The sequence below is a fragment of the Eschrichtius robustus genome, chromosome 20, assembly GCF_028021215.1.
Source record: "Eschrichtius robustus isolate mEscRob2 chromosome 20, mEscRob2.pri, whole genome shotgun sequence".
Taxonomy (NCBI): domain Eukaryota; kingdom Metazoa; phylum Chordata; class Mammalia; order Artiodactyla; family Eschrichtiidae; genus Eschrichtius; species Eschrichtius robustus.
This window is the reverse complement of record NC_090843.1, coordinates 39,308,072-39,596,429: the sequence shown is the minus strand read 5'-3', so window position 1 is coordinate 39,596,429 and position 288,358 is coordinate 39,308,072. Positions and strand designations below refer to the sequence as shown.

Sequence of the window (288,358 nt, the reverse complement as noted above, 5' to 3'; positions counted from 1 at the left end):
CTGATTAATGAATGGTCATCCTGCCTACATTCTGCGATGAGCCTTGTCTATGAAATGAAGCTCCACAGCCCAAATGCTGGTGGACGGTAGTGAAGGTCATTTGAGAGAAGGCTTATAAAATGCTTTTTGACACCCACAGAGCACTATAGTATGGTGCTGTGTAAAGTGACTGCACAAACGGAAGAAATCCTTCTGGGTGGGAAGTTTAGACTTGATGAATCTAGGGGGACCTCAATGAAGACACTTCATCCTTTATTTCTGTGGCTGCAGAAATCCAATAAATACCATTTATTTATCTGCTACTTCTACATTCCAGGAGAGGCACAGTCATAATTTCATTTCATTTTCTCAGTGATGCTGACAAATGGGATCCATAAGCCACACTTTACAAGAGAGGAAAATGAGGCTCAGTGAGGTTAGAAAACTTGCCCCGAAATCGAGGGAGCTGGGGATGCAAGCTCAGGCCTGCCTGACCCCGATGGGTGATAGTGAGGCAAATGAGAGAGGGGCTCAGCAGGACCTGGGCTGCATCCCTGCTGCCCATATCTGGGACCTGGGACGTCCTCACGGTTGGGTTTTTGCAGATTGGTGACAAGGGGAGGGGGAATGGGGAACAACAGGGCCTCTCCTAGCCTACACATCCCCCCCAAACTCTTGGTCCTGAGCTGATGAAGGGTCTTTGTGTGTGTGTGTGTGTGTGTGTGTGTGTGTGTGTGTGTGACCAGCCCGGCAGCTGCTGCCATCCCCAAGCTGGGGATTAGGGTGACGAGGCCCACAGGGCCCTCCGGAGCTGGCTGCAGGCCAGAACCACACGGGGCTGGGGCTCCTGGGAGTTGGGCTCCCAGGCCATTCTGAGAAAAGTATTTGCAGCGAGGCCACTCCAGGTGCGAGGCCGGGCCATCAGTCCCTCACTCTTTGGAACAGTGAGTTTATAAAGCAGCAATTAAATAAGAGCTCTGTAAGTGCTTCTGGGAGCTGCCCTGAATGCATTTTCCAAACGTAAATGGCAGGAGCTCCACTTGGCGCAGGGCACATGCAGAGCGGAGGGGCAGCCCTGCCGGCCAGAAGGGAGCCCTGTTGAGCCGGCGAGCCGGGCCCCGCGCCCCTGGTGCGCGCTCTGTGTAGGTGGCAAGTCCAGTTGTCTTGCCTGCCTGGGTGGCATGGCAGCCTGCCTGGACAGGTCGCGGGGAGGGGATGGTGGCTGCGACTAGCTCCTCGCTGGGGAAGGCAGGAGATCACTGGCTGTCCCAGCGATAGTGCCAATGAGAGAGCAGAGTTAACAGCAGTGATGGCGTCTACCTACTGAGCACCTACTGTGTGCCAAGAGCCCACAAATTCATATTATTGGTAGGTTAGGAGACTTGTTCAAGGTGATGGCCTGTAAGGTGGAGGGGCCCAAATGACGGTCTTCAGCATCTCACATTTACCAGGCCTCGTGATATGCTGGGTGCTGTTCTATAGAAGCAGATACTCTTATTACCCTGTTTTATGGGAGAGAAACTGAGGCAAGGAGAAGCGCTGAGACCCAGGCGGGCTGGCTCCAGAGCCCCTGCTCTGAGCCCCTCACTGTGCTGCTTCAGAGCACTGGACCTGAACCCCGGTACCAGGTGCCCCTCTGTCTTCTCAGTTCAGGTTTGATTACTGTCAATGGTCTGTCCCAGCCCAAGGCATGACCCGCTCAGTCTGGTTCAGAGACTAGTGTCCGGCAACATCCTCCCCACCTGCTCCCCCGCCCCTGCAGTGGGCCCTCCTGCGCGTCCTCCCAACCCCCGGAGCTGACGCCCCCAGCAGTATCCAGACGCCATGGGCCATGCTTGCTCTCTCCTAGCAACTTCATGCCTCTGCTCGTGCTGGCCCATCTTCCTGGGTGTTCTTTCCCCACTTGTCCATCTCACAAATACTGAGGTATGTTAAGTCACCGATGAAGGGTCACTCACTCAGGAGTATTTCCTGACCATCCACCCTCCCCACACCCCACCCCCTCCGCCACCATCCGGCTGAACGGGATGCCCTTCTCTGTGAATACCTCCATCAGAATGCACATCAAACTCATTCTTGCTGCTTTTCTAGCCTGTGTAGATATTGCTGAGTGGGTAGGTGGAGCCATTTTCCAGAAAGGGTGGACACTCACTTACATTATGTCTGATCCTGGATTCCTGAAGGCTCCATCCTTGACTATTCCCATCCCATCAGAGCAGTGGGCTAGTAAGATGACTGATTTGAATGAGAACTGACTTCGGCTCTGCCATCCACTCGCTGTGTGACCTTAGCCAAGTCACTCCACTTGTGCGGGCTTCAGTATTCTCATCGGTAAAATAGGAACAATTATATCTTCCTGGCAGGGTTCTTTGGAGGGCTAAATAGAATACGGAAAGCAAAGGCACCCAGCACACGATGAGTGCTTAATAAATATTTGTTTCCCTCCCCTTTCCCCTTATCTGCAGAGACTGGGGATAATCGGGGTGGTACCATGGCAGCCCTTTGTAATGTGCATCTCTGCAGGTTTATGATTTTTCCTCCACTCCACCAAGGTGGGGGTCCCTGCTTTCTGCAGAAGATCCTGACCACAGTGGGGCTCTTTTCCCTGCTTCTCCCGGGGTGATGGAGCCCACTTCACCACCAACTTGTTGTCATGTCACAACTAAATGTAGCATTTCTTGAATGCTGTCTTCCCAGTACTCCCTCACCAGAGGATCCCATCGTAAAAACCCTGTCAAGAATCTGGCCCCTGTTCATTCCTGAGCTGGGAGTCAGTGATTTCCCTGTCTCAGACGCTATCGAAGTTGCCAGTGATTAAGAAACTCATATATTTTCACACTCATTAAAAGAAACATGATGTTCACTCTTCCAAGAAAAGCCATCCTTGTTTGTAGACCCTGTAATATATTGGGAACGCCTCTTAATTGGCTTCTAGGACTCAGTGTCAGAAGTCAGACCCAAGTTTGTTTATTGACACAAGGAAAAAAATAAAACGTCGTATAATTAGTTGAGTGACTGACTCTAAATTCAGTAACTCCCATCGGTATGTGGCCTTGTCAGGGTTTAAGATTCCATTTTGGGTTATGAAAGAGGCCGGGTCCTAGGTAGTCCAGACGCGGGCCGCCCTGCATCATAGCTATTGTACAAATGGGCTCAGTGTGCTGTTTGTGTTAAGATGGAAAACTTTTACATGTTTGATTTTTATGCAAGTCAATTAACTTGTTTTTTATAACTGTAAGGGCTTGCTTTGCAAATAAGATTACTTACCACTATAAATTACGGGAACATAGGGGCCTATTCAGACAAAATGTTACACACCCCTAACCCGTGCACCAGGCTGCATGCCGGCCTTCTGCAGGGGGGGACAGCCAGCTGAGGCAAATGGGGAGGTGCAGGAGGAGGGAGGGGTTATTTTGGTGCATTCTAAGGGGTCCTTCCAAGAGGGATGCAAGGGGGAGTGGGAGGGCCAGGGGGTGGGGACTGGGGAGTGAGCCAGGATACCCTTCTCTGTGCTGCTTACCCGCCACCCCAACTCTCCCAGGTTGTGCAGAGCTGGCCAAGGCCTTCCCTTACATGGCAACGGAGGAATCTCGTTGGAGGAGGGTGGTTTTTTTTTTTTTTTTTAATGTTTGCTTCTTGGTGACAGCACATCCCCCTGGAGTTTGAAGTTTGGGGCAGGGCTAAGGCTGGGCTTTATCCTCACTGTCGTCTTGTCACCCTTCCTGCAACGACGGCCCCATGCCTCTCCCGGCACTCAGTGGGCCACCCCCTCCCACGATACAAATAGAGGGGCGAGGGGCAGGGCAGAGGGAGGGGGGAGAGGAGCAGGCATTCCTGCAGGCTCAGCAGCAGCGGTGAGGCGTGTGGAGGGGTCCAGGCAGGAGTGAGAACGAGGAGAGTCTGTCTTGGGTGCATGCGCCGTGGAAGGCACCGCGGTTCCACACGTGAGGTGTTCCGGGAAGTGAAGTAGGACTCTTGGCTCTTAGATTCCTTGGTGAGCTTGGATGGGCTCCTTCCTGTTCTGGGTCTCAGGTGTTTTCTCACGTGTGACAGGGAAGAAGAAACCCCTGCCTGGCATACCTCCTAGGGGGGTGGTGGCACAGGTGATTCTAAACACAGGGCATTTTGCCCCCCAGCCCCATGGACATTTGGCAACGCCTAGAGGCGTTTTGATTACTACAGCCGCGGGGTGGGTACTGGCATCTAGGAGTTAGAGGTCAGGAGTGCTGCCAGGTATCCTACAAGGCACAGGGAGGCTCCCACAACAAAGAACTGTGTGACCCAAAATGTTGAGAGTGTCGGGTTTGGAAAATTCTTGTGGAATTGCCCTGCTTCTCCGAGGCATGTGAGGGAAAAGGAGATCCTTTGGGGGATGGTCCACCTTTGGGACAAGATTTGATTTACTGAGGAATCAATAGAGTATCTGGTCACTCAGGAATACAGGGACAAGCCTTTGACAGAAACAACACAAGATAATTTTCCACACACAAACGGGAGGTTGCGGTGGATTCAGTGCATTGGAATGCATGTTACACTATGAGACCTGACAACAATCTAAGGATGTAGCTAGGGAAATAACAACAATAATGACAATAATCCTAATGAGGATTAGGATGATCATATTCCTATTCTGCTGAGAAAGAAACTAGGGCTTAAAAATATGAAGTCACTTGTCTAAAATCACACAGCTGAACCTCCAAGTGCTGGACCCCTCTCACATACTTGGGGAAGGAATCAGGATGCCTATGATATTCTCATGAAACAAAGTCAAATGTCACTGTTAGGCTTGACTTCACTGCATTTACAAATACTTCCCAAAGGGAGGCCTTCCTTCTTAATTGCACTCTCCTCCACACACCTTGAGTACTTTGTAGCCACTCTTTTTGGGTCATAGGTCATGGCCTCCATGTCTGTCACCTCTATTGAATTGGGGTCTCTTTGAGCGTAGGGACCATATCTTAATCATCTTGACAGGTCTCTTTGAGCTGCAGTTTCCTCTTCCAGAAAATAGGAACAATGGTTTCCACCTCACCAGGTAGACCTCCATTAAATGTTTGTGGAACACCTGGATGAAATAAGAATGCTGACTTCCTTTCACGCCCCAGTCTCTGCGCCCCACCCCTTCACCCTTCCTCCTTGCTTGCTTGATGTCACCTTTGGGTGCCAAGTGTCAGAGAAAGCAAAAGATTTGTGGAGAGTGTGAGAAGCGTCATTGCACTCTGAGGGTTTTATCTTATTTTTGAAAGGGTGGCTTATTGGAACTCAGTGGTATCAAGAAGAATTGGCCTTTGAGAATCCAATTTTCATGACAAATAGGAACCATAGTGGTAAGATTTCAACCTGCAAATAAACTTCTGCTCTGGCTCTTTGAATCACCCAAGAATCGAATGTCCCTAAAGAGATGAAAATTTAGGCGGCCGCTTGGCTAACCCACAGAACTGTGAACGCCGGCTATTTGCAGATGGCAAGACTCACACTTGGCTCAATGTGCTCCCCTCTGTGCCACTCACGATACATGTCCACTGGATGGAAGCCTCGGAAAACTCACTGGACCTCTTGGCCTTTACTCTGTTCAAGTCCGAGTCTGACATCATTATGCGATTATGTCTAGTCTAGATGCTGTGTGGTTAGAACATATGGTAAGAGCTTTGTTCACCAAATCATTAGTGGTTTTGGGGACACACCACTCATTCATTCATGCATTCTACAGACGTTTTTGGGGTCTTCCGTACAAACAGCAGTGTGCCCATGGGCAAACTAACGTCTGTGGGCCTCAGTTTTCTCTTCTATATAATAGGAATGATAAAACTCATGTCAGGGCTTCCCTGGTGGCGCAGTGGTTGAGAATCTGCCTGCCAATGCAGGGGACATGGGTTCGAGCCCTGGTCTGGGAAGATCCCACATGCCGCGGAGCAACTAGGCCCATGAGCCACAACTACTGAGCCTGCGCGTCTGGAGCCTGTGCTCCGCAACAAGAGAGGCCACGATAGTGAGAGGCCCGCGCACCGCGATGAAGAGTGGCCTCTGCTTGCCACAACTAGAGAAAGCCCTCGCACAGAAACGGAGACCCAACACAGCCAAAAATAAATAAGTTAAAAAACAAACAAACAAAAACAACTCACGTCATAGGGTTAAATGCCCAGTTTCAGGCATATGGTAGCTACTCAGGAAATGATTTATTATTATCAGATTCTAGAAAGATGTGAATTTCACAGTATCAGTTAAGGCATAAAAGACATTTAAATAAATTTATTCAGTGACATACAAGCAAGTGTTAACTGATGGCCCAGTGCATGTTGAGGACTCTAAATACAGCCCCTGAATGATCTTGGAAGGCTCCACAGAGGAGGTGAGACGTTAAGTCTCAAGTAGAGAACAGCCAAGATCTTAGAGCTAGAATTAAGATTTAGTCAGTAAGGTCGTCAGTAAATAAGGTCGCTTTGCCTCCAGCCTGGCACAGTACAGTTACTGTTATTTTCTCATGTTTGAGTTGAAGAAACTAGAAGTAAATGAGCTGAAGAGTCTTACGCACGAGAGTTAGATACTATCAATACGTTCTTTCCACAAATGAGGAAACTGAGGCATAGAGAAGATAACTCTCCCCCAGCGACGCATCATTAATCAGTGGTAGACCTCAAATGGGACTGCAGGTAGCCTGACTCCAGAGACTAGGATTGTAACCCCTGGACTCAATGGGATCAAAGGCTCAACTGGGTTTGGAGTCAGACCAACCTGGATTCTAATCTCTGCTCCAATGCATACTATCTTGTGAACCTGGGAAAGGCACTTAACCTCCTGGGCTCTGGTTTCCTTATCTGGGAACTGGAAATGATGATGATATCCACCCTGTAGGACACTCATAGAATGATAAATACATATGCAAAGAGTTTTGCATAGTTCCTTAGATAGAGTAAATTATACCTCAGATTGTCATAGACTCTTAAAGTTCACAAGAACTTTTGCAAACGTGACTGCATGGAATTTGCTCAGATGCCCAATGAGGTATACAGGGGAGAGATTTTTATCTCCCTTCCATGGATGACAAAGTGAGCCTGAGAGGGAGAGAAGGGTGAAGGGAACTGTTTTAAATTCTTCCATTTATTTAACAAATAACAGCTAAGCAGCTCTTATATTCCAGCATCCCATTATCTTGAGGGGTATAAAGGATTGACCCCATTTTTCTGGATGAGGAACTGAGACTCAAAGACACTATATAACTTGCACATGGCTATAGAACCAATCGTAAGCAGTACTGAGATTTAAACCAAGGTTTTGCACGGACCCCAGGCATGCCCATGGTAGAGTGATTTGCTCCTGGATCACAAGGCAGAAAAAGGACAGCCAAGGAAGGCTCCCACCCTGGTCTTCCAGCTCCAGGTCTCCTCATTCACCTCAATGAGTGGATTAGGGCTTCAAATAAGTTGGATTCCAAATTCTAAGCAAGCACTGGCTTATGCAAAAGGTTAAAAAGCCAGAACCCCAGAGACAGGAAGTATCACCTTCCTTGATTAAACATAGGAAATCTGCCCATTATGGATAAGATTTGCTGTCTACAGGAAACCTTCCCAGACATAAACTGATCCTATCTTCCAGCCAAAGTGATTTGGAGATGGCTTAACTAAAGAGATTTAAGAAGTAGACCCACCTACAAGGTAATCAATGAAAGGGGATAACTGACTTTGGGAAATGCAGTCTACCATGAAAGTCTGTGAGAATGATGGGTGTGGTTCTGTGTTCTGTGCGACCAGAAGGTCTATATGGGTTCTGGAAAAGAGAGGGTGACCAGGAGCCAGAGATATGGGGCAAGTCCGGGTTCCTCCACTGTCAGTTGAATCACTCAACTTCTGTGTGTAAGATGGGAATAACAATTTTTTTTTTTTTTTTTTTTTTGGCCAACACAGGATTATTTGAGACCCTAAAGACATAATGGTTGATGGAACTGCATTGTATAATATCTCTGACATTCTTTTCTTAGGGAAGAGTCATGGAGAATAGTAAAAAGAATTGGAGAGTAAAGGTATTTCTCTGTATCAGGAGCACAGTCCAGAGGAGAGAGGTACAACTTGGTCCTTCGAAAAGGGTAGTGGATCCTGCTTGTGATGTGTTTCACCAGGTCCTGCCTTATAAACATGATGATGATGATGTTGATATAGCACTTGGCTATCTACAACACACTTCCACACATGGTTATTATTTTCAATTCCCTGAGTTGACCATGCACTCTCTTACTTTCTGGCCTTTGTACAATGTTGTTATTGCTGCCTGGAATATTTCTCCCCTCTCTTTCTCAGACTAACTACTTATCCTTCAACATCAGTTCAGGTTATGTAATGGAAAGGACACTGAGGTTATCCTTGACTCCTCCCCTCTCTGTACTCTCCAAAGCCAATCAGTCACCAAGACCTGTCAATTTTACCTCCCAAGAAGTTCTTGCATCAACTCTCTCCTCTCCATCCCTAATCTTTCTATGACAAAAGACTACTCAATCTCAAGCCCAGACATTGCCAACTTTTACTAATTGAGCTCTTCTTCTGATCTACCCTCTACATGATATACAGAACTCTTCAGTGGCTTCCAGTGAACCCTTCCATGATTTCACATGAGAGTCCCCTTCACATGAACCCTTCTATGGCTCCCAATGGCCTTGGAGAGAGTCCAAATTCCTGAATGTGGACTCCAAGGCCCTCCATTGCATGGCTCCTGACTTCCACCAGAGTTTTAACTGCCCCATCATTCTCAGGCACACTCCATGTGAACTGTACTGTATAGAGTTCACCCTGAACTGTATAGAGTTCCCAGTTCACCCTGAACTGTATAGAGTTCCCAGTTCATACCAAGCTATTTCAGATCCCCATGCCTGTGGTCATGTCATTCCCCCTGCCAGGAATGCCTCTTCTCTTTTTCCTTGACTCACTCGTACTCATCCTTTGACTTGTTGAAGCTCCTGGGCTGGACCAAGAGCTCAAACAGCAACTTTTGCCCACCTCAAGGTCAGAAACCAGTCCTGCTGCATCTCTATAGCTCTAGCACCTGGCTTAGCAGGTACGTAGCAAAAGTATGTTGAATTAGACCATACTAAGAGTTAAGATAGGAGTTTTAATCCTATCCTCTTATTAGCTGTGTGGTCTTGAGCATATCATTTCCCCTCTTTGGACCTCAGTAGATATATATTATGTAACTACCATGTGTAGACCTGATAAAAAGTTTAATTTCCTCCACTGTGAAATGGATCTAATCTTTAAGATCCCTTCAAATTCTAAATGATATGGTTGCCACATCAATTCCACAGGCATAATATTACCCCATTGTAATACGGGATAGTATCTAAATGGTGGCTTGGGGTCAGGATCAGTTGTAGCATGATGACCAAGAAATCAGACTTCACATCAGACGAAGAGGTTGTGAACAACTGATTGGTGTTTTCTTAGAGACTCAGTTTCCTAGTCTCAAAAAATGGTGGGAATAAAAGGCCTACCTTGGGTTGATGGGAGGATGGAGTTAGATGCTGTGTGTGATGTGGTGTGTGGACGCTCTCGTGCAGGGTAACTGTAGAGAATGGCTCTTAGTGACCTGTCTCACATGATAGGGTATCGCAAGAGCTGCGAGGTTCAGCATCTGATTGCTGGTGCAAGGTATGCATTCTGAGATTCCAGACTTACAAGGACTGGGCTCAAATTTTCCATCCGGGGAGCTCACCAGCCAAAAAGGCTGGAAAAATAGCTAGCCGCCCTTAGTCATAACATACCACAGGGGCTGAAGACCCCAATTAGCCTCTCCAGTGCCCATGCCTGGGGAAGGCTTGTCTGGCCCAGCCAGGGGCTTGGGTTCTTTCACTCTCTCCATCCTAGACAGAGTGTTGTTTTATTTGTTTGTTTTTAAAGTGGAGGTTCTCTAACTTCTTCCCCTTTGCCTCCTCCCTTGGGAAACTGTCCCATTGCCTTTTGGGTGAGGCTAGCCCAGCCCTCCGAATGAGGGATCAAGAATGATCTTGATCAGTCTTGATCAGCAAGACAAGGGGATGGGAGAAACAGCAACTATGCCACCTCCTTATTGCTGCTGGGGTGTGTTGTCATGGATACCAAATGCAAGGAAGCAAAAGAAGCAGAAGAAAAACAAAAGCCACAGTATGCGTGTATGTATATGTCTGTGTGTGTGCATGTGAATGCTTGCACACTCCTGCAGGAGAGCTAGAGCAAAAGGGAAGGTGGTCATTTTAGAGGAGGCCTGACATTTTAACGATTGGGCTGAAATTGTCCAAGGTGGATTAACATTTCCATTCACTATATGAGGTGACCCCTACATGATGCTACATGGTCAGAACGGGCCCCAGAATCTTGGTTCCTGTCTGTCTTCTTCTCGTTCCTTGCCATTTGCCTCAATCCTGTAGAATGCTCTTCTGAAGTGCCCACATACGGCAGGCCTGGTGCTAGGGTCCTACATCTCTTGCTGGCTTTCATCCTTGCTATACCCCTGCAGGGTAGATTTTGCTACTCCTATCGTACAGATGGGGGGAGTTAAGGAGGTTAACGGTGTAGGCTGTGAAGTCAGGATATCTGAGTGGATCCCAGATCTGCCTTTTCCTCGCTGTGTAACCTTCCACTGCTGCTGTGTGTCCCAGTACTCTCGTCTGTAAGCAGTAGTACCAGTTCCTCACTTAGGGATGAGGATGCTTGGTGCAGGGCATGGTAAGTGCCCAATAAATGACCGCTGCTGGCACTGATTTTTCTCAAGGACAAGCAGTGGGAAAGGAAAGAATTTTCAATTCACTGTGACTGCACAGCACCTACCACGAATGGAGCAATAACATTACCATGGTTTCGCTCCTGTCGGGGTCGGAGGAGGACTGACAGGGTTAGAGCTAGGTTCTCCGAGCAGGTTGCCAATCCAGATCTCTCTCACTCTAAAACTTGACCTCTACCTGATCATCACGTTCACCTGACTCAGATGCTGGGCTGATTTTCCCAGCCTGGGGAGGGTCGTGTCTTTGGAAACGTTCAGAGGAATGGCAGTAGCTGGTCTCTGAGAGCCAGACTGTACCTGGCAGGGAGGAAGGGGCTCATCCTTGAAACATCCCGGGCACTGTCCCTTCAGCACCTCCATCCCTCTCACACAGCTCTCAGGGCTTTGGAGACTTGAGGAGTGTCTCTCTGACACTGTGGGCTAATAGGCCTAACTATTAACTAAATGCTTCATTCAGGAACACAGAAAAAAGATAATCACATGGAAGGTTTTTGAAAAGTGATTTGAATCTTGGGAGGATGGTAATCTGGCATATCATGGGTGTCACTAGCTTCTAGTCCCAGCTCCAGAGCTAACCAGCTTGGTTACTTTGGGCAAGTCTCTGCACCTCTCTGGGCCTTGGTTTCCCCACCTCTAATGTGAGAGGGCTGGAACAATGACACTCACTTTGCTCTAATGTCCCTTCCGCACTGGTCTTCTATGACTCTGGCCTCAAGTTGCTCCTGGTTTAAATAGGCTGCAGTTCCTCACTGTTCCATCTTTTGTCAAACCTGTTACTCACAAGACAGCAGCATTTACACAAGAGTATCCCTACCTGGTGTTCACAGGCCTTTCCAGTGAGACACCAGTGATCTCTGGGTTTATCTCTCCCTGCTTTCCTTCTCTGGGTGGGGACAGGCTGAGTGCTCTTTGGAGAAGCACATATTAATAACAGCAACTTGTGAGTTTGCTCAGGGTTTTAGAGCTTACAAAGGCATTAATATTATCAGTCACACAGCTGGGATGGGGTAAACAGCTTAGGTTCAACTTCAAAGTCTCTACTTTTAACAACCCCACATTACCTATGTCTTCAAAAGATCTCCTTAAGTTGAAGTTGGAATTAACTGATGTTCATTAAACAAACCAACACATTCTGTTTGGATTTGATTTAAAAAGAAAAAACTGGAACCCCTTCTCATATCCAGTTACTCAGTTACTCATTCACCATATGTTTATCAAATGGTTAGTATGTGTCAGGCACTATTTTGGACTATAACATAGTTGGAAATTAGAGTCAAATACAGCAGCTGCCCTCAAAGGGCTTCGAAATCTGGAGGTAGCCACATATGGGTTCATCCCAACTTATAAGTGCTGGACTAATGTGGTGAGATGCAGTATGCAAGATTGGAAAGAGCGTGGGTTTTGGAGTTTGAATCCTAGTTTTGAGTCATGGTTTTGCCACTAACTAATTAAGAGTCTGTGGGTAAATCACCAAATGTCTCTGAACCTATCAGTAGTAAGACCACTTAGGATCTCTGTTGGAGTTTAAATGATATAATGCACATAAAGTACCTAGGACAGTGCCTGTCACACATGGGCAGTTAATACCTATTTATGATTATTATTAATCATCAGCACTGTGGGAGGGCAAAGTATGGCTTGACAATTCCACCCTGGCCAAGGACTGAGGAGGTACCATGTGGGCTGCGCCCTGAAGTATGAGCAGGTCTTTCCTAGGTGGAATCCTCTTTGGGGTGATGGGGCAAGGGTGGGGCGGGACCATTTCAGGTAGAGCAGATGGTGTAAGAAAAGCGTCAAAGGGCTGACAAGTTCAGGCAGCCATGAACAATTTGGTGTGGCTGGTTGCTGGGGTTAGGGTAGAACAGAAAATGGCAGATTATAGTGGAAGGCAAATTGGGGTCATAGACTGTAAAGGACCTTGGGAGCCATGCTAAGGAAGTTAACCATGGTTCTATGGCTAAAGGGGAGACCCTGGAAGTTTGGAGTGTGTGCTAGGGAAATGGCAATGCAAGTGGCAATGTTGAAGATGGGACAAGGCTGGAGGTGGAGAAATTGACTATTAGGGTATTCAAAGGCAAAGACAAGAGATGACAAGGGCCTGAGCTGTATATAACTCATGGTGAGGATGAGGATGAGAGGATGGACAGAGGGGTAATTCAAGAGGTGCTGGCGGATACTTTGTTAGTGAGGAGAGGCTGCTCACAAGAGGTAGACCAGAGTTTTTTGTGTTTTTTTGACCATATACTTGGGTGAATGGTGGGGCCATTACTCAGGAATGAGAACACTGAAAACTGATTGGAAGGTTTAGGAATAATGTTAGGATTCAGCTTGGAACTTGTATTTGATGTGGTGAAGTCCGGAAGGCAGTTGGCTCTGCAGGTATGGGGGCTTAGGAGCAGAGATCTCTGGCCCAGGGCAGAGATCTGGGTGTTGGCCATCCAGGCGTGGTAGCTCCCACTGTGGGAAGCCCAGGGTTTTCCCTCAGGCAGTTCTATGAAACGAGAAGAGGAGAGTTGACCAGAACTCTGGAGAGCATCAATCTCCAAGGGTCCAGCCAGAAAGAGGAATCACACTGAACATGTCCCCAGGGGTCCCAGTGGGCGGGAGCCACAGCACAGGGCCTACCTATGGTGCTTGCTTTCTAAGGGAAGAAGGAAGACACAGCAGAGCCCAGGCCCTTGGGCAACCAGCCTTGGAATGTGGCCTTTGGGGAAGCTGTCCAACCTCGGGGTGAGAGGCACTTGAGTCCACGGCTTACTTCCCAGCAGCCCCGCACTCGTGTCAGCATTTCTGCATTCGTCTTGGTCTCTAACTTGAGGTTTGACCTTGACCAGGTCACTTCCCTCCTCTGGGCGTCAGCTTCCTCATTTCCATGGTGGTGGTCACAGGTAGACAGATGCCCTTTAAAGCTCTCCATTCCCCGATACTACATGCTGACCCTTCTGGGGGCCTTGGCCCTACCTGTGTATGATGGTCTCTGTCCCTGAAATGAGGTGAGAGTGACACCAGTCAAAACTGTTTCTGGGAGCAAGTCACTTCTGGGTGATTCCTGCCAATAACTAGAAATGAGGAATTTCTAGAATTAAAACAAATTAGGGCTAATTTACCTGGGCTGAATTCTTCTCTCTGTTCATGTGAAACAAATTCCCTGGTTTCCCAACTTCCCTTCATCCTGATTTAACCTTTTCTCTCAGCTTTGCCTTTGGTCACTGGTTTTCCTCCTCATCTACTCTTTGGCTTATAATTTAAACAATAACGGTAAAAGCAACTGGCCCTAAATATACAGCCTTCTCATCAGCGGAGAAAAAGAAGAATCCATTGGATTCTTTCCCCCAGGTGTGGAACTTGCAGAAATGAAGACCTGGGCAAGTAGCTTGTCACTGGCTCTGGGTGGTAGGACATTCAGCTTTTGTCCTGACTCGGAGGGGCACTGCACAGGCCCTGGAATTGGGGAGAGGGAAGGAGACAACCATTAGCTGGGCTCCTACACCCCACATGGAGCTACACGTATGGAACACACTAGAACGCCCTAACAACCTGGTAAGGTACATGTCATTATGCCCCTTTTAGACATGTGGAAACTAAATCTCAGGGAGGTCAAGCTAATAGCCATAGACAAAACCCAGGCTGGTCTCACTCCCAAGTCCAAGATTCCCTCCCCACCCCCATATCAAACTCCTTTCTCTGGTAGAAAGGTTTTTGCCTCCAGGGCACGTTATTGTACAGCTAAAAATTCTGGCTGTGCCCCCCTGTGCTCTTTGAAAGAGATAATGGATGTGAAAGTGGTTTAAAACTGTAAAGCATTAGGTCTGAGTTAGTCATTGTCTAATTTTATTATTCCCTGGGCAGGGAAAGATCAAGTTTTAACTGTCCAGCAGATAAGGTAATCTCTCCCATTTTTAAGGATTTCAGATGTGGGGAAAGGTGACTCTTCCACCCATGCCTGGGGAGTCTTAGAATTTTCTCCATGGAATCACTCAATGCTATCTAGCTCCTGTTGGGAAAGCCGTTTTTGGGGGGTGGATTCCCTTTTCCTGGGAGCGTCCTTGATTTGCTAAAAGAGTTTATCTGGCAACTTAGCTATCCTTCCCCACATACTCCAGTGAGCAGGGACCTTGGGCATCAGTAGCCTGGGAGTCGCTGTAGTCCCCAGAACTGACAGCATCATCGGAACAGCCCTGGCCCTCTGCTCTGTATCACACACTGGGGCACATTCTTAAATTTTCCTTGGATCACTATTTAACTGGAGCTGAACTTTGAACTCCTAGTATCCTCAGAGTCCCAGATAGAACCTGGCTAATATCAGGAAGGTGATCAATTAATGTTTCTCAATTTATTCAGTGTGGTCATTCATCCTTATATATATTGATACATATATATATATATATATATATATATATATATATATATATATATATATATATATATATATATAGAGAGAGAGAGAGAGAGAGAGAGAGAGAGAGAGAGAGAGAGAGAGAGAGAGTGTCTGTATGGGCCCCAAACTGTACCAGTGCTCAGGAATACCATGGCGAGCAAAATGGCAGGAGGTGACAGTCTACTGGAAGAGACAGAGCATGCAAATAACTGCAGATTATAAATACTAATACAAGTTATGACATATCCTATGAAGAAAAAGTCCTGAGAGCTGAGAGAGCATGGATAGAGGGACCTGACCTTCTTTCTGTAGGAATGGGATCTAAAGGACAGGGTGGTATTTAGGGGTCCTGGTGGCAGAGAAGGCATACCAGACTAAAGGTGTAGCATGTGCAAAGGCCCTGAAGCAGCAGCGAGCTCGGTGTGTGAGTGAACACACATGAAAGACTGGGTGGCTGGAACACAGAGGCAGGGGGAGGGGGGCCTCAGTCGGGTAAGGATTCTGGCCTTTATCCTCAGAGTGATGGGAAGCCATTGAGAAGTTTTAAGCAGGGGAGTGACAAGACCACATGTGTGTCTTAAGGTCACTTGGGCAACAGCGTGGAGAATGGATTGGAGCTGGGGCGAGCATAGAATCAGGGAGACTGGCTGGGATTATGAACTCAGAGAGCACTAAACCCCTCTGCTTCTCCCAGCAGCCCAGCAGAGAGCTGAGTGCTGTTTGGATCTTGACTCCACCACCAGCTAGCTGTGCAATGTAGGGCGAATCACTTGAGCTTCCTGTTTTCCCCACGTTTCCACATCCGTAAAATGGGGGAAGAACTATTTCCCTTGCTTGACGAATTTTTTTTTCCTTAATTGAATAAACTGAACACCAGTCGGGAATCCTTTACAACCTGGGCTGGGAAGAGGTTGGCAAAACCAGTCGCTGCAGGCCCTGTTTGACTTGGCAGCTGCACACCACCTTATCTGTCTTACCCTTATCCCACAGACCTACTGCACAGTCTGCAGATGTGTGGTTGGTTTCCTGAGCCCAATCCCAACGAGAGAGAGATAGCAGCAGCTGGATGTCCCATTACTGATGGCACCAGCTACTCCTGCTGCCACCATCTGGAATGAGCTCTGTGAGCATCTGTCCTTTCCTCAACTTCCGCAAGCTTCAGCCTTCCTATCAGTGAAACAAGCCTATGCACATTGATCCTTCCAGGCAATATTTGTGAAGCGCTGCTACTGGTCAGGGAGTAGGCTCTGGGGACGTTAAGACAGACCTACTTCCTGCCCTTGGGGGTGTTCACGTCTCATTGCACATAAAATTATGGATATGAAAGTGCTTTTAACATTCTAACACTGTTTATACTTAGAACAACTCTAAAGGGAGGGTTGAACTGGAAATTTGGAGATTTTGCTTCTGGCGCTAGTTCTATTCCAAAGTAACTAGACCTGAAACAAGTCCATTGACCTTGAGTTGACAAGCCTTAGTTTCTTCAGTCAAATGAAGGAGTGAAATTTAAGGCCATCCCACTTTATATGTTGTAATGCTATCTATCCTTGAAATCTGAATCCCCTTCCCAAGTTCTGAAGCTGATTTCCTTTAGGACTTCCTTTTTTTCTTATTTCAAAGACTCAAAACTTGCTTTTGACCTTCAGTCTGCTCCTTCTATTAAATCCAGGAGCCTCAAATGCATAACACCTACAGTGGTTCTGGCAGGGAATATAATGAGTGAAGCATGCCATAGGGAAAGGTGAGGACTGTGGCAAAGGAGAGGGGGCTTGTGCAATTTAAAGGGGACAGCTTCTTCTCAGCTCCAACAAATTATTCTTTTGTACAAAGAGGCAGGCTGGATCGAAGTTCCGTTTTCCTTTAGAACATCTCAGTTTTGTCCTTTTCTCTCCCTTCCCCCCTGATCACACCGTCCTCCAAAGATAGACAGTAGCAGTCTCTTATGTGGTCTTCCCGCCTGCAGTTTTACCTTTCTAATCTTCTTTTACAAAAACCTAAGCCAGAAGAATCTTCCCACTTCATCCCTTCCTCAAGAACCTACAATGGCTCCCTGTGGACCCCAAGTCAGTTTACTGCACTTTAGTTACTGACCTTAGAATCTGATGAAAACGACAGACTTTCCTCCCCGGAAAAAACATACGCATATAAGTAACTGCAAATTATAAATAAGAACTACAGACTGTGACACATCCTATGAAGAAAAAATCCTGAGAGCCAAGAGAGCATGGATAGAGGGACCTGACCTGCTTTCCAACCTGGACACCCATCTTCTAAGCACCACAGGTTAAGAACCCCCTTCCTCAAGAAAGTGCAGCGCTGAGGGCTAAGTGTGATGGAGAGAAGGGGGATGATTCATTCCAGCCAAGGAAGCCCTAATGGAGGAGACATGATGCCCCGTTGAAATCACACAGTCCTGGATTTGAGCTTCCACTCACCAGATGTGTGTCCTTGGGCCAGTTATTTAACCTCTCTGAGCCTCGATTTCCTCATCTGTATAATGGCCATAATGCTCCTCCTTTCACGATGAAGATGAATTAATCAACGTGAAGCACCGGCTGGTAGCATCACTCAAGGAGTGTCAGCACCTTCTTTGCCCCTTGGCCTCTCCCAGGTTTGCCTGTGCTCCTTTCTTCATATCACTGTCAAATGCAAATACATTGGCTCTATCAGGACACTTCTGTCTGCTGGGAAAAACCCTACTGCTCCCCAAGCCGTGCTTGTTTATCCCTGCTCTCTTTCTTTTGCCCTGTCGCTACCATTCATTCATTTATTCATTCACTCACTCATCTTGATTATAGACTGAAATGTTCTCCAGGCTTCTCAGATTCCTCTCTCTTCTGGACAAGCCTAGAACCTCCCTGTGTGTGTGTAGGGGAGGAGCCGGGGCAGGAGGGAGCTCTTCAGCCTTAGATTCCTCTTCTGTGCATGGCCCCTTGCAGGCCTGAAACATCAGGGGTCTTTCTGACCTCTCTCTCAGTCCCCACATCCAATCAGTCACCAAGTCCTCTTCAGGCTTCTGGCAAATGAGCTTTATGTTAATTGGCATTGATGTTTCTCAGGTATCAACTCTTATTGATTCTTTCTGGACCTCGGCAATTTCCTCCTTAATGAATTTCCCAGGAGCCGTTATCCCATTTCCAATCCATCCTGGACGCTGGCACCAAACTTAAATTGAAAATGACTGTACCTTTTTATTTTTGTGTCTGGGGCATGCAACACAGAGCCTAGTCTATAGGAAGTGATTGTGGTAGATTAAAGATGGCCGCTGATTCTTTGCTATTGCTTCCATTGAGGGGTGATGTCTAATTCCCTTCCCCTTGAATCTGGGCTGGTCTTAGACGCTTGCTTAACCAACAGACTACAGCAGAAACAAGGTCATGGGACTTTTGAGGCAATTTCATAAGAAGTCTTGCAGCTTCCATCTCAATCTCTTGGAATGCCTTCTCTTAGAGTCATGGGCTGCCATGTAGGAAGTCCAACTATTCTGAAGCCACCAGGCTGTGAGAAGACCCAAGCCACATGGAGAAGCCACTTGTAGGAACGCTAGTCAACAGGTCAGCAGAGCTCCCAGCTGACAGCGAGGGGCTAGAAGCCATTTTGGGAGTGGATCTCTAGCACTCAGCTAACCCCATGAGTATCAGAGATGAACTGCCCATCTGAGCCTTTCCCAGATTCCTGACCCACAGAATCATGAGCAAAATAAAATGGTTTTTTGAAGATTGTTAGTTTTGGTGTAGCTCGTTGCATACCAGTAATAACCGGAACAGTGCTCAAAAACTTTCTGTTGAATGAATAAATAATTCCTTTGCAGTAGTGCACTAATGGTGTCCCTGCCCTATTCAAGAGCTCTTCATGGCTCCCTATTGCCTGAGCAATAACGTTTTGTGCCCTTAGTTGGCGTTCAAGGTCCTCCATAATTTGTCTTCAGCCTGCTTTTCAGACCTTATTGCCCACTCTCACTTGGTGTGGATCCATCCTATACTAAAGTTTGTTCGAGCTGTGTCCCAAACACGCAAATACTTTTCCAACATCATGTCTTTGCTTATATAGACTGCTTTCTCCACCTAAATGCCCTTTCCTCCCATAAAGCCACCTCAGTAGGTCCACAGTCAATTTGTCCTTAGAGATGTGAGTCAGATGCCTCCTCTGGCTTCCCAGGCCAGCAGGGAGCCCTCCTCTTTCTGGCCTGGGTTTGTTTGCTGGTTTGTTTAGCTCCTCTTTCAGCACTCACCCTGTTCTTCATTCCTTACCTCCTCTATTGCATTGTAAGCTCCTTGTGTTTGGGGAAGGGGTGAGGGAGAGAGGTCCTGGCACATAACAGGGTGCACAAAAATGTTCTGTGTGGCTTCCCAGGCATGAATCCCTACAGAGCTTGAGTTTGAGACTGGACAGCACGTAATGTGGCACATGGTGTCTCCCAAGCCAGGTGTACGCGTGGTTGAAGGGAGGAAGGGTATTTAGAAGAAACATAGGCTTTAGCATAAGCTCAGATTTTGAGCCATAACCGTGCCACTTACTGTGTGGCTTTGGGTGAAATGCTTAAACTCTCTGAGCTCCAGTTTCCTTATTTGGGAACTAGAGACTTTGGGTGAGAATGTGTATAAATGTGCTCAGCGCTTGGCACATTGCAAGCCATTAATAATTGCTTGCTGAATAGATGCAACAGAATGGTTGATCAGCTTCCTGATGATCAGTTACAATTATGTCAATTTGGGAGAGAACTTTCCTTCAACAACCCCCCCATAAATAAAAATTGAAAAAAACCAAAAAAAAAAACCCAAAAAGAGAACAGTGAAGAGACACAATGGAGACCACCTAGCTACCCCCAACTATATTAATCTGTGTAATCTTCAGCAAGTCCCCACTGAGGTCTCAGTCTTCTCATCCGTAAATTGAGCGGTGGTCATTGGAATCTAAGCTCCCCTCCAGCTCTGACATTCCAAGAGCATTAAAGAAAAAGGATGAATCACCCCTTCAAAATACCAGTATGGGCTGGGCCCTCCCCCGGTCGTCCCCATCCAGCACAGCCAAGAGCTCTTAATACACAGCCAGCTTCCTCTTGCAGCTGCCACCAAACTTCAACCCCCTTTCCCAGGAGTCTCAGAAGCAAGACTGATAATGGACCCCTGGCCTTCTCCATCTCGACAGGGAACCAGATCCCATTCCCAGACTCTGGGGGCCAGAGGGTCCTCCCCTAAGGGGGCTGGCTTTCTGTGGACATTTGGCCTCAGTATGCTTGTGCATCAAGTGTCGGGGTGCTGGAAGGGCAGAAGGAAGGAAAAAAGGGAAGAGTTGAAGATAGAGGGTTGATGAGTGAATTCCTGCAATCAGGGCAGGAGGGCTGGGGTGCTGGGAAACCTTGCCATTCTCTTCCAGGATTTCGAAAAAGTTGATGTGACTGTATCAGTAATGGTTATAAATCTCCATTCGGGGGACGCGTGGTCCCTCAGCAGCTGCATAAGTTCATAGACACAGGCTGTCAAAGCCTCAGAAGACACCAAGATCAATTTTCCTCCTTACAGGAGATAGGCACTGGGTGACCGCAGAGGACAGTTTTCTTGCCTCTCTGCCCAGAGCTCTCTACTCCTTTCCGCGTTGATGCTATTATTAGTATTATCAACATTAATAATAATGGAGACGTAACCTGGCTGTGCATTAGTCACAATGTTCCAGGAGCCAGCACCTCCTTCGCTCTCTGGTGGGACTGGCTGAGTCCTTCTGGGTCTTCCCTCCGTGTCCGGAACGGCCCTTTGAGGCTGTCTGTCCGGTGGTCTGTCTATTGCCGGTCACGTCTGCAGCCCGGGTCCTCCTAGCTCCCGCGGGCTCCCGCTCTGAAAGCCGAGAAGCTCGCCGGCTGCGAGCGGGTTTTCCAAGTGGGCAGGGGTGGGGAGGAGGGGCGGGCGGGCGGGCCAGGGGGCGGAGGGAGGGGGGGGCGTCGCGGAGGGGAAGACCTCGCATTGTAATCCAGTGACACTGCCAACATGGGGGTGGGGGGCGCTGGCCTCGGCGCGCTCTCCGAGTTTTGGCTGCCCGCCCAGCTGGGAATAACTCTCTTCGCATAATTCGCGTGTTTACCAGGCATGAAAATTCTTGCTTTCGGCTCCCCCCACCCCCTGTAAGCCCCCTCCCCTTCCCCTCGCCCCACCACCTCCGCCCCTCGCAAGTGAAACTCTGTCTAAAAAAATATTGGCCCGCGGCACAGAAAGTTTTGCATAAATTCATAAGTGATGAATGGCTGATTTTAACGTTATTTGGGTATTTGTCAGAACTTAACAAATATACATGGGGACGGCGGTTCATAAACTTAAACATCTCAATATCCCCTTTCTTCTGGAAATAAATTACGTTTGTTTGCCCGGCTTGGAGTCTTAAGGTAGCCGACATTAGGAATATTTTAAAAGCCATCATCCATCGAGCATGTCTCCCAGGCGCCAGGAAGATTAAATGAAAGAATCATAAGATGGAGGTCTTTAACTTTTAATCCTTTTACAATGAAGCCTCAGATAGTCGCGGGGGCAGGGTGCCCTCTCTGGGGGGAATAATGCCGTTATTCCTCGGCTCTCAGTTAATGAATACCCTAACGTCTGTCCCACGGCTGACGGAGGCAGCGCCGGGGAGGGGGCTCCGGCTCCCGAGCCAGGCTATTGAAATGAGGAGCCACCGAGGCTGCGTCGGGAGGGAAGAAAGCGCCCGGCTGGAGGGACAGGGCGGGCGGGGCCGGGGGCACTGAGACTGCGCTGGGGACCCAGCGCAGGTTTGAAATAATTAGCATAGATTCCCCGGGACTCCGGACTGGGGGTGGGAGGGCGGGAGGGACGCCGGGAGGGAGGCGCGGGGAGGTGGCAGGGGGGTGGGGAGGGAGCAAAGGAGAGCGACTTTGGAGTCCAAGATAAATAAAAGGAGCGCTGAGCAGTGTCAGGAAGCCGGCCCACGTGGAGCTGCGCGGATGGGCGCCACCGCGGACTGAGGCGGAGGGACGCACGCGAGTCAAGAGCTGGCCCCGAGAAGTTGGCTTTTTAAGGGGTGGGGTGGGGGTGAGGTCTTGCACGCCCCTTTAAGGGGTAACACGTCTGTTGCCCCTATGTAACCCAAAGCTCAAAGATCCAGATTCTGATTTCTCCTCCCTCCCCCACCCCCAAGTGGAGTAAGTGTCTAGAGAGGGGGGCACACCCGGTTCCCAACTGCAGATCCCAGTGGTGGCGTTTTACACCCAAATTCGGACTCCTCTGAAACCCTGACCCTCTGAGAACCTCCTTAGGTCCCAGGGGAGGGGGGAGGTGAGTGTCAAATCTCCCAGCTATCCCCGGAAATTCTGGCTGAGGGCCTGGGATTTCGGGGGCTCAGACCTGCAGGATCCCTGAGGTTGCGTTGATTCCAAGGGAACGCCTCAGCGAGCACCACCACAGCTTCCGGGAGTGCAAAGGGTTAACGCGGGCTGGATATTGAGGTGGGGGGGGGTGCGAGGCGGGAGGGGTGTCGGGATCTGGGTGGGCGCGCTCTGATCTCCCCCCCCCCCATTCCTCGGGGGTCAAGTTTCAGCGGCACTCCGCCCCCAGGGTAGGTGTGAAAGACACGTGTCCCCATTGTGAAGGGCCTGTCAGGCAGGACAAAGCGGCCGCCCACCCTCCCCCCCGCCCCTCGGCCCAGCCTGGGGTCAGCTCCAGGGGGCCGGCTGGGTGTCGAGGTCACGATGGGCCCGAGCTTTGGTGACATAGGGAGAAAAAGCTGGGAGACTGGGCGGAGGTCACGTGATGCTCAAGTGAGGAGTTTGAGAATAGCTCCCCCCCCCCCCCAAGAAAAACTGAGCGGTCACTTCCATCACACCAGAAGACGGGATGAGCCCCTGCTCCCAACAGGCATAGTAAGCACAGCGGCACCCCCAACCCGCCCCTCCCACCCCTCACCGCCCCCCCCCCCCCATCAATCACCAACACAGAGAATCGCAGTGTCGAGCGCAGTCGATTTTAGTGGTTTTCTTTAATCCTGCTCTGCACTTCTTTCTCATTTACTACACGGGATATTATAAAGAATAAATAGCAGATACTCTTAATTTACAATGATTAGTCATTCCATTTGTTCTCTATATTTACAATAACTGTAAAATAACATTGAACTCTATAGCTTCTTCGAGGTCCAAGGAAAACCAAAACACTTTCCGAAGAATGGAAAATAGCTTTTTAAAAGTCCTTCTACAAAAGTTCTCCCCTCTCTTTGTACTTTAAGAAAAAATAACATTTCCCCCCTGCTTCGCCATGCGAAGGGCACTGGAATATAAATAGCAGGTTAACATTATTAGCAACAACCAGAATAAGTCTCTCTTTTCTCTGTTCTTTTTTTTTCCTTTTGCTTAAAAAAATTTTAAAAATACAGTAGAAGCCGGTAACTTTTAACGTATAATACTGACCTTTTAATAAGTAAATTAAAACTGGGACCGTATATACATACACATATACATTCCTACACAGTTAAACAGTGCATTACATGAACCAGAAAGCTAGGTCTCTGTAGCCGGAAAAAAAAAAAAAAAAAAAAGTTCGTTGAATCCCCTCGCGAGAGGGTGGTGGAACTGGTTGGAGACTGTGCGGGGGGCGTCGGTGGGGATCGATCAAGTGTCCGGGTGCGGGCAGGGGGCCCTGAGTTCTAGCATGAGCACTTGCACTCGGAAATGATGGGGTACTGGATGGGAATCCAGCCGCAGCGCTGGCCCCCGCGCCGCTGACAGCGCCACCGCAGCACCGTGAGGTGCACGGACTTGGACGGCTTGCACACCATGCCCTCTGGCACGGAGCACGAGCGCTTGCTGAAGCAGCTGCCCACCTTCACGTAGCGCGGCCAAAAGCGGCTGCCCAGGTCGTTCCAGGCGTACAGCACCGGGCAAAAGGTCTGCGACCACAGCCACATCTGTAACTTCCTCCGCAGCTTCTTGCTCAGGCGCTGCTTCTTGCCCGGGGCCAAGCCCTCGGAGAACTCCAGCCCTTTGATCTCGCTCGGCATGGCCCCCGACGGCCGCTGCCGCAGCAGCTGGTCCAGCTCCGCCAGGTCCTCGGCGCCCCCGGCCGCCACCGCGCCCCCGCCGGGCCGGTCCTCGGGGGGAGAGGTGGCCATGAAGCCCGGGTCGTAGTGGCCCCCGAGCAGCGAGCGCAGCAGCGTCTCGTTCAGATCCTTCTCCTTGGGGTCAAAGATAGGGTCCGGGTGTTCGATGAGGTCCACCAGGGGCAGGTTGTCGCTGGGAGCCGGGCGGATGTGGAGATAGTGCTGGCCGCCGGCCGGTGCCGCCCGCAGCCCCAGGACCACCACCAGGGCGTAGAGGGTGACCCCCAGGCTGGGGCAGCGCTCCATGCCTCCGGCGCGCGCCCGGGGCTGCTGCTTCGTCCCGCGTCCCCGGAGGAGAGCACGCCGAGCCCGCGGCGCCGCCGCGCTCCCCCGTCTCTCCGGAGGCGGCTCACCCGAGGCTGGGCAGGCGCAGGGCCGGCAGCATGAGTCGCCGGCAGAGCCCTTCGCGCGGCGCCGGCTCCCACCGGGGCGGAAAAAACGCACACAAGTTGGCCGCAACTCCTCTCCCAGGTCTACTCGGGAAGGCGGCCGCGGCGGGGCATCCGAAATCACTCCAGGGCAACCGCGGGCGCTGGGGGCGCCGGCTGCTCGCTGCCTTCCCGGGTCGGCGGCGGCGCAGGGCGCGTGGACTGGCCGCTCTCCCCGCCTCCTCCTCTAGCTGCTCGTCGTCCGGCCGCTCTGTGCAGCGCCGCGGGCCGAGCCGGTCCTAGGGGCACTTCCCTCCGCCTGCTCAGGGCTCCGCGGCCGTCTCTGCCCGGCGGACTCCAGCGGCGGCGGCGGCGGCGGCGTCCGCGCACGTTGGCACCGGTTTGTCTGTCTCGCAGGGTCCAAGCCTTTAAATTTCCTGCACTTTCAGCTCCATCACCATGGAAACCACTGACTCTCTCGGCGTTGCCCCCTCCCCCTTCTTCCCCCCAAAGAACAACCCCACCCCCCACTTCTCCACCCCCGAGGAGCCGGAGCCGCACAGGCTCCGGGGGAAGCCGCCTGCACTCGCCGCGGAGGCGGCGGCGGCGGCTTCGGCAGCGCCCGGGCTGTGCCCCGCCGGACCCAGATGCCCCGGGAAGCCGACAGTCCGGCTGCCCGCCGGAGCTCACAGGCGGCGGCGGCGGCGGCGGCGGCGGCAGCGGCGGTGGCGGCGGCGGTGGCGCTTGGCAGGTCTCCGCGCAATTTTCTCTCTCCCCCACCACCCACCCCCCTTCTCCTCCTCCTGCAAAATGCACCGCCCCCCTCCTTTCTCCTGGAGCAATGCAACTGGGGCTCTAGGCGCCCCGCCAGGGCCAGTCCTGGGGAAAGCTCTCGGCGGCGCTGGAGCCGGGCTGGAGGGTGCAGGGCCGGTTTTTGGGGGTGCTCGAGGTGGGGCTGGGAGGATTCTCACTAGCTGGGTACTCTGCACCGGTAAGGGAGCTGCGGGGAGGTGCTGGAGGCTCGTTTCTTGGTGCAGTTCGGTGCAAGGAATTTCTCCATGTGCATGGAGCTTTTTCCCCGGGCGCGTCTCGCCTTCCTCTCTCCCAGGCTCGGTCTAAGTCCCCTGCCCCTCCCCCCAGCGCGCGCGCGCGCGCGCGCACACACACACACACACACACACACACACACACACTCTTTGCGCCGGAGGAGTCCGGGAGCCGCAGCGTTGCGCAGCGTGATGTAATTCCTAGGAAGCTGTTACCCGGGCCCACAAGGGGGGTCCGCTCCTCACCCTCCTCCTCCAGCTCCTAGGCCGGGTCTTGCACCCTGAGTGGCCGAGCTGCAGGGGCGCGTCCGGCTTGCCTGCGGCTCCCCTAGCCGGCCTTGCTCCGCGCAGCTGCCGCTCGGCTCCCTGGGGGCGGCGCGCCCTCTGCTGGCCCGCAGCAAGCCCTGCACCCTGCGCTGGCGGGGCGGCCCTGCGGGGTGGGTTTGTCTGCTGTCCGGTCTGTCCAGCTCAGTTTCTGCTCTTGTGTCCGTGTCACTGTGTATGTGTGTGTACGTTCTTGTGTGCGTGTGGGTGCGTGCGCGCTGACGGGTCTGTTCTGGCTGTTCAAAGATGAACTGGCAGTAGGGGACCTGAGACCTGGCTGGGGTCCGTCCAGATAAAACTACGTTAACCTCGGACAAGTCACTTTTGTAGCACCACACACCTTACTTTCTGCATTAGTGACGTAACTACATTACTGCTCCAGTTCTACCTTTCTGTGATTCTAAATAAACCTTCATGATGCTTTCTCTTCCAGAAGCAGTTTGTTTTTGATGGTAGATGGATATTGAAATGACACTTCCGGTTAATTTTCCTTTGGATGAGGAGCTGAATCCAAGCTTCAAAGCTCAAACTCAGTTTCCTCTGTGGTGGATGTGATTGGAGTCTGGAAAACGCTGGAGAAGAGAGACTTGGTGTGGATGACTCAAGCATTCACAGCGTTCCACAGAGTGGAGTTAGGAGGTCTCGTTGTGACAGCCTAAATCACTCCAGTTTCTTTCCCCAAAGATCTGGTTTTTCCTTTCAACCTGTGCTGCTCCCACCCCACCCCCACCCCCACCCAACACACACAGAAATTTATCATCTGTCTAAGGAAGCAAACACACTTTGTTTCATGGCACAGTCTTTCTGCAAAACGCCAGCAATTGAGAGGGATGGCCAGTTTCAGCTGAAAAACCTTTTCTTAAACTTTCGAGTCTAGACAATATCTAGAATTAGACAATCAAGGTAATGCCTACAAGAAAATCTTGCTTTAATGAATATGGGAGATAAGAACAACCAATTGGTTGTTTGAATTGCATTGATTCTGAAATAATGTGGGACTAGAACCCAGCACACAGTAGGATCTTAAACAGTACTCCTTTCTTTTTGATGTGCTTTAGGGGGCTTGGCACTGGTTTACTTTCTTAGGAAGATTAAATGTTCCAGAGCAGTTCTGCCACTGCTGTGAATTAACTAAGAGAATAATTTTTCAGTAAAGAGTTCAAAAGGCTAAATTCTAGCCCAACTCTCCTGAGATGGTGGGTTCCAGTTAGTGACATTCTCTTGTGCTGTTTTCTATTGATCAATCTCCTCTCCTTTCCTTCAAATCACCTATTTTTGTTTGAAAACCAGATCCTTCAGTCCTTTATTTAGGCGGGGTAGAATGAAAACAAACCATGTTAGACAATTGATTGGGTGACCTGTTTATAGAGTGTCTGCTGGGTGAACACCATGGGGGGGGGGAAATGCAAAGGAGAAAGAAGTCACAATCGATTGCTACCATCCAAGACATTGCAGTTCAGTTAAAGGGGATATGGCAAGTGTATGAAGAAAACATTAAAAGGGTGTGTAAAAAATCTATAAATTTCCCTAATAGCATAGGCCAGTGTTTCACAACCATTTTAAAACCCATGCCCACTTTTGGTAAATATTACAACTTCATGCTATCCTTTGAATGTTTGAAATTTTATAATACATTATGGTGGCCCAAAAAAGTCAAAACAAGTATAATATAAGCTATACTCTGTTCAAACCACACTTATTCTTCTTCACTGTGGGGTTCTGAAATGCCCCTCTTGGGGAGCCTGCAGTCAGTCCCCCACTCCCTGCCACACTAGGGTAGCTCATACACTTAGGTACTGTGTGAATCTCTGGGAATGCTGTTTATCAGAGACTAAGCAGTACTAATACCTTAATGGTACCGAACTGAGATATAGCTGGGCTTGATGAAGAAAAAGGATATATTTATCTGAGTAGGGAGAGGAGGATATTTGAGTCTGTATAAAGAGAGGAAACACGCCATATCAGGGAACAGCCAAAAGATCTGGGGTGTGGGGAATGGGGGAGTAAATGTCATAAACAGGGAAACTCAACACAAAGACAACCTTTGGACCAGGTGGATCTTGGTTGGAATTCTGGTCCTGCCACTCACCAGCTGGGCTACCCTCTCAACATAGGCATCTTAACTCCAAACTTTCATTTCCTCATCTGTAAAGTGGGGATAACACACACCCCTCAGAATTGTGTTATACATAGGAGATAAAGGATGCTGTGCTTAGCACAGCACCCAGGGCAGAGTATATAGTGGGCAATAGACTTTCAACGCATGTTAGTTCTTCCAGGAACTCCATCACCCTCAATTGGCCCACCATCTTTGATTTGAGCCAGAGGGGCTCGAAGGGGTTGCGATGCCTGTTGGAATCCCCTCCAACACCTTTGGGCCTGCTTTCTGTCCGCTCAGCATGTGTAATTGAGCTATTCTCCGTGGCTGCTGGTCTTCAGGAGTTTAGGGGAGGGGGACTGAGATTTCTTGGGGGACTCAACAGGCAACCCATTTCAATGCTTCTGTCGCTCTATTGAAGAGGGAGCTTGACAAGCGGGACAAAGAGGGTGTATTTATTCAAAAGGAAGCTGTGGGGTGGGAGATGGGCCAAAGGAGGGATGGTTAGCAGCTCAGCTTTCTGATCAGGTCCTCCCAGGGGGTGGGGGAAGGAGGGGAGCAGTTGGATGTTAGTGGGGATTGGCCAGGGACTCGGGCCTTGGCAGCCTATGTGGGAAGAGTCTAGTGACGAAGTGACTCTAGGTCCATTCGTGGTTATCTGCATCCCAGGATTCTGTCAAGGGAAACTGAAGCAGTCTTTTGAACCATGGCTTCGGCAGCTCCAGGTGGAGGCAAGAGGACCTTATGCATCCTGAGGGCACTTATGTATCTTTTCTTATTTTCAGCTGATTCTCAGAACAATTCAACAATCTTGTTTTTTTGGCCCTGGAAGCGTAGACCTGAGGCAGCTGTGGGTGATGTGCAAAGGACATGGGGCTTGACTTTGGAAAACCCGAAACCTAGCAGCTGTGTGACCTCGGGTGAGTCACTTTACCTCTCTGGGGCCCCGTGACACAGAGAGGTCAAGGGAGCATGAGACACCACAAAGGAGAAAGCATGACAGTGGCCATCTTTTAGGCCCCGAATCATCCCAGGCACATGAAAATTGTGTCACCCTCTGATTCTGACTGTCTCTTGGGTCCCATAAATGTCGAATTTGATGGACTTCCTCTCAATGAGACCCAAAATGGCATTTTTGGACTTGACCCAACTTAGCAAAGTGAGGAAAAGCCAGCCACAGGGCTTGTCACTTTCCTCTCCTGACTGGGGGAGGACTGTGGGAGTGGAGGCGGCTTCTAGGGAGGGAGGGTGGTGGGCTCCCCATAGCCTGTGGGAGGCTGGGGGAAACCTGGCCAGTTCAGGACTCACAGCCAGGGTGGGGGCCAGTGCAGTTTCACCACAGGGTCTAAGATGTTGAGTGTGGTTTTTTTGGTGATGGGATTCCAGTTACAACCGTGAAGTTCTGACCAGCATAGGAAGCGGGGATGGAAGGCGAGAAAGAGGGGAGAATGGGAGGGAGATGACTCTAAATCGTGGGCTGGGGTGGGGAAATGGGTAAATAAATGGGAAATACATTTCCAGGGATAGAGACAAAGGTAAAGGCCAAAGGAGGCAAGCGCTTTGCTCCAGCCCTGACAGCCCCTTCCCTTCCCCAGTCTGGCTCCCTCTCCGCCCGCTGCCCCCGCCCCGCCCGCCCGGCTCCACGCTGGGGAAGGGGAGCGACTCTGGAGCCCGGTGGCTCATTCATCTCCTGATAAACTGTTTATCTGAGTTTTAACGAGGGCGCCTCTCTTCCAGCCCTGGAGACAGAAGCCTCCTCATGTTTAGCCTGCCCTGGTGTGGGGGGCCTGGGGGTGGGTGGAGGCAACGCTGGCGGGCCCATCTTCTGCCCTTGCGTCGTTGCCAGCACACGCTGCCTCGGCCTCGGCCTTCAGCTCTCCCGGCTTGACGTTGCCTTTGCTGGTCTGGGGTCTGGGTCTCTCTGGACTCGAGGTTTTCATCTGGAAAGGAAATCTTTTTATCATTTCTCTCCATTCACTCTTACGTGCGCGCGCGCGCACACACACACACACACTCCCTCTCTAAACACATACATAACGTAAATACATACATTTAAAAATCAAGGGACTTCCCTGGGGGTCCAGTGGAAGACTCCTCTTTCCAACGCAGGGGGTGCGGGTTCAATCCCTGGTCGGGGAGCTAAGATCCCAGTACCTCGTGGCCAAAAAACCAAAACATAAAACAGAAGCAGTATTGTAACAAATTCAGTAAAGACTTTTAAAAAAAGGTCCACATCAAAAAATCTTAAAAAAAAAAAATAAGTAAAAATCAAACCCAACTTGGTTCTGCATTGTGGACTTTTACCACATGTGACCCAGTATTTCAAAAGGCAAGTGAATGGAATGCTACTGCTACAGGATGGGTAATGCAGGAAAGGATGCCCCAAAGTGATGGAGGGGCTGTTCAGTGAAAAGGCAGCTGTCATCAATAAGAGAAGCTAAAACTCTAATTGTTCTAGGACTTGCTTCCCACTTGCCACCAGTCACCCTTATGGATTCACATGGGTGCACACTTTACAGACACTGATGCGTCTGCTGACGAGCATACCTCCCCCACCACAACACACGCAGGAATGGGGAATACAAACAGACCAGGGTGCACTCCCAGGCACACCCCCGCCTTTGCCACCCAGGCCGGAAGGGTTCCTGGAGACAGTCCCCCTTAGCCACCTACCATGAGGAATTTACACACAGCCTCCCCCCGCCCCATCAAACACACAAGCACCCATCTCAACTTAGGCTCACATTTCCCCCACATCCTCTCATCCTGCTGCCTCAGATAGATGTTTATTGAGATAATATGGTCTAGCCTCCCTTATCCCCTCGAAGACTCAAGATAACAAGGAGACAGGAACTCAATGGAGTGAAAAATAAAGTGAAAACCTCCCCTATTTGAGGTGGGTGGGGTGTTCACAGGTTCTGGCTACTGAATCCACCTAATACAACAGTCTCACATCTCTGAATTTTTTCCTAGCCCCTAACTCTGTCTCCTCACCAACCAAGTATTGGTGTAGACTTGGAATGACTCTCCATGACCACCTACTGTCATCCATCGGTCTTATTCCTCCACCTATTCACCAGGCATGTACCCTGATTCCAGACACTCTCAAAGACGATTGGGGAAAAAAAAAAAAGAAAAATAAACCCAAGATTACAAGTCAGGATGTCAACTGCCACGATAAAGCACAGAAATGTTGGGGTGGGATGGAGGATCCAAAAAGACTCCTTAGGAAATTCAATGTCCAATGACAAATGAGAGGTCACAGTCTAGTGAGGAGGGGACAGTGGCTGGATGATATCTGGGGCAGCGGGGGGAGGGGAACACCATCCAAATGCTGTGACAAGTTGGCAATGCTAAGTGCTGGGCTTGAGGACTAAAGGCTAGAAGACAAGGGGTTTATATAATGAGCCATCAAGGGTCTTAAGCAGTTTCAAATCCAATTTGAATTTATACTTGAGTTTAGAAATATATGAAAGAAACTTTGGAAACCATTTCAATATGGTGATTATAGGTCCTAAATATTTTAAGACAGCCCCTATTAAAAAACAAAAACAAAACTTTATTCTGATCCAAGTCGAGGCTGTTCAGCCCTAGAACCCTCGCTTGTAATCTCTATGCAGGGATTATTTTATGTGTAGGGGAAAATCCCTAAAAATATGCTTATAAATCATTCATTGTAATGATTACCTGTAAAGAATTGGGTAAGTTGGTGGGGTGAGGAGGGGAGAGAACCTTACTCTTCACTTTACGTTATTTGTATGTAAATCTGTTTAAAAAGAGAGAGAGCAATCATAAAACATTTTTGTATTTAAGGAAAAGTCAATGAAAGATTAAAATCAGTGAACTTAGTGGCAACAACTTGCCCCAAAGTAATTATCAGTCATGAGTAAAGCTGGAAATGGCATTTAAAGTTCTATGTGTTGAAAAGAGTTTTGAAGCCAGCACCAGGCTGCCAGGCAGGGCTGACTCGTATTATTGGATGATCTTTGTTTCAGGTTTAGTTAAATGGTTCAGCGCTCATGTGCAATGGTGAGACGAGGGAGAAGCCCATTTGAGGAGCTTTTGTGTGCAGCGGTGAGTGTTTGTACGCATGCATGTAAGTATGTGATAGGCACTGTTTCATGACACTTTAATCTCCCGTCACGGGCATCTACAGAGAAATCAGATTGCTTTCAAAATAAAGTGATATCCACGTCAAAACCCACCACTGGGCTGAAAAACAAAACAAAACTAAAATGCACCAAAGCCCAATCTCACGCTTGATCTAAACCCTACAGTCTGGAAAGTCTGGAATGAGTTTGGGGCGGGGGCTGGGTACTGGAAGTAAGTCACCTCAGTTGAGGGTTTGGAGGACAGGGTCCCCAAGTGACTACATAAGAGGCTTTCTCTCCCAGTTGCCAGTCTTAGAAACAGCGCTTATAAGTTTAACCTGTGCCAGGAATTTACCATCTGCCTTACAAACATTTTCTTAATCTACATCTTACAAGAGCTTCTGGAGTAGGGGCAATTAAATCCCCATTTTATAGAGAGGGAAATTGAGGCCCAGAGAGGTGAGGGAGCTGCCGAAGGCCATATTCTTTGACTCCAGGATTACCTAAGGAGGTAGGGAGAGGATTCTTAGCTCAGAGCTGCAGGCCCAATGGGGCCTTCCTAAGGCATCCATCTTTGTTGGTCCCTTACTGGTCCCTTGGTCCGATCCATAACTGGCTTACTTCAGAGGTCGTCGATACCAGCAGGCTAGGGAGATTTACTTTGGCCAGTGACTTTTGACAACCTGGTCAAGTCGGAGCGAGGGCTCATTTCATCCTCCCCTCCCCCACCCCACCCACAGTCCCACCCTCCATAATGGAGCATGACTGTAGTAAAACAAGGCTTTTGATCAAGCTTCCTCACATCACTTTCAAGACAAACAATGTCTCTGAAGCCCCCAACTGCTTTTATTTTTCTTATATCTAAGGTTTCACCTTAGGGTCTTTACCCAGCTTCATTGAAAAATGACCTCAATTAAGAAAAGAAAATCATGGCATTTCATTATTGTGATTCACAAAACATACCTATAGAATTGAAAGAGAGGCTTCAAAGTTATAAAAACAACCTTCGTAATTTTCTAAAAGGGGTTCCTACCTTCCCTCTAACCCATCAGGTGTCTCCCACATACCACAACGATTTTCCAATCTTTTCTTCGGTATAATTAATTAAGATCATAAGCAAACATATTAATTAAAATACAAATAAAAGTAAATAAGACAGTGGCTAGTCTTTCACCAGCGTGGTTGGCGGATATACTCATGTTTCAACACAAGACTTGTCAAAGGTACGATTCACTATGTATAGGATTTTTAGAAAAAAATTAGTTTTATAAATTATTTATAAACATACAAATTAAAAAAATTTTTTCCCATCCATGGTAGAGAGATGGATAAGGTTAGAGCCGAGTCCAATGTTTGGGCCCCTGGGTCTCCTCCCTACAAAATGATTCCAGTACACTACAGTTTCAGACAAGCATTTCTTTCCTCACACAAAGGCTTAACCATGTTAACTAGTTAATGTAAAGCTTGATTAAACTCGCAAAGATAATCCCTAAAATGCTGGGAGAAGGGCCCTTGAAGTGCCTGGAGGTGGCAGGGAGGGGGCGGGCTGGTAATGAGGCAAGGTTGCGGTTCCAACCTCATTTTCACTTTGCTGTGTTTCAAAAGTGAATTACTGCAGCGGTTCGGCAAAATACATTGAGGCAAATGCAAAGCTGCCTTCCTCACATCCTGGAGGATTTGAGTCACCACAGATGAGCCTTTAAATGTAATAAGAGGCATCGTAATTATCATGCCACGGGGGTAAGAAAATCCTGGCAGATCACATTTTATAGAACTCTGCTTTTCTTTCAAGCCCCCAGCCCAGAAAGAGAGGCAGCTACGTTCGAGACTAAATGTTTATGGCTTAGGCTGCTTCAACAGCATGAACGTTTACTTCTGAGGTAGTCCTATTGTTCCATGTGTGATTTCAATATGCTTCTTCTAAATATTTTGACAGCTAGGCAAGCTTTGGGGCACTTGTCCTCTTCTAGGGACCACAGGGCCGTGACAACGGATTGTGGGATGGGGGATTGGTGAGGTCTCTGACTTGTCCCTGATAGCAACTCTTCTTCATCTCACAGCTATTAGGGGTCCTAGGAGAGGCCCTCATCTCTCACCAAAGCTCCCCCAAGTTCCCACAGAGAAGGAGGGCTTGCAAATAGCACTGGCCCGCCCAAGGCAAGAAGCTTTCTACGGAAATGCACCAAAGTGCCCCTCTCATTTCTCCCAAAGTCTTGGCATTCTTGAAGGAGAAACAGGCTAAAATAACTCGTACATAGAAATGGAATTATTTACAATTGTTCAACAACCTCTAAGGATTCTCTTGGTGACTCTCAAGATAACGTTATGACATTGGATGCCTTTTCCATTCTGACCCGGATCTACATTCTATTTAGAGAACTCCTTGGAGGTCTCTACACATAGCCTGCTCTGCCTCATCGTTATATGTTCTGTCTACTCTCTTCCTCATTTGCAAAATCATTTTTTAGATTCTGTTTAAGCATTGCCTCCTCCATTCTCGATTCTTTCTGGGCAGAATGAGGTCCCTCCTCTCAGCTCCTATGCCATCTGGACCTTCTTCTAGGTTATGGATGACCAGATGGCATTCTAGGCAGTTGTCTGTCTTGACCACTAGTCTGCAAGCTCTTTATGGCAGTTTATCTCTCTAATCCTGGTGCCTAGCGTTGTGTTTGATGTACAGTAGGTGCCTAGTGAATCAATGACTCCCTGAGCTGCTTAATTTCTTTTGGGGACAACAGTGGATTCTGGTAGTGGGTGGAGGGAAACCATGGTGGGGAAAACTATGTCCATGTCTTCTTTTTTTTTTAAATGTAGTTTTTATTTATTTTATTTTTATTTTTTATTATTTAAAAAAAATTTTATTTTTGGCTGCTTTGGGTCTTCGTTGCTGCGCGTGGGCTTTCTCTAGTTGCGGCGAGCGTGGGCTACTCTTCATTGCGGTGCGAGGGCTTCTCATTGCGGTGGCTTCTCTTGTTGCGGAGCACGGGCTTCAGTAGCTGTGGCTTGTGGGCTCTAGAGCGCGCGGGCTTCAGTAGTTGTGGCGCACGGGCTTAGTTGCTCCACGGCATGTGAGATCTTCCCGGACCAGGGATCAAACCTGTGTCCCCTGCACTGGCAGGCGGATTCTTAACCACTGCACCACTAGGGAAGTCCCTCATGTCTTAATTAATGCAGCAAATCCAGACAGCAATGGCTTATGTTTGATTATTTATTTATTTATTTATTTATTTATTTATTTATTTATTTATTCGGCTGCGCTGCTCAGCTTGCAGGATCTTAGTTCCCCAACCAGGGATTGAACCCTGGCTTGGCAGTGAAAGCACCGAGTCCTAACCACTGGGCCACCGGGGAATTCCCTGTTTGATCTTTTCTTATAAACTAGGCCCCTCATAGGTATCTGGAAAATAAAAAGACCAAGCTGACCCAAATAGCTGCTTTATTATTTAGCTGGTATATACCAATGACTCGCCCATGCTGAACTGGAGACAGCCTGATTGTTGTACCAACACCTTCAGCAGCCTGAATCCTCACAAATTAGCAGCTCAGTATCTTGAGGTCTGCTGTCTTTGGCAGCAGAAGCGAGTCAGGGCAGGGGAGGGGGTGAGGAGAGGTTGGCTCTATCCCAGGAAGCTGCAGCTTGGGCTGGGGGTCGGGAGTAGTTGAGTGATGTGATCCCGGCTCATTCTGGGGAGGCACAGCTGCCGTGACATGTCAGGCTCAACTCAGTCCATGCCCTTGGGAAGGAAGATGGTGGAGTCCCCCACCCCCACCCCTGAGACCCCAGAACCCAGTCCTTCTGGGAACTATTTTCTCTCCCTTCTGCCTCTACTGCTCCCGTCCCTGCTGTCTTCTTAGAGAGGTGGATTCAGAGGAGTTCCAAAAGGTTAGAAGATCACTAATCTCTCTGAAGACTAGGCTCCCCTTGGTGTCTGATTCTTCTTTGTGTAGCCAAAGAGCTTTGCACACCATCTGGCTCAGTCAGCACTCGCTGGGGGTGGCTGGATCAATGGCTAGGTTCACTGTCAACACTGACGAGGTGCAATTCCCTAAACATCCTTTAGGTCCTCGAAGCTGTCATTCCATAGCCACAACTGTCCAGATAACCAGGTCAAAGGCGCCCCTCTGGGTATTCTTTTCCCAGCCTGAATGACACAGCCCAGTGCAAAAGTTTCTCAGGGGCAGCTCGGCATCACTCGGGTTCTGTCCACCTGGCACACAGGGCAACGCTTTGAAGAAGAAATGGATTAAGGTATTGGATTACAGTTTCTGTAGCCAGGCTCAGGGCCTGAGCTGAATGTCCTCCCCCAAGTAGGGTGACTTGGCAGAACGGTTCAGGCTTCCCTCCCTCCTTCCTCACTTTCCTCCAGTCTCCATTGCTCTCTGGGCGAGGGGAAGAGGGGGAGTAGGGGGACCCTCACTCCCGTAACTTAAATCGACATTTTTGTAAAGGGTAAATCTTATACTTCTGCACATGGTCTGTCCTACCTCGTGTCAGCATGAAGATGTGGGCAAGAACAGTCAGTGGGTGCTCTGAGTGAGTGACAGCAGGGCAGAGCACAGCTCAACAAGAAAATTGATGTTAACCTCTTTCTTCTCTTCTGCTTTCTTACCAATTTCTGAGTTCTTGCTGTGTGCCTGGTACGGTGCATTACATTTGTTATATCATTTAGTCCTCAAAACATCTCAGTTTATAAGCGAGGACACTAAAACTCAGGGAAGTCAAGTGACTCGACCAAGGTCACCCAAGTAGAAAGTGGCATAGCTGTGGTTTAACTCTGCCCAACCCCAAAGCATGTGGTCTATTCTTGATGGCCCTTTTTTTATTTCGTCTAGGATTCTGATTCTGGTGTTCCTTATACAACCAGTAAATATGGAAAGTGGTGGTGAAGAGAGACACAAAAATGGAATTCAAGGTGACTTACAAAACAGTAGTATAAATTATTAATGGATGCAAATATATGTGGTAAATCTTTTAATGAATGGGAATTATACACACCAACTTGGAGACAGTGGTTATCTTTGGGGAGAGAGAGAAGGAGGGTGACGCACTTGGTGGGTATTTATGTGTATTTATATTTCTTTAGAAAGAGAAAGAGAGCTATCAGAGCAAACACAAAACAGACACAAATCTCTGGTGTCCCGAACCACAATGAGATATCACTTCATACCCATTAGGATGGCTATTATATGTATATACGCATAGTGAAAAGAAGTGTTGACATGGATGTGGAGAAACTGGAACCCTTGTGAACTGCTCGTGGGAATGTAAAATGATTCAGCTGCTATAGAAAACAGTACTGCAGTTCCTTAAAAAATTAAAAATAGAATTACCGTAAGATCCAGCAATTTCATCTCTGAGTATATATCCCAAAGAACTGAAAGCAGGGACTGCAGCCCATATACACCCATGTTCATAGCAGCATTATTCACAATAACCTAAAGGTGGAAATAATCCAACTGTTCATCAACAGATGAACGGATAGGCAAAACGTGGTGCGTACGTACAGTGGAATATTATTCAGCCTTAAAAAGGAAGGAAATTCTGACATATGCTACAACATGGATGAACCTTGAGGACGTTATGCTAAATGAAATGTCAGTCACAGAAGGACAAATACTGTGTGATTCCACTTATATGAGGTGCCTAGAGTAATCAAATTCATAGAGACAGAAAGTAGAATGGTGGTTGCCAAAGGGGAGGGGGGGGGAGGGGGAAGAGGGAGTTAAAGTTTAATGTGTACAGAGTTTCAGTCTGGGAAGAGGAAAAATGTTCTGGAGATGGATGACGGTGATGGTGGCACACAATGGAAATGCACTTATGCTATTTAATGCCATTTACAAATGGCTAAAATGGTGAATTTTACATTATGTGCATTTTATCACACACACACACATCCTTGATGTCCAGCAAGGAGGGAGGAGTAGAAGAGCTTCACAGTTCCCTGTCACATGCCACCCTTCTTTGGCTTGGTCCCCATCAGGGGACACTGGACACAGGGTGAAGGGACGAGCCCCCTCCCCTGGGCCCTCCCAGCAGGCAGCCTTCCTGACTCAGGTAGGCCAGCAACTCTGGACACTCAGGCTCAGAGGAAGTTCATCTGAAAATAGAAGCAGTCCTTCAGGGGTCCCTACGGATTGAAAGACTCCCTTCCTGGTTGTCTCTGAGGCTGAAGCGTGACTGCAGCTAGCCCCCTGGGTATAGTAACAGCCCTGTCAGCCAAGGCAAATCTGCCCGACCTCAGAATCCCAAATTAGCACCTGGCCCTTAGATAGGGCAACTTTGGTTTAAAGTTTAAGTGAAACCTTGACAGTTCTACTGCCTTGAGGGGAGGCCGGGGGCTGCTCTCATAGGATGTTCTTTCTTCGGAGGAATGCGGTGGTGTGTACAGTGTGGTGTCTGCAGTCAATTCCTACAGCTGCAATTAGGGCCTTTCAATGGAGGTGTCAGCCACATTCAAAGTCTGAACCGTCTCAGCCATGAAATTCATAATGGGATAAAAGTTCCATTCCGGGACTGACAACTTCAAATGGAATTTGGTGTAATCTTTTATTTATTTACGGGGCCGTGGGAGTGGGGGCGGGGGCTATGAAAAATCCCACCTCCCCCCACTCCCTTCCCCCCAAAGCTTCCAAGGATAAAAATGAGGGTTGGGATTACATCTGGAGGGAAGCAAGGCTATGTTTAAATAGGCTTTGGAAAGTGTGGTTCCACGTCTGAGGCAGTCCGGAGCGACAGCTTCATCCAGCCCAGTCTGGGACATTCCAAAGAATCATACTGAGACCTTGTGCTAATTGGTTCCAATTTATCAGTTCCAATGTCTCAGTGGACCAGGGCCGGGTCTCGATGCTCGATGATCTGCGAGGACAGCGACGCACTGGATCTACTGCAGGAGCCAACGAAGCCTTCCATACTTTGCCTGGTTTTCACTGATGGCGATGGTTGTTTAATTAATTCTCGAATACCTTCTTTTTAACCTAAGCTTACCCAAGCCATATGCCATTAGCTGCCTCTTGGTAGACCTTTCAGTAACTTCGGTTCATCCTATTTACACAAAAGCAGAGGCTTTTTGCGGTATTAAGGGAGCCGGGAGAGCCCGGGGTGGGGGCGGGGGGAGGATTTATTTGTAATTACAGCCGGGTTCTCGCTTAGTCCCATCCCACCGTTCTGCCCATTCACAGGCTCCGGCCAGGGCTGGCGCCAAGATCTCCAAGTTGCCCTGTGTTTATGTCATTGAGACGAGGACAATATTTCAGTGTGGAGCCAAGCCACAGGGATCCACTCTATAAAACCCTCACTAAAAATAGACGCTCCAACCCCTGCCCAGCCCCCTCCCCGCCTCCGCGACTCCCCAACGCCTGCCCCTAGCGCTGCAGCACCCAGCTCCATACGCTGGGAGACAGGCGTGCCAAATCGGCCGGATCGCGCAGCTCGGGGGGGGGCCGTGAGCTCCTTTCTTCCCGAGGAGTTTTAATGCAGAATAAAAGGCGTCAATTAGCAGCCTTTAGAGCTGACAGGGCAATTAAAGCTAAATTGCAAGACAGAGGGAGAGCTGGAAGAAGAAGGAAGAGAGAGAGAGGGGGGAGGGAGGGAGGAGAGAGATTTCCAATGTATTTTTGGTGGCAGCTGCATTTTTGAGAAGGGTGAGCCTCTCAAACTACAACTGGCTGTTTGGATATATTTTCACTTCTGAAGTGATATTTTCAGCGAACACTGATACTCCCCGTTTATTGCACTTTTCATGTTAGAACTGAGCCACTTGGGAAAAGGAAAACAAACACAAAGTGAAAGGATCTTGTCTTTACAAACTCTCCCAACCAGCCTGGGTCCCAACAAACACGTTCCTTTGCAGGCTGAATTAGATGCAGCATGAAATTATGAGGGTAGAGGATGCGTGGGTGGAGCCACTGCCCCAGTCAGCAGCTAATTTGCGTTTTGGGGATCCCAGAATTTAGAGTTGGTGACTCCGTCATAATGCCTTTGCACACTTTCTGTCATCAGCCCAGTCCCCCAAGGTTATAAAACTATTGGAAAATAGTCTTCTTTTGGTCTACTCGGGAGTGACCTTCCTGAAGGAACAGTCAGGCTTTGGTTTGGGATTTGGGAGCTCCGAGACTCTCTTATGCAGATAGGAGTCGGTAACAACGGTGGTATTGATTTTGATTCACTCTTGCAACACACCAGTTCCAGGGAATGGATTCGAGGGGTGCTGTGCACCAGGATGGGCACAAGAGAGAAATACACCGTAATCAGAGGAACAGTCAGCCTGGGGAAGCTAGAGCTCCATCAACCCTTCACAGGCATCCTACCCTCCCCTGGCCCCCAACCCACGGAGGAAACAGTAACCACAGTTCCTGAGAGGATGCTCCCAAAGTCACCTTTGCTTTGCTGGACCTCACATCTCCCATCCTGTAACTACAATCCTTTTCTCTTTATCCTCCCTCACTCATTAAGAACTACCATTTCTACAACACCTACCCTGCTCCTGGCATTGTGTTAAGGACTTGCCAGGCACTGAATACGAGGTAGGTGCTTTTATTTTACCTGTTTTATGTAAGAGGAGACTGAGGCTGAGAGAGATTCAGTAACTCATTCAAGGTCATCCTTCTGGTAAGTGGTGAAGCTGGGATTGCAACCAGATCTTAGTCTAAAGACTGTGCTCTTGACCCTTATAATGTACTCGCCTTGTACAGGGCCCCCGTGACTCTCCAGGAACACTTAACTTGGGATCGGTGTTCATTTGGTTGGGGCTGAACTTCGAAACCCCTGGAAAGGGGGACTTGCTGTCTTAGGACACTGGTGGTGCTGCAAGGACGCAGTTCCACATGCTTAGGATCAGCAGTTTTGAGCTGAAGGGACATGAGAGTGACATTTAGTTGTTCGTGTCTGGAGCTAGGGTCCAGAGCTCCTGGATTTCTGAGAATCTATTCTCAGGAGCATAATGAGATTATATATTTTGAGACAATATCTAGCTCAAGCCTTGCCATTTTGCCAGCTCAGGAGGGTGAGGCCAGAGAAGGTCACACAGTGAGTTATGGTGGGTGAAGTCAGAACCAGGATTACAACCCTGCCCGGGACTATGTCTGCTAACAAGCAGCATTTTTTTTTTTTTTTTTTTTAAACCTAGGGACTGATTTACCCTACTAAGACACATTTGATCTTTCAGACTGCCAAATTACAACTTAATTTTATTTATTTATTTATTTATTTATTTATTTATTTATTTATTTATTTATTTATTTATTTATTTATTTATTTATGGCTGTGTTGGGTCTTCGTTTTTCTGTGCGAGGGCTTTCTCCAGTCGCGGCAAGTGGGGGCCACTCTTCATCGCGGTGCGCGGGCCTCTCACCATCGCGGCCTCTCTTGTTGCGGAGCACAGGCTCCAGACGCGCAGGCTCAGTAATTGTGGCTCACGGGCCTCGTTGCTCCGCGGCATTTGGGATCGTCCCAGACCAGGGCTCGAACCCGTGTCCCCTGCATTGGCAGGCAGATTCTCAACCACTGCGCCACCAGGGAAGCCCCTAACAAGCAGCATTTTCAAACACTGAATTTATAGGTCCACTTGCACTGCTTGATTGAAGCCCCTTAGGGGCTTTAATAGATATTTGATGAGTAAATGTGTAAAAGCAATTTAGGAGTGGTTACAGGTAGGCAAACAGCTTGATATACTAACTACAGACTAGTCTTCGCTGCACTCACAAGTATTGGTATTTGGTCACAGTTTGGCCTCCTAATCTCAATTGCTTAAATCAAGTAAAGTTGCCTTTCTGTGTATATCCTGAGTTCTGCTCTGTTCATTCCACATTCAGTAATTTTTTTATAGAATGCCTAATATGAGCCAGGCACTGTCCTGGACTGTAAACAAAACAGACTAATTCCCCACCCCGCTCCCTGCTCATCTGCTTTGTAAGGCATTGCTATGCTGTATTGCTATGTAATTGGGATTTGCTCTGGTGAGGTTTGGATGGTGAGAGGCCATCCATTTTGTTTGTTTTTTCTTATTTTCTTCTATTATGCCTAAATGAATGGTTTTTACCTTTAATTTTTTTAAATTAAAAATTATAAAATAATGCCTTGTAAACAATAAAATAATGAGAAGTATAAAAAGTAAAATCATGGAAGTGTCCTGCATCCCTCCCTAGAGGGACCAGTGTTAATAGTTTGATGGTATGTATTCTCCCCCTGTGGTATGTATGTATTATAGTTGTACAGTATATTATATAAACTCGTACATACAAGTGGAGGTTACACAGCTGGGGCAATTCAGTCAGCGGGGCAGGATAATCATACTTTTAATTTTGTAATCTGCACCGTTGGTATCTTTCATAGGCCTCTTAGGATATCATTAAGAACAGAAACTTCAAAATCAAATTTTAATGATGGTCAGAAAAGAGGACTCAAGGGCAGTACCTCACAGCTCTCTCGCCTCGCCTCCCCTTCCCTGAAATCATAGGCCCAGGACAGCCTGGGCGTCTATTTGAAGCCCGAGGGGTGGGCCTTGATCTGAGGTTTTTTTCCTTTTTTTCCCCCTTTTTTTGTTTTCGAAACAGAAGTGTTTGATCCTATTTTTCATGTTATTTTCAACTTGCTTTATTTATTTAACAACGTGGATATACATCCATGACAGTACAAGCAGAGTAGCTCATTATTATTATTATTATTTTAATTAATTAACTAATTAATTAATTTATGGCTGTGTTGGGTCTTCGTTTCTGTGCGAGGGCTTTCTCTAGTTGTGGCAAGCGGGGGCCACTCTTCATCGTGGTGCGTGGGCCTCTCACTATCGCGGCCTCTCTTGTTGCGGAGCACAGGCTCCAGACGCGCAGGCTCAGTAATTGTGGCTCACGGGCCCAGTTGCTCCGCGGCATGTGGGATCTTCCAAGACCAGGGCTCGAACCCGTGTCCCCTGCATTGGCAGGCAGACTCTCAACCACTGCGCCACCAGGGAAGCCCTAACTCATTATTTTTAATGGCTGCATGCTCTTCCATAGCATGGACATATCATGATTTAAAAAAAAAAAAAAAAGTTGTACTAACAAGGAGCATTTTGGTTTTCTTCAGTTTTTGGTTTTTATAGGCAAAGTTACAATAGAACAGCTTTGATGCATGTCCTCTGCTCACTCACGTGAGAACTTCTTTCCGATAGATTCCTGGAGGTCAATTGTTGGCTTTGAGGGTATGTACATTTATGATTTTGATACTGCCAATTTTCCTTAAAAAACGTTCCAATTTGTACGCCAACCAGAAGAGTGCCTTTGAACCACCCATATTACAATGGACATTTTTTGTTCCTTATGAAGCTAAGTGTAAGAGCTGACCAGTGACAGACCTACCAGTGAGGGAGGAAAGCAAACCCCGACTGTCCTAAGAATTCAGCTCTTGTTAAGTCTCCCTTAAACAACCATGCCCAGCCAAAACAGAGCTGAGATGATAATGTTATACCTGGTGATGTAGGAGATCACCCTTAAGGAGAGGCTTCAAAAATGATACGTCAGAAAAAGGCCTTCGACAAGGAGCCTGCTTCAGGAGAAAGGGCACTAGACTGAGAAGGAGGGATTCGAAGATTGGCTCCCACCTGGTCTTTGCCACTTACTACCTGTATCACCTGGGGCAGGTCACTACCTAGAGTTCCAAGAACCCCAGTTCCCCAAACTGCCAAGTGGGAGCACATCATATACTCTTCAAACTTCATGGGATTGTTGTGAATTTAACATGCTCCGGTGGAGTATGAGAAAGTGTTTTGTAAAAGGTGTGTCATTTTGATAACTGCAGATTCAATGGATCTCTGATAGAGAGGACAACTGCTTCAGTCCAGATATGAGAGTGGCTTGGATAATGATATTAAATGCCAACAGACTGAAGCCCTGGTATCTGAGTGCTTTGGATTCCTCTAGATCTTGGGTTGAGTTTTTTTTTTTTTTTTTTAAATTAATTAATTACTTATTTATTTTTGGCTGTGTTGGGTCTTTGTTTCTGTGCGAGGGCCTTCTCCAGCTGCGGCAAGCGGGGGCCACTCTTCATCACGGTGCGCGGGCCTCTCACCGTCGTGATCCCTCCCGCTGCGGAGCACGGGCTCCAGACGCGCAGGCTCAGCAGTTGTGGCTCACGGGCCCAGTCGCTCCGCGGCATGTGGGATCCTCCCAGACCAGGGCTCGAACCCGTGACCCCTGCATTGGCAGGCAGACTCTCAACCACTGCGCCACCAGGGAAGTCCTTGGGTTGAGTTTTTAAACCATATTTCTTGGGGCCTCAGAGGAACTTTTGAGGAATGTGCTGAGTAATGAGTTGTTTCTGGGGGTGCTTTGTGATACAGCTGAGGAGAGGCTGACAGAATGGTGTGTAACTGCCAAGACCGTTAGGTTGACTTTTATGTTTGCTGGACTTAGCACATAGTAGGAGCTTAAGACATCTGGAGCATGAATAGTACTCACACTTATAACCCCAGTATGAGTTTCATCTTTGACCTTGAGCTGGAGACCACATGCTGGCCCCTTACATTTTGCTCTCTGATTTAATGGATTGATGCATGCCATTGCCTACCACTGTACCTGACTTAAGGGAGATGCACAGTCAGTGGCTCCCATTTTGCTCCCTCTGCCCTTTATGTCTGAACCCTCCCTTCATGGCACAGTTCACATTGATTACTCATCCCCTCCCCAACTTTTTGTGTGTTTTTTTGGCATAAGTAATAATTATGTATCATTGCAGCCAGACATAATTGTGTTCCAATCCCAACTTTGCCATGAACTTCGTTATATGATATTAGACAAAGTGCTTAACCTAGCTCAGTCTGTTTCCTCATCTGTAGAAAAAAGAGAATACTAGCACATGAAAAGATGCTCAACATAACTAATTATTAGAGAAATGCAGATCAAAACTACAATGAGGTATCACCTCACACCAGTCAGAATGGCCATCATTAAAAAGTCTCCAAATAACAAATGCTGGAGAGAGTATGAAGGAAAGGGAACCCTCCTACACTGTTGGTGGGAATGTAAATTGGTGTAGACACCATGGAAAACAGTATGGAGTTTCCTTAAAAAACTAAAAATAGAGCTACCCTATGATCCAGCAATCCCACTCCTGGGCATATAACCAGAGAAAACCATAATTCGAAAAGATACATGCACCCCAATGTTCATTGCAGCACTATTTAGGAGGACATGGAAGCAACCTAAGTGTCCATCGACAGATGAATGGATAAAGAAGATGTGATACATATTTACAATGGAATACTACTCAGCCATTAAAAAGAATACAATAATGCCATTTGCGGCAACATGGATGGACCCAGAGAGTGTCATACCGAGTGAAGTAAGTCAGGCAAAGACAAATATCGTATGATACTGCTTATATGTGGAATCTAAAAAAATGGTACAAATGAACTTATTTACAAAATAGAAATAGAGTCACAGATGTAGAAAACAAACTTATGGTTACCAAGGGGGAAGGGGGGGACATAAATTGGGAGATTGGGATTGACATACACACACTGCTATATATAAAATAGATAACTAATAAGGACCCACTGTATAGCACAGGGAACTCTACTCAGTACTCTGTAATAACCTATAAGGGAAAAGAGTCTAAAAAAGAGTGGATATATGTACATCTATAACTGATTCTCTTTGCTGTACAGCAGAAACTAACACAACATTGTAAATCAACTATACTCCAATAAAAATTAAAAAAAAAAGAAAAGAAAGGATAGTAACTGTCTCAGAACTCTTGTGAGGTTTAGATGAAATGATGATGCAGGGTGCTATTCCAATGTTTATGACCCAACACGGTGAGGCGTTTTAGATCCATTACCCTTCACATCATTTTAATTGAATGTTAATGACAACAACAACAAACATTTTGGTGTGTTCCAGCTTACAAACCTCTCTTACCATTTACTTTACTTCCATTCTTGTAAGATGTCATGAAACTGTGTCTCAGAGACGTGAGGTAACTTCCCCAAAGTCCCACTGCTAGAAGTGGTGGAGCTACGTTTCTGCACCAGGCAGAATCCCTAAGACTAATTCCATCATGCTTTCCTGATCTGACTCCTATTCCAGCTTCAGAGGCCCATGGGCACTTGTCAAGTTTGGAAGCAACTAAAACCCATCACCTGGGTTGGTGTGAGAAGACCTAGCCTCTTCACTGGCCCTAATCCTACTGAGTTCTACCTGGATTCTTTCCTTGGAGCCTTAGGAAGACCAGGAAGCTAGAAGGGTATGGGGTCCTTAAGTTAACAAGTCTCAAAAGAGTGAAGGCCAATCCCCAAGTGAGCCTCTTTGTGAAGCCTGTGGTGGGAGATGACCTCACGGGGGAGCAGGTCCCTGGGGAAGAATTAGGTTAAAGACAGCCAGACTAGGAATGACCTCTGGATGCTGGCCTCTCCCTTCTGGCCTCCATCCATCACTGCTCCTCTCTCCCCATGTCTCCAGTCTCCTGGGGGATGGCTGTCTCCTCCTTTCTTTTTTCTTTAGCATCAGGGAAGATGACTCAAACACTGCCTTAGGGCACCAAAGGCATCCACAAATTGGTCCCAATCCCAGCTAGTGAGGAAGGCAACGGAGGAGACAGGCAGACTGTCCTGTGGCTTGGCCCACAAGAGGAGAGGAGAAGGAGGCCGCCAGCTAGGCCCCTCTGACCCCACACAGCTCTAAGGCCCAAGGCCTCCTGCCCTGGGCCTGTGGGTCAGGCTTTTCTAAAATTTCTTCTGTTCCAAGGTGGTAAATAAACGGGTCTCTCTCCAGCCTCCCTCCCTCCTTCTCACACATGCACTTTCTTACATCAGATCAGACAGAATAGAGGAGAGGTTAAGAGCACATCTTTCTGAGTCCAAAAGATCTTAGTTTCCATTCCAGCTTGTCCACATAGAGCTGTGGGCCCGAGGATAAACCGCTTGACCTCTCTAAGCTTCAGTTTTCTCATCTGTGAAGTGGACACAGTAACACTCATTTTGGAGAGCTGTGAAGAGGAGGTGAGTTCAGACATGTGAATTGCCTGTAACCCAATCCTTCAGGAAGGGGTGTCTTTGATTAGTGTTAAAACCTCCTTCCCCTGACACCACCCCTGCCCCACAACACACACAGATTAGAGCAGGCAACTATAGCACTGACACAAACCCAAGACCCATTTCTCAAGTCATTCCCTTTCTTTTAAAATTGATCCTTCTATGACTTTTTGTAGCACAGGGACCCTGCCCTCCGAGGCTGAATTTCGACATTAGCATCACTGATTAAATGTCCATTGACAGATGAATGGATAAAGAAAATGTGAGATATATATATATATGTATATTACTCAGCCATAAAAAAGAATGAAATAGGGGCTTCCCTGGTGACACAGTGGTTAAGAATCTGCCTGCCAATTCAGGAGACACGGATTCAAGCCCTGGTCCGGGAAGATCCCACATGCCGCGGAGCAACTAAGCTCGTGCGCCACAGCTACTGAGCCTGTGCTCTAGAGCCTGTGAGCCACAACTACTGAAGCCCACACACCTAGAGCCCGTGCTCCACAACAAGAGAAGCCACCGCAATGAGAAGCCCGCACACTGCAATGAAGAGTAGCTCCCGCTCGCCACAACTAGAGGAAGCCGGTGCGCAGCAACAAAGACCCAATGCAGCCAAAAAAATAAAAATAAAAATAAATAAATTGATAAAAAAAAGAATGAAATAATATCATTTGCAGCAACATGGATGGACCTAGAGATTATCATACTAAGTGAACTAAACCAGACAAAGACAAGTGTCATATGATATCACTTATATGTGGAATCTAAAAAAAAAAGATAGAAGTGAACGTATTTACAAAAACAGAAATAGATCCACAGACATTGAAAACAAAATTTATGGTTACCAAAGGGGAAAGGGGATGAGGGATAAATAAGGAGTTTGGGATTAACATATACACACTACTATATACAAAATAGATAACCAATAAGAACCTACTGTATAGTACGGGGAACTATACTCAATATTTTGTAACAATCTCTAAGGGAAAAGAATCTGAAAAAGAATATATTTGTATGTATAACTGAGTCACTTTGCTGTACACCGGAAACTAACACAATATTGTAAGTCAACTATACTTCAATTAAAAAATAATAATAATAATCACCAAGAAAAACACAACCTCTTAAGGTCAGATTGGCTCAGCCCATTCCCTCCAATGACATAGATGTGGGGGAGGGGAAATAAGTAGCCAGCTAATGGTCAGGAGTGTTCTGAAATCCTCTCAGCTAACTCTCCTTTCCCCATCGCCCCGTAATCTCTTCTAATTTAAGGTGGTCTCCTTGGTTGATAAACTCAGCTCATTTCCCTTTTTTTCACGCCTGGCTTGAAGTTGGAAATTATATTGGTAAGACTCACGATGGTAGATGTTACTAATGTGCTTAATGGGCACTCAAGGCAGTTTAAAGATCTGAGCCTTTGCCCTGTGCTTTATCCCCACCCTGGGGGTACATAATGGAGATGCTAACACAGTCTGTAAAGGGGAAAGAGCATCCCACTTCACAGGAAGGGGATGCTTTGATGACCTGTCTGCAGGCAGGGTGAGGAAATCAGTTTCCCTAGTTTTCATACCCCTTTCAAAAGGCCAATTCTCCCAACACAATACACATTTCCATGTCGTTTTAAATTTGGCATGAAAATGTCTCCTTTATTCCAGACTAGAGCCAGTGGAGTTACTGGGAAACACACATCTGGGCAGCTATGCTCATCCAAGTGAGGAGGTGAGCAATGGGGGCAGGAGTGTGATGCGGGGATTAAAGGTAGTGGCTCCCAGGCCCCATCAACCAACAGGGATTCAAACCATCACACTGGAATTGCAAATTTTCAGAGCTATCCATGGCTGCCACCAGTGGCCATGGTTCCCTTCTTTTCCTCTGTGGAGGTGAAGTATGGGGTGGTAGGGGTGTCAGTTAACCTTTTGGTGGTCCTTAGTTCCTGGTCCCAGGCTAGGGGGGTGGGGGGACTTTCATTGTTTCTCTACTAAGTGAGTCCAAACGATTTCCTGGCTGGTCCCTCTTCTGCTGCAGACGTTCTCCATGCCTGGCCCTCTGCGTGAGTGCTGAGGATGGGGCATTTGGCACAGGGATAATGGGTAAGGGAAGGCTTTGAGGACACCCATGTCAAGCTTTCAGGATTCCCCATTCCTTTCCCTGCCCAGCTTCATGGTGTGTGAATTCAAATTTGGAATGAATTTGTATCTACGACAATGAGGCAGTGGCCCTGGTAGACAAGTGTATATCGATAGTGACTTTGTCTATGAATGCCTAGGGTCCCAGAGGAGGGTTCCTCTACTTAAACTCATCCCATCATTATTTTAGCCTCAAGTTTTAGGTATACTTTTACCATACTATGGCTTGTGTATTATTGTTTTTAATTGCTCTTTAGGGCCGGATGTGTAACCTGAGGAACCCTGGGGCCTGTGAATTCCTTGGGATTGTCTGCAAAAAACGTGTCTGCCCGTGGCTTTCATCAGATTCTCAAAGGGGCCTCAAAGGCTGAAATTAGGGTTATCATACATCCTGATTTGCTTGGGACAGTTCCAGTTTACATCAGTTGCCCTGGTATGGTTGGTAGTAGCAACTCTTTTCACCCATAAAAGTGTCTTGGTGTGGATGATAAATTACAGTTGATTCTCAGTATATATAGATTCTGTATTTGTAAATTCACCTACTTGCTAAAATTTATTTGTAACTCCCAAATCAATGCTTACGGCACTTTTGCAGTCATCTGTGGGCATACATAGCAGCAAAAGATTGAGTTGCCTGCTGTGCACGTTTTAGCAGAGGTTGAACAAGATGATACTTTGCCTTCTTTTTCAGCTCCCATAGTGTGTCCTTTCCATGGTCTATTTAGTGCCACGTCTAATTTATTTTGCATCTTGCCTTTTGTTGGTGATTTTGCTGTTTAAAATGACCCCTAAGCATAGTGCTGAAGTGCTATTTCATGTTCCTAAGTGCAAGAAGGCTGTGATGTGCTGTACAGAAAAAAAATAACGTGTATTAAATAAGCCTCATTTGGTTCTGAGTTACAGAGCTGTTGGGTGTGGTTCAGGATTAATGAGTCAACAATATATATTAAATAAAATGTATTTAAACAGAAACACATGTAAATGGATTGACTGATTGACAGAAAAGAGGCTCACAGGAACCTCACTGTGCATTTCCCCAGGAGCTGGGGTTCGGTCTTCAATATTCAGTTGTCTTTATAGAACATAACGACCGTGAATAATGAGGGTCACCCTTGCTAAAATTCATTGTTTTACAGGAAGATAACCAGACTCAAAGTGAACCAGACTTGGTTCTAAATCCCTGCCCTGCTTGTTACTAGCTATGAAACCTTGAGTCATCACTTCCCCTTGGCAGGCATCAGTTTTCTCTCAATAGGATGAGAATGGTGCTCTTGGGGTGCCCTTCCTATTTGCCTTGAGTCAAGGAGCCTGTTACTTCCTTGGAGAAGCAGGCTGTCTATGGAAGGTAGCCCCAGATACCAGTTGTAGGTGCCTGCCTGTGCCTGGGACATAGTGACCACTCAGTTGAGGACTCTTGTGATAATAACTGGAGTGGGCCCCTCCTAGGGCCTCTTTGTTGGGGGAACTGGTCATCGCACGCTACAGTGGGATCCATCCCCTTCACCATGGCCTCCTTTCTTGGACCATCCACCAGTCTGGAGAAGTTCTCAGTCCCCCAACAAACAGTCTTTCCATCCTGGGAACATCCTGGTCTGTTTTACAGGTACACTATAAAGCTGAGCGGGAGGCATCCAAATGAGCCAATAAAAACCAGAAAGACAAAGGAGTCAGAACTGTCATGTGCTGAGTGCCCAGAAAGAGTTGGGCATTGTGATGTGTACTTCAATCAATTACCCTATTTCCCATGACAACTTTGTTGGTTAGATATTATGATGTCCATTTAAAAACAGATGTGGAAACTGAAGCTAAAAGAGGTAAAACATCTGCCGAAAGACATTCGGTAAGTAGCTGTATGAACAATTCAAACTCAAGTCTTTCTTACTCCAAATCCCATCATTTTCACTTCCCTACGGTATTTTATAGTAAAGCCAGCTTTTGGAGGGTAGGGGCTTGCCTTCAAAAGCCCATGATCTCTGACTCCCCAGGGAACTTTGAGAGAGAGAAAGAGGATCCTATTGTATAATGCAAGACCCAAGGGTATCAGTACTTTCTCAGGAACCCTTGGTTCCAGTTGCCCGTCTGCAGAGTGCCATGCTAGGAGCGAGAGTAGACCTCCAAATGAGTCGTTTCCCACCCCCCCTGGCCCCGTGGGCTGCTGTCTGGTGAAGGTCACCCTCTTAGCCTTGCTGGCTTTATGCTGCTTTCGAGCACCCTTTTTCAGAACAGGAGCTCAGTTGCAACTCTCTCTTTTGCTTGGCCCCAGGACAAGTTTTCCACTGTCACCGCCCTGTAGCCTCAGCTGGCACAGAAATTCCAAAATAAATGAACGTGTTGTAAATCGGGAGAAAATATTGTGTCCTTGTGGTGTTGATGTTGATTGCAGCTCAGCGGCTCAGGCAGCGATGACCACAGCTCAAGCTGCATATTTCTTTACCCAAACACACAGAGGGCCTAGCTCTGCAGACGCCTCCGTTCAGTGTGCACTTCAGCTTCTAGAAGGTGTGCCTGCCGGGCTGACAAAGTGCCGTTGATCCGCGGCCCCCAGCCAGGCCCGGAGCCCGGCCATCAAAGCCAGGCTGAGACCAGCCTTCAGCCTCGAAGCACTTGGGAACAGAGGGCTGACGATAATACTTTGGCAGGAGACAGCTCCCAAAGCAGCGTGCTGCTGGCCTTCAGAGTGGCCCCCGGGCCTGGGTTTGACTGGGGCTGGCACAACACAGCCTGTAGCTAACTGAGGCCCTGTGCTAAGAGGCTTCTTGGGCTGAGGGTGGGACCTGGGCTTGCTTGTCAGGGTCTGGCTGCAGGCTCTGAGGGGGGTTTGAAAGTTTGGCCACCCAGCGTCATTTTGGTAGGGACATGAATAAGAGAGAAACAGAATCTCCTTTGAAGAGGGCTATGGGCAGGCAGAGGGAGAGAGTGATTTGTCACAAGGATTTTTTCCCCCTTAGCTCAAAGACTGGGCCTGAATTTTCCAGGGAGCAATGGGGATTCTTATGCAGGTCACTTTCCAGAGAGCTTTGGAGAAGACATTTGTTATTTTTTTTCTGTCTGTCCAGCAACCCCCCACCTCCTCCTTTAAGATGTTGCTCCCAGTTTCCAATCGTGGGAGTCGGTGGGACAGCCAATCACAGTCTCTTATGCCCCTGGATGCAGGGATGGGGCATAGTCTTGATCTGCCAATCACAGAACTCCATTTTTCTGGCAGGAATGGACATTTGACATAAGCTAGACCCATCAGGATCCTTCTCTGGGACTTTTTTCTTTCTCCCTGGGACTTTGGATCTGGAGAAGAAGATCACTTGCCTTTTAGGTGAGGGAGCTAAAAGCATATGAATTGAAGATGGCTGCTGGGCATCTTCTTTACACTTTAGGAAAGACTGATTTGTAGAATACGTGAGAATGAGACCACACATAGAAAGAGTCGGTATCAAATGATGGGAAAGAGCGTGAGAAAGAAGATTCTGAGGATCACCCTTGAATTCCTGGATGTAGGTGTGCTTGAAGCCAGGTTCATCCTTCGATTTCCTGGTTAAATGGATCAATATAGTCTCCTTGTCCCTTCTTTTTTAATCCTAAACTAGTTTGAGTTGTTATTAAAGGAGCCTTGTCTAAAACAAAGTGGCTTGTGGCTCAGCCTTGGACAAATAGAAGTGTGTTTCTGAGGGGGAGCAGAGAGGGACCAGGGAAGGAATTGTGGCAATCATTTTATGAAAACCGTGCATCAGTCCCACGTCTATTCATTCCCATTCATTTATTCCACATACAGTTATTGAATGTCCACTACGTGCCACGTCTGCCTGGGCCAAGGCTGTGGCTATTAAAATGAATAAGGTGAAATCTCTGCCTTCAAGGAGCTCACAGTTTAGTTGGAAAAACAAACAAAGAATGGCAACGATGATGCAGTGGGATACAATACAGTGCTAGGATTAGAGTCCAATGCGAGGATGGAAGACCCGAGGCTCTGGGAACATGGAGGAAGCCCGCTAACCCAGGAGCCAAAGGAGATCAGGACAGACTTCCCAGACGAGGCAGCACGTAAGCTGCAATGGATGCTGGTGGGATGGGAATGAGCAGTAGTTAATCTCTGGCCTGGAGCTCTAATTCCAGGGTTTGGGCTGAATGGACTGGGGATGAGACCAGCACAGAAACCGTGGTAACACATGACCAGGTGGTGAGGTGATGGGTCCTAACTGATGACCAGTCAGGAGCTACAGACGTTCACAAGAGCTTCCGATATGCTTCTCAGGAGATGATCTTTCCAGGCCTGTCGCAATTCACCTGCTCACTCTGCATTCCTCCCCCACATTTACTCCATTCCTTTTGGCTACTGACTTTGCTATCGGCCTGCTCTTTCTAACCGTGGTTTTCAAATATTTTTGATCATGCCCCTTGCCAGTAAAATGGTTTTGATGAGACACTGACAATATTTGTGATATTTACTTAGATATTTATAAATTTTATACACACACACACACACACACATATATATAGCTGCTGTGCAAACATAATATGCAATTAAAAGTATGTTCAGAAGTAGGAAATTTAAAAGAATAAAAATCAAATTAGCAGTGTTTTAATTGTCTTGCTAACTGTACTAGCTAAATACACATTAACCAATATGCCTTTGGGGTAAGGTTAATTGTAAATGAAGGTAGATTTATAGCCACTCATTTTGTGAATAGTCTTCTTAATAATTTGATTTTTTGACAATTTTCTTATCATATTTGATGATGCAACTGATGGAGAGCTCCTACTAGACGTAGGAAAAGTGAGAGTGTCACTTCCCATTTTCTCATTGGTCACTTGTACTGTCGCTATCAGTATTGTTCTCCATTCACTTTCTTTGCAAGAATTCTTTTAAGCCATTTGTCCATTTTGTGAAGATGAGTTTGGTTAAAATTAGATAATTGTCACAGTCCAATCAGGCTGCTATAACGAAACACTACACAGACTGGGTAACTCATAAACAAGAGAAGTTATTTCACACAGTTCTGGAAGCTGGAAGTCTGAGATCAGGGTGGCAGCATGGTCAGCTTTTGGTGAAGGCTCTCATCCTGGTTGCAGACTGCTGACATCTTGCTGTGTCCTCATGTGATAGAAGGGAGAGGCAGCCCTCTGGGGCCCCTTATATAAGGGCCCCAATCCTGCCCTCATGGCCTAATCACCTCCCAAAAGTCCTACCTCCAAATACCATCACACTGGGGATTAGAATTTCAACGTATGAATCTGGGGAACACAAACGTTCAGCCTATAGCAGTAACAGAAAACATTAGTCGACTTAACCAGGCACATGTGAACTGTAATACACAAAGATGCTCTGAAATCAAGCAAACAAATGAGGATACCCTCACTGTCAGCCTCTATCTTGTAGGAATCCTGCTCAACCCTCAGTGCTGTTTGTGCTGTGACCTGCGACATATGGAGCAAAGAAGACTGCAGTGCCAACCTAGATAGTAAATAGTCATAAAGCTTAATTAATTCATTCTTAAGAGAAAATAAATATGCATTGAAATGCTAACATTCTTTCCCAGTCCTGGGGATCGTTGTGTGTGTCTTCTGGAATGTTAAAGCCAACTTTGGAGACCATTTGTTTACATCATGGTGAGGTAGGTTAAAGGTGGCTGCAAATTCTTTGCTTCTTGAAAGCTAGATCATACGAAGCCTTGAAGCCTTGGGCTAGACCTCTCAGGATACTCTCTGTGGGAGCCCCAAGCAGTCATATTAGATGCTTGATTACCTTGCTACTGCTATGCCCAGCCTAGCCTTCCAGATATTCCTACACAGGTGTTAGATGTGGGAGCGAAGCTGTCTTCTGTCTACCAGTGGAATACCACTGAGCTTCCTTTGTTGACATTACATGGAACAGAATGACCAGCCAGTTGTGCCTTGCCCAAATTCCTGAGATATAATCTGTGAGATAAAATAAATTGGTGTTGTTTTAAGACACTGCATTTGGGGGTTGTGTGCTATGAAGCAATAGAGAACCTGAACACATGCCTTTTCAGCCAGATGCCTATGTAGTCTCTCTCGATTTTTAGTGATGACTGCCTTCTTAGCCTGATTTTTCTCCCTGAATATACCGCCCAGTAGTGCTTATAGATTGTGACTGCTGTCTCTGGTGGGGAGGGCATCACCAGCAAAACTCCACATCTTCTCTGATTTACAGGCAGATAGGACCGTTCAAATTACTCATGCCTAAGGCTGGATCTGATCTGGATCTTTCTCTGGGTCCAATTTTGCCCAGTTTTCTCAATCCCAGGGCTTGGCTTCCACCTCAGGGTGCTAACCATCTGCAGAGATTTTTTTTTTAAAGTCCTCAGTTAGTGGACCCACCCCATCTTTTCTTATCAGTCCCCAGTCCTCTGGATCTTGCTCTTGCATTGATGGAATTCTCTAAAATTGATGAAATTCCAGCCTCACTTGGAATTTGGCCTTCAGTGCTTCTCTGTCCTACAGCCTCAAAGTTGCATTCTTATTTCCTCCCTCCAGAGTGACTTTCTTAGGCCTCTAACACTTGACTTAGATCTGGTTTTGGCCAAGGAAGTCACTCAAGACCAGTTCCTTGGATGTTGGTCCTTCCTTGAGGGAGAGTCAGCTTGTCCTCTACAAGGAGTCCTTGCCAACTCCTCCTTCCCCAGGTTCCCTTTCTTCCTCCCCCAAAGCAAGTCTGGCTGGGCAGGCTTTACTTCCTCCCTGAAATGAAAACAAATTAAGACACTGTACCAGTTATTTACTGTCACAATGATGCTGTGTAAAAACTACCCCAAAGCACAGTGGCTTAAAAGAATAAATTGGGCTTGCCTGGTGGCACAGTGGTTAAGAATCCGCCTGTCAACGCAGGGGACCCAGGTTCGAGCCCTGGTCCTGGAAGATTCCACATGCCGTGGAGCAACTAAGCCCGTGCACCACAACTAGTGAGCCTGTGCTCTAGAGCCTGCGAGCCACAACTACTGAGCCTGCGTGCCACAACTACTGAAGCTCATGCGCCTAGACCCTGTGCTCTGCAACAAGAGAGGCCACCGCAATGAGAAGCCCGCGCACTGCAATGAAGAGTAGCCCCCGCTCACCGCAACTAGAGAAGAGCCTGCGCGCAGCAACGAAGACCCAACGCAGCCAAAAACAAATTAAAAAAAAAAAAGAATAAATATTTATTTTTGCTCATGAATCTAGGGTTTACCAGATGGTTTTTGTGGTCTCAGCTGGGCTCACTCATATTCTTCATGAGCTGTGGGTCTGCTAGGTGACTCCTCTGATCTTGCCTAAGCATTTTCATATGTTTGAGGGTTGGTGGGCTCTAGGCTGGTATAGGAAGCCTGGGCTGGAAGACTGGACTTTTAAAATAATCCTCCAGCAGGCTAACCCTATCATGTTGTGAGGCTATCACAGTTTCATGGTAATAGCAAAGAAGCAAGAGGAAGTAGAAACATTCCAAGTGTTTGTTTTTTTTACAATTCTTCTTTCCCATTGGCCAAAGCAAACCACATGGCCAAGACCAGAATCATTGTGGGAGGAGACTATGAAGTTACAGGGCAAAAGATGGACAAGGGAAGGCCAATAACTGATGCGTAATGAAGTCAATCCAACAATCAGCTAAACTCTCTCTTCTATCAAACACTTGCTGAAATCTCAGCTGGAACAACAGAAAGGCAGTCACTTGGTAGAAGTCACTTGGTAGTCATGAGGGGAATGAAGTTACTGGCAGAAACACAGTGCTGAAGCAGGGAGGATCAGTGAAGAAGTAGACTGCTCACTCTCTCCCCCTGACCTCCAATCTCCTCTCAATGGCCAAACCCAACCTGAAGCCAGCCAGTGAAAGAGCCCAGAAGACACAAGCCATAGAAGTCAGTCTCCCTGGGCACAGAACAGGGCAGAGGGTGGATCTGGGTGTGTGTGTCAAGCAGGTCATTCTAACTTTAACTGTACCACTGGGACAGAACTGAAAAACCAGTCTCATAATTCCAAGGTCAAGAACTTTTGATATGGGCTAGTTCCAAACTTAGCCATGCTCAGTACCCTCCCTCCCTCTCTTATTTCTTCCCTCCCTACATTGGTTAGGTTCTCTGAGATGTAGACGCTAAGATGATGGTGAGGAAAAAAAGGGGAAGGGGCCAAAGGAGGCTGGGAGAGCCATTAGACCATGATGCAAGTCTGACACCTGTGGAGAAAGGGAGAAACGTTGGCTAGATAGAGTCTTAGATAGCACTGCAGTTCTAAAAATGATTCAGCCAGGTCAATGGGGAGTCCTTGAGCCAAAGTCCACACCAAAGGGGTTCTACATTCCACAGGAACTGTGGCCTTAGTACCCTGGCCATGCTTACTCTTTGGCTGAGAGCAGTGGTGGGGTGTATGGTCTTGGTGCACACTCAGAGATCAGCAGCTGGAGCCATCAGTTAATTATGCACTTGGGAGCAGGAGATCTGAGAAGCACATTTCATGGCTTCTGCCCTCTTCCCTTCTTCCCTTCCTTCCCCTCCTTCCTCCCTTCCTCCCTTCCTCCCTCCCTCCCTCCTTCCCTCCCTGCCTCCCTCCCTTCCTTCTTTTCTTTTTTTCAGTTAAGATTTTTAAAGTGCTGTTTAAGTTCCAGACTTGGTGCCAGGTATTGGTGATACACAGCGAATATGGCAAACATGATATCTACTCTTATGGAACTTCATTACTCATTCTGCTTTAGGATTTTTGGGTAGGATTCTGTTGAAATAACTCAACTGAAATCACTCTTGAGTGGAAGGAGTGAGGCTTACCTAGCTCTATGCCCTCCCTCACCACCTCCTTATCCCACAGAGCCTGGTTAGTTGCCTGGTACATCATTAAGATGACCATATTTACTAAATCCAAAACCATTCTTATCCGTGAATTTATTTGCAGAAAATGTCATAAACAAGTGTGAAAGTTAAATCGTATTTCTTTTATAGTTGTAATAAATCACCTTTCAAGAATTAGGGCAGGCTTCCGTGGTGGCGCAGTGGTTGAGAATCTGCCTGCCAATGCAGGGGACACGGGTTCGAGCCCTGGTCTGGGAAGATCCCACATGCCGCGGAGCGACTGGGCCCGTGAGCCACAATTGCTGGAGCCTGCGCGTCTGGAGCCTGTGCGCCGCAACGAGAGAGGCCGCGATAGTGAGAGGCCCGCGCACCGCGATGAAGAGTGGCTCCCAATTGCCCCAACTAGAGAAAGCCCTCGCACAGAAACAAAGACCCAGCACAGCCATAAATAAATAAATAAATAAATAAATAAATAAATAAATAAATAAATAAAAAAAGAATTAGGGCAAATTCATGAAATTGGACTGATCCCAGGAAATCCAGGCTATATGTTAAATATAGCCAAGTAGGTTGATTTAATCAGACTTGTTTGGGTGAAAAAACAGAGATTCATTCAAATTATTCATAAGTTCGTCATAAGGTTACATGTGTGTGGGAATTCAGGGAAAGCTATTCAGTTGGCCTTGGGAGGATCAAGAACTCCAGCAGAGCGGCATGGACATATATACACTACCAAATGTAAAATAGATAGCTAGTGGGAAGCAGCCGCATAGCACAGGGAGATCAGCTCGGTGCTCTGTGACCACCTAGAGGGGTGGGATAGGGAGGGTGGGAGGGAGACGCAAGAGGGAGGGGATATGGGGATATATGTATACATATAGCTGATTCACTTTGTTATAAAGCAGAAACTAACACACCATTGTAAAGCACTTATACTCCAACAGAGATGTTAAAAAAAAAAAAAAGAACTCCAGCAGAATCTGGGCCACACAGAGACTGAAAGCGGAATTGTAAAGGCATTTGGAATCCTGGGTGGTTCCAGGAATGTTGGCCTCAAGAGTGTATGGATCGTGACTGCTGTGTTCCATCGTTTTCATGACTCATGTCTTCTTCATGGCTGTTTTCCTCTTCCTGCAGCCTGATTTCCTCAACCTCAGGCCTTTATATTTTCTTGACTTCCTAGTTTCTGACTCTCATAACTTCACCTTGTTTATGATGCATCATGGTCTCACTGCTTTATTTCTGTCTCATGATCTTTTGTCTTCTGCTGCTAAGTGCTTTATTCCCCTGGTATTTCTCAGTTCAACTTTTAGAGAGAAAAAAAAAATCTGGTTGGCCCAGGTCTTCTTTTATGACAGTCCATGTGTAATTGGTGCTGGACTGGGGACCTTTGTTTAGAAGTCCAGTTGTGGTCTAATCAACTTGGAGGGCTGGGTGGGTTTCATATGACTCCATGTATACTGCCTGAGGCTTTCTTTTCTCCTGGGGTAATTGGCATGCCAGTTTCCCTTAGGAGAGAACCATGACGTCTTTGCTGAAGATATAACATTTTAAAAGTCTTATTTTGGGACTTCCCTGGTGGAGCAGTGTTTAAGAATCTGCCTGCCACTGCAGGGAACACGGGTTCGAGCCCTGGCCTGGGAAGATCCCACATGCCGCGGAGCAACTATGCCCGTGTGCCACAACTACTGAGCCTGCACGCCACAACTACTGAAGTCATGGACCTAGAGCCCATGCTCCGCAACAAGAGAAGCCACCGCAATGAGAAGACTGCGCACTGCAACGAAGAGTAGCCCCTGCTCGCCGCAACTAGAGAAAGCCTGCACCCAGCAACAAAGACCAAACGCAGCTAAAAATAAATAAATAAATAAATAATTTTTAAAAAAAGTCTTATTTTGTTTCTGTACCACAGTCATGGTGAATGAAATAATGTTATTATACACCTGCCATATCCCAGTCATTTTCATATAAACTAATTCACTCTTCCTGTTTCCTAGACTGATGGAGGAAGGATGGACATAATGTTGATCAAGTCTCCCCTGCATGCCAAGAATTCTGCTAGATGTTCTGCATTCATTATTTCATTAAACGATGACAATAACCCTATAAGATTGGTACTGTCCACATTTTACGGATGGCAAAACTGAGACTCAGGGCGACTAAGTAACTTGCCAGAAGTTGTAGAACTAGCACGTACTTTTTATGTCCTTCCAGAGCTCCACTTTGCCTGGCTCGACAGCACTCAAAACACTCCCTTCTCTGCCCTCTGTGGCCTGACACACAGTTTCCCTCAGGGTCCAGAGAACACGTGCTGCTTCTCTTTGTTCTTTACTTAGCTAAGAATCCCAGTGACCATATAGTTCATGAGGATAGTGACCCTGTGCTGTCTGTTCCCCTCTTCATGTTGTGTTGGTCCTCTACTATACAGCTACCTGGGTGGGTGGGTGATAAAATAATTTTGAATTAGAGGCTGTCAGAGGACCTGAGTTCAAGTCTGGGCTTTCCTACTAATGAGGTAGGTGACTTGGGGTCTGAATTTTCAGGTGACAGATGAGAAGGGTATTTAAGCTTCTTTCAGTCTCAATAGGCCATGCCCCCAAAGAAAGCCTGGGTTCTTTCTGCTTCTCTCCACTTCTGAGAGGTTTGACTCAGGGCCCCAAAGCTCTGAAGACTCAGTCCTTACAGAAGGTCAAGGCTCTTTTCACAGCCCACTGCTGATAGGATTCATCATACGCAGTGTTTGGGAAATTGGAGGATGCTGGGCTGCAACTAAAAAAGTCTTGAATTTTGAGTAAATGCTACTTTCCATTTGATTTGGGGCCTTTCGTGTGGGAGGAATGTGAAATATAACTGAGTGGGAGAGAGTAATTCTCCATAGTCTGAATTCATTTTCTCCAGCTGCTTCACAGGACCATGCTTTGGATTCCCCAAAGAAGTCCCAGTTTCACACATATCATCCCAGCCTGCCTGGAGCCCCAGCCCAGGGATGCAGAAGTCAACCCAATAGGAAGTCCATTACCCTCACTTTCATTCATTAAATATGGAGTGCCACTGTATAGTTCTGGGTCCTAGGTTTATAATAGTGAGCAGAACAGATGTGGTCCCTTCTTGCCATTGCTCACAAGCTGGAACGAAATATAATCAATAAACAATTGATAAGTATGTGATTCTAATTTCTTTTTTAAAATTTATTTTTTATTGAGTTAACATTGGTTTATAACATTATGTAAGTTTCATGTATACAACATTGTATATTTCTACGTCTATATACACTACAGTGTGCTCACCACCAAAAGTTTAGTTTCCATCTGTCATCATAGAAATCCTCTCTACTCATTTCGCACTCCCCCTACCCTTTCCCCTCTGGTAACCACTACTCTGTTCTCTGTATCTACATGTTTGTTTTGTTTTGGTTTGGTTTGGTTTGTTCATTTACTTTGGGTTTTGTTTGTTTGTTTTTTATATTCCACATATGAGTGATTCTAATTTCTCAGGCAACCCTTCTTTAGAAATCTCACAGAGAGTAAATCAAATTGGGCTAGTATTTTTTTTACAATACTGCCCCTTAGCATTATGCATTACAACTAAGATCTCATTGTGAAAAATTCCTCCACGTAGCCAATGGGTTTATCGCAGTCAATTTCAGTTCTAATGAGACCTAGTAAATCACAGTCCCATCTTAGAAGCTGATGCTAAGGATGCAGCTGATATACTTTGATAATCTCCTGAGAAGCAGCAGGATATAGTTACATTTTCTTGGCTCTGTAGTCAACCAGGCCTGTGTTTAGATTCCCATTCCTCCACTTATTAGCTGTCTTACATGGGCAAGTTACTTAACCTCTTTCAGCATATATGTACCATTTATCAAATAGTTAGGATCATTGTGTAGCTTTACATGACATATCAAATCAACATACTTGGTGCATAGTAGTAGGGTTCCTTCAATATCAATCTTCAATCCTTTCTCTAAGAGGGAACAAGTTAAGTGACAAGGTGACAAACAGCAGAAGGAGGAAACTATTATACAGATCGCTTTGAACTAAGCTCCATTCAATGATTAGACAATTTTTGCACTTATTCTAATTATTCGTTAAATACTTAATTAAGGGCTTACTATGTACCAGGGCTACTAGGTTGTGCTAGGTTATGGGTATGCAGTGGTAAGCAAAACAAACATAGTCCTTGCTCCTATGAAGCTGTTTTAAAATTTTTCTTTGGCTTTGTTGCCTGCCTTCCTCCCTCCCTCCCTTCCTCCTTCCCCTCCATCCTTCCTTCTTTCCCGCCTTCCTTCTTCTCTCTCAGTCTCTCTCTCTCTGTGTCTCTGTCTGTTTGTCTGCCTATCTCTGTCTCTCTCCTTTCTTTTTTTTCCACCAGTGGGCTTTTCATGTGGGATAATCCTTTAGTGAGCATGATTATGATGTTTGAAATTGTATGGAAAGTAGTGAGTATAGAGACAGAAAATGATGGCAGCAGAATGAGAGGGCAGTTTTTCTTTCCCTTGCCTTTTCTCTTGTATAATGAAGAGCCCATAATTAGAATACCACTGCTGTAGAGAGTGACTCTTACATAGAAAGGATCTAGAGAGAGTATTTGTCGTATAGGAGCATTAATCACAACCATGTGGGCCAACAGTCTGTCATGGAAATAATCCTGTTATTTACGTAGCTCTTTACAGCAGTGGGATGTACCATCCTGGAAGCTGGCCGGTATTACTTTCTGCAGGGATGCAGGCCAGTGACTATTTACAAGTCTCTATATTCTACGGCTGCTCTAAACAACTGGTAACTGAGGTGATGATGGGGCAGGGGCTTTGCATAAATAGAAAAGCAAATGTATATTTGTCGGCACTGCTCTCTTCTCCTTTGTTTTATCCTCTTTCCAAAAATAAAGTGCATTGTTCCCCGGGAGTGGAATTTGAAGTGGCAGCTGTCTGCCTGGCTGACTGCTTCCCAAAGAACAGAGCCCAAGGAGGTAACTAGGGTTAACTTGAGTTTGTTCTGTCCTCTACCAACACCGGGATTCAAGCTGCCAAAATAGCTGCATTCGCAGAGTGTGTCAAGCTGAGCCCCAATGCCCACTGCTCACACAATTGCAAGTGACACACAAGCCTTGTGGGTGCCTGTGTCCTTGGGTTCCACACATGTGTTGCTCATTGGAAAGCTTGCCCCCAAATTGTGCCATTTATAAGGAATCATATAACACTACTTCTGTCCTTCTCTCTCTCAACAGACAAATGTGGGCTGAAAATCACCTCACTTAGTCCAGGTCAACAACAATTCAAATGAGGTTTGGTTTTGACTGTGCTGTTGATCGTGAGCCTGTTAACCTGAGGGACCAGCCACATTTAGGAAGGTGGACACAGATGTCGTCTGGCTTTAAGAAAAACTTAGGATTCACTAGGTGACAGCTCTAAGGTTTGCCCAGGAGAGGGAACATTTTATTCAGAAAATTCAGCTACATTATCCGAGTTTTCTGGAATTGAGTTAAATTGATATGACTCAATACAGCAAACATTGATTAAACCCTTTGGTGTAGTTAGTACACCAAGATGTCTGTGTAAAAAATTTATCCTCTCTGCAAATGGCTGTTTCAGTATTTTGTGTTAGCAGGGATATGATGGAGGGATAGAATGCGTGTGATCCCAGGAGCATCAGTCTTTAGTGCTAGGAGAAAAGTTCCCAAGAGATGGTATCACCACTTGGGAGAAACTTTTCCCAGCCACGTTTTGCTAGCAGGCATTAATTAAATGTCCTAGATGTGGGTAGCGGCAGAACAGCCATCCATCCCATTTTAAAAATTGACCCTATACTAGGTTTCGGGGTGGATGGCAATATGTCTCTACCATAAAAAAGAGCATTTACTGGACTGAATGGCACAAAAGATATATACAGTACACGTCCTAATGCCCAGAACCCGTGAATGTGACCCCATTTGGAGAAAGGGTCTTTGCATACGTAATTTGGTTAAGAATCTCAAGATCATTCTGGATTATCCGAGTGGGCCCTAAACCCAATGGCAAGTGTCCTTATAAGAGACACACCAGGAAGAGACACACAGAGAAGAGAAGAAGGCCGTATGAAGACGGAGGCAGAGATTAGATTAATGCAACCGCAAACTAAGGAAGGAGTGGAGCCACCAGGAACCGGAAGCGGCAGGGGAGGATTCTCCTTTAGAGCCTTTGGAGGGAGCACGGCCCTGCCGACCCCTTGATTTTAGATTTCCAGCTTCCAGAACTGTGAAAGAACACATTTCTATTGTCTTAAGCCACCAAGTTGGTGGTAATTTGTTATGTCAGCCCTAGGAAACTAATCCAGGGCATAAACCAGTCATTTTTTTCCTGAAAGTCCATATTTGGCTCTTTCTGAGCTTTCTGAGGCCTTTGTAATTCATTCATTCACTCCCTCCACAAACACGCAATTTGGGGCCTCTGTGTGCCGGGCACTGTTCTTGGTGCTGAGTGAATAAAGGCAAGTAAGACTCAGCTTGGCCCTTCAGGGAGCTCACCGATGCAAGCAAAGGAGTAACTACCAACACGGTGAGAGGGACCCTCCAAGGTGTGCCCTGTGGGAGCACAGAGCAGAGTTGGGCGTCTCTGTGCTTGTGCAGGGAGATGAGAGGTTTACCAAAACAGAGACACATGCCCTGAGGTATGGATGTGCTCAAAACCAGGGGACATCTGCTTCCACAGAGAGCACTTCTGTGGGGTGAGCTACGATTTCTCTCCCCTCACCTTAGGCTCATTTAAAAAAAGAAAGACTGTGGCTCATAATTTATGGGGGCCCGTGGGGAAGCAAACAAAAGGGTCCTTTCTTGGGTAGCTGATGTGTGTGGGGTTTATGTGCAGACTTCCCTCTGACATCTCTTGCCCTGGTTTTGAATCCTTTTGAGCTGAAGATGGTCAGGGTTGGTGGTGGATGGAGGAGGAGGGCAGGGTGGAGTGAAGGAGGGGGAGTTCTGCCGGAGGAAGACATCCCCATCAAGAGCTGGGCCTGAGCTAGGCGTGTAGTGAAATTTCCCAAAGATGCTGTTTTGTCTGTCAGACTTGTTCAAATGCAGTCCCTCGTTTATTCCCTTATGGAAAGCTGATTGACCCTCACGAGATGAACAAGATGTTTCTGTGCTAGGGGTCAAGATGGAGTGGTACTTACAGGAAGGCAAGAAAACTCTCAGGAGCTGATGAGTCAATGGGAGACAAAGACTCTGAGGACCAGGCATGTTGAGCCTGCAATGTGAACTGTATAGACAGACATGGAAATGCTATAGACCATTACATTAGAAAGGGAGGCCAGTGAGGCCAGCTTAGTTAGGAAAGGCTTTCTGGGGAATGAGTGGGTCAAGGTGAGGGCTGAAAGATGTGTAGGACTTAACCAGATGAGAGTAGATGGAGAGGTCTTCCTCTCTCCCTCCTTCCCTTCCTTAAGCCCCGGGTAGGAAGAAGGTAGTAGGCCCAAATGTCTACTATCAAAAAGGATTGTCATCTGAGGGAGAAGGCAAACATGTGTTAGCTGGGATATCAAATTCTGGTAAGAAAAAAAATCTTGGGAGACAAAAGAATTATATAATTTTTAAAAAGAAACTGTAATTTGTGGCCAGGTTGAATATCTGCTAAGGTGTTTGCCTGTGATCCTAAAGGTAGTGGGGAGCAATTGCTTCTTTTTTTCTTTTAAGGAGATAATATCTATTTTCCATCCTAAAAGTAACAATGCTCATTACAGGAAGTAGAAGGATTATGGAAAAGAAGAAAAATAAATTATTTATAATCTCCCCTTAAAGAAATGATTAATGTCAGTATTTTTCTTGCATGTAATTTTTAAAATAGTTGTAGAGATCACATATATACTATTTTATATCCTGCTTTTTAATCTTACCATTATAACACAAGCACTTCCTGATGTTATTTCGGTCCTTCAGGAGCACGGTTTTTAATGCCCACATCTAGGAGATGTACATTAATTTACTTAATCTTTCCCTTATGGTTGAATATTTGATTTACTAGCATTTTTCATTATTATAAATCATGTTGGGATGAGTTTCTTCATGTAATAGTCTTCTTCCATATTTATGATTATTTCCTTTGGCTAGATCCCTAGATGGGGAATCACTGAATCAAAGGGCATGAACATCTTTAAGGTTCTTTGAACATTCTGCCAAATTGCTTCCTTGGGGGTTGTTGAGCTTTGCAAGTACATGATGAAAGATGAGTCTCATAGCTGAGGACAGGCAGGGCCAGGCCAGAAGAGAAAGAGCATTCCAAACATTCTAGCAGAAAGAGACATTCCGGAGTCACTGAAGCCGCAGACCTGGTGATATGCTGTCCTGATATGAAATCGTTGCTGGTGGCCTTGCCATTTTTAGAGAGCCAGTTTTGAATTCTTCCCTACAAGGGTGGTAGTGTTCCAGACACACTGGCCCTTGTTTTTTGTTACTAGAGCACACCAAGCTCGCTTCTACCACAGGGCCTTTGCATTTGCTGTGTTCCTCTCCTGAGAATGTTTTTCCCTCATAATTTGTCATGACTGGTGCCTTCTCATCATGTATGTCTCAGTTCAAATGTCAAATGCTCAGAGAGGCCATCTCTAATGACCTGCTCTAAAGAAGCCAGACATCCTCTGCTCCAATCACTTCTATCAAGTTAATTTTATTCAAAGCACTTATTATTCCTGCCCAGTGTCAATGTTCAGTAGCTATCTGTGGAATGATTGAATGAAGTCATTCCCTCATTCATGTAATCTAGAAATATTTTCCGAGTGCCACTTTAAAATATTCCCATTGCTCTGAACATAAAGACCAAACTATATAACATAGCCTGTAGAAGGGTTTCTGGAACTGGTTCCCACCCGATCTCTCCCATCTTATCCTGACCCACATCCTGCCTTAGTCTCTGCACTTCAGCCATACTTGCTTTCTTTATGTACTTGCATGTGCCATTCTTCTTACTGTCACAGGACCTTTGCACATGCTATTTCCTAAGCCTAGAACATACTTCTTGTCTTTACCGTGTGAATCCCTCCTCATTTATAAGACTTCCTTGGATACCTTTCCTGACTCCTCATGCTAGGCCAAGTTCTTCTGCTATACACTCTTTGTGGGAGCTAGTCTCCAAAGATGGCCCCCAAAGACTCACACCTTTTAGCATTCATGCATTTTGTAGTCCTCTCCCTTTGAATCTACTCTGGCCCTGTGACTCATTTTCTTTGATTAGCGGGATGTGGCGGAAGTAACACTGTGCAGTTTCTGAGGCTAGGTCATAAGGAACGTTGCATCTTCCACCTGGGCCTCTGGGAATACTTGCTCTAGGAGGGATACTATTCCCTCTCAGAATCCAGCTGCCATGCTGTGAGAAGCCCAGGCCACATGGAGAGGCTATAGACAGGTGCTCGTGTCAAAAGCCCAGCTAATGTCCAGCTGAAAGCCGGCATCAGCTGACAATCATGTGAAAAAGCCATCTTGGATGTCCAGCCCAGTTGAGTCTTCACATGAGTCCACCTCCAGCTGCCATCTGCCTACAACTGTATGAAAGACCCCAAGTCAGAACTACCTAGCTGAGCTCAGTCAGTCCACAGAACCATGAGAGGCAAAAGTAAATATTTGTGTTAAGCCATCAGGTTTGGGGGTTGCTTGTCACATAGCAATGGATAACTGAAACACACTTAGAGCATTATATTCCTACAGCATATGATTCCTCTCTTTCATTGTAGTCACCACAGCTGTGGCTGCAGGTTTCTTGCCTGATTATTTAATTAATGACCTCTTCCTTAATAGCCTATAAACTTTATGAGGGCAAAGACCATGTTGATCTTTGTTTGTTTGTTTCATCTTGTTGGCTCACCGTTTGTAGTGGACAATTGTCACTTCGTGGACACCAAGAAATGTTTGGGGAACCTCCCATGGTGTGAGTTTCTGGGGAGGCAGGTTTTATCTCCAAGAAAGAGAGCTGGAAAGTCAATAGCCTCTGTATCTCACAGCATGTGCCCCGAGCTCAGCTAATTGGATGCTCCTGCTTGGGTCTTTGAATCTGGAGCTAGTAAAGCAGAGAAGCAGGATGGGCTTAGGATTCATTCTAGTGGCCCTGGTAGTAGCATCTTCTGTCCAGTGGTGGCAGCTTGGACACCCTAACTGACTCTTCTGGGTACAGCTTTGGCTGCGCTTTGGCTGCCTGCTTCCCGTAGTCTTGCCTATACATCTTACAAGTTGGTTCTCCAAACTTGCTGGTGATCCTCTGGGCTACTTGATACCCCTCCAGAAATTTCATTTCTAGGTAAGTTAGCTAGAGTTGCTTTTTGTTATGTGCAACCAAGGATGTTATACCAGCAAGGTAACTAAGGCACGAAAGGCATTTAATAAGTATTGTTAAAGGAACGAATGACTGTGTGCCAGGGACCCAGGTGGACATCTGGGATCCCAGGATAAATAAATCTCTAATTCAGAGGAGTTTATATTTTCCTAAGTTACACCTAAACAAAGACAGTAATTAGAGGTTAGTGCTATAAGAATGATAGGCACAAAATTATGGGAATTAACTATATCTAGAAGAGGGGGAAGGGATCCCCTTGACTTATGTCAGTGACTATAATTAGATGAACAGTAAAGGTTTACTTATTGATTGAATAGATGAGTAAAAGAATGTAATGTTGAAGTAAGGTATACCAAAAATCTTGTCAATTGTAAAGTTTTAACATTTGATTTCTGTATTAAATAGGACTATTTATGTTGCAAATATCAGAAAACTCCAGTCAAACTGGCTTAAGTAAAAAGACAGTTGATTGGCTCATAGAAGAGGTCAGGGCATATAATAACTTCAGGGGTTCAAGCACTATTATCAAGAACTTCTCCTCTTTGATCTTATCTGCATCGGCTTCATTGTTAGGTTCTCCCGACATGATGGTTCCCAGACATTCAAGTCTTTCCTGTCTCAGGTTCATGGTCAGAGGAAACAAACACTATTTCAAGAAACTATTTCTAGTTTTCAAGCAGAGCTCCTTGGGTTTGCATTGATTGGACAAGATTGGCCTAGCATGGCTAATACATCGCTCTCTGAATAAATCACCGCTGGAGGGGAATCTATACAATGCTTGCATTGATCAGATCTAGTTCATGGTCCTACCCCTGGAACTGGAGTAGAGGTCAGCTCTAATCACTCATGGTTAGGACCACGGCACTGGATGCAGACAGCTTGGATTTGTATATCTTGCTTCTGCCACTTAAGTGAAAAGTACATATTTGTTTCTACATTAGCTGACACATCTCTGAAATGGGGATAATAATAGCCCCCCTTTGTATAAGGATTAAATGAGTTAATGTATGTAAAATGCTTAGACCAGTGCCTGGCACACGGTGAGAGCTTAATGCACATTTGTTATCATTCTTAGCTATTACTGCAGGGACCAAGAATAGGGAAGGGACGGCTCCCAAAGGAAATTTAGGGAACCATTACCAGAAAAAGGTATGAATGAATGCTCCAAAGGCAAAAATAACAAACGTCCACTGCACTTCATCCCTAAGTTCTCACCAATAAGCCACTGGAGGTGAGAAGCCAATAAGGTCTTGGATGAAGCCAGCTGGGATTCACAGCTGCTTCTTGGTGTCAGTCCTGTCCCCCAGGAGAAGTTCCAAAGCACAATCATGCCCACCTGATCAACACCCCAGCAGGGTTGAATGTCTCCCTGGCAATCAGTCTGCATTTTTCCAGGCTTTACCTTTGGGGCAGTCTTAGAAAATCCATGCCCTGGTCAGCCTGAGTGCATATTAAACCATTTCAAAATGTTGGAAGAGGAAGTCTGCTTGCTTAATGTGTAATTTAGCTGAAAGAACTGGAACAAGTTGCATTTTGGTATGTTCCTCGTTTTGCAAATGAATGTTATTTTCGTAATGGTCCATAATGGCTCCCTCAGAGTTATTCTGGTCCATCATGTTAATGTGGATTGTGGTGCTTTAAATAAGATTTGACTTTTGACTCCTTAAGCGTGCATCATGATTCCTTGGATGCTCACACACCAAATCATCAGCCATTATTGTTCTTGTGAACTGATATTTATTTCTTATTTTGCTACTTCCATGGGATGAGCAAGAACATAAATAATACATCAACAAGCCCAAAGGTATATCAATGGCTTGAAGTGACAAAGGACTGGGTTTTTTTGTTTTTTGTTTTAACATCTTTATTGGAGTATAATTGCTTTACAATGGTGTGTTAGTTTCTGCTTTATAACAAAGCGAATCAGCTATACATATACATATATCCCCATATCTCCTCCCTCTTGCGTCTCCCTCGCACGCTCCCTATCCCACCCCTCTAGGTGGACACAAAGCACCGAGCTGACCTCCCTGTGCTATGTGGCTGCTTCCCACTAGCTATCTATTTTACATTTGGTAGATGTATAAGTCTATGCCACTCTCTCACTTCGTCCCACCTTACCCTTCCGCCTCCCCGTAAAGGACTGGTTTTTAAGTCCTTACAAAATTTTGGTTGAGGAGGCATAGTGTCCATATTGTCTAACTTTGTCTGAGGTCACTATGTCCCCAACATTCTCCACATCTCTCTGGAGACAGACTAGAGAGATGGTCCAGACTTCCAATTTTCCCCAGTTCAATTTGTTTCAGGATGGGGATGTCCATGCCATAAAATAACTGGGTAAGAAGGATATTCACAGGCAAGGGTTCCTGGAGAGCACTTCTGGCAGAGAAGTGGTTTTGAGCTAGGTTCTTGGAAAGAAAACATAAACCCTTTAAAATTTCTAATAGGAGTGCTGGAAAATCTGCAGACCCCTCTGTGCTAAGAGTCCAACACAACTGCTTGGGGACACTTAGGTGGTGGCTGTGATAATCTATTGCTGTAAAGCTCCTGGGATGCACTTTTGCCTCTGCCCAAAACACAACAAGACTCAAGGCTTCCTTTGATCACTTTGTGCAGCATTCCGTGAGTTCTAGGCCCACTTCTAGAAAGTAACTATTTGTTTCTCTGTCTCCCCAGTCCCCAGTCCTCCTTCCTTTCACTCTCCAGTGGCTAATACATCCCCAAGACCCCTCCTAAATGACGCATCTCACCACCTCCTGCCTGTCCTGTGGCCTCCCACCTCAGCCTCCTCCTCTCTTAGGGCAACTACTTATTTTACATATTCTGAGGCGGATCCAATATCAGGTGTTACATGGCTTTGTTACAATTCATATCACAAAAGCTCCATGTCAATTATTGGTTTGGAATATATGATCACACAGTTCTCCCCTCATCAACCCTGTTACTGAACAGCCCTTAGTTGCTGTCCTGTGGGATAGTAGACAGAGTCTGGTCAATGCACTCAAAGAGACTTGGGTTCCCATCTCAGCTTGACCATCTCACTGGCTGTGCAATTTGAGGCAAGTTAATTCACCTCTCTGAGCCTCAGTGTCCCCGTCTGTAAAATGGGCACAATTATATATATACACCAGAGGGCTTTTTATGAAAACTAAATGTGATCGTGTCGCTAACATACTGAGCACACTGTTTGGCACACAGCTGACTCTCAGGAAATAGTCGCACTTGTTATTTTAGAAATCGTTCTGGCAGACAGGAGGTCTTGTCTGTGGAGGACAGTGGTGCCTATTCTTCTCCTCTTTCTCTGAGCTCTCCTGGACTCTCTCCTGTCTCCTCTTTTCCTTGTTTCTTCCTCAGCCTCTTGTCTCTTCCACCTTTTTCAATCCCACCCACAACTTTGAGAGGATGGAAGAAGATAGACTTGTTTATTTGGAGACTAAATTCAACATTGACCCTCAGAGAAAACAAGCCCTGCAATACGCTCTATTACCACATAAGCGCCACATTTAAACAAAGCCTTTTGGCCTGAGCTGAAAATTACCATCCCGCTGGGAGGCATAAACTGGAAGGGCTGCCTGTGTGAAAGAGGGACAGGCAGCAGCTGGCAGGGCTGTGTCTGTGGGAAGGAGAAGCCCAGCTCCTTGCTTTATGCATTGATTTTACTTGGAAAATTGCACTCCCCTTTTCCTTCCACAGACAGGAAAACAATAGCAATCTGTTAAAATGTGGGAAGGCAGGAAAGCAGCAACTCACAGATTAAAATCCATAACAGCCCCAATCAGCTACCAGCTAGAAAATTCTGTTGGGGCTTCATATGATATAGTCTGAAAACAGTATGTAGATATGATGGCAAAGAATTCCCCTATACCAAAAAAGCCAAAGAAAACAACAAACAACAGTGGAGCGAGGAATTTCCCTTTGCCTGGGTAATGATATTAACGCTGATAAAAGCAGACATTTATTGAGCACTTATTATGTACGAGGCACAGAGATGAGGGGAAGCTTTACATCCATGAATTCATTTAATCCTCACAAGCCCATGAGGTAGATCCACCTTTCCTCCCTCCCTCCCTTCCTCCCTTCCTTCCTCTCTTTTCCTTCTTTCTTTCTTTCCTCTCTTTTCCTTCTTCCTTCCTTCCTTCCTCTTTCTTTCTTTCTTTCTTTCTTTCTTTCTTTCTTTCTTTCTTTCTTTCTTTCTTTCTTTCTTTCTTTCTTTCTTTCTCTCTTTCTCTTTCTTTGTGACTTTTTTTAGAATAGTTTTTGGTTCACAGTAAAATTGAGAAGAAGGTACAGAGATATCCCATATACCCCCTATTATCACACGTACATAGCCTCCCCCATTATCAATATCCCCCACCAGAGTGGGTAGATACTATTTTCATCCTCATTTTTACAGATGAGGGAGCTGAGGCTCAGAGAAGTTTAGTACCTTACCTAATGTCACACTGTTGATGGTCTGTGCCCCAGCATTCTGGGTCCCCAACCGACACTCTTAATCCCCATCTTGTACTGCCTTATTCTGTTTGAGATGCACTTAGCTGATGACACGGAACAAACACAAGTGAAACCGCAAGGACCTCTCCAACGGACCTGCCACTGTGTTGTCTTGTGTGCATGCTGTCTTGTCATCCCCTGAGAGACGATAGGATCCTTGAGGATCTTTCTATTTCAGTGTCTGCATGCTGTGCCTGGCACATAGAAGAGGCTCCAAAAAGGCTTGTTGAGCTGAGAATAGGTAGATGCTAAATTGGGCAATGGTGACTGTAAATGTGAGCTAGACATTTAGAGAAGATGGAGGTCAGGGAGGGATGGAGAGGCTTAAGAAAGGTCTTCGGCAGAGAAAGGAAATGACTTGTAGGTAGGCCTTGAAAATTTGAATAGAGAGAGGGCTGAAGAAAGGGTGCTCAGGGTGGGAAATCACATGGCAAAGCACACCAGAAAGAGGGAGAATGGTGTGGCAGGTGCTGATAGGGAGATCTGGTCAACCAGAGTGAGCGCTCGGACTTGACACAGCTGGCCATCACCGGGGCTGGCAGAGGTTCTGGAGTTGAGGCGGGCTCATGGGCCAGGCAGTGCTCTCAGGAGCCTGGGGGGCCAGTATGGCCCAGTGGTTAAGCGCTTGGACTCTTGGAATCAAAGGCCAACTTGGCCATTTCCCAGTTGTGGGATTTTGTGCCAGTCACTGGGCATAGGGGCTTCTCAGGGTGCTGAGAGGATTAAGTGAGATAATGTGTGGACAGTGCCTTATGTTGTCCCATAGTAAAGAGTGTCAACTGCCCTTATCTATCTGAAGCCTTGAGGCAGAAGATGGACAGGACTGGAGAGAGACTGAGGAAGGGGTGAGCTTGAAGGCTCTGGCAATCACAACAACAATAGTAGATTCTGATATTTAGGGATTTTTACACTCTGGCTCCTGGTCACATAATAATCCAGGGAGGTGAGTGAGCGTCCTGTCAGGAGGGAGTGACTGCTTTGGGTTCACACACACTCTGGTGTCGGGGCTGATGGACTTTCCCTGACTATATCCTGTTGATGTGGTTCAGGATGTGAAGGAGGAGGGGATTTTACTCGTGGAAACATCCCTGGGCTGTGAATTAAGGGGCATTGGGTAAGTGCCCTAACTTTCTGGAGGCGTCTTGTAACTCCTTCTGCCTTTTCAGTAACACACAAGACCCCGCCCTCCACCCCAACTCCTGGAGATTCTGCCGAAGCCACTGCCCCTTTCCCTCTGTAGATGCCCATCTTTGTGTATCCCCAGTAAGTGGGAAGCATTGTGTCAAGCTTAACTTTCTGTAGTTTGTTTTGTATTTTGTTGCTATTTCCAAGTAAATTTATAATTTTTACATTTCTATGACTAGAAGGTAAGCTTGGTCACCGTTTCAGCCTCATCACCTAGAATAGTGCCCACCACACAATAGGGGCTCAACGAATATACAGTTAACCCTTGAACAATGTGTAGTTAGGGGTGAAGACCCTCTATGTGTTCGAAAGTCTGCATATAACTTATAGTCAGCCCTATATGGTCACAGTTCCACACGCAACACAGATTCAACCAATCACCTTCGTGTTGTACCATAGTATTTATTATTGAAAGAAATCTGCATATAAGTGGACCCGTGCAGTTCAAACCCATGTTGTTCGAGGGTCAACTGTACTTCAAATTACACACATATCCTTGGGAATGCCCCTGGCACATGTCCAGAAAATAAACTTTTCGCCAACCTCACTTTCCACAGCCCCAGTTCAGCAGCTAGACTGTCCATTCTTTCCACTGTGTCCTGGGGTCTTCAGGATAGTTTATGAGTTTCTTTCTGAGTTTTGTAATGCGTGCTGTATGGAGTAGGTGCTCAGTCAATGCTGAGAGTTTGATTTGTTTATCGGGCATGTGTGTGTTTGTGTGCACGTGTGTGTGTGTGTGTACAGGTGGATATGGGTGTGGTTTCCTTGCAGGTCCCCCTTCCGTGGGGCTAGAGGATGTTTGCTGAAGTTAGTCAGAGTGGCTGGGACTCAGGACTCTTGGGTCCTCTTCCTATGATTCATAAGCATTTTGGAGAAGTCCGTGAGGCCCTTAAACTACAGTGAAAGCTGGTATTTAAAAAAAACAGGATGACTTCGTTCCTCATTCCCTTTTGTGCATTTTTCCACTAGCACACAATCTCCTCCAGGAAAGTTTAGATCTTTAACCATCTTTAGAACAAGTCATTTTACTAGTAGTATTTATTTTGACTATTTTTTTTCAGAAGCTGTCTACTAACTGGGCATTTGTTCATAAACATTCATTCATTCATTGTTTTGACTCTCTCTCTGCCCCTACTGTGTGCCAGGCACTGGCTGGCACCACAGAGGTGAGATACATCTTTACCTCTGAGGAGCTCCTGGGGCTAGGAGACCAACAAGGGCCTGGGAGCAGAGATCTGGTAGAGAGGTGTGTGGAGTGGGGGAGGGAGAAGGTTAGGGGGTCAGGGAAGATTTCTAGAGGAGAGTGGACTCTGAAAGAGAGCTCACAAGGTGCCAGGAGTCATGCTAAGCACGTTGCAGACATTATCTCATCCACTCCTCATCTGTCTATGAGGTAAGCGCTATTATCCCTGTTTTGTGTGACCTCGGATGAGTTACTTAACTTCTCCAAGTCTCAGTTTCCTCATCTGTAGAATGGGGTCTGTAAAACCTCAGAGAGTTATGGTGGGAATTACGTGTTTAATAAGACACACAAGAACTCAGTAACATGCTAAGTTGGAGTTACTAGGTGGCTTGTAAGTGTCACCTACTCTGACACTTACAGTGAGGAGATGAGGCCTGGAGAGGATGAATGACTTGCCCCAGCTTCCATGGAGAATGTCACAAGTAGGATTTAGATCCTGTGCACTTAAGTACAAGCCACACTGCCATGTATGTGTGGCAGGAGTTCGGAATGGGTTTGGAGAGTTTCTCCTGGATTCAAAGGTGTATTATTGAAAGATTTTCAACACGGGGTGAAAATCATACTTCCTACTCTGTAACCTCATTCACAGTAGCTAGGCTAGTTACCTGGTCAACCTCTAAAACAGACGTGGTCACCGTGTCCTTGGTTTCTAAACACGGTAGCCCTTGTTCCACAGTCTCTCCTTTCTTTTGAATTATCAGGGAATTATTTAGATTGGAAACCATGAAGCAGGTAGAAGATCAAGGATTCTCACTATGGAGCTCCTGGCTGGCAAATAACAAAAGGAAGTCATTCCCATAGGAGGAGTCGGGGAGGGAAAGAAAAGAGGAGAAAAGAAAAATAAAAGCGATCCATCTCTGACTCAGCACCACTGACTGAAATAATTTCTTGTCCTCTGTACAGAGTCACCACCCAGCTCTTCTAGGAGCTACCTCCCAGGGCAGTTGTAAGGAGCCCTGATAAAGATTTAGGTGGTTTGTTTTCTTTCCCAGAGCCTTTGAAGATCAACAGAGGAGGTAATGTTTATGGCTGGTTGGTTAACCCTACAGCTCTCTGGGGTCTCCTTCTGCGACCCCCAGGCTGGTTTTCAAGGCAGAGGCAGCAGGCCATGGCTGCCCCATCTGGGGAACTGGCCGTCTAAAGGCCAGGGTTGGAGAGAATTTCAGACCCAATAGCTCTGGAGGCTTTGCTTACCACAAAGGCGTCATCACAGCAGAACATCCCCACCGTCTTCGGAAGAGAACCAGTTCATCCCACAGGGGAGTGAGCTCTAGAAAATCCGCATCAAGACGAAAAAGGAGGTTGGGGGTGGGGGGTAATGTTTGTAAGGTTGGGGTAAGCAAGACATGAATAGATCTGGCTCTGAGGTGGCTGATTCTGGTCAGGCGAAGGCAGAATTGTCCAGAGTTCTTTGTTGTGAGGGACGTTACAGGAAGATATGTATATATTAAAAAAATAAATGAATCTCTGCTTTATTTTTTTTAACTCTAATATTTTCCTGGCACTGCTAGTTAGAATTACTTGTCTGGGTGTCCTGAACTCCATTTCAGGACCCAGCTGAAAACCGTGGATAGCTGGAGGGAAGCAGACACCTTGGAGATCTGAAATGTGTGGCATGCCTTTCTGACCTCATTAAAAAATGAATCCATTTATTTTTTTCACATGTTCTTCCACATCCTAGGATAGCTACTGAAAGAACATTGGAAAAACATGTCTTTTTTGGAGTTATGTTGCGGAGGAGAGGGCTTCAGCTCTTCGATTCATCTGGGAAACTGTGGATTTCTAGCTCCATATCTGCCATTTCTGTTCAGGAACCCAGGAGCCAGCAGTGGATTCCTCCTCTGAGTAACAGTGGGATTCACTTGAAGAAATGTTTATCTATGTATGGATTCACTGGTTCATTCTTTCAGTCAACAAACTGGCCACGAGTTACTCAATAAATTTGCAAATCATCTGTAAGATCTCTGCTGACCCATGACAGTCCTAGTAAGGGTGGTCATTTCCCACTTTATATGGATGAGGAAACTGACACACAGGGAGGTTGAATCATTGGACCACACAGCATTTCTGATTCTTTTCATTTTTCCAGGTCGGTTCCCCGGAATCTATGGTGGGATGATCCTAAATGCGGAAGCCAGATAGACCTGAGTTCAAATCCTGTGTCTTCTCCTCACTTCGTTCGGGTGAGGCCTTGGGCAAGCTCAAGCCTCAGTTTGTTCATCTGTAGAATGGAGATCAAAGCAACAATAACACCTTTGCCAAGGTTGTAGTGAGAATGGAAGCAGACAAGGTGTTTCAGAGCCCTCTACGAATAAGTTCTCCATATGTAGTATGAATTTTGGCATTATTAGGCCAAAGTCATGATCCTTTGCTCCTGGGGCCTGAAAGGAGTCCTTCAAATTCACAGAGGAGTCTAACTGGCCTTTCAAAGATGTAGATCCTGCCTTGGGAGCTATGTTCTCTGTGCTAGGCAGAGGTGGTCTTGAGAGCAGTCAGCTTCAGTCTCTCCACCAGGAGGTAGAAATATTTAACATAACAAGGTGACCTCATCAGGGGCGGACCAGATGCTATCATCCATAAACAGCCATTTATTCAAGTCAGGCAGGACCCACATGCCTCAGGTAAGCTGGGGAAAGAGAGATTGAATTGTTCAGGTCTGCAGGAGTGGAGGTTGAACAGAAAAGCAACACAACCCTTACTCATAACTTCCAATTGCTATGCGTGTATGTGTGTGTGTGTGTGTGTGTGTGTGTGTGTGTGTGTGTGTGTATTTAAAGCAGGTTAAACAGGTTTTCCATGGAAAGGTGTGGAACAGACCCAAAGCAAGGCAATGATGAACTTTTCTTTTTCATAGAATCGCCTTCCTCCTCTCTGTCCCTAAACTCTCTCCCCATCTCAACCCACCGTGCCCCCTACCCCACCTTTCAGCAACCATCACTCCTCCTGCTTCCCACCCCTGAAGAAGCATGTAAGGCACAAATCAGGCTGATTGAACTGCATAAAGGCACTCTCTTGCCAAATGAGCAAAAATATTCCCACTTAAAAAGGTATATAAATGTTTATGCAATGAGGGAGGAGATTCTGAAGTTATTGTGGGAGCTGGCACAAGGCAGTGCCAGACGTACGTTAGAGCACCTCTGATGGATTTCATTGCAGTTGCCATTTAAAATATGTAGACACGTTCCTGCTCCCGCCCTGGAAGGCGCCCCACGCCCCACCCCCAGGCCCAGCTGCACATGCACACAAGAGTCCACGTATACATATATATATGCACGCACGCTCCAACCCAGGAATCCGGCAAAACACGGGGCTGTTCTTTATAGGCAGGAGCTTGTTGTTTTAGCCTGTTGTTTTCATTTCGGTGCACCTGCACCCCTTGCCTAAGCCCCCTGCCACACTGCCCTCGCCTCGGCCAACAACACAGGGATGTGTGTTTCTGAATAAGCCACACATTATTCAATTTGGTTTCCTCAGGAATTTGGTAGGAAAACTGGATCCCAGTGAATTGGGCTTAATTGGATCCTTCAGGGTCCTGAGCATGTTTCACCTGCCTTGGGCTTGTTCTATGGACTCCCCTGTCCCCACTGATCCCCTCTTCTCCATCCCCCCAGGAGCTGCATGCGTGATGTGGCTGAGGTCTCTATCCTGAGCAGGAGCAGGGCAGTGAGCTGGGTATGTGGGTGGTAAGGACAGCTTGGGCTGCCCGACATTCTGGTGGCTGAAGTGTGGGCAGAGAGGGTGGGCTCCAGGCTCCAGGCTGATGAAGATCTATTCCATGTATTTGACGTCCAGCCGCTACAGAATCCTATTTGCAAATGCTAAGTAACCTAGTCAATATGGTACAAATTATCAGTAGCAGCAGGGGGAATGTTGACTGTGGCAACTTGGGCTTTGATTACAGATTACTGTGCTCTTGGTGCAATCCAGGGCCAGTGATGTCTTAAATCCAGTTTCCATTTGATGGGTCTCTAAATCATGGCAGAGAAGGTATTGCAAAAACAAAGCAATGGCATCTTCCTGGTGGGGACAAGCCAATTTGGATCCAAATTAAGACCCAGAGGAAAGTCATCCTAGAGTTGCCTTGCCATAGTATGAAGGTGACCTTACTTCCATAGCCAGAGAGAGGAGTGAAGGTCTGGAAACCAATGGTGGCTGGTTGGAATATGAAGGATAAAGATGAAAAATGAAGAATTTCGGTTCTAAGCTCATCCTCAGGCACCCAGTGTAGACATTGCCTTTACAGTATCCCTGAGAGGTGGTGGTCCTCCTGGCTGAACATAGGGAACTCACTACTTCAACTTCAGGTGTTACCATTCATTACACTATTAGACAACTGTGATCATTGGAATTTTTTTCTGTTAAAATTAAATTGGTCTCCTTGCCAGATCCATCTTGGTTGTTATGTTAGTTATCTGTTGCTGCATAACAAATTCCTCCCAAATTTAGCAGCTTAAAGACAACAAACATCGATTATCTCACAGAGTTTCTGAGGGTCAAGAATTTAGGAGCAGTTCAGCTGTGTGACTCTGGTTCAGTGTATTTCGTGAAGTTGCAGTCAAGACTGCAGTCAGGAGGTCAGGCAACTGAGTTTCTACTGGGGGTTGGAAGGTCTGCTCGCAAGGTGGCTCACTCCCATGGCTGTTGGCAGAAGGCCTCAATTCCTCATCAGGTAGACCTCTCCATAGTGCTGCTTGAGTGTCCTCATAGCATGGCAGCTGGCTTTCCCCAGAGCAAGTGATCTGAGAGAGAGCAAGGCAGAATCCACTATGCCTTTTATGACCTACTCTTGGAAGTCACACATTGTCACTTCTGTCACATTCTATTAGTTAGAAGGGAGTCACTAAGTCCAGCCCACATTCAGGACGAGGGAATTTAGGCTCCACCTTTTGAAGGGAAGAGTACTGAAGAATTTGTGGATACATTTTAAAACTACTACAGTCATAATTCTCCTAAATGATATTATAGAATATAAGTCTTTTAAATTATTATGGTAGCTCTCCAGATATCTGACTGCAGTTATCATATATTAACACCTCTGGCTAAATATCCTCAATTCTTTTAGCTATTCCATGCATGACTTGCTGTATATCCCCCTACTGTTCTCATGTAATGTGCCAGTGAAGCTGAAACATGGTCCCTTGAATTGGGCATAAGACTCAACATATGAATACAGAAGACTGTGTAATTGTTCGAGTTCATTAACTCATGCTTAGTACAGTGTTTGTCACGTAGCAGGTATTCAATTAATGTTTACTATTTTTTAGCAGATTTTTATACTTTTATTTAATTCGAGTTTGTTAAGTGAAATGCCTAAATCAATTTTTTAAAAATCCTTTGCCCAGCTACAATTCTCCCATACCGTTCTTGGATTTTTCTAACCTAAATATGGAACTTTAATCCCTACTAAATGACATCTGCTGATCAAGATCATTCTGAATTATGAGCCTATCACTAGTATAAGCTATCTTGCCTAGATTTCTGTGTTCCGAAAATGTACATAGAAGTTACTGATTAAATACTGCTTCTTCAGGCTACCAAGATTTCATCTGTGTATACTTGCTCTGCCACCAGGGCTCCTAATTTCCTATCTCTCCTTCTCACTGGGCTCTGCATGCAATCAGCACTCCAAAAATGGCAAACCATCCATAACTAACTTGTTCTAAAGGCAGTTAAGTCCGAGCCATCCTCCACAGATGTGGCTCTCTCTTGTGAAAGAACTTTAGAAAGGGAGATTCCACCACCTCCCCCAGTCACCCACTTCCAGAGTTCACCATCTGGAGTTTAGGGAGAAAAGAGTGGGGAGAATAATTGGGGTGGAAAGCATTTATTCTTGGCCTTTTCCGCAGGGGACCAAAGTCTTTTTTTGGGTGGAGGGAGAGGTGGAGGTGGCGAAGGTGGGCTTCAACTGAAGTCTTAACATCCAGCAGAGGTGGCCATTTTGAAAACCAATGTAGGGAGTGAAGAGTGGATGTATTCCACACAGATGTCAGTGTCTGGGGCCAATTAAGAGAGTGCATTTGGATAAACTAAACGATGTAAGGGCAGGAATCTGAGTTTTCTTTGCTCAAATCAGGCTTGGCAAAATTCTGGTCTTAGTTTATTTTTTATCTTGATCTGCTTTATTATTGTTTTAAATTACAGAAATAATATGTGCTCCTTTTACCGAGTCAGATAATTCAGAAGTATGCAAAAATGTCAATATTCCCTCTGCTAGTCCAAACTCTGAAGTTACAATTTATGTTTCTTTGCATATTTATTTCTATGTATATATATGTGTGTGTGTGTATATATATGTGTGTATATATATATATATATATATATATATATATATATATATATATATATATACACACATACACACACACACACACAACATGTATATGCATTAATAGGATTTTTAAAAATTACTTACAGCAAGCTGGGTCTTAAAATACACTTTATCCTCTTCCCCTCCTTCCCCTCCCTCCCTTCCTTCTTTTCTTTTTTCCTTCTCAACCCATCATGGATCTTTACAGGTCAATATAAATGACTCTTATTCATTATAATAGCACTATAGATGCAGCATAATTTGTCCAACTCTTCCTGTATTTGTGGGCACTCAGGTTGTCTCTAGTTAGTTTTGCCACAACCAGCAATGCTGCAATAAGCATCTTGTACAAATATTCTTATCTACTGGTGCTTTTACCTCTATTGGATAGATTTCCCAAGGTGGGATTTTGGTTTTACTTGGTAGCATGTTTTACATTCTTTTATGCTGGTTATTGGTATAATAAACGATGTACTGTCCTCTCTCCCTTAAACCAAATCTCTAAGCCATTATTCTATTTTGTCTATGCAGTAGCCAATTTCTCAAAGTGGCAATGTGGCTGAAGGAAAATCCAGGAAAATGCATCTACTCACTGTTAGAGTCGGGGTGTAGGGTGGGCTAATTTATACGGGCCCAGTTTTGAAGTTGGTCTATGTGTGTTGGTGAGTGTACGTGTAAATGTGTGTGTCTGTTGTGGTTTAAATGACTTAGCTGAAATGCAAGGAGTAAGCATATCTAAATATCATTTCATATTAAATAAAACAAATGGAGTGCAATACCGAAGTGTGATATAGTACAGAGAGCATAGGATTTAAAGTCAGAAGACCTGGGTCTGCATTTCCTGGTTCTCTACTTACTGGCTATGGTCTCTTAGAGTCGATATCTTCATAAGAAAAACGGGCATCATCACAGTGACCACCTTACAGGTTGTGACAATTAAAAGAGAGATCACATTGTAAGCCATTCAGCCCTCCATATGTGATTCAAATGCATTTAATGCAATCAAAACACTCCAGGGGAAGATGCTCTCTTTTTAACACACAATGAACACATGAAGTCAGAAAGGGGCCACGAGGACCTTAGGAGTCTTCCAGAAACTCAGGAGGGCAAATCCCAATGGCGCCCAAAGACTAGAGAGGGGCTGGCTGGGTTGAGTGGAAGATATCAGAAGCTTACAATCAGTAGTGTATTTCAAAACAGTCATACACAAAAAGCTGCTCAAACATTTTCTGCATTTGAGGACCCAGACTTTACCTGGCTGACCGGGCTTACTTTCTTCTGGAGATCTGTCTGGTTTTGATATTGGGTGTAAAGATTCTTTCTAATAGGTTAAAGCTGTAAGTTAGAGTCCTGGACTAAGAAGCAAGGTATACTTCTCAGGTATTTTCTTCTTTCATTAAAGCAACCAACTCAGTGATATGCCTGGGACTGTCCTCAATCCTGGGCGCATTAGATAGCCTTGCTCTCTCTCCTGGATCACTTGCTCTGGGGGAAGCCAGGTACCCATGCCAGGAGGACACTCAAGCAGCCCTATGGAGAGATATACCTGGTGAAGAACCGAGGCCTCCTACATCTTGACCTTTATTCCTTTTTTTTTTAAAACATCTTTATTGGAGTATAATTGCTTTACATTGTTGTGTTAGTTTTTGCTGTATAACAAAGTGAATCAGCTATGTATATACTTATATCCCCATATCCCCTCCCTCTTGCGTCTCCCTCCCACCCTCCCTATCCCACCCCTCTAGGTGGTCACAAAGCACCAAGCTGATCTCCCTGTGCTATGCGGCTGCTTCTCACTAGCTATCTATTTTACATTTGGTAGTGTATATATGTCCATGCCACTCTCTCACTTTGTTCCAGCTTGCCCTTCCCCCTCCCCATGTCCTTAAGTCCATTCTCTACGTCTGCATCTTTATTCCTGTCCTGCCCCTAGGTTCTTCAGAACGATTTTTTTTAGATTCCATATATATGTGTTAGCATACGGTATTGGTTTTTCTTCTTCTGACTTACTTCACTCTGTATGACAGACTCTAGGTCCATCCACCTCACTACAAATAACTCAATTTCGTTCCTTTTTATGGCTGAGTAATATTCCATTGTATATAGGTGCCACATCTTCTTTATCCATTCATCTGTTGATGGACACTTAGGTTGCTTCCACGTCCTGGCTATTGTAAATAGTGCTGCAATGAACATTGTGGTACATGACTCTTTTTGAGTTATGGTTTTCTCAGGATCTATCCCCAGTAGTGGGATTGCTGTTGACCTTTATTCCTGAATGGCTAAAACTGTTTAAAGAAAAGAAAATATGTCATGACCACAAAAGTTGCCCTCCATCCCTTACTCCCTGGGGGTTATTCTTGGTTCTTTAAGGCTGAGATTCTCAAACTTTGCTTTTATGGAATATTGATGTTCTGTGAACTGGAACAAGGGGTCTTCCATTAAAATTGAATGAGCTGCTTTTCTCGAATATCAGAAAAGAAAAAATTAAAATAGCAGTAGAATTTTATCAATTTTCAGTCCTCCATCCAAATATGACTTATCACTTTATCTCTTATCACTTATCCATAACCTTATGATTTTTAAATATACAATAAAATTATATTTTTAATTAAAATTTCATATGTGAATACCATAGTATGCCATAAAGGGCTATTACTTCCAATGGGCTTCTTGATATAGAATAAAGTTTAGGACCGTTTTCAAAGGATTATCTTAATGGAATGTTATATAGGGACCCTTTAGAAAGTTATAGGAAGGGGGATCATATGTCCCAGTTTTCCAGGGACGGTCCCTGGTAAGCCAGTGTCCCAGGGTCAGTCCAATTAGTGTCCACTCCCACTATCAAAGGTGTTCTGGTTTAGATGATAAATTATATTTTCATCCTAGTTATGGGGGAGGGTCTTCCAGAAACCCAGTAGGAGAGAATTTTTTGTTGTTGTTTTTGGCTAACTTTTGCTAGATATATGCCAGGCATTGATTTGACCACATTTTATGTATTTTCTCAATTAACCCTTATGATCACTAGTAGGTGCTATTAGAGATAAAGAACCCAAGTCCCAGAAAGATTAAATAATTTGCCCACATTCAAAAAGCTACTAAGTGGCAGAGTCGGGATTAGAACGCACGTCTGGCAAACTCCAGAGCCTGTGTGCTTAACTGATGCATACTTGTCTTCATCCTCTGTATTAGCAAGTGGTCTGAGATGTCGGACTTAAGTCCCAGTTGCCTGAAATCCTTAAGAATTACAAGGAAGCAGATGAAACCTCAAGTGGCCAGTGGGGCTTCCTTCTGGGAGAGCTCTGTCCCTTGGGTAGGGAAAATGAGGTGTTTGTACTTATCTGATATCTCAGATAACCCCAAGGGATGCCCTGTCCATTCCTCATTAGTAGAACTGTCTGTTTACAGCCAGGCTGAGATTTTTTTTTCCAAATTAAAGTATAACGAATTCGCTAAGACTTCATCCCACATAGCCCTGCCAGTTGGGTGTTTTGGGGGCAGATAAAATGAAGAAGTGTGAGTCCAGCGGCCTGCCCTAGGGTGAGAAGAGAAGAGAGCAGATCTGTGTGCGTCCTAGCAGCCGGCAGCTCTCCCTCTGCTGTGGCCTGTTCTGGGACTGTGGGCCAAAGGAGCCTTGGAATTGCTTTAGACCTGCCTCTGTGCCTTTAGCTGTCCGGGTAAAAACATCACCTCTCTGGAGGCCTAAGCTGGAGCACAAACCCACGTATTGTCTGGCCCCTGGCAGGCTGGTCTGTGGAGGGGACACTCTAAGAGCTCTATTTTAATCTTTTGGAGCTGGGCCAGGGTAGGAATTCAGCTGCCAGCACAGGCTCCCCACCCCCATGCTCTCGCCCCAGCCCCCGTACAGCTACCCCCTCCTCCTGGTTTCATTTGCTCTGACCTCCCATCATGAGAGGTGCTGGTGTTCTTTTTTTCTCCCTTTCTCTTTTTTAAACTACCAGGGCTCTTTCATTGATTTGACCTCCCAAAGTGAGGCAGACCAGGGCTCCTCAGTGGGCTACTCGGGGCTCAGAGCTGGCGTGGAGCCAGCCCTTGAATCCTGAGATTTACCTCCAGATGTGTGTGCTTCTGTGCTTGTGTGGACGGCTGTGTTTGTGGTGTGTGTGTGTGTGGTGGTGGGGGGGCATCTGAGCGTGTTGGTGCATCTATGTGTGTTTTTGCATCTCTGTGACTGTTCTCTCCATGTGAAAAAGATGTATGGGGTGGAAAATTGAGGGGAGGAGAAGATGGCAGAGATAGGCGAGGATGGCTCAAGTCCATAAGCCCCCTCTTCTCCCTCTGCCAACAGTCCTTCCCCAGGTGTCTCTCTAGGTGGGTCTTCGTGTCCCTCCCCTGAGTCACTTGGGTCCGTTTCTGGGTGGGAATGAATGAGTCTTGTAGTGAGACCATGTGGCAGAGCCAGCATGGGACTCCTTGAATTCTAAGCTCGGCCACTTGCTGGCTGTGTGATGTCAGGCACGTGATTCCCCCTTTTTTGAGCCTCAGTTTCCCAATCTGTAAAATGTGGTTGATAACACTACCAACCTTCACAGAAAGTAGATGATTCAACGGCACTCAGAAGGTGGCCCATAACATTAGCTCCTTCCCTGCCTACCTAGCCTTTCCCAGGAATAAGCCCCAAGGCAGCAGCAGGGCTTGGCCCCCTCACCCCAGTGAAGAGGCCCCTAGCTGGGAAGGAGGGGCTGTGTTCTTCCTGAAAGAGTGGGAGCGGGCAGAGGGTGTGGACCTCTTTCTCCCACCCGGAATCTCCCATCTTCTCTCACCCCCATCCTTCTGGCCTCTGCCAATGATGTGCATTTTCCCCTCTGCACCGGCCTCCCAAACTGACTCATTACCTCGACAGGGTAGCAACTTCCAAAACAAAACTTTTTCAACCAAGGAAAATATAACTATGGGGAGGAAAACATTTCAGTATCAGGCCTCCTGGGACCCGAGGAAATGTACTGAACGTTTGTCAGGGAATGATGCTGTCCTGACTTCACAGACTTTGCTGAGCTCAGCGGGAGAACAATGGCTGGCACCTGGCTCTGGCCAAGCCAAATGGCCCAAGTGAGGACCAAGCTCATGCTCAAGTTGCCCCAGACTTGAAAGAATCAAATGTGTGTCCAACATCGTGCCTCAAAGCAGGCCCCATTGTGGTAGCACAAACATCCCACATAAAGGGGGCCTGTGCTCTGTCCCATGCCAATCCTTCCACTTCCCTTTCCACCCCAAAGGAGATGCCTGCTGCAGGCTTGCTGTCTGGCAAAGGGCCTGCTTGCTTCACTCCTGGATTCTGGGAAATGGCTAACGGAGTACATTCCACACTTAATAATAGTGCCCCCCGGAGTTGTGCAATGCCTTGACCCTTTCCAGGACACTCCAGGGAAGGGATGGTAGGGCAGTGATTGGGCAGGATCTAAGAGAACAGCTGGTGGGTGACGTGGATGCCAAGTCAGGATGCCAGGGAAGGTCCAAGGGCTATTCCAGACCCCATCCACTGTGATTGCACAGTGGTCTGGATGGCCAGGGAGAGGGGAACTGAAATAGGTGGAACTGTTTTCTGAGAGAGACTGGGGTCAGAGCGAGGCAGAGGGAGGAATTTGGTGTGGGGGGGGGGTATTGGAAAAGGATGCTGAGCATGGATCTCTCAGTTATTTTCCTTCTCCACTCTCCTTTAGCTACAAGAGACTCAAGGTCATGTCTACTTATCTTCCACCACCTGCCCTCCCCCAAAGAACAATGGCAGCACAAAAAATATCACCAAAACAGAAACGCTCTGAGAAGAATCCTGATGCATCTCTCATATGTCCTCAATGTGAGTATTTTTGATTCATGAAATTTCAAAGCTGAAAAAGATCCCACACATTTGATAGATATCGTCATCTGTAAGTTCAGAGAGGAAAAGTTGTCTGGCTTGTAGTCACAGAGTGCCTGACTCTGAGCTAGAACTTGGGCCTCCTGGGAAAGGGTCTGTGTGCTTTGCTGTCTGGTTTAGCTTCATTTGTGGTCATTATCTGTGTGTATATAATGTCCCTTGTGTGTCTGTCTATGCAGGGTGTCTGTTCCAGAGAGAGAGAGAGCTTCCAGTGGCCATTTCAGGCATTGTCCTTCCTTTCTCATAAGACCTAATTCAGTGGCATGTGGCATACCAGACAGTCAGGAGTTGCGGACCCTAAATTTCACTTTATTGAGCCTCAAGCTCCTTATTTGCAAAACGGAGATAAAAGTTCTTGCTCTGATCACCTCACACAGGGCGGTTTGTCAAGTTCAAATAGGATGGTGCTTGTGAAAGTATTTTATACACATATAGGAGATTGCAGTTATCAAAAGCTCGATGGGGAAAATGGTGTGGGCAAAAGTGGCCTTTTGGGCACTGGGACAAGACTTTTGCAGGTTTTCCGCTTGCTCAGAGGGTGCAGCTGGGATAGGAGACCTGCATATATCCATCTCCATGGTGCCCAATCACTGGACATGATACTGGGCACTCAGATCTAACGGTGGGCTGTCTGGAAGCGCACCTTTCTCCCCAGGCCCTTTGCTTCCTTCAGGGGGCTGACCTTAATCAAAGCACTCTGGTGATGGTGTGTGGGGTGGGTGGTGGAGTTTTTCAGGAAATCCTAAAGAAATACATTCAAGGCAGCCTGAGTGGAGCTTCTTCTGAGTCATTATAGAGAGCCTCAGGCTGACAGGCATTTGGAAAGGTCCTTGAGTTCATTTCTTTGTGGAGAAATTAAGCAAATTATGAGAATTAAGCTGATTTTCAGTGATCTCTTCATCAGTTTATCACCCATTTAACAGGTCTTTGCCAGGAGCTGTGAAATGTGTTGGGGAGATGATGATCAAAAAACAGGCAATTGCCAAGGGGGAGGAGGGTGGTGGGGGGATGGATTGGGAGTTTGGGACTATCAGATGCAAACTATTATATATAGAATGGATAAACAACAGGTCCTGTTGTATAGCACAGGGAAGTATTTTCAATATCCTGTGATAAACCATAATGGAAAAAAAAACCAAAACAAAACAGGCAGTTGTTTTTGACTTAGAGCATCTGATCTAGCCTAGTATACAGCTGGGGCCTAACTTCCTCTAGTCTGTATCTAATGCCAGTCCTTTCTGTGGCAAAATAACAATGCAATGATTGACAGGGCAGGGATTATGACAGAACAAGGATTATTATTATTATTACTACTACTATTACTCGTAGTAGTATTGACAGAACAAGGAGCATTATGCAAAGGTGAGCGTGCCATATGCTACCTGAAGAAGAAAGGCATTTTCGCAGCCAAGGAATCATTGTAAAGATCTAACTTACTTGACAGATAATACTGGGCAAAAGAATTTCCTTCTGAGTGTTTTTCCCTGCCTGATAGTCACTGTAAATCAATAAGAAACTCCTGGTTTAAGCTTGCCTAATTCCCTAACATGATTTTCAAAAATTTTTATAGAGAAGAAGGAATTATTTCTTGCTGGCAGATGGAAATACTGCATATTGCTTGGCATACCTTATCAAAAGGGCTACCCAGTCAGTGAAGGCACACTTCTTACCTTGAATTTGAAAGGGCTGCTCTGACTCCATTCTGTCCCTCCCCCAACACCTCCCCAGGAGTGTTCATAGGAGAAAGGGGATATTAAAGAGCAATGTCATCTGTTTGGTTTGAAAAAGAAGGTAAACTTTTATTTAAAGACAGAATTAGGAAAAGAAAGTAATGGTTTGCTTAGAAAGATGACAATTTACACAGGGAAAACAGCACATTTGGTCAGGACAACAAAACGGCCTTCTGAGGCTGTCAGGAAAGCCGACCACAAACATGCCAATAAAGAGTTGAATTTATGTGTGTGTGTTTGTGTGTGTGTGTATTTAAAAGAATTCTGTAAAACAGCATAAGACAAATACATGGTCCAAAGCAGCATATTTCCTGCTCTTGGGAATTCAGGAGAACCTTTGTGCAAGTTCCTGGGATTGAAGTAATCTCTTTGTAGTATTCTCAAACACAGAAGAAATCTCAAATCTCAGCCAGAGGGAGTAGCAGTAAGGGAGGAGCTTTGTGGGTGTGGAAATAAAGGCATAGAGAAATAGAGATAGGACAGCACATGCAGAAGTGCACTGAAGACATTTAAATATGCACGCAGTGGAGAAGGGCAAAGGTTAAGATGTCTGAACTCCTGGGTGCAATTTGGTGAGAGTATTTGCCATGGTAGTCTGCTGCTGTATTTTCAATACTTGGCATTAACCAATTATGCAAGAGAAATAACTCAAAAGCTATTGATCAGTCAAGGGCCAAGTGGTCAGACTTTTCCAATAATTGTCAAAACAATGCCCTAAATAGTAACTTTTTCAATGTTTCAGTGAGAAGATTTTAAAAACTCAGACTGGAAAATTATTGTCTTCATTGAGACTTAGAAAAAGCATCAGGTAAGCCAAATACTGACAATTCTATTAGTTTATTATTTAATTGACGTTTCTCCACACTGAAGACAAGGGCTTGGAAATTGTCCTTTAAACAACAAAAGATCTTATGAAGAATCAAAAATATTTTTGACTTCTTCACCCTTGAACTAGATTTCAACAACATCAAGTTAGATATAAAGTAAAATATATTAGTACTATTTAATGCCTATGAAATAAACTCATTCCCTCTGACAGGTAAGATTTCTTCTGTTGACAATTTTTCTTTCAAATACAATTAGGCAGGTAGGAAATTATCAAAAATACTTGCCGTTAGAAAAATTATCTTAATTCTTGTTAACCCCTGACCTCTTATAAATTGGTAGGCTCAAGAGGCATGCATTTTACCAGTGCTGTTTTTGATTGAGGGTTCTGGCCATTTACAATGTCTGTTTAAAATGTTCAAAGAGTCTGCAAAAGTACATACTACAAAATATTATCGTTTCAAGATTGGAGGTCACATTTAACACACCACACATGATTCATCTGTACATTTACAGAGGTTTAAAGCACGCAAAATTGTGCAGATAACATACCGAAGTCTAAACTTTTACATACACTCAGTTGCGTACGTAGCAATGAGATACAATAAATTCTGAACGAATAACAACCAATAATCAGCCAAATTACTGTGTACACATTAGGCAGGAAGCAATTAAACACTGCCTGATAGAATGTCAGTGAAATTACTTTTCCTATAAAACACCCCTACTCCCCCACCCCACACTTCTTTAAATTCTTTTTCCATCACAAACATTAAACTGATGTTGTGACCATATACGTGAGAATCCCCAAACGTCAGCTTTGTCACAGGGCAAGAAGCAACACAGCAACTCAGAGTGACTGAACACAACAATTTGCCAGTCTTGGCTTTTTATAAATCAGCTACTGGATGGTGGCTACTGTGAAAGCATAGTCAGACTTTCATGTCATGGAATAAAGGAAGAGGAGCAAAGAGTATTAACTAATAGCTTCTTAACATTTACCACTAAGTTAAATACTGGCTTTGCTAAAGTAAAAAATGTATATATCTGGAGAGGAAAGACCCTAGGATAATATTTAAAACAAACAACAACAATCTCCTACTTCCTTTATCCAAACAGAATATTTTCACAGTCCACCTGTCTGATTGTTTAAGCAAAACCAGCTGTCCTTTTGAATAACAATTTTACAAATTCATTATTAATGGAAATGGAAGAAATAATTAAAAATATATATATAACTACTGTGTGCAGATGTGGTGGAAAAACCAGAGACCCGAAATATGGCAAAATCAGTGCTTCATAAAGAGTCAACGGATTTCTCTAAAAATACTTTTTGCTAATGGCAAAGTTCAACACCTCAGAAAAACTCTGAATTTAGATCTTAGAATAAGCTTCCAAGCTGTACAACATAGTTTCAAATACACTACGCTTGTTGTTTGTAAGGCCGCACTGAAGTTTAGCTTAACAGTCATAAGCCGTGTGTTTGAACATCTTATGAAAGGTGACCAGCAAAGAAACAGGTTTTTTCCTTATTCACCCTACTACCTGTGAAGAGGTATCATTGCTTTCCAAATAGCTCCTTTACAAATTTCCTTAAAGGTGAAAAAAGAAAAAAAGTTCATATTTGCGTAATTGAATCATCTGGAAAAATATTTAGACTTTATAAAGTGACAATGTAGCACTTTCAATTCGCTGAGAGTGCTCTCTTGTTAATCTATAATTACCCTCTCTAATTGGTATGTTATAGTTCAATAAACAATATTAAGAGATGCACATTCTCTGCTGTAGCTCTGCTACGTGCAAAGTTGAGAGAGCCATAGAATAATGGCATCATCTTTCCAACAAGTTATCAATTTTAAAGAGCCAGTGAATTCTGTGTGCTGTTGACATAACTAGGGAACTGAAATGCACTGCAGACCCCTTAACAGCTTGAGTTGACAGTTCTCCAAGAGAAAGGGACTACATCTTGGGTGGAGCGTGATGAACAAAAGAGGGCCAAGGAGTTGGGGTTTTCTGGTATGCCTACGTGTCTAAAAGCGTTGTCTTCGAGGGAAGAGCTCAGCATTCATCAGGGTGCACGTTCGTGTGGCAGGATAACAATGAATGAGAGGCCAGTCCTCTTTCCCACTTGTCTGGCATGATCTCCTGGCAAGGATGGGGTAGGTGTTTGCCAGGTGGCTCCCGGACAAGGTCTTTTTAGGGGAGCACAGCCAGGCTTCAGTCAGTGCTTTTCATAAAGTGCTTTGGGATCCTTCAGGAATGGGGGCTGGAGGAATATTATTACTAACGGGATTCAACTTTCAAATTAAATGCAACCATTTTCTCCAGTGTAATTATTGCTTTGAACATTAGCGAATGTTCTTAAAATGGAATGGTTCTTAAGTAACCACTTCTTAAAATACCCACTCCCTAGAGTGAATGTTTTTGATGACTGTCTCCCAAGTACCCTTGCGAAGGAAGAGGATGTGATAGCCTTGTAAATGGTTGCCGAGCATATACATTGATGAATTGCATTTTCCAGGCTATCCTCTTTTATCAATAGATAGCAAGAGCGAAATCAAAGATGCCTAGCCCAGCATGCACTGTGTTGGCCTGGCTGAGGCGACAGGCTCCTGCCTCGTCTAAGACATTGATAAGAAAATGTATGGTGATGACGGCTACACTCATAGCAGAATGTGAGCTCCTTGTGGCTCCTTGTGGGAATCTGTTTCATACTTGATTCTTTTGTTCTCTTTGGGACTTAGAATAGAGACGGACATACGGGAGGACCTCAGTCAATGATTTTTGAGGGTTTCACAAATGACGAGCTAACACAGGTGAGAATTAAGCACATCAGAAACACGGTGGAAAAGAAGACCTGAAACAGGAAAGTTTCCTCCAGAGGCTCCCCAGTTGGATTTAAAAAGAATGAAAGACAAAAGTCCATCTATCCAAAACAAACAAAACAAAGCCGATAAGACAAAGGAAAACAAACAAAAAATCCTCAGATTTTGTAAAGTCTCTATAATGAGAAGACTGGACAAATGAATAAAGGACTGTGATTCAGAGAAAACAATTCTCTCTCACAAGAATGTTTTAATTTAAACTAGGCTCATAAGAAGTTGCAAAGTGGAGGTGTGGGTAGAGGGAAACTTCTTGAACAAATAGCGAATTATTGAGGATATAGCATCCACCTTTCTATAGGAATATCGCTAGGAAAATGCATTTTCAAGTTGATTAAGTATGCCCACTGAAGTCTAACGTTCATTATTCATTTCATGGGCACGCATCTCTGTTCCTCATAGAAGGTGAAAAAATAACCCCATGTGCCTAATATAAATTAGTGGGTTTGAATTTAACGCCATTCTACTTAATGAGTTATTATTTGGTCCAATGTGTCAAAACGTGCTGACCAAATGCAGGGTCAGAAGGACGGGTCAGTCTTTGCTTTTGCTGCCTGTCAAATGTCTTCCATCTAATTCAGTCACAGCCTTCCTTCCTTGCCACCAGAAAGGTCATGATCAGGGAATCACTTGGTTTCTGAGCCCTTGACGATTTCAGCATCTCATCTCACAAACTCATTCAATATATATAACCTGTCTTATAATTAGAAGTAAGTAAGAAACTGAGTGGAGATGACTCTGTGTTATTTTTGTTTTTAAATGGGAGTCATATGGTGAGCAATTTTAAATGCATTTCTCCTGATTCGGTTTTAAATGAATTATAATTAATTAATTAGCTTAGATATCTAGTATATGAAATTTGTAATTTCTGGCAACAGAGAGCTCTGTGATATTGGAAATCTGTTAGGTAAAGGTTGAGAGAAGGATTTGAATTTGGAATTACCTGTAAACTAGGTACGCAGCCTATAGAAAATAAAAAGTTGACTAGGTATGTACCAATTCCCACTGGGACAGTCTGCTACAAAGGGAATGGTTCTGGATTCTGACCCAAACTCTGAGACTAAACCAGCTCTGTGACCTTGAGTAAGTCACTTAACCGCTCTGGGCCTTAACTGCTTCATCTGTGAATGCAAGGACTTGGACTAATTTTAGGTTCTCTTCTAGTTCTAGTTCTAAAACACTCCATACATATAGAATTCACTCAGAACAGAAGAAAATTGCATTTTAAAATCCTCCCAGGCATGGAAAAGGAGCTGCAGTGATTCTGATCAAGATTCTTCGGCCGGGGTGGGGGTGGGGGGGCGGGGGGTGGGCGGTTACTGAGTATAAAATCTCTTAAAAAAATAAAGACTGAGCTCTGGGCTTTAGTTTTCTAATGACCATAGGCCATGGGCCAAATCTGTACCTTTCCGCCAGGGTAATTATTTATGTTTAAATCAAATGTTTTAAAAATGGAAGGAATCAGAATAACATCGTGAACAGGGGACTTTGTGTGAACTCCCATGAGGAGGACCGGTAGAACTGCGAGGACAGAGGTAGGGCCATAAAGAGCGATATTTAACCAAAATGCCTGTGAAGCAGAAAAGGACCATTTAGAATATCAGTGAACTGAATGGGTCTTGGCTCCAGGAAAGGAGAGAAGGCTCATGCCTGTTCTGAATATGCAGTGTGATTGCTCTTTGATTTGGTTTCTCCTTTGTGAGAAAGCCAGGTGGGAGGCAGTGAGACCCAAGCAAGATTTTCAGGTGTCTTTGAGCATAGCCTTGGAACCACTGGCAAGGCCTTCTAAGGAAAGATTTTCCCTGAGCCCAATGGGCCAACTCATCTAGGGGCAAAACTGACTTTGGAAGGGTGGATTGAAAAGGGGAAGGCAGCAACCGAAGCTCTGGACGGTCTGTCCCATGACCCGTTACGTGGGGGAGAGTAGATGTGCCTGTGTCACTGAGAAAACTCCATCCCTGCCTGGCCACATCTGAAGGGCACTTTCTTGTTCAATTACAAATCTATCACCTAAGAATCTGCAGCAGATCCATTATCATTCTCAGAGACACAGCCCCCACCATGGCTTTACTTATTTTAGGATTGGAAAGGAAACACAATTTTGCACATCTCTCTCCCTCCCCTTATCTTGTGTATAATCCAGGCTTTCACTTAACTCAGCCATCTCCTTGCACCCTGGAATAATACACAGCCCATTTTCATGCTTGAATGGGAGCTGAGTGTACAGCAAGGGCTGCTTCCCGCCCTATTCTATCTTTGCAAGACAGAGCTAGAAGAGAAGCCTCCTCTACGTTTGTTTCTGGAGGTTTCCACACAGCACTAAGTGAAGAGAAGGCCTGTCCAAGGCCTACTTAACTAGATCAGTGCTGACCGATAGATTGGATTTGGTGAGCTGCTGAGAACGCTGCACTTTGGAACGACTTGATTTAGCTGACGGGAAACCCAGGACAAGTCCACTGACCCTATTCCCTAGAGACACAAACTGGGCTTCTTTCCCCAAACTCTTCTAAAGGTTTGGGATGGAGGGAAAAACAATGCTAATCTTATTTTCATCTATAGAACTCCTCCCTGTCAATCACAAATGCATGAAAGAGCCTAAACTCAGGAGTCGGATTACATAGCCAGCTGCAGAATTGAGGGTGGTTCTTTGGGTTGTCCTACCTCCGCCACAGGTGCCACCAATAGGATGGCATGTTTGAACCCTTGTGTCCAGGACTCCATGTTGACACAAAAGCTTTTCTATGCCCTTTATAGGCTGAACTGGGAATGACACTGGCAACTCTCGCCTCCACTCCAACTCTAAAAAAGAGGACCTTGAACCTGTTAACCTTTGGGTTTTTAATATTCAAACCATTTTAAAATGGGTGGGGACACGGTGGGGTGGGGGCAGGCTGGGGGTAGGGTGATGGAAAATGCAAGGACGCGCAGTGGAACTGTGGACAGCCAGTTGTGGGCCTCCCTAAAGCATGCTGCTGAGTATTTCCGACACAGGGGAGGGGGTCGGGCCCTCTGGGCTCATCTCTGGGCTCGTGAGGCTGGGCAGACCTGAGGGGCCTCCGGCGGGCGGGCTCAAGGCTTCCCAAGGCTTGGCGTCCACCAGGGCCGCGGGGTAGGGCTCCACGTAGATGCGGCGCACTGCAGGCCTTGGATCCTGGAGGCTGCCCTTCCGCTCCTCCGGGAGGCTGGCGGCGTGGGCCAGAGCCAGGCCCCGCGGCCCTTCCTGGGCAGGTGCCAGCCGCTCAGCTTCCCCGGGCTCCTGGGCCAGGCCGCAGGCCCGGGACAGCTGCTGCGTGTACACGCCCTCGGACAGCGACAGCGACTGCGTCTCGCTGTGCATGAGCAGCCAACGGTAGTGGCGACTGAAGCCGCCGTAGTGCGGGGGCTTGGCCAGCTTCCGCTTTCCCAGGAAGCCCAGCGGCGGCCGCGCGCCCGGTGCTACTTTGGCGTGGTTCTTGGGCGCGGGGCCTGTGAGGGTCAGGCTGTGCAGGAGCTCGGTGCACGAGTGGTCGGCCTCGGGCCCCGGGCCGCGGCCCCGGGCGTCCTGGCGCGGCCCCGACTGAGGCTTCATGTCGTGCACCTGCAGGACGTCGGGGGCGCTTCCGCTCAGGCCGCTTCGGGCCTGCTGGGCGATGTCGTGCGATGACAGGTAGACCAGGTCCAGGTCTCGGGGGCTCAGGGCGTCACTGGAGTCGTAGTCGCTGTCAGTGGGGAGGAAGACTTCGGAGCAGCCTTCTTCGTCAGAGCAGGGCTGTGAATCTGCAAAGCCAGAGACTGCTGTTAGAAACAAGAGAAACTCCTAGCCAGGGCTCAAGGAGGGTCCTGTGGTTGAGGCCCTCCCCCATCCCTCCTCCGTGCCTAGAAGGGCTTGTGCTTCGTTTAGTCGTCTGCTCTCATTTCTTGACATTTTAATAACTTTTGAACAAGGGGCCCCACTTTTTCGTTTAGCGTAGGGCCCTGTAAGTTCTTAGCTAAAAGGGAAAGGAAGGAGAGGAACTCGGACAGGACCAACCACCCTTGCAGCAGCAGAGGGGAACATGCCCTCCTTCCCCACATCCGATTTTACTATTCACTGGGCTTATGGAGAGAGGATGAAACAGGAAACAAAGCTGGATGTCATTCATTTATTTGTTCCCTAGTTTTATTTCAGAGATGATTTCTACATTTGATAAAGTAGCAGGAACTTAAAAGGGGGAAGGAAGGAGAGGAGGCACTGTGGTGGCAGAAGTCAGGGAAACCTGGTTTCAAATCCTAGTTGTCCTCCAGATTGCTCTGTGATCTTGGGAAAGTTACTTAACTTCTTTGAACCTCAGTTTTTTTATCTGCAAAATGGGGATGACAGTAGAACTTCTTACTTAGGGTGACTAAAAAAAAAAAATGGTTTATATATATAAATACTTACCATGTTGTCAGGTGCTTAAAAAGAAAAAAAATAAGGCCAAAGAAAAAAACAAAACATAAGTAAAATCAGAGGTGAAAATCACCCTCAAAGGGCATACTACACTAATCATACTGAGCCACAAGTTAGTTCTGTAGATATTTGTCATTTAATGCACTAGTTGTTTGTATCTTTTTCCCAATCAGGTTGTACATTTCTGTAGGGCAAAGACTGCCTTAAAATCCTTTGAATTTCCCACAGAACTCAGCCCATAATAGGTCCTTGGTAAATATATGCTAATTTTGAAAACATGAAAAGTCCTCTTAAAAAGAACAAGAAATCTCTAATCTCTAAATTTGAGGCAATCCCGTTCAAAAATCTCCATAGGATTTTTCTTTTTTTTTAGTATTTATTTGGTTGCACGGGGTCTTAGTTGTGGCAGGTGGGCTCCTTAGTTGTGGCATGAAAACTCTTAAGTTGCGGCATACATGTGGGATCTAGTTCCCTGACTAGGAATCGAACCCGGGCCTCCTGCATTGGGAACACGGAGTGTTATCTACTGTGCCACCAGGGAAGTCCCCTCCATAGGGTTTTTAAATGGAATTTAGAAAATTGATTTTTAAATTTATCTGGAAAAGAAAATTTGTGAGAATAGCTAACTTTTTTTTTTTTTTAAGGTACAGTAGGGAGGAGCCTGATTTATGAGGTATCAAAACATATTATAGAGCTTTGGTAATTAAAACTTTGTAGTATTGGTGTACAGATGGACAGATGGATCTGTAGAACAGAAATATAAAGTCCAGGAACAGTCTTAATTCAGTGTGATAATTGAACATGTGGTAAAGATAGCATTTCAAGGTAGGGGAGTGAATAGATTATTCAGTATATAGTGTCGGGACAATTGGTTATCCCTTTAGTAAAATATTAGAGAAAGTCCTGCTTCATCTCAAATATAAAAATAAATTCCATGTAGTTTAAATATAACAAGCAAACTCTACAAGTATTAGAAGACAATATGTTTGTGGTTTTGGGTAGGAAGGTCTTTCTAAGCAAGACAAAACCCCAGAAGTCAGAAAAGAAGTGACTGATAAATTTGACTACATCAAAGTTTAATACTTTGTAAAACAAATGATCACATAAAGTAAAAAAGTAAGTGGTGATTGGAAGAAAATAGTAATAATATGTATAACAAAAGATTAATATACAGGATATATATAGATCTCCTGTAAATCAGTAAGAAGACAATCCAAACGGGTAGAAGATAACCAACAATTCAAAGAATAATACAAATGGCCAATAAGCATAATAAAGATATTCAACGTAGGTAGACTATAATTACTAATTAGGTAGTAATTTGGAAAATGCAAGTTGAAGCAAAAACAAAGCATTTTTTTGCCCATCAGATCTGCTGAAAATAAAAACGATAATCTCTTGTATTGGTGACGTGCGGGAAATCAGGAACCCTCATATAATGGTGGTGGGAATAGAAACTGGTCTGGCTCTTTGAATAGCAGCTCGGTAGAATATATTAAAAATGTGCATATCATTTGTCCCAGCAAGTCCTTTTTCAGATATCTATGTTTGAGAAATTGTCACTATGTGTACATGGAGGCATTTACAAATTGTTCACTGTAACATGATTTATAAAACTAGAAATAATCTTGTGGCTGAGACTACTGTGAAAGGAAGACTTAGAGACACAGAAGCATTAAGAAAAGAAAAATAGTTTAAGAAAAGAAAAATACTTTACTTGGCAAAGTTCTGCAAGGGAGTCCAAATTCAGTGCTGGCTTGCTGATGAAAAAATACAACAGGTATTTAAAGTAAAAACCCACAGGGTTACAAGGTTATAGTTAGTCTTGCATGGTGGAAAATCAGTATGATTATCATAAGAATACTGTAAACTTAAGGGAAAAAAATTGTTTTGTTAGGGAGTCAGTAATCTACACAAATGGGATTAAGGTTTCTTCTATTTTAGGGACTAGGACCAGATGTAATATATATATTTTTTGCTTGTTTGTTTATTTCAGAGTCAGGGTATGAAGTGTTTCTTTTCCTTTTTTCTTTTTCCTGACTGTAGAAGATGACATTGCTTACTCATTGGCAGGGCAAGATTTCAGTTTTGTTCTCTCGCTGCTGGCTGCTACCCAATATCCATTATCCTTTTTTAGTTACAAAATCTTAAATTTTGTTTGAGGTAGCAGTGCATTCATGTAAAAGACCACGTTTTTTTCAGCTTCCTTTGCAGCTAGGCATGGTCACATAACTAAATTCTGGCCAGTGAGATAGAACTGAAAGTATGGTATGAAACTTTTGGAAGGCTGCATTAGAGGAGCTGGCTTAGCTGGGAGATAGGCCATTTTGTTTTTCCTCTTTCCTTCCAATTGCCTGTAACAAGATGTGTTGGCTGGGCTCACAAGGCAACCTTGGAAAAGGAAGCCATGTGCTAGGATGGTGGAGCTGAAAAAGGGGGCATGGTATCTGAAGACCATGGAGTCCACATACTGTCGCTGAATTGTCTACCTCTGGGCTTCTTTCACATAAGAACGAAATAAAATATCTTGTGTTAATGACACCCTTATTTGGGTTTTCTGTAACAAGGATCCAGACTTAATCCTAAGTGATACAAGCCTAAATGTTTATTATTAGGAGAATGGTTTAAAAATTTGGGCACATCCATACTATGGAATGTTATCCAGCAGCTACAAAGAATGAGATCAACCCTTATGTTGTTCTTTAAATAATGGCTATCAAAAAGGACACCCTTTTTTATTTTGAGGGGTTCTACTCATCTGTTCAAGGGTCCCCTCAAACAAAGCCTTCTTTAGGAAGCACCCCCCAACTGTCCCAGAAAGGACTGCCCACTTGTCTGCACTGCTGAAGTAGTTTTTCCTTCAATTATCCTTTGGCACTTAGCCTGTACAGACTTGTATTATTAGTTATCTTTTTAAATGCAAATATAACATCCTGGTTTCCTGGTTGGACCAGAGCCCTCTTAGGGCAAAGATATTTAATTCATCCATTTATTCAACAATGAAGATTTTGTTTTGCTTCAGCTGCTGCTCTAACAGAAACACTGTGTTTGGTGGCTGACTGAATATAAAATTAATAACAAAGGATCTGCTTCAGGGATTTTACTGTTTTAATGGAGGCAGGGGCATATATGCATCTATGAGACTGTGGAAGAACATATCTTTTATAAAAGAAGTTTAGCAAATAAGATGCAGGTTTATAGGAAGGAGATCACATTTTATTGGGACAGGATTGATGAAGTACTCTGTCATCTCTATTTTTTCTCTCCATTCATTCATCTCTATTTCTATCTATATTAATTTATTTCTTCACTTTCAAAAAGTGTTTTGAGGCAGCTTTTAATAATAAATATGCAAATGTTGATGAGAGGCTTAGAAACCAGAGAGGAAAATGAAACAATACAGGTAGTCCTGTTTGACTATAATACGGGAACAGGAATGGAATTTTGGGAAAATGAGGCTACAAAAGTAAGATGCCAGCAGTTTCACTCTTGGGAATTTATCCTAGAAAAATAAAGTTTATTTTCATGCAGGAACTTGTATATGAAGGTTCATAGCAATTTTATTGGTATTACCTCCAAACTGGAAATTACCCAAATATCCTTCTGTGGATGCATGATACATCCATACAATGGAATAATACTCATCAGTACAAATAAAGAATTCCATTTATGTGACATTTATGAAATAATTATAGAGATGAAGTACAGATTTGTACTAGCCAGGGGCAAGGATGTGGGGAGGGGCGGTGGGTAAGGCTATAAAGGGGTAACAGAGGAAGTTTTGTGGTGACGGTACAATTGAGTATCTTGACTATGGTGGTGATTACCCAAGGCTGCACATGTGACAAATTACATAGAGCTATACAAGCGAGCCTGCATGCTTATGTGCAGGTGCACACACACACATACATACACACATGCACAAGTGTATGTATAACTGGTAAAATCTGGATAAACTGTGGATTATACCAGGTTCTTGGTTTTGATGTTGTATTGATATAAGAACTGTGTAAGATGTGAACACTGGGGAGAGGCTGGGGGAAGAGAACATGGGAATTCCTGTACATTTCTTTGCAACCTGCTGTTCTTATAATTATTTTAAATAAATGGTTAAAAGAGGTTATTTAATTTTTTTTAAAAGGTAGGGTGGAGTCAGAGGAGAGCAGTGAATGCCTAGATAAGGAGTTTGTACCTAATTTTGTCACCAGTGGGTAATTATCAGCGAATTTTGAAGAAGTAATTGACAAGATGAGAGCTGTGATTTAGGATAATTATGTAGCAGGTAGGATGTAAGAAGAACTGGATCAGGAGGAAACAGCAGGGAGGCCAGCTGGGAGGCTGTTGTCCAAGCTATGTTTCCTTTAAATATTTACCTTTTTTAGGTTGTGGGCCTGAGCAAGAGTGGTGGTTACGTGGAAGAGAAGAGAAGTCCAGGAAGGTCATTCATTCAAAGATGTTTACTGAACACCTATTTTGTGATAGACAGACATGGTCTCTGCTTTCAAGCAGCTCACAGAGGGAGGATTAGACAATAAGAATATACATAAGATTAATTTCAAAGAGTGTAAAGTTCTATGAATAAAATGAAACTGAACTTCAGCTAGAGAGTGACTTGGGAGGGAGGTTCGTTTAATAAGGTGGCCAAGGGAGGAGTCTCTGGAGTCTAGATGAGACCTCAGTGATCAGAAGGAACCAGCTTTGTGAACATTTTAGAGAGCAGTCTTTCAGACAACTTGGAGAAGGAAGTGCAAAGGCCCTGAAATGACTAATAGGTTTCAGGCCTTGGTGCCTGGGAGATAGGAGTAGCATTAAACCAGAGGAGTTTAATTGCAACAGGGTTGGGCAGTGGAAGAGATGGTAAATTTAATTTGGGACAGGTTGAACTTAAGCAGTTGGCCAAAGCATCCTGGAGGGATGGAATGGGAATGTGGTAGGGTAGCAAAGTTGAGGGAAGATGTTTGTGCGTAGAGAAGAAGGAACTGTTGGAAAGGGAACTGTTGAAGATATGAGTAGTACGTTGATGGAAATAACAAGGCGGGGTGATCACTTGGGAGCACAAGTGCTGTCATTGGTCTTTAGTGAAAAAGATGTAAGGACTCCTGGTTAGGGAAGAAGACAGACATAGCTTTTCAAGTTAAAAGGCGAGAACTGGATAAAGGCTTGGGATGAATGACTTTGAAATTCTTAAAACAAATTTTAGGCAGTACTTTTCCCTATCTTTAGTGGGAAAAATTGGGAACTGCGAGTAATAGGCTGTCAGAACTGTTGGCTGTTTTTGATGATGGCAGTGGTAGGTGCCATAGGGGTCATGAAAAAGAGAGGTTAACTGAAGATTTGAAATTGGGCTGGAAATAAGATCCATGCAATTAATTGAAAATCGACTTTAGTTGAACTTTCTTCTCTATTTATCTGGTCACTGTTGTCTATTCAGCTATCCATATGTACTATTCATTTGCATCCACAATAGTAATAACAATACTTGCTATTTACTTAGTACTTACTGTGGGCCAGTCATCATGCTAAGTGCTCTAGGTGCTTTATCTTACTTAATTTTTACACCAGTTCCCATTCTGCAGATAAGAATACTGAAGTCTAGGCTTATTAAAATTTCCAATTCATATAAGCTGGTAAGTGGCAGAATAGGAACCTACACGCAGATTTGTCTCACTCCAAAGACCTGCTGTACTGCCATTTACCTTAGAATTCCCATGGCTTTCTGTGGAAGCTTTCTGAGGCCTGGGACCTGGTTCGTCTGATTCACTTTGCGTGGCGCCCACACATAGCTATATTAAGCTCTTAGTAAGAGAAACACGTTAGGTCTTGTATTAGTTTCCTGTGGCTATTGTAACAAATTACCACACACTCATGACTTAAAACAACAGAAATTTATTCTCTCACAGCTTTGGAAGCCGAGAAAGTCTGAAATTAAGGTGTCAGCAGGGTTGCACTCCCTCTGGAGGCTCTAGGGGAGAATACTTCCTTGCCTCTTACAGCTTCTGGTGGCTGTTGGCATTCCTTGGGCTGCATCACTCCAATCTCGGCTTCTGTCTTCACGTGAACTCTCGTCTGTGTCTTATAAGGACACTTGTCGTTGGATTTAGGGCTCACCTGGGTAATCCAGGATGATCTTATTTCAGGACCCTGAATGATATCTGTGAAGACTCTTTTTCCACATAAGGTCACATTTGCAGGTTCTGAGGGTTAGGACGTGAACGTGTCTTTTTAGTGGCCACCAGTTAACCCACTAGAAGTCTGATAGTAAAAATGATACATCTAGAAGCAACTGCTGAGGAGTGTGTGTCACTTTTTTCCTCTTTCCAGCCTATATCAGGTCAAATGTGCTATAAGAACAGTTTGCACTTTGACCTCTCAGCGTACAAATAGTGAGCACTTGTTGGCTGTAGGGGAATAAGGAGTATATGAAGGTATGCTTTAAAGGGCTGACATTCTGATATTTCAGTGGAGCATCATATTTTAAGACTCAGTCTCTCAGGAAGAGCCTGTGCTGATTTCCCCAGGTAGAGTTAGTTGCTCAGTTCTCATGGCTCATAAAGCATTTTATTTATATCTCTGTTATTGCATTTATCGAGGTTTATTATAAATTATTCACTTGTATTTTTCTCTCCCTCATTAACTGTGAACTCTAGAGGGTATGCACTGTGTCTCGTTCATCTCTGCTTAGTAAATGTTGAAGAAGCCAGTCAGTGAAGGAATGGGCTAAGGAAGGAGTCAAGCAAAGGGACATGCAGATCCTCTGTATTGCCCAGATCATCTGATCTGAGCATGAACATGTGAACAGACCATGAGGACTAGAGTGTGAATTAATCATCACTGTATTATTAGCCTCTTGTGGTGTATCTGGTACATACAAGGCTCTCAGTAAAGAATGCTGGGTTGAACTGAAACTGAAACGAATATTGAAATCGGAGAGCTTAAAGAGCAAAGAGATTTGATTGCCTCTTAAAAACAATACTGAAAGCAGCCTGAGAAGATCTGATTTACTTAATCTGCCATAGAAATGTCTGAAAACAATCACCTAAATCATTTTGCTTTATTTTATTTTTTTCATTTTGCTTTATATTTGGTGGTACTTGATTTGAGTCAGCCCAGTTGTAGCAGAAAGAACAATTATCTTAAAACTAGACAAAACTGGGCTGAAGTCCTGTCTTGTTCCTTACTGTGTATATGATCTTGAGCAAATCACTTAGCCCCTCTGAACTTAGCCCCTTCATCTGTAGCATGTAGGTAATTATGTTACCTATCTTCCGTTGGTGCTATGAGGATTAAATTTGTTTAAAATACTTTAAGTGCCTTACAAAGAGAAGGTGTTAATATTATTGAAATCCTTTTCACTTTTATTTTTATTAAACAAATTTTTTTTTATTCATTTATTCATTTATTTTTTGGCTGCATTGGGTCTTTGTTGCTGTGCACGGGCTTTCTCTAGTTGTGGCGAGTGGGGGCTACGCTTTGTTGCGGTGGCTTCTCTTGTTGTGGAGCATGGGCTCTAGGCGCGTGGGCTTCGGTAGTTGTGGCACAGGGGCTCAGTAGTTGTGGCACACGAGCTCTAGAGCTCAGGCTCAGTAGTTGTGGCGCACGGGCTTAGTTGCTCCGTGGCATGTGGGATCTTCCCGGACCAGGGCTCGAACCTGTGTCCCCTGCATTGGCAGGCGGATTCTTAACCACTGCACCACCAGGGAAGTACTCTTTCCACTTTTAAATAGAGAATAACTAGAAAGCATATCAAGAGGTGACTCATTAAAATACAAACCAATAATCAGAAAAACTTCAAGATTTTGCTGTGAGAATGGTGAATAAAGGAGAACAGTCATCTCTTGAAGGGTGTCTTGTGTTAGTTAGTCCAGTACTGTATTTCTCATCCTAGATTTAGCACTGAGTTTGTAAATGATGTGAATTCTTTACTGTAGCTCCCGGGAGCAAGGGAGATAGGAGATAAATCAAGAGAAGAGCTAGTTATAACTGTAGTAACCCAGGAAAGAGATGAAAAAGGGCTTGAGTATGGAGTGGTAAATATTATCTTGTAGGTTCAAAGACCTACACTTTGGAAACACTGCTCTAGTGGGAATCTAAATATTTGACTTCCATGGTGGTTGTATTATTTATTATAGGACTTAGTGGAACCGATTGCTTAGAGTGGGATACCCCTCCCAGAACAAGCTGGGAAAATCTCCAGGATGCCAGCCAGGGCACTGAGGAGAGTTTCCAGGGATTTAGGTCACTACCACTCCCTCCCTTCCTGGAAAAGAATGCAAAGTGCAGCTTCCATCCCCAGATCCGGGCCATATGCTCCATTAAGCATTGTAGGCGCCTTGCCCAGCTGTTATTTTTAATAAACCTGGTTGTGCGCCTCAATTTCCCTTAGAGGGCCCACTGGGCAGGCCAGCACTGGTAGAACCTTGCATTTCCCCTCTGGTTGACCCAAGAGCTGTTTGATGGAAGTTCTGCCCATAGTATTAGTGCTGGCTTAGGAAGCTTGGCTTTCTTGCCATTGTAATGGGTGTTGCAACTCCTGGTCTCTGTGGATCAGGCCAACAACAGCAGAGTAGAATTGATGTGGATTTTGAGGGCTTTATGGGGAGATGACATTGCAGGGAAGAATAATTGATTTAAAGCCATTGCTTTTCTCTTAAAGGCAGGGGGCATGGCAGGATGGAAAGAAAGGAATAATTAGTAGTATTTGCCCTAAAAATCTATCTTCACATTTTTAATATATCACTGTCCAAATTGCTGCTTTTTGTGTGTGTGCTTCATTGAATCTGTTTCCACTATGTTTGAGTAGAATTTAAATAATTTAGAAACAAAGAATTTTAATAAATCTCTCATCAGGCCTTGGGTAGAACCTCAGGGGCTTGTTCACCTTCTAATTTCCCATCTTCAGATTCCTGTTGATACTTTTTTTCTTTGATCTGTTTAATTTATGCCATAGTGTTCTTAATCTTAACATCATCTGGGAAAAGCTTACCAGGAAGATTTACATTTGGAAGATCAGGATAATCTTCACATGCATCTGAAGGAAACAATGCCCCCCTCCCCCCTGTTGCCTCACCCATGCGTCACTAGGAGAAATAGTGGTATCGGAAAACAAAAAAAGTTGCTGCTGCCTGTGACTACTATGCCCACAGAAAAGGAGTGGGAGAGAAAATACCCATGTGATGGACCAATCATTCCACCCCTGCCTTGCGCTGCCTTTTCTAGGAGCCAACTTTCCTCCTTGGGTCCTTGGGAGATGCTTAATTTTAATTGACTCAGAGGAGTTCTACTTTGTGTTTGAAAACCACACAGAAATGGGAAGTAAGTTAAAGAGTTCCACTGCTCTCCCACCCTGTTTGTCCAACCACATACACACACAAACAAATCCAGGGTACTCAACAGCCTTAAGACAAAATCTTGGGCTGGTACCAGAGTCTAGGCTTGTGATAGGCTTTGTATTTCCATCAGGCTTCTCAGAAGTTAAGTGACCCCTACTCACACAGAATGGAACTGTGTTGCACACTTTGCCCTGTGAGCAACCAGTGGGGATATACCTCTAACTTGGATTTTTCCCTCTTCATAAATGGTTTCCAAACAAAAATAGTCATACTAGTGGAGAGGACAGAGTATGCAGGAGCAGATTTCATTGCTCTGAAATGCTTGTGCTTTTGTGAGGGGATGCAGTGCTAAATGTTTCTCCCAGTTCTCAACAGTTTCCCTGTCACTGGGTTCCATTTTTCATTTGCTGCCCTCCACGTCTTTGTGTTTCACAGCCCATGGAATCTTGGCTTCAGAGAAATAAATGGACCCAAGAGAGAGTTATATTTTAAGAAACAGAATGATGATTGCTCACATTTTAAGTTAATAATAAAATCCGAGTGTAATTGGCCAGATCTTCCCAGCAGGGAGTGTGTGTAACCCGTCATCTGGCCAACGTGAGAATTTGGCACTTACGTGGCACAGGAGAGGCCACCCTCATACAGCCAGGGGGGACCCACTTAGGACCCTGTGGCCAAGAGAAGATTAAACACTGGGAAAGTTCTGTGAGTAGAGAGGGCAGACAAGGGCTGTGAAGTGGAAGTAGAATTGAAGAGTTGTTTGTAGAATTATGTGAATTGGGGAACAACATAGGGTATATCTATCCTGCCTTTAAAAAATGCCCTTTCAAGCCTGTACCTCTCCAGCTACTGCCCTCCCTCCTTCTTCTCTTTCACAGCCAAGATTTTGAAGAGTGTATCCTTGCTGATCCCATTTACTCCCCTATCTACTTCTATTCCGTTTCTATCTCCTTTCCTTTATAAACTGCTGTCATCAAGGCTACTGACGACTTCCTTGTTGAAAACAAAAAACAAAACAAAAAAATAGAAGCTTTTCAGTTTTATTTAACCTTTTACCATCATTTGATATGTTTTAATTTCTGTGACACTACTCTCTTGATTTTATCTTCTTCCTCTGGTTGTTACTTCTTAGTTTAAGAAGTCTCGCTCTTCTGTTCCACAGGGATCCTTCCATAGTCTCCTCTCTTACTCTACCTGCTCTCTTTAGGAAATATCAAGCATTTTCATAGCTTCATCATTCATATGTCAACAATTATTAAATCTATATTATTAGTCCAGTTCTCTTTTCTGAGCTTCAGACCCTATACATCCTGGGTTTTTTTTGAATGTTTCTTTTTGCATGGGATGTCCCAAAGCTAACCTAAATTCAACATGCCCATTCGCTCAAGCTTGTTTCTTCTCCTGTCTAACCTGTTTTTGGTAAATAGCATCATAATGTCCTGAGGCACTGTCTCCTCTGTTAATAAGCTTCCTAATTGATCTCCTGCTTCCAACATTGGTCTCTTCAAGCAACACACAGATTGGATTCTAAAGAAAATACAGATTATATCAATCCTTGCTTAAAAGTTTTCAGTGGCTTTCCATCACAAGTAGAATAAAATTCCAGTTTCTTACCATGCCCTGCCTGGTCTGGCCCTTGCCTTTCTCTGTACCCCCTCTCTTACCACTAGCCCCTTTGTTCACTCTGCCCCAATACTTTGGCTTTCTTTCCACCCCTCACCCACCTCAGGGCCTTTTGCTGTTTTGTTGCTTGCAATATTCCAACTCCAGATCTTTGTATAACTGGATCCTTTTTTTGTGGCTGGTTCAAATGTAACCTTCACAGATAGGTCTCTGCTGATCATCCTAGTGGATTCAGCACTCTCCCTACCCACCTTGATTGCTGTTTTGTATTATGCACTGGAATATTCACTATTTGAAATGATCTTGTTTATATTTTCATGTCAGCTCTGTGGGAGCACAGACTTTGCTTTGTTTATCATTATATCCCTGTTACCTTGAAGAGTGCCTGGAACATAGTGGGTAACCAATGAATGTTTTTTTAAATGAAAAAAAAAAGGTCAATGTCCTTAGATCCTGAGTGCAGCCAGACTGCTTGCAGTTCCCTGAACTACAACACAGTTGCACATTCTGCTTCCTCTTCCTATAATCCTTTCCTCTTTCCTCTTTTTCAGCTCAACTCCTACTTATCTGTCAGTACTTGACTTTGTCACCTCTTCCAGGAAGCTCTCTTTGATCTTATGATTTCCTGGTTAACACCTTCATTAGACTCTATAGCACCCTATGCATGTCCTCATTATAGCACACATGCAGTTAGTATGAAATTGTTTGTTAATGTATCTGTCTCCCTGTTAGATTAGCTTCTGGCAGGGATGGTATTTTATTTGTATCCCCAGCCCACTGGGAATCTATAAAAATCTACTTAATTATTTTGTTTAGTTATTTGTTAAATCATAGAATTCTTTGGTAATGTAAATTAGCTGTCCCCCAAGTTCTTGCACTAGCCAAGTTTTGATTTTCAGACATGATGTTTTAAAAATGTACATAACCTTACTTATAGAAAAGGTTCATGCCCCCACTGAAGTCTTCTGTAATAAGAATAACATTAAATACTATACTTACAATTTATTGTCTACTATGTGCCATGAACCTCTGACATAGATTGTCTTATTCACAAATAACTTTTCAAGGTGTATATATTATTATTCTCATTTTACATATGCAGAAACTGAGACTTACATGTAGTAATCTGTTCAAGCGCATATAACTAGCAAAAAAAAGCTGGAATTTGAATCCAGGTCTTTGATTTCTAAGCCCAAGCTCTTTCTGCTACGCCATGCTGCCCCCTATGGGACAAGTTCACATTTCAGAACTGTTTATTAAAAATCATTGTGAAGCTTATAAAATTTGAGCTTCTATAAGCTACAGAATCAGGAAAGATGCTTTGAATACCATTATTTTAATCAACTAGAAAAATGACATTAGTTTTAACATGTTCTAGGCAAGAGCATTATATTGTCTGTGACTAGTACGCTTTCTCTCTGTTTATAAGCATAAGGGTGTTTTGTAGAAGTTTGTATTAACTCAGCTATGTTTTTTCCAGTTAGTGTTTGCTACGTAAACTCCAATTTAATTCCCAAGAGTGGAGGTGACTTGCTAGGCCTCTCCTCCAGCTTGTCTGTAAGTTGTCTCCTGATTGTTGTATCCATGATGAGCCCAGTCTACTCATTTGGCCTCAGGCTCAGGATTCTAGTGTATCCACGGTTTCTCTCTTTCCCAACTCTCACCCCAGGATGTTGGTGCCATGTGGGTGGGAAGTTTGCCATGAACTTTACCCAGACTAGGACCTACTTCCTGCCTCATTCCTGTCAGTCCCTCCCTATTTACTGGAGGCTGGGCCTGTTCTCTTTATTACCTGGTTTTGGTTAAATTCCTTTTGTATCTTGGAAGCTTGGCCTAGAACTGGACTGAATCTTCCCCACCCCTAAATGGAGGTGATCTCCGGTCGTTGCCCTAGCTTCCTACCCCTCCCCATTCTGATTTTGTTTCCTCTGTGCTTCTAGACTCTTACCACTGAGCAGTGTTTCCTACTGCTTGCTGGAACTAATGACTTAGCACAGAAGAACCTCATCAGTGGAGACAGGACCAAGAATCTGGTGACTGAAATATAGAACTTTAGATCTTATTGCTTACCACTCACTGCCTTTCTTCTGTGCATCTCTGGGGATGGGGATGGTGATGGAAGACAGTCTATATGTGATGATGTAGAATTGATCTTCTTTAGGTTCTGCTCATCTGAGGGGTCTGTCAGCTTAGTGATGGATAAGCCAGAAACTGGTTGTTTGTATCTTGCATAATGTAGAGCATCCATGATCCACCTCATTTCACGCCAAACTTCATCTATTTGCTTTGGGATAAAATGGTAAAAGACATTAATTATCAAACAGGTTTAAAAAGGTTTAAGTTTCCCTGAGAGTCCAAGATGATACATTTTCCACAGTATTGGTTCTGAGCAAGGGTAAAATATTTTCAACATAGGTTTGCTGAACCAGAAAACACCACTTCTTTATAATCTCTCGTGTCTTGCATGTTTTTACCTGAGAGGCTATTTCATTTAGTGCAAATAGTGGAAGACCTGGATTCCAGCTGGGATCCACAACTTACTGGTTCTGTAACAACCTTTGGCAAATCACTTGACCTTTTCCAGCCTCAGTTGCCTTATTTGTGAAATGTGGACAAGACGTTTCCCCTTTTATACCTCACAGGACTGCTGTGATGACTGGGTGAAATGATGTATTTGAAGGTCCTTTGTAAAACTGCAGGGTACATTTCTCATACATATGAAGTGTTATTAATTCTCAGCATGTAATGAGATATTACTCATTAGGATATTATGGGGAAGGCATATGATGAAGTCTGAATTTCAGAACAGGTGAAGAAAGGAATGTAGTTTTAGTTCTATGTGAACTAGAAGAACAAAGCATTACTGGAATAAGCAGAGATTCTTGGACCTATTTTAATAGAAATAACTTTTATATATTAAACTTACTTTCCTACATATAAGTGCTTCTAAAGTACAAAACAGCTTAAACAGCGTATTCTTCTAAGTAATTTAAACATCCTTGTAATTTTAGAGTAGCCCATTTGATTTCTGGGTTACCAAAGAGATTTTAACATTTTCATTATAAAGTATAATAGTTGTGACTCAGTTGTAAAAGTCATTCATATTTATGTGTCTGTCTCTGTAGATGACAGATATTCTCCCAAATCTTAATAGACACTATCCATAAACTTTCTGGTTATTCTGACTCTCTCCAAGGAGGTTGTTAATGACATTTTTTCATGGGACCCTGGAGCTTGTGATAGGCTTTGCATCTAATTTCACTGGGTGCTTTGAGCAAGCCGTTAACTTCTGACCCATTTACTCAGCTGTAAAAAGAAGAGGTTGTACCGAATGATGTCTAAGTTCCCTTCCAGCTCTGACACTTTATGATTTATTTTTGAAGAACCTTTGGAAAGTTGGTGTCACTCAGTTTCCAGGTAGAAGGTGTTCATTGTATGAATACTACAAGGTTAAGGTCTCTCTGATTGTAGAAGGGAGTATCCAATGTTCTATTTTATTTTCAAAATTCCTTTTTAGGGCCTTAATGTGTACTTAAAGAATACTCTTTAAAGAATCCACAAACCTGGTGCTCCCTCCAACAAACACAGAGTCTGAAATTGTGATAGTCTGTGGTGTTCAGAGTGACAGGCAAGCTTGAGTGAACTAGTGAATGGCACTGCATCGTTGGTAACCATTTTCCCTTGCTTTCTAGTAATGTTCTGTAATGAAAGCATGAAATTGAGCTTCAGGCTTTGTTAAGGCAGTGAGTTGGGCTGAAGGTTCAGCAGTGGCAGGCCCATGAGGAGGCTCTGAACAATGTAAAGAGAGAAATCTGAAGTTCAGGGGGTAAAGCTAAAATGGAAGTCCAAGTCAAGACTTGGACAGATTTCCTTAATGGGATTGTTGCTTTCTTAGCTAGCTTTTATTGATCCTACCTCATGCAGCATACTCTCATCTCAAAGTTTAAGGCACTGCGTGACTATGGACAACTTTTAGAGGTCCTGCCAAGGGCAGGTACTGTGCTTTTGTACCTTTAACTTTTGGCTGTGCAAAGAATAGGTACTCAATAAATGATTATTCAGCGAATGAAGGTATGAATGAATGGTTATCTAATTCTTTAGATCTCTGCCCTCGAACAGAGTTATTATGAGGATTAAGTAAGATGATGTAGATGAGTGCACCTTGTAAGCTGTACATTGTTACAAAGTTTTCAGTTGTTACAATGACAGTCATGGTTATTGTAGTGGACGGAATGTGGCCTCCCGAAATACATGTCCACGTCCTAATCCCTGGAATTTGTATTACCTTATATGATAAAAGAGTAAATATTACCTTGTATGGCAAAAGATGTGATTAAGTTAAGGATTTTGACAGGAGGAGTTTATCCTGGATTATCTGGGTGGGCCTTAATTCCAATGACAAATGTCCTCATAAAGACATTCTTACGAGAGTGAGGCAGAGGGAGATATGGCAGACAGAAGAGAAGGAGGCAGTGTGACCACAGAAGCAGAGATTGAAGTGAGGTGGCCACAAGTCAAGGAATGCCAACAGCCACCAGAAGCTGGAGGAAGCAGAGAACAGATTCTCCCACTCTCCAAAGGGAGTGTGACCCTGCCAACAGCTTGATTTTAGATTTCTGGGCTCCAGAACTGTGAGAGAATAAATTTCTGTTGTTTTAAGCTACCCCGTTTGTGGTATACAGCAGCCCTAGGAAATGAATACAATTATTAACAATCTACTTGTTCTCTTTGGATAGATTGCTTTAGCCTTATTGTTGAGGATGGATAGTGAGAGTTAGTGTAGAAATTTAAAAAATTGTGTGTAGAAACAATGGTTATTTCTTAATTTTTCTCAGTGATGAAGTGAAGAGGTATTAACTGAAGAAAAATCAAAAACATAGGTACAGGGAAGCCTATGGACTGAGTTTAACGGACTTAGCTAAGTAGCTCTAAAAGAAGTACAATTTTCACCCATTTTTACCTTATAATATTGATCTAAAAATAACTGACAACATAATCCCCCTGATTTTAATGTCCAAATTCAGCTTCTAAAGACTTGCTGACACGTTTTTTAAAAAGAAAGACCATGAACTTACTAGGTCTGTTGGTTAAAAGTTTTGCATCCATTTCTCACCCTGCCCTTTAAAAATTTTGGTTTTCATCCCATAAATGACACCCCTTTCTCTGTACTCAGGCAAGATAATATTTTTATTAAAATGTGAAGGTGATTGGTTTTCTCACAGCACCGTTACAAGGTGCTTGAGGGGATGATAGATTGGCTATATTTAATGAGCTGTGTTTCTGTTACAGCTTAGGAGCATTTGAAGCATTACAGTATATAAATTATAGCCTAATTACCCTTTAGGCTTTAGCAGCTCAGAATATGCCAAGTGCCAAGTCTCAACACTTTGACATTTCTGCTGCATGTGTTGTCTATAAAGGCTGTATACCTTATCTGTGATTTTCTACACCTCCCCTGGCCTAGCCCTTCCCCTTTCTGGCTGCACTCCTTGGCTTCTTTTCCTTACTGTATTTACATAGACTCCCTTGCTGTTTACAATGTTTGGTTTGTGTAGTGCCTTCAACACTGTCTTAGATCTGGAATCATACAAATGCTCTCACAGCTGGCACTTGCCTCTGCAGATTATGGTGTGTGGTGAGCTGAGCTGTGAATGCCAGTGGGTGAATGGCTGCAGCTGGTTTTCATTCTGAGCAAGAGAGATTGAGAAGCTCAGTGTAGATAAGGGGAGAGATGATATTGCATTAACTCTACTCAGTGAAGTCACCCATGTTGGATGGAGCAAGGCAGTCCACTGAAGGCTATGGGTGCAAGGAGATGGTCTGGTTTTAGCCTGGCCAAGAAGTGCTTTTTTGAACCCTTTGGGAATTGGCTTTTATCCAAGTCTACGTTTACCTGGCTGGCTGGAAGAGTATGTAGAGGCCACTCTCAAGTTACCTGCTTTGGGAGACCAGTGCAGGCTAGAACTTTAAAGAATTCCTGGCCTGGCCTGCCTTTATCCATCCCACTTAATAGTGTGATGAAAGGGAAGGAGAAAAAGGCAGTGGAGCCCTAGACTAGGTGAAAAAGAGGAGTGAGGATAGTCATCTGGAAGTAAGAATGGAGCCAGAAACTCTTGGAGTAGTTTGAGACTGTGACAGACTGAAGAAAGTCAGCTTTCTTGTGTTTGAACATAGTGGATTCAGGGGAGCCTTAAGTGGAATAAAGCAGAAATAGAACTTAAGGTATGATTAGAGAAGTGCTTCTCTAAAAATATTTATGGTTGTTAAAGAAGTCATGAAACGTTGGAGCCAACTAGGTGCTTAAGAAGGCATCTAGTCCTATTCTTTTATTTTATATATGAGGAAATTGAGGCCCCTGGATCAAATGAATTGTCCAGTACTCCAAGGTTTATCAGTAGAAGATCCAGGACTAAAAATGTATGCTAATTGTCTTCTAGTCATTATTCTTCTTACTCTGTTCCACTATTCCTTACATTGGGTTCAAAAGATAAGCCAGTCTTTCGTATTCTCCTCATGCTTCATTCTTCCTTTTCCCACCCCCTTCCCCCTGTCAATGTTCTACTTTTACTGGAAATAAAATAAATGACGTAAATGTTTTGAATTTTTAAATACTACACTCTCAGGTCAAGAAAGCAAGTAAGTTCTTGAAAGGTTTATTTTTTTAGTCTAAGAGGTCACCTAAAATATCTCATTTAGGATGAGAGAAGTAGGATAGGATTTGTCTGCTCACACTTTGCAAGCATATTACGATATCTTCTCCCTGAGTACTTAATAAACCCACAATCTTGCATATCATGTTTTAAAGCATTTTCCCTTCTTATTAATTAATAAATGAATGAATGTATAATTTATTCCATACTTATTACGTGCAGGCACTTTAGTGAATGCTTTACATGCATTACCTTGTTGAATTCTCTCAGTGACACTGAGAGCTAGTACTATTATTATCATCATCCCTGTTTTACAGATGAGGAGATTGAGATTTAGAGAACTTTATTTGCCCAAAGCTCACAGCATTTTCTCATCTTAGGTCCTCATTACTTGCCTGGAGGGTTGTAATAGCTTCGTATCTGGTTTCCCTGCCTTTAGTCTACTTCTCCTTAAGTCTAGGAATGATATGTAAATTATTTAATAGCCAATGAGAATGAGTACTTACTGTAAACAACCAGTGTGGCCATACCAATGCGAATGAGAGGAATATCCTCCCCTGCTTGAATCTGTCCTGAACATCTGTGAGATCCTATAACTGACTTTCTCCAAAACTTTGGCCAGGTCCCTATTGCCTGCAGAATCAAGTACAAATATCTTACCATGGCCTTTAATAAAGCCCTTGTGTGATCTGATCTCATTGCTACTTTCATTTTTACCTAATTTCTCACTACTGTCCTTTACTCAGTTTATGCCCCAGCTAACCTTGACTACTCATCATTCCCCAGATACGATTTTTCTGCTCTCTCTGCCTTATCTGTTTATTCTTTTTCTTTGCCTCTTAGTCTATTTCTCCTCACTATAGACTAACCTATCCCTATAGGCCTAGCTCAGGTATCAGTTACATCCTCTATGACAACTTTTTTATACCCACAAATGTAGGTAAATTTTTACTTCTTTGTGTTGGCACAAAACTTTTTTTTTTTTTTTTGTACCTCTCTTTTGGCACCTAACTCATTTTACAAATAGTAGTTATACACATTTCTTGTCTACCCTAATGGATTTTAAATGCTTCAAGGTCAGGGACCATGTGTAATTCAACTCTGTATCTCCCTTACAGTGCCTGACACCTGGGTATCCAACAAATATTTATTAGATTGACCTGAATATATGTCAAAGTGATATTTATGATGGGGCTATTGCTATTACAGAAGTCCACACTTATCCATGGTTTTGCTTTCTGCAGTTTTGGTAACCATTGGTCAACTGAGATCTGAAAATATTAAATGGAAAATTCCAGAAATAAATAATTCATATGTTTTAAATTGCCACTGTTCTGAGAAGTGTGATGAAATCTCCTGTCATTCTGCGCCGTCCTGCCCAGGACGTGAATCATCCCTCTGTCCAGTGTGTCCCTCCCATTAGTCACTTAGTAGCCACCTTGGTTATCAGATTGTTGCAATATTGCAGTTCTTGTGTTCAGGTAACCCTTATTTTACTTAATAATGGCCCCAAAGCACAAGACGTAGTGATGCTGGCAATTTGGTTATGGCAAAGAGAAGCCACAAAGTTCTTCCTTTAAGTGAAAAGGTGAAAGTTCTTGACTTAATAAGGAAAGAAAAAAAAATATATGGTGAAGTTGCTAAGATCTGTGGTAAGAATGAATCTTCATTCCGTGAAATTGAAGGAAAAGAAATTCTTTGTAGTTTTGCTGTTGCGCCTCAAACTGCAAAAGTTATGGGAACAGTGCATGATAAGTGCTTAGTTAAGACGGAAGAGGCATTAAATTTGCACAATGAGATATTTTGAGAGAGAGAGAGAGAACATTCGCATAGTTTTTATTACGATGTATGGTTATAATTGTTCTATTTTATTATTGTTAATCTCTTACAGTGCCTAATTTGTAAATTAAACTTTAGCATAGGTATGTACGTATAGGAAAAAAATAGTATATATAGGGTTAGATACTATCTGCAGTTTTCAGGCATCCACTGGGGGTCTTGGGATGTATCCCCTGAGGTTAAGAGGGGACTACTGTATATTCATTTTGTGAATTGGGTTACTACAGGCATAAAGATCATAAGATTTGTCCAAGGGATTTAGGGGCAATTTCAGACTAGATCCAAATTCTCTTGTTGAGTAATCAGTACCCCTTTCTCAAGACCCTAAGATGTCACCATAGGGCTTTTCCAGAAAAGACCATGGACAGGGAACACATTTTTTAACCTCTGTAGCTACACATTAAAGTGTCAGTTCTGCCAGAAAGAAGTCCAAAGAATGAGGAATCTTAGGTCCAGCTGAATTTGGGTTAACATAAACTGATGGGTCATTCTCTTCTCTTTTTCTCTGGGATATTGAATTAATTAATACAGTTTTTCTCTCTGTTGGAATTATCAGTGGGCTACTGGGTAAGGATAATATTCTGATCTCTACTTCTTCTGGCACTGATTTTTCTCTCCAGTATGGGAGACTACTGCTACCTACCACAGTGGCTGATACAGCTCTTATTAACACAGTGTTTGATCTGTAGCTTTTTCTTAAGCCTTTGTATAAAAACTCACATTTCCCTGAGCTCCGCATTTTAACCAAATCAACAGGCTGTTTGCACATGGTTGTCTTTAAATTAGCCCAGATTGCTGTTCTTTCTTAGGCTTCGTTCTCATCCCCTCCACCATGTCCCTTCTTTCTCCCTTTTACCTCAGAAGACACAAACTGTTACCTGAATGAAATCTAAAACTTGCTGGTGTCTTTGTTTGGCAGCTGCAACCTCACTGTCTGAGATTGCTTCCCTCAGGGACTGTTGGGTATTCAGAGAATCCAGCTCCACAACAGCAGAAAGGCGGCAATACAGACTAATAAATTTCTCCCTGTAGCTGCAAAAATGAACTGGAAAATGGACAAGCAAAATAAAACATGTTAAGATTTGGTATCAAAATAGAGAAATTCATACCTCAGAGAAAACAAGTTGAATGAAAACATGATTTATTAATCCTATCAGTGGAAAATATTAGGCCATAAATAAATTATAAATGTGCTCTTAAGGGGCCAGTTGTCTGGCTTTAGTCATACAGTATTCCCTTTTAAGGTTTACCAAGTCGTGGTAAGGTATGGGGAAGCGGAGTCGGCTAAAGCTGCAGTTTATGTTCAGCCCCTAAAGTTGGGCTACTACTGGGAGAGTAAGTTTGCTTATCACTTTAAAGGAAAAAAAAAAAAAAAACAAGTAGCAATTTGAAACCTAGTTTTGACTGCCATGTCTGATTTCCAGTATGTATCTTGCATGTTCCTTTCCAAGGCCAGAAGTCCCAGAAGATACAAGGCATGCTTTTCTCAGGGTATGTTTTGTCTTTTGTCTGGCTGGAAAATGTCTGTACAGACCTAGTATGATGAGTTTTGATTCTTCTCCTGCGTCTCCACTCCTCAGCTCCGCTGGAAGGATGATGGAGCTAATGCTCGATAGACCATTTTTGTCTTCACCTTCCTCTCTTAAAAGATAATGGGCCAGAGGCCAAAGGAAACAGTCTAATCTTCATCTCTGTCATGGAGGAGGGAGAGAGGAGTGTGGGACTCAGCCTGGTGCAGGCAACCTGAGGTGATCTGATGTTTCACACTTCTCTGACTGGCTCTGATCATATACCATAACTTCAGATTCCAGTAAGATGAGGAAAGCATCCCAATTCAGACTAGTGTAGTACCAGTCTCTTCCTGGCCATTGCTGAGTTTGGAGACTCACTCACCAGGAACCTCACTTACTCTGTGTGCCTCTGACCTGTATCAGTGTGTTTTGTGCTTTGGAAATAGGGCTGTAATAACTCAACAGATCTGTGGAATGGAAACATTTTTATTTTGGCTTCTTTGGTGAGGAATTCTAGGAAGAACATCTAATTACTGTCCTTGGGCCTCTTTGCTGTTGATTCCTGAGACCTAGACCTGGACATTTAGGGAAACGAAAACCACATACCTCAAAATGGGGCATCTGGTCATCTATACACCTTACTGAGGGAGCCCTGCTTTAATGCACATTGAGAGATTTTGTGTACCCTACAGTTCCCATCTTACCACTGCCTGCTTCCTTACTTGATTTTCTCTCAGTATGAAACTCAGATGAGTGTAAGGGTAACCTGCTCTGTTTGTGTTTCCTCCTATTGAAGTGGTAGAGGAGAATGGAGTGAGGGCTCCAGTGGCCTATCCTTATTCCAGCTGTGCACCATTTCAAGGCAGTGTTTCTGAATTCAAGTAGTTTTGGTTCTGGGGTTTTTTTTTCTCTCTGGTGTCAGATCCTTCCTTCTCACTTTCTCTGCTCTAGCACTTCCTTGTCTGACAGAAGAACTGATCTCATTAAATGACAAACTATTGAGCTCTTCCCAAATGATCTACTTTTCATGCTTTTCCCTGGTTACAGACCTCTGTAGAGCTCCGTCTTGACTCAGGATAAAATCCAAACATCACTATAAAGCAAGCTCCTTGAGATCTAGGATTTTAATTTATCTTCAGTCATATCTTTTGTCATGCAACCACCCTCTACCCTCTGCCTGCATTGACCCTACACTTTGGTCAAACTGAACCTACTACAGGTCCTTTTGTGCTTGCATGCTTGTGAACATGCCATTTCCTTCTCCTCCAATACCCTTTTTTTACCAATACCTTCAGGTCAGAATCTTCTGATACTTGAAAATTCAGTTTAAATATCTTCTCCTCAGTGAAATCTTCATGGACACCTTTTTCCCTCCAGGCAGAATTAGTTTCTCTCTTTTGTGCTCCTAGACCACTTGTTTCTAAATGTATCAGGACACTGATCCTGCTTTACTGTAATAATGTGTTTACTTGACTGCCTTGGTATTAGACTGTGATTTCTTTGTGGGCAAGAACCGTGTCTCCTATTAATTTTTATTTCCTCAAAACCTGGAACATTATAACTTCTCAGTTAATGTTTATTGACTGAATGAACAACAACAACAAAATGTGCACCCTGATCTGAAGAGAGCAGACCCTTCCTCCAAAGTCTCCTCTTTCCCGCCATCCTCTTTTCTCAAGGTGCTTTTGCTTTTCCTGTTTCAAAAGGTGTACTTCAGGTCTGTGCTATTTACTGGCCGCTCTACAGGAAAGAGTCACCATTACTTTTTAGCTTACTCTTGACCCTTGTAGCTCCCTGAATGTGTCTTTATGCCTTTCAAGGAGGAATTATATCCTGTTTGCACTTGACAGATGTCCTCTCTTGGCTGGAGAGCGAAGAGAGTGAAGTGTCTCACAGTCTGCCTTTCCAAACCAAGTTGTAAAAAAAAAAAAAAAAAAAAAAAAAAATCAGCTTTTTTCCTTCTTTCTAAAATATGACTGGGAAGATAGTGAGAGGCACTGAAGAATTTCTTTAAAGGAAATACTATCGGTCCCATCTGAATTCTAGAACGCCAGGGTGTCCACAACTTTCTCTTGTTGTGTCTCCTTGTGGTCAGAGCCTTGGATCAGTGGGTGGTCTCACAGTGCCCACACCACCCGTGCCACTCACCACAGTGAGCTATGAGGACCTTTCAACGACAAGGACAGGGCTTCACTTTCCCGCTCTAGTGGTTTTTAGCCAGAGCCTTTAATGTTACTCTAACAAATGTTACTTTAACATAGTCTTTTGTGGTTTAGCAATGATACATTTGGTAGCCATCACTGAGAAGGGGAGGATAGACTGGAAGCTTCTAATTTTTTTCTAATGTGAATCACATGCATTTTACAGGCAAAATGGTATAAGGATACAAAAATGCATTATCCCAGACCACATGATTTGTTATTAATTTACAAACTAAGACGGATTTTCTGTGGTGTTTTCTCTCTCTTTTTTCTGTATAAAATAGTGACAGACTAAAATGCCGTTAGCACCGACACTGGAAGTGAGATTAGGAGTATAGTAGAGTGGAAAGTACTCAGGCTTAGGTGTCAGATGAAACTGGATTTGAGTCATAGTTCTGCCACTTACTACCTTCATCATAATCGGCATATAACCCCTGGGAGCCTCCGTTTCCTCATATCTAAGACAGGGGTAATAATGTCTACCTAGGATAAAACAACATAATAATAAGCAGTAAAGTGCCCAGCATAGCATGTGGCACATATCAGATATAAAATAAATTTTTGTTCACATCCCTACCACGTCCCCCTGGGAAGAATGAGGCATTTAGTAGGTAGAATATTAGAATGGGATTGAGATTAGAATATTCTTCCTAAAGATCTCTAACTCAATAAAGTCCTAATCAATCGGGGCCGTGTAGCCTAGTTTGGAAGCTAAGGAACCAACAAGATTACCTCCTAGGGTCAGTTTAGTTCCGTGATTCTTTGCCAAGGTGTCAGAAGGAACCTGGGCATAAGATGCCTCTCTAAAGATTCCTGATAGTGAATGAGTTGATGTTGGAGTTCAGGAATGGTACCCTAAATCATGAAAAATGGGCATTAGGAATGAGGGTTGAGACCGTGCCATTTCTTATAAGCCTGTGGCCTGGATTCCATTAGGCTCAATGCCTGGATATCCCACAGGCACCTCAAACAAAACTCATCATTTGTCAAACTGAACTAACTCATCATCTCTCCCCTCCCCCCAAACCTGTTCCTCCCCTCTTATTTCCTGTTTTGGTAGATGGCAGCATTATCCATTTCAGCACCCTATTCAGACTCTCTGGCTCCTCCATCTTGCTCTCCAACCACATTAAATCAGTCACAAAGTCCTATTGATTTTAACTTCTAAATTCCTCTTGCCTCTGCCTTCTCTTCTGTACCCCTGCTGTGGCAGTCTTGGTTTGAGTTCTTATCATTGCCCACCTGGGCCAGTCTCTTAACTGTCTCATTGCCTCTAGCCTCAGTCCCTTTTTTGTTTTCCTGCAATCCATAGAGTTGCTAAAACCTAGTAAGACCATATTATTCATTTTCTTAAAATCTTTTAAAAGACTCCCCTTTGCTCATAGGATAAAATCTAACCACTTAATCTAACCGCTTTAGGATGGCCTAGCCCTTTGTGATTTTTACTTGTTTTAATTTTAGTTTTATCTTCTGTCACTCTTCCTCAGATGCCTTAAGCATCTTTTACAATGAACTACTAAGAGTGTACTTAATTGAGCTGCATTTTCCCACGTCTCCAAGCCTTTGTGCATGCTATTCCTTCTGCTTAAAATGATTTCCCTTTTCTACCTTTTCTTTCCTTTTCTGAATGTTTATTTATACTTCAGGGTCTATCACAAATATTATCTCTGTAAGAAAGGATTAGGTGTCTTTCCTCTGAAATTCAACAACCTACATCTTACAGCAGGATTTTCTTTGCATTGGGACTATTGGTGTAGATGTCTGTATCCTCCACTGGATTCTAGACTTCTGGTGGGCAGATTGTGTCCTATTAACGTCTGAATGTCCAGCCCCAGCACAGTACTTTGCATACAGTGGAAACTCAGTAAATATTTGTTGAATGAAGGATGCAGCCAAGCACTGAAGTACGAAATATATACCAGGCTTCAAACTGTTTCTAAAAAATTCCCCAGTTTCTTAATCTTGCTAGTCAAGTCAGTTGGAATCATAGAGCCAAGGAAATTGATAAAAGTCAACTTTCTCCTTCATAGGCCTGCTCTCAATTGTGACTGCCCACAGGGTCAGGGCAGGGTGACCTTCTCAGTGTAGGCTAGGCAAATCCTCAAGAGACCATATCACTGAACAGAGTTCCTAAGGGCTTTTCCTTTCACTTCTGGGAACAGCATAAATAGTGATCCTTGTTGTTCCCTAGGCACATACTTTTATTACTGCAGAGGAGTGCTATCCTGCTCCTGTCCAAAGGGTCGGGGAGCATCAGCTCTCACGCTGCGGAGGGGGAGTGGGTCTGCATTTGTACCACTTTGCCTCCGCTCAACCCTGCTAATAGAGGTCTCACAGCATCCTCCTGTATGATGGTCTCTCTCTTTCCCCAACAAGTAATCCTATGAAGGAACATCCTATGGGTCTTCCTCAGCCTAGTCTCTACTCCAGGAGACAGAGGGCTAAGCTCCTTTATCATTTTGTCCTTGCTAGATCTAGTCTGTGCTGGAATAGGCACAGATACAGTTTTCCATAGCTGGTTAGCAAGTTATTTATGATTCACTCGGGCCACTGGCAGGAACATGGTCAGTGTGCCAAATCTCAGATCTTTTCGTATTATAAGGGATGACTTATACAAGTCAGACTGAAATATAGTATAACACTTTATTCTGTTATAGGGTGCATATTCCCATAATTTGCACTTTTCAAGTTTTCTTAGAACTCTTCTGTTGTTATTACAATTTTCTGAGTTCTGATTGAATTTTCAACAACATTCTCTTTCTCAGGAATGCTTAGTGTATCTATTGACCTTTTACTATGGACCTGTTTATGGAATATAGAAGTCCCTACCTATACAAAAACAAGCAAAAATTGCTTAGGTCTTTCTTCGAGGGGCCTAGGCCCACTGTAGCAAGCTCTTAGGAGTTCCTGTAGTCGGTATTATTAAGTGCCTGCAGGCTGATGTCTGATGGAGGAAGTAACTGATAATCTGCCTCTTTGGAAGCTCTGATTGCTTGGAAATAAGAGTTTATCATGGTTCTTACTAAGGCCCAGTAGTATTTAAAAAATTGTTGCTGGTGGTGCTAAAGTACAATAAGCATAGTACTAGAGTATATTAATTTCCTGATACTGGCAATATTTCCTCCTGATCCCTAGAAAAGACTAATAGGATTGTGTATGCCAGTGGAAACAAGCCCAATCAAGTGGTCTTTTCTGGAAACTTACATGGCCTTCATTAATCAGCTGGGTCACCAATGATATGGTAACAATGGAGAACCAGTAGGGTAAGAAGTTATGTTTTACTCTAGGAAAAAATACCATCTTAAAGTCAGGAACTGTTGAGATCCAGGCTTTGATCTATAGCCTGGTTTTCATAGGGGAAGGACAGTACCTGATGGTCTTATACTGCTTTTAGTATTAAGAAGAGGTAAGACGGTTCAAAGAGATAGACACTGTTGGATTCTATTCCTTTGCTAACCACAACCCTAGTTTTCTAAGTTCCTAAAACGTCTTTTTCTCTGTGTTCTAGGCAGTACTGCTTCAAGTGTGGTCCACGGATTGGCAGCTTCAGTATCAGCTGAAAGCTTGTTGGAAATGCAAGTTCTCCAGCCCCTACTGACTCAGCATTTCTGGAGTGGGACTCCAAGAATCGATTTTAACAAGCTCTCTAGGTGTTTCTTATGTACATTAAAATTTGAGAAGCACTGTTCTAGGGCATCATGTCCTGAAGTATGTTTTCTGTGGGTTTTTAATAGGTGCCGTGCCCAAAATGGTTCTAGTTGTTGTCAAATGAATTTGGAAAATGTTGGGTTAAACAAAGTTAAGCTTTTTATTTTTTTGTGGGGAGGACTACCAGATTCTGAAGAGCTTTTAATATGTTACTCGACTACTCAAAAATCTCCATTGTATTTCCAACACACTTAAAGTAAAATCCAAAGTCCTTATCATGATCTATGAAGCCGTGCATGATCTGGCCACTGCTGATCTTCTGATATCGTTTCCTATCTTTGTTGCTCTTGCTTACTACATTCCACCTACACTGATCTCTTAGCCAGGGACACTCCTACTGTAAGGCCTTTGCACTTGCTGTTTTCATTGCATGGAAATTTTGCATCTTTGCTCAAATGTATCTTCTTCAGAGAGGCCTTCCCAGGTCGTCCTATTCAAAGTTGTAGTTCCTGTCACTGCACTCCAGTCCTTTACCCTGATTTATTTTTCTTCATAGCTCTCACTACTGTCTGACATTTACAATATTAATGTTTGTTGATTAGTTTACCATTTGTTTCCCCCACTGGACTGTTACTAGCTCCATGAGGAGTTTGTTCATTGCTGATACTTCAATACCTGGAATGGTGCCTGGCACATAGTAGGTTACTTAAATATTTATTGATGAATTAGTGAACAAATGAGTGAAGAGAGGAAATTGTAGAATAGAGAGTAACAGCAGTAGGATAAAGTGTGGTTGCCCAAGAATAGTGTGTGAGCCTCCCAGAAAGCAAGATAGAGAGGATACGATACTTGCAGGGCTTGGTCCTCCAGGGTCTTGAGAGTCAAGTCAAGTCACTATTATGACTGATACTAAATCACTGATCATTCCCATTCCCCACTGAGCCATGGGGAAATGAATCTCATGTATTTTGCCTGTAATCATGGAACAGTAATGACCATTTCACACAGAGTGGACTCCCAGTTGGCTCTCCAATGAAGTATTTTCTTTAGTTCTTTTCTCTCTCATTTATCTATCCCTGGGAAATCATTCACTTTCATGGCTTCAGCTGTTGTCGGTAGACATTGGCCAAATTTCTGTGTTTGGTACCCAACTTTGTCTCCTGCATTTTTACTGCCAGTTGTATATGTCTACTTGGATGTTGAATTAGCACCTACAGACTCAAGATATTCAGAGCTAAAAGTATCATATTCTTCCCCAAAGCATTTTCTTCTCTGATTTCCTTATGTATGTCTGGTTAATGGCAGCAATATCCTCACAGTCTTTGAAACTAAAAACCATGGGGGTATTCTAGAAGTCTCTAAACTTTGCCTTTTCTCATTCAAACAGTTGTCCAGTCTTGTCGATTACTTCCAGTGTTTCTTACATCTGTGTTTGTTTCCTTTTTTTGTTTTGTGTCTATCTTAACACTGGAATATTATAATAACCTCTGAACTATCTTCCCAACCCTGCTTTCAATCCATCTTAAACAGATTCCTCAGCCTGACTCTTAACAGTACTGCCCAGTATGGCTACAGCTTGTCCATACAGCTTTATGTCTACTACTTCCTCAGTTCATTTCTCATATCTAGCCAAACTGGACCACTTGTTCTTCTTCTGATTCTTTCTGAGTTCTTCTATTCTTACGTCTGTGCTCATTCTGCTCCCTCTGACAAAAAAAGCTTTCATTATCCATGTTTATTAGCATCCTGTCCATTCTTTAACACCCATATCAAATATCCCCTCTCCAATATAGCTTTTTGATACCTTCTTTGAGAAAATGTGCTTTCATTTCTTTTTTCAATATCACTTAACGCGTAAGATTTTGGCACATTATACATCATTTAAAAATTAACTCATGTTCTTATTTTACTCCTACCACTGTACTAAAAAGCCCCTTGAGGGCAGAGCCTTTGTCTTAACTCATCTCTTAATCTCCACAGTAGGTACCTAATGTGCATGTAGCGACTTGAATTGAAATACCCTGACTCAAACTATGTTTTGTAATACCAGTTCAGTTATATCATAGACTAAAAATGTTCATTGGATGGGGAACTCATTAAATGGTCACATTCACATTCAGGCATTTTGGGATTGGTATGGCCAATATTATTAATGATTTGGCACAGAAGAGGTACAAGAAGGTTAAATGATTGCCAGCGCCACACAATAGAGGACCCAGTACTCTCAAGTCCCAGTCTGCAAGTCTGATTCAGCCTTCTCTTTATAACTCTCCCTCCTCTGGAAATAGCAATTGCTGTTCATCAGCTTTTGGGCATGTAAACTGCTTGGAGCAAGGGAAACTGGGAGACTTTATCCATTTATCCTCAAGAGATAAATTCAGATTCAGATGCCCAGGTCTCAGAATGAGACATCAGGCAGTTGCCTTGTCTGTTTCTAAATCTGGTGGCTGGGAGCAGTCCAAAGAGAGTCTGCCTCCATTCCACCCACCCAGTCACTCCCACTCCCACAAATCCTGCAATCCATTTGAACTGATGGAACTCTTGTTAGTTGCCTCTTATTGGCCTGTTACAAAATGAAGCGTGGGGAAGAGACAAAGCTTCCCTATTCACATTTTCAGTGGGCAGCAGGGGTCTCTGCAAAAATAGAGAACCTGGGGCCCAGGCTATTCATTTTTGAAAGTTAGGACAAGATCTTCCACCATTCAGAATCCCACATTATAATCACAGTATTGCATCCTGGGAGACCCTGTCAACTTCTCAAATGGTCTGCTAGAAATTGAGTCTATTTAATAAATTAGCACTACTTATAGACTTTTTTCCCCTTTAAAGTGATACATACTTTACATTTTAATTTCAGTATTTTTTTTCCCATTTGGAGGAAAGAGGGGGTGGGAAGGGGGGAAGAGAGAAGAAAGAAAGAAAGAAGGAAAGAAAAGAAAAGGAAAGAAAACAAAAAAAGAAGAAAAGGGAGGAAGAAAGAGAAGGGGCAGTGCTTTTCATGAAAACATTAGTTCTTGTATTTATGTTTTAGGAAAGCAAAGGGGAGGCAAGAACTGCAGCCTGATAACTGAACTTTCTGTTTAGAAGTCCCTCCTCTCCATTGGGCCTTAGCTAGGTTTCAATAATTATTGCTCAGGCACATAGTTTTGGAGCTTTGCTTTCTCTCAGACTTGTACACAGTTCTAGGAAGGGTTGTTGCCAAAGCCGTCATGTGATTTATTGACCCTCCACTGGGACAAGGGGGAACAGATATAACTTTGTGATTTTATTATAAGGAGGCTGGGTTAATATTTCTAGGTGAAACAAGCTACTATACCAAGTTCAAACATCTGAAGAGGGAGGTTAAGAAACCCTGAGTGTGGGGTGTAAGGATTATTCTGTCCTGGGGCTGTACAGACGTCGTCTGAGGCAGGGAGCAGGAGAAGAAAGGACACATTGTGACCCATTTCCAACACCTCCTGTGTGTAGAGGCGGAAGTTCCTTGCCTGCAGAGGGACACGCGCGGAGGAAAAATAGGAGAGTTACAACATGGCACTTACATAAACAACACCAAACTGGCATAAAACATCTAACAAAATTACACAACTTCAAGCTTGGAATTTTTATACAACATAAATATTAGGGTTCAGTCCATTTAATAATGCTATATAAAATCAAGATTTAAGGCAGTAATGTTCCACATAAACTCTGAAAACAACATTTATGCTTCTCATAAAAGCAGAAAATGATTGCATTCTGTGGGCTTTTCAAAATGATGAATATAATTACATGAAGCAACAAAAATGGATTGAATTAAAAATCCACTAGTTTCAATTTAAGTTGGTTAAGGGGGGAAAATGTAGTTTCTGGCCAAGGACTGAGAAAATTTTACAAGTATCCAAAAAAAAAAAAAAAAAAGTATGTACTCTTAGGCAGTTAGGCAGCCTTCTCCCAACATGTATACGTAGCCCAAGAGTCACCAGTGAAATATGAGCTGCTTCAAACTTTCTAAGCCCAAGAAACCCTTTAATGGTATCTACTGTTGCAAGTTGAGCTGGTATTTTTTTTCCCCCTCCTGAGTACATGGCCACCCCCAGAATAATCCAGTGGCTCCTCTAGTGTCTTTATAGCATCTTGTGCAATTTATTCTTCATCAGTGTTGGCTGTTTTGGACTAGGCTTGCAATATTGACTTGTAATCAGAGCAGTACCCCAATGGAAGAACACTCTCTGATAGACTCTTGCTTCCATGGGTCAGAAGCCAATTCATAGTTGTCTTTCTGTTATTTAAAGAGAGCCAGTCACTCCTGTTGCAGTCTTCCTGTTTGCAGGCTAAACTTGGTTTATTTTCTGTGTGTATAGGAATAGTAGTGTGTGTGTGTGTTGAGTGGGGAGAGATGGTGAATGTAGGTCAAAAAAAAAAAAAAGAATCTAACCTAATGCTACATGATGTTAGCTTACTAGACAGAACCTAATAAACTTTTACTCTTCTCTTCTGTGCCTACAGGGTTTTTTGTTTTTTGAAGTTGCTTATTAGTGGAGGTAAGATTTGCACATCTTGATTTAGACAAGACAAGTGATTTTGACAGCAAATTTTCTGTTTGTGGAAAGATAGCATGGCATAACCTTGGCCACTGCTCTAGACTTAGACTACCGATAGTCTTCTGTTTTTAAGTAAATTATTTGCAAATCTAACCATACACTTATTTATTTACTTATTTGTTTATTTATTTATTCCCCTTGCTTCATGCTATCCTGAAGCTGAGACTTGATGTCTTTCAAGGTGGGTTAGCCAATTATCTTTCCTTGTTTGACCAAACCACAGTGAAGTGGGCTCTGGGAACTTTGGAAGACGTCAACATGGGGGAGCTAGAGAAAAGGTACAGAAATGCAGTCTGTGTCCACTTATAGGCATCAAATTGAAAATGTGCATGTATGTGCAAAGTGGTATGTAAATAAATGAACAAAATACGTATACATATATTTTTTTACCTCTTGAGTTTTACCCTATAATGCTGTTTCCATGAGCCATAAAAAGAAGATAAAAATGGTAAAGACTAGTACCTGGTGTAGAGGTATATTGATCTGCTTAAGGAGAGCTTTCACTGCCATCTGGAGCTCGTAGAAGAACAATTGCATGGGGCAGTCAGAAGTATGATCCACACTTTCCATAGACTCAGAGCCAGAAAGCTTTTGGACCAGTTCCCATTCCTCTCTGTATGTTGAGGCAAGTTAAAATTAGAAATATAACAAAAGTTCAGAACACAGCTCAGAACATTTTTACTGCATATGTCCAGAACCTGAATAACCAATTTTTGGTGGTTAAAACTTGATGCAATTCTTGAAATTTGAACTTTTTTGCCACCGAAATGGAGTTTAAAATGAACTCTTTCTAACGAAAGCTTATTTCACCTATCAAACCACATACACCTTAGAACAGCAGGTCTGATTTGTAATGAATCAGTTTTTGAGATTGGAGCTTTGAAATATTTTGTAATAATTTCCTGTCTTCATTTTTCTTTTCCTGAAGATCCCCTGTAAGTTCTAAGACCCTACATTTTACCACAGGGGCATCTGCTGGTTAATTCAGCAGTTGGGTAACCACAGGACTCTGGTCCAACTCAGGCAAGAAACCACATGGCACGTTTCAACCCTGGCCTGTTGTGATCGTGGGTACTATTTTGGTTTCCTTCCCCTTCCAAAAGCTTGAGGAGAATCACAAACAGGAATAGCAGACAATTCCAATAAAAGGAACCAGGGGACACACACCACTGCTTCCATCCTCCTTTCAAACCAGTCATCTGTGTCTTTATTCTGCATGCTCTACAGTCCTACCTAGTGAACTTTTCCAAATGTCCTGCAGAAGGGAAGGGAAAAGAATGGTGGTGGGAGGAAAGCACGTCTGGTTTGTCCCCCAAAAGCTGCTCTTCAAAAGGATCTTGAAAAGATCAAGGTAAATGCCTCTTGGGCAACATTGTTTCCACAGGTATTTTAGCACAAATCTCTAAACACATTCAGTTGGCACATTTTCTAACTCTGCAGGGAGCAGCAATATGCTCTCAGGAGCAGGCTAGAGAGGAAAGGAAAGCCCTCCTGTTTTGGGATGGAAAGACAGGAGGTGCTAACATATGTTCCCACCCTCGTGAAAATCATCTGAGGGCTCTCCCTGATGGGTTATACTCACTGGGGCTCCAAGCGATGAGCCAGAAAATGAAATTCATTGTGACATGAGCTTTTCATCAGAATACACTCTCTTTTAACCAGCTACCCTCTTAGAAAAGTTTCTGTTTTCATGATATCAGTTTCATTTCAATTCCCACACTGGAAAAGACTATGGAAAAATCTACCCTTTGTCTCAATAAGAGGAAAAAAAAAAAAAAAAGAAAATTAAATCCTGCTTCAATCTGGGCATACTGTTGGCCTCACAAATAATTGAAATATTTGAGAACCTGCTTGGGAACTATATCTTTTCTTCCGTCACTGATAACTGAACTAAATGAGGGGTTCTGACTAGCACAAGTATGCACAAAATCTAAAGGACCACATTGCTAAAATATTATCTGTAATCAAATTAGAAAATAAATTACCAGGAAGAATACCATGAAACATCTACCACTAATCAGTTTAGTCTTTAAGGATGAGGGAGATGGAACTGGCAGAGGGAAGGCTACTGGAGTCTTTTGTAAAAATGAAACTTGGATCCTTGGCAAATGGAAATTAGTTGGTACAACCACTAAAAGATAGAGTCTAAACCTTTAAGACACAAATCTAGAAAATGGATGAAAGTAACCATTGCAAAATCAACCCACAAATGAGCCTCTTGGGAAGGACTGAGATAACTAATGCTGATTGTAGAAGTGGCCACCAGATGGCAGACTTAAGTCTAGGTGTAGTTGGTAAGTGAAAGAAGAGAGTATGGCAGCTAGTGAGTTCTCTGAAGAGACCATCATCATCATCATCTCCTTCATTGTCACCAAGTAGTATTTAATAAACATTGTGAGATGCTCTAGTTAAAAAGTTCTTCTCACTTTAGGGACCAAATTTTAAATGACCAAATCAGAGTCTCCTTTGGTTAAGCAAATCTGTAGGTGCAGCTAGAGCCTGAGGATCTAAATTGTACACTGAAGCTTGACAAACTCTTTTTCAAGTTCTTTTTCTTTTCTTATCTGTTCTTTCTTTTCCTTTTCTTTTTGTGTTGAACACAGTTCAGTTCATTTTAGTAGACTTTCAGAGGTGTACTAGAGGGCTAGTGGTAAAGCTGAGTCAGATTACCAAGATTGGGCAACTTTTCCAAAGTTAACGGTAATTCACCATAATGCCAAATCATAGAGCAATTTCCAGAAGGTCAGGCCTTGTTACTTCTTTTCTTCCCTAGAGAACCATAAAGAGTGTAGGAAACATACCAAGTCCTTTGGCCAGGGGGTTGGGGTGGGGGGAATGAGGGTAGGGAGGATCCTTTAAGGTTAAGGAGAGACCAGTTACTCTACTAGAACCCATTTACACAAGTGATTTTTTTTAAATGTGACTTTTTAGGTTGTGGAGAAAAGATATTGGAAATAGCAGTGCTGAAAGAAAAGGACAGCTATTCATTAACCTGAATGTCAGTGGTTGCATAGAGGAAAGTGAAAGGATAGTGTCCCCTTTAAATGGACCCACTCCTTCCACCAATCAATACTACAAGCCGTCCTTATCCTAATGTTAAAACTGAGCTATGCCTCTGCCCCAGTGTGCTGGCCCCTGAGGACCTCTCATCATAGAAACTTCACTCAGAAGTAACATTTCAGTTTCCTTCTGGCACGTCAAACCCATCACTTAGCCATTGTTTCATCATGAGGAAAATCTAAACTCCTCACAACTTACTTGGAAACGTTATTGTTCTCACGGATCTTCACATGGCAGAGAATGTTAGGCAACTTTTGGGTAACAAGAACTTTGATTTGATCCACAGAGCTACATAGCTTTAGGTAACCCAGATATAATCCAGGAGAGAGTCGCTGATGACTCCTTTTGTGATAGGAGAGAATATCCTGTAGGAGGAAAAACAAAACAAAAAACACATTAAAAGGCAATCTCTTTTCATTTCTTAGGTACACCATGTCATGAATTAAAGGAGCTGTAGCTAAGTAATTAGTGAGAAACCTTGGATACCACCATGAATGTTGAGAATGTGTTGGTGGTACAGCCAGTCTTACCTTCAGGAGAATTAGCCTCCAAGTCAGGTACTCAGCCATTAATATATTCTGCATGCTTACTTTCCTCAGATTTCTGTTCCACGAATAGGTGTGTGGCTTGTGATTGGGAATGGTCTGGTGGTGGTGGAGGCAGATACTAAAGAAAAATAGAATTCATAATTTCTGTCCTTGGAGGGTTTATTGTTTAGCTGGGGGAAAACAAATTGCAAGTGTAAAAACTGACAAAGCAGTATAGGAAACCTCATTATTTCAGGATAATTGGTGTCAGGAAAAGGATCAAAATTTTATAGTAAGTAGAAAAAAAAAGGATTTGATTGATTTGTTATCTTGAAAAGTGAAACAAGCAATAGCAATAGATTTATTTATCTTATTAACATTCGAGTGATAATCACTAATTCTGAGAATGAAGAGAGAATCAAGTATTGATTCTTGGGTTAACATTTTAGACTAAATTGTATGATAGCTGAAATGCTGTTCCTGATGTTTGACTTTCACAATGTGATCATGAAGAGGATAATTTTTGCAAGAGTATTTGAAGGCTCCGTATATTTTTTTCCCTTGTATTAAAAAAATTTGATATTCAGGTCATTCTCGTATAAAATCCTTGTTCATTGTGTGGTCTTCAGTTGTTAACTGGCCTACCATTGCTAGATTCTCAATTTTCAGTAACTTTGCATGTGATTTGATTAGTCTCCATGTCACCTTCATCAGCTTCACAAAATTCTGTATCTTTTACAAGATTTAAAAATTTACCTTGTAATAGATTTGCACTGCATTTGCATTGTATTGTCACATCACAGTATTCCATAGGCAGCGGAGACTGAATGAAGTTGGTGCAATAGGAAGTGCCAACCTAGTTAAGCACAGAGGGATGTTTGAGTTGAGTTTTTTTTCTATGTGGTCAGTTTTCTAGTGAACTATTAAGGTTGTGACTTTTGCTTCTCTATACGACTGCAGGAACTCAGGTAATAAATACTTGGTAATACAGACACTCCCTCTCCCATATATCAGTAGGTAAGACTTTTTATACATTTGGGCAGTGTAGGGGTGAAACAGAGTAGGAGTGATGACTCAGGAAACTGATTATAGGGGAAGGATTTCTATAGGCCAGAGTTTAGCCTAGTTTTCAAAGGGGGTAAAAAAGAGGGAATCAACTCTACCACTAAATGTAGGGAAGGCAAAAGAGAAGAGGAAAAAAAAAGTTTAAACTTACATAGAACTCAGTATGGAACAGAAAGGTATGAGGTCTTCCTTGACAGTATACTCTGAAGAAATGACCCCTCCTCTGTAGAATTAACCATCTGTAACATCTAACATATGCTATTGTGTATTGTCTCCTTTGTCCCATCCTTATCAAACATATTGAGTTCCAGGTACTATAGGAGACATTGGGGTTTCAGGTGAACCTTATATGATCCCTGCTTTTGAAGAGGTCAAGAAAGACAGATGAGTAAAGGAATGATCACAATATACCGAAACCAGTTTATAATAGAGACAATGTAGGCATACAGAGGAAGGAGTACTTAACTCATGTTTTTCTTCTTTTATGTTCTTTTCTTGAACTAGACTATGAAATTAATGGCAGGGCTTTTTTTTTTTTTTTTTAAATTGCTTTTTCTTCTTAGTGCCCAGTACTGTTTCTGTATGTAATAGGTTTGCAACGTGTGGAAATCAGGCCTTGTCCCTAAAACAGAATGTATGAGAATAGCAGAAGAGGGACAAAATAAGAATGGTCACAACTGGAAGGAAGACATAACTAGCATGTATAGAAAAGCAAAGACTAAATAACTTTTAAGATATTTGGCAAAGAAATAGACGAGAAAAATTTGACTTCACGATTAAGAAGGAAGGAATTCTTATTAATATAAGGAGGTTGATAAGGCTGAATTTTTTCATCTTGTCTCTTCAGAACAGATCGCAGATAATTAGTTGACTAGAGGAAGTTCAGTCAAGGTGAAATTTTGAGAAATGAACAGGTAATCAAAGAGAGAGAAACAGTTAATGAGAGAAGGAAAAATGCAAGTATTTAATCAGCAGAATTTGACGATATGCACCCTAGGGGTGCTTGGTGTACAAGCAGATGTGGCCACAAACCCACAGGTCATTATTTTTGAGAAGTGATGGAGAACTGGAAAAGTCCCTAAAGACTGGAAAAGGGCAAATATGCCTATCTTTGAAACAGGAAGGGGAGAAACACAGAATGACGCTAGTAATTAAAGACCACCAACTTATAGATCTTTGGGAAAAATGAGAACAAACCATCAGTCAATCAATTTGCAGTCACCTAGGAAACCCTGAGACACTAAATAGGAGTCAACATGGTTTTGTGATGGGCAAATCATACAGACAACTTTAATTTCTAATAGCAAAAGAACAAGATCCATAGACCAGGGAGTTGTCTCCAGTATAATCTGTTTCACTAGATAATCTGGGAAAAGTATTAATAGAATCTTGACCACATGACTTTAATAAGCTGAATATCAGGGTTGAAGATTTGTGGATGATGGGGATAGTATGGCAATAGTAGGACATATTGAGTGATGGCCCAGTAGAGACTGGTCCTGAGAGCCGGTCGGTTCATCATGTTTATTGATGTTCCAGACAAAGAAATGAAGAATGTGTGTATCAAATTTGTGGGTCCCAAATTTGGTGTGGTTTTGATTTTCTGGAAAATAGTAATAAAGCTCTGAATGACCTTATGCATTGGAAAAATGAGCCTATCATAATTAGGGTTGAAACGTAATAAGAAAATGTGCTTGTAAAGACCCAAACCCAAGAGTACAAATATAGAGTGGGTATGAGTATAAGAAAAAACATGTGGGGGTCAGAACTGACCACAAATAGAATGTGAGTTAGGAACATACTGTGGTTATGTAAAAAACAACACCATTCTGGGATGGAGTCATTCACTCTTTCATTCAATTTTTTTAAAGACTATTACTGAGCATCTACTATGTGTTTTCCTGCCTTTACATAGTCATTTACCCTTCATTAGTCAGAATGTTTTTGGAGCCTGAGAAATGCATGGGAAGAGAAAGAAGCTGTCCTATTCACATAATCTGAGGTACATTAGAAAGGCCTCCTAAGCCAAATCAAATGCCTGTGGGTTTATATATTGCCTGATTTGACCTCTAACCTGCATTTCTAGTCTCTACTTCCACTACAGTCCTCTTGTGTCTCTTATCTCCAGCCAAAATGGATTGCTTTTTCCTTCCTCATACATAGCCTAATCTCTCTTCTTTGATTCTTTGTTGGTTCATGAATTCACTCATTCTACCAACTTTTATCGAGCACCTACTGTGTATCAGGCATTATGCTAGGATGTCAGTGACATCAAGATGAATAGGACATGATCCTTCTTTTCATGGAACTCATATTTCAGTTTGTGAGAGAGACACGTGAGCAAGTTTTTCTTAACCCAGTATGATAAAGGTTGTGTAAGGTCCACTGTGGACCCAAGGGAGGGGGGGATCTACTTTTCCAGCTTTTACCTTAATTTTTTGTACCATGCCCTCTATTTAATTTAATTCTCTATTTAATTAATTCCTTCCTGCCTCCCAATTTTTTGTACCATGCCCTCTATTTAATTTAATTCTCTATTTAATTAATTCCTTCCTTCCTCCCTTCTTTCCTCTCTTCCTTTCTTCTTCCCTCCCCCCATCCTTTCTTCTCCCTCCTCCCTGTCTTTCTCTCTCTTTTTCTTTTTTTCTCCACCTGGTAAACTTAACTTACCCTTCATGGCTCAGCCAAATGTCACCTCTTCTACAACGCCTTCCCTGATATTTCCAGGTAGAATTAATACTTGCTTTGTCTGTGTTTTCATAGTACACTGTTTGTGCTGCTAGCAGGTTCTGGCTTAATTCTGCCTTGTATTACCTTGATTTGTGTACAAGTCTGTCTCCCTCCCTTGACTGAACTTGAAAGAAAGCACCTTGAGTTATTCATTTGTTTTTCTTATAGCACCTAGAAGAGTTCCTGGCACCTAGCTGGTGCTGAAAAAATGTTTATTAACTATGAAGTGAGAGGCCCAGAGGTAGTGGGGGTCTGGGGCTGAACCTTTGGGAGAGAATATGTTGTGTTGGTGCAGTGACCAGGAGGCTATACCCTTCTTCTCTTCATTGATCAGATATCCTAAGAGCTTGTTAGAGGAACAATATGTAGTTGCTTTTCCAATAACTACAGGGCTTTTGTTTTGTTGGATAGGGTATGGAAGCTGAATTGTCCAGGGTTAGCAGAGGTCATAAAATGGTGGCCTGTGGCCCAAGATTATATAGGCTGCCAAGAATGTAAATTTTCTGAATTATTTTCTAACTTTTAAAAATAAAGAGATTTTATCCAAAACTCTGGACTTTCAACTTCTCTTTAAAAATTGAAAAATATTTCAACATTGGGACCACTTTCTTCCATTGCAATTAGCTGAGGCTGAATAGGGCTGTTCTTTAGATGAGACAAGGGCTCTTCAGATTACTATAGTCTTTGTTACTTCCACTTTTTTTATATTGAGATATAACTCACATACCATAAAATTTACTCTTTTAAAGTGTGAAATTCAGTGGTTTTTACTATAGTTACAAGGTTGTGCAACTATCACCACTATCTAATTCCAGATTATTTTCAACATTTCAAAAAGAAAACTCCCATTCGTTAGCTGTCATTCCCCAGTCCCTCCTCTTCCTGCCTCTGGAACCACTCATCTACTTTCTGTCTCTATGGCTTTGCCTGTACTGAATATTTAATTGTGTAGCGTTTTGTGTCTGGCTTTTTTCACTTAGCATAATGTTTTCATCCATATTAGCATGGATCAGTACTTCATTTATGGCTGAATAATATTCCATTATATGAATACATCACTTTCGTTCATCCATTCATCAGTTATTGGATATGTAGGTTGTTTCCACTCTTTGGCTACTGTGAATACTTCTGCCATGAACATTGGTGAACAAGTTTTTGTGTGACCCCAGTTGTTTCTTATATCCAGCCCAGTTGACTCATTTCCATTAATCTTCCTGATACCAGTAGTTTTTGATCCCCATGTTAGGGGTTCCTTGGAGGTAGAGAGAGCAGGAATGTGCAGGAAAAAAGCAGAAAAGGGCAGAAGAGATAGTAGGTTCTGGGCACCTCAGGTGTAAGAAGAAGATGCTGGGTCCTTGTAGGTGACAAGAAATGCCTAAGGAGATCAAGAGAAGGAAAGCAGGGATGGGAGGGAGATGGAGGGCAAGCGTCACCACAGCTTCTCTAGGATCACACTTTTAAAAAGGATCTAGAGAAAAGGACGGGGAAGGTGTGTAAAGCAGCATGGCAGAATGGGAAGGGCACCAGGCTAGGAGTCAGAAGACTTGTGTCTTAGTCCCACAGGCTGCTTTTTTGGCTGATATGACCTTGGTGAGTTACTTCCCTGAAATCCATAGTTTCATTTATGACTTGGACACAGATTTCCCACTCAACCTCACTGGGTTTTCATGAGGATCAAATGATATAGATGTGACAAAGTGTTATAAACTTGAAAGTGTAGTACAAATGTGAGAGATTAATCTTCAGAGAAAACTTGGAAACCTGGAGGTTTCCAGTTATTGAAGTGACCCCTGAAGATTGTGGTCAGAGAAACTCAGCACCTGAGAGGGGCCTTTCTGTTGGAAACACAGTCGACCCTTGAACAACATGGGTTTGTACTGTGTGAGTGCACTTATACATGGATTTCAGTAAATATACAAAAATATATGTGTGGAACATTGTGCACACTTGTATTGTGCTAGACTTGTATTGAAGTGGATAACCTATCCTTACATAGGCAAAAGGTGAGTAATAGTTAATGTAAAATTAATAATGTTTTAGTTTTCTTACTGTTTTATAACTTTTCTTTCAAAGAATTACATTACCATACAGTATGCCTGTCTCTTGTAATTGGAGAAACTGCCTATCAGCCTGTCATCACAGGTAAGTGGTTTTTTAAAAAAAGTAACAATGTTTCCAATACTGTATTATGAATGTGACTATAATACTGTATGCCGTAAAAATTTTATGACCGTTCATAAGTGTATATAGGCTAGGCTACCGTGAAGCAATTGTATCAATTACACTAGGCTACCATAAAGCAGTCATACTGCTGCTTCTTTATTATCAATGCATGAATTGTTATACCTCTAAATAAATATGAATTTCTTTTTCACATTATAATTTTGGGGGGGGTCAAAAGTTATATGTGGATTTACTACTGGGGGGGTGGTGTCAGCACCCCTAACCCCCATGTTGTTTGTTCAAGGGTCAACTGTACTCTCATTGCCAGTTAGTTTGCTCAGGGGGATTCTAACTTGTCTGTAATAACTCTCTTTTCCTTCCCAGGCAAGTGTGGGAAGGATTTCTCTCTCCCTTCCAGATATATGAGAGAGGCCTGTTATGAAGGTCTGGGACTTGAGAGGGTCAGGAATTTGAGCGGGTTAGACCCTGGAGGTTCCCTGGGGCCCTAAAGGATTAGTACATTAGTTATGGGCCCAGATTTTGTTAAAGCCCTTATCTGTTTTGAAAACTCCATTGTGGATCGTATAGTCTTTATACAATTTTTCCTTAGTTCTTATGAAAAGGTAGAAGAAGTAGTGAAATGACTGAACCAGTACCTAGGGTCTCCTGAGAGAGTAGGGATGAGGAGGAGATGGATTGAGTGTGCCCTGAGGGAGAGCCTAGCATTGGTTGGATTTTTCTGAATAGAGAAATAATAAAAATAACTAACATTTATTGAGCACTCACTTTGTGCTACTCTTCTAATGCTTTATGTATTTAACTCATTTAATCTTCATTAGAACCCAGTGAAGTAGGTTGTTTTGCAGAGAAGGAAATACAGGAGGTAAGAAATTAAGTAACTTGTTCTAGTCACATAACCAGAAAAGGTGGAGTCAGGAATCATACCCAGTCAGCCTGATTCCAAAGTGGTGCCTCAGAATGTGGTGTGATGTAGCAGAAAGAAGCTCAGGCTTCCAATCGGAAGGCCTGGTGGTCATCACTCTTATGACCCTGAGAAAAAAGAGTGGTTTGTGGCCTGGAATTGTGGGTATTACCCAGCCTGCTTTGGTCAACCACCAAGACCTATCTCTATGTTGAATTGGTGGGGCTACCTCCTGACATAATTAAATGTTAAGTCTAGGAGTAATTGAATACCGCCCTAGTAGTTTTATTCCCCCATTTCCTCTCCAGTGTAAGACCAGTATGGGAAGGAGGGGAGAGAGAAAAAGTAGAAGGAAAAAAAAGGAGAGTAGGAGGTGGGTGGGAATGACATCAAGCAGGAATGTGCCAGTCAGCGGGGGTAAATTTTCCACTGGGATCTGTGTGGAAACCTGATCTTGCCTCTATTTTTGGTCTCCTTCTCTAACAACTTTTTGCCAGATTGGAATTTTTCTGCACCTGTAACACATTTTTAATGTAATAAGTCTAGGAGAAACCAGGTATTATATCATGCTGGGGCCTGTGCTGTGTTTCTAGGAGCAAAGGTAGCCCAGACTCCAATTTATCCCTATAGGGGATTAGTGTATTAGTCACCCTGTAAAAGCTCAATTTATTATGATTTTGTAAATGTTTCTTTTAGCACTTACTTATAAAAGGTGAAGAGGGGAACCACGAATGTGTCTGTGTTCCATGCTCCCACCTACACACACGCGCACACACACACACACCCACCCACCCTCACCCTCTATAAATTTCATATGAACCCAAATTCCATGAAATCAAATCCAGAGGTATTGGCTTTGACCAATTGGCTTACCTTTGCTACACTGGACTTTATCCTGGTCTGGGCCAGAGCAAGTAATACAAAGGTGAGATTATTGTACTAGCCGCCCCTCAGTGGAGAATGAAAGTAAGTCAGCAGGCTGGTTACTTAGCTGTTTAGGGTGATCTGAGGGGTTACTGGGCCAAGACTTGGGTTTGGCTTGTTTGTCTGAGATTGAGCCCTTTCTTCCCCATTACTCCAGATTGGCTGTCTTGTCGATATATTTCATTGGTTGTGTAGGCCTCAAGGTAGTTGTTTCTCCTAGCTTTGCCACCTAACTGGAGAGCTCTACGGAACTCATGCCCATCACTGGGTTTAAAAGAAGGAAAAGAGAAACAGCTTGAAGCCCATGTTTACATAAGAACATGTGATGCGGTGTGGTGGCGTGGAGAGAGTGCTAGACTCAGGAGCACAAGATATAGGTTTGTATCCTAGCTCTGCCATCCAGGTTAAGAGACTGGATCTCAGCTGCCTGATTTTTGAATTTTGGTGGCTACTTAGTTCTCAGGTGACTCATCTTTTATTTCATCTCCCATCCCTCACTCATTAAAATCGTAACTCCTGCCTCCAAATGTGATATAATATAGCAGAAAGAAGCCTGCTTCCAATCAGAAGATCCGAGTTCAGCTTTCAGCTCTGCCATTTTCTAGCTGTGTGTCTAGGGGCAAATCCAAGTTTGGTCGGGCCTTAAGCTGATACAATTTTTTGTGCTTTTCTTAAGGAAAAGAATACAAAATTATGAATGTGAAGTTTTTAGGGCCTTGGAAGGGGTTTGTAGAAGTGACGAGCTGATTGATGCTTTTCAGTCTTTCCTATGTGTGGAATACAAACAATGACATGTCTCTGGACCTCTTCATTCCATTACTGCATATGTAAATGGCTCTTGATATATTTCACTAGAGCCTCAATAAGTGTGTGTGGAACTTTTATTAGGAAAATTGAAAAGACTACATACCTGGATGGTTATCAGTAAAATGTCTAAGGCTGTTGGCTCCTCAGGTGTTGAGAGAGACTTCCTCTGGCTTTGCAGCTTTGAGATCTGTATCCATTTGCCATTAAAAAATGAATAGAGCATCTCCACCTCTCTGATGGTGACTATGAGGATGTTTCCATGCCGGTCTTTAATGGGTTCATAGTAAACTCTTCCCAAATTGTGTGTCCCAAGTAAATTCTAGAAACAAACAGATTTCCGGTAGCTTAGACGATGTGCAAACAAAGCAACATAACTGCAACAAAAGACACAATAATTATCTGATGTTTCTGAGAAGCTGTTTTTTGGTGGTTGTTGTTGAGCAGACTTAAACCTATAATAGAATATGTCGCATCATACAAGTGTACTTAACAGAAGCTCAAAGAAAATGTCTTCACCGTAAGCCTGCAAAGATTATAGCAAGAGGCACAAAAATTATGTTTTTTTTAAGCAAATTTAATACCTGTAAATATCTCTTACCCACGTAGACACACCAGCACATAAACCTCAGTTACCAGCACTTGAAGAGAATCCCAGATGTTTTAAAGAAAAATGCCTGATATTTCAGGTATGCTACTTGTGGAGTTTTCAAGAGATCTACAGTAAGCTGGGATGAAGCGGGGTTGTTTAAAATGAAGAAGTGAATTGACAATGTAGCACATTGTACAGGTCCCCAAATGACTGCACATTCCCTTCAAGATACTTTAATTGGGAGATTGGCCTGTTTTGACTTATCTGCATTTCAGAGAGTTCTGTTTATTTAAAATTTTGTTAAAATTGTTTGTGAGCTAGGTCAACAAGGTAGACAATACTTTTAGAAAGGTAAGAAGAGAAGGATGCCACATTAAATGTGAAGGGGCCCAGGTAGATGTTATTAAAATAAGCAGTTTTACAAATATGCAAGGTTTGAAGATTTCTAACTTAGAGCACTGGGTGAATAGGATAAAACACCCTTTTACTTTGAATATCTATAGCTTTTTAAAATAATTAATCATCTCAGAGCTCCTGGCTGTTATTTTTGTGAGCTCACGTAAATGCTGACAAGATAGCCTGTTAGCAGGAGTGCAAAAATAGAACTGGAATTTGTGAAAGTGATAAGGATGACCTAAAAATGAATGAGCCAGCTGATCAGTATTCACATTTACAAAAACAGTGGAATGTTCCTCATAGGTAGGGACTATGTCTTTTTTTTTTTTCTTAATTTGCAAGGACAGAACACATAAATAAGAAATTTCATAAATAATTATTGACATGTTATAGAAATTCATTTGGCAGGATTACTGTTTTTAAAAATGGCCTAACTACTCAGTCAGATTATCCCTTTCTAACAATTAACTTCTAAATCATAGAGAAGTAATTGGGTAAGGCTTTTAATCCAGCCCTGTGTAGTACTACAGTCTTATATAAAGCAGTTTGCTGCAAAGTAGTACTGGCCAATCAGCAATGGCATGCTGGTAAACTGGCCATCAAAAAAAAAAAAAAAAAAGGCTTGATATATAATATGCCAATTTCTGTGGTGTAAATACTTCCACAGTAGCCTATTTCAAGCTACCAAAGGTTGTAACAACAGGCTTTGAAAATCTCTGAATACTTAACTGTTGGCTCTCCTAAGTGAGTACAAGTTGGCTCCAGCACATTACTGCTGTTAAGCCTTTAGTTATCCTGGTGTTGAGTTTCAGGGTTGGCTGCTGTTCATTAACACTTAGACTTCTGAAAAATGACTTACTCTTTCTGGCCTTGAGTTTCATCATCTAAAATTAAGAGTCCTTACAGCTCAGACATCCCTTATGCTAATCCTTACCTTATAGAATGATTGGTGGATTAAGTCAAGCAATGTATGAGAAAGTGCTTTGTAAACTTTCAAGCTTGATACAAGTAGGCAGGGTATGGGCTTTCTTTAGTGCTCCAACTGGAATTCCACCCTGGTTTATACTTACTCATTTTCAGCACTCAGCCCAGGTTTCACCTTCTCTGGGAGGACTTTCTCACCTCTCATTGGTAGAATTTATCATCTCCTTTTTTGTCCCCTACTGCTTCGTGTACCAACTTGTATCTTAGCATGACTCTGACTTTCCTGTGTATTGATGTACATGTCATGAAATCATGGTTTTTTCATCTCTGTTTCTCTGGGTTCCTTGCACAGTGCCTGGTACATAGTAATAGCTCAAGAAATTTTTGTTGACTGAAGTAACATCATTAGGACACTGGAAAATTTGATTTGCTTTGGATCAAAGTGGGTGAGTGGACATTGAATGAGACGGTCGTTTCATTTAGGCAGAGTTATTATCAGTGATTCACTGTTAGCTTTGGATATGTTGACTAATGCTCTAAACAAGAAGCACTAAAAGTCTTCCTGAAATTCTTTATTGATAGCAAATTGGGTTGGATAGCTAGCTCTGGGAAGAGCCCAATTTAAAAGAAGAATATCTTTGTGAAAATAAGTTGCAACCACGTTCTAAGGGGGCAAATTTGGGGTTCTTTAGTGCCTAAAGGAAAAACACACCATGTTAATACCTGTCATGCTATGCAATCAAGATTAGGAGATCTGGGAACCCTGAGGATTCTACAAGGTAAAGGTAAATAAAAGCCATCTGATGGCTCACAGGAATGCCTCTAGGTTATAACCACAACAAATCACAGGTCTGTCAATAAACCCTAGACAGATGCACAATACTTAGAGACTTTTATTCAGTTTGGGGTGACATGGGAAGTTGAAGGAAGTCTGGCATAGAGATATGAAGGCATGGAAAAGAAGAGTAAAATTTTGGGGAAACCTTTTCCCCCCCTTGAAAAATGAAAAAGACATAGTATTCATGAACTGTTACCTGGCTTTAGCTCACTAACACTCGTTTCTAAAAGCTGTGGAGGAGGAATCTAAAAAAATGGTACAAATGGACTTATTTATAAAACAGAAATAGAGTCACAGATGTAGAAATCAAACTTATGGTTACCAGGGGGGAAAGGGGAGGAGGGATAAATTGGGAGATTGGGGTTGACACATACACACTACTCTCTATAAAATAGATAACTAATAAGGACCTACTGTATAGCACAGGGAACTCTACTCAGTACTCTATAATGACCTATATGGGAGAAGAATCTAAAAAAGAGTGGATATATGTATATGTATAACTGAGTCACTTTGCTGTACACCTGAAACTACCACAACATTGTAAATCAACTATATTCCAATAAAAAATAAAATAAAATAAGAGTTTGCAGAAAAAAAATAAAATCTGTGGAGGAGGAAAGTTTAATATAACCCAATCTAGTTTCAGATTATTCCTGTATTTTGAGGATAAGTAGTTCGGGTATCTCTCAGTGTAAGAGGACTATGCCCTTCTGCCTCTTGGGGCCTCTGCCATTTTCCTGAGAGTAGGAAAAACAATGTGGGGTCTTGGCCACTTACAGGCTTTCTAATCTTATTATTATTTTTTTTAAATCCTAATGCTGGCAGATACTTATCTCTCCTACCTAGGTAATATTAATTCATACTTTACCTTCTTCCAAATAAAATTTAAGACCACGTCTCCTAGATAGGCTCCAAATGATACAGAATAGACTTTTACCTTTTCTTTTTTAACTATAATGTATATAATTTGTTCTATTTAAAATTTTTGTCTGCTTTTTGTAAAATGAATGCACAATAAGATGATGACATATTGGAAACAATACAGGCTTTGGAGTTATATAGATCAGGGTTTGTATCCAGACTCTGCTACTTCCTATTTGTGCAAGCTTGGGCAAGTTATTTTCCCTTTCTAGGCCTCAGTTTTATCATGTGTTAAATGAATATCAATAATAGTACTTTCTCATTATGGTGTGGTGAAGATAAAATGAGATATAGTTTGGAAAGCACTTACTTAGCACAGTGCCTGGCACTTACTCTGTTAGATAAATGAAAGTTGTTTCACGATTATTATTTATTATCATGTATTAAAGAACCTTCGTATGTATAAAATAGATAACTAATGAGAACCTACTGTATAGCTCAGGGAACTCTACTCAATGCTCTGTGGTGACCTAAATGGGAAGGAAATCCAAAAAGAGGGGATATATGTATACGTATAGCTGGTTCACTTTGCTGTACAGTAGAAACAAACACAACATGGTAAAGCAACTATACTCTAATAAAAATTAATTTTAAAAAAACCTCCCTATAGAGCAGAAACTGGAAAATAAGGCGCAGGATGCACAGTGTTTTGTATGCACTTGATGAAGGTAAGTCAGGGTGCCATGGAAACAGAGGAGGGGGAGAAAGATGGCAAGGAAGGGCTTTGTGTGCCATGATAAAATGTCTGCACCACTCTTGAAAGAGTATGAGTCAGGGAATGACATGGTCAGCATCTTTTATTGGCTACTCTGGCAGGAGTGTGGAGAACGGATTGGAGGGTGTTAAGACCGGAAGCAGGAGGATGACTTTGGAGGCTTTTGACATAACTGGAGTAATGAAGCAGTGGTAGTGATGCTGGAAAGGGGGGAAGAGTAAAATGAGATACACCATAGGTAAAGCAATAGGATTTATGTATGGCTGATGCCAATCAAGCTACTTAAGAATGCCTTTTAACTTTTCTCAGAACATTGTAAGACATGTTAGATTAGTAAAGAGACCTAAAATATTAAGTGTAAATCTCTCCAAATTTATGTTTCTTCCTCTTCTGAAAAGTTTTTTCTGTGCCTTGTCACCCCCCGCCCTTCCCCCCCCCCACCAAAAAAAAAAAAAAGGAGTGGCTTCAGTATTTCTAGACATTTTCATTCTAAAGGTCAGCAAGGAGTTTGGGCAATAGGTACTACAAAAAAAGATGAAAGTGACTCCTATTGTTTAAGCAGGTGGTGCTCTGACCTTTGATGGGCACTGAAAGGGGTAACTATTAAGTACTAGGGGGCACTGGTCACTGTGCAGGGCTGGAGAGCTCTCCAGGTGGTAACTATGGCATGAGGTACATTTCTGTGATCCCTTTTCCCTTTGGTTAGATAGAGTACCCTCAAGTGTGATCTTAGGGGTACAGGGGTTGGACTGATAAATACATTTATTTATCCAGCCAGTACTTATGGGTGATCTTCCACGTTGCCACACATGGGGGATATAGTGGTAACCAAGGCAGATACATTCCCTGGGCTCAGGGACTCACAGTGCAAGTTGGTCAGTGACCAGATAATGATACAAATAATTAACTAATGGTATTACGATCACCATTCTGAATGAAGAATGCAAGGTGCTATGTGAGTGATTCACTTAATTGGGAGATCAGAGAAAGGCTCCCTGAGGAAGTATAAAAATGAAGCTGAGGGCTTCCCTGGTGGCGCAGTGGTTGAGAATCTGCCTGCCAATGCAGGGGACAGGGGTTCGAGCCCTGGTCTGGGAAGATCCCACATGCCACGGAGCAGCTGGGCCCGTGAGCCACAATTACTGAGCCTGCGCGTCTGGAGCCTGTGCTCCGCAACAAGAGAGGCCGCGATGGTGAGAGGCCCGCGCACCGCGATGAAGCGTGGTCCCCACTTGCCGCAACTAGAGAAAGCCCTCACACAGAAACGAAGACTCAACACAGTCATAAATAAATAAATAAATAAAAAAGAACGTGAATTTCTTTAAAAAAAAAAAAAAATGAAGCTGAGATCTGAAGGATAAGTAGGGATTAGTGAGACAAAGAAGTAGAAGAGGATTCCAAGCAGAGGAAACAGCATTTAAGCTAGCAGAGGAGACTGAGAAAGAAAGACAGGCCAGGAAGTTGGAAAAATCTGGAAAGTGTGGAGTCATGGAAGCCAAGGGATGTGGCAGTTTAAAAAAGAAGAGAAGGACCAAGTGTATCACATGCTGCTGAGATGTCAGTTGCAAAGAGGATTTAAAAGTGTCAATTGGATATAGTGAAACTGAAGTCATTGGCAGGGATGGATCCAGGTTTTGTAGGGGCCTGTACCACACAATTTTGGGGTCCTCTTTAAGATAAAGAATACAAAATTACAAATACGAAAGTTAGGTATAAAAGTGAATTTTAAAAAAAATAAAAGTGAGTATTTAGACTGAGAAAGAAAATCTCCCCAAATACTGGAGTATTTGGAATTTCTGATCCCCTTTCCCTCCTGGGTTTCTTTAGGCAGTTTATCACAAAGATTGTAACCCAGCTTCCCCTCCCTAAGCACTCCACGACTCTCACACTCACAGGGGATCATGCAAGTGAGGGGCCCCGAAGCTCAAGCTTTATGAGCATCATCTGCCTCTGATTATTGGTGGCCTGAGAGAGCAGTTTGGTAGGCATGGTGGTAGCAAAAGTCAGGGAAAGAGCTTAGAACTAAATGGGAAGTGAGGAAGTAAATGGAAAAGGAGAATGTTGACCACTCTTTCAAGAAGTTTGGTTCTAAAGAAGAGAAGAGAGATTGGTAGCTGAAGGAGGGAGTGAAGAACTGAGATCCAGAGCACATGTGAGGGAATGAGCCTTTGGTAGGAGGAGTGAGGCTTTATCTGTTGGAATGGGGGGGAGGGGGAGGAAGAGAAAGTAGCATCAGTGCAAGGAGGCTTTTCAATTTGGCAGTGGAAAAAGAATTATTTCCCATTTATTTTCTTAATGAGTTATACAGTAAAGTGTCCCCTGATGTGGGGATGGAGAATGTGGGGAAGGGGAAGGGATGTGGTAGAATGGAGAAGGTTTTAAATAGTTGCCTTGTAATTTGGGAAAGTGAATTTAGTGGAGAAATGGAATGGGATCACAAGGTAACCTTACATGTGAGAATTGTAGTCATGAATTTAACATAAAACCAATCATACCTCACCCCCCCTTTTCAGTGATGTTTTTTCTGTAGCAGTGTGCAACTACTCTAGTGTAGACATGTTGGATTCATCCAGGCTTGGATTTTTTTCCAAATAGATAATATGGAGGGAGAGAGTAGCCAGAAATTTACAGGATTTTCAAGGGAGTGATTATGATGGGCTAAGTAATCTAAGCTAGACAAGGAGGAAAATGACCTCAGAAGGGGGCTGATGCAATATGAAAAGCGATGGGGGTCAGTACCCTGGGGGGCCAAATCCAAGAGCTGTTGCAATGGAAGTAATAGTTGAGTAGGGCACACTGACCATCATGGCCTCCCTCTAGCCCCTCAGTGTTTAACTGCAATGGCTTGTGACAGCCTAACCCTTCTCATGTTACTGATATCAGATGAAGGTGTTCTAGGAAGCCTCTAATAAACATAAAATAAAGAGCCCCGTTTGAAATTCTAAAGTTGTTCAGTCTGTGATCTAAGCACGTCTGGGCTGTATGGTGGGCTAATGGGAGGGTCCATTAAGGACTCCTGGGAAAGAACTTTACTCAGGGACCCAGGAGCCTACTGGGAATGAAGTTTATCCTAAAGAAAGAGGTGTTTTTGAGGTACAGTGGCTTGATCCAGCTCAAGCGGGTCAGTGATGAAAGGAAGAGGCTCTTTGAATTCAGCACAGTCATCGTGGCCCAGCTCCAAGAACTTCTTGAGCTGAAGGAGAAGATTCTGTAATCAAGAGTGTGTTGAAGTGGAGAGCACGTTTTTTTAAAATCTTACTGAGGACAAAAGGCAAAGTACCGCCTATGCAATGGAGTATAGAGGACAGGAGGTTTAAGGGTTACCTTTCAGAATTTATTATAATAGAAAGACAATAATTATTATTATTGCAAGGAGTCAGATTATTGCATGGGTTAAGAAATGGAATTCTTGTAATTGCAGGTGGGGGTGGAGCTGTAGAAAATCTTTTTTGTTATTATGACTCTATTTTTATGCTTCAGCTGGTATGGCCTGGATGAACACAGCTTATGTAGATTCCTGTCATGTGTATTTCTGGGGTTGATGTAACTGACAGCTTTGTAGGTAGATACCCATCCCTGATCAAGGCTCTTCGATATCTTAAAGGCCCCAGTTCTATGTTGCAGATGTTTTTCTGTGCTAAGAAGCACAAATTCATATACTATCAAAACAAAACAAAACAAAACAAAAAACAATGAAAGGGAAACCCAGAAGAGACTGGTTAGAATTCAATATCATTTCTAGGAGGGGCTCTGTAACCTACAAAGATTCTTGCAGGGCTTGGGGACCTGATCTGATTGGGTTAATAGTACAGAAGGATTAAATTCAGAATTAAAGGTAACCTTTTAAGAAGTTTTTTTTTTTTTAAATTATCAAAAATGTATGCATATGCCTTTGCATCGTTGATGCCATAAGCATCAAGCCAAGAAACTCCTTAAAATATCTGGGGGTCTCTTTCTCTATCTCCATTTACTCATAGATGCGCAGGATGCCAGAGCATCAAGAGGTCTTCAAGAGAGCTAGTCAAACTCTTATTTTGCAAGTGATGAAACTCAGACCCAGAAAGGAGAAATGAGTTGACCGATTAACATCAAATCCAGAATTCAAGTCTCTTTACTCCTTGTTCACACCTAGACTCTTCAGGTTAGACCCCTGTTCCTCTTCCAGGAGACTGCCAAAAGCACAGGTTCCCTACAAAGGCAGGTGTGCAGCTCAAACTGTTCAGGAAGACTTCATATATCCTTTCCAGGTAGGACTGGTAACTGAACTGACATGTTTTTCTAAAATTTCCTTGGAGGTCTGGGTTGAAACCTGGCCCCTCACCTGTAACTGGGCTGTTGCTGCAAGCATCTTCTGCCGAGTTTGTAGTACTGTGGATGAGGACATGGAGATAGGTGTGCTTTGCCTCAACCACCTTATATCTTCCCACATACAAGACAGCTGCAAAAGAAGTCACGAGGTCATATCATCGTCCAAACCAGTACATGATTTAGGTTGTGGCATCAAAGCAACGTAGGGAGAAGGAAACCTGACCCTTGATGTTTGTTCTCCAGTCCATTTTCAGATACATGCAAAACAACTTTTTGATCTCTGTCCAATTGGAAAAAGATCTGAATGTTAATGAAACAATCAGATTCACATTTTAGTCTTTGCCAAATGATCCCATAACTCAGAATAGTGGAGACACAATCTGACAGGATAGAAGCTTCTTTGCTTTGAAAATGTAGTGTAGATACTATTTTGGCATTTTTAATGACATAGGGCAAATCAGGGCTGAAAGAGACCTTTGAGATAATTTACTCCCACCCCAATATTTTGATCACTGAAGACCCCTCAACCCCTCAACTAAAGTTTCAGAGATTTATGCACAGACTGTTGGTGCAAAATGGGGAAGAATAAAAATTAGAACTCAGGATACCTTTGTGAACCACAGAAAATCTTGTGTAATGGAACTGGTGTGAGAGTCATCTATTTCAACAATCGGTATTTGATCTTCATTGGTGACTAACATATTGTCTTTGTAATAAAATATAACAGCTATGTAGAGTCCCCTAAAAAGAAGAAGCAAAATAAAAATTGTCCTCAATCATCTTCTCCTCCAAGCCTGGATCATGGAAAAAATATTTTTGGACATGATAAAAGATAATTTAAAATATACCTATGAGCATATTCTTAAATACCACAAATTTATTGGCTATCTTGTCCAAATTTTCAGAAGAAAAGTGAATTTTGCATTCTTTTAATAATAAAAAAAAGAAATTTCTACCAAGTTTCCACTCAGACCAAAAGCAGCAGATTCCTGAGAAGCTAAGACTTCCTGGAAAAACTACATAGGACCCACCGTTTCAAGGTCTTCACGAACTTGTTTGAGGAATGGAATAGGTGTTTCAGGCTCCTAGAGACTGACTGCTTGCGGCCCGTGGTTTGTAATTTTGAACTTTCTGGAACACAGAAAAAAAAAAAAAAAACAGTGTAAATTCCACTGGAAGAACAACACTCTCAGTGCCTTCTTCCCATCTTTTTGCCTTTCTGTCTCCTGTCCCCTCAGTGTCACTTTTACTCAGTTTCATGTAGGGATTCAGCCCATTCATTCCGTCAAGACGCTTTTGTATCTTGAGATGCCAGTAGTTAATGAATGCACAGCTCCTCAAAAATGTTGGAAATGAGTAACATTTATAACTCCAGGTGAAGTCACTTAAGTGTTTTGTTTATATTCTCCTTATTTATTATGAGGTGGGATAAAAAGAAATGGGATCAACTTTTGTCCCCAGCTCCCAATGCCTTTTAATAGTCACACACTTCTCAATGTTGGCAAAGCTCTCCTTGTTAGTCTGCATATTCCGTTAAATTTTTTTTTCATTATAAAATTAATATAGGCACATTGCAGGAAGTCTGGAGCATAGAAAAAAAGAACAAAATCCCACACATGTCATCCTGCCACATTAGTAGAACCACTGCTAGCATTCTGGGGTAGTTTTTTTCCAGTGTGTATGTTGGCTTACAAAAATAGTTGTAGGCATAGGTATGATTATCCTCATTATTCAGAAGAAGAAACTGAGACAGAGAGGTTAAGTGGATTGTCCAAGATAAAAAAGGCAGTACCCAGAAAAACAAACATTTGTTCACTGAATAAATATTTATTGGTACGCTACTATATGTTAGGTTCTATGGTTACAGTGATGAACAAATCATCCATTGCTTCTGTTTAGCTCTTTTATTTACAACTGGAGCTCTCACTGATAAAAGTAGTAGATTTCCTGTAGCAGTCTTTGCAAACTGTGCTCCCTAGAGCTGAACTAGATGATCACTGATTTAATTCTCATCTTAAATGTAATTAATGAAGGGAAGCTGAGGTTATTGGGGTCATCACCAAACTCCTGACAGACATGTTACTGGGGATGAGAACATGGTCCATATCACTGCTGTTGACATGGAAACCTGGGCGGATGGCCCATGGCTGAGGCCCAGTGTGGCTCTGCCTATGATCCTATAGGAGCAGTTGGGAATGAGCTGATTGACACAAGCATTCATGCCAGCTTCAAGCTTGTGTTGGTAATGGTTATTCCTGGCAGAACAAAGCAAAGGCATTTTTTTTTCTAACTTGAACATGTATTTTGCTGGTTATATTCTACTTGAAAATAATGCTGCTGGGACTTCTGATTAAAGGCAGCATATTGAACATATTTATCACATACTACTATCTCCCAAAATCTTACTAAAAGCAGAGTAAAGAGATTTAAAAAAGAGGAAGTGACATAAATCTATAAAGGCAAAGAGATGGGAAAGGAGACAAAAGCAAGTGAATTTTGGTAGCTAGAAAGCAGATGGACAGATGGATTTAGCAGACCTGAGAAAGCTGAGAAGTAACCTGACTCACCCCATGGGCACCATATACTGCTGGAAGAGTGGTGAATGTGGAGCTAAAATCAGAGGGTTTTGTTGAAATCTGTTTAAAAAGTAGTTAGACTTCTAGATGTCCTCTCCTACCCTTTCCCCACTCTAGAAGAAAGCTAGTAGCGTATTCCCTGGAAAGCATAAAAACAGAGATCTTTAGAGTGAAAGATATGGTGTATGGTTAAAAAATGGAGGGAGGGAGTGGTATGTACTCAAAACAGGTGGATTAAATGAAAGTTTCCATACAGAATATTTCCCCAGTGGACTCTTGGAGCAGTGGTACTCAAATTTATATTCTCCAGGCAGAACACTGGAAGAAGCATCTCTGGAGACTCTGGTTAGCGTAAGAGTACACCTAAAGATTCTGACATTGGCTTTATTGCTTTCCTAAAGATAAGGACATGCCAGGTCACCCTGCAGTGATCTGTATAAGTAAAGAGCACTATCCATGTGCTCAGAGCTTCCCAACAGCTATTGTGTTCTCTTCTCTTAAATCTGAGTACACATCCAAGGATCACTAGGCAGTTTTAAAAGCATGTAACAGAAAAAACACAGCCCAAAAACAAACAAAAGCAATTTAGAGGGGAGACCATGTTGAGAAAAGAAAACATAAAATGAAACAAAGCCGATCATTAATAGCCTGAGAGACAAGCAAAGACATTGCATCCTTGTAAAAAAGATAAGGGTCTGTAAGAGAAGTATTCAGAGAACAATAGAGAGCATTGGGAATTAAACATATCTTATCAAAGTCTGAAAAACCAAATAGAAAATAAAATTGGGGAAATCTGCAAGAAAGTGGAGCAAAGAGACATGAGGATGGAAAGTAGGAGGGGGGGGGGAAAATAAAACTAAATGGCTAGAGCATGAGGTTCAGTATCTGAATAAGAGTTCTCATAGGAGAGAGCAGAGCAAAAGGAGGGGAAGAAATAATTAAAGAAATAATTTAAGAAAACACCCCATACTTGAAGGCTGTAAGTTTCTGTATTGAAAGAGCTTGCCAAATGTGCAGCACAACAGACAAAAATAGAGCCACATGAAGGTACATAACAGTGAAATTTTAGAATACTGAAGGTAAAAAGAAAACTTAAAACCTTCCAGGGTAGGAAAAAGTAGATTTCATATAAAACTTCTGGAATCAGAATGGTATCAGACTTTTCAGCACTGAAAGCTTGAAGGCAATGAAGCAACACCTTCAAAATATGAAGGAAAATTATTTCAGTTGGGAATACTATACTTATCCACTTCTATACTTATTTATCCTAAATAAATATTAAATAGAATAAATACATCTTCAGACACTTAATGTATCCAAAAATTAGCTCCCATGTATCCTGACAGGAAGCTACTAGAGGAAAGGCTCCACCAATGGCAGACAAACCCCAGAAAAAGGAAGAGATGGTAAACAAAAAGGAAGAAATCCAGTATTGGAGAGTGGCAAGAAGAGTCCTCAACGTGGTGGTGAAAGGAGATCCTAGGGTGCCAGTAAGTAACAGACATAGAGGCAGCCAGTAACCAGGCTAGATTGGAGCAGGTCAGAGAGGTCTATGAGAGGTTTCTTTAAGAAGATGCCATTTGAAACAATACTTATGGATCTGATCGTACTGAGAGAAAATTGATAGAACTGGAGAAGAGCTTGGGGATTAATTGGTTATAACCACATGGAAAAATAAAAAAACACATAATAAAAGTTGATTATTATCTACAGAGGAAACAAGTTATCCAGGAAAGGAAAATAATCATAAAATTTATATGATCATTATAATGTTAGCAATAAATATTGATCTTATTAAAATGACTATATTAGGAGGATGAGGGAGTAGGAATTACATGTGCATATAAGAGGGTGGAGGGATAAAAAAGAGAGAAATAATCATCTTCCTTAGATAATAACTATATGTATATATATTTTTTTAACAGACAAATCATTTTAATGAAGGACCAATTCTACTTTGTATATTTTTTTAAAAATCAAGAATTAGCAATATAAGCCTGTTATTTAGAGATATGGAGAAAATATCAAAATAATTGAGCCTCTAGGGAATAGAAAATGGAGGATGGGAGAAATTGTTTTTTCGTTCATAATAAAGTTCTTCGTAGTGCTTTACTTATTTTAAGTAATTCAGTCCTCAAATGGCTGACAGGTTTATATAATTCTTATCTGCATTTTACAGGTGAGCAAAGTGAGGTATAGAGAAGCTGGCAACCTGCTTATTAAGGTCATGCAGATTTGTAAATGTCTAGCCTGTATTTGAACCCACATAATCTGGCTTCAGAGTATAGTCACATATAACTTAAATAAAAATGAAAACTCAACTAAAAAAATTAGACTAAAAAAAGAGAAAAATGAGAAATGCTACTACCAGTTGGGAAAGGGGCCCATGAAAATGTCAAATATTCCAGGTCTCCTCCAGTTTGGGCACATGGTACAATACAATTGTACTTTTGGAGCTCTTGTGGTTGGGTTGGGGCCATGTGACCAGTTTTACCAATGAATTTTGAGAGTAAATGATAAAGTCTTGTCCATATGAGACCTTCAAGAGTCTCTTTTCCTTCTCCCATGGGTGCTGAAATGTATTTCTAGAAAGAGGATCATGACAAGACAGAAGGACAGCCAGCCCTCAGCCAACCAGTGGTAGACCTATAGCATGTGGGAGAAATAAATATTTTGGGGGTCATTTGGATACTACAGCATGATATAGCCTATCTTGACTGATACAAGGTCTAAACTCACTTTTCTCTTAAGAACCACTGTGGCTTCTATTCTGTCTCTGCTTAGTTCAGGGCTCTGGAGCAATGGTTGGTTTTCTGGACTCTGGATGCAGCAGATCTTTAGCTTTTAAGTGCTTGGAGCATAGAGAGCTTATGCTATTCATACTGGTATGTCTAGCACCTAACACATAGGAGGCAGTGTTTCAATTAATGTTTGCCAATTGAAAAACTGGATGATAATTGAAATTCACTCCTGTAGGGGACAGCTTTAGTGAACACAGTTGACTTCTTTATGATTCATTATGTATGTCAGGGCATCAACCCTGTGGACAATAAAGGCCACTCAGCATCTCCATTGAATTTCCATCCCAGTACTAAAGATGCGAATTAGCTGTGGCCAGTTCTTTAGCCAAAAATAGAGAAATTAATGTGGGTTTTGGTATTTCCCATGCAGGGCTTTGGTAGGAGAAGGGATGTTTTATTATTAGTTCTGCATTTAGAATATGCTGTGTATCTATTGAGTACTCCAGGCTCATTACAGTGGAGTCAATGATTACATTTTAATTCTAGGACATATAAAATGCTGAGGATGGAGAGCACCTCATTCTTCATTTGGAAGAACAATGAAAAAAAATAAGCTAGAGTTTGCAAAGTGCCTACTCATGCCAGATGAGTTTAATACATTATCTAATTTAATTCTTGTAACAGTCCTGAAAGATACGTATTATTATGCAGGTTTTTTTCTGATAGGGAAGCTATGGCTCAGAGAAGTTAAGTGCTTTTCTTAAGTACCCACAGTAAGTGGGTGAACTGGGGTTTGAAATAATTGTTTTTTCTAATTATAAAATTTGTAAACCATGCAGTATCAATATAGTTTATTTTAAATAACAATTTTGTAGTTTTCTGTATGCAGTACCTAATTATCCTTAATTTATCCTTTTAGATTTAGAGAGATTTATGTTGTATCATCTCAGAAGGTCATTTCTTTTATCCTGGCATATTATAGGTCAGTGTTCCCCAAAGTTTGTGCCTTGGAACACTAATTCTGTAAAAAATGTTTTACAGCGGCCAGGTAAGTTTGGAAAATGCTTGCTTAACCAAATTCAAAATTTCTTTTTATTAGAGTCTTTAATATTTTAATGTCTATTTTACATTTCCAAGAGAGGGATATATAATGTAACAATTTCCAAATATACTTGACTAGAGACCCTTTTTCAGCTGAGCATCTTATAGAACCACTCTTATGTGGTACTGTTTAAATGTCCAAAGTACATTTCAATATAAAAATATTCCTCCCTTTTGGGAAGTTCTACCTTATGCCTTACTTAAATCTTTCTTGATACTGTGTGTATATTTACATCCCTGTGGGGTGAAAATAGGTACATGATAAAAGTTGGATGGCAACCATAGAAATAATTGGGCTGTCTAGACAATCATTTCTTGATTGTTGGAATGTAATCCAGTAGTAATGGGGAGAACATCTACATCCTCAGATAATATAAAAAATAATCCCTCATTCTCATGAGTAGTTTTAGCTTTCCCCCTCTGATAAAGCCCAAACACAAAGTGGCTTATGAATTGCAGAGAATAATCTATCCAATTGCTTCATTATTTTTGCCTGCCATGCAGGAACCAATGGGCAGGGAAATGATGGAGAGGGAGAAGAAGAGAAAGGAGCCTAGATAATGCCTGTCCTGGTTAAATGGGCCCTGGATAACTGAGAACTGAATGTACTTTGGTCGGTGTGGAATGTTGAAGGCCCTGGTCTGGATAAAGTTTTCCTAGAGATCCGAGAATGAAATCCCACTTGGATTTCCTAAGCCTCTTCCACGCATATTTACATCTCCTAATGAACCAACCACTCATTAGAACATTATTTTCTTGCAAACACTTGCCCTCATTTCTAGCTATAGCCAACATTTCTGAAGGGCTCTTTTGTCATAGCTATACAGCAATTGGGAACAACTTTTTGCTAATGCTAAGTATGATTTCTTTATACCTAGTCAAAACTCATTTAACATTTCTTAGTTTCAACCATAGATTATTAACCTAGCTGGTCCTGTAGTGCCCTGAATCTAGAGAGTACAATGCAGTTAGAGATGTGATGGGTGAAGGAGCACGGAAAATGAAAACTTTATGGAACTTTAATTCTCCAAATAAACCTAAGTGCCTGCTCCACGAATCATTACACAGATCAGAAACCTGACCCTGTCCCATTTGAGCAGCCCAAGTAGAAAATAATCTTTTTAAAGCTTCTCAGAGATTTTCTGGGTGTAGTTGGCTAGGTCTAGAGAATGTATGCTCTACTTTCTCTTGAGCAGTAGTATAGGGGAAGATTAAAATTCAGGGTGAGATTAAAATCCAGTGCCCTGTCCTGATGTAAGGGTGGGAGACAAAAACGAGGTGTGGCAGGAAGACTGGCTTGGAGAAAGAAAACCTACGTTGGTATCTTGATTCTGTCTCTTCTTGGCATTGTGACCTTGGTCAAGTCACTTAGCCTCAGTGATAATTGCCAAAATGAGGATGAAAAAGAGATATTGGATATGAATTGTATGTAAATTTTATAATAAATGTACACAAAAGTTTAATATTATTGTTGCTGTTACAGTTGGTTGTGCTTCCTCAGGGATGTTCACAGAATTTTTTTTGCAGGTGAAAAGTTTGAGGGTGAATATCCCGAAGACTCAGCACACTGAGAAGTTTTGTGAAGGTACAATTTAAAGGGAAGGGAGCTAATGGCAGCTGCAATTTTTCCTGTGCTTGTTTTCAAACTGTTCCTATGGAGTGAGGGTGTGAAAGAAAGAGGAAGGGAAGGAAGGGAGAGGGAAGTCTCTTCTGAAGGGTTAAAGTAAGATAGTGCTGTAAAGTGATTCCAGATGTACAAATATTAATATCTCTCTCCCTCCCTGATGAATGAGAAGGTATGACCCAGTTAGGAAACTGCTAAAATTACCGGCGCCACCGAGACCTCAGTCGATGGCCCAGCACAGATTTTTATCCTTACCCCGGCAACTATAATGCTGATGAAGGGCTCGGACCTGCTGCAGCAGACCTTCCAAAACTTCACTCTGTCCCTTGTGTCTGGGCGCTCTGTCGTCATAGTCTTTCCAGTCTATTGAACAAAAGAAACAAACAGAGTAAAATTTTCAAGTAGGGGAGGCCTCTTCCCTGCACTGCCTCGGGAGCTGAATTTTGCTCATACTACCCACAGACTGTGTGGATAAGCACCCAGTACTTGCACAGCTAGCAGGCATTACCAAGGGTTTGGAAGCTGCCATTTTTCAGGCCCTGTGCAAAACAGTAATTGTGGTTGGTTTCTTGTGTTGGGCAGTTTTAAGGCAAGAGAAAATGGTAATTGAAAGCCAAAAGAAAATAGAGAATTTGGGAGTCCATCTTCCCCTCCCCCAGCTCCTTACCCTCCTTTTCAGCGTCTGTGTCCTAATCAGTTCCCCTGTCACCTCTCCACTCAGCACCCCAAGTCGCCACTGGATTTCCACAGTAGGAAAGAAAGGGGTGGGAATGTGCAGACTAGATGAAATCCACGGTCCCAATGCTTTTATTGTAGGTTTGACACTTTTGGCCAAATTGACATTTCTTTCCAAGGAAAGAGCCCATGTCAGATGCCAAGAAATGGAAATCTACATTTTGCTCTAATGAATGTCTGCTTTGGTTAGCTGGCACAGCAACTCCTGCACATACTCAGAGCCACCAACCACCCTGTCTGCTCAGTCTCTAAATATACAGTATTAGCTTACATGGCAAATTTAAATTGCAACACCCACTGAGATTTTTCTCCCCCTTCTATTTTCATTCCATTTGGCTATAATGATATCAAGAGTAATAACCCGTACGGGACTAATGTCAAGATTATAATTCTGCTGTCTCCAACTCTAGATTTTTTTTTTTTTCGGCAGGTCAGTCATTTCATAGTCCATCCCTATTCTCTTTCCCCTGGTTTTACTTTCTGGATCTTTCAAAAGCAACAACTTTAAGTGCTTCTTGGTTGAAATGCTTTCTCTAAAATTGCTAGACATTCTTTTCGAGAAAAGCCAGTTAGTTCACACGTATATTTGAGGCTTAAATTCTAACTGAACAAGTTTCAAATTCCCTCCACCTAGAGTTACTTTAAAATATGGAGTCTCCCTTGTTTAGAAACTTAAGCAGATGCCATGACAGTTAAAGTTAGGTAAAAACATTCCACATTGGTCCATCCAAGGCCGAGTAGTACAACATAGTTAGAAAGAATGCAGGTTCTGGAGTCAGATAAACCTGGGTTTGAGCCCTGGTTCTTCTGATTCCTAGCTCAGTGTCCGTAAAACAAGTTACTTACACTGACAGGGCCTCTACCCCGTAGTATGAAAAAAGAGTATAGTATCTATCTTGCAGGATTTTTGTGAGGATTAAATGAGAGGTATATTAGCTATCCAGTGCAATGTTATGTGGAAAACCTTATGTAAATAATAACTTAAAAAGAAGGGAACTCACTGATGGAAAGTTAACTTCCTGAGTGGTGAGTAGGGAGACATCATTTCTTACCTTAGCAGATAATTCCCTTTGGAGAGGAAGGCCTCAGAGATTTTCTAATCCCTCCTCCTTCCCACCTTCCCCCATGTACCCTTCTTCATTTTACCTCTTAGAAGGCTGAGGCCCAGAGATAACCATTCCAGTTCTAAATTTTTCAGCTTGGTGGTGGTGGTGGCATAGCTAGGAGTATAACATAGTCTCATGACCCTCCGTCTAGTGCTCATTTCCTTATACCATGGACATGTTTTTGTTTTTGTTTTCTTTTGAGAAGGAGGGTCAGAGTTTGGTTGGAGTCTGTGTGGTGTGGCTTAGTTGTGGTCAACTCTGGAGACAGGGAATTGGCATAGGTGCTTTCTGTGGACTCTGTTCTTTGTTGGCAGAAACTGTGACTTAATTTCTCTTTGCTTCAGGTTTTTTCTCTGTAAAGTGAGCTTTTGAGTCTCTTTTTAGGTTATTTGTGGTTTCAAAGAAATACTGCAAGTAAAACACCATTCTGTGCACATTGGAGATGCTCATTAAATGTTGGTGAGGCATTGTGACTAGAAGCATTATGGTGTTCACGTAGGATGGGCTATGGGAAATTTGGAAATGTTTGAGGGAACGAACTCCAAGTGGCCCTTGGACTATCTATAGTTTCCCTGGTATCTGGACACAGTGAGAATAAACATTGCTCTCATGAATTCCCAAAGGCCATTATGAGTTCGTTTCCTTAGCTGGATGAATGTATCTGAAGTACTCAGATAAGATGAGCAATGTTGTTGGCTTGAGTAAGACTCCTGGGGGACAATTACTATATGGCCCTGAACATGCTAATACATTCTAATGGGTGTTAATACTGCCATCAATGCAGGGGGAGATGAAGTGGACCTGGCTCTTTCAGCTGAGGCCTATTACCTCAGAGGTGAGCTTGAGCTGATGACTTTATGATACATTAGAAAATTGCTAATGCTAAATTGCAGCCCGAGTGAGCACTGGACATGATGCCAAGGTTTTTGGAAAGAATGAGTCTTTCTCATAGATGTTTGGAAGGTTCTGATGACTACATAAAATAGGAGACTTTAGGGATGAGGGAGAAAGTTGAAAATATATTAAGAAATCAGGAGCCTGACAGGAATAAACTTAGTGTGGTAGGAAAAGAGCAGATCATGCCACATAATACTGCTCACTGTTCTGGTAATGAGACACTTCAATTGCAAGGCAATGCAGAGCTTACATTCACTGGTGATATCAGGGCTTTCCTGATCGTAACTCAGACAAGCCTGTCTGGGTCCCTTTCTCTTATTATGTACCATACCATATAACATAAGTCTATAAAAACACATTCAGGCCTTTTGTAAAAATATTTTAAAAAGTTTTATAGCTTACTGGAACATATTACCAAATTTCCAATTATTCTGTCATGTTAGAATACATTGTCTTCTAGTAAATATCTGAATACTGACATATGTTACATCACAATGTCATACTCTGTTTATAAATAGAACCAGAGTGTTTTTATATTGTTCTTTCCAAGTGACATGGCATGTCTGCAGCGACTGTAATGACATGTTTGGATTTCAGTTCTTTGCCAGATACCCCTACTAATCAAATGCACTGTTTTAGAAAGTGTTGCCATTTGCTATGTTAATTACCAAGTAATAAGTAACTCTTCCCAGCCCTGGACAACTGTTCTTTTCATTCTGGAGAGAGCTCTTCAAATGGGCTCTGAGGGAGAGTGTCTGAATAGAATTTGAAGTTTATAGAACCGGGACATCTGATGTTTATAAGTAAATACATCACGCAGATCAGAATTTGCATGGGGTCTGCGTTTGGAGTGGGTTTTCCTCTGACCCACCTTCAGGTCTAATTTTTTTTTTGCTTTTCTATCCCTTCTATCCCTCCATCTCCAAAAATACATACTCTTTTTACCCCCGTAGAATGAGATGGGTTCCCTAAGTATCTTAATCTTCCAATATTCCCCGCATGTGTTTCTGGTAAGTCTTCAGTAAGAAAGATGTCCAAGTAAGACTGGAATATTTAAATCATCAAATGCTAGGGGACTTAGGAGTCTTAGAGATCCCTGGTATTTGTGGTCCAAGGCTCTGTATGGCCTGATTTAGCTATCTGAATCCACCAGAGGCAGTAGTCAGGAATGGTTGGCTGGCTTTTAGTCTGATTGTCTGCCTGATAGCAGGGCATTAGCTGCCACAGCAGAGTCTTGACTAGTTCAGACTTGAATCCTGGCTCAGCCGTGTTACCAAAGTTGTGACCCCAGGCAAGGCAACACCCTCTCTGAATCCTAATTTCCCTTATTAATAGAGGAGGAGGACAGCATAGTGGTTAAGAGCAAGGAACATGGGGTTTGGACCTGACTTCAGTGCTTGCTAATTTTCTGTTGTTGGGCTGTATGTATGTGTGTATGTACCTCAATATTAATAATTCCCTCATCAGTAAAATAATAAAAATCACCTCAACAGGTTTGTTATGAAGATTGAGTTAATCTGTGTAAAGTTCTTAGATTAACATGCAGCATATAGTGAGTTTTATAAACGTTAGCTCTGGTGTTGATAGTGATACAGATGATAATGAAGATGCTTACCCACAAGATGGGAACAGTGGCTGTTGGCAGGATTCAGTGAGACACTGAATGTGAAAGCCCATAATATACCACCCGACTCATGGCTTTTCCTGGGCAAAGGGTTATTATAATACTCGAAAAATACAAGAATATATAAAATAGGAAACTAAAGAGCCCATAATCTCATAACCCAAATATCTGCTGTTAAATTTTAATAGGTATATGCAGACACACCTACCTAATTATAGTCAAGCTCACAGTTTAAATGTTATATGAAAAAAATTATGATGTTTGTTTACATAAAACTTATAAGAATTTCTTCTATACAATGAATCGTTTCTTAAAACACCATTTTTAAGGGTTGCATTTTATTCTGTAGTATGGATCTATATATCATACTTTATTAAAGTATATCATACTTTATTCAACCACAGAGTTAATATTGGATATTTGTTCTCCCCCCCACACATGATATTTCACTATATCAATATATGGCTGCCGTGCACATATTTGTTCATGATTGTGTGTCTGCATCTGTTTCTTTCGGTTAGATTCTTAGATGTATAATTATAGGGTAAAAAGAAATGAATGTTCTTATAGCAGCTGATATAATATGGTACATTGTGTTCCACAAAGGATGGAGCAGTTTGCACTTTCACAAGAAGTGTATGATACCATTTTAAATGATCCCATTAGTGAAGATTTTTAAAATAAAATATAATTCAGAACAATAGGTTCATTATGCAGAAAAATCTATCATGTAGTATGTCTGGAGATGTTCTTCCTGTTAATTAAATTTTCTGGTTAACAGAGAATTACCAAATACACCAGACATAAATTATTAAGTTTAAAATAATTAGAAGGGGCTTTGCTGGGTTTTTCAGCCACCATTATAAATATTATAGATTTCTATTTGTGGCAGAGTGTATCAGAGTGCCTGTTAATAAGAAAGCTTTTCTTCTGACAGAATGTAAGTAAGATTTGCTAGACTTCTGGTGAGGAAGGGGAGCTGAGGTCTAAAATGGACTGCATGTACTCTGGGCCAGCCACTCCTACTGTGCCATTTCAGTACATCTCCACAAAAGCCCTGTGAAGGGTGTGATCGGACCCATTCTACAGATGTTGAATTGAGACTCAGAGACTTTCAGTAAATTTTGAAAGCCACACAGCTAATAAAAGGTATAATGGCTATCAAATTCAGTCTTGCTGGTTCCAAATTCCCTCTTCTTTCACTCCACTGAGTTGCCTCCCAGGGGAACATTTCTGCAGAGGAATCATTCGTTATGTGGCCAGATGCTACTCTGAGGAGGTCTTATTAGTCCCAAGCAGTGGGGAGAGGGAATGGCAATGGCATCCTGAGGATGGAACTGGAGTTGGAGTCTGGCCAGGCTTGAGAGAGTTCACAGCCACCACCTACTAGAAGGAGAGGCACACGCTGGTGTCGTGGTCTGAGCAGGTCCCCATCCTTTCATGTTATAAGCCGAGACTTGAACAAAATACTGTTGGCCCTGCAAAGTATCGAAATAGAGAGATTGATGCGTTGGGAGTTTTATTTAGTCAGTTTTACCCTAGAAGCTTTATTCTGTGTCTGATGAACTTGTTCATCCCACTACCCATACTTTAACTTTCTAGCTTTTCTTGACTATTACGTTTTTACATGATAATAAACATATTTGGGGTGCCCTCTTAGTTTCTTTGTGCTTTCTTTTTTCAAAATTGGAATATCATAGTTGCTTTTCCTGACCTTCCCCAAACCATTATACACCAATTTTTAAGTCATAGTTCTGTAAGGTTTACCAAAACCTGCAGTTTCTCACCCTTACCTCTTTTTCCTTATTTTCTCCTCCCCAGTGGCAACTACTATCACCTTTTTCTAGCTGATCAACTTGCTTTACAAGATCGAGAAGTTGTAATGAACATCTTTTCAGATTAATAATTAAAGATCTGCTTCATTCTTTTAGTAGTTTACTTCACTTTGGGTAAACACAGTCATTTATTTAACCAATCCCTCATTAGTGGACATTTAGATTGTTTCCACATTTTATGCTAAATAAATAATGCTGCAATAAATATCCTTTACTCAGTTGTTCAAACATTTTAAAAATTAATTCTTTGATGCTACTTCAGTTTTAAAACCATTATTAAAACAATGGTTTATATGCTTTAATGTTTTATGACATTAAGAATTAAGGAGTTGTGGCTGTATGGAGGCTTCTCAAAAACATAAGAATAGAACTGCCATATGATCCAGCAATTCCACTTCTGGGTATTTATCCAAAGAAAACAAAACACTAATTTGAAAGATATATGCACCCCAATGTTCATAGCAGCATAATTTACAATAGCCAAGGTATGGAAGCAAACTAAGTGTCCATTAACAGATGAATGGATAAAGAAGATATGATTACACACACACACACACACACACACACACAATGGATTATTACTCAGCCATAAAAAAGAGTGAAATTTTGCCACTTGCAACAACATGGGTGGGCCTGGAGGGTTATTATGCTTAGTGAAATAAGTCAGACAAAGACAAATACTGTATGATATCACTTATATGTGGAGTCTGAAAAATAAAACAAACAAACTAGGGAATGTAACAAGAAAGAAATAGACTCACGGATGTAGAGAACAAACTAGTGGTTACCAGTGGGGAGGGGCAAGATAGGAGAAGAGAATTGAGGTACAAACCACCAGGTACAAAATAAATAAGATACAAAGATATAATGTATAATACAGGGAATATAGCCAATATTTTCTAATAACTTTAAATGGAGCATAATCTATAAAACTATTGGATTACTACATTCTACACCCGAAACTAATATAACATTATAAATAAACTACAATTTAAAAAAAAAGAATTAAGGAGTTGTTTTTTGTTTGCTTATAATATTTTAAAATGTTTTATGCTTTTATATTTTTGCTTTGAGGAATTTTTTTTTTTTGTCTGATGAACCCAAAGGGGTGTTTTAGAAGTCAGCACTTGTTAAAGCATTGCTTGCAAAATCTGTAAAGTGGTGTTTGAAGTTAAAAAAAAAAATAGCAATCTTTGTAGAGCCTTTGCTAGGGATTTAATAGTAATGGCCTTACCATATTATAAACTTAATTTTTAAAACATTAAAAACGGGTTTCTAGGTACCTCAAGGATATGGAGATTCTGTGAAGTGTAAATCTACTTCTAGGCTTTTATGTGATTAGGATAGTATCTGTGTTGCTCTCATTGGATGACCAACTGGAAAAACTTAATCCCTGTAAAAATTAGTTCAAATATTAGAGAAACTCTCTATGGAGAGTTTTCCATTTTTATCACCATATCACTTTTTCTTTTAAGCAGCGGAAATTCCCTCGGGTTCTCTCTGCCCCTCTTCCATCATGTGAGCTATAGGGTTGGGAATCAGATGATGATAGCATCTCTAGGGGCCACCCATTCAGGGGTTTGTTTGTTCTGCTAATCCACGGTTTTGGCCCCTGGTGTAGATGTGTAAGTAAGACTAAAAGTTAAGATTCTGTGATGGTGACCCAACCACCAAGAATTCTATTAGAATAAGCTGGTTCACACTTGAAGAGGTGCAGCCTAACACAGATTTTTAATTCTGGGCTTCAGGATTATGCTTTACAGATAACTGTTTTAATTGACTAACCTTTTAGAAAAACAACAAGAAAATTCTCCTTCTACCTCTCACATATGAAGGTCCTAAGATTTTAATTATTTGAATTGGATAAAAAAATACAGGTTTAATTTAAGTTTACTTAAAATGTTTTTCAATTAAAAAGGTTTTGATGATCCAGTTTTGTTGCATTTAATTGTTTGAGGAAATATAGGGTTTGTTCCAATCTGGACTGATTTGTTAGGTGTTTTTATTTTCTGCATTTCATATGCTTATATGGTTTATAGTTCTATAAATAATTAACATTTAAGTTTAGATTGGTTAAACAAATAAGCACAGTCTGTTCCAGTTTTTCATTCACAGTTTAAATTGGTTCAGGTTACTGAGAAATGTAGTGCCACCATATATAGTTTCTATTTTGTGACAGCACATTTGGACAGATTTTTTTTTTTTTTTTTTTTAATCAAGGGAAAAGGGTTTCTCTCAGGAAATTGTGTGACTCCAATTGATGACTGATCTCAACTGAGGCTGTGGAGATGAGGGTTAGATGAAGCTATTATTTTTACCATCAGACAGGGAGTCAAAATTGGATCTCATAGAGCCTTTGATCCCTCCCCGAAGATTAGACTGTGATCCAGAAAGCAGCAGCTTTCAAGGCTTGCATGAGGCCAGTCTTTTTCTGATCTCTGTAGAACATGGCAGCTTACAAAGTGGTTCATGCTGTCTGCTCACTCCTTTGTGGGGTTCAGATTATGGATACCAGACATATCACGCTTAACGAGTGGCAGTTGTTGCCAGAGGACTGGGCGTTGTCTGTTGCTTCCAAAGTAGGCATTTGCTATGAATATCCCAGCACAAACATCAAGAGTAGGGGAATGGGAAGTCTAACAGGAGGATTTGGTATTTACCATTGTAAGTCCTGTGATTGTGCATCTCAGGGTCTGCAGGTTTTCCATGATGATTTCTCCAGCCAAAGGACAAAAGTCTTTAGACATGCTCCATTCCACTGGATGGAAAGGGGAGGCGGGAAGAGGGGGAGGGAGGGAGGGAAAGAGAAAAAGAAAGAAAGAGAGAGAGAATAGTCATCTACCAAGAAGCATCATAGAAACTCTAGCATATAATCTCTCTCAAAAACAGTACGTTTACCCGCTTTTCCCTATATTGGCACATCTAACAATTCTCCTCGGCATAAGTCAGTTTCCAAGTTCACCATTATTTTTTAAAACAAAGGCGCGGAAAAAAGTAATCATTCAACAGTGAATAATATACCTTAATGTGTATGTATGTATATATGTATATAGACACACGTGCGCAGGCACATTATATATAAAAGTTCATTGTATGTAGAAGATATTTACTTCATGTGAGAAGTGAAGGGTTCATTAGGATATTACCTTCTGTTTGTTCCCCACGTCTGGTTTCTGTTTCACCATTTTACTGAGAGTGCTACTTCAAGCTCCCAGGGGCATTCTCATCCCAAATGAAGAAGGCTCCTTTCATTTCCTTCCACATAATTTGACTCCTTTTCCTTCTGCAATCACCCTCTTCCTTTAGTGTCTCGTATGCTGCTCCCCTGGCTTTCCTTCTCCTCCCTGATATTGTCTTCCAGCCTTTTTCATTAGGCTTATTTTCAGCTGGAGAATTTGGGATTTGTGGCTGATCTCTTTGGTGCTCCCCACACACCTGACATCCCCAAAGTGGGTGTTCATTCACAGTTAAATCTTAACACCCAAATTGTAACACCCCATTTTACTGTGAGACATGCTCTTTCATAACATTTTCCACTGGTTGAAAAAACCGTGGTCAGGAGAGAGAAATTGTACATCATCAGTAAAAAGTGTCTTAAGTGACCGTTTACACACGGCAGGATTTGAGGCAATCCTAAATGAAGCAGGAGCTTCAGTCACATGGAAGACAAGGGCTGCGTATTTCTCAACCTCATGATGACAAGCTATGGGCCTTTAGATTTAAATTATATTCTCTATGACACTTAAATACTTCAAAATTAAGCCAAACCATCTCTAAATCCTGCTGTTCCCCTAGAGTCACACAATCCCTCTGTTCAGAGTTGCTGTCCCTGCATCTTCTGCTTCTCTTCATTATGCTCCTGGGAATCTAGCTTGCTATCCTCACTCTCTTGAAATTGCTCTCCTAAAATTCCTAGTGCTTTGATCATCCACAACAGCCTCTTCTTGGGAAATCCTGCCACTTTGGCCTCCCCCAATTTTTGCAACCTTCTTTCCCCTTGGTTTCGGTTGCACCCTGTCTTCTGCTTCTTCTACCTCCTGATTCCCTCTTTTCAGGCTCTCCCTGGTTCCTCCCTTTCTTTGTCCTTTGATGTGTTGTTCCTTGAGGGTTTGGCTCCTTTTTCATTCCACATGCTTGTCCCAGTTAGTGACCTTATCCACTTTTATGGCTCCAACAATGACTCTTGAAACTGTAATTCAATGTTTAGCTTCTCTCTGGAGCTCTGTCTTCTTTCTGTAAATTTCCACCTGAGTGTCCCCACTCCACTTGAGTGGAAGTACTCCATTAAGTACTTTTCCTTACCGAAATATGTTTCTCCTCTTTTTTTCTTAATTTTAGCTCATTTAGCACTGCCACACATCCAGTCAACCAACCCCAAAACTCAGTGCATCCTGCCTCCTCTTTTTCCCCAATTCCTCACAACCCGTTGATTACTAAACCCAGTAAGTTCTATTTTTAAATGTTTCCCATAAATTTCCCTCTCCCCCTCACACTGAAGCTATTCTAGAGCAGACCCTTATAATCATGAGCATCAACTCTGCAATTGATTTTTTGTAGGCCTAATTGATAAACTCTCCTAATTGATTTTTCTGTTCATCTCCTTATCCTTATATACAATCTTCTTACTATAGCCCAAATTATAGTTTTAAAATGCAGATCTAATTGTTTAGTTTCTCCTCATAAAATCTTTTTGTAGTGTCCAGTTGATTTCCAAAGTAAAATGAAACCTTAACAAGGCATTCAAAGACCTTCATAATCTAGTCCCAGCCTTACTCTACTATCCTTATGTCCTGCCATTTCCCAAAGCAAAGTCCTTGTTACCTGTTTATTATTCTGTGCATTTTTATGCCTCTGTCTTGTGTTCATCTTCCAACCTTTGCTTGTCAAAACCCTACTAATGCTCTAAATTCCTCAGGAATAATTAATTAAATACATGTTTTCTGTGTTCCCAAAGTCCTTAATTTATATAAAAACAAGATTTATTACACATATATTATGCTTCTTTTTCTTGTTAGATTGTGAGAAATTTGAGAATAAGAAAAGTGTTAGTCATTTTTTTCCCCCTCTAGATCCACACTTGGATCTGTGTGCTTGGTGCGTAGAAAATGCTTACTAAATATTGTACAAGTCAAATACATATATATTTGTTTTATTGTATGCATATACATATGTACACACATACATCCAGAATAGACTGGTTTTCCAACATGGAGATATTTTTCTTCCATGTGAATCTTCTCCTTCTCCAGACTCTTGCCCTTTGAAGCTCTTAGGCATATTGTAAAATCTAATTAGAATCAAATGATTAAGGTTATATGTTTACTCTCAAATCAAGCCTATACCTTATTATAAATACATATTCTAAAACATATATATGTATGTATTTTAATATATGTGTTATATATATATAGGTATGTATGTATAATTTTTTCCCCAGATGTTTTATTATGCCTATGAGCTACTAGCTCTTGAAAAAGCCAAGTTTCTTAAGGTCAAATTAGAGAGGGTTTGTAATCAGAGAATAGTGTTGCATATTATTTTAAGCTAAAGAAAAAAGAGCAGTCATTGAGGGAATTATCACAAACAAAATGAAAATTGGTAGCACATGTGCAAGGACATCTAGAAAGAACAAAGAATATAGGAAAATTCTAGAAACAAAAATATCTTTGGTTGCCATTGAGACATGCATGGTTCACTGATGTGGTGAAGCCCCAAGCCCAAGACTGAGGATCAAGAGCTTCTGATTTCAGGCTAAGGATTCAGGGTAACATCCCAAAAGAAGAGCTAGGGATTAGTGGGAACAAGACCAGATTATTTGAGAAATGATTAAAGAAATGTTGCTCAAAGATGCAATCTTTAAAATTTCTGAAGAAACAACAATTTATTTTTGAATGAAAGCTGTCATATTCTATTGAAATAGTTCTACAATGCATGTTTCAGGTGGAAAAGAGGGCCTGGCTTCTTGAAAAACAACAACAACAACAAAAAACAAATAGAAACAGGTTTGTAGGGAGGTGTGTTCTTCTTTAGGAGTTAATAGAAAGTTTTAAGCATTTAAGTCTAATTAGATCTTATAATATGTCGAGGTTTCAAAGGGGGAAGGGTCTAGAGAAAGAGAAGATCTACATGGAAGGAAAAAAATTCTCCATGTTGGAATGGCCAGTCTATTCTGGGGCAACCTATAGTTTTTTTCCCTCTGTGTACTTCCTTGGGTTGATGGACTCTTGACATAAAGAAAGTAGCTTCTGCTCACTTCTGGAAATAGAATGAGCCGGAATCACTTTGAGAGCCAACTGGGAATTCTAAGAAGGCAACTTAGCATGGTCTCTCTGGAAAGTTATGTGTAGGTAGTTTAAAGACTTAATATTAAAGCCATGAGAAAAATCACTTATAAGTCTGCTCTAAATCCCTGAAGGGTTGGAGCCATGTATATGAAGTTTAAAACGATATAAGGCTTACAGTTTTAAGATAAAGATCAGGGCAACTGTTTCTACTTAGGTCTGGGAAATAGAAGCAGGGTTCAATCATGCAGTGGCTCATAGCAGTTGAACATTAGTAAGAAAGGTACCAGACAAAACCTAGGTGTTAGTATTTCTTAAAATTTGGCTCTGGCTCAAACTGTGATTCACTATATTTGTATCAAATAACTATGAATATTTTAAATGTGAAGTTCTGTTATTTTAACAAATATTTCATTTTTATCTAAGCTTTAGAAATGTAGAGCAGTTGGGCAAGAGAGTTTCTACCTGAACCATCACCATTTTCCTGATGGCAGCTACATAAACCACAGACCAAGCTTAAGAGGAAGAAGAGCTCCTGAAGGTTTCCCCTCGTCATTTGAAGTCTATGATGTGAGGAGAAAGGTCCCAGAATCAGTGGGAAGAGTAGAAAATTCATAACTGGAAGTGTTAGGGTGCACAAGCAGAGAACTTAGTCAAAGTGCAGGTAAATTTCAAGCCTCATGGTGTGGACTGTGTGATTAACAAACCCTGAAGAGTGATAACACTCTTCAGGCCAGCTTTTTGAGAGGTGAAGACTGTGCAAAAGTAAAGGCATAAAGAGATAACATTGCAGCAATGTCTAATTTCTATTCAGTTGATTAAAAAAAAAAAATCTAAAACCTGCTATTGTCCAGGTTCTCCCTCGAATCTCAAATGCCTCAAAGTCTAGAGTTGTTTTATCCTCTTCACACACCAGGAGGACAGACTGTAAAAGTTATCCTCTTGCGTCTTGCCTCTTGCCCAGGCCCTACCCAAGCTTTCCACTTGAGCCTCACTGGTCACTCGACCTCAGACCCGTTGCTTATGCTGTTTTCTCTTTTAATATGCTCTCCTTCCCCAAAATCTTCTACCCCTTCATTCAAACCCCTGGTTCAAGGATCCTTCATTTCCATAGCTCTTCTTGGCTTTCCAAGGGAAGCTCCTTTGCCAACTTTCCCATAGTAATTTTAATATGTCTCTTACATTGCACTTGCTTTATCGTTTTGTATTTAAGAGATCTGTCTCCTCTTTAGTCTATAGGCTTTTTAAGAGCATGAACTAAGTTGTATTAATACCAGTTTCCAAAGCATCTATCACAGCACCTAGCACAGTATAGGTGGCTCAGTTTATGTTGGGTGAATTGAATACTTGATTCATGACTTTGGAATGCTTGAAGAATAAGGTAGACAGAACTCTGGCGCTGGTACTTAAAGAATAAGAAAACAGTGTTAGAAAAAATACGGTCCAAAGAGAATGGAAGTTGCTTGAGCTGCCCAGTAAGTAGTTAAGATGGAGATTAATTCCTGGCTTCCAGATTCCCAGCATCCCAGACTCCTCACTTGTCCATACTGCCTCTAAGGACCCCAAAAATAAATGTTTATTTCCTATTCCCTATCAGCACTTCTATGGAACCAAAACAGCATTTTTACTGGCCACACTCACCCCGGCGCCTTAGCTAATGAATGGAATTTGGCTCGACTGCCCAGCCCAGCACCAGAGCATTATGAAATCTTCCCCTGATCCATCTAATTGTGCAGTTTCTAACCTTTCGGTCCAACCATAGCACAAGAAGAAGAAAGAGGGAGAGAGGGATGTGCCGAGAAACCCAGAAAAAGATCAAATACAGTCATTCCTAGAGATGAGAAGATGTGTCTTGCTGAAGCATGAACCCACTCAACACTTGTGGGTTTTAAATTGGGAAATGACGTGTGAAAACTCTGGATCTGGGAATTCTGTTTAGCTCTGGCAAAATACGAGGTTGGAGCTGCTTGCATTTTTTATTTTAAATTCCCTTGGTAGTTCTAGGAGTAGGGGCATGCATTACTTTCAAACAAGAATCTTTATTGTTTGCATAGCACACAGTCTTCCAGTTAATTAGAAAAACATTTTTTTTTCCCCAAATTAAATTTCCCTAGAAAAACAATGATTTAAATTAAGGGCAAAAGGCTTTTTTTTTTTTTTTTTGGACACTAGTAAATCCTTCCTGCACCTACTACTTCTAGAAGATTAAAAGCACAGTTGGAATTGGAAGGCTATATTCATTTATTTATTGTCAGATTCTGCCATCTACAAAAGTAATACGCCCCTACCTATGTACATTGTGTATTGTCTTAGTTTTGCCTGCCGTATTACAGAGCTACCTACAGATACAGACATGATGCAGAGATTCTAAATGTTCAGGTTTTTGAAAAGTACATAATACTACAAGTAACAACAAAAAAGTCAGCTCCACAGTCTGGTCTATTTGCTTCTTTATTTATCTCCTAATGGCTCTCCTGTTATGGCTGAATTTATTCTTTCTCTTGATCGTCCTTGCTTTCTAAATAAACGATACTATAATTTTTGTGATTCTTACTACTGCTGAGAGTTCTTTCTCTTTTTCCAAGCTTGGCATGAAGTGTTTGTTGAAAGAGTACCAGTCTTCTAGAGACCCAGCTGCTGCCAGCCTAATGTCTTCAGTGAGATTCACGGAACTTCACCTTTGTACTTTTTTGGTCTCTTAACCAGGGGTGACTTTAAACAAAAATTCCTTCAGTAATTTCTGCCATTTGGGGATGAGAAAGTCTGAATGTTCTGCACTAGTGGAGTTATCGGAAGTAAAGGTAATCCCCAAGCCCCAGATCATATAGAAATCACTTTTTTCTTTGCGTTTATAGGATCTCTTTCCTTAGTAGATTCACCTACTGAAGATTCACCTAGAAGATTAAATTAAGAGTTGGGAAGGTCTCAGATTTATCACAAAGTACAAAGTGCAAAATCCCCTCGTCATGTCACATCTAAGATTAGGTGGCATAATAGGGCAGCTTTTAGAGGCAACACAAAGTGGGAGAAGGAGAAAGCCAGAGCTTGGCTCCATCCACATTTAGATGGGATAAATCCAGCGGGTGCTGGAGTTGACCCATATGGCTCGCAAAAGCTTATTGTTAAAATGTTAGGAATTTTGCCAGCTGGTTGTTAAACACAGCCATCATTAAAAATTAAATTGTATAAACTTAAATAAGTTGTGTTAAAGAAAAAGACAGTAAATACTCAAAACTCATGACTCCCTAATTTTCTGCATTTTACCAGGAATTATGCTCTTGAGATTATTGATACCTATTTTATCTGTAGGGTGGAAATAGCATATAATGATGTACTACTGCACTTATCTTCCCAATCTGTTTAGTGACATCACATTGGTAGCTTGAAATTGGCCATGGTGGGAATATTTGCAGCATAGCAATGAGCAAATGCTATAAAACCAAGGCTTGAGTTTTTATTTTGTGGACTGCCTAAACCAGGTATCGGCAAACTATAATTCCAAAAGCCAAATCCGACCTGAGGTCTGGCTTTTACATTTTTAAAGGATTGTAAAAGCGCGTGCACATGCACACACGCACATGAAGAATATGTGACAGAGACCATATGTAGTCCACAAAGCCTAATGTATTTACTCTCTGGCCCTTTGCAGGAGAAATTTGCTGACCACTGGTCTAGACTTAAGAAAGTGATGGAGAAAATGTTAATAATTCAGATTAAAGTTAGAAGTTTCTGTGGCTGTTACACTGCGAGTAGCACAAAACAATTGAGGAAATAGTCTTCCAGTACTCGAAAACTGTGACTTGATTACACAAAGAATGTCATTGATGAGTCAAGTTATAAGTCTGTATTGTTTCATTTTTGTTTTAATTCCTTAAAGTAAATGAAAATATCAGCCAACATTTACATGGTAACTACACTCATTGCATGAAAATAAACAAAAGCATTTTGGGAGAATTGATAGGCTATGAGGAATTTATAAAAAAAGTGTATGGTATATGTTATTATTATTTGTAAATTGTGTGCTACATATCCTTTCTATTAGTAGAATTTATAGAAGACTTGTGTGTGTGTGTATGTGTGTGTACTTTTTTTCCCCAGAGATCCAGTTGTTAAACATTTACCATCATGCCACTGGATAAATGCTAGGTGGTTGCTCATATAGACTCAGGGTGGATGTATCCTGACCAGCAGGGTATAGTGTCCAAGGGGAGCAGATTTCTCAGATATAACTTAGGTGACATTCTGTTACCAGGAGATGAAAATGAGGTACATAAGCCCCTTTAGGAGGCAGGAGCGGCACAGTGAGGGAATCTGGGGCAAAAGTTCATTTACTAAGCAGTCACCATCTGAGAGGTCTGTTCAGTGGCCAAGACCCAGGCACTGGGCAGTACAGGTGCTCAGACTCCCTGCATCAGTTCTTCTTGCCCAAGCCAGGGCTGGCCCTGAAATTGGCACAGCATACAGCCTGTAGGGCAGGCATCTGTGGACTTGACTGCAGCAAGGATGGCAGAGTCAGGGGCTGGCCAGCAGAAACCTAACCTCCAGTAGGTTTGGCAAGCATCCCCGTCCACTGCTTCTGATGGCCTGAAAGAGCTCCATGCCTAAACAGAACTGTCTGGGCTTCCTTATTATTTTATTCTTTATTATGTTTTATTGTTACACATTATTATTATATTTTATTTCATGATTATCTGGGTTTTATGAATGGGCACTTTTAAGACACTGTGGACTGAAAATATGAATATCGGTTATTAATTCAGGCAAACCTCTCACTTTTCCTTTTTCTTTGGAACACTGCCATATCCTTGAGTTATAAGATGTCCAGGTAAATTTTCACTTGTTTTAGATTACTTTTTAAGAGAAACTGTCCAGATAACTTTTGTTCATTAAAGAAGTAGAAGCTTTTAAAAGGCTGCAATGGATAAAGTGGAACAATGGCAGGGACTCAAAACCAAGTGACAATTAGAGATCTGAAGGCTGGGACTGCCGCCCCACACTCCTTCTCTGAGAATAGGCAGCATCTGACATCTGTTCCATGGGGTAAGAGCTGCTCTGGGAAGCTTCCTGGGATGCTGAGATATTTTGTTTTTGTTTTGTTTCCAGCAGCGTGATGCCCTTCTTGTCTGCAGGGAGAGAACTCTGACAAGCTATTTTACTTTCTAAAGGATACAAAGTAGGGAAGTGCAGGATCTGTCTGATTTACACGCGCAAGGTCCAAGATATGTGATCAATTCGCAGCTTTCTGAATCCTGTTGAGTCCTCGTGGAATTAAAATAACCAGCCACAGGGGCAAAAGCAAAAACATTGCAACTTTTTTTTGCCAGATGACAACTTTCATTCAGAGAAAGTGGCTCCATTTGGCTTTGGGGATGGGGGTCATTTTCCTACCCATTTTTTTAAAAAAAATATTGAGGTAACATTGGTTTACAACATTATATAGGTTTCATGTGTATAACATTATATTTCTACCTCTGTACACACTACAGTGTGCTCACCACCAAAAATTTAGTTTCTATCTGTCATCATACAGTTGACTCCTTTACCTGTTTCGCTCTCCCCCACTCCCCCCCGCTTCCTTTAGGGTAACCACTATTCTCTTCTCCATATCTATGCATTTGTTTTTATTTAGTTTGTCTTGTTCATTTATTTTATTTTAAATTTTTTTATATTCCACATATGAGTGAAATCATACAATATTTGTCTTTCTCCATCTGACTTATTTCACTTAGCATAATACCCTCAAAGTCCATGCATGTTGTCTCAAATGGCAAGATTTCATCTTTTCTTATGGCTGAGTAGTATTCCATTGTGTGTGTGTGTGTGTGTGTGTGTGTGTGTGTGTATACCACATCTTCATTCATTCATCCATGAAGCACTTACGGGGGCACTTACACTTGTTTTCACATCTTAGCTGTTGTAAATTTACTACACCCACTTTTAAGATCCCATTTTCCTCCTTATAACCTTAACTAATTAAACTCCTTAAGGAAAGGAGTCATGCCATATTGATTTTTGGACACCCACCCCACTCTCTTGTAGAAGTATGGAGTATAGGCTCAAATAGAGTGGGTTTGACTTGAGTCAAATTGAATGGGTTTATACATGGACATTGATGAATGAGGGACAGTCCTCAGAGTTCTATTTTGCTCCCTTGATCTACAAAATAAGGACTTCTTTGCTGGGCATTTAACCTCATTTCTGAGGCTTGTTTTGCACTACTCCCTGAATTTGCCCTGTGTACCAGGAAAAGAAAACTAACACTTAATGAAAATCGACCAGGCTCTTTCACAGATAATTTTGTCATTTTTTTCTCACAATATTCCTGCAAGATAGGCTAAGTCACTCATTCAGCAATTCTACCAATTTAACAAGTGGCAGAACTGGGAATTAAAGCCAGGTCTGTGTGAACCCAAAACTCACTTATAACTTCTTATTGAGCCTGGGATAAAATCCTCAATCTGTATCCTGGCCTGCAAGGCCCTGGGTGACATGGGCCTTCTCCATCTTCTAGCTTCAGACTCATGGCACCCACCAGTTCTCTTTCTCTCTCTGATTTTTAGATCCTCAAACATGTCAGGCTTCTTCTCCACACATACTGTTTATTTTGCGGGAAATGTTTTCTCCTTTTTGACTTTCGTAATTATCCCTCGTTTTCCCCCAGGAATCAGTGTAAGTGTCACTTCTGCACATAAGCCTCCTCTGATCTGAAGATAAAATTAACATCCCTGTTACGTATATCAGAGATATAATACTGTCCTTTTGTAGCACAGTAACTACCTATTAGTGCAGTTATCTCTTTAATCTTACAAACTCTTTGAGGACAGTTGCTATGAATATATATTTCCTAATAGCTAGCATATGCCATAGCATATAGTAGGCCAGCAAATATTTATTGAATTGATACTAGATTTTTGTCCAGCTAGGTTGTGGGGATATGGAGAGGCAAGTGACATGGTCCCTGGCCTTAAGAAGCTTACACTTTAATATTATGGTCCATTTTTACAGGTGAGGACAGGAGGTTCAGAGAGGTCAAGTCTATCTCAGACCAAAGTTCTTTCCTCATCACCATGCAGACTCTTAGGAAACAAGTTGTCTTTCCAGCCTGATGCCCCTCCCATCTCCTCTTGTCAAAACCTACTTGAACGAAAGGCTCATGCTCCTTCAACCCCGGTCATTCTCCCTGATTCCCCAGAGTAATTTTATCTGTCATTTTTTTCTGACATTAATACTCTCTATTTTGTATTATAATGATTCATGCAATGTATTTTCAACTCTACCTGCACAATATATTTCAAGTCTGTTTCCTTTTAATTTTTTTAAACTCCATTATTATCACTCTCATCCATGCTACCATCATTGCATACTGGAACTCCTAGGGCAGTTTCAGAGCTGAACTAGAAGGTCTCTCTGTCTCTGTGCATACCCACTTCCCCTGCCCCCAGTCTACTGAAGCCAGAGCAGGCCCTTCAAAACATAAATAATATCACAATGCCTTCCATCATTGAAACCTTCTAAGTGCACTTCCAATAAAATCCAAACACCTTAACATAGTCTACAACAGGGGCTGGCAAACTGAGACCCTGTGGGCCAGATCCAGCCTACCACCTGTTTTTGTATAGCCTATGAGCTAAGAATGGTTTTTATACTGAAAAAAAAATCAAAATATATTGTAAGTTGTGAAAATTATATGAAATTCATATTTCAGTGTCCATAAATAGATTTTATTGGAACACAACCCCACTCATTCTTTTATATATTGTCTCAGTGGCAGATTTGAACAGTTGCAATAGAGACCATATGGCCTGCAAAGCCTAAAATATTTACTATCTGATCCTTTATATGTAGACCCCTAGTCTACAAGGAGTCATGATCTGGTGCCTGCCTACTTCTTTGGAATCCCCTATCCTACTGTTCTACCCATTTTGCTTCCTCTGCACTTTCTTTTTCTCTAACTTACTAAGTTATTTCTCCCAAGCTCATCTGCATCTCACTCTAATAAATCATCCTTCTTTATTTTTGGTACTTATCATTATCTGAAATTGTCTGGTTTATTTAAATTTACTTGTTTATTCAAGGAATATGAGCTTCATGAGTTTGTCTGTTTTTATCCCCCACTGTATCCCCAGGCCTCGAAGAGGATGTGCACATTGTAGGCATTCAAAAAAAACTGTGTTAAATGAGAATTTTTATCTTCCCCTTAGTTTTCTTCAGGAAAGACACTGTGTCTGACTCATTTTTGCATCCCCTACAGTGGCCAACATTGTGTCCTGTGTGAAGTAATAATAGTTCCAAAAATAGCTGTTAATTGAATAAAATGCCAGACACTTACTTCCTCTTCCTCCTGAGTCAAAGTGAGAAAACACTTGTTGTCAGCTGGACCCCAAGAAACAGTAAAATGTGTACAGCATCTTTTTCACCTTACATCTATACTGCTTTGTTTGAGGGCACATTTTAATGAGGGGCCGTGAATCCCAGTATATTCCTCAGAGAACGTTAGCTATGGGTGCCTCAAGTGCCCCAACAAAGGGTATTTCTAGTTGATGCCGAGTTAGGCTCGGTGTTTTCTGATAATGGGAAAGAACTATTGGCAAAAGGTGTGGTTGGCAGTTTTTCCTATGAAAATAGCTCCAATTATTTTTCAAAAGGTTATAGATTGCCTTTTAAAATATGGCATGTGTAAAATGTTACAAAAAATAAAAGGTAAAAAGAAAATCCTGAATTAGTTAAAAACATAATGGTTTATATGAAGCTAGTGCTTAGTGATCTTTGGAGGATACTGGGAAAACATCTATTGATATTTATTGGCATACTTTGATCTACTTCTAAATATTTTACTTAATCTTCCTAACAATCCTATATCATAAATAATACTTGTCTCATTTTACAAATGAGAAAACTGAGATTCAAAGCTTTTAAATAACTAGCTTAAGGCCACACAGCTTATCAGTGCAGAGTCTGGATTTGAACCCCTCTCTCTCTCGTCTTCCTCTCAAGCCCATATGAGGAGAAAGTGATCAATGGACCAACAGCCATGTTGAGGTCTTTTAAGCTAAAGAAAGCCCCAACTGTGAAGAGTCTGCAGAATTCATAATGTTTGACCTCTACTGAGTGAACCTGCGGCAGGGGCTCCTGGTTGGCACCTCTGCCTCCTTTCCCCAAGGGCCAGAGTCGTCTCCAGTACTGTGGTTTCCTAGTTGTGATTTCAGGAGGGACCGAGGATAGTGTGCGGTGGCCACTGAGCAGAGCAGGGGACTGCACTGAGGCTGAGGGTCTGTGAGTCTCATGAAGGTGTTCTGTACTTTGTGTCAGCTGCGTGTAGCTGTGGTGGCCAAGATAAGTACTGATGAAAGAAAACAAAACAGCAAAAGCGTGAACAGTCACGGAAGACTCATGTAAATTGCTGGCATACATTTGGAGGCTGTTCCGTGTTATGTACGTAACCTCACTGGTGCCAGATAGTCTTCCTTCACCCTCCTCCAGTAGCCAACTCTAGCCCTCCCCAGTCCTGAATAAGGCCCATGTCTTTTTTCACCCGTTTCTCTCTCCTCTGGCTAGAGATGCTTAAGCTGAGGTCAGAGGTAGGATGAACGGCCTTGGAACAAACCAACTCCAAAGCAGGAGCGGTCCCCCAGGATCCAGAGGAATTTGTGGGAGAACAGAAATAAATAAGGAAAGGAAGACAGGAAGGGAAAAGAAGAACGAAAGGAGGGAAGGAAGGAAGAGAGAGATGAGCAGGAAGGGAGGAAGGAAGGAAGGAAGGAGGGAAGGAAGAAGGAAGAAAGCAAAGAAAAGGACGAACGAGACCACCTTAGGAGCAGCTAACCATAGTCCTCTTCCCTTTGTGTCTCACCAAGGGGAATGTGCTATTTGGGGCACTTCCCTTCAGTATTTGTTTTCACGTTCTACTGTAAATTACTCAACAAGGTGCCCTTTTTGATCCTGAAAAATTCTGTCTTTAGATTTTCCCATCAAGGCAAGAATAAGCCTTTCAGAGCTTCTCAGGGAGACAGAGAGCCCTGTCCTCCAATCCCAGACTCAGGTGCTGCTTCTATGTGGATGATCAGACTAGCTGATGTTGAGGGCACAAACCTCAACATGCTGCTATGGGGGTTCTTTACTTGGGGTCCTGAAATCCCATATGGGCTTCAGGGTATTAAAGAAAACCCTTCATATGGTAAGCAACATACATGTATTTTTTTCCCCTCAGATCCCTCTGAAAGGTTACACGTCGCAGGGCACGATGTATATCGTAGCTGGAGCTGTTTGAAGGGCCTAATTACTTTTCTTGGAGGTAGTGCTGTAGTTACCTCTATTTTGTTTGTTGCCTTTGGTTTCAACATTTCTACTTATATGTGAAGTCTCTATATTTTCAACACTCACAAAACATATTTGAATCAGTAGCTTGGACCTAAAATGTTTGTTGAGTGTTTTACAGCTCATTTGTTTAACTGGCAGATCCACCCATGCCTTTTTACCTGCGTCCATGGGAGCAAATGGCACTTAGTAGGTTTCCAATACAGATGTCTTAAATGAATGATTGCAGTAATTTATTTAATAAGGAAGACTTTGTCACATTCACAGTTAAAAATGAAGAACAAGACTGCTATTTTGCGCATTCAAAAGAGGTTACTCACTTGTGGGAAGATGAAGCTCTCCAGATAGTGAGAAGTCTTTCATCTATTCTAAGATAACAAGGCAGGGCAGGAAAGTCAGTGGCGATATTTAAATCTTGATAGTAAGGTACTTGGCCCACAGACAGAGAAAGAATTATGTGGACTTGCTGGAGGGATATATACATAATCGGATTTCAATAAATAAACATAGTTGAGTTTATTGAATTTTGCATCTATTTGTCCAACACCAAGATAATTGCTGTCATGTTTGGGATAAGAAATCAAATTCAACTTTCAATCTAGTGCTGTTTGGCTGACTGACTTATCAGACTTTCTGTGCTGCCCTGTTAGGCACCAGATGATGTAAAGTGCTGAGGATGTGACTATGAATAAGCCTGATCCTAGCCCTCAAGACAATGGGGGACACAGACAAGTCAATATGAGGTTATAATGCAATAAGATAAGTGCTGTGATAGAGGCAGGCTTAGAGTGGGGGCACCCTCAACAGTCGGGGGAGAGGTTGATTAGGGATAACCTTTTGGACAAGCTGGCTCTTGGCAGACTCTTGAAGGATGTGTAGGTCTGCCAAGGGAAGAGAATGGTTAAAGGCACTCCAGGCAGAAGTTTGTGGGTGTGCAAAGGCACAGAACTGTGCTGTGGTCAGGGAATGGCAGGGGGATTATGGGGAACAGAAGAGGTGAATGGGATGGGGGTGTGGCTTTAGTCAGAGATGGGATTCCACAGGGAGGCAGGAGCTCATCATGCTAACAGGTGTCAACATTATTTTGAAGGCATTTTGGAGATATTGAAAGATTAAGCCATCGTATGATCAGATTTGCATTTTAGAAAGATCACTGTTATAGCTTGTGGGAGAAAAACTGGAGAGAGGCAAGGCTGTAGTCAGGGAGACCAGAAGGATACTACTAATGCTGTGATCCATGTGCGATGGGGTACCTGCTCAGGGCTGGCATTATCTTTGCCCTTTGTGAGGAGGAGGAAAGTGCCTGACTTCTTTTTAGCCACCACGAGATACCTTTGCCTATTCACTGAGGCATTTGTGAACCAAATTTTTATGTAAACTCAAATATTTGGCATTTCAAGCTCTCATAGGAAATAGTGAATACTGGAGTTCAACTCCTTTTTTTTTTTTTTTTTTTTTTTTTAAACTAAGAGCTATTAGCAACGCTGTATACTTAAAAATTTCCAAATCAAATATTGTGGTCATATCAAAAACCGTGCCCTCTCTCCAGGTGTATGTAACTGGTCTCAGCTTTACTCAAAGTTCAATTGCAAACAGTAATAAAAACATTGACATCTCTTTGCTCGTTCAGTACTTATGTAGCTGTCCCCATCTCATTTTTACACATGCAAAACCTCAAGAGTTGGTTGAATTTGAGGTGAACTGAAATCTCCTTTGACAGTAGGTTTTTTGGAGGATACTTTCATCCTTAAGTAGCTTTCAAAACAACACTCAGATAGTGGCAAGAGATCAAAGAAATGCTTTATTACCACAGGGGCTGCTGAAACTGTTATTTCCCCTGCAGAAGTTCTCCTTTGCGGAGAAGAAAGTAGATCAGACTTACTAGGGGCTCGAGCAAATACCCCTCTATGCAAAAGTAGACCCAAGCCCAGTGAGATGTATATCTGTACTGTGGGTCCTCTGCAAAGAATCCAGGAGGGAGAACTGGGGGAAGAAGTAACAAAAGAAGGGGAAACTGTGGCTGCTAAGTCTACCTCTCGTCATGGGAATAACACATTTTTTAAATGTTCTAAAACATTTTTAGATTGCTTTAACCTTCTTCCACATTTTTCTCATTTGATTTTCACAACCACCCTGTTATGCATTTTTCTCATTTTAGAAGTGAGGTCACAGGCTCTGCAAGACTGAGTACACTGTCCAAGGCCACACACTGGGAATGAATGGGAGGGTTAGATTTCGAACCTGTGTCTGTCTGGTCTCAAAATCCAGTACCTCTTTCCCTCATAGTTAAATGACGCTTCAGCATGTACTGAGAGGTGAGGAAAACAGTAGCTGTAGAGAGGAAATCATAGAGGTACACAGGTTTGTGAGTTTTGATTTGGAGAAACTCTGAGAAATGTTCCTTCTGAATCTTCAATTAGCTGTCAGATGAAGGTACAGTTCCATGGACCAGCTCTGTCCCATAATGAAGGGTAGGGTGTGTTATGCTTTGTAACTCCAAGGGGTTCACCCACCCATTCCTCTGCAGGATCGTGGAAAAACATGTGGCATCTAGATTAAGAAGGGTTGTGATACAAATTTTTTTCAAGTACAAAACTCTGGGACCAAATTCTCCTTATTGCTCAGGTTCTTCACCTTTAATAATGCTAATTACTACATTTAAATGACACTTTCCAGTTTAAAAACACCTTCATGTATTCACATTTCCATATATGAGTACATAATTTTTTGAGCATCTTTAAGATTGGAAGGCACTGAGCTGGGTGATGGGGACATAAACACAAAATAAGACATCATCCTTGCCCTAGCACTCACAGACCAATGGGCAGATGGATACAGATACAGGCAATTATAGTAAGATGTGATCTTGCAGGTGAACAAAGTGTTGCTGAAGTTCCAAGGACCATCAAAGTTGGAAGAGGGGTTGGAATAAAGGAAGGCAATGTTTGGTCTGGGTTTTGAAGACTGAGTAGGATTTTACTGCACAGAGAAGGGCATTGCAGGGGGAGAAACTGAGGGTTGAAAGAGTTGAGCATGATAAGGTAGAGGAGGGATGCTTTGCAGCAGAGGAAAGAAGGATGTGGGGGCTGAGGGACGGGCTGATATGTGGAATTCCTTGATTGCAATGCTGAGGGTTGGTTTTCTTATCTCATGGGAGCCAGTGAAGGCTAATGAGCAGGGGAATGACATGATCAGTACATGTTTTAACTTGATGACCAGTGTTGGTGTAAGGAGGGTAATGGGAGACATTTAAATCTCACTAGCTCTGCTGGGTTAATTCTTATTCTTGCATTTCAAGTAAGGGAGCTAATTCTTAAGAGTGTTTCATTGACTTTCAGATAGCTAGTAGGTGCAGGTATTACAACTCAGCTGTACCATTTCTGACTTCAGTTCTTATACAAACCAAACCACATGTCTGTGTGACACATGGCCCCAAAACTCTTTGTTTTCTGTAGGGCTTATGGTTTGTAATGTTTGGGGTGTCTGCCCAGCTCATTCCCTACCAACGTTGTGCACAGATAACTTAGATTTCCCACGAAGGTCTGGCATGCCTGAGAACAGTGACCTTGCTACACAATTCTTTTTTTTTTTCCTCACTTCAACTCAGTCACTAAGATGAATCTACTCAGAGTAATTGTTGGATGGTGTTGACAAATGCTGGAGTCACATCATCTGACTGCTGCTGCACAAATGCGCTGTTGCTTTCACCCTCCTAGGCCATGACCAGGACTTTGGGAACCTGGGCAACTGCAGTTCTAGACCTGAAACATGGTCTCTCTCATTGTGGAAAAGCTGGTGGAAGGCTCTTCTTGAAGTTCACCTTTGCATCACCAGATCTGCCATTGAGCTTCAGCAGTAAATGAAAGTCCAAGCAGAAACCAAAAATAATTACACTGCTTTGGCTTTCCGCTTTATGGAATAGATTCTTTCATTTTTTTTTTTTAAATGAAAGCTTCTTTCTTTCTTTCTTTTCTTTCTTTCTTTCTTTCTTCTTTCTTTCTTTCTTTCTTTCTTTCTTTCTTTCTTTCTTTCTTTCTTTCTTTCTTTCTTTCTTTCTTTCTTTCTTTCTTTCTTTCTTTCTTTCTTTCTTTCTTTCTTTCTTTCTTTCTTTCTTTCTTTCTTTCTTTCTTTCTTTCTTTCTTTCTTTCTTTCTTTCTGGCTGTGTTGGGTCTTCGTTTCTGTGCGAGGGCTTTCTCTAGTTGCGGCGAGCGGGGGCCACTCTTCATCGCGGTGCGCGGGCCTCTCACTGTCGTGGCCTCTCTTGTTGCAGAGCACAAGCTCCAGATGCGCAGGCTCAGTAGTTGTGGCTCACGGGCTTAGTTGCTCCGCGGCATGTGGGATCTTCCCAGACCAGGGCTCGAACCCGTGTCCCCTGCATTAGCAGGCAGATTCTCAACCACTGTGCCACCAGGGAAGCCCGATTCTTTCATTTTTAATAGAAACTAAAAAACCTACTGGAGTTGGATCACAGCTGAATTTAAGTGTTTCCGGCTCACCACTCAATAATTTATTTTGAATCATTTTGACTGGTAAGGTCTCAATCAAGGTGTTCATCATCCTTATTTGTTTACAAATGTCCCACAATTTTTTATTTCTTTAAGCCTCAAAATAGAAAAGTAATAAGTATTTCAAGATTCAGGGTTTTGATTTTTAAAAAACATGTACAAACACTACATATTGATTATTTAGTTACCTAAAAATTTTAGTAGCACACAAAGAGAAGAAATACTTAAAAATGTGTGTGTGTGGGAGTGGGGGAGGTGTGGCTAAATGCTGCCTGGAACTGGAGAATGAAGAAGAGAAATTTTACTTATTTTAGCCCAAAAAATAAGTAAAATATGTATCAAAAAATCTGGCATATAATTCCACAGTCCAATAATTCTACTGAAAACTAATTTGCAAGTAAAAAGCCAAGGACACCCAATAAAACATTTAATTGTTACAAATATAAGTGCTGTATATTAGCAAGATACAATCTCATCATGCTGCAAAGAAATTTACTTTTAAAATGTATTATTTACCTGTAAATTATCTGACTAGTGTTAGGGGATAAGTGATTTTAAAATGATATATAAATTGTGTTAAAAGGTTTCATTTTCAGAAGACATTGAAAATACCTGATTTTTCTAAGTGTACCCATTATTTCACCTATTGAAAGGGATATAAAAATGCAGGTTTGAAAGTAGGAGATCTGATATCTTTCTTTTTTTAAAACACGTGACATCACACATGGAAAATATACAAACACTACAGAAAGTTAAATTCTCCCTTAACTTGCTTCCCAGAGGCAAGCACTGATACCAGTTCTTGACTTTCCTTCTGGATATTTTCCCATATAGATAGAAACAGAAGATATACTCTGAAAAACCAGGCTGATGTTCTATTTTCTCATGAGTAAGATGACAGGGTGCCTGGCGAATTGGGTTGTTAAATGACATAATGATATGAAAAATACTTGACAAACTTTGGAATGGTCTGCAAATATTAACCAGTCATGGGGTCCTTAACCTGAAGTTAATGGACCACTACGAAATCTAAGTCTTGGCTTCAGAGTGTCTATGAAAGTCCAGAAATTGTAGATAAAATATACTGGGTATATATGCATAAGTGCATTTTTTGGTTTGTTTTGTTCTCTGTTTTTCTGGGTAGGCAAAGCCATTGTGTCCATGAGCTTTTCTAAGGGAGAATGATACCAAAGTTGTTTAGAACCAGTATTCTAGACCCTGAGTTCTGTTTTCTTGGGATTGTGCCCTATTCATTGAACGTGCATCAAAGGAAGGAGAGGATGAAGACTGTGAAACAGTTCAGTTGTCCTTGGGACCTTCTAACTTGCATTCTCTGGGTCTCTCCTGTTCATCCAGAACAATGTCTATATGTTCCGCACTGAGTTATCCTGTTCCGCTAAATAAGACTAGTCTCTTGCACCACTGTGCCAAGCTTCCAAATTTACCACCCTGCCTTCTCCCATTATCAAAATTCTGAACCCAGCTGTCCCAGAAGAAAGTTAAACTTCTAATAAAAAATAAAAGACACATCTAATAATAAATTACTTTACATCAAAGTATGAATATTATGCTAATAGCATAAAGACATGCCCTGAGACTATTTTCACTTATGTATTTTGATTAATTATTTGTTTTATCCCCCAAAATGTTTTTATTTTAGGATAGGAAATCAGAAGATAAAACAAGGAATTCCCTGGTGGTCCAGTGGTTAAGACTCCACGCTTCCACTGCAAGGGGCACAGGTTCAATCCCTGGTTGGGGAACTAAGATCCCACATGCTGCACGGCACGGCCAAAAAATAAATAACAATAAAAAATAAAATACTAGCTAGCAAACAAAAAAAAAGAAGATAAACCATAGGGCGTTATTTCTACTACAGAGTTTCCAAACTTGTTTCCTCTACTGCAAACGTAATGGATTACGGGTTCCCATATATGCTGCACTCGCATTGATATATACAGGGTTGTGCCCAATTACGTGCACCCTAGGTATAATTTCACATCTTTTGTACTCAAGACTCCAACTTCAGTATCATAATCATTATTTAAACTATTTACTAAATGCCTCACAGCTGAAAATCACAACACTGTTGTGATCTAGTAGGGAAGCTGAGACTACTCAAATAGTGGGGGCTTATTTTAATTTTTTGAACGGGAGCTGGAGCTGCTTTAAGATGGCAGGTTTTTCTGGTGCTTCTCAAATTATATTTATTCATTCCCTCATTTATTTGCCATCCATTCCTTCATCCATCCAGCTATCTATTTGTTCAGTCTAGATGTTGGGAGAAGGAGGAAGGGCATGCCATGCAGGGGAAACAGCATGTGCAAGGGCATGAAGGCATGAGATTGTATGATGAGCCCAAGGTAAGGTGAGCTGCTCCACGGTTTCAGCTGTAGAATGCAAGATGGTAAGAGGTGGGAGATGCAGCTGGAAAGGAATGTTGGGGCCAGGTTGTGAAAAGATTGTCTACATGTTAAGGAGTATGGACCCATGTCATCACCATTTAAAGCTGGTTATACTTAGAAACCACATGAAGAGCAAAGTCAGTCTTTTAAATTAGTTTCTTTTTCAGAGTCCTGGAGAGGGAGGGCCAGTGGGCTACTCCCATGCACCAACTGGAGATTCTGGAGATTCTGACCTGATGTCTTGGTTACCATGATCCCACCCTGGTTAGAAATGCAAGAATCTGAGGCTTAAGTTGTGAACCTCTGATGCCAGCAGAAGTAGCAAGTGTCTAAGAACTCTCAGCATGTTACTCTAATCCCAGGGAGATCAGAATTGAACAAGCTCCTTTTGTTGAGAATTCTCAACTTCTGCAAACTCAAGAAATCTCACCTCAGTCCTACAAATTGCTCAGATTATGGGCTAGGTGCATTAACCCCTGAAGTTCCTAGCCTAGGCTTCAGGCCTCTCTGTGGTTTCTGGTGAGATTTTTACTGGGGAAATGATATGCTACAGGGGAAATAATAGTGGATTGGGAGCAGGAATCTAGGATTTTTATTTTGGCTCTGCCAGATATTTTTGTGACCTTGAGCAAGTCTCTTCACCTCTCTGGGTCTCAGTTTCCTTAGTTTTAAAAGAATAGGTTGAACCAAATGATCTCTGCTTTTCTTTGGTTGTTAAATTCCAGGATCCTGGGGTTTTCTTTTATTATTTTTTATACATATCTTATGTGGCTCTTAGTATTTTACTATTTTGTTCTTGCGTTTTGGAGCTCACCACCATTTTAAGTAAAACTCTTTTCTAAAATTGATTTTTATATGTTTTTATATTTATACATTTTTATTTTTTATTTTATCCTTTTTTATCACTCTGTTTTACTCTTCATGTTTTAAAACAAAGGGTCATCTCTTAAGACCATTTAAAAAAATCCCAATTCTTTTGTTAACTTTTACTGGGTTTTGATTTTCCAGAATTAGATCAGACCATTTTAGCAAAAGATCCATAAGTCCAAATCTTTATCCTCTGATCTCAAAGAACATCCAACCAACAAAAACACATTCCTTAGCTTTATTAATTCCTCACCAAATAACAAAGAATATACCACCCCAGTGTTAGGTAGATTGGACAGTTTAAATATGGAAGAATAAACTTATCAGAAAAGAAAGTCGGTATCATTTAAAACGATACCTTTATTTGGAAATCATGGGGAAGTTTTGGCAAACTATTTCTATTGGGTAGTTAAAACTATTCAAGTGAAAACCACTCAAGTAGCATTTGCAAGAAATTATATTCCCTCTCCCTGACTAACAAAGCAAAGTATATTCTGATTCAAGAAAACAGTCATGTAGGAAAGGTAAAGCCTACAGGAAGTACTCTTTCTCCTTGTGGACAAAACTATCTTAAGACCTAGCTTGTTGGAGAAAGAAAAGAACATGGACTTTGGAGAATTCTAATAGGTTCCTGGTTATAACAAGGAGATGCCTCAGGGCAAAGAAAATGTCCTTTGGGGCTTCAACTCTCAAAACTGGCCCAGCTTTTCTTCTTCTTAATAGCTGTTGTGCTCTCAGTTATTTTAAATTGTGTATTATTGAAATAACTGTGGATCCATTTTTATGACTTCCTAAAATAGGAAGGCAGAAACATTGCCTTCCTATTTTAGGAAGAAACTGAGGCCAGAGGGGTTAAGTACTTGCTCGAGGTCACACAGCTAACAAGTAGAGGAACTGGGAACAAATTCAGAAGAATGAGGCAGGGAATTGTGACTGCTTATGTTTAAAAAATAGTACCTGTTCTTCCCTTATTAAACTCATGTTTTAGGAAAAAAATAGGCATACTAAGAGTATTAAGGCCATGATTTAGTTATCTGGGGATAACTTGCTGTAAGGAGGAGGAACAAGGCCATGAAGGCTATTTGAGTCTCATTGAAAGAGATGCTGATGAACTTCTGTAGAGTTTTCCTCATCATGGAACTGTTAGCTATAGGGATTTATTCACATGCCACTATGAACAGGCTTTTACGTAAATGAGACTGTAAAATGAATTCTTTCCATAGAAACCTAAAATTTTAGGCATTCTCAAAAGAGTTTTATAATCATTACTTATGGAAGTCATACCATTCATTGACTTTTTCTGTAGATTTGAAGAAAATATTTATTTTTAAAATAAGGAACATAACATTGAGACAAATACAATCTGATTGCTGTCTTCCTCCACCGCTAAGATAATACAAGAGAGTATACATGGCAGGTCCACATAAAAGCTCCCATCATTTCCACAGGTGTCTTTATCCTAATCCACTAGCAATTTATACCTCTGCTACTTCATAATAGGAATCCAGGTTTAAACAGAATGTCTCAAAGAAAACAAATGGAGGAAACATAGTTAACAAATGTACATAGGGAGATAAAACTCCTGTAAACACCTATGATAATTTTCAGAAAGACACCCAGAATATTATGATGGGCCAACTAATTGACCAATATAAGGAATGTAAATATGTAGCTATTTAAGCTTAGTAAAATACTTTTCTAGAAAGTTCATATTGAAAATAGTTGTAGTAATTGCAGTCACTGAAGAAAGCATCCACACATTTTGTTAAAATATGGTTCTGAGATTATTCCAGTCTAACTTATTTCCGATATGGATGTATGGAGCTGAAATGATCTGCAGAAAATATAGCCTAAAATTATTTGTCAAAGTGTTCTAAATTATTTTCTATCTTACTTGTAGTCCTCTGATACTTTGGCAGTTTGTGCTAGGAGTGGTTGAGATCCCCTTATTTCAAGCCTATGTTTCAGAAGCCATAATCAAATACAAAGAATCTATTGATCGTAAGTAAGCTCTGACCTACTACAGAACAATAAAAGCCTGTATATGTTTTAACATAAATGGAGGTCCAGTGTGATGTTATGAATATGCCTTTTTGGAGAAATATGTATATCCTGACTTTATCACTTGCTAGCTGTACAACTTGGGCAACTTCTTAATTTCCCTCATCTACAAATGAAGAGAAGAATAGATCCTACCTCATAAGACTGTTGAAAGGATTAAATGAGATAATACATAGAAAACATTTAGCTTGGCACATACTAAAAGCCCAATAAATATTTCCTACTATTAGTGCTACCACTTCTACTACATTTCTTCATAAGCCAGTCTAAGGGATAGCACTTTGTTCAATATGCCCTATTTGGTAGACTGTTTTTATCATATACAAATTTTCTTTACTCGGATAGAAAAATTGAACCCTTTCCAGATTCCATGTCCATGTTCAGGTTTGAAGGTAGATACTGTTAGACATCTTTAGTCCATCAAATGTTTACTTTTGAAACCCTGAGCTGGAGGATCCTCCACATTTCCTTCCCTTTTTTTCTCTTGCCGTATTTATTTGGTCTCATGCCAGAAACTTATTGGAGGTAGTTCAAATTAGCATCCATTACAGATTAATCTAGAAGAGGGTGATTATTTATTATCAGGCGGATACAAGAACCTTGGCAGTTTCAGAAACCATAGCTAAAGTGATCTTATAAAGTTCCAGTTAAATCAACACAGTGATGTGCTAGTCTCATGATGACTTTCATGACATTACCTCTGAAATGCTAAGTATTTTCCCACTCAGAACCTCATTCTAACTCTATAACTTACACCAAAGATAACACTGTACCTGCTCTTCGCCTTATAAGTCTTACAAAAGCCCTTGGCCAAAAGCAATAAAATTTGACCTGACCTAATCCTGGAGTCACAGTGGATAATGTGTGTATTTTTCATTCAATAATTTAATGTGGAAATTAACTGCATGTGTCACATATTCCCCATCCTAAGTAGAGAGACTTTTATGGTTCTAGTGTTACACAAAAATTAAATATGTAAGCACTCTTGTCATTTAAGACTCTTCACTTTCCTGATAGCTTAAATAAGTACTACAAAAGACTCCTTTGGAGAATTTGTTATTTTTATAACATGGAAACCTGCTCCATGGATTTCACCCACTATGGTCACAGAAATGATAGCAACAGATATTTTCTTCTTTCCCCTTAAAAGATTTGAAATAATTTTCCTACTCTGGCTTACTGTATTATTCTCTCATGATTGTAAATATGGGAAAAACACTGGAAATTTATAGAAAAATTTTGTCCTCCTTCTTTAGGTGTACTCTTGAGCATTTTCTACTCCTGGGCATGGGAAGAAAAGTGTCTCTCTACCTGGCCTCACTTTTTCCATAAAGGCTATCACTTCATGGTATCTTTTGTCTGATATGTCTTTTTCCATTGCCTCACCTTTTTTCCTCTGTATCCCATGAACTTTATTTTTTCTTTTAATTTTTTAAATTAAGTTTAATGTTTTGAATAGATCCATGTGGTTCAAAAACCAAAAGGTATAAACAGAGATAAAGGGATAAGTCTCCCTCAATTCCTGGTCTGCCATCTTGTCAGTTTCCAGACTTGCCCTTCATAGGTATACACTGTTCTTAGTGTCTTATGTATCCTTGCAGAGTTTCTTCATGCATACTGAAACAAATAGGAATACAGATCCCCACTCCCTCCCCCATTTTACACAAAAGATAGCGTATTATATGTATTCTTCTAAACTTTTTGTAAACTTAATTTTTCTTAGAGATTTTTCCATACAATACATAATGATTTCCACATGCTTTTTTATAGTTACTTTGTATGGTAATTTATTTAACTAGTTCTCTGTTGATAGATATTCTGTGTTTTACTCTTATAAACTGTATGTGATGTAATTTACTCTTTCAAACAATGATATGAATGATCTTGTGCATATTTTATATTATACATCTCTAAGTGCATCTGTAGGATAAATACCCCTAATAAGGATTGCTAGGTTAAAAGTTATTTGCATTTGTAATTTTGATAGATATTGCCAAACTGCCCTCTGTAAGAGTCATAAAAATTTTTCTTCCATCATCGTTATATGAGAGTGACTATTAGATTAGAGCCTAATCAACAGTTTATATCAAAACTTTTGGATTTTTGCCATTTGGAAAGGTGAAAAGTGATAGCTCAGGTCAGTTTTAAATTCCATTTCTTTAATAATGAGAGAACTTGAACTTCTTTTTATATGCTTAGGAGCCATCTGTGTTTCTCTATGAACTATCCTTCCCTCATTTTTTCTTATAGATTTTAAAAGCTGTCTATATGTTAGAAAGATGAACCTGTGCCTGTTGTATGAAGTCTTGTCTTTTTTATGTTGCTAAAGTTCTTTCTGCTGAAGATTTTTTTTTTTTAAAGGGGTATTTTATTTTTTTTATTTTTGGCTCTGTTGGGGTCCTCGTTGCTGCACGTGGGCCCTCTCTAGTTGCGGCGAGCGGGGGCCACTCCCCACTGAGGTGTGCAGACCTCTCATTGCGGTGGCCTCTCCTGCTGCAGAGCACAGGCTCTAGGCACGCGGGCCTCACCAGTTGTGGCTCTTGGGCTCAGTAGTTGTGGTTCACGGGCTCAGTTGCTCCGCGGCATGTGGGATCCTCCCGGACCAGGGATCGAACCTGTGTCCCCTGCATTGGCAGGCGGACTCTAAACCACTGCACCACCAGGCAAGTCCCTGAAGATATTTTTTTAATGAGGTTGAATTTATTCTAGATTTTGAGTCATGGTTATAAAGGCTGTTCCTATGTTAGTTGTAAAGGATTTCTCTCATGTTTTCTTCTAGAACTTTTATGATTATATTTTATTTACATTGAAATCTCTGATCTCTTTATAATTTATCCTGGAATAAACTGTGAGACATTAATTCAATTACATTTTATTTTTCTATTCAGTAGCCCTCTTATTGAATTGTACATCTTTTCCCCACTGATTTGTGATACCACTTTTATCTTGTTTTAAATTCCTGCATTTAGAGCTACTAATGGATTTTCCCTTCTAACCTATTGACTTATTATGCTCCACTATTTCATTGTTTAATTATTTTGGCTTTATAATGGGTTAATATCATGACCTTTATGTTAACCTAATAATAATAATGACAACATCATCTTACGTATATATAACATGGTATCATTTACAAAGCAGTTTTGCTTATATTACTTCATTTGTTTTGATTCTTATAACATCACACAGGGCAGCTGAGACAGGTACTTCTGTCCTTATTTTGTACATGAAGAAACTGAAGCCCAGGGGAGATGAACTGTTTTCCCAAGATCACAAGCAAAGCTAGTAGGTGGAAGAGTAATGACTTTTCTCTTAGTGCTGTCTTTGCCAATTCATAGTACACCTCTCAGAATATTTCAGATATTCCCTAAATATTTCTCTACACCAGAGAGGTTGTTCATTCCCATAGATTAACTCTGTGCTGTAGAGTTCTAAGTCTTGCAGATCATCAGCTTTATCTAAACTTCTTTGGATTGAAAAAGGGACAAAATCATGAAAATCATAGAATGTTAGAGCAGGAGGAGACCTGAGAGATGATAGACTATCCTGCTCATTTTATAAAAAGAGGAAACTGAAGCTCAGAGAAGCTGTGATCTCTGTGCCCAAGGTCATACAGTTTCTAAGAAGTCAGGGTCAAGTCAGAACTCAGAGATAGTTGTTTTCACTTGGTTTACTAATGAAGAGAAGGACAAAAATATTGTATGTACTTTACTGAAACTAATCATCTCCATGTTTTTAAGCACCTCCAGGACCAGAAATGATAGGTGTGAATTCATTCATTCATTCATTCATTCAACAAATAATCATGTACCACCTGCCAAGCACTGTGCTTGTCATTGGGTTGATAATGGTGAACTAAAAATAGGCATAGTCCTTGCCTTCATGGAGAATATAGTCTAGTAAGAGAAACAGATATCAAGCAAATAATATATGGATAAAGGTGTAATTACAAACTGGAAAAAGACTATAAAGGAAACTTACATGGTGCTCTGAAAGAATATAACAGGAAGACTTAATTATTTAGACTGTAGAGTCTGGAAAACATCCTGCTGTTCCCCCACCCCCAAAACTGCCTTGCCACGTTGTCCTGAGGCATCTCTGTGGAGACCTAAGATTCCAAGGGTCAGTTTGAAAACCACCGATCTAATCTTATTCCCTCATTTCTTCAGAGGAGAGAACTGTGGCTGAAAGAGGAGACATGACTTACCGAGGGATGTCACTTAGCTAGTTCGAGTAGAACCAGGATTAGAACAGCAGCCTCCTGACTTTTTGGTTAGGACCCCTCCTGCTGTATAATGAATGACCTCTTAGTGCAGACTTGTGCTCGGCTACCATAGTTTGCAGTGACACCATCCTTCATGGATCATGGGCTCCCAGAAGACTGTGTTACTTTGACTTAAGTTATACCATGCCATAGTCAGCGCACTGTAGAGAACAGGCAAATCAAGATTTTGACAAACTTGCCAATAAGGCTAGGTAGTTTTTATTTTATTTATTTATTTTTTGGCTGTGTCACACGGCTTGTGGGATTTTAGTTCCCCGACCAGGGATCGAACCCAGGCCCTCAGCCGTGAGAGCGCAGAGTCCTAACCACTGGACTGCCAGGCAGTTCCTGGCTAGGTAGTTTTTAGAATGTAGTTTATCTCATTTTCCTTGAGTGGGATATCAATTATTGTACTTAAGGGTGGGATGAATGTCCCTAAACCAACTGCACATTTTTAGAATTTAAACCACTTTGTAGAATGTCCTAAACCCTTCCTTTGTCAATGGACAACTCTTTTTTGGCAATCAACAGTTTGACCTAAGTTCTCCTGACCAGTTGTTTCACTCCATCAGTGTAGTCCTTAGCACAGACTTAATCAGAAGTAGAAATGGTTGATCGGAATAGAAGAGATTTAACTCCATTTATTTAGATTCGGTTCATGTGTGTGCAGCACTTCTGTGTGCTCTGTGTTCATCATGCATGGATGTGTTTCCACTTACCACCTGGGACACGGGGATTAGGCAGGGGCGATGGATTCTCAACTTATTTAGATGCTCTTTCTTGTAAATGAGAGCTCCTTCACTCATTGTGCCTCCCCCCCTTTTCTTAATTTTATTTTTCTTTTCTTTGGGGATGGGGTAGAGTGGTAGAATAGGAGAGTTTTAATATGATTTCCCACGTCCACATTTAGCTATTTACAGCTGTGTGACTCAGAAGTGATAGAAAAATCAAGACTGATTTTAAAATGGAGGAAAAATTACCCTTTTTATGAAGGGTTAAAGAATGATTACTGTATTAGATTTTAATTTCGAAAAATCAAAATTTCTTTTGTAGATGTGTTTTTGTTTGCTAACTTTCATGGCTGCATTTGAACACAACTTGATGTTTTGAGAATTTTTATACATGTGCAAACCCTTGTCTTAAATACATCCGATAATTATAGTGCTTAATTTTAAAGAAATGGAGGAAAAATTAGTAGAACTCTCCTTTTAAGAAATATTCTGAAGTGCAGGAAAGACTCTAAATACAGAGATGTTCATGACAGCAGCATTTATAATAGTGAAATAGTTGGAAGCAACTTGAATAGCCAACAATCAAGAAAATATAGATATATTCCATATAATGGTAAATATGGATTAAAACAGTGCTTCAAAGCAAAAGTTGTAACACGGGGATGTGACGAGGAAAAGGCAGTACAGTATAGTCATTAAGAGTAGAGGCTCTGGGATCGATGACTGAGGTTCTGTTGAACTCTGGCGTGGCTATAGGACCTTCAGCAAGTTCCTCTCTTTGCCTTAGGTTCCGCATTCATGAGGAGAAGATGATATTTATACCTATTCCGTAGGGCTGTATGAGGTTTAGAAGAAGCAATGCTTGTAAAGCCTTGACCCAGTGCCTGGTACATGGCTTGACAAATGTTCACCATTATTATTAAATATATTATATCAGTTTTAATGGATATGTCAAGAAATACTGGACATTCCTTCAAGGAGTAGATTTCTTTGAGATGTAGGATTAAGGGTGAGTGACTTGTTTCTTTGTTTAAAATTTCTGTTCTTTGCAATGTTCTGTAGTTATTATGCTTGATTTTCCTTTTGTCCTTCCACCCTCTTTTCACCCCAGAAGTTTTTTTTTACCTTTACTGTGCTGCTCTGTGTTCCTCTGGGGGCTGACCTTTGTGGATACATCCCCCAGGGCCTTTTGCCCCCAGCTTCTAGTTGGGCTCATCCAGTCTGGTGGTAGGTGTGTCCTTTCGCACAGCAGCTCCCGACTGGTGTCCCCACTCCAGCTTTGCCCCTTACCCCTTCAGGAGCAGGGGTGATAACAGCTTCCCAATGTTGCGAGTCCTGCATGCTTTGCTATCTCTTGTTCATTTATGAGCCCTGATCAATCCTCTGTAAATAATCCCTTTCCTCAAAATTCAAGCTGAGTGTGTTTTCTGCTGGGACCCTGGATGATACAAGGAGCATACATAATTTTTATAACTGGAAAATTTGTACTTAAGCACAAAGGACCACCCCCGCCTCCCACCTCCCAAAAGGAAGCACTCTTCACGACGTGGAGAGGCCTCTCCGTTTCCAGACTTCAGGGTGATTATTTTTGTTTCATTTTTGAGCCCTCACATGAAATTAGGCTTTAGGCTAGAACACCTATTTCTTAGAAAAACACACTTTCTCCTGGAGAGAAATTCTAGAAAGCAGTCGCGGGCTATTGACAAACTATAATGCTGTAAAGGGTTCTGGCCAAAAAGGAATCAAGGGAAAATCTCCATGGGGAGAAGGTGGCTCGGGAAGTGGCTCATCATCTGTAGTGCCAGCTGTGTGCCCAGTTGGGCAGTCATGGACAGAGCCGAGCCTTGAGTGGAGACCTGCCTCTGTGGCCGCTGGAAACTCACCAGCCCCTGTGGCGTCTGGGCTCAGCAGCTGCCAGGCTCCCAGGGGGTAAGTGATACAGTTTGTTCAGTCCGGGGGTGGGTATGGTGGTAGGAGGTGGTGATGGGGCTGGTTGACGGGGAAAGCGGGGCTTGGCACGTTACAGTGCACGGCTCCACTGTTAGATCTCGATTGACAGGCTGACTTTTCCTCAGGAGGAAGTGTGGGGAAGAATCTCACAGTTGCAAGGCAATAAAGAGCTGCCTGATGGGCCTCCCTCTCCACCAAGAGGCTTCGTGGCTCCAAAGTTCCAGAGGGGTGTGCGATGGGGAGGAGGGAGAAATAAGCTGCTGTAGGCAATAGTGATGTGATCACCCTTGCAGAAACTTTCCAGTGGCAAGTGTGTTGAAGACAGCGAGCTTAGGGGAGCCAGCATAGTACAGAAGAATGAAACTGAAGGCAAGGGGAGGGGGTCTGAGAAGAGAACTATAAACTACTTATAAAGGACAGGGATGAAGCGTGAGGCTCAATAAAAGAGGGGGTTGGACAAAGCCAGTTAAAAACTCCAGCCTCAACACTTTGGTCAGTGACAGGCCCTATTTTCCTTATACTGCGAACTGAATTCTTACGTGAGTGAGCTTAATTTTCTACACTAACCTCTAAGCCCCATTATCAAGGGGACTGTGTTTATTGTGTTCATTGTGACAATGAATTAATTGACTACCCACCATAAAAATGTGGAGCCCTGTGCCAAGTTCTAGGAACACAGAGATAAAAAGTCCCTGTTCACATGAGGCTTACAGTCTGAAGGGAGGGATAGGTATCAAAAACATGACCACACATTAACAACCTAGCTGCATATTAGAGCCATCTCATGGCTCTTGAAAAATATCTATGCTTGGGTTCCTACCCTGCAAAGACTCAGATTTGATTGGTCTTGGAATCGACCCTGGTATGGATCCTAAGTGACTCAATTGTTCGGCTTAGTCTGAGAATTCCTGTTCTAAATACTCTCAGGGTTTCATGAAACATTATTCCCATGAAACATCCAATGATGCTCAAGTTAAATTTGGGAAATAATTTATTATATGTATTAGATATTGAAGACTCCAATAAGTTCTATAGGAAAGAAACCTATTTAAACTTAAAAATATATCACAGAAGTAGAGGTGTTTGCAAGCCGAGACCACTACTTTGGAGAAAAGGTGAAAGACATGATAGAGCTTATAATAGGCCTGATTTATATTAAATAGTTGAAAATGCTTCCCTGAAGAAACTACTTATAATAGAGCCATGAGCAATCAGTGGGCAGAGAATGGGAGAGCAATGTTCTAGGCAGAGGGATCATTGATTTTTTAATTGAAGTGTAGTTGATTTACAATGTTTTGTTAGTTTCTGGTGTACAGCAAAGTGATTCAGTTATACATTTATATATATATATGTATATATATTCTTTTTCATATTCTTTTCCATTATGGTTTGTCCCAGGAGACTGGATAGAGTTCCCTGTGCTGTGCAGTAGGACCTTGTTACATTTAGACCTATTCTAAACGTAACAGTTTGCATCTACCAACCCCAAACTCCCAGTCCATCCCTCCCCCACGCCCCTCCCCCCTTGGCAACCACAAGTCTGATCTCTGTGTCTGTGAGTCTGTTTCTGTTTCATAAATAAGTTCATTGTGTCGTATTTAGATTCCACATGTAAGTGATATCATATGGTATTTGTCTTTCTCTTTCTGACTTAGTTCACTTCGTATGATAATTTCTAGGACCATCCATATTGCTGCACATGGCATTATTTTGTTCTTTTTTATGATTGAGTAATATTCCATTGTATGTATATACGTGTGTGTGTGTGTATGTGTGTATATATATATATATATATAATATATATATATATATATATATTACATCTTCTTTATCCGTTCATCTGTCGATGGGACATTTAGGTTGCTTCCATGTCTTGGTTATTGTAAATAGTGCTGCTGTGAACATTGGGGTGCATGTATCTTTTCGAATTAGTTTTCTCCAGATATATGCCCAGGAGTGGGGTTGCTGGATCATATGGCAACTCGATTTTTAGTTTTTTAAGGAACCTCCGTACTGTTTTCCATAGCGGCTGCACCAATTTACATTCTCACTAACAGTGTAGGGGGGTTCCCTTTTCTGCACACCCTCTCCAGCATTTGTTTTTTGTACACTTTTTTTTTTTTAAGCAAAAAAGAAATTTATTGGAGGGATTTCTGGAACCTCACAAAATTGACAAGAAAGCTGAAGCACCAGACATGAAAAATGTGCAAGAGTGAACAGGTCAGGCAGCTGAAAGCACAGCCGAGGTCAGGCCCCAGGAGCAGTATGAATGGGAAACCACTTGGCTCTGCTGCTACCACCATAAAAATCTCCAACTGTTTCAGGTTCTTTGTGTCACCAGGTCAAGCTTCACGTCCTAGGTGGGGGCATCCAGTTGACTAAACTTAAAACATTCCCACAGCCAGGGAGAAGGAAAGAGAAGACATCCTCTTTTTAGGTTTTTTTTTTTTTTTTTAATGGGAAGTGGAGTCCTGCAATTCACTTAATTTGTGACTTATTTCAAGTAGCAGAAGTGTTCATATGCCAGATAATCCTCCTCCATTTTGGAATAGTAGACCAATTTCCACTTGGTAGTCAGGATCAGTTATGCCAGCTAACACCATAATTCCCTCCTTTGCCTGTTGTTCCAGAAGCATGAGGAATATGACGTTCTTGAGTGGCAGCTTTAACTTCCAATTCAGTGGAATCATGGTTATACTACCTGGTGGAAACATTCTTCCTTCTAGAATTAAAACCACTACAAAAACTCCTCAAATCACAAAGGAAGCCAGCAGCATAGAAAGCAAAGAGGAAATGATCTGCTAATATTGGAGGGTCTCCTGGAGAGGTGGAGGGCAGCTGTGGCCCATTGCATGGACAAAGACACAGGCAGTGGCAGCCCTGGGAAGTTCTCATTGGTGTGAGCCCTCTCAGAGGCCGCCATTTTCTTAAGACCTGGCCCCACCCCTATTTGTACATCTCACACCAGTCAGAATGGCCATCATTAAAAAGTGTGCAAATAGGGGTGGGGCCAGGTCTTAAGAATATGGCGGCCTCTGAGAGGGTTCACACCAATGAGATTTGAATTTCTCTAATAACTAGTGATGTTGAACATCTTTTCATGTGCCTGTTGGCCATCTGTATGTCTTCTTTGGATAAATGTCTATTTAGGTCTTCTGCCCATTTTTTGATTGGGTAGATTTTTTTTTTGTTATTGAGTTGTATGAGCTGTTTGTATACTTTGGATATTAATCCCTTGTTGGTTGCATCATTTGCAAATATTTTCTCCCAGTCCATAGGTTATCTTTTCATTTTTTTTTTTTGAATTTTATTTTATTTTTTATACAGCAGGTTCGTATTAGCTATCTATTTAATACATATTAGTGTATATATGTCAATCCCAATTTCCCAATTCATCGCACACCCCACCTCCCCTGCTTTCCCCCCTTGGTGTCCATACGTTTGTCCTCTACATCTGTGTCTCTGTTTCTGCCTTGCATACTGGTTCCTCTGTACCATTTTTCTAGATTCCACATATATGCGTTAATATATATTGGTTTTTCTCTTTATGATTTACTTCACTCTGTGTGACAGCCCCTAGGTCCATCCACGTCTCTACAAATGACCCAATTTCGTTCCTTTTTATGGCTGAGTAATATTCCATTGCATATATGTACCACATCTTCTTTATCCATTTGTCTACTGATGGGCATTTAGGTTGCTTCCATGACTGGGCTGTTGTAAATAGTGCTGCAGTGAACATTGGGGTGCATGTGTCTTTTTGAATTATGGTTTTCTCTGGGTATATATATGCCCAGTAGTGGGATTGCTGTGTCATATGGTATTTCTATTTTTAGTTTTTTAAGGAACCTCCATACTGTTCTCCATAGTGGCTGTATCAATTTACATTCCCACCAGCAGTGCAAGAGGGTTCCCTTTTCTCCACACCCTCTCCAGCATTTGTTGTTTGTAGATTTTCTGATGTTGCCCATTCTAACAGCTGTGATATGATACCTCATTGTAGTTTTGATTTGCATTTCTCTAATAATTAGTGACATTGAGCAGCTTTTCATGTTCCTCTTGGCCATCTGTATGTCTTCTTTGGAGAAATGTCTATTTAAGTCTTCTGCACATTTTTTCATTGGGTTTTTTTTTTTTTAATATTGAGCTGCATGAGCTCAATATATATATTTATATATGTAAATATTTATATATTTTGGAGATTAATCCTTTGTCCTTTGATTCATTTGCAAATATTTTCTCCCAGTCTGAGGGTTGTCTTTTCGTCTTGTTTATAGTTTCCTTTGCTGTGAAGTTTCATTAGGTCCCATTTGTTTATTTTTGTTTTTATTTCCATTACTCTAGAAGGTGGGTCAAAAAAGATCTTGCTCTGATTTATGTCAAAGAGTGTTCTTCCTATGTTTTCCTCTAAGAGTTTTATAATGTCCGGTCTTAACATTTAGGTCTTTAATCCATTTTGAGTTTATTTTTGTGTATGGTGTTAGGGAGTTTTCTAATTTCATTCCTTTGCATGTAGCTGCCCTGTTTTCCAGCACCACTTATTGAAGAGACTGTCTTTTCTCCATTGTATATCCTTGCCTCCTTTGTCATAGATTAGTTGACCATAGGTGCATGGGTTTATCTCTGGGCTTTCTATCCTGTTCCATTGATCTATATTTCTGTTTTTGTGCCAGTACCATATTGTCTTGACTACTGTAGCTTTGTAGTATAGTCTGAAGTCGGGGAGTGTGATTCCTCCAGCTCCATTTTTTTCCCTCAAGATTGCTTTGGCTATTCGGGGTCTTTTGTGTCTCCATGCAAATTATAAGATTTTTTTTTTTGTTCTAGTTCTGTAAAAAATGCCATTAGCAATTTGATAGGGATTGCATTGCATCTGTAGATTGCTTTGGGTAGTTTACTCATTTTCACAGTATTGATTCTTCCAATCCAAGAACATGGTATATCTCTCCATCTGTTTGTGTCATCTTTGATTTCTTTCATCAGCGTCTTATAGTTTTCTGAGTACAGGTCTTTTACCTCCTTAGGTAGGTTTATTCCTAGGTATTTTATTCTTTTTGTTGCAGTGGTGAATGGGATTGTTTCCTTAATTTCTCTTTCTGACCTTCCATTGTTAGTGTATAGGAATGCAAGAGATTTCTGTTCATTAATTTTGTATCCTGCAACTTTACCAAATTCATTGATTAGCTCTAGCAGTTTTCTGCTGTCATCTTTGGGATTATCTACGTATAGTATCATATCATCTGCAAACAGTGACAGTTTTACTTCTTCTTTTCTAATTTGTATTCCTTTTATTTCTTTTGCTCCTCTGATTGCCATGGCTAGGACTTCCAAAACTGTATTGAAACATAGTGGTGAGAGTGGACATCCTTGTCTTGTTCCTGATCTTAGAGGAAATGCTTTCAGTTTTTCACCATTGAGAATGATGTTTGCTGTGGGTTTGTCATATATGGCGTTTATTATGTTGAGGTAGGTTCTCTCTATGCCCACTTTCTGGAGAGTTTTTATCATAAATGGGCGTTGAATTTTGTCGAAAGCCTTTTCTGCATCTATTGAGATGATCATATGGCTTTTATTCTTCAGTTTGTTAATATGGTGTATCACATTGATTGATTTGCATATATTGAAGAATCCTTGCATCCTTGGGATAAATCCCACTGGATCATGGTGTATGATCTTTTTAATGTGTTGTTGGATTCTGTTTGCTAGTATTTTGTTGAGGATTTTTGCATATATGTTCATCAGTGATTTTGGTCTCTAATTTTCTTTTTTTGTAGTATCTTTGTCTGGTTTTTGTATCAGGGTGATGATGGCCGTGAAGAATGAGGTTGGGAGTGTTCCTTCCTCTGAAATTCTTTGGAAGAGTTTGAGAAGGATGGGTGTTAGCTTTTCTCTAAATGTTTGATAGAATTCACCTGTGAAGCCATCTGGTCCTGGATTTTGTTTGTTGGAAGATTTTTAATCACAGTTTCAATTTCATTACTTGTGATTGGTCTGTTCATATTTTCTATTCCTGGTTCAGTCTTGGAAGGTTATACCTTTCTAAGAATTTGTCCTTTTCTCCAGGTTGTCCATTTTATTGGCATAGAGTTACTTGTAGTAGTCTCTTATGATGCTTTGTACTTCTGCGGTGTCCATTGTAACTTTTCCTTTTCCATTTCTAATTTCATTGATTTGAGTCCTCTCCCTCTTTTTCTTGATGAGTCTGGCTAAAGGTTAATCAATTTTGTTTATCTTCTCAGAGAACCAGCTTTTAGTTTTATTGATCTTTGCTATTGTTTTCTTTGTTTCTATTTCATTTATTTCTGCTCTGATCTTTATGATTTCTTTCCTTCTACTAACTTTGGGTTTTCTTTGTTCTTCTTTCTCTAGTTCCTTTAGGTGTACAGTTAGATTGTTTATTTGAGATTTTTCTTGTTTCTTGAGATAGGATTGTATTGCTGTACACTTCCCTCTTAGGACTGCTTTTGCTCCATCCCATACGTTTTGGATCATCGTGTTTTCATTGTCATTTGTCTCTAGGTATTTTTTGTTTTCCTCTTTGATTTCATCATTGATTTCTTGGTTATTTTGTAAAGTATTGTTTAGACTCCATGTGTTTGTGTTTTTTTTCCCTATAATTTATTTCTAATCTCAAAGCGTTGTGGTCGGAAAAGTTGCTTGATATGATTTCAATTTTCTTAAATTTACCGAGGCTTGATTTGTGACCCAAGATATGATCTATCCTGGAGGACGTTCCATGTGCACTGGAGAAGAAAGTGTAATCTGCTGTTTTTGGATGGAATGTCCTATAAATATCAGTTAAATATATCTGGTCTATTGTGGCATTTAAAGCTTGTGTTTCCTTATTAATTTTCTGTCTGGATTATCTGCACATTGGTGTAAGTGAGGTGTTAAAGTCCTCCACTATTATTGTGTTACTGTCGATTTCCTCTTTTATAGCTGTTAGCTTTTGCCTTATGTATTGCGGTGCTCCTATGTTGGGTGCATATACATTTATAATTGTTATATCTTCTTCTTGGATTGATCCCTTGATCATTATGTACTGTCCTTCCTTGTCTCTTGTAACATTCTTTATTTTAAAGTCATTTTATCTGATATGAGTATTGCTACTCCAGCTTTCTTTTGATTTCCATTTTCATGGAATGTCTTTTACCATCCCCACACTTTCAGTCTGTATGTGTCCCTAGGTCTGAAGTGGGTCTCTTGTAAATAGCATATATATTGGTCTTGTTTTTGTATCCATTCAGCGAGTCTGTGTCTTTTGCTTGGAGCATTTAATCCATTCACATTTAAGGAAATTATCGATATGTATGTTCCTGTTACCATTTTCTTAATTGTTTTGGGTTTGTTTTTGTAGGTCCTTTTCTTCTCTTGTGTTTCGCACTTAGAGAAGTTCCTTTAGCATTTGTTGTATGGTTTTGGTGGTGCTGAATTCTCTTAGCTTTTGCATGTCTGTAAAGCTTTTGATTTCTCCATCGAATCTGAATGAGATCTTTGCCGGGTAGAGCAATATTGGTTGTAGGTTCTTCCCTTTCATCACTTTAAATATATCATGCCACTCCCTTCTGGCTTGTAGAGTTTCTGCTGAGAAGTCAGCTGTTAACCTTATGGGAGTTCCCTTGTATGTTATTTGTCGTTTTTCCCTGTTGCTTTTAATAATTTGTCTTTAATTTTTGTCAGTTTGATTACTAAATGTCTTGGTGTGTTTCCCCTTGGGTTTATCCTTCCTGGGACTCTTCTGCACTTCCTGGACTTGGGTGGCTATTTCCTTTTCCATGTGAGGGAAATTTTTGACAAAAATCTTTTCAAATATTTTCTCAGGTCCTTTCTCTCTCTCTTCTCCTTCTGAGACCCCTATAATGCGAATGTTGGTGCATTTAATGTTGTCCCAGAGGTCTCTTAGGCTGTCTTCATTTCTTTTCATTCTTTTTTCTTTATTCTGTTCTGTGGCAGTAAATTCCACCATTCTGTCTTCCAGGTCACTTATCCGTTCTTCTGCCTCAAGTATTCTGCTATTGATTCCTTCTAAGGTATTTTTCATTTCAATTTTTGTATTGTTCATCTCTGTTTGTTTGTTCTTTAATTCTTCTAGGTGTTTGTTAAACATTTCTTGCATTCTCTCAATCTTTGCCTCCATTCTTTTTCCGAGGTCCTGGATCACCTTCACTGTCATTATTCTGAATTCTTTTTCTGGAAGGTTGCCTATCTCCACGTCATTTAGCTTTTTTTCTGGGGTTTTATCTTGGTCCTTCATTTGGAACATAGTCCTCTGCCTTTTCATCTTGTCTATCTTTCTGTGAATGTGGTTTTCATTCCACAGGCTGCAGGGTTGTAGTACTTGTTGCTTCTGCTCTCTGCCCTCTGGTGGATGAGGCTTTTCTGAGAGGCTTGTGCAAGTTTCCTGATGGGAGGGACTGGTGGTGGGTAGAGCTGGGTTTTGCTCTGGTGGGCAGAGCTGAGTAAAACTTGAATCTGCTTGTCTGCTGATGGGTGGGGCTGAGTTCTTTCCCTGTTGGTTGTTTGGCCTGAGGCAACCCAGCAGTGGAGCCTACAGGCTCTTTGGTGGGGCTAATGGTGGACTCTGGGAGGGCTCATGCCAAGGAGTCCTTCCCAGAACTTCTGCTGCCAGTGTCCTTGTACCCGTAGTGAGCCACAACCACCCCCACCTCTGCAGGAGACCCTCCCACACTAGCAGGTAGGTCTGGTTCCGTCTCCTACAGGGTCACTGCTCCTTCCCCCGGTACCTGGTACGTGCACTACTTTGTGTATGCCCTCCAAGAGTGGAGTCTCTGTTTCCCCCAGACCTGTCAAAGTCCTGCAGTCAAATCCTGCTAGGTTTCAAAGTCTGATTCTCTGGGAATTCCTCCTCCTGTTGCCAGACGCCCAGGTTGGGAAGCCTGATGTGGGGCTCAGAACCTTCACTCCCGTGGGTGGACTTCTGTTGGATAATTGTTTTCCAGTTTGTGAGTAGCCCACCCAGCGATTATGGGATTTGATTTTACAGTGATTGTGCCCCTCCTTCCATCTCATTGCGGCTTCTCCTTTGTCTTTGTACATGGGGTATCTTTTTTGGTGAATTCCAGTGTCTTCCTGTTGATGATTATTCAGCAGTTGGTTGTGATTCTGGTGCTCTCGCAAGAGGGAGTGAGCGCACGTCCTTCTGCTCCGCCATCTTGAACCAATCTCCTCTGGCCTCTTCTTCTATGCTGTTAATCTTTATGAGCCTACTGGAGGCTGGAGGAGGGAGTTCATTCCTTGGTTTCTCGAGCTTCTAGAGGCTGCTTGCATTCCTCTGCTTCTGTGTCCCTTCTTGGTGTCCGTTCATTTTGTTTTGGGTTTCCTTTGCCATGCAAAAGCTTATAAGTTTGATTAGGTCCCATTTGTTTATTTTTGCTTTTATTTCTGTTGTCTTGGGAGACTGACCTAAGGAAACATTGGTATGATTTATGTCAGAGAATGTTCTGCCTGTGTTCTCTTCTCAGAGTTTTATGGTGTCATGTCTTATATTTAAGTCTGTAAGCCATTTTGAGTTTTTTTAGGTGTATGGTGTGTGGGTGTATTCTAACGTCATTGATTTACATGTGGCTGTCCAGCTTTCCCAACACCACTTGCTGAAGAGACTGTGTTTTCTCCATTGTATATTTTTGCCTCCTTTGTCAAAGGTTAATTAACCGTAAGTGTGTGGGTTTATTTCTGGGCTCTCTATTCAGTCCCACTGATCCATATGTCTGCTTTTGTGCCAGTACTATCCTGTTTTGAATACCATAGCTTAGTAGTATTATCTGAAGTCTGGGAGGGTTATGCCTCCAGCTTGTTCTTTTTCCTCAGAATTGCTTTGGCAATTCTGGATCTATTATGGTTCCATATAAATTTTAGGATTATTTGTTCTAGTTCTGTGCAAAATGGCATGGGTCATTTGATAGGGATTGCATTAAATCTGTAGATTGCTTTATCAATGTTTTATATTTCTCAGCATATAAGTCTTTCACCTTGGTAAGGTTTAGTTCTAAGTATTTTTTAATGTGATTTTATGTGATTTTTATGTGATTTTACTTTCTCTTTCTGTTATTTCATTGTTAATGTAAAGAAAGGCAACAGAGTTCTGTATGTTAATCTTGTATCCTGCTACCTTGCTGAATTCATTTATCAGTTCTAGTAGCTTTTGTGTGGAATCTTTAGGGTTTTCTATATATAATATCATATCATCTTCATATAATGACAGTTTTACCTCTTCTCTTCCAATTTGGAAACTGTTATTTCTTTTCCTTGTCTGATTGCTGTGGCTAGAACTTCCAATATTATGTTGAATAAAAGTGGTGAGACTGGGCATCCTTGTCTTGTTCCAGATTTTCGTGGGAAAGCTTTCAGCTTTTCACCATTGAGCATTATGTTGGCTGTGGGTTTGTCATGAATAACTTTTATTATGTTGAGATGTGTTCCCTCTTTACCCACTTTGATAAGAGTTATTATCATGAATGGATGTTGAATTTTATCAAATGCTTTTTCTGTATCTATTGAGATGATCATGTGGTTTTTGTCTTTTCTTTTGTTGGTGTGGTTTATCACATTGATTGATTTGCATATTTGGAACCATCCTTGTAACCCTGGGATGAATCCAACTTGACTGTGGTGTATGATTTTTAATTGTGTTGTTGGATTCAGTTTGCTAATATTTTGTTGAGAATTTCTGCATCTATATTCATCAAAGATATTGACTGTAATTTTCTTTTTTGGTATTTTCTTTTTCTGTTTTTGGTATCAGGGTGATAATGGCTTCACAGAATGACTTTGGGGGTGTTCCCCCCTTTTCAATCTTTTGGAAGACTTTGAGAAGGATCAGTATAAGTTCTTCTTTGTATGTTTGGTAGAATTCCCCAGTGAAGCCATCTGGTCCTAGACTTGTTTGCAGGGAGTTTTTTTTTTTTTTTTTTAAACAGACTCTATTTCACTTCTAGTGATTGGTCTGTTCAAATTATCTGTTTCATCTTGATTCAGTTTTGGTGGACTGTATGCTTCTAGAAACTTGTCCATTTCTTCTAGATTGTCCAATTCGTAGGCATATAATTGTTCATAGTATTCTCTTATGGTTTTTTGTATTTCTGCAGTATCAGTTGTTATTTCTCTTCTTTCATTTCTTTTTTTGTTTATTTGGGTTCTCTCTCTTTTCTTGATGAGCCTGGCCAGAGGTTTGTTGATTATGTTTACCCTTTCAAAGAATGAGCTCTTAATTTTACTGATTTTTTTCTATTTTTTTTAATCTCTATTTTATTTATTTCCTCTCTGATCTTTATTATTTCCTTCCTTCCACTGACTTTAAGTTTTGCTTTTTCTAATTCTTTTAGGTGGTAGGTTGTGTTGTTTGTTTGAGATTTTTCTTGTTTTGTTGAGGAAGGTCTGAATCACTATGAACTTTCCTCTAAGAACTGCTTTTGCTTCATCCCATAGATTTTGTATGGTTGTGTTTTCATTATCATTTGTCTCAAGGTATTTTTAATTTTGCCTTTGATTTCATCACTGACCTATTGGTTTTTTAGTAGCATGTTGTTTAGTCTCCATGTAATCTTTGTTTCTCATTTCTCTTTTTGTGGTTGATTTATAGTTTCATGCTGTTATGATCAGAAAAGATGCTTGAAATCATTTCTGCCATCTTAAATTTGTTGAGGGGGTGTTTTGTGTCCTAGTACATGGTCAATCCTAGAGAATGTTCCATGTGCACTTCAAAAGAATGTATATTCTGGTTTTTTGGGGTGTAATGTTCTGAAAATATCATAAGTCTAACTGTTCTGTTACATCACTTAGGATATCTGTTGCCTTATTGATTTTCTGTCTGGAAGATCTGTCCATTGATATGAGTGGGGTGTTTAAGTCTCCTATTTTATTGTATTTGGCAAAGGGATCATCACGTGCAAAGAACATGCAGCGAGGGAAATGGTTTAAGACCAGAAAAAAGGCCAATGCCACTGGAATGTAGGAGGTGAAGGGAAAAGTGAAAAAGACAAGATTTCTGCCTTCAAGGAACTCCTCGTACCTTAGAGAAAAACATTCCAAAAACTCCTTATTACTCTATGGATCTATGCTTTTCCAAATATAACAGGAAGAAGACATCAGTGTCAGGAATAACCGTTCACTAGCTGATATAAAAACCCAATTTCATGTTTGTCCTTACCTAGCTTACATAATTTTTTGAAATAGCAGATATGCTTTCATAAGTTGTTGGCTTAGGCTAATGCTAGTATTAGGTCATGTTTACTGAGCATACAGCGTGGCTAAGAAAGAGAACTGACTTGGAGATTGAATCAAGATGCCAAACTGACACATGCCTGCCTACCGTTTTTCTCTCCAAATCTCTTAAAAGATAAACAAGGTATGTAAAAATATATCAATTATTTAGAAAACAAAAAAGTGAGCCATACATACCCATTTCTCTCCTCCTCATTTGCTCCTTAATTTCTAGCAACCACTAATCTGTTCTTTACTTTTATAATTTTGTTATTTCAAGAGTGTTATATAAATGGAATAATACACTGTGTAGCTTTTGAGGATTGGCTTTTTTACTCAGCATAATTCTCTGGAGATTCATCCAGAATGTTGAGTATATCAATAACTGTGTTCCTCTTTATTGCTGAGTAGTATTCAATGGCATGAAGGTACCACAGTTTGTTTAACCATTCACCTGTTGAAGGACATCGGAATTGTTACCAGTTTGGGGCTATTACAAATAAAGCTACTGTAAACATTTGTGTACAGGTTTTTATATGAACACAAAATTTTCATTTTTCCAGAATAAATGCCCAGTAGTGCAATTGGTAAGATGTATGGTATTTTCATGTTTAGTTTTTTAAGAAATTGCCAAACTGTTTTTCAGAGTGCCTGTATAATTTTACATTCCCACCAGCAATGTATGGGTGATCCGATATTTCTGCATTCTGGCCATTTGGTGCTGTCACTATTCTAAATTTTTTGCTACTGTGATATGCATGTAGTAATATTTCTTTGTGGTTTTAATGAGCCTTTCCCTAATGGAAACCTAATGAGTTATTATTATACAGTGGAACATGAGCAGAGTGTATTCTGAGAGGGAAAGTAAAAGCTACTCTTGGGAAAATAGGTACCACCCTGAAAGGATCATTTGAAATGAATTTTGAATAAGATAATGGTAAGCAGGGTAAGAAAGAAAAAAATATAATTAGAGATTTGAGGAAAATACATAGGAAAGGAAATATAATCAAAGTATACTACTTGAGTTTGCAATGTCAAAAATTTAAACTCATAATAGTATAAGCATTGTTGCCTTAACTAAAAATAGAAATATAATTATATTGAGAGAATAAGAAAGTGTAGATGAGTGTGGTATTGTGAGAGAGTTAAATTCTTTTCTGTTATAATTCTAATTGCATACATAAGACCTGTAATTGCTAAATCAAAAAATAGCCATAGAAGCTTATTGATTAAAGTAGACAAGTAACTATGAGAAGTAGAGGAGTTAAAAAGAGGCTGGCTCTGAGGGGAAGAAGGATGGTAATAATGGAGCGAATAAGGGTTGTTTTTTCATTATAAATAAGCCTTTCAGTACAAATTTGCTTTTTAATACTATTCTTATAAGGATATATCACTTTGGACAAAAAAAAAAAAAAAAAAAAAAATTAAAAGTGTATAGAAAGAGACTCTCAGAGTAAATAAATTTAACTCTATACTTTTTACAAGAGACAAATGTATTTCAAATGTCATGGAAAGGATGAAAATAAAAAGAAAAGACAGGAGGCAAATGGAACCATAGAAAGCAATGTTAATTACAAACAGAAACTGAGGCAAACAGCATTAAGCAAGACAAATAAAGCAGCTTCTCAGAGATCAAAGATTAAAGGGACAAGTACTTTAGAAAAAAACAGGGATTTAAATAACGCACACACACATTCCCGCTTTATACCCAATGGGGTTTAAACATTCTTTTCAAACACCAAGTATGGTACATATCCATGATTCATTGGTTAGCCACAGGTAAGAATTAAAAAAAATCTCAACAGGGTACAGTCCACATTTTAAAATTTTCTTATTGTAATATAATACAATTAGAAATTAACAATAAAACTATGGCAAAAAATATGGCCAGTTAGAAGTTTAAGATAACTCATCTAAAAACTTTGGTTAAAGTGGAAATGAAACAAATTATAAATTATTTATTAATAAGTCATCATTATAGCAATGCATTTTAAACTTTTTGGGTATGGACAAAACAGTAATCAAGGGAAAAATTATAGCCTTAAAATCCATGAATTAGAAACAAAAATAAATAAAGAAGTAAATTAAGTTTTCAAAAAAACAACAAAAAAAAAACTAGGAAAGAAGTAATAAAGTAAACCCACGGAAAGCAATAGGAATTGGCAAAGCTAAAGCCAAAAATTAATAAAATAGAAAATAAGCAAGAAGCACATTTTATGAATCAAAAAAGTTAATTCTTCAAACAGACCAATAAAATAGACAAATGATCAACAATTCTAAAAAAAGGGCACAAATACATGACTTTGGAGGTTCTAAAGGGTCTCTAACCACAGGGGAGATTTAAAAATTGTGTTCAACACTGTATCAATAATCATAATCCAATTGAAACTTCTGTAATTTGGTAAAAGATATCTACCAGAAGATTACAGTAGACATCATACTTAATAGTAAAATATTAGATGCATGTTGACAAAAACAGGTCAGAGAGAAGAACACCTACTATCCCAGTTACTATACACAATATAATGGGAACTAGAATTCACATTGATTCTGGTTAATGAAGGAGATCTGAAAAAGAATGTAAAGTATTAGAAAGGAAGGGACAAAATGATCCTTTCTTGAAGATGAAATGACAAAAAATATTCATGAGGTGCAGGACAATCTACTGGGGAAAAAAAGGCTGTTACTAAGAGAGTTCAGTAAAGCAGTCAACTAAAGACTGTTTTAAAATTACAATAGCTTTTCTACTGTCCCACAATAGCCCATTGGAGAATATCTTGAAAAGAGAGTTCATTTATAATAGCCACAAAAACTGTAAAATATATCCAGCATGAAACTTTACAGGAAAGAAGACCAATAAATAAATAAAATTATTAAACTTTCCTGAATATGTAAAATTCAACTTTATTAGGAAGACATGTCATGGATGGGAAGTCTTTCCAAATTAATTTAGGAATATGATGGTATCTCAATAAGATTTAAAAAATTAAACTTGACAAGCCAATTCTAAAATTCATTTTGAAGGGAACATATTACCACAGGAGGGACTTGCTATACCAGATGTGAAAATATGCTATGAAGTTATTATATGGCATTAGCATAAGTATAGGCAGATCAGTGAGACAGAGTATGTGAATACATAAACATTTCCACTTCCAGTTTACAATCCCAGAAAAAAAATATTCTCACAGGTAAGAGACACATACTAGGATTGCAACATTATATAACAGGAAAAAAATTGAAACCACCTATGTTCATCAGTGGGAGAATGATTAAATACATTATGGCATCTCTGTCTATGGAATAGCAATACTATACAGCTATTTAAAAGAATGAAGATCCAAACACACTGACATATGTATACTGTTGAACTGAAAAAAAAAATCTAGCTGTGTAACTAGACAGATAGTATGATATTTATATTAGAGCACACAAACAAAACTATACATCCATGTGTATATACATATATGTGTACGTGCATCAAGAAAGGGTTTGTAAGGGTATACATTAAACTCATAACAGAGATTAACTTGGTGATAGGGATGTGACCTTGGGGGAAGGGTAAATCTCGACTTTTGTTTTTGAAATTTTTATTTTTCATTGGAGTATAGTTAATTTACAGTGTTGCATTGGTTTCACGTGTACAGCAAACTGATTCAGTTATACATATACATATATCTATTCTTTTTCAGATTCTTTTCCCATTTAGGTTATTACAGAATATTGAGTAGAGTTCCCTCTGCTATGCAGTAGGTCCTTGTTTGATTATCTGTTTTATAAATAGTAGTGTGTATATGTTAATCCCAAACTCCTAATTTATCCCTCCCCGCCACTTTTCCCTACAAAGGCTTTAATAATTTACTATTAAAGCCTTTGTAGGGAGGAATTAGCGTGGCAGTTTCTAATCTGTGAGGGAACAAGATGAGAAGAGAGGTGGGGAAGGGCATCATCCAAACCAGGGTACTGCCCACATGCACTGGAACAACTACAGAGGCATCACGTCATTGGCAGACTCCAAAGTGTGACCACTTCAAGGCTTGCTTTTGAAAAAAAGCTAGAAAATAATTCGTCCTGCAGATGGAAAATAGATGCTGCACTGCACCTGTTAAAGGATACCTTCCTATCCACTATCCACCCCTAACCCTGCAAAGAGCAGTAAAATCACTTTTGAAAATGTTTTCTGCTTTGGGACTACTGGGAAATGACATATCCTCTGCAAATGAGAGCTCCAGGTAGGTCACCCAAGGCAGCGAGGAGAAAATGTGGAATGAAGTTCTGGCAATTGTCCAAAGCATCAACGTATCTGAAATAACTCTAGTTTCGCTCTGTAAGCCATGAAACCTGGTGAGATGGGACCAAAAGATGCAAGCACTCTTTGAGTCCAAGGAGGAAACACCTAGAAACAGACTGTAGCTCTCTTAGCTTCATTTTTCTGTTTTCAGGGAAGATGCAGGCAGAAAAGTCCAAGGGGTCTCACTCAAAACTGTTTTCTGGGTTTTAAGCTGAAATTTACACCTTTAATCTCCAAATTGTGATGGCAGTTGGCCTGGTGCATTGCCCTCGGGGCCTGAAGAAGGTGTGTAAAGAGATGCTCTTTAAAATATTTCTGGATATCAACAAACTTTTTTTTGAAAAAAGAAAACCCAAACCAAACCAAAACAATACCCGACATGTTGATGAGTTGAGTGTAAATAAGAAGAAACAGAAGGATTCAGATTTTCTTTCAAAAACTGGCTTAAGCATGAAGGGGGAAAACATCCAGGTGTCAAAATAGGCTTGAGGTTTTGCTGAACCCAGAAGTTCTGGAGAACAGTATGAGATGCTTTTGCCAAACCCTAAATACTGCAGGGTTAAACCTTCCCTCTAACCAATTAGATAATTGCCATTTCATTCTGTGGATTTAATTGTTTCTTCTCTTTTAACGCAAACAAAATAGCCTTGTCTCAGGGTAATTTTGCTAATATTTTCATAATTAAATAATTACTTCAACCCTGAATTAAAAACTGTCCTGCTGTCTCTAGGTACAGTAGTCTGGCAGCTGTTTTAAATAACCCTTGAGAGCAGTCAGGTTAAGGACTCAATTTATGACCTTATAAATTAACAGAGGGAAACCTACTCCACAATGCAACAGACAATTCTATTTATAATGCTTAATTAAGCCCCTCCAGTCACTAACAAATCCCATTTGTGACCTTTCATTTCAACCTCCCCCAAATGCAAGTCTCCTGAGATGATAGGTGTTAATATGTGAATGTTGATAGAATTTGCTGGCATTATGGTCACATATTATTTACCTGATGGTCTGGATAAATTAGCTCCTGATAGCTCACTAATCAAATGTAAGAAAATGTCAAGTTGGGCAGCATTGATGAAACCCTTTATCAAAGCCCTGGAGAGAGGTAGAAAGAAAGGAAAATGCCCATGTCTAACATTGCCTGCAAACACTTGCTCTGAATTTCAGAAAGTCTTGACAACCAAGAGAAAGTATCAGAATTGTATTGAAGGATGGCTGTGGGCAGCCATTCTTGGTGGCTTCGTTTATTTGCTGTTGCTAGTAGCCTCAGACTGCCTTCTCTTAGCTTGATACAGAAAACCCAAAGTGATAACCAATCCAATGCTGTTTTACCTAAGATATTACAAACACAGTGGAGTTATCTGGAAAATTCCAAGTAACTCAGAAAGCTACAGGGTGTGGGTAGACTAATGTTTGTAGACATAGGAGTGTCTCCTGGAAACAGGCTCTAGAAGGAGAAAGGAAGCACATATACTACTTGGACATTTTTGTGGCCCAAGGGAGTAGTAGTGACCTGAACACAGAAATTCTTGGACTATGGCCTGGCATCTTGGAATATGTGCGGAGAGTCTTATCAGATTTTAGGACCGTTCAGGGTATTTCCATATGTAGAATCAGCATAATGTGATACTTGTGGCTCTGCTGCGAGTCTTTAGGCAAGTCCTTAATTTCATTGCTTCAGTTTTCTCATCTGCAAAGTGGGAACCATATAGTACCTACCTTATAGGGTTGCTGTGAAGAATAAATAGAGTTAGTACATATATAGGCTTTAAACAGTGCCTGGTGCGTAGTAGGCACTATGTAAGCCTTGGCTGTTATCATCATAGCATCTCCATAAAATCTTTCTCCTGTGGGCTCTCTCCTTTCCCAGTGCTGCTATAGCAGTCAGGTCAGGCTGTTGTGACCTCTCTCCTGAATAGCTTCCTAATTCATTTCCTTATTCTAAATCCATATCTCTTCCAATACATCATACACAGTGTTTGCACTTAAATCTTTGAAAAGTCTACTTCTGCTCTTGTCCCTATCTTATTCAGTGGTCCGCAGAGTTCATCACATAAAGTCTAAATTCCTTAATCTTGATTTCAAGCCTCATTCTACCCCTTCCTCCTAACCCTAGTTTCACTTTCTAATTACATTTCACTGCTTCTTCTCACGAACCCTCCCCTGGAGCCACTGCAAGCTCCCTTACTCTCTTCTACTTGTTCTGGCATGTTCTTGCTTTTATACCTGTGCTCACTGTTCCCTCCACTTGGCATTCACTTTCCTCCCAATATCTTCTGCTTCAAATCCCAGCTGTCCTTGAAAACCAGGCCCGATTGCCACTGCTACCCTGGGGCCTTCCTGATTCTGTCATTTAACCATCCCTCTTTCTTTTCTGACCTCCAGAGTTGTTGTTTTAGTTCTTAACCCTAGTTACCTGCTATTACAGCTATTAATTTATATGCCCCCTATTTAGTACGTTCCATGTCTTAGCCTCTAAGCCCTGTAAATCAAGGCTGATTCTTTGGTGTGTCCTACTCAGTCCTGTCCTGAACCGTATGCTATGCACAGAGCAGGCCCTCTGCAAACAAGAATGAAATATTAATACTAATATTAATTGAGTCTGTGACTTAGTCACTTTATTGCTCTGTTTGACTGCCTATGGAAATATTTCAACTCCAAAAAGTAAATAGGATGAAAAAATACCATCAGCAGGAAAAACAAACATACAAAATGCACAATTGATCCCCAAACAATGGATTGTTTTTTAAGAAGGAGCAGTAACAAAAATATTTGGAATCCAGTACCTTTATATCTGGTTACTACAGCTGCGTTGACACTAAGAGGCTCATGAAAGCTGACAGTGAGTGATGTGCTGCTGGTTACCATGAGACAAGCATTGGTTGGCACCTCAGGGGCTCCTGGGACAGAAGGAGAAGCACAAGGATCTTAATATAGCAAATCCTTTTCAAACAATGTTCCTGCCTCTTCAAAGGGTACCCCGAAACACACACTATGGAAACATTTGTTTGTAGAGCCTAATAGATTTTGCTTTTGAACATTTTCATTGGAAGTCTCAATGGCCTTTATTCATTGCCATTGTGGTCTTATTTGAGCATTAGAACATCTTCTGAAGGGGTAAATAATACCAGTTAAGCCTTCTCAAATTATCTTAGAAACACAATAGGAGATTGGGCTGGACCAGTGGAGAGGAGGCCAGAAAGTGTTAGCAGGAACCGACACTGTAGATAGAGACTGTTACATTTCATAAAGTACTTTCATGTAAATCATTTCGTTGGAGCCTTTTTGCAAGCCTGCTGGGTAGAAAGAAAGAAAGTAACAGCACTCCCACTTTTAGGATGAGGAAACTGCAACCCAAAGAGGCCAAATTACTGGTTCAAGGACACAGTGAAGGCATAGCTAGGATGGAAGCCCATGGCTTCAGATGCCCAATTCTGGGCTCTTGCCAGTATGGAATGCTAACTTGCCTTGCTCTCAGGCTACTTCCAATTACATCAGGTACTATTTTTCTAAGAAAGACTTCATGGGCAAATGTCATGTCCACTAACCTCAGGTTTTAAAGGACTTCTGATCACTCTAGGTACTTTTTAACACCCAGAAGATGTTTTGTAATTTAGAAAAATTTTTAAAAATGGCATCAAGCCTAAAAATGTGACTGATTCTAGTATTAATCTGTTCTGAATGAGGTACCATAGTAAATACATTTATTGAAACAATTGCTGAATATCTTTTTTTAAAAAACGTGTATCAGCATTGCTAAAGAGATTGTTAATATTAAAAGCAACCTTTCATTAATGTTACTTAAGCTATTTGCTTCAAGAGAAAGGATTAGGCCTAGATTTGGTATTTAGTATACAATACAACAGAAAACAAGAATTTCCCTGCCTTTGGTGTTTATTTATATCACAAAGCAGAGGCAGATAATTCCCAGCCTAATGAACCTATCTTTCCCTTATGTTTAAATTTTCAAGCCTAAGTTTTAGTTTTTGTCGTTTAAATAAGATCACCTGTTGGAATAAGAGTTTACTGTTTCACAAGTGTTCGGATTTTATATGAATTTTTATATCAAGGGCGGCACTAAGCAGTACCTTCCAGTGCTAATGAGTATTATCCAGAAACAAGGCTTTTCTTAAACTAACTTTTGTTAGAACTGGTAAAGAGAATGGAAGTGCAGACAAAAGCGTAATTCATGGGTTGATTGTCCTTCTCTGTTGCCTGTATTAAGTTGAAAACAACTTAAACTGGAGCTTGAAGCAGAAACTGGACAAATAGGCAAACAAATGGTTTTCCACCTCCACATCCCAAAATATAGGCACTTAGGGCATCAGACCATCCAAGTCATTAGGCATTAGGGTGTAGCGGGTGGAAAGTGCTAGATGAGTGTGACATGGTGGAGGGAAGCCAGCAGCACTAAAGCCTCATGGCTGTTGTCAGAGAACCTATCAGGAGCCAGAAAATCAAGCAAGACAAAGGATCCTTTTACAGCCTCCCAGAGCCCTTGCTCCACATAGGCTGACGACGGCCATCCACGACCCTGTAGAGCTGCAAAAAATCAGTAAAAGAAGGCCCGGCTGTCTCAAACCAGGGTTCAGTCTAGTTAAATGTACAAGTCCTCTGCTTATACTCACTGGCATGTTCAAAGCCTGTTTTCATGCGTCTGTAGAGTCGGTACCTCCACTCCCAAGCTTTCAGTTGTTTCTCTTTCTCTGTGTTGTCCAGGCTGAATTTTTCATTCTCCACCTGAGTAGACAGTTCACTCACCCTCTCCTGGGCTTCCTGCACCAGTGTGTTGAGGTGCATTGCTCGGCTTTCCAGGCTGACAACTGAAGGGAAAAAAACGGGGTGACTCCCTTTTCTTTCTGGGGAAATGCTACTTCGTTGGCAGGATATCTGAGAGTCTACTATGGGTTTTTAAAAATGTCTGGGGAAAGTGGAATCTATGTTCATTATTAACTATCTTACTATGATAAGGTCTAATTGGTGACACAACCAGTTGATAGTACACCTATCAGCTTAAGATATTCCCATTGCCCTCTGGCCCAAATAGCTGCCTAGCAGAGTTAATTAGAATTCCACTAGTATGAGGCCCACTTCTGTTTCACATTGCACACATTTGTTTCCGTGATTTTCAGAGGGAAAAACACTAAGGGGCAAAAGCTTTGTAGGACTAGGAAGGCCTTAAGAAAAGTCGTCCAATGAGGCAAGTTGCATTCTGCTGAAGAATATGTTTGGTTTTTTTGTTTTTGGTGTTTTTTGTTTGTTTGTTTTTGTAGAACCTGATTCAAATCTTCTGTTCATATATTCTTCCCAGCTCATAGAGATTTTTGTATGTGTGTCTTAGTGGTAATTTTGTTCTTGTTAATCAATTTACTTATTGCTAACAAAGTGTTCCACTATTGCTGCCCCAGTAGAGCTAGTGAGTCCTGATGGTTGGGTGACTTGGGTGTGATCAGACATTGATCTCTGATCAGTTTGATCTTTGATTGTGGTGTGATTGGAGGAATGGTTTCTGGAGATGCCCATGCCCAAGAGAGCAAGTTATACTAGCTCCTCTTGCAGAGAGAGGTTGTCAGGCTTGATATTTCTGTTTTATTCAGTGTGTGATAATCTTTATTTGATTCACAACATATTGTTTACCCAACCTTCCCTTGTGTGAGTGAACGTTCATGTCAATGATAGAACATTTCAAATTCTTATGTCAGGTTGGGAGTCTGCTTCTTACTGTTTACTCATGGCACTCATGCATGTGAGGGCCTGCCTAGGTGCTCACTTGGTCACTTCAGTGGAGCCCTTCCTGGTTGGTGACAGAGAAAGAAGACAGCCTTAGCATGGGCATGTGGTAGAGGATCATACAAATAATGAAACAGATCAGAGTCAGGTTCTGCGGATCTGTCACCAACATGTGGTTGACATTCTCTATGACCAAAACAATATTTCCCCCTGGTGGGTGGGAAAGAAATCCAACCATTTCATTCTTCTAATCCAGAGAGAAAATATTATGAAGATAATGCAAGTGAAAATTTGTTAGGTATATTTTGAAATGGAAATTAAGTGGTTATATAGGCATGTTTGCATTAATTATAGGAAACGAATACTAATTTATTATTGCCCCTGCTCACCATCAGTCTAAATTTATTTATAGATGAGGTCAATGAAAAATTAGTTGAGTCTTTTTCGTTTTCTTTCTTTTTAAAGTTGCTGTTTAGAACACTCAGGACTGTGTTTTGCTGCACATTTGTCATGGTTAATGAATGTTGCTATAGCAGTCAATCATGTACTCTAAATACTGTCACACTTTTTTTTTAAAGCCTCAGTCATGAGCCATGACAGAAAAATAAACAAACAAATATAAAGCTAAAAAACTCTTTCACTGAGCAGCTACACTATGCATAATCCCTTGGGAAGGCTAAAGGAGGCCAGAATAAATGATAATATAAGTGCTGTGGATGTAGGGAAGCAATGATGGTGTATGAACACAGAGGTTCTGGAGAAAAAAAAATACACATACACATGGGCACATACTCCTGTGGAAAAATTGGCAATATTAGCAGCCTCAAGGTGCAATTTCCTGGAGCAGTGAGATTGACAAGTCAGTACTAAATGCTGTTAATTTAACTAACTCCAGATTAATGCTAGAGTCTGCTGTGACTGAAGCCCTCAAACACAGTCTCATTATAGCCTCGCTGGGAAGGTCCTAAATATAGGCATTGACAGTTTAAAACAAATTCGTATACATTTGTGTATTTTTAGACATAGGTTAGGCGTCAGAGTTTGTGTCACAGTTTTCAGGTTGATTAATTGACCCAGTAACTGCACCCTCTACACTCTCCCCCCCTCCTTCTTCCACTCCAAATTATGGAGAAAATGGGGGAATTGTCTTTGCTAAGTCATTCAGTAAGCTTTTTATTGAAAGCCTGATGTTTGAATTGCATGCATGCGTCAACACTTGGGTGATAGACACATGATTTATAAAAATAAATTTTTCTAATACTATGAAATCCCCCCTATTAATTTTTATATCCACAACAGTTATTACTGGTGTGAATCCAGGTGGCATTTCAGATGGACAGCTTCTCTTGAGCTATGCTTGGCTCCCCCTGGAAATTTTTCCTGCTTTTCCTAGCACAAAACATTTTGTTTCTAGACTTTGCCTTTACTCCTAGACTGTAGACCTGATGCTATTTGAGTTGTAGTGGTAAAGAGATTCTGTATCTTTAAGATAAAGCATTCACCTCTTCGTAGAATAACAAGGAAGATACACAGAATTTTATAGCCAAGTAAGTTTTCCAAGATCATTTAGATCCCTGTGCTTCTCAAAGTGAGATACCTAACATGCAGCGTAGCATGCAGCGTAACATGTTGATGGGGTGCAGTGGGCATCTCTGAAGCCTCAGAATAAATATGTGTGTCTTTCTGGAGCATCAAATTTTCAATGCAGATTTTGATGAAAGCAAATTATTTAGAAGTTAAAACAAACACTTCTATTATGGAGAAGAATGGAACATTTTCCTAAAAAAATTAAGATAAAAAAAGAAAGTTTATAGATCTCTCTCTCTTTTTTTTCCCCAGGCTAAGTTCCCAGATACCCCTGGGAGTATACCTACTCACTTGCTTCTGTTAGAAGTAATTCCATGCACGAGTTGGAGAGGCACTAACTGAGCCAATGGTTTCAAACCATTTCACCAAGCAAACCTTTTATTATTTTTATCCTATGGATTTTTTAATAGTTTAATAAAACACTCTCTTTTGAAGGATTTTCTTTATTGACTGCCAAATCAGCTGACTTAAAGTAATCATTTTTCTCCCTATTAATAATGACCTATATAACAGCCAATAGAAGCATATCTTCAGTATTAGATAATCAGACCTAACAAACTGGGTTAATGTTTTAAGGAAAATCAAATAAATATGATAATCATATTAGAATTTGTAGTTTTATCTTGAGTAATGGTGTGTTGGTTAAGTTTTTGACACCTTGGAAATTGTTTGGGGAGCCCCATTCCTATTTTTTCCACCCCAGAATAAGAACCTTTTCAACCCCCTTATTTTTAAAGATAAAGAAACTGATACCCAGGGAGGTGGGACGATGATCCAAGGTTTCCTTAAAAACCTTAAACTTAGTGAACTTCTTCTAAACCTAAATGGAACACAAATTAACCTATTCTTTATGTATTGCAGTTTTCTAATTGCTATCTATTTGGCACACGATTGGTGAACTCATTTTGGTTGGCTGTTTGGATATAGAAACTAGAAAGGTTAATGTCAATTTTGTGATTAATTTTCCTGCCCATCCACTTCCCTTTTTCTTGGGTCCATTCTCTTTTCACTTCTACCCTCTGGATATTTTGAGTCCAGAACTCCTGTATCTGTTTGCAAGGTTTGGTCTTTTCACTCTTACTGCAGTTGATCCCTTCTCCAGTCAAGCAGCTATCCCTCTGTGCAGCCATAGCCAGCACAATAGAGGGTCTGTGAGTGTGTGGTGAGCTGTCCGGCTGGGGCAAGACCACTTGGCGGCTCCTGAAATAGGCTCCGTGCTATTGTGGTGTTTAATTATCAACAGCATTTCTACCACCCAGTGTTTCTGAGTGGGCATTTGTTATAAGACCTGCCCAGCTAATTAACTACAGGGTGGGAGTGGGGGGAGGGGCAGGAACTCGGTGTTCAAAGAATACAATTATGGCTACTGTTTAAATCCTCAGATAAATAATAATCAGACCAAGTGGATTTTCTTCACCATCAGAATCTAACCTGTTGGACTTCCCTGGCGGTCCAGTGGTTGACTTCGCCTTACAAGGCAGGGCGTGCGGGTTCAATCCCTGGACAGAAAGCTAAGATCCCACGTGCCTCATGGCCAAAAAACCAAAAACGTAAAACAGAAGCAATATTGTAACAAATTCAGTAGACTTTAAAAAATGGTCCACATCAAAAAAAACTTAAAAAACAAAAAAAGAATCTAACCTACTGATTGCCAACTACTTACTAGCCTTACATTTCTTAATTTTGCCTTTGCCCTGCAATTGGTGAATTTGGGCCTAGTTGTTAATTGCTTAAAGCTTGAAAAATATAATGAGGGTAAAATGTAAACTAATTTTAATTTTTAACTGAGGCTTTTAGGGAACAATTCATTTGACTTGCTTAAAGAAATACCTTTGCCCATTACTAATGATATGCCATTTTGCAATGTAGCAACAACTTTTCTATTGTTATTGGCATTTTCCTTGTTTTTATTGATGAGAAATATGGGGCACCAAGACAATCATTTAACAGCAGTGTTAGAAGGATCCTTACAATCAGCCTTAAGTGCCTCTTCCTACAGTACCTTTGGCCCTGTATGATTTCCTTCATGAGGGGAAGTCACTGCTCACCAAGGTGGCCTTGTGATAATCTTACATAGAAGACTATCAATTAGTAGAGGTTTGTATTATTATTATTAAACCTATTAGTCTGTGTTATATTTTTAAGAGGCACACAAAAATAAATCAAATACTTGTTTTTATAAAATAGCTCTGTGTTCTTCCATCCAAAAAAAAAAAAAAATCTCTTGCCCCAGATAAAAATTTTCTGTTCTAGCTACCATCCAGAAATATATTATATACTAAGTCATGTCAATTTCAACCCTGTTATTTCAAAGGAGGAAACAAGGTCACTTAGGTATAACCCTTGATTATAAGCCAATATCCTCTGGGCAACCAAGAATAGCAGTTAATAATATTTATCTTTGCTGATCATAAATGACAGCCTCCTAACAACCTCACAACTGACTTGTTTTCAGCTAGGAATGTCAAAAGAAATAATATGGACGTATTTTAATAATTAAATGTTTTTTAATTCAAAAACTCAAAGCGTAAGTTGCAGTTTACCTGTCTTGATAAGGTTCAGGGCTCAAAATTCACTTTGGTTTCACCTGGGCCTCAACCTGTTGTCTTATTTTCGGGTTTTCCCAAGGACTTTGAGAGTGTGGTTTCTGAAAGGTTTTAGTGATTTGGAGATTAAGTGTTTCATTTTAATTACTGTGAACTTTCCTCTCCTAGAACTCATTACAGCCTGGACATGGGGCTCTGGAATGTTTTTCTCTGCTACTTTCAGCAGAATGTGGTTTCACGAAGTCCATATTATATAGTTTAAGTTGTAATCGTTGCTCTTAAGAAGCCAGAGCCATTGACATAGAAAGGGACTTCCTGCCCAGGTCTCCCCAACTCCAGGGGGGCAAATGGACATTTTCTCTGAAACAAACACACAAAACACTTGAAGAAATTATTTAGAAAATCCAAAGCAGATTACCCAATGACATCATAGGGAGTTTAAATATGAAATAAGATAGCTGTATCTTCTGCTGATTTTTCGATGCTGTCTAATAGAAATACAGTGTGAGTCACATCACTTAAAATTGGCTAGTAGTGACATTAAGAAAGCAAAAAGAAATAGGTGAAATTAATTTTCATAATATATTTTAGTTAACAGATCCAAACATTATCACTTCAACGTGCAATCAGTATAAACTTATTAATTAGATATTTTATATATTTTTTGGTACTTAAGTCTTGAAAATTCAGTGTAAGTTTTACATTTGGACTGGACACATTTCAAGTACCAACAGTCATATGTCTATGTTAGTATAGTTTTAGAACATAAAATCCTACAAACTTTAAGAAGTGCCTATATTGGACAGTGTTTTCACAACACTATACAACAGATGGGTAAAATATTTAAATTCTCTACCAGAAAATCTTGGGTTGTTTTATTTTGTTTCTGCGAGTTATATTGGCTAACAATCTTTTTGACCATTTACAATGTGCCAGGGAAATGTTTTAAACCTATTACCTTTAATTCTCAACAATCTTAGATAGGTAGTGGAGTAGCCAGCCTTCAAGAGGGCCCCTAGTGATCTCTGTCTCCTAGTTTTCACACCCTGTACCAGGGTTGATCTATGTTGGTCATCAAGATGACAAGATTCACTGCCTGCTAATGCAGGGGACACGGGTTCGAGCCCTGGTCTGGGAAGATCCCACATGCCACGGAGCAACTAGGCCCGTGAGCCACAACTACTGAGCCTGTGCGTCTGGAGCTGTGCTCCGCAACAAGGGAGGCCGCGATAGTGAGAGGCCCACGCACCGCGATGAAGAGTGGCCCCTGCTTGCCGCAACTAGAGAAAGCCCTTGCACAGAAGCGAAGACCCAACACAGCCAAAAATAAATAAATAAATTAAAAAAAAAAGTCTTGTACCTTTAAAAAAAAAAGATAACAAGATTCAGCAAAAATGATAATATATCACCTCTGATATTAGGTGATAAAAGAGACTGTTGCTTCCATCTTGGTTGGTCTCTTTGTCTTTCTTAAATCATTTGCTCTGGGGGAAGCCAGCTGCCATGTTAAGGAGCAGCACTATGGAGAGGCCCATGCAGGAAGGAACACGGGTCTCTCACCAGCAGTCACTCTGAGTAAGCTTGGCAGTGGATCCTCTGGCTCAATCATGCCTTTAGAGGATAGCAATGGTTATGTTGGCAGAACTGAGGGACAGGAACCTAGATAGTGAGTGTGTGCATGTGCACATGTATGTGTTGGGTGGGCCAACAAAGGTATCTTTAAACTTTATATGTTTTAATTTTTGGCAAGGAGAATATATTCTGCGTTGCACGTATATTTAAAAATCAAAAATAAAAGAATGAAAGGACAGTTATCAACTCTTGAAGAGCAAGTGACTGGAACTTAAGCTATGGCCACCTGATGTCTAAATAATTATTTGGAAACAAACAAAAAGAGATACATTCACTTGATATTCAGTGAAATCATTCCCTTCAAAATTAGTAATATATTCACACCCTTCAAAACAAGTGAAAGTAGCCTTGGGATTTATTCAGTTCAATTAAACTCACATTTTTTGAGTGCCTTCTGTTTGCTGGGGATACAGTGACAAATGAGACAAATTTTGCTCTTGTGGAGTTTACATTCTAACGCAGGGGAGACAGAAAATAAGGAAATCAAAAACTTGAGAGGAATATCATACAGTGATTTCAGCGCTATGCAGAAAACTGAAATAAAGTGATGTGATTAGAAAGTGGCTTTAGACTTTGGATTTGGTGGCCAAAGAAAGCCTCTCTTGAAGATGTGACATTTAAGGTAAAATGTTAAGAAGGAGTAGACCGAGTAATGATCAAGATTAAAAGCACTTGATCATTTCAAGCATAGGGAATAGCAATCCAAAGGCCTTCTAATAAGATTGTGAAGAGTGTTCAAGGAATGGAATGGAGACTGGTGTGTCACGGGTGAGTGGTGAGCAGTATGAGATGAGGTTTGAGCAGGAGCAAGTTTGTAAGTCAGGGTGAGGATTTTTACACCTATTTTAATGAAGCAGATAAAAATATCTGGGGACGCATTCTAGCAACCCGCCTAAGGCTTGTTCTTTACGTAGTCTTAATGGTTGCAAATCTTTGTCTTTTGAGGGTGGATTTGATTTCAGGAAACCTCTCTAAATCATTGGAAACCAAGACTGGTGAGCGTGGCGGGTGATGACGCTGAGCAATGCTGTTTTGGAACAAAAATCAGATGTGACTCTAAGCAGTGAGTCAGATTTTCTCATAAACTGGCTCTGAGGACAAGTCCAAAAGCGTTTAGAGCAATGGCGGCACTGTTGCAGCAAGTGTGGGGTCTCCCATGTGGACCCTCTTAAAGGATAACATTCGAATGGACTGCAGACTTTCTGGTGTGTTTGTTTACATAAAGCCAGCCTCATTAGTTTATAGTCACACCTCTTAGACGTGCCCTGAACCAGTCCCAGCACCAACATGGACCCTTGACTACTGCAGAAATAGTGGTGCATCCTGACGAGTCTGCCAAAATTTTAACATTGGTGTCTGCACCACACTCAGATGACAGCTACTCTGCGATCATATTTTATGAAGTAACTGAACATAACTAATTCTGGGAGACATTTCCTAGTTCCACAGGCAGTATCCAAGGGAAAGTGAGAGAGAGGAGTTCACAAAGGAATGCAGAGAGAGAGAGGAGAGGGTCTAGAGAGAAGGGAGAATGCAGCTATAGGAAAGGGCAGAAAGACTAAAAATGAGGAGCGTTCTGCCATATTATTAATCAGTGTAAAAATAAAAACAGGCTACGTCTGCAACCAAATTTCAAAACGGTGCCTGGAAAACACAATAATGGCAACAACAACAGGTTCCCCACAGTGTAAATTGCTTGAAGACAAAGTTTTCTTCATACATTGTGTGTGCAAGTGCACATATGTATGTGTGCACGTGCACTGTACACATAGTGTATGTGTGTGTGTGTGTGTATGTGCTAAAATTCGATACCTGCAGTTCCCAGCAGTGTAAGGCAGGGCTTAAAATTCAACTGAAATTTCAACTGAAAATTTATCAGCACCTACATATGTGCCAGGTATTGGGGTCAAAAGATGAGATAACATCCATGTGAGTGACCAGATTTGCACATGGTAGGTATCCAAAAAGAACTAGTTTCTTTATGGTTACTATTTATAGAGCCGAAATGATGCCAAATAGATAGCAGCCTCAGAAAGGCAAGGACCTCATTGATGATTCGGTATATTCTTCCTGGAGACTGTTGAAGTGTGATTCGAGGGTGGAGGCAGGATATGAGTTAGAATAAGGGAGGGGTTTATGACGAGGGACTTTCAGTTATGGAGCAAGTCTTTCTCAGCCGTTGTTCAACTGAGCATGAGTTATGGCAAGTGGGATACTGAATGGATGAAAAAGTCAAAAGTATAGTCCCCAGGTATCCTGTAGTACCTTTGTACATTAGCTTTCCTAGCGCCAGTCCTTTCAGATTCTGGGCCTGTTTCCTGAGCTCGGCACACATAGGTGGGATTCTACTTCAACAATGGCTGATGTTTTCTCCTAGAAGGAATGAATACTACTTTGTGCTGCTTACCTAAAGGTGGGAGGAACAGAAAAAAGTTGCCGAATAAAGATAGTAGATTCATCTAATGAGCAGGCTGAGGTTCTGTGTATATTTAAACTAGGGGCAGTGTGCAAATTTGGGTGGCCACTTCTGGAACTTTCCTTATGAATAAGGAAATGTACATGGTTGAATTTCAAGCCATGTTTATTCAGAACACCTTCATATAGCTCTATGATTTCAGGGGCTAAAGCCCAGAAGACATGCCTGACCAGTGGCTTAGGAGGTAAATCCCTAAACGTATCAGTGTCTTTGTGATTCCTGTTACGAAAGGGAGAGAATTACAGAGGACTTTCTTCTGAGTTATGTCAGGATCTTTGGTTGGCATAGTGAAAAGAGTATTGGGCTGTTTTCAGAAGGGAACACACAGGGGAAGGGAAGACAGAAAATTTACCCTATTAGAAATCCTGAAATATTTAACAGGCATTAGAAGAGGATAGATGGAGAGTCAGGGAAGGAAGGAATTGAACATCTACAGTGTGACAGTGAGTGTGCTAATGCTTTCCCACAGATACCAAAACATTTAATACAGAAGATCTGGGTTCAGATCATGGGTCCACCACTTATTAGCTTTGGAGCACTGGATGAATTATTTGTCTTTATTTCAGTTTCCTTGTTGATCAAAACGAGAAAACTAACTCATCTCACAAGCCAGTGGTCAGGATCAAATGAGATGATGCAAGCAAAAGCATTTCTGCAACGTGTAAAATACTCTAAGAACTTAAGACCTCATTTTTCTATCCTGCCTCTGCAGCTTCTGGGGATCAGTTTGCAGTGGGTGCTTGCTTATCTGGTTCTAGCTGGGAGACTCTGGTTTTTCTCATGGGCTGGCTCATCCTCATGCACAGAAGCAATTTGATTTCTCTGGTACTTGATACATAAAGTGAACTAAAAATCCCTGAAAATGGACTGTGTTCTTCTATCCTGCCTTTTTTCAACAGGAATGGCATCTCAGCTCATAGAATAGCACAAAGAAATACACCATAGGATTTTAGCAAAGGCACAAAGGGAAAGGTACAGGGGCCCAGTGGCCACAGCCTTCTATATTAGTTATTTGGAAAGACAGTGAGTTTGCACAGCAGGATTCCAGGCATGGTATCTCACACACTTGGACTTGAATCCTTGACAACCCTATTCATTTGCTAGATGTGTGACCTTTGGTCAGTCACTTAACCTCTCAGAATCACGAATTCCTCTTCTTCAAGATGGAGTTAATAACATCATCCTGAAGGGCTGGTGTGAAAACTGGAGATAATGTGTGTGGAGATTTCATAGGTTCTCAATCAATAGTCCTTTGCTATTTTTACACATGTGGGAGTCTATACATGATCCTATCTCTTTAACTTTTTGGGTGGCCAAGGTGACTTAGGTGTCATATTTCCTAGACGCTAAATCCTGGGTTTCTCTCTCACTGTCCTTTACAAGTTTGTGATGATAATGCAGTTATCATCCCACAGGGAATGAGAAAAACCAGGGATCTTTTGAATGAATTTGCTTTCGGTTTAACTAAATATTTAGTACGTGGGTTATTTTATGGAGATTTAATTATGCACAAGGGGGATTGGGGAGATTGGGAGTATTACTGGTTTCATGGAAAACGCAGAAACTCTTTGCAGCGTCTCAGGTAAGTAAGACTAATGTTTCATCCAGCTCAGTGCAGGCAACATCTGGATGAATGGTCTCCTTGTTCCTACAGAATGGGGCTCAGTCTGCATTCTCTATGTTCAGACCCCTTGATTCTCTCTCCACCGCTCTCTCACTGCATCTTTAGGACAGACATTATTGCAGCATAAATTGGAAGGCAGCAAATAAAACTTTTTGATTTCTTCCATCCTTATTTGCCCATCCCTCCAAATCCTCCAATTCCACTAAAAAGAAACAGCACTTTGATGATGGAGCTCTTATTGAAGAGCCCCAATGCTACTGAACCCAAGTCCTCATTCTTTTTGACATGGATGTGGTGAGTTTAGCATTTTTAAAATAAAGAGTTTTATGATACAAGGTTCTGCCTCTGTACCTAGTTTTTGGGTGGCAGGGGTTTATGAAATTTAGGAGCAGAGATGTGACCTCTAATTATATATTTACTTGCTGCTCTTTCAGCCTTCTGGGTCTCGCCACTTGGAAGTGAGTGAATCAGTATTAGTGAAACTAACAATTTGATGAGTTTACTTTTTTCTTTTAGGAAACATAAAAACTATGGCTCAGAGCCATTGTGGTCATTGGGTCAGAGAGTTTGCACCTAAGGGAATATGAGTGCCTCCCTCAGAATGTTGTGTGAGAATTAAAGGAGTCAATACATGTAAAGTGCTTAGAATAGTGCCTGGCACAGGGCAAGGGCTATATGATTTTATCCCATCCACTCCTGGGCGGGGTCTGTGACCTGAGAGCAGCTCCCTGTGGTAAGTACTATCAGCTCTACTTCAAAATATATCCAGAAAGAAGCCATTCACAAAAGACCACATACGATGTGATTCCGTTTATATGAAATGTCCAGAAGAGGCAAATCTATAGAAACAGAAAGTAGATGAGTGGTTGCCCAGGACTGGGAGGAGTGGGGAGGTTGGGGTGAGATAGCCGAAGGGTATGGGGTTTCTTTGGGGGTGATGAAAATGGTCTAAAATTGACTGTGGTGATGGTTGCACAAGTCTGTGCATATACTAAAAACCATTGAATTGTACACGATAAGTGAGTGAATTGTATGGCATATGAATTATATCTCAATAAAGCTGTTAAAAAATACATTCAGAATTCCACCCCTGCTCACCATCAGTGTCACTACTGTGCTAGTCCAAGCAACTGGCATCTGTCTCCTGGACCATTAGAATAGCCTTCTAATTGGTTTTTTACAATTTCACAGTTGCCCTAACCACTGTGTTTTCTCCACAGACGGCTGTAGTGATCTTTTAAAATGTAAAGCAGAATATGTCGTCCTTCCTTCCTCCCTCTCTCTCTCCCTCCCTCCCCCCCCCCCACCTTCCTTCCCATGCCACGCGGCTTGCAGGATCTTAGTTCCCTGACCAACGATTGAACCTGGGCCCCAGCAGTGACAGCACAGAGTCCTAACCACTGGACTGCCAGGGAATGCCCCAGAATATGTCTTTCATCTGCTTAAACTGTTTCACTGTCTCCCCATCACACTTAAAATCAAAGTGAAACTTCTCACTTTGGCTAATCTGCTCCTGTATGATCTGGTCCCTGTGACTTCTCCCTCAGCCATCACTCTCCCCTTTGTTCATTTTGCTTTAGCCACACTGGCCTTCTTGTTCTTCAGATATGGCAATCTCATTCCTACCTGCCTCAGAACCTTTCTATTTGCCATTCACTCTGCCTAAAATTTGACCCCATATCTTCTCATAGCTCATTCCTTGATATTGCCTAGGACTAGGCTCAAATGTCACTGCATTTGAGAAGCTTTTCTTGCCCAACCCTATTAAAATAGTCCCCACTCCATCAATCTCCACCCATTCATTCACTTTATTTTCTTCATAGTATTTATCACTATTTGAATTTATATATTAATTTATCTATTTACTTGATTGTTGGAAATCTCCTCCCCTAGTATGTAAGCTCTTTGAGCGTAGAGATTTTTGTCTTGCTCACCACTGCATTCCTAGTACTTAGAACATGCCCTTTCCTCATTGTTTGTTGAATGAGTGAATGAATGAATGGAACCACCATATTGACTGTGGACAGAAAGACATTAATGCACACATACTCATTCTCTTTTCTATCTCATTCTTTTTTCTATGTATATGTCCTGTGCTGTAGCCTCACTTGGGGTATTTCACATATCTTAAAACTTGCATTCAGTTCTTAAGAGGAAGTTCCTTTGAGGTTCCTTTACAATAACATTCTGTGTATTCTATTTAGAACATAACTTGATGCTTAGACTGATAAACACCCTCACTGTTTGCATGAAAGTTCATGAAAACATGTAAAGGATTTCAGAGCCTATGCTTAGTCAACCATTCATTCTAAGGGCCAGCAATGGCTATTTCGGTGGCATAAAGCTGTGGTCTGGCCTTAATAGTACATGTTTTATTCTTGAGTTTACTTACAGTGTGGGCTTTCTTGGGCCCCTGTTCTCAGAAGAATCCTAGCAATGGGCACATTGTTGGTCATGATGGCAATATCCAGAGGTGTCAATCCCTCACTGTTAGGTGTGTTGAGATCTAGTTCTTCCGACGTGTACTGATACAGGAGGATCTGCACAGCATCAATGTCTTGCTGTTCAACCGCTTCAAACATGGCTTCATTGCCCTGGAAGTTCTGGAGAAGAATGAAGCAGGTGAGCACAATTTCGTAAACCAGCTTGTCTTCATGGCCTAGCTGTTTTGAATTTTAGGGACTGCTTCAGTGACTGCATTCCCACTTAACAAGTGGTATAACTGCTATTTATTCCAAGGCCTCCAAAGTAAACACTATTGGACCCTCCCTCCATCTTTTTTCATGAACATTGAAAAGATCTGTACATTTAGATGCATTGAGACAATATAGTATGCAGTCTGTAGATAAGAGCAAACATCAGTTTTTCTCAAACCAGTCTTCTGTGGAATACTGTTCAGTAGGCCATTATAAGGTGTTCTATGAAGAAAGTAGCATGTGGTCAAATGAATTTGGTAAACATTAGATTAAACCAAGTTACTGCATTATTTTATTGTAAGACCTCTCAAGCCCTTTAGTAATTTTGACATGCAATTATGACTCTCTAATAGGTGAGAAATATGACCTGTTTCAAATAGTTTTTCACAGAACATATTTTTCATTATATTTGTTTTAACTGTCCTGGAATAAGGTTCTACTGAACATAGTTTGGAAAACGCTGGCATAGATATCATAGCACAGGTAATTTAAATTATGACTAGCTTGGAATACACTTTCTCTGTTTCTCAAACTCATCCCCTCCCTTTCCATCCCCGTGTTTTGACTGTTTCTCAGACTGTTACGAGATCATGGCAATGACCTACCTTTTGCTAGTCTTAGTCTCCTCCATCCCTACTCCATACTGATACAAGAGTAGTCTTTCTAAAATTTACACTGCTACATGTCCCTTCCTTATTTACAAATCTCTAGTAGGTCCACACTGCCTGCAGGCTGACTCCCTAACTCCTAGACTCCTTTATACTAACCTCTACACTTTCTCAACCCTGAGCCCCAGCCACTGAATACCTGGCATTTCTGAGACCTCAGGTGAGGGGCTCAAGAGGTGGTGTCCAGGGAGGGTTTCAGTGGATGGGTGGCAATTGCTTTGGGGCCTGAGAGGGCCAAAAGTTGAATATTCAGAGGATACAAATCGCCTATAGAAGAGAATAACTAAAGACAATATCTTTCCTTTGAAAAGTTCTTTCAGGGGATTAATAGTAAGCAGAGGAGAAAAACTTTAGAATTCTCTCAAATACATATTTCTGTAGCTCATGGGATAAGAACAACACATATACTATTCATACATTTATCTGGTATCTTCTCCAAGAGTTGCCAGGTGTTTAAACACGTTGAAATACCAATGGTCCTGAGCTAGCATAGGGGTTGCCTGATTAAAATGTAGAAGGTCTTCAGTAACCACATATTTAGGTTGGCAGGTTTTATTTTTAGTCTCATCAAAAATCGATTCTCCGCATCAAAGGCTACAGGTCGACTTAGCTGAGTGCGTAACACATGAATGAAATTCGAGGAAAATACAAAGCTATTATGCAAATGCTTGTTTTGACAATGGGGACCCAGGGGATAGAACTGTTTGATATGCAGCTCTCTTTGCTACATGGCAGTCTGCTGAACGGAAAAGTGTTTCGTCGACAGTCTGCTAAACTGAACAGCCTCTGATGCTTAGGCCGTAACTCAGCCACAACCAAGCCCTCCCAGAAGATGAGTTTGAAATGAGAAAACAAATTAGAAAACAAATGAGTGCAAAGTTAAAATGTTGCCCTGTCCAAACAACACAGTTGTGTATTTGTTTGTGATTCTTAGTATGCCTAATTTCTCATGTGCCATACTTGCTCTCACTCTTAAGTCATTTCCTTCGCCATGCTTTTGTTGGCAAACGCTAGTATGCTTCTATCTGGAAAGGCTAGGGCTCATTTCTGTTTTAAGCGCAAACAAATGGTGCCATTACCCCCCCGCAGAAATACCCTTGCTGAGCATGTTAATATTATGCCCTCAGCTTTTACTGAGGGGCAGTATAAGAAACTGCTATGTGAGAATGTTTATAACATCCCCAATACTACTCTTTATTCTCCATTACATAATTCACTATGACATCTTATAGAGGCCAGAGGACTTAGCAACAGGAAGATATTCATTTGGTATACTTTCAGTTATTAGCTAACGGAATTCTATTACCAATTGTCCTTCCCCTTCTGCTTTGACTGACTAGGAACTCAGAGGTAAATGTAATGATAAATTTTAGGTACTGTATTTGCCTAGGTTTTTGGTATATCTATTTCTCTTTCCATCCCCACTATTTTCTTTTTCTAGTTTTTTTCCTTCCTTCCTCCCTCCCACCCTCCTCTCCTTCCTTCTTTCTTTCTTTTTCCCTTTCTTGCTCCCTTGCTGTCCCCTACAATCACCATCGCTATTGACTTATTTACCATTGTATAATACATTTGCATTTTTTTTTGGCCTGGATTCTGTCTTGAATGCCTTTGGAAAGCATGTGGGGTATACATTATAAATAAGTAAATAAAATATTGTTCATTGTTCGTTCAATATTTGAATGAACACTGGATTTGAATGAACACTGGATCTCTCAGAAAGCCTATTTAATCTCAAACTCCATATTTGTCAAGCTGCTATTTTGTGGGTTCTATGGTCTATTACAGAAAGAAAAACTAAGGGAAAATAAAGGAAAAGAAATTAAGAAAAAGAAAGGGAAAATCTCACAGTCACTTAAACTTCGGCTAACATATATATGTGCAGTTCCTACCTTACCTGACTTTCAACATTTATAAACTTGCAAACATCAGGTTCTGAAGTAAACGTGGATCATCGTAGTACCTCCTTAAATCCAAACACAACTGCACTAATCAAACCAAGATGAAAATAAAGAGTTTTATTACCACCGAAGTCTTTCTGAGACTCAGCCGGTCAGTTCTTGTTCTAAAATAGGCCTCATCAAACGAAGAGTGGCTCCCTTTCAGTTTCTCAGAGAGGTTCCGGTACAGGCGTTTGGCAGCACTGGGAGATGATGGGGCGCTATTTTTTTTTGACTGAGAAAGATGTAAATTCTGCATTTGTTGGGTCATTTTCACACGGCAATTCCTAAGAAGAGAAAAGTCTAATGTCGTAATAATTTACACAACATAATTATAAGTTGACAAAAAATTTTATCATCCCCAATAACCATCTGGAATCCTAATAAAATATTATAGCTGGAAGGGACGTTAGAGATCATCAGATCCAGCTTTTTCATGTTATAGATGAGAAAGCTGAAAGCCAGGGAAGGGAAGCAGCTTGTTTATGGCCATATAGCTAATTGGTGGCAAGAATGAAATGACAACATCCATTTACTATATAAACATATGCATTTACATACAAACATATATGACTTGAGCCTCTACGAAAAATCTTTTGATCTCTGTCCCACTGGGAGGAAGTATCTCAATTCTATAACCCAGGGAGTCTGTTCAATTATTCTTGGCTTATATATAATTGGAATTTTGCAACTTATACTCTAGATGCTGTCTTCTGTTTGGTGTATAAGAGAGTGTGGTTGTTTCCTGCAGATCCCCCTTCTCTCAAGGTGTTAAACTGTGCCTGTTTGAGATTTGTTGGACTATCGCAGGGCCCAGAGCTTTGGGGAATTTGTACCGATAGGCTCATCCCTGCTCACCCCAGATACTCCAGATAGTGTTCTCCAGGACACTTACTACTGGCATTCTCCAAGTAGTATTTGACTGCTGTTCCACAAATCTCTAAACAGGTCCTCACCAACGTCATACCTGAAGTCAATTTCCAGGAGGTTAGCTGTGGATTTCAAAAGCTGTCCACCATTATGTTGGGTATTGCTATTGAAATATTGATGCTACCAAAGCTACTGCTGCCTAGCATGTGTGTATTGGATGAACAAATGTATGAATGAAATAACTGGCTAAGGCAGTTATGTGCAAGGTGTCTCCACCCTTGGTGCAGCCTCTGGTGCATTGGGCCCAGGTCTCTGGAGCATGCGGCTGCCTTCCCACCACCTGCCCTCAAATTTCCAGTGGAGTCTTCCATTTGTAATGCTGCCATTGCCACTAAGCTGTGACCCTTAGGACATCTCCAGTCCTTGAATTTTTATAGCTTTATGGACTCTGATATAATATCATGTAGAATCTCTTTTATTGACCAAACTCTTCACAGGACTGACTTCAGTGATTCTCCAACTCCTACAGGATATAACCATATTCTTTAGCTTTACTTACAAGTGCTTGCCTCTCCAGCTTCATCTGATACTGTACTTCTACATTTTAGGTTTCAGTCTTTCTGACCTCCTTAGAGTTTCCTAAGTGGTTCAAACTCTTTGCTACCTCTGGGTCTTTGTATGCACTGCTCTGTATGTATTAAAATTCCATCTGTGCCTTCATCCCCTAGGAAACAATTGTTGATCCTTAAAGTCTATGCTCAAGTAGTTTCTGACACCCCCGGGCAAATTTGGGTATTTCTTTACTCATTCACTCAGTATATGCTTGTTACAGTAAATACTTTTATCACATTACAACTGTTTGTTTGGCTTTCTGTCTCCCAGCTAGTCTATATGCTTCACAAGAACAAGGACTGCCAAATATTACTTTTTATATCCCCAGTACCTAAAATGTGCCTGTCTCAGGGTAAAAGAAATATAACACAGATTAAGATGTGAATCTCCTCTTCCACCTACTGAATATGGGATCTTGGGCAAGTTACTTAACATGTCTGCATCTCATTTTTCTAATTTTTCAAATAGAGAAAATAACAACAACTACATATTATGGTTGTGAGGATTTGATGAGATAATGAATGTAAATAGCTTAGAATGTAGGCAGACTTCTGGCAGCTATCATATTTATTATAGAAGATACTCAGCAGATACTTCAGAGTAAATGAATGCACATTTGAGAGTCTATTACGTATAATATAGTAAGGGTCTACCCAGAAAGCTCATTTCCTCTCATGCTTCTGAACTGGGTTCCGTGTCCACTAGCACCAACTAACCTTGACTTACTTGCACTTTAACAAATGGAGATCCATCTTCATTACATTGTTGAATGTCTTTAGGCACCTTTTAAGTCTTGCTTGTAATTTTCTCCAACACAGACTTCCTGGTGCCTTCTGAGGAGGTCAGACCTATTCAATATTAGTCATGTTCATCAGGCCCTACCCATTCTTAGCTAAACGGCCATATTTACTTTGGAAGGAGGATGTAAATCACTGTCTGTAGTGTGTATGTACATGTGGGTATATTTTCATTAATTTTTAATAATCTTTTAATTTACACAAAAGCAGTAGGTGATTTCGCATCTTTCTCTTTCTGCCTACAAATCTTTTACCTATAATTCAATAGCAGCCGTAGCACTTCCTCTATATCTTAACCATTCCCACAGAAATTCCAGATTGATATGCAAGCTAGCTTACATGGGGATTGCCTTTACTTATTTACTTCTGCCTCCTGTCTCTAGCCTTTTCCTTCAGCATTAAGCCATCTGTCTTGTCTACATCATTATCATTCCCCAAATAACTCTACATTCTTTAGTATCTCCCACAGTGCCCTGGAGTCCAGTAAATAAATTCTTGTCGATTGATCAAATTCCAGTGACTTGCCGTCTAACTGATGACACCTACCCACATGGTCTCTTTTGTCTTTGCTCATCTCCCATCTGTTCCCTTCACTCAAAATAGGTTGACTTTCTCTGTCTCTTTGACTTCCTTCTCATACTACCCCAGCTGTCCCTTCCTTCCAGGCCATCCTTTAGCACGTTTCTGTTTTTCTAGATTTCATCTATCATTATATTTTCTTTTCCTTCTCTATATTTAAAATTTTGTCTGATGAGAGATACTGAGAAAGACAACTTTCTATTATCTGTTCTCATAAACATGCACACCCCTCCCAGCTAAATGTGCTTTAAAATTTTTACCATGGAAAGGGAAAAGCATTTGAGAAGCAGAGGAGCTTTGGCTCTGGAATTTGGCAGACCCAAGCTTGAACCATGATACTGTTATCTGTAATCTGTGTAACTTTGGGCACTTTAATAAAATTCTCTGAGTCTGTGTAATATATAAAAAGATTTATTACAGAGTTGTGAAGATTAAATGAATTAACAAATAAAAGGTATGCATCCTGTTTGGTGCATAGTAGCCACTCAGTAAATAGCAGCAATTATTAAGGTTACTTCAAGTCTTCTTCCCAAACCAGAAACACCAAAGTACACTGTAATAATTTAAATAGTTTTGTTTGTTTTAAACATTGTTTTGAATCTGATTTTATGTATTTATTATACTTCATTTTTACTTTGATAAAAATATGTTTAGATATTTTAGTGTGTATGTTTACAGTAAGTTATGGTAAAACAGAAGTACCAAGTAGAGCTTCAAACTGTTAGAGGGAAGAGAGGAATAAAGATGTCTAAAAATACTTGAAAAATAAAAAGAAACAAAATTAGGAAACATAATAAATAGAAATGTAAAATGAAGGAGTAGGGTTAAGACTGAATATGTGAGCAATACATTCAGATGGTTTACTTTTCCTAATAAAAGATAAGACTCTCCAACTGAGATTTTTAAATTACCATTTACAAGTGGTACACGTAATTAAACATTTCACAGAAATATTAAAAACAAAAGAAAAGTATGACAGTGGGAATGGCAAAATAAGGACCTCTGAAAATCCTCTTCTACATAAAAGCAATGAGAACATCAGCAAAAATTGTCAGAATTAATTTTTCAGAACCCTGGAAATTAACCAAAGGTTTGAAGCAATCCAGGAAGTGTTTATTCAAGAAAAGTAACTGAATTTGGTAAGAATAGTAAGCTTTGTGGCATTTTTAACTTGCTTCATTCCCATATTCCTCAGCTCTGTGGTAGCCTTGAAGACTAAACAGCCTACATTCATAGTAAAAACCAGTAGCCTGGCAGCCACTGGATGGTGCAGAATAGTAATGGAGCATCTTTAAAACCCCATTTTGAGAGAATCATCATTATCTGACACTTCTGGTGGTTCCCTGGAAGAACTCACTCACAAGGCTTTTTTTTTTAATTTATTTGACTCTGAGCTCACCAAGTGCAAATAACCTTTTCCTCTGGGGCATCTGTTGAAAACAAACATCAGCAATGGCTTAATATCACAGCTGCCTGAGGTGGTGGATAAGAATGGTAGCAAACAGTAGATAACCAAAAAGCTTAAAAGGAAAAGTTGAGGAATTAGATGTCCATAGAGGACTTTGAAAAGTTCTGACACATTCCTGGGGATCTGGCAGATCACAGGCATGCCCAGAGCTGAGAGCATTCTCATAAAGTACTTGAGAAGGTCCTAAGCTCTCATCGCTGTCTGACTTTGAGGCTGCATGCAAGCAGGATGTGAAGGCTAAGGCAGAGCTGTCAACTGCCTGATGAGTATTGAAGGTGTGCCCCAACATATACATAGAACCCATTTGCCAAGATCAGTTCTAGGCCTTTAAGGAAATTTGTGTTCAATCATTAGCTGACCACTAAGCTAACCAAGCAAAGACTTCAGTGGCCACATATGACAAGAATACAGACTTTACAGATTTAGTTCTGTACTTTACAAATTCAGTTAGAGGACAATCTGATTTCTAGAGTTGCCACATTACATTATTTAAGATGCCTAGCTTTCAACAGAAAAAAAAAAAAAAAAATGAGACATGCAAAGAAACAAAAAAAATATTTTCCATTCACAGGAAATAATGCAGTATATTATCATTGCCCTTGAAGAAGTCCAAATGTTGGGCTTATTAGACAAAGACTTTATTATTTTTTAATATCTATCTATCTATTTATGTATGTATGTATGTATGTATTTATTTATTTTGGGTATAGTTGTTTTACAATGTTCAGTTACTTTCTACTGTGCAGCTAAGTGAAGTAGAGTTCCCTGTGCTGTGCAGCAGTTTCTCATTAGTTATCTATTTTATACATATTAGTGTATATACATCAATCCCAATCTCCCAATTCATCCCATTCCCCCCCTTTACCCCCTTGGTGTCCATACGTTTGTTCTCTACATATGTGTCTCTATTTCTGCCTTACAAACCAGTTCATCTGTACCATTTTTCTAGATTCCTCATATATGTGTTAATACATGATATTTGTTTTTCCCTTTCTGACTTACTTCACTCTGTATGACAGTCTCTATGTCCATCCATATCTCTACAAATGACCCAATTTTGTTCCTTTTTATGGCTGAGTAATATTCCATTTAGACAAAGATTTTAAATTGAATATCTTAAATATGTTCAAAGAACTAAAGAAATTCATGTCTAAAGAAATAAAGGAAATTATGGGAATGATGTCTCACCAAATAGAGAATATCAGTACAAGGTAGAATTTATTAAAAAAAAGCCAGAATCAAATAGAAATTCTGGAGTTGAAAAGTACAATAACTGAAATGAAAAATTGACTGGAGGGACTCAATATCAGATTTGAGCAGGCAGAAGAAAGAATCAGCAAACTTGAAGATAGGTCAATTGAAATCAGTTTTAGGAGCAAAACAGAAAAAAAAAAATGAAGAGAACCAGAGTCTTAAGAGATCTGTGTGACAACATCAAATGTACCAACATATATATAATAGGCATCCCAGAAGGAGAAGGAGGAGGAGAAAGCATATTGAAAAAATAATGGCCAAAAACATCCCCAAATTGATGAAAAACATTAACCTACACATCCTAGAATCTCAGTGAACACCAAGCTGGATAAAGTCAAAGAGATTCACATCTATATACATCATAATTAAACTGTCAAAAGCTAAATACAAAGAGAAAATCGTGAAAACAGCAAGCAAGAAATAACTCTTTATGTACAAGGAATTCTCAAAATGATTTACAGCTGGTTTTTCACCAGAAAATGATAGAGACCAGAAGGAAGTGGTTTTAAGCACAGTATCAAAAGTAAGGACTTTGATACAAGGCTGATCTACTTTTAGGTTTTGGTTTTTCTACTTATTAGAAAATTATTCAAATAATTTTATCAGATATAATTAGCTGTATGATGTATAGCAAAATATTAGCTTCAATTTCCTCATCTTAACAGTGGTCCCATCTCAATTTTAATAGTCATGTCTAAAGGGATATTAAAGTTTTAAATGAGATAATACATAACAATTGTTTAGCAGAGTACCTGAAATAAACAGATGTTCAATAAATATTTTTTGAACATCTATTTATTTTAGGCCCACTGTTTCCAGGCAACTACTGGTCTGCTTTTTGCTACTATAAATTAGGTTTCATTTTATGGAATTTCATACAAGCGGAATCATCATCATTCACTTTTTTTTAACCTGGATTCTTCTTCTTTTTTTGAGGGTCAATTTTTAAAATAAATTTATTTATTTTGGGCTGCATTGGGTCTTTGTTGCCGTGCACGGGCTTTCTCTAGTTGGGGCAAGTGGGGGCTACCCTTCATTTCGGTGCATGGGCTTCTCATTTCAGTGGATTCTCTTGTTGCAGAGCATTGGCTCTAGGCACCTGGGCTTCAGTAGTTGTGGCGCGCCAGCTCAGTAGTTGTGGCTCGTGGGCTCAGTAGTTGTGGCGCGCCAGCTCAGTAGCTGTGGCTCGTGGGCTCAGTAGTTGTGGCTTGTGGGCTCTAGAGCACAGGCTCAATAGTTGTGGTGCAGGGGCTTAGTTTCTCCACGGCATGTGGGATCTTCCCGGACCAGGGATTGAATCCGTGTCCCCTGCACTGGCAGGTGGATTCTTAACCACTGCGCCACCAGGGGTGTCCCGAGGGTCAATTTTTTTTTTTAATGGTAACATTTCTTTTTTTTTAATTTTAATTTTTTAAAATTTTTAAATTTTTAAATTTTTAATTTTTTAAAATTGATTTACAATGTTGTGTTAGTTTCAGGTGCACAACAAAGTGATTCAGTTATATATAAGAATATGTGTATTCTTTTTCAGATTCTTTTCTGTTACAGGTTATTACAAGGTACTGAATATAGTTCCCTGTGCTATACAGTAGGCCCTTGTTGTTTATCTATTTTATATACAAGTAAGTCCCCTACATACAAACGAGTTCCATTCCAAGAGCGTGTTCATAAGTCCAATTTGTTTGTAAGTCCAACAAAGTTAGCCTAGGTACCCAACTAACACAATCGGCTATATAATACTGTACTGTAGTAGGTTTATAATACTTTTCACACAAATAATACATAAAAAACAAAAACAAAAAACAAAGAAAACATTTTTAATCTTACAGTACAGTACCTTGAAAGGTACAGTAGTACAGTACAACAGCTGGCATACAGTGGCTGGCATCGAGTGAACAGGTAAGAAGCGTTACTGACTGGAGGAGGGAGAGGAGGTGGGAGGTGGTAGAGCTGAAGGATCATCAGCAATAGGGAATGGAGGACAAGCTGCAGTTTCACTCACGCCTGATGTTGATGGCATAGGTTCTGGTTCCTTGCTGGATTCAATTCTATCTACCCTCTTGAAAAAACGATCCAGTGATGTCTGGGTAGTAGCTCTTTTTTTCTCATCATAGATAATACGGTAGCACTGGATTGCATTCTGACCAGCTGCTGCAACCTTCGTGTACCATTCTACCTTTGGGTCCTGTGCCTCAAAAACTAACAGTGCCTTATTAAATAAAGAAAATCCCCTTGCCATTTCCTGCATCGTGAATCTCTTCGGTTCTTCAGTTATTTCTTCTTCCTCTTGTCTCTCTTTGTCCTTTCTCTGGACCTCCAACTCCATCAGGTCTTCATTAGTAAGCTCCTTGTGTTGCACAGCAAAGAGTTCAATGAAATCGTCCTCTTGCAGATCTAGCTTGAAATAAAGATATTGTACTACTGTACTCTATACAGTACTGTACAGTAAAGTACACAAAAGCACAACCACTTGTAGAGGATGCATAAACATGACAATGTACGCCAGACACATGAACTAACTTACGTGGTTGGACATACGAACGCACGTTTGCATCTTTGAGTTTGCAACTTGAAGGTTCGCATGTAGGGGACTTACTGTACAGTAGTGTGTATGTGTTAATCCCAAACTCCTAATTTATCCCTCCCCCTCCTTTTCCCTTTGGTAACTATGCATAAGTTTGTTTTCTATGTCTGTGAGTCTATTTCTGTTTTGTCAATAAGTTCATTTGTATGATTATTTAATATTCCACATAAGTGATATCATATGATATTTGTCTTTCTCTGACTTACTTCACTTAATATGATAACGTCTAGGTCCATCCATGTTGCTGCAAATGGCATTATTTTACTCTTTTTTATGGTTGAGTAATATTCCACTGTGTGTGTGTGTGTGTGTGTGTATATATATATATATATAAATCACATCTTTATCCATTCATCTTTTGATGGGCATTTAGGTTGCTTCCATGTCTTGGCTATTGTAAATAATGCTGCTGTGAACATTGGGGTGCATATATCTTTTTGGATTATGGTTTTCTCTGGATATATGCCCAGGAGTGGGATTGTATGTGAACTCTAGTTTTAGTTTTTTAAGGAGCCTCCATACTGTTCTCCGTAGTGGGTGTACCAGTTTACATTCCCACCAACAGTGTAGGAGGGTTCCTTTTTCTCCACACCCTATCCAGCACTTATTATTTGTAGACTTTTTGATGATGGCCATTCTGACTGGTGTGAGGTGTTACTTTACTGTAGTTTAGATGTGCATTTCTCTAATAATTAGTGATGCTGAGCATCTCTTCATGTGCCTGTTGGCCATCTATATTTTTACCTGGCTTCTTTAACTCAGCTTTATTATTTTGAGAGTCATCCATATTGTAATGTCTATTAGTAGTTCTTCACTTTTTATTGCTGAATAGTATTCCATTGTATGGGTGTACCACTATTAATCAATTTTAAGGTATTATTTTAGTAATAATAAGACTTTAATAAGACTCGGGATTTGCTCTAAAGAAAGAAAATATATATATTTTTCTTCCATGAGAGAGGATTAGGAGACCTGAGTTACAAAGAGAAGGGGACACAGATTGAAGGTGTGCTGGTCTCTGCAACATGGATACAGGACTAGAGTTTAGGAGATACTTAGCCAGGCAGAGATTCTCTATGGGAAAACTAATTTCTAGTTTTATGATTTTCTTTTTTGCATCCTAATAATTTTTTTATCCCCAAATCTTTAATAAAAGTCATGTTAAATGTTATGGTCTGTCAAACCTTTAGGAAAGAAATTATACCAATCCTACATAAACCTCTTTAAAATTTGGGTTCATTTTTGAAGCCCTCATACCAAAACCAGAAAAAAGGCATTACAAGAAAGGAGAGTTATTGCCCGATGTCTCTCATGAACATAGAGGCAAAAAATGTCAACAAAATGTTAGCATATAAACTTCAGCAGTATACAAAAAGGATAATACATCATGATCAAGCATGGTTTATTGCAGGAAAGCAACTTAGTATAACATTCAACCATAATTTATTACATTAACAGAATAAAGGGGAAAAAAACCATATGGTCCTCTTAATAAATGCAGATAAAGCAGCATTTGACAATATTCAACATCCATTTATGATTAAGAAAAGTTTCAGGAATATAAGGGAACTTCTTCAACCTGATAAAGAGAATCTGCAAAAACCTATAGCCAACATTATGTTTAATGATTAAAGACCAAGTGCTTCCTCCTAGGATCAGAAACAATGAAAGAATGTCCACTTCTACCTTTTCCAGTGTTCTAGGCATTCTTGCCAGTGAAGTAAGACAAGAAAGATAAAGGCATATAGATTGGAAAGAAAGAAACAAGACAGTCTTCATTTGCAGGTGACATGAAATTTTTGTAGAATAATCTAATAAATCTACAAAAATCTACTTAGAACTAAATACAGCAAAATATATGCAAGACCTATACACATAAAACTACATGACATTAATGAGTGAATTAAAGAAGACCTAAATAAATAGAAATATACCTTCTTCATGATCAGATCAGAAGAATTAGTATTGTTAAGTTGCCAATTCTTCCAAACTGAGCTATAGATTCAATTCAGTCTCAAACAAAATTCTAGCAGCCTTTCTTTCTTTCTTTCTCTTTCTTTTTCTTTCTCTCTCTCTCTTTCTTTCTTTTTCTCTCTCTATTTCTCTCTCTCTCTTTCTTTCTCCTTCCCTCCCTCCCCCTTCCTCCCTCCCCTTCCTTTCTTTCTTCCTTCCTCCCTCCCTCCCTCCTTTCTTTCTTTCTCTCTCTTTCTCTCTTTCTTCCTTCCTTCCTTCCTTCCTTCCTTCCTTCCTTCCTTCCTTCCTTCCTTCCTTCCTTCCTTCCTTTCTTTCTTTCTTTCTCTTTCTTTCTTTCTTTCTTTCTTTCTTTCTTTCTTTCTTTCTTTCTTTCTTTCTTTCTTTCTTTCTTTCTTTCTTTCTTTCTAGAAATTGATTGACAAACTGTATGAAAATGGAAAGAATCTAAAATAGTCAAAACAACTTTGAAAAAGAACAAAATTGCTTACGTGACCTGATTTCAAGACTTACAAAGCTACAATAATCAAGACATGGTACTGGTGTAAGGATAGCTATATAGATAAAGACAGTGGCATAAGGATAGACATATAGGTGAATGAAACAGAGTAGAGAGCCCAGAAATAGCCTGCACATATATTATCAATTGATTTTTGACAAAAGTGTCAAGGTAATTCAATAGAGAAAAAGAATTTTTTCAACAAATAGTGCTGGAACAATGGGATATACATATGCCAAAAAAATGAACCTCAACTCCTACTTCATATCATATGTAAAAATTAACTTAAAATGAAGTAGATCGTAGAACTAATTGCAAAAGCTAAAACTGTAAAACTTCTAGAAGAAAACATAGGAGAAAGTCTTTGTGAACTTGAATAAGACAATGATTTCTTAGAGAAGGCACAAAAAGCACAAACCATAAAATAAATTGATAAATTGAACTTCATGAAAATTAAAGACTTCTGCTCTTTGACATATTATGGCCTGAGCTCAGTTACACTTTTGGAGGACCTGTGAATATACCTGGAGCCAAGCTGTAAGGAAAGAGTGACAGTAGCCTGGACAATCCAGGTCCAAAATGGCGAGAATAACCTGTGGAGAGTGAAGTCTCTTCAGATTTATTTCAAAACTACCTGTTCCCTGGGCTTTGGCCACTTGCTCAAATAGAGAGCTTTGGCTGTTGCCATCGCCCTGTCTCTAAATGCCACCAGCTGTCTCAAGTGAAGGGTGGGTCCATCATGCTTGCTGTGACAGAGCTGCAACAGCTCTGACCCAACCAGACCCATGGAGGGAGGCTTCAGCTTCACTCATGTCTACCTTGAAGGACTGGGTAGTACTATCTGGAAATGGAAAAAAACTGGACCAATGAGAGACAGGAGACTGGAAGTAGCCAGCAGATAATTTCCTCTCCATTCCTTCCCTGTGGACTGTTTTGAAGGCTTCTTGGAAGCAGTCACAGGCAAACAAACAGCCATATGTGTTTTCTTATGATGCCTTGGCTAGTTCAGTTACAAACCATCTGCATTTGTTTTCCCTCCTTCCTTGACTCATTTCCCCTTTTCCCTTCACTCTTGATGCCCTGAGGTTATATCTCCCAATACTTAATAGAATATTTGCAATTGATTCTGCCTCAGGCTTTGTTTTCACAGGCTAAGGCAAAATGTAATAACAATCCTATGAGAAAGTCAGTACTGTTATTACATCCTCATTTTACAAACAAGGAAACTGAGGCCCAGAGAGGTGATTAATTTGTACAAGATTCTACAGTCAGTAAATGGAGGAGGTAGCATTTGAACTCTGACTTCAAAGCTCATGCTCTTAGCAACTCTGCTATTATTCTGCCTGAGGGATCTTGGTCTGGCTGCCTGTCAGCTTCTTCCTAGACCTTGATTCTGAAGACAAGATCTTGCCCTCATTATGAGTTCCAGCATGTCCAGAGTCCCTGTCTAACAGGATCTTGGTTGTGGGGCTTTCTTACTGTATTTGTACTGTGAAAAATGATCTGAGCCAGTTTGGATGAGGAGCGGTTGTAAGACAAAGCATATTAGAAACAGGAGCTCTAGCCATTCTTGACAACTGGGTAGACAGATACATTCAGTGAAGGGAACATTTCTGACTAGGACAAGGTTGCTCTTCAGGCTGTGATGTGAACTAGGGACCTTCAGACTTCAACCTGCCTGTCACTAGATAGAAAAGAAAGTATGACACCCCCATTCTCCCCTGTTGTTAATGTGACAGTTACGTTTTCGATCGCTAAAGCGTGGCCAATTCTATTACGGTGATGATATATAACATGGTGGAATCATCCTTTCTAGTTCCTGTGCATTTTTTAAAAAAATAATATATTCAGTTATTCAGTGACAAGTTTTGAAAAGTCAGCTGTGACTTCACAGCAAGAAGAAGACTGATTTTTGAAGTTTAACAGCATATTTATGAGGTAGAAAGTGAAAAGGCAATTAATATTGGTTCTATAGTTCAATAAACCCTTATGGATAGTCTACTCTGTAACCTATGTATCCTGTGATAGACCCTGGTGATTCAAAGGTGAATAAGATAGGGTCCTCATAGGGTGACCAACTCTCTTGGTTTGCTTGGGACTGAGGGGTTTCCCTGGTTACAGGACTTACAGTTCTAAAACTGGGAAAATCCTAGGCAAATTGAAACAAGCCGATTACCCTACCTGTACCCCAAGAGGCTCATAGGCTAAAAAGGAGGGCAGTTATGCAAGTGCATGTGGCTATGAAATAGTGTGATGTGTGAAATTATGGAATAATAATATCTTTTACTTCTATGGCACCTTCTGTGAGCCAGGCACTATTTAAAATAATGCCTTTATATATATCAGTTCACAGAATTCCATAACAGCCCTGTGAAGTAAGGACTATTATCATCCCCACTTTACGCAGTAAGAAATTGAGACACTTCTAAGGCGCAGATCTGGGATTCAAGCCCAGGTAATATGGGTCTATATCTGATAAATTAACCTCTAGACACTGCTCTCAAATGCCTAAGGCAAAGAAGTAGCAAAAGGGATAATTGATTAACTTCATGGGTAACAGGAGGTGGTCATGGGAGAACAGGGTGTGGGGAAATGGATTAGAGAAGGTGATGCCGGAGCAGGAATTTAGGAAGGAAAGAAAAAGTCATTCTAGGTAGAATAGCTCAGGTTAGGACATGGAAATGTGAACTGTCATGGTGCTGCTGGTAAGTCAATGTCCACAGGAGCCCTAATGGTATTTTTCTGAGCTCTGACACGTTCACTGGTACATTTCATCCACCATGCCAGGAACTTCGGAAAGGGGCCTGGAGAGGTAGCAGGGCCAGGCTATCAAGGACTTCACATGCCATGCTAAGGAGCATAGATTTCAACCTGTTCACAACAGGGAATCACTAGAGAACTTTAAGAAAAAGCTGATATTTGCATTTTTAGAGAATTACTCTGGAGGCATCCAGAGGGTGATTTGAAAGGGAGAGGGTTGTGGTGGGACCAGTGACAAGTGACAACCAAGTCTGAAGGTCTTGAAGAAGTCCCTGTGAGAGCTAGTGACTTCAACTACAGTATGTGACAATAGGCATGGAGAGGGCTGGACAGATTAAAAAGATGAAGAAAGTAAAATGGACCAAGCTTTGTTAGTGATTGGGTGGAAGGACTAAAGGAATCAGGAAATATGAAGGTAACTTCTATGAGCTTTGCTTGGCTAACTAGCCAAATAATGGTTCCACCAATAATTTAAAAAACAAAACAAAACAAAAGAACACAGGAAGAAGAGTGGATTTAAAGGAGAAAGACGGTAAGTTCAGCTTTCCACAGTGTGACTCTCAAGGGCCTAGAAGAAATCTAGATGATATTGTCTAAGCCAAGCATTCCACACAAAAAGGACTTGGCTTGTCCTAAAGACTACTTAGTTTTCTGATCAAGAGTGAAATAATAATTATGAGGGAAGTTCTTGGAGACATGTATGAAATCAAAAGAAAGCAGGATAATTAATATAATATTAATGCAGCATTCTTTGGGTTTCCCCTGAGGTAGAAAACATTTAATACATTCATTTATGATAAAGTATTGGTGGCTTAATTTATTACTCCTCCTAAGAAATATCTGTATTTAATAAAAGACAGCAATACTTAACTGAATTCCTGATAAAAGAATTTCAGGTACCTCAATCCTAGGGATGGAAGTTTTTTTGTGTGTGATTTTTTTCGTAAATGAGCCTTCTAGAACGAAATCACAGTACATTTACAGCTGCTAATTCCATGTACATGGGTATGGGGGTAATTTGAACATCTGAAAGTTGTCATAAATTCAATACATGGGTTTTTCTCATCCCTGAGTTAACTCCGCCCAAATATTTCCACATTTGTTTATTTCAAACATTTAAGACCTTCAGTATCTTGTCATCCTAGGTATAGAAAATCAGTTATTATTGACCAATAATGAAAAAAATTATTTACGTGACTTATTTATTTGAATTTTAAGTTTTTTAAAAATGACATTTTTCATCTCTATTCTCCCCTTCTAATTCCCTAAGGGTAATCGTGCTTCCTTCAGACTACTCCATATCCATTAGATGAGGGAAGGGGCAGGCATCTCCTCATCCCCACATAAAATCTCATTTGTGGGTTTCTGATGCATGATCTCTGGATTAAAGTGTATGAACAATGATCTTAATTACCTATTACATCCTTTAACAAGAAAGATTTAAGTAGTGTCTCATGGATACATTAATCGAGCTTAGCATATCTTCTTTGAAACAATCAGGAATGGAAGGAATGGAGATTCAGGGAGAGTAAGTGAATTTCTCAAAGACACACACTTAGTCTCAGAACCAGCAAAAGGGACTTGCTTTCCTGACGTCTCTCACCACTAAGCAATGCTGTCTCCTTTCTGTTAGGATGCCATCATTTGTGAAACAGCCAAATCATGTGGGAGAATGACCCTGCCCTTGTGATTGAGTGGCCTGGGGATACTTTCTACCAGGCAAAACGCCACCCATCTCTCAGATTTCTTAACTTTGGCTTTTATTTAAAGAAGCATGCTGCTCACTGTTCCAACATCATCCATCCTTGTCAGCACCCAAGGCCACAACTTCATCTGAATAGCCAATGATATACTGCAGATAGAGTGCACCAAAGACATTAAATTCTATATGACATTTATGTGGACTCGGAGCCCACCAGAGATGGATTGATGCTGCCATAAAGTCTTGCAGTAGCCAGGCAAACAAAAGACTAAGGCGACATGGTGGTGGTGGTAGGAAAAGCATCAGCTTTCTCCATTCACTTTCCCCCTCTGCAGAAACTGGCTTGCATCTTATTTAGGAAATGAGAAAATTAAATGAGAGTGCAGGGATTTGGGGGGCCCAGCATAGAAGCAAACTTAGCCTTGATTATCAATGGTATTTCCAGCAGCCTTGGCTGGGCCAACAACCAGCATGGGTAACAGGGGACTCAAAATATCCCACTTTCAAACCTAGGGCATCCTCCCAACCATATATCTTCATGGAGTAAAGGACTTAAGAAACATGGGGGTAAAAGTGGCAGTGGATCAAGCAAGGGTTTGCATGCATGTCCATTGTGTCCCCTTGGCAGGTATCCTCAACATCACAATCATGATGTTATTTTTGAGCATGCCCACCCAGGATGGACAGAATGCTGGCATTCCTTTCTGGATGTCCACCCTGCAAACTGGATTAAAGACTGCAATATGCCTGCATTTGTATTCAGGATTATCAGCATGATGGGGTCCATCTTTACCTGATCCAACAAGTATTTTGTAGGTACTCAGGAACCCGAGTGGAAAATGATCTTACACAACAAAAGAATAATGTATTTTTCATAGCTAATGCTAATCAGTTATGCAAGCACAAAATGTCCTTAAGCTTGCTGCAAACAAAATGACCAATTATCAGAAATGGGGCTTCTCTACCCCCATCCTTACCTATCCACATAAACGTGTATGTGCTACTGCAGAGCCACTCAGTATGTCTTGTGTGCATTCTTCATGGACTGCCTGCAGCTAACTTTGGAAGATGCAGATTTTTAAAATCATTTAAACCACAGCAACACATACACATTTGAAAAATAATCGGTAACTAAGAAAGCCCTACGTTCACATGAAGAAAGACAACAATAAATTGGACTTACCAGTTTAGGTTGTCTGAGGCAGCAGAGGAACAAGTTGTTGGTAATTGTCCAGTGCTTTCATTCAATAAATCACATTGGCTTTGCTTTCTCCTGTGGCTCAGCCTCTGCGCAAAGCAAGCAAACCTCCTTCCTATTCTGTGTAGAGAATAAAATGCGAGGAGGATCACTACAGGCAAGAGCTGAAGTCCATGATCACTAAGCTACTCTTAATGCAAAACGAAAGAGCAAATGATGCACGGGGAGACAATAGGGGAAGGAAACAGCCTGGCTCAGAACCTAGGTGTACTCTCAGGACTGCAGCCCCGGGGAGGCTTGATTTCTCAAGCCCTCGTGCATGTAGTAAATTGATGCCATGACTTCCTTGCGTCTTTAGCCTATTGTAACTGTGAGGTCAATCAGGAAAGGCTGGCCTGGACAACCAGCTACATGGCAAACAAGACTGAATCGAAATGGATTGTTACTCAAGGATGAGCAAAGGGGCAATGAGGCAGCCAGTTAGCTTTGCACTATGTTAACTGCCGGGGAAGAAATATCGTCTGGCGTCCAGGAGCCCATCCAGCAATCTGTAACTGCAAATGGTCCACAGCTCTCCTGGGTCCAGGCACTCCCTTACTCCCACAGCTGCTTGGGACCAGAAGCACACAGGTGGCAGCCACATCCTCTCACCTTGTGGCACATGTGCAATCCTTTACAAGCTCCCAGCAGGAACTAGGGGCATCTTTAGAAAGCTCCCAATCCAGTCGGGGCTGCTCAGCCAATGCTAGAGTTTTTGCCTGAGCAGGTTCTGAGAAAGTAGTCAGCAGACTTGGGACTTAGGACACCAAAAGGCTCAGTCTTAGGAAAAAAGATTTCAGTGCTTCCACTCCAGCCTCATCTGGATGCACCTGGCTCCTTTCACATCGTTATGCTTTATGTGACTAATAAGACACAGAATGGATTTCATAGAAAGCCACTTATGTAGGCACTTATCATGTTTCTCTCTGAAATAAAATGACAAATGACCTTCACAGGCTGCTTATTAAATTTAGGGAGGCATTGCTGATTGAGAGCACATAGGAATGCCACACATGCACGCACACACATACACACATAGATACACACACGTCCCTAGCAACAGCATTGAGAATCTTTCTAAAGCTCTATTCAGATTCTCTTTCTGCCAAATGAAAGCTTAGCTTCTGTGATGCCTTCAGAAATAATTTTGGACTCTTTTACTAGGCACTGATGCTGGTCTGTGATTTACACCTGGAGCTGAATCAACTCCCGTATGTTGAATGTGACCCTGTAGCAAATCCGGAGAAAGTCTCTTGGTTATAAACCAGAGGGTGGAGTGTTAATATTTGGCCTGGTAATTCATTAGAATCCCGGGAATGATATCTTGTATTCCTGAAAATCTCCCCCTTTCTAGAGACAGCATCTTACTCATCCCTAACAAGTGGCTCTTCTAGAGCCGGGATCTGAGGTAAGGCTCAGTGACATAAAACCTGGGTGTCCAAAGGAGGAGTTCCGTTAAGTTTTCCACAATTGTTTTACTTTTTCTTTTCTCATTTGAAAGGGAAATTCTCTCTCTGGAACATTTTTTCTCACTTTCTCTCATTGAATTTATTCGTCCATGGAAGCATTGCTAGAAATAATCTAATTTGGGAATATGCATGCCCTTGAGGTTGAGAAGGCTATTTTTTCATCAAGGATTAAGAAAGAGTCAGGCTACCCTTTCACAGCTTAAGCCTAAATGATTGCCAGGTAAAACTTTACCCTTATCTCTAGGAAAGCTTTGACTTTAATGCAGATTGACTTAAATTCCATCTGCTGGGGTAAGCCAGGTGACTGAGTAATTCTACTAAGGTTAGGGGCTGCCTCACAGGGGTCATTAGTTTAATCTGCTATGCAAACCTAAGGGGTTGATGCCGCCTGTAATAGTGGCATTGCTTTCTGGAGCAAATGCTCAAGACTGAGTCATTTCATGAGCCCGTGTCTATTGCAAAGGAGATCCATTCATTCATCTGTTCATTTATTAATCCACCCCTCAACAGACATTTATTATTACTTAGTAGGCTAGATACACTGTGCCAAATACTTTAATGTTATGAAAAGCCTGCCAATAAGTATAAACTCCCAAACATACTTTAGCAAAATGCTCCATAATCTGGCTCTGCCTATCCCTCTAGCCTAATTTCTTACCACCTTCCTACTTGCCTTCCATGCTGTAGCCTTTTTGAATGTCTTTCAGTTCCTTGGACATGCCCTACTGTCTCTTAACTCCAGAATTCTGCATATGATTTTCTTCTGTCTGAATGCTCAGTCCCTTTTGTCTGGCTAACGCATGTACGGCCTTAGAGTCTTGACTCAAACATCATCTCTCAGGGATATTTTTCTAGTCCCTGGGCTATTAGGGTCCCCACTCTGTGGACCTCTAGGACCTTATACCCTCCCATCATTATATCCATCACATTTTCTCGCATTTACTTGTTTAACATCAATCATCCCCATTTTACTGTAAGAGTTTAAGTGCAAAGTCTTTTATTCACTGCTCTATCTCCAGTGTCTAGCAGAGTTCCTGGCACATAGAAGGTGCTCAAAAAATATTTAGTGAGTGTTTTGTTGAAGGGCTTAGCATGAATTTATTGAATGATGAATAAACCATCTCAAAGAATAACAGGGGTCTGAGAATTGAAAGGAACCCTAAAGTTCACTTAGTACATCTAGTTTTTCTTGCCAAGTGGCCATCACTGAATGCTTGTCTCCTCTGATTATTCCTTCTCGATTAATCTCAGCCCATACTGATCACACATTTACTTTGTCCCATACCCCCCAGCACTTTCACAGCATGTTCTTGCTTTTTCTTCTCCAGCTGTTTCCTGGAGTTTGTCTCATTTCTACAAACTGGTATTCTCCATAACACTTAACATAAGCCTGCAACTATTTGATGCTGATTCATTCAACAACAAACATCTGAACAGGGAATTAAATGATCAGAGTCTTGCTTTAGGAAGATTACTCTGGTATTGGGGGAAGGATGGGTTGGATCAGCCAGACCTAGACAGGACTCTAATAATGACCACAGCTCAGAGATGGCGTTTAAAAGCAGCCTTGCCCTTTCTTTCCCTCTGCCCCTCCCCCATCGCCCCACCCTCCACATCATAATATCAGTGTTCTCATTTGGAACATTGAGAATGTTTGTTCCATGCTCAGCACTTCCCCTCCACCCAGCTCCACCCCCACGGTTAGTTCACTTGCTTAGGTTATTCGTGAACATGTCTCACTGATTAAAGTTCCTTTGAAGACAGGGATTGCATTTTACTTATTTTTCAAAATTTCTTCCTCCAGCCTTTACACCGCCTGGCCTAGTATCTTGCAGATAGTAAATGCTCAATAAATATTAAGAAAGAAAAGCACTTATTATATGCAAAGCATTGGATGAAACAGTACGGTGAGGAGGGGTACAAAGTTGAATGAGACATCTTTTGAAAGATAAAAGAGATCTATTTAGTGAGAGAGGTGAAACTTATTATAATACAGGGTAGAAGTAAATGTGTCATAAAAAAGTATGAGCAATGTGCTAAGGGAGCACAAAAGAATTATCACTTCCTTCCGAGATGCTTAGGAAAGATTTACAGAGAAGGTTGCATTTCAACTGGATCTGGAGGAATGAAGACCTCTGGAGGTTGAAAAGAAGAGAAGGGAATGGAGACAATGCACAGAATTCCTAGAATATTTGGGGATTGACAAGTAGTCCTGTTGGAGTAAATGGTGATGGGAGGACCTAATGGAATTTAGGTTCCAAAAGTAGACAGGGGCTAGAATGGAGAGCACTCAAACACTGCATTAAAGAGTTTGGGCTTTATCGTATAGGTGACAGAGATTTGAGCAGGAGAATGTCAGTGCAGCTGATTAAAGATCCCTCTAAGTCTAGCCATCATGGACCATGAACTGAAGTGGTAAGAACCTGGAAGCAGGAGGACATTGATGGTGAGGGTCTGTGAGTGTGTAGATTAGGAAATGAACATGAGACACTCTTTGGAGGTAGAACTTAAAGGATTTGTCAGCAGGTCAGGTGGAGGAAGTGAAATGGAGAAATAAGCTGAGTTTTAACTTGCATGATGGCAGATGACAGTGATATCGATCCCCCTACACAAACATAGAGATAACTTAGGCATTCACGTCGTGCTGTGAGCACCTTTTGAAGACAGAGAAGAGAGCAGGAGACCGAGTCCTTGGAGCCAGGTGAATGTGCCTAGACTGCTTTGAAGAAGCCATTCAGCAGCAACTAAAGAAGTCAGTAGAGGCTGTGGCAGATGAACTACCTCTGGCAACACATAGGACCATTTGCAAGGGGAAGGGTGTAGAATTTCCCTTGAAAGATTTCCTGATTAAGTGTGAGGGTTTGCAGTTTCCCATCTTGGAGTTGTTTAGCTCAGTGGAAAGAACCCTGGTTTGGGATGGGGACTTTGAGTCCTTGAGCTCTCCTCACCAGCTGTGTGACCTTGGGCAAGTTACTTTCTATCATGAGGTCTCAGTTTTCCCACTTGAAAACTGGGAGTTGGGCCAGTTAAATTCAAAGATTCCTTTTAGTATTGTACTGTTCTCTGATTTGTGAAGTGCAACTTTTAGAATTTCAGAACACTTGTGAAATTAGGCCAAAATCCACCAACATCAGAAGCTACTAATGTCCACTGTCTCTTGCAAAAGCATGCCCATATTTTGAGAAAGTCCATTGCAAATGCATGTCTGCCCTGCGGTGAGTTCCATGTGGTTTGTTTGTAAGACACATTTAAATTGATCACTTTCTGATGACCATTTTCTAACCGTTTTTCACTCTTTTTTTTCAGTGAAGATTTTTTTAAGGGGGTGCCTTTTCATGAGAGTCCCAAAATTAAATTATGGGAAGAAAACGGCAGTCCCTTACTGTGGTCAGTAAAGAGTTTGGCCAGCCTACTTCCGCTCCCTAATCTCCTGACCTTCCTTAGGGCGAGGCTGCTCAGTAACGGCTCTGATTCTTTTTTCAAAATTAAAATGTGCTACTTATCGAAAGCTGCTAAAAAGGAGACAAAAAAATAGGAAAAGCTGCCAAAAAGGAGACAAAAAATAGGAAAAGAAAACTAACACCCCAGGGTGTATCTGAACATGCTTATTATGTGTGAAGTTGTTAGTAATGAATGTGAAACTCTTCCTCCTCCTCCCTCTCAATTTCTAAGCCCCAAAGAAAAAAGAAAAAGGGGTGGGGGAGGGCATTGGCTATTCAGTCCCAAGCAGACCTTTTCAAAAGGTGCAGACTGTTCATAGGCATGGTATTTCTTGATTATTTTGTTTTAAGCGCCAGTTGACCTTTCAGACTAAAAGTAAAGGTCCTCAAATATCCTGAGAAACCCTCTTTTGGATTTTTTTCTCTAAGTCTTGGAAACTTAGACTCATGACATTCAAAAAGACTCTTCAAAAAGAGATGGTCCGTATGACTTCTAGTATGATTTGATGACAGGGTGTTTATCTGAACTAATCATGTGAGATTTTCCAGAGTTGCATTTTTGAGAAATGGGATTCTCTTAAGGAGGTTACAAACACTTCACTGAAAGCTTTCCAAGAACGGCTTCATTCGGCCTCTCAGCAGCCTCTCGCTGGGCTGTAGCACCGATGTGATAATCAGGGTCCTGCTTCTGAAAAGTCTTCTTGTTCTGGCTGCCACCCTCCTTTCAGTCATCATTAGAATTCTCAAGCTATGAATCCCCTATTGTCTGTGTGAGCCCGGGATCCCCACACCATGCAGAGGAAGGAATGTGAACCTCCTAGGTCTGGCTCTAAGTCTCAACCTTATCCAGCAGGTCACAAAGCCCCATTTATACGCAGCTCTAAAGTTTTATCATAATTCTTTATCTGCTCAGCCCCATATATCCTCTAGGGCAGTCGGGAGACGTTTGGTAATGAAGCTCATTTATCCTCATTTTCTCAATTGGCACACTTAAAGTTCTAATATTTATGTTCACACTGTCTTAATTTTGAATGTCAAAGATACTATGCTAGACAAGTAGCATTGCCGAAGGATAACTGAACCACGCAGAAGAGTTCACCAGAGTCTGAAACATGATGTGGTTTGTCATATTACCAATCGTTGCATCAGAAATAGTTACTTTTAATAACTCAGTGAAAAGATAATAATAAATGCTGCCATTTATCAAATACCTCCTGTGTGTCATACAGCAGTACCACTGAATCCTCACACAAAGAGGATTATCCACTTTTTACTGATGAGGAAACTAAGGTTCAGAGAGATTAGTTAACGTGTTTATGTGCACTAAGGGCCTGATCTGGGACTCCAACCCAGATCTCTGATTGCAAAACTCATGGCATTTGTACCTCACTCCTTTGCCTCTTCCCAGAAATACAGTTTGTGGGTTGTTTTAAATTAGTATAACATACTTATTTTTTAATGACAAATACATGAAGAATTATGAACTTAGGGCTGTTAAAATGTTTTGGCCAACTGAGTAATGAGATTTGCTCTGATAAACATTAATTAGCACAATACCATGTCAGAGTAGGAATTTGTGGCATATATTTCACCTATCAATAGGTGGCAGCATTCACCTAAATCTCTCCAAGAGGAATTAGCACAGGTTACTTCTCCTGGCAACCACCCCCAAGGCCATCTACATTCTATCATAAAGAAGAGCATTTACAGTAAATGGGTTGCTAAATAGATCGTGATCATGCCTCTGTATAGTGAAATTTGGACTGTACTGAGGTTGTAGGGGAGGACGATGAGCCCTCCCAGAGACACTGGGACTCCTCTCCATTCACAACATTCATTTTGGCTATTTCTCTGGGGAGGTCTTTTGTTTGCAACTCAAAATCAAAGGGACTTTTGTGTCTTTACTTACTTTCAGAATGTTGTGTAGAATCCTAAAACAATTTAAAAATGAAATTGTTAATGCCCTAGAATTTGATAGTTCATGTGTTTATAATTCAGAGAAAGAGTTTGCTTAGATCGGGACAATAAAGCAACTGGCGGACTACATGGTTTCAAAACCTTATGTACATATACACTGACCCATCAAATCATATGAATCTTCACCAGGAAGCATGGAAATTGGAGTCCATAAGGACTTTTATAAGGGTTCAATATGCAAGTCAAAGTAGTCAAGCTGATGAGCCAGAATACTGAAGGATAAATGACTTCTGAATTTTAGGTGTACTCTTCCTCCACTTCCTCCTACTCCTATGTATTCTCTTTCTCCTCCTCTTCCTTTTTTTTTTTTTTTTTTTGCAAAGAAAATCTTAATATAAAAAATATGTAGTTAAAAGTATTAGCACAGAATCTATCTCTATTTTCTAGCTGCCAATAAGAGTCTGCCTAGTAGGATTTACTTTTATAAAGCCAAGAAAACAGGTGTGGTGGTAGAAAAAAGGGCAAGCTGAAAGATGCTTAGACCTATCTTTATGTTGACTTCTCCATTTTCGTATGGGATACTTGGAACTGGTCATCATCAATGACAACTGAAAAGCACTGAGAAATCAGATAAGATGAAGAGTCCCAACTCTCAGAGCTAAGAAGTTGACTTAAGTAAGATTCTCAGGAGAACAGAGTCTCTCAAAAGAATTCAGATTGGAAGGTAGAAGGCTTTGGAGACTGCGTGTTAACTTTCTCTTTTATGTTCCCCAAATGGAGTGTCTTTCTCTTGTTTCACTGTGGTATTTGTAACTGCTTTAGTGCTCTCAGCACAGTCTAACATTGTTAGAGTTACTTGGGGCTCTCCTTTCCTTACTGGATTGAGATCTCTAGGAGGGCAGGACTCAGACCTCACTGACCATTGGATTTGCCTCTCAGCTCAAGGATGGGGCCCCTGTGCATCATCATTGATGATCATTGATGTTATTCAATGCATGTATGTTTAATTCAACTGAATTGAAGAGAACTCAGAGGAATGCATTTTATACTTTGTTCCTAGTTTAAAGAAAAATTGCAGCTTGGGTGTTGGATACTACACATTGGTCACATTTCTTATTTCTCATCTAGTTCTTCCATTTCAGGACAGCATTGGTAAGTGACTGCCAAAGCCCACCACATCCCTGGAACCGTTAATTAGCTAATTTTATATCCTTGGCAAGGCCACTGTATTTTGTAGAATGCCCTGGCCATAGGAAGGTTAAATGCAGAGGCAGGCAAAAAAGCCATTACAAAGGACATTAAGTGACCCACATCCAGTGTATAATTCCAATCACTAATGTTTCCTGCCTTTGTGGTTTGGAGACCCAACCTGCACTAAAAAGCTGAATGCTACGATGCTGTTTCCTAATGGTGGCTATCATTGTTTCCCATATTAGGACAAAGCTAAACACAAGGGTAGACATTCACCTTCAAAATTACATTCAACTCATTAGGCATATCAGGAGATATAGCCATGCTTGGGAAATGAATTACCCAGCTGAATATCACAGGCATAATGAAGTTGTCAGCAGCAACAGTGCAGCTGTAGATTGTCTGATTACATGTTGACTGTGCTGGACATTCAGGGACATCCCAGGAAGGAAATTGTTGTCATATTATCCACCACATTCCCAGACTCGACCTGATATCTCCAGAAGCACATGGAAAACAACAGTAACAATAACAAACCAGAAAGAGCATCCTCTTATTCCTAGTATGGGTGGATTCTCTCTCCTCCTGCAGCTCCAATCTGTCATCTTCTTAAAAAAAAAATAACCATGACAAGGGAGTGTAAGTTTAGATTCTAACCTTCCAAACAAATACTTTACAATGGGCTTCTTTAACTCTGTTAACTTCAAAATCAGCCACAGTCCAGCAGGAAAGCCAACGACATGGTTGGAATTTACACCTTTCTTATGAGTCAAAGATGAAGGCGTGTTGAGTTGTCCCTTTCTGCAGAAGTGTCTGAGCAGGTTGATATGTAGTGTCTTGACATCAACTAGAATCTTCTGAAAGATTTTCTCGCCCCCCCCACCTTTTTTTTTTTTTTTTTGGAAAAAGAACACTTTTAGCTTTCTCCTCTATTAGTTGAAGGGGTCAAACTAGAAGATCTTGAAGGGCACTTCTGGCTCTAGCATGCAATGATATCAAAAGGCTACTAAGAGCACTTAGCACATAAAAGAGTATCTCTGCCGCAAAGACAAATTGCTTTATTTCTAAACAGCTGCTCTTGGTTTGTACTGGAAATACAGTTGTCTCTCTGTATTCACAGGGGATTGGTTCCAGGAACCTCCCGCCCCCTCCATGCTCCAGTCCATTATAAAAAATGGTGTACTATTTGCATATAACCTATGCACATCCTCCTGTATATCTTATATCATCTCTAAATATTTAATAATATCTAATACAATGTAAATGCTATGTAAATAGTTGCTGGTTCAGGACAAATTTGTTTGCTTTTTTGGAACTTTTGGGAATTTTTTTCCTGAATATTTTTCATTGGTGGTTGGTTGAATCCACAGATGTGGAACCCACAGATATGGAGGGTCCACTGTATGATCTGATACTTCAGAACCAATATAGGTGAACTTTCTTTCCCTAGAGTGCATTGAAATCTGCTTATAACACGTGTTATTTATCAGGAATGTTTTCTTTTTTAAAAAATAAATAATGTAGATGTGCCTCCCTCATTAATAGAACCCTATATCTATTCATGTTTTCTTTGGATAAAGTCAACAACATGTTTCTATTGGTAGGACTGATGCTTTTGTATACGCTTACCATATTGCATGGGAGCATTTGATCCTTTGATTACCCTAGGTCTTCACTCAGTGAAGAGTGATTTGCATGAGTAATACTCTGGGTAGTTTTGGTGGTCAGTCAAGCCATAGGGAAAATTCTCCTCCTCCCACCCTCATTTATTTTTTTCTCCTGAGTGCCAGCCAAAAATGGATTTTTATAAACTCTTCCAGGAATATTTCTCTTTGGAGTTTAAGTCTAGGTTTAAGTTGACTTCTCGGTGCCTAAGACCAAATTTCACAACATGTCCTCTTATCCTTGGTTAACTGATAAATAAATAAATCTCTGAAGAGGCCTGCCGTCTTTTCCAGGTTGCTTTCTCCATTTACTTTGCAGCCCGAGAGTTTCTTAGATGATAGCTGTGTGGATGGCCTGGGATCCAGTCCTCACCAGATTGCTTACCTGCCTATCCCCACAAGGAATACCTCACCAGTTTGACAAATGGTTTATTTCCATAATTTCACAACATCAGAATCTTAGTAGAGAAGACATAAGTCTTTGTAAATAATCACAAAGAGTTGAGAATTCAAAATACTAAGTTAAAGGAGAAGTGAAGACGTTAATTGTATTTGCTCATTCAAACATAATAATGAAGACCTATAGCTGTGGGACAGGACCCAGCAATTATAAAGGTAGTCTACACTGTCACTTAAACACTGGACCGAAAATGCCGCTTTACCCATTAAAATTACTCTCAGCAGAAGAGAAAAACTTCTTTGCCTTTCTCCTAAAAATGCCAGATCAAGTTTGCTGTGCAAATGTCAGTAGCATCTGACCCAAAGCACACAGCACCAAAGAAGTACTTAACGAATTGAAGAAGAAAGATAAACAGGAAGAAATAAAAATAAAGTTAAAGAAGTTGTAATAATACTTTTAAAGAAGGCTTTATAGATTCATCTTGTTAAAATTTAGCTTCATCTCTATTATTCCCATCTTCCCCTTACAGATGTTGGCACAGCCCTTTTATTCCTGGCCTAGTTCTGTCTTCAGACTTCTGTCCCACTTCCCTTTCTTTACTCCGTCCCAGACTCTGAAATCCCATGAGAGCAGACACAGGAGGGGCCAAATGGGGTGCCCTGGCCACTTTGTAAGTTTGCTCAGCAGAGCTTTTTCAAGGACTACATACGCCAGATACTCAATGTAATTCTTCTATGGCATTGTCAGACCTACCGGATGCACCTCGCAAGAGAGCAAAGGCACTGAATGGAATTAGAGGCTCAATGGCTTATTCACTTCATTCATTATTTGGGGGGAAAATCCAAGACTTTGCTCAGAGAGGATTAAAAGGACTGCAACAGGCATCTTCCGTCTGCGCTGCCAATCTAGCTAGGATAGTCTCTGCTTGGTTTGAAAAGGAGGTCACAAAGTTCCACTTATTTCTCAGATCCTCAACACTTAAACTCAGCATGTCAAATACAACCAAAGCTAGTTATTCATTCTCACTGCTCGTTCAGTAATTTACCTTCAGCATCAAAGAAAAGTAGGGATTTTCCTTATAGTCCACTTCCAAAATGCATTTACTTCTTAAATTAAAACACACACGCACATACAAACACTAACACACACCACACTACAGATTCACCTTCTCCTCTAGATATATAAGTGAGAAAATCAAGCACTTAGGAGCATTTATACTTCATCAACCAAATATTAATTTAGTGCAATGCAACATATGGGTGGGAGAAATTGTGGCTATATTTTAAGTGATTAAATTAAGACTACATAGGCTGAAGAGAGTTACATGTAGCCCAGTGAAACGCACTTGCCCTTGAACAAGAAGAGTTTATTTTGAGCTTGGTAGCACTGAGCAGTTGAGACTGAGAGTAGATTCCTTTCTGAGATGGCATCAGGCATCACATAAGAACCCCAGAGTTAGAGCGAAATGGTTTAGAGTTTTGTTTGAAAAAGGACCATGGTTGCTTTCATTTAACCTAACATCGTTACTGCTTTCCTTTCCCCACATCTATACCTTCTTCTACCACACCCTTGTCTAACAGACCCTCAGGCACTGTAGACTGTTACAGATGAGGGAAGCTGAGGTCAGGGATCCGTTGAAAAGTAGAGTACTTGGGAAATGAAATACCAGCTAGGGTAAGGAAATGTGACTAAAGGATTTTGAGTTTGCTACTTTTTAGCTGTGAATCTTTGGCAAGTCACTTGACTTTGGGAGACTCAATTTTCTTATCTATAAATTGGAATTAATAGTAGTTACCCTGCAAAATGCTTGAATAGACGCATCACAACAGAAGATATACAAATGGCCACTAAGCACGTGGAAGGGCGCTCAACTTGATTAGTCAACAGAGAATTGCAAAATAAAACCGCAATGAGATACCAGTTTACACCTACTACAATGGCTGACATCAAATGTTAGTGAGGATGGTGAGAACTGGCTGAATGCACGTAGATTGTTAAAGGGAGTATAAAATGGTATAATAACTTTGGAGAACTGTTTGGCAGTTTCTTATAAAGTTAAATATAATATACCTTATGACTCTGCAATTCTACCTTGGGTTTTACCCAAAAGAGAGGAAAATAAGTGAGAGTACTTATAGTAGCTTTGGTCAAAATAGCCAATCTGGAAACAGACCAAATGTCATCAATAGGATAACAGATCAACAAATTGTGGTTTAGTCATTCTGAGGAATATTACTTGACAATATAAGTGAATCTCAAAAATATGTTTTTAATTTCGAGAGGATCTATTGCTGATGCAATTATTACTGACCTGTTAAAAGTATTTTACAAGTTATAATATTTGGATAAATTTTTTTTTATGTTTAGAATTTTTGTTTTGAACTTTTATTTTATACAGCAGGTTCTTATTAGTTATCTATTTTATACATATTAGTGTATATATGTCAATCCCATTCTCCCAATTCATCCCACCACCACCCCACCCCGCTTCCCCCACTTGGTGTCCATACGTTTGTTCTCTACATCTGTGTCTCTATTTCTGCCTTATAAACTGGTTCATCTGTACCATTTTTCTAGATTCCACCTATATGCGTTAATATATGATATTTGTTTTTCTCTTTCTGACTTACTTCACTCTGTATGACAGTCTCTAGGTCCATCACGTCTCTACAAATGACCCAATTTCGTTTCTGAGTAATATTATGGCTGAGTAATATTCCACTGTATATATGTACCACATCTTCTTTATCTATTTGTCTGTCATTGAGCATTTAGGATGCTTCCATGACCTGGCTATTGTAAATAGTGCTGCAATGAACATTGGGGATCATGTGTCTTTTTGAATTACAGTTTTCTCTGGGTATATGCCCAGTAGTGGGATTGCTGGGTCATATGGTAATTCTATTTTTAGTTTTTTAAGGAACCTCCATACTGTTCTCCATAGGGCTGTATCACTTTACATTCCCACCAACAGTGCACAAGTGTACCCTTTACTCCACACCCTCTCCAGCATTTGTTGTTTGTAGATTTTCTGATGATGCCCATTCTAACTGGTGTGAGGTGATACCTCATTGTAGTTTTGATTTGCATTTCTCTAATAATTAGTGATGTTGAGCAGCTTTGCATGTGCCTCTTGGCCATCTGTATGTCTTCAATGGAGAAATGTCTATTTAGGTCTTTTGCCCATTTTTTGATTGGGTTGTGTGTTTCTTTAATATTGAGCTGCATGAGCTGTTTATATATTTTGGAGATTAATCCTTTGTCCACTGATTCATTTGCAAATATTTTCTCCCAGTCTGAGGGTTGTCTTTTCGTCTTGTTTATAGTTTCCTTTACTGTGCAAAAATTTTTAAGTTTCATTAGGTCCCATTTGTTTATTTTTGTTTTTATTTCCATTACTCTAAGAGGTCGGTCAAAAAAGATCTTGCTGTGATTTATGTCAAAGAGTGTTCTGCCTATGTTTTCCTCTAAGAGTTTTATAGTGTCCAGTCTTACATTTAGGTCTTTAATCCATTTGGAGCTTATTTTTGTGTATGGTGTTAGGGAGTGTTCTAATTTCATTCTTTTACATGTAGCTGCCCAGTTTTCCCAGCACCACTTATTGAAGAGACTGTCTTTTCTCCATTATATACTCTTGCCTCCTTTGTCATAGATTAGTTGACCATAGGTGCGTGGGTTTATCTCTGGGCTTTCTATCCTGGTCCATTGATCTATATTTCTGTTTTTGTGCCAGTACCATGTTGTCTTGATTACTGTAGCTTTGTAGTATAGTCTGAAGTCAGGGAGTCTGGTTCCTCCAGCTCCGTTTTTCTCCCTCAAGATTGCTTTGGCTCTTTGGGGTCTTCTGTGTCGCTATACAAATTTTAAGTTTTTTTGGTTCTAGTTTTGCAAAAAATGCCATTGGCAATTTGATAGGGATTGCATTGAATCTGTAGATTGCTTTGGGTAGTATAGTCATTTTCATAATATTGATTCTTCCCATCCAAGAACATGGTATATCTCTCCATCTGTTTGTGTCATCTTTGATTTCTTTCATCTGTGTCTTATAGTTTTCTGAGTACAAGTCTTTTACCTCCTTAGGTAGGTTTATTCCTAGGTATTTTATTCTTTTTGTTGCAATGGTGAACGGGAGTGTTTCCTTAATTTCTCTTTCTGATCTTTTGTTGTTAGTGTATAGGAATGCAAGAGATTTCTGTTCATTAATTTTGTATCCTGCAACTTTACCAAATTCATTGATGAGCTCTAGTAGTTTTCTGTTGGCATCTTTAGGATTCTCTATGTATAGTATCATGTCATCTGCAAACAGTGACAGTTTTACTTCTTCTTTTCCAATTTGTATTCCTTTTATTTCTTTTTCTTCTCTGATTGCCATGGGTAGGACTTCCAAAACTATGCTGAATAAGAGTGGTGAGAGTGGACATCCTTGTCTTGTTCCTGATCTTAGGAGAAATGCTTTCAGTTTTTCACCATTGAGAATGATGTTTGCTGTGGGTTTTTCATATACAGCCTTTATTATGATGAGGTAGGTTCCCTCTATGCCCACTTTCTGGAGAGTTTTTATCATAAATGGGTACTGAATTTTGTCAAAAGCTTTTTCTGCATCTATTGAGATGATCATATGGTTTTTAATCTTCAATTTGTTAATATGGTGTATCACATTGATTGATTTGCTTATATTGAAGAATCCTTGCATCCCTGGGATAAATCCCACTTGATCATGGTGTATGATCCTTTTAACATGTTGTTGGATTCTGTTTGCTAGTATTTTGTTGAGGATTTTTTTAACTATATTCATCAGTGATATTGGTCTGTAATTTTCTTTCTTTGTAGTATCTTTGTCTGGTTTTGGTATCAGGGTGATGGTAGCCTTGTAGAATGAGTTTGGGAGTGTTCCTTCCTCTGCAATTCTTTGGAAGAGTTTGAGAAGGATGGGTGTTAGCTCTTCTCTAAATGTTTGATAGAATTCACCTGTGAAGCCATCTGGTCCTGGATTTTGTTTGTTGGAAGATTTTTAATCAAAGTTTCAATTTTATTACTTGTGATTAGTCTGTTCATATTTTGTATTTCTTCTATTTCTTTCTTCAGTCTTGGAAGGTTATACCTTTCTAAGAATTTGTCCATTTCTTTCAGGTTGTCCATTTTATTGGCATACAGTTGTTCATAGTAGTCTCTTATGATGCTTTGTATTTCTGCGGTGTCCATTGTAAGTTCTCCTTTTTCATTTCTAATTTTATTGATTCGAGTCCTCTCCCTCTTTTTCTGGATGAATCTGGCTAAAGGTTTATCAATTTTGTTTATCTTCTCAAAGAACAAGCTTTTAGTTTTATTGATCTTTGCTGTTGTTTTCTTTGTTTCTATTTCATTTATTTCTGCTCTGATCTTTATGATTTCTTTCCTTCTACTAACTCTGGGTTTTGTTTTTTCTTTTTTCTGTATTTCCTTTAGATGTAAGGTTAGATTGTTTATTTGAGATTTTTCTTGTTTCTTGAGGTAGGATTGTATTCCTATAAACTTCCCTCCTAGAACTGCTTTTGCTGCATCCCATATGTTTTGGATCATTGTGTTTTCATTGTCATTTGTCTCTAGGTATTTTTTGATTTCCTCTTTGATTTCTTCAGTGATCTCTTGGTTATTTAGTAAAATATTGTTTAGATTCCATGTGTTTGTGTTTTTTACGTTTTTTCCCCTGTAATTCATTTCTAATCTCATAGCATTGTGGTCGGAAAAGATGCTTGATATGATTTCAATTTTCTTAAATTTACTGAGGCTTGATTTGTGAACCAAGATGTGATCTATCCTGGAGAATGTTCCATGTGCACTTGAGAAGAAACTGTAATCTGCTGTTTTCGGATGGAATGTCCTATAAATATCAGTTAATTCTATCTGGTCTATTGTGGCATTTAAAGCTTGTGTTTCCTTACTAATTTTCTGTTTGGATGATCTGTCCATTGGTGTAAGTGAGTTGTTAAAGTCCCCCACCATTTTTGTGTTACTGTCAATTTCTTCTTTTAAAGCTCTTAGCATTTGCCTTATTTCTTGAGGTGCTCCTATGTTGGGTGCATATATATTTATAATTGTTATATCTTTTTCTTGGATTGATCCCTTGATCATTAGGTAGTGTCCTTCCTTGTCTCCTGTACCATTCTTTATTTTAAAGTCTATTTTATCTGATATGAGTATCGGTACTCCAGCTTTCTTTTGATTTCTATTTACGTGGAATATCTTTTTCCATCCCCTCACTTTCAGTCTGTATGTGTCCCTAGGTCTGAAGTGGGTCTCTTGTAGATAGTATATATATTGGTCTTGTTTTTGTATCCATTCAGCAAGCCTGTGTCTTTTGGTTGGAGCATTTAATCCATTCACATTTAAGGTAATTATTGATATGTATGTTCCTGTTACCATTTTCTTAATTGTTTTGGGTTTATTTTTGTAGGTCCTTTTCTTCTCTTGTGTTTCCCACTTAGAGAAGTTCCTTTAGCATTTGTTGTAGAGCTGGTTTGGTGGTGCTGAATTCTCTTAGCTTTTGCTTGTATGTAAAGCTTTTGATTTCTCCGTCAATTCTGAATGAGATCCTTGTTGTGTAGAGCAATCTTGGTTATATGTTATTCCCTTTCATCACTTTAAATATATTGTGTCACTCCCTTCTGGCTTGCAGAGTTTCTGCTGAGAAGTCAGCTGTTAACCTTATGGGAATTCCCTTGTATGTTATTTGTCATTTTTCCGTTGCTGCTTTCAATAATTTTTCTTTGTCTTTAATTTTGTCTGTTTGATTACTATGTGTCTCAGTGTGCTTCTCCTTGGGTTTCTCCGCCTGGGACTCTCTGAGCTTCTTGGACTTGGGTGGCTATTCCCTTTCCCATGTGAGGGAAGTTTTCGACTATAATCTCTTCTAATATTTTCTCAGGTCCTTTCTCTCTCTCTTCTCCTTCTGGGACCCCAATAATGTGAATGTTTGATGTGTTCAGTGTCATCCCAGAGGTCTCTTTGGCTGTCTTCATTTCTTTTCATTCTTTTTTATTTATTCTGTTCTGTGGCAGTGAATTCCACCATTCTGTCTTCCAGGTCACTTATCCATTCTTCTGCCTCAGTTATTCTGCTATTGTTTCCTTCTAGTGTATGTTTCATTTCAGTTATTGTGTTGTTCATCTCTGTTTGTTTGTTCTTTAGTTCTTCTAGGTCTTTGTTAAACATTTCTTGCATCTTCTCGAGCTTTGCCTGCATTCTTTTTCCGAGGTCTTGGATCATCTTCACTATCATTATTATGAATTATTTTTCTGGAAGGTTGCCTATCTCCACTTCATTTAGTTGTTTCTCTGGGGTTTTTTCTTGTTCCTTCATCTGGTACATAGTCCTCTGCCTTTTCCTTGTGTCTGTCTTTCTGTGAATGTGGTTTTCGTTCCATAGGCTGCAGGACTGTAGTTCTTCTTTCTTCTGCTGTGTGCTCTCTTGGATAAATTTTTGATAACTCATTTTGAAGTACACATATTAGTATAACAACAGGTGATGATACTTGCAGAAAAAAAATTCTGAAAAGCTGTAATTCTTTAGACAAATTAATTTTGTCTGAATTCAATTTTAAATGTACATAATTGTATACAATGACATTGTAATGTTTCCTCTAGTATTTCCTGTAACTTATATAGGTCATATAAGAAACTAAAAGTGGCTTCATGATTCATCTGTCAGTGTATTTCTAATTATGACAAAAATTTTAAACTTATCTTCCTCATTAACAAGTGGTTCATTTTTCATATGAAAATAATGTTCTCATGTTCAGTGCAATGATCTTTGAATTTAATTTCTGTTTCTAGAAAAAGAAGAGCAAAATAAACTAAGCAGAAGTGAGGAGATAATAAAGATAAGAGCATAAGTCCATGAAATTAAAAATAGAAAAACATTAGAGAAAAATCAATGAAACAAAGAGATGTTTCTTTGATAATAAATAAATTGATACCTCTATTAAGACTGAAAGAGAAAAAGAAGACACAAGTTATCAATATCAGGAATTAAATGGGGAACATTACTGATATTAAAAGGATAATAAGGAAACACAATGAATATTCTACAAACATAAATTTGACACCTTAGATGAAATAGATTGCTTTCTTAAAAAACAATGACTACCACAGTTCAGCCAATATGATATAGATCATCTGAATAGTCTTTTATCTACTAAGGAAATTAAATTCATAATTTAAAAACACCAAAAATTGAAATCTCCAGTCCAAGCTAGTTTCACTGGAGAATTTTACCAAATAATTAAAGAAGAATTAATGCCAATTTGACACAATCTCTTTCAGAACACAGAAAAGGAGAGAACACACCCCAATTCACTTTACGAACCTAATATTACCCTGATAAAACCAGACAAAGACAATACCAAAAAATAAAATGATACAACAATATTCCTCATAAATGCTGATGCAAAAAACATTAACCAAATATTAGCATTCGAATCCAGAAATGTATAAAAAGAATTAAACACCATGGCCAAGCGGCATTTATTCAAGGCATGCAAGGCTGGTTCAATATTTGACAATCAATCAGTGTAATTCATCATATTAAGAGACTAAAGAAGAAAATTCACATGATCACATAAATTGATGCAGAAAATGTATTAGACAAAATTCAACACTCGTTCATGATGGCAATTCTTAGAAAAATATAGGTATAGAGGGGGCATCCTCAGTTTGATAAAAAACATCTACCAAGGAATCTATCACTAACATTATAGTAAATGTTGAAAGACTGAATGCTTTCCCCCTAAGATCAGGAGTAAGCCAAGTAAGTCAACTCTCACCACTTTTATTCATCATAGTAATGGGAGATTTTGCAGTGTAGTAATGCAAGAAAAGGAAATGAGAGGCATACAGATGAGAAAGAACTAAAACTGTCCTTATTTGTGGACAAAATGATTGTCTGCACAGAAAATCCCAAAGAATCTTCAAAAATATTCCTAGAACTAATAAGCAAATTCAAGAGGGTCACAGGATACAAAATGAACATGCAAAACTCAATTGTATTTCTATATATTAGCAATGAATATATGACATGAATTAAAAAATACAATACCATTTACAGTTGCTTCAAAAAAGAAATCTTAGGTGTAAATCTAACAAAACAGGTACAAGATTTCTATGCTGATAACTACAGAACATTGATTTTAAAAAATCAAAGATCTTGATAAATGGAGAGACATAATGCGTTCATAGGTTAGAAGATTCAACATAGTAAAGATGTCAATTTTCCTCAAGCTAAGCCTCACACCTTATGCAAAAGTTAACTCCAAATGGATCATGAACTTAAATGAAAAAATATACCACTTCTAGAAAAAATACAGGGGAAGGTCTTCAGGATCTAGGACTAGGCAAAGAGTTCTTAGACTTGATGCCAAAAGCACAACCCATAAAAGGAAAAATTGATAAACTGGACTTCATCAGCATGAACTTTTATTTTGTGAAAGATCCTGTTAAGAGGATGAAAACACAAGCTGCAGGGTGGGAAAAAATATTTTCAAACCACATGTCTCACAATAGACCTGATGTCTGGAATATATAAAGAATTCTCAAAACTCAATGATTAAAAACCAAACATTTCAATTAGAAAATGGGCAAAAGATATGAAGAGACATGTCAACAAAGAGATAGCCAATAAGCAATAAACACATGAAATTATATCCAACATCACTAGCCATTAGGGGAATGCAGATTAAAACCACAATGAGATATCATTACAAACTTATCAAAATGGTTGAAATTAAAAAATAGTTGACAACACCAAGTGCTGGTAAGGATACAAAGGACATGGGTCACATATATTGCTCGTAGGAATGTAAAATGGTACAGTCACTCTGGAAAACAACTTACTCAGAGATCAAAGGAATTATAAAGCCAAAGGAAGCCAAAGAAAGTGGCCTTGTATAGTGGACAGAGTATACAATAGGTATACAATACAACCTACATACAATAGGTTGTATATTATTTCACCCAACAAATTCATTTCTAGGAAATTATTCTGTAGTTACCATTCCATAAATGTACAATAACATATAAACAAACAATGCACATTTCATTGCAGTAGTGCTTCTAGTTGCCAAAAACTGGAATCAAAATACTTGATAGATTTAAATAAACCATATTTATAATGGAGTACCATGTAGCTATTAAAAAGATCTGGTAGATATGTATTATTGTTCTAATTTTTGTGTAAAAAATGGGTATGTATGTCTTTAGGTTTGGTAGTATATACATAGAAAAACTAGAAATATATACTCTATGCTATTGAGGTTATCTTGGGAGGGGGTAGAATTATGAGGGACTTTAACTCAGTACTCTATTTCTGTATGTTCAAATAGGTTTCTATTAATATCATTAACTTTTAAAAAAAATTAACTATAGTTGATTTACAGTGCTGTGTTAGTTTCAGGTGTATAGCAAAGTGATTCAGTTATATATATCAATATATACATGTATAGTTTTTCAGATTCTTTTCCCTCATAGGTTGTTAGAAAATACTGAGTATAGTTCTCTGTGCTATAAAGTAGGCCCTTGATGGTTATCTATTTTATCTATTTTATATATAGTAGTGTGTATATGTTAATCCCAAATTTATCCCCCACCTTTCCCCTTTGGTAACCATAAGTTTGTTTTCTATGTCTGTGGGTCTATTTCTGTTTTGTATATAAGTTCATTTGTATCATTTTTGTTAGATCCCACATATAAGAAATATCATGATATTTGTCTTTCTCTGTCTGGCTTACTTCCCTTAGTATGATAATTCCTAGGTCCCTCAGTGTTGCTGCAAATGGCATTATTTCATTCTTTTTCATGGTTGAGTAATATTCCATTACACACACACACACACACACACACACACACACACACACCACATCTTCTTTACTCATTTGTTGATGGACATCATTTAGGTTGCTTCTATGACTTGGCTATCGTAAATAGTGCAGCAGTGAACATTGGGGTGCATGCATCTTTTTGAATTATGGTTTTCTCCAGCTATATGCCCAGGAGTGGGATTGCAGGATCATATGGTAGCTCTATTTTCAGTCTTTTAAGGAACCTCCACACTGTTCTCCATAGTGGCTGTACTAATTTACATTCCCACCAACAGTATAGGATGGTTCCTTTTTCTCCACACCCTCTCCAGTATTTATTATCTGTAGACATTTTGATGATGGCCATTCTGACTGGTGTGAGGTGATATCTCATTGCAGTTTTGATTTGCATTTCTCTAATAATTAGTGATGTTGAACATCTTTTCATGTGCCTTTTGGCCATCTGTATGTCTTCTTTGGAGAAATGTCTATTTAGATCTTCTGCCCATTTTTTGATTGGGTTGTGTTTTTTTTGTGATATTGAGTTGTATGAGCTCCTTTTATATTTTGGAGATTAATCCCTTGTTGGTTGCATTGTTTGCAAATATTTTCTCCCATCCTGTAGGTTGTCTTTTTGTTTTGTTATGGTTTCCTTTGCTGTGCAAAAGCTTTTAAGTTTAAGTAGGTCCCACTTGTTTATTTTTGTTTTTAATCCCATTACTCTAGGAGATGCATCCAAAAAGATACTGCTGCGATTTATGTCTAAGAGTGTTCTGCCTATGTTTTCCTCTAGGAGTTTTATAGTATCCAGTTTTTCATTCAGGTCTTTAATTCATTTTGAGTTTATTTTTATCTATGGTGTTAGAGAATGTTATAATTTCATTCTTTTACATGTAGCTGTCCAGTTTTCCCAGCAGCACTTATTGAAGAGATTGTCTTTTCTCCATTGTATATTCTTGCCTCCTTTGTTGTAGATTAACCATAGGTGCATGGGTTTATTTCTGGGCTTTCTATCCTGTTCCACTGATTTATATTTCTGCTTTTGTGCCAGTGCCATACTGTTTTGATTTCTGTAGCTTTGTAGTATAGTCTGAAGTCAGAGAGCCTGATTCCTCCAGCTCTGTTTTTCTCTCTCAAGGTTGTTTTGGCTATGTGGGTGAGGTCTATTGTGTTTCCATATAAATTAAAGTTTTTTGTTGTAGTTCTGTGAAAAACCATTGGTAATTTAATAGGGATTGCATTGAATCTGTAGATTGCCTTAGGTAGTATAGTCGTTTTGACAATATCAATTCTTCCAGTCCAATAACACTGTATATTTTTCCATCTGTTTGTGTAACATTTGGTTTCTTTCATCAGCATCTTACAGTTTTTGGAGTACAGGTCTTTTACCTCCTTAGGTAGGTTTATTCCTAGGTATTTTATTCTTTATGATGTGATGGTAAATGGGATTGTTTCAATTCTCTTTCAGATCTTTTGCTGTTAGTGTATTTATTAACTTTTGCACCTTTCAGTCAAAGGCGTTTTAAAGAAGGAGCATGGGCTTTGGAGTTTGACTGACTTGTTTTTAAGTTTCAGCACTTTCATTAACTATGCTAATTTGGACAAGTCAGTTAATCTCCCCAATAAGTAAATTTAGAATCCCCAGTTTCCTCATCTGTAAAATGGGGATAATGATACTTAGCTTATAAAGTTATGTGAACTCAGTGAAGTAAAATAAACATTTGATCCAGAGTCTGGCTCAAAGCAGTTAATTTATAAAGAACATTTGTATATGTTTGCCACTGCCTAGACTATTGAAGAATGGTAGATTTCTGACTAGCTCATTTGCCTAAGCCTTATCAATCATGTAAAACCTTGGTACCCACCAGGCCCCGTGGACTCATTGAATTTCCAAAACTGGCCACTTTATGTCAGTTCTTATCCAAGATCCAAAATAAAAGCAACATGCAGTGTCAGTACACTGGTTTGGTGTTCATGTTCCTTGGACTTGCCCATCTTTTACCCTTCAGTCAGCCATCCAGGTCCAGAATTTCACTGTTCCATCTGTATCAGAAGCTAACTTAGTGATAGAGAGAAGTACTTCTAAGCTCAGAATCTTTATCATTCAATGAGTTGAACTCTTCTGCGCTTAACCCCATTTGAAAATGACAGAGCCACCAGGACATTCTTTGATTGGACTTCCTATTTGCAACTTTGTTTTGGGAGTTGAATGTCCATGTGGCTTTTTGGTCCATATGGCAGAGAGTCTCAGCTTGGGCCACTGTGTTACAGAGTTCTAATACCATATAGTGAAAGTGGGATAGGATAAGCCAGCCATATGATTTTAGGGCATTTTGGATTAAACTGAGCCACCATGGGCTTCCCTGATGGCACAGTGGTTAAGAATCCACCTGCCAAGGCAGGGCACATGAGTTCAAGCCCTGGTCCAGGAAGATCCCACATGCCACGGAGCAACTAAGCCTGTGCGTTACGGCTACCGAGCCTGCGTTCTAGAGCCCACGAGCCACAACTACTGAGCCCATGTGCCACAACTACTGAAACCCGTGCACCTAGAGCCCCGTGCTCCATAACAAGAGAAGTCACTGCAATGAGAAGCCCTTGTACCGCAACGAAGATTAGCCCCTGCTCGCCACAAGCAGAGAAAGCCCACACACTGCAATGAAGACCCAACACAGCCAAAAATAAATAAATAAAATAAATAAGTTAAAAAACAAAAACAAAAAACTGATCCACTGTGGTTGATCTGTCCCAAGCTATTACATGCCATGCACTGTGAGACTCTGTGATCCTTAGCATCCAGAAGGACCCGATCCAATCCAGCAGTGAACATGCTGCCAGAAAGAAGGCTGACTGGACTTTAACTCCAGCTGATGGTAGAAGATGTGGCATCGCTACAAACCTGGATCTGATGCAGGTCAAACAACCCCAGATAATCCCTCATATGGCTGAGATGTAGTAGCAATGCATGGCGTATTTCTGCCTGCCCTATGGATGTCTGGGGATTATGTGAATCTTTCCTGCGACAGCAGACTCACTAACTCTGGGGGAGTGCTATCTTTACAAAACTTTGTGAGGACACTTCCTCTGGCTATTAATACAAGCATGCTGACTCCTGTTTTCTTTCTCTAGGGATGATGATGTGGAAAACTAGATTAGAAGACAGTTACTGTGTTTTAGAATTAGTGGTCTCACTTCTCTTAGACTACTTCTGTGCATGAACTTCTGATACTGAACTTCAGGGTTTGACAAAGGTGGAGGGACCCAAATTCTAAGGAGCAGATCTCTCAATACAGAAGTACGGATGGGAGAGGGACTCTCAGCTTGATGGGCAAACAATCAAATATTTGAGTACTCTATCACAACACACTGCCAATTACTGCCATCTGCCTGCATGTGAAATTGATCTTTCTCTCACCCCCAGAGCCCTGCAGGAGCAGCAGTGGAAGATGCCATATTTGCAAATGCTCAGTTCCTTGAGCTTGTGTGTCTGACCCATCAATACTGACCTTGAGACTTTCAGCTTGATTCATTTTCTTTTAAAAAACGCAATTTCCTGTGTCTAAGGGAGGGAGGAAAGGTTAAAAAATATCATTATAAAGGCTCCAAAGATTTTTGGGACATCAAATTGCTCTGACAAACCATTTTTACGAGTTAAGTGTAAAGGAAACAGAAACATACGGATTAAATTTCCCTTAAAATACACATGGGCTTAAAAATTAAGGGGGAAAGAAGGACTTGGCAATGTGGGTTTCAGGCTTTGCCAAACCCCAGCTCCTGAGAAATAACTTGAGATGCTTGACAAACCCAAAAAGCAGCTGGTTTTGCCCTGTGCCCTCATTGAACGACATTTAGAGTCCCATGTGATTGGAAGCTCTCTAACTGAAGTATGCTAATTTACAAACTCATGCTCTGATTCTTCAGATTACCTCAAACAGTCTCTGTTTATAAAATTTCTCCCTAAAGCCCTAGTCCTCCTCGGGTTCTCCTTGTGTCTAGGCAGAATCACAGACCAGCGTTCTAATTCCCATTTCATGGATGAAAACACAGAGCTTGATGAGGTATAAGCTAGATGGTTGGGGGCAGCTTCTTCAAGACAGAAAATTTACCCATATGTACCCCACACCTGCCTTGAGAATAAAAGAGAATCTTTGGTTCATTAAGTTCTATAATGGATTCATAGACAAATGGCAAGTATAAACTCCCCATTGAGCATTGAGAATTCAGAGGGGGTATGTATGAACTTAACTATAGTATTCATTCATTCATATATTCAATAAGCAAATGCTTATGCAGCAAAAATGTACTATTGATATCACAATGGAGAATAGAAATAAAAGCAGCTAATATTTATCGGGGTTTACTATATTCTGGGTATTGTGCCAGCCCATTACTGTGCAGTATCTCATTTAATGCCCGCTTGAGCTTTCAGAGGTTGGTACTGTTGACTATCTTCATTTTATAGAGGAGGAGGGAGGTAGAGAGGGATTTAGTAATTTACTTAAGATTGACTAGAAAAGGCAGATCTAGGATTCAAAACCAAGATTGGTGTTAAAGACACTTGGATGTTGCCTTCAAGAACCCTAGAGTCTTCTGGCCAAGCTAAGCCACACTCAAATGCAAATACAATAAAGAGTGATGAATGTCCCAGAGACGTTCAGAGCATGGAGGGATCACTTTCTACTGAGATTAGGAAGGTTTTGTGTAGGAAGAAGTTTTTGCAAAAGATTTTGAAGGATGAGTAACATCAGAATACCAGGGGAGAGGTCAGAGTCATTTCTGCCTGGAGAGCATCCACGAGGGGGATGAGAGGAGGAAGCTTAGGGCACAACAGGAGATACTGCAGAAATGCAGGGAAATCACACTGAATGTACATTGTACTTAGGCAAATGCAATTATGTATCATCAGCCAAAACAAAAGAAAACAAACTCTCCAAAATAATTTAAATAGCTCAGGCAATTTAATCTGCCATTTCCTAGAAAATGAGTGTAAGATAGGAGGAGCAGTCTGTTACTTTCTCATTCGGGTCCAACTCTGAGAGCCTCTCATGATGTGAGCATCTCACAGCACTCAGTGATTCTAGAGATGAAAGGTGCACATTTTTGCATAACACGGTCCCTAATCGTGTTAGCTAGTACTCAGGTGAAGTCTGTTCCAGGGCTTGAGGAATAACCGTCTATTACTGAGATGGAATAATTTTGACTGTATGTGATATTTACCTTATTTGCTCATTTTAGAACTTCAACCCCCTTTTATAAGTGCAAATCCGCAATAGCTGCTTACCTTGTAAATGAACTCTTGAAATTAGAAGGTCAAGTTGTTAAAAATGCTTTGGGTTGATGTAGTAGAAAAAAAATCAATCCAAACAAAATGTGAATTGTGCATGAAAATATATGCAGAAGCTAAAAATTGTTACTAATGCATGAAAATATATTAACTTCTAAATATATACAAAAGGAAATATGATGCTTAAAAAAACCCAACTATTCACCTGTTTGTGACAAACCAAGCATACAGACTTTTGACAGTCTCCAAAATGCTATTTTTTGTTAATATTTTTTATTAATAAATTTTATTAATTTTATTAATATTAATTTTAATTAATTAATAGCAATTTATTAACTTCAAGACTTGAGGTTGAGAAAAATCAATAAAAAGGCAGCAGGGCTGAGAAAATTTATTAAAGAAAATATAAGGAGGTTGAATTGTAAGAATAAGAAATGGAAGAACACTGAAGGTGCATGAATAGTTAAGTCTTCAAGAAAATGTTAATATGGTATGAGTTGACATAATATACGTGTAAAAGAAATATCTGATAACTTTACTCCTACTTTTTCTCTAAATATAAAAGCTATATGTGCTCATTTTAGAAAAAGTAGGATATATAAAACCCACAAAAGATAAACAGAGAAAAGCAAAAATCATCCATAATCCTATCACAGACAGAGAGAACCACTTTATCTTTTTTGTGTATATTCTTCCATATGCATGTATTTTACATAGTTACATTGATTCATGCTCTCTATGGGTGGTTCTTAAACTGTAACATACATCAGATTCACCTGGCTATGAAAACACACTGCTGTGGGCTCACTCCCTGAGTCTCTGATTCAGCAGGTGTGGGTGGGACCTGGGAATGTGCATTTCTATCAAGTTTATAGGCACTGCTGCTGGTTCTGTTCCAGGGACCATACCCTGAGATCCACTGTTCTATAAGGCTTTCATTCTTGCTACTTTCACTTCACATTGCATCAAGAGTATTAAAATTATTTGAAAATATCTTTTCTCATGCTTGCATAGTATTACGTGATTTGTTAACCGTGCTCCTATTGTTTTTCCATACCCATTAACTGGAGGATGTCCTACTTAAGAAAACAACACTAAGATGTACCTCAAGCCTTAGGACAGAAGCACACACACCTAAGGCTGTGAGATAAGAGGGTACATTTACACTTAACAGTTACTTTGCATTTTAGAGGATCGTAATGATCACATCCCCGATAGGAATGGTTCTGATAAATCATTTTAGCTGCATCGCAAGGACTTTGTAAGCCTCCAGAAGCTGTATCTCTCCCAAAGCAGTTATCACTGACTTCTGAAATGGGCCAAGTGGTTCTTTTGAAATATGTAGAAAAAGAGAATCAAGATAACAGTCTAGGAGACTGATGTTATGACATGCAACCACCTAAAAATCTTGTTCCAGAAGTTGCTTGATAAGCTTATGGTTCCAAAGAAACCTTTGGCACTCTTGGTCACCACGAACAGAATCACAGTGTGGAATGCTTTGGCCCTTCTGCCTTTTTCTCATCCTCAGCAATGAGCACCAGAAACAGTTAAACTGCCAGCAGCTCCCAAACAGTGGTTTCCGCCTTTAGCGACTGCCAGCCCATGCAGGCTCACCACACACAGCCTCAGAGGTCTGGCTCCAAAGCTCCTCTCTGCCCAGACGCCATTAACAATGAGAAAGGAAAACTGTGGCCACCACAGAGCTTCAGAGGCCAAAGACACACAGTAGCCTCCACCCTACTAACGAATTCCCCTCACCCCACGCCTGTGCCTTGCTTCTCATCCCCTACCTTTCCCCAGACTTTCACAAAAATCTAGGGTGTTCTTCCTCATTCATCGGATGGTCTCACACTGTCCCCGAAGAATTCCAAGGAGATCCAATGAAGCTGCATTTCACAGTGAGGAATCTCTGGACACTTTGATACTACTCTCTGTGGGTGAACTCAGTAAAATAGTATCAATGAGACCAAATGTTGTTTGAATGGTGTTATTTATCAAGCATGCTACAGATGTGTATTATCCAACTTGACCCTCACATTAGCCCTAAGAGCTCAGTATTATTATTCTTCCCATTTTACCAATGAAGAAATAAATGGAGGACCAGAGAGGTTAAACCACTTGCCCAATTTCACACAGCTGGCAAGTGATGGAGATGGACTTAAGCCCAAATCTATCTGACTCCAAAGCCCATGTTCTTTACCACTGTTCTGATCGGCTTTTAAGAAGATATCTAATATTTGTTTAATTTTCTGTTCACCAGACTCATCTAAGTGCCAAAGAAGGCCAAGCATTTTGCTTTTTTAGAGAATCTTAAATGGTAGATCAGATTCCTAATAGCCTATTTTAAATCAGCCAAAAGAAAGTCTTCTGATTTCCTGGGTTATTGGTTTACCCTCTGTGGCACTCAGACCACAGGAAGCATGTGAAGATAGTCTACAAAGGACTCAGTTACCACATCAATTAGCCTGAGGTGTGAATAAAAGTTACTATCGTATTAAAATAAACTGATTTTTTTAAAAAATCCATAATTTTGGTACTTACATATATGTATGATTATGTGTGTATATATATGGCGGCCCTAAGTATACATACACACATACATATATACACTTAGTCCTATACATACTCAGTTACATAAATATGTAGAGTAGTGGTTTTCAAACATCAGCATGCACTGGAATCACCTGGAGGGTTGTGAAACCACAGACTGTTGGGCTCCTCCCCCAGAGTTTCTGAGTCAGGATATCTGGGAAGGACCCAAGAATCTGCCTTTCTGACAAGTTCCAGGTGATGCTGATATAGCTGGTCTGAGTAGAGGGGCAGAGGATCTGCCAAAGCTTTACCTTACAGGGAAAGAAGTGTTTGCCACAATATTTTATTTTATTGTATTTTTTTTTTTTTTTTATGGGCAAGGGGACCTGGAGGCGGTGGCTTGGTCTGTGGTCTGTGGGGGCATTGGGACACCCTTTATCCACACCATAGCTTTAGTGTCACAATATTTTAAAGGGAACTACCTTTCTTTCTTGAATTCTGTGCCACGTTGTCTGTCTGCTGAAATGATGGATTGGTGTATTCGACCGGGGAGCAGATCACCTGGAGAATTGGGCCCACTTCATACTGAGTCTTCCATGTCATGACACAGGGGGTTTCCCAAGGAACAGCTGTGACACTTGAAGTCCCAAGTGTGGTCGTTAACAGATAAAAGCCAGAGAAGGCCAGTGGTTTTGGATTGTCTCCTCTACATCAATAATGGGAAAAGATATCGACTCCTTTGTTACTTGATGTAATTTTAGAGATGTTTGCAAACAAGCTTGTTCATTTTCTGTAGCTGTCCTAGGAACTGAATGTTCCTCCTGCTGCTGGAAAGATCATGCTCCCTTGCTAAAAGTGTGATTGATTTCTCAGATTTGCCTGCCAAAATGCCCTGTGAAATGTTCCCCAGCTCCCTGATAGCTCAGGTCTTGTCCTGTGTACATTGCTTCCGGAAGTTTCTTGGCATATTGGAGTAGAGGGAGTTTAGAATCAGTGTTCACTCAGTAATATTTTCATCTGAATTAACGGGTTGAGTTCTGTGGCAGAAAACTTCAGCTATTTCTGCCAGATTTGGGTGTCCCTGAATGACACAGCCATGAACAAGCAGGTCAGGTCCTTGCTCCAGTTTGAAATTCTTTGTGTCTTGAGCTGTTTTGCTAAAGTAAAACAGCATATACAATGCTGTACCAGGCCACACATTCAGCTCTATCAAAGAATAAAATTCTCAAATTTCTGCTATCTCTCCCCAGGATGGAGAAAGCCAGGCTGACTTCCAACCTCAAATTCTGAGAGCAAACCAGAGGGCCAGAAAATGTCGGTCTGTTTTCTTCTTTGATAAACTTCCTTGGCAAAGTGAGATGACCTGAATTACGGTGTGGCCTGTGGCCCAAGAATCTTGAAGTCGGCTCTGGCTTCCCCTGCCTCTTGCCTCTCTTCAGGCAGTGGTGTCTGGCCCACAGTGCTGTAGATCAATCACTCGGTTTCCAGTGGCAATCATGTATTCTCTTTATGATTACGGGTGCCACCGGAGGGAGGGAAACAGCCACAGATAACCCCAAAGAGAGCTAACCCAGAAGCCAGTTCTACTGTTTGCATTGGGAAGGCGTTATTCAGTTTCTTTATATAGCTATTTTGCCTTTCTAGCTGATAGCAAAACAAATTTTTGTTCCCTGAGTACATAAGGCCTCATGGTGGGGGAGGTGGACCAGCAATTTGCTAATTGGGAAGAAAACAAAGCTTGGGGTTTAAGGAAAAGATGACTGAGTACGCCTATAAAGGATGCTCCCCTTGCGGAGAGAACCTGCCAGGTAGCTAAACCACAAGCAGAAGACGCTTCTGCCTAGAATTTTGAAAAGGGAGCTTGGGTGTCCTCCAGTACAAAGGCCTGCAGACTGTTCCGTGGAGCCCTGGAGCGGGCTGGAACCCTGGAGAGGGCTGGAGCCCTGGGACTGCAAGGGATGAATAAGGCCCAGCTCTTATTTTCAGGGACCTCAAGGGCCAATAAATGGCTGAATGCTTATTTAATCATTCATTTGACAAGTATTTATTGAATACTTAGAATGTGCCAGGGAGATTGTTTTGGTACTGAGATCTCAGAGTAGAAAGAGACTCTAGATCAGAGATCAGAAGTCTCCTGGGTAGCAGCATCTCTTCTGTGCTGTCCTTGGCAGATCATCACCTGACCTCTGACCACATACTGGGGTGGGAAGCTCGCCACGTTGTGAGGCAGCTTATCCCATTGCTCCACAGCAATCACGGCTCAAAGGTTCACTTTGTACTGTACTGAATCCGTTATCTGCCTTCTTGGATTCCACCCTGAATGGAACCAATGTCTCCTTGCATGAGCCCTGTGTAACTTGATACCACTGCCCACCCACCTGAAACCCTCTCACCTCTCCCCCTAAAATAACCACACACACAAATACGCACATGTAAAACCCCCACAACCGTTGGGTATGCTTTTGCTTCTGTGCTTAGCAGTGGTGGTGGTGGTGGCCTATGTGTGATACAATGAGTTAAAAAGAAGGTCGAGAATAAGATGAGGGTGAATGTGTTTGTCCCAGTGCCTAATGCAGTACCTGGCACACAGTCGGTCTCCAGCAAATATCCATCAAAGGAATGAGTGAATGGATGAATGACTAGATGAGTGACTAGAGTATGAATTACTAACTAGACTATAAACTTTTCATATTATGAACTGTGTCTCATACATTTAGTACCAAAGACAGTACTTGGTCCATAAGTAGGGGTTCAACAATAAGTAATTTCTGAATGAATGGATGGATGCATGAAATTGAAAACCACCGGAATATAAGTGGATGCTAAATAAATATTTGTTATCAGAACAAATGAATGAATGAATGTTCAAGCCAAAGAGTGAGGCTTCACTGGGAATAGTTATTCTGCTTCAGCAGTCGGGAAGTTATAGTGGGTAGGTGAGAAAAGCATGACTTCAATAGGGCTGTTGGTTGCCTTTTCAGCATGAGAAGCTCTTTCCTGCTGTTGACTCAGCAGCCCAGGCAGTCTGCCTTCATCCTGCGGTCTTTTCTCACATGTTAGGGTTAGCTAGGTGAGATGGCAGTGTTTTGTCTTGTTTCATTTCTAAATCAAACTCTGCTTTGCTTAGACATTCTACATTTATTTGGTTGGCTTTCCAGTTGCTTAAGGGAATATGCATGTTAACTAGAAATGGTTACAGATGCTAACAGAGAAACTGTCTGATTTGGTACCAGAGAAAAGAAAGGTCTAGAGGGGATGAACAACATATACTGCTGTCTGCACCCTTATCCTCCTAAGACCACCTGGAGAACCCCTGCAGACAGAGAAGAAGAGTGGACACTCCGTTTCTCCCAAGAGGTCTCCTTCTGGATGTGGCACGCTGTGCTAGAGCAAGTCTGTTCCCCCAAACATGGGCCTTAGCTTCTCAGAGCCACACTCTATGAAGATGAGACCACAGGTTACTTTTGATCACATCACCTCTGTTCCCTGGAAGGCAGCCCTAAGATGGTACAGGACCAAGAGTACTGAAATTTGGTTTGTTTTTCCTTTTCTGATTGTTAGATCATCAGCCTCTGAGTCAGTTCGACTGTACTCCTCAGGAAACCAAGTTTTATTTTGTTATAGTAGGAATCTGACTCAGCCTCTGCCTCTTTGGAAGGTACCATGATTTCCATGCCAGTGATGAAAAGGAAAACCAGGGAGGTACAAATGATGCCCGCTATGTAGCAACGTACGTTCTCAGCAACATGCTCCTTCTAAGATGCCACCTGATTGGCTCTCTTGCCTTCTACTGAAATGAAGAACAAAATACTGGCAGCAGCTCTAAAGAAGATAAAGAATTTGTCACAAACTGTAAGGAAATTTCATGTAGCCTAGTGAATTAAGTACCCATCTCTTAAGCTAATTAGCTCCTGATTCTTTGTTAAATTGGGTGTTAAATTGAGGTCACTTAATTACTTTTCAAGGCAAGTATCTGGCTGTAAGAAGATACTTTAGAGAAATAGGTGATCAGACTACAGAAGTTCAACAGATGCCTCTGGACCAAGTGTCAGAAGCCACAGCCCTTCCTCGTTTCAGAGGAACCCTGGAGAATTTCTGGATGGCCCATGGGAAAAGCAAGTAGCATGCTGGGTGGCCAGGTCTTCTGCTGGTCCTGCTATTAGGTTCTAAGCCCTGCAGCAAAGGACTATAGGCCAAATTGGGCAAGAAGTGAAGGCTACCCAAGGCCACTGTAATAGGCAGCTGTCCAGTGTTCTGGTCAGCCCAGTTAAATGAAGCCAAGGTTAAATTAGCTGGACTAAAATCAGGAACAGTACAATTAGGCCCCTAAATGTGCTTTGGGCTATTATACATCTGGGCATCAGAAGGTCAGTTCTATGTAGTAGGATACCCCATGTCCATTGACATGGTCTTGACCTGGATTGATTGGCCCTACCTGGACAACACCCATCACTTTCAGCAGGTACCTTCCAATCCTCTGATGTTATGAGTGAATCTATTCAAAATAGAAAACCCCATATGTTCAGTCAATTAATGAGTTAAAACACATCCAGGGCCTTTACAGAGAGGAAATCAGATGCGCAATTTAAGGGAGATGTAGAACAGATTTTGAAGAGATATGGGAATAGGACCAAAATACACACAGACACTTGCAATGATCCAGGGATATTCTCTTACAGACATTTTGCCCCTAAGGAATTATTTGCAGTCTCAACAGGGTTCTCCAGGCTGTGGTCATTTGTCAGGGTGGAATGATCCAGACTCTTATTTACAAACTGGACCTACTGCTTTTAAGAGTCAAGGGGCATGGTTTTGAGATATTACCTTTCTTGTGCTCTAATCAAACGTAATTCCAAATTCTAAAAGAGAAAGTGAAATTTCTACATCACGGCACACGTGAATTTTACCTAAAAAGATACAGGTTGTATGTATCTCCTACAGCAGTATTTCTTTGGGGCACGTCTCTGGCTCCTAATTCTGTTATCTTGTAATTACCCACATAGCGTCCTTATTCCATAGAGGGAGAAAACGAGTCACAGAGCGGCGAAGAGATTCCCCTTGAGAGCTGTTTAAGTTCCTATTAAAATTGCTGGATTAATGGTGAAGTTGGTGCTATAATTTTTGTAGTGTTCACGATCCTGCCTGAAATCCTTGTTGGAATAAGAGAGTTGAGGAAAGAGCGTAGAGAAAGAGATTGAGAGAGAGGAAGGAGGGAAAAAGGGAGGAGGAAAGGTGGGGGGAGAGGGATGGGAGAGGTAATGGGAAGCGGGAAGTCAGTAGAGAAGAGGGAAAGGAAGAGAAAGTAAACCTTCAGCCATTGTGGGGAAGATGCAACAGCTGGGAGGTTAGGACCCAGTTCCACAACTCACCAGCTGCATGATTAAACTGTCTGAATCTCAGTCTTCTCATCTGTGAAATGGACTCATTACATCTGCTGTGCCTCCCTTGCAGGGTTTGCCAGACCACAGGAGACCACAGCTCCTTTAAGTGTAAGAAGAAGCTTTGGAAAACACAGAGTGCTGTTCAACTCTAAGCAGCATGATGGCAGACAGTTACTCCTTTAGGGAATTCAGGGTTTTGGTTACCCTGGAGGGTCACTTAAGACGTTTGAACTCCCCCTTGCTACTGAGTGAGGAGTGCCACATGTTACAACAGGGCCAACGCGGGCTTCGTTTATAAACACAGAATTCCAAAGCAATCCCGAAGGGAGGGGGTGAGTTGCTCTGAAGAACTGGCTCTAGGCGCCAGAAGAAATGGAGCTGTCTCCCTGCTTTTTGATGCCAAGACATCAACACTTAAAGCAGCCACAGGGCGAGTTTGATTGAGAACCAGCAAAGCAGAGAAGGGACGCAATTGAGGTGCCCTGCCCTGTAGGCAGGCTTCCTGCTGACATGAATGAGAACTGTACCCTGGTAAGGAGATGAGGACTGGCTCGCACACTTTAAGTATCCCGTGGGCTCTCTTACGAGTGAATCTGCTGTCCTTTTGGCCTTGGAAGCAGAATTAAGTCCTCAGAGCCAGGCCCAAGTGATGGGACAGAAGAAAGAGAAAAACTATTTCTGAACTCTAACAAAAATACCTTTTTCTCAGGGTGTAACAAGGCATCTTCTGGGACTTTAACGTGAGACTCCCCACCCCTCATGACGTATTTCTCAGATACTGTAAACACAGACTAATTTAGTCTCTTCACTTGTCACTCATTGATGACAAATACAATAGTAGTCTTTGCCAGTAGAACACGCTGTTCTCTTGAAACAATAAGAGCAAAATGCGGGCTTTTAAATGAATGGGGATCCACCTTCACAGAAATGGATGCAGTACAAAGTTACATTTAAATAACACAGGAGAGTACCGTGCCGAGAGCCTCTCAATAGTGTTAACCTTGCACTCTGCCCCAGCCATCTAGGGTTGGCAAACTCCAAGATCATCTACCAGTAACGCGGATTCCTGCTCTGCATAACAAAGAAACCTCCATATTGCCAGCAGCCTTTTGAGCTGGAGATCTAATTATTAGCCTGTATCCCATTTAATAATGTCTGCATAGATGAGTTTGAGAATTGGCTGCCCTTTGTAAGGTTTCTTCTTCGAACTACCAAACAGCACCTCTCTATGAGAAAGATCTAAGACGACCAGCTTGCGGAGGTGATTTGAGGATGGTTCCCCATCTATACTCAGATGTAGAGCATCTCCCTTTTTTTTTTTGTTTGGCCAGGATTAGCATTTACTTCTTAAAGAGCAGCTTCTAAATAGGTCGTGTCACCTGTTATATCACACATCATCATTAAAATTAACTTCTTAGCTACTGTCTAAGTGCCCAAGATGCGTTAGGCACTGCACTAGGCACTTTATGAACATCATTTAATTCCATGGCAGGGGCTTCCCTGGTGGCGCAGTGGCTGAGAGTCTGCCTGCCAATGCAGGGAACGCGGGTTCAAGCCCTGGTCTGGGAAGATCCCACATGCCGCGGAGCAGCTGGGCCCGTGAGCCACAATTACTGAGCCTGCGCGTCTGGAGCCTGTGCTCCGCAACAAGAGAGGCCGCGATAGTGAGAGGCCCGCGCACCACGATGAAGAGTGGCCCCCGCTCGCCGCAACTAAAGAAAAGCCCTCGCACAGAAACGAAGACACAACACACCCATTAAAAAATAAATAAATAAATAATTCCATGGCAGGAATGAAACATAAGGTAGGTTTTATTGCTTTCATTCTAAGGGTGAGAAATGGAAACTGAGGGAGGTTAAGCTCTTTATCCAAAGGCACCAAGCTGTAGAACCAGAACTCAAACTCAGCCTTGTTTGCTCCAAAGCCTAGGCTCAGACCCCAGTGCTGCACTGCTTTCCCATTGGCAGAGGTCAGTTGGTGGCGGAAAGAAACCTGATTCCATATCAGACTGACTGCACTGAGTCTCAGCTTGGTGACTGTGGGTAAATTATTTACCTGGCTGTGTTTCCCTTCTTGCTTGAAAAAATGGGGAGAGTGAGGCCTGCCTTATCTTCCTCACAGGGTTGTGAGGATCAAATGCAAAGATTTGTGAAACTGTAACAAACCTCACAACCCTGAGGGATTGTAGTAGCATTTCTGATTAGAAAATTATCACTCCGTGTCATTATATCAGGGGACTTATCCTTGGAAAATTTTGATAGAAGGCATTAACAAGGATAATGACATTTTGCCTGTGGTTGGTGGGGTGCTTGGAAGAAGTGGCTTGTTATTCTCCGAACATGGATATATATATCTCATCCCACATGATCTTTTTACAAGGTGACTACATTTCTCCTGCTGAAGGACATGGGAATCGAATGTCCTTTGCCCTTGAATCTTGGCAGTGGCTAACATCTTCCTTGATCAATGGAGTATGGTGGAGGGATGCTATGGGACTTGATGTGAAGTGAGCCTAAGGTGATAAAGAAGATCAGCTTCCACCTGGCTCAGGTACTTGTCCTTGGAAACCTGCCACCGTGTAGTGAGGAAGCCCTAGTCATGTGGAAAGGCCATGTCTTGAGCGTTCCCGGCACCAAACACAACCAGGCCTTGACTGACAGCAGCATCTGTGTGTGAGTGAATATGCCTTCAGATAATTGCAGGCCCCAACCTCTAGAATCTTCCAGCTGAGGCCCCAGACATCTTGGAGCAGAGACAAGCTGGCCCCAATAAGCCCCATCTGAATTCCTGAACCACAGAAACCATAAGAGATAATAAATGATTATTATTGTTTTAAGTCACTAATTTGGGGTAGGTTGTTAAGCAGTAAAAGATACCTAATATAAGAAAACATTAAAACAGGGTCACGAAGACTCCAAGATAACATCACAGATTTCTCTAAGGTTCATTTTGCCAGGGAGGCTTTCCATTCTGGAGTTCAAGAAGATGCTGGGAGACAGGAGATGTTGAGTCTGGGCCAACCTGGAACCAAAGACCTAAGGGAATGGGCCACTGCAGCCCACAGGAAGAGAGCTAACCAAGCAGGCTGAGCCAGCCGGTGTTAGGTGACTTTTCACATTAGGATGCTTTTGAAAATGAAAGGACGTGTTACTAAGCGTTACTCTGGGGCAACAGGTGTAGATGAGGGTGTCCTAGGTAAACTGGGATTTAGAGACTGGGTTGACACCAAGGAGATGATGAGAGTCCTGAATGGCTTGCTGACTAGCTGGGCTGGTGGGGCGGAATTTAGGAAGAAAAGTTTGGAGCTCTGGACAGGCAAGTCTGTGTTTGTAGCAGTAGGACACGGAGTCGCAAAGCTGGGTGTAGA

At 41.4% G+C, this 288,358-nt stretch overlaps 2 protein-coding genes across 2 annotated transcripts; both read right to left on the bottom strand.

The window, feature by feature from the left end:
* Positions 1-23,037: 23,037 nt before the first annotated feature.
* Positions 23,038-25,044, bottom strand: NOG (noggin). The gene has a single exon (XM_068530510.1). The coding sequence runs from the start codon at positions 24,434-24,436 to the stop codon at positions 23,738-23,740; it is 699 nt and encodes a 232-aa protein (XP_068386611.1). The 5' UTR covers positions 24,437-25,044; the 3' UTR covers positions 23,038-23,737.
* A 70,760-nt stretch (positions 25,045-95,804) lies between these two features.
* ANKFN1 (ankyrin repeat and fibronectin type III domain containing 1) lies at positions 95,805-250,959 on the bottom strand. The gene is made up of 18 exons (XM_068531301.1): positions 250,832-250,959; positions 234,638-234,839; positions 231,644-231,854; positions 218,285-218,479; positions 216,443-216,556; positions 166,426-166,523; positions 163,318-163,408; positions 157,824-157,931; positions 150,558-150,657; positions 150,135-150,267; positions 149,540-149,656; positions 140,936-141,151; positions 131,893-132,059; positions 129,097-129,247; positions 127,371-127,539; positions 117,573-117,739; positions 110,276-110,489; positions 95,805-96,601 (listed from the first exon to the last, which is right to left on the bottom strand). The coding sequence occupies exons 2-18, from the start codon at positions 234,821-234,823 to the stop codon at positions 95,805-95,807; spliced, it is 3,234 nt and encodes a 1,077-aa protein (XP_068387402.1). The 5' UTR covers positions 234,824-234,839; positions 250,832-250,959.
* Positions 250,960-288,358: the final 37,399 nt, after the last annotated feature.

Coding starts and splice junctions, on each gene's coding strand:
- NOG (XM_068530510.1), bottom strand. CDS start 24,436: ATGGAGCGCTGCCCCAGCCTGGGGGTCACCCTCTACGCCCTGGTGGTG.
- ANKFN1 (XM_068531301.1), bottom strand. CDS start 234,823: ATGACCCAACAAATGCAGAATTTACATCTTTCTCAGTCAAAAAAAAAT. Junction 231,855..234,637: donor GTCTCAGAAAGACTTCGGTG/GTAATAAAACTC, acceptor ATTCTTCTCCAG/AACTTCCAGGGCAATGAAGC. Junction 117,740..127,370: donor TCTTCAGATGTTTGAACTTG/GTATAGTAGCTT, acceptor TCCATTTTCCAG/TTCATTTTTGCAGCTACAGG.